General features: G+C 43.4%; 1 protein-coding gene across 1 annotated transcript; it reads right to left on the reverse strand.

Annotated features, from left to right (window-relative positions):
• Nucleotides 1-41044: 41044 nt before the first annotated feature.
• On the reverse strand, nucleotides 41045-215983 carry NR5A2 (nuclear receptor subfamily 5 group A member 2). The gene is made up of 8 exons (XM_038745435.1): nucleotides 215900-215983; nucleotides 202049-202186; nucleotides 196860-196978; nucleotides 195225-195366; nucleotides 190850-191496; nucleotides 131916-132035; nucleotides 119666-119813; nucleotides 41045-41547 (listed from the first exon to the last, which is right to left on the reverse strand). Exons 1-8 carry the CDS (start codon nucleotides 215961-215963, stop codon nucleotides 41300-41302), a joined length of 1626 nt encoding a protein of 541 aa, XP_038601363.1. The 5' UTR covers nucleotides 215964-215983; the 3' UTR covers nucleotides 41045-41299.
• Between the last annotated feature and the right edge of the window lie 72375 nt (nucleotides 215984-288358).

Genomic DNA, 288358 nt, shown 5'->3' on the forward strand with positions numbered 1-288358 from the left:
GCTCAATGGAAAGAGCCTGGGCTTGGGAGTCAGAGGTCATGGATTCTAATCCCGGCTCCGCCACCTGTCAGCTGTGTGACTTTGGGCAAGTCATTTAACTTTTCTGTGCCTCAGTTACCTCATCTATAAAATGAGCATTAAGACTGTGAGCCCCCCGTGGGACAAACTGATCACCTTGTGTCCTCCCCAGCACTTAGAACAGTGCCTTGCACATAGTAAGTGCTTAATAAATGCCATTATTATTATTATTATATACTACCTGAATTCCAATGCAGAACAGCAGATATCAGACAAAACCAAGAAAGGTGCTGGAAGCAGCGTGGCTCAGTGGAAAGAGCACAGGCTTTGGACTGTGAGCCCCCCGTGGGACAACCTGATCACCTTGTAACCTCCCCAGCGCATAGAACAATGCTTTGCACATAGTAAGTGCTTAATAAATGCCATCATCATCATCATCAAGCAACAGCCAGATCTCTATATTGTTTTCACTACCCTTAACAAAAGCCTCTGGCATTATCAAAACATCAAGACTCTGGGAAATGCTCTGTAAATTTGTGTGCCCTGAGAAGTTCATCAACATCCTTAAGCTACGGCATGGTGGTGTGGAAGCATCATGGCTTATGGAAGGAGCACAGGCCAGAGAGTCAGAGAACCTGAGTTCTAATCCTGTCTCTGCTGTTTCCTTGCTCTGTAACCTTGGGCAAATCACTTAACTTCTCTGTACCTAAGTTTCCTCATCTGTAAAATGGAGTTTCAATAACTGTTTTCACTCCCACTTAGACTCTGAGCCCCATGTGGGACAGGGATGCTGTCCAACCTGATGAGCTTATATCTACCCCAGCACTTGGTGTTTGACACAGAGCACTTAACAAATACCATAATTATAATTATTATTTATGGAGAATTGAAATAGAGTTTAAGCTGTCCTGTCTCTTTCTCCATCACAATCAGACAGAGGTCCTTTTCATCCTAGTCAAGGTTGCCTACTTGAGGCTACATAACGGTATCATCATCATCATCATCAATGATATTTATTGAGCACTGACTGTGGGCAGAGCACTTGGGAGAATACAGTACAACAGAGTAGGTGGACATGTTCTCTGCCCTTAGGGAGCTTTTAGTCAAGTGGGATCTGAAAGTGATAGTGACAATCCATTTCCAAACCACCAAAAAACTCTTTCAACTCAACAGGCCATGAATGTCATCAGAGGCCTTTAGGGCAGTCATTCAGGAGCTGATGTTTATTGATAATAGTAATAATTATGGTACCTGTTAAGCATTTACTATGTGCCAAGAACTGTTCTAAGCACTGGCATAATTACAAGTTGATCAGTTTGGATACAGTCCCTGTTCCACATGGGGTCACAGTCTAAGTAGGAAGGAGTAGATTGAACTCCCATTTTACAGATGAGGTAATTGAGGCACAGAGAAGTTAAACGAACTTGTCTAAGGTCACACAGAAGACACATGGCAGAGCTGGGATTGGAACGCAGGCCCTGCTGCCTCTCTTTGATGACAGTATTTTGGAGGCACATGCACCAAAGGAAAGTCAACTGCTTATAAATCATTTCACATATTCCACAATGTGCAATGACATGACAATAAACCTGGAAAAATATGTGCTTGTTTGCCAGCCTAAAAAAAATGTGGGCATTTTAGAATGGATTGTTCAAGGGTTAGTAATGTCTGTCTCCCCCTCTAGACTGTAAGGTTGTTGTGGGTGGGGAATCTGTCTGTTTACTGTTATATTGTACACTTCCAAGCATTCAGTTCAGTGTTTTGCACACAGTAAAATCTCAATAAATGCAATCAAGTGAATGAAAAATTCCAACATATTGCTTTTAGCTTTTATACATGCAACCTAGCAAAGAATAAAGATGTCAAAGAAACTAGTTCATATCAGTATGATCTTCAAAAACAAGCACCACATCTTCCCCATGTTATATACCTACTCCTAGCTCATGGATTTTTTTCTTCTGTTACTGATTGAGGCTAAAGAGATCATCAGGTCCATGAAACTGCAGGCACAGGGAACTGCAGAGTGCTGACTCATTATTTCTTTGCTAATCTTTTTTCTCCCAGCTGGCCCCTACACAATCTTCCAGTGTCAATGAAGAGAGAAAGGATGAGAGAGAATTCAGTTCTGAAACCACCGCATCAGGAGGGAGTAGGGGTTCTATTCCCCTCTCTGTTGGGGTGGGGAAGTGGCTTTGAGGAGGAGCAGATCAATTCCTCAAAAGCCACAGTAGGAATTAGGCAGAGTTGCTGGTTGTGGAAATATGTTTCACAAGTAACTGCCTAAAGGGTGGGGGATACGTGGAATGGTGACACACAAAGTGAATATTTGGAGTTTAAAATTAGGACGATCTTAAAGGAAAGTTCTGGGACTCTTTCTTTTCGAGCAAGTTTATCTCAGTTTGACAACAAGGACTCATTTTAAGAGGACTATGCATTTTCACCCAGAATTGAATTTGGTTCAGTTACTTCAAAGTGAATATAGTTTTAAAAAAAGTGATTTCAATGTGATTTTGCTTTTACCTGAAAAAGGGTTCATATGTATGTGTGTGCCTGCACATGTGTTTATGAGCGCCTTCTGCATCTAAATGAGTGGAATGGCAAAATCAAGGACTGCCGTGATGGTCTGTGAAGCAGCAGATTTGTTTATTTTCTTAACTACAATCAGGGTACCTATTGAGGAATTCCATTTTCCAGGTCAAAACTCCCTCTATTTAATTATGCTATTTGAGATAATAAAGGCTTATCTCTGCTAATTGGAAGATTTGTGATCAAGGATTGGCTCACTTCTAAATCCCAGTACACAGTCATGCATTATGAAGTCCTAGAATCTGAATTTTGTGAGGAAAGGGGAGACGGAGATATATTGGAGTAACTGTTCCAATATAAATGAACTGATCACATATTAGAGCCATCTCCAATCCATCACCAAATCCTGTTAGTCTCACCTTCACAACATTGCTAAAAACCCTCTCCATCCAAACTACTTTCTTTCTTCCTTTCCTCTCCATCCAAATTACTACCACGTTGGTACGTCACTCATCCTATCCCACCTTGATTACGGCATCAGCCTCCTTTCTGACCCCTCCAACCTCCTGCTTCTTCCCACTCCAGTCCATACTTCACTCCACTGCCTGGACTATCTTTCTACAGAAATGTTCAGGGCATGTCACCCCCCTCCTCAAAAATCTCCAGTGGTTGCCTATCCACCTCCGTATCAAACAAAAACTCCTCAGCATTGGCTTTAAAACACTCCATCACCTTGCCCCCTCCTACCTCACCTTGCTTCTCTCCTATAACCCAGCCTGTGCACTTTGCTCCTTTGGTGCTAACCTTCTCACTGTGTCTCAATCTCACCTGACCCAAGTCCTACCTCTGGCCTGGAATTCCCTCTCTCTTTAAATCTGCGAGACAATTACTCCCCCACCCCTTCAAACTTACTGAAGGCCCATCTCCTCCAAGAGGCCTTCCCAGACTAAGCCCTACTTTTCCTCATCTTGCAATCCCTTCTGCATCACCCTGACTTGCTCCCTTCGCTCTCTTCCCCTCTCCCTGCCCCAGAGCACTTATGAATACATCTGTAATTTTATTTATTTATTTTGATATCTGTTTAGTTGTATTGATGTCTGGTTCCCCCAGACTATGAGCTTGTTATGGGCAGGGATTGTCTCTCTTTATTGCTGTATTGTATTCTCCCAAGTGCTTAATACAGTGCTCTACACACAGTAAGCACTCATTAAATACGATTGAATGACTTCACCGGAAGAACCTGTTGTCAGAGTTAAAGAACCTGACTTTCATTCAAACTTTCAGTCAATCAATCAATATTGCTTATTAAGAACTTACCGTGAACAAAGCTCTCTACTAAATGCTCAGGGAGTACAACAGAGGTGGGAGGCATGAGGCCTACCCTCAAGGTTTAACAATCTAAGCGGCACGAAATTATTTACAGATAAAAGGAAGAAGAGAATGGATAAATGAATACGTACTTAAATAGAACATGTAAATTGGTACGTACAAAAGTGCTGTGGATGGTTGTGAATGCACAAATGTTGAGGGAGGGTAAAAGTGCTGATGTAGTAATTGGGAGGACATGATCTGAGGAGAAGAAAAATGCATCAGAGGAAAGCTTACTGGAGAAGGCAAGATTTCAAGAAGGCTTTGACGATGTGAAGAGCTGTGGTCCAGTGAATTTTAAGAGGAGAAGGAGTTCCAGAGATGTGAGCAAGGGGTTGGAGGTGGAAGACTTGAGAATGAGGCACAGTGAGAAGGTCAGTTTGGGAGGAATGAAGAGTGTGGTAGTTGATGTTCTTCTTAGAAGATTTTGGCAGACTGTTTCAATAAGTATTTCAGCTAGGAGGGAGCAAGGAAGGCATTCAGGACATATCAGGGCATCCTGATACTTCCTCTTCTTAATGGACTTATATTTTAATTTGGAAAATTAAAAGAAATCCATATTTATCGTGAATAAGTTTAAAGAATACAAAACTTATCTTGGTCTTTCCAGTTGTTGCTATGGTTTTGAGCAATACATCATTTAGCCAGGCACTCCAATGATGAATTAAAATAATATATCATAACAATGCCATGGTTTTGATGATATATTATTGTGATACATCGTTAAGTCGCCATTGGCTTATGATATATTACTCAAAGCATTAACAATTGGTAGGGTCAACACACAGGGACTGCTGCCTCAGGGGTAGGAGTATGGCACATGATTAGGAACCAAAATATAATTCTGTTCCTCAAAGATGTGTCACCAATGAAAGGAGTTTGGTAAGATTGTCTGGAATTCAGAGGCTTACTTGCATGGTTGAGATGAGTTGGGAACGGAGGACGAAAAAAAATAAGAGATGATCTACCTTCACCAGAAACTTGAATCTGCATGAGATTCATTATAAAGTCCCGAGAATCTCTAAGATGAAAAAAGATGATTAGATTAAACAGAAATCATAAGCAGTTGATATGCAAATCTACATCTCCCCCCTTGACCTCTTTCCAGGTTCGCATCTCCTTCTGACTTCAAGACACCTGTCACCTCAAACTTAACATGTCCAAAACAGAGCGCCTTATTTTCCCACACAAACCCTGTCCTCTCCCTGACGTTTCCATCATTGTAGACAGCACCACCATCCTTCCCATAACCTTGGCATTATCCTTGACTCCTCCCTCTCATTCATTCATTCAATCGTATTTATTTAGTGCTTGCTGAGTGCAGAGCACTGTACTAAGTGCTTGGAAAGTACAATTCAGCAACAGAGACAATCCCTGCCCACAGTGGGCTCACAGTCTAGAAGGGGGGAAACAGACATCAAAACAAGTAAACAGGCATCAATAGCATCAATATAAATACATAGAATTGTAGATATACACACATAATTAATAAAATAAATAGAATTATAAGTATGTACATATGTACACACAAGTGCTGTGGGGCAGCGAGGGGGTAGAGCAGAGGGAGAAAGTGGGGGTGATGGGGAGGGGAAGGGGAGCAGAGGAAAAGGGGGGCTGAGTCCGGGAAGGCCTCCTGTAAGAGGTGAGCTTTCAGTAGGGCTTTAAAGGAGGGAAGTGTGCCAGTTTGATGGACTTGAGGAGGGAGGACATTCCAGGTCAGAGATAGGATGTGGGCCTGGGATCGATAGCGGGACAGGTGAGAACGAAGCACAGCGAGGAGGTTAGCGGCACCTGAGGAGTGGAGTGTGCAGCCTGGGCTATAGAAGAAGAGAAGGGAGTGAGGTAGAAGGGGGCAAGGTGATGGAAAGCTCTGAATCCAATAGTGAGGAGATTTTGCTTGATACGTAGGTTGATAGGCAACCACTGGAGAATTTTGAGGAGGGGGTTGCCAAGCCCAGAACATTTCCGAAGAAGGATAATCTGAGCAGCAACATATTAAGTCTGTCACCAAATCCTGTTGGTCCCACCTTCACAACATTGTTAAGATTCACCGTTTCCTCTCTGTGGCTCAGTGGAAAGAGCATGGGCTTTGGGGTCGGAGGCCATGGGTTCAAATCCTGGCTCCACCAATTATCAGCTGTGTGACTTTGGGCACGTCACTTAACTTCTCTGTCCCTCAGTTACCTCATCTGTAAAATGGGGATTAAGTCTGTGAGCCCTCCGTGGGACAACCTGATCATCCTGTAACCTCCCCAGTGCTTAGAACAGTGCTTTGCACATAGTAAGTGCTTAATAAATGCCATCATCATTATTATTATTAAAATGCTCCCATATTAATACAATCCCTCATCCTATCCTGCCTAGGTTACTGCATCAGCCTTCTTGCTGACCTCCCAACCTCCTGTCTCTTCCCACTTTCTCCACTCCCCTCCTGTCTCATCCTCCTCCTCAAAAATCTCCAGTGGTTCCCTATCCACCTCTGAATCAAACAAAAACTCCTCACCATTGGCTTTAAAGCACTTCATCACCCTTCGTCACCTTGTCCCTTCCTAACTCAGCCGGTTTCTTTCCTTCTACAACCCAGCCCTCTTATTTTGCTTTTCTAGTACTGACTTTCTCACTGTGCACTGTTCTCACCTGTCTGGCCACTAACTCCTGGCCTATGTCCTGCCTCTGGCCTAGAATGCCCTCCCTTCTCAAATCTTCTAGGCAATTACTCTCCCCCACACTCCAAAACCTTACTGAAGGCACATCTCCTCCAAGAGGGATTCCCAGAGTAAGCCCCACTTTTCCTCAACCCCCACATGCTTCTGCATCACCCTGACTTGCTCCCTTTGCTCTTCCCCCAGCTCCCAGCCCCATAGCACTTGTATATATATCTGTAATTTTATTTATTTATATTGATATCTGTCTCCCCCTCTCTAGACTGTAAGCTCATTGGGCTCAGGGAATGTCACTGTTTGCTGTTGTACTGTACTTTCCCTAGCATTTAGTATAGTACTCTGTACTAAGCAGTGTGGCTCAGTGGAAAGAGCACGGGCTTTTGAGTCAGAGGTCATGGGTTCAAATCCCGGCTCCGCTACTTGTCAGCTGTGTGACTTTGGGCAAGTCACTTAACTTCTCTGGGCCTCAGTTCCCTCATCTGTAAAATGGGGATTAAGACTGTGAGCCCCACGTGGGACAACCTGATCACCTTGTATCCCCCAGCGCTTAGGACAGTGCTTTGCACATAGTAAGCGCTTAACAAATACCATCATTATTATTACTTTGTGCACAATAAGTGCTTAATAAATATGATTGATTGAATGAATGAATGAAAACCATTGAGTTTTGCATTTGCTCCAATGTGCTCGTTTTGCTGCTAATGCCTTCCTGCAGTTCGTGTCCTCTTCTTGGATCCCTTTGGCAAACGCCTGCGCTACAGAATTTTCACAATGTTGGTGAATTGGTGTACCTGTGTTGGGGTTAATCGGGTGTGCTCTTTGAGACTTTTTGGCCCTTCCAGAATCTTACGCACCCCAACTCTGAGCACAAACACCACAGAGGGTAGAATTTGCTGATTGTAATAATAGTAACTGTATTAATTGAGCACCTACTTTGTGCAGTGCACCATGCTATGTGCTATGGAAAATACAAAAAAGTGAGACATTTATCTCCAGCACCTTGCCCCCTCCTACCTCACTTCACTTCTCTCCTTCTACAACCCAGCCTGCACATTTTGCTCCTTTAGTGCTCACCTTCTCACTGTGCCTCAATCTCACCTGTCTCCCCCCGACCCCTGGCCCATGTCCTACTTCTGGCATGGAATGCCTCCTTCCTCAAATCCTCCAGACAATTACTCTCCCATCTTTCAAAGCCTTACTGAAGGCACATCTCCAAGAAGCCTTCCCAGACTAAGTCCCACTTTTTCTCATTTCTCATTCTCTTCTGCCTCACCCTGACTTGCTCCCTTTGCTCTTCTGCCCTCTCCCTGGCCCAGAGCACTTATGTGTATATCTGTAATTTTATTTATTTATATTGATGTCTGTGTATTTGTATTAATGTCTGTCTCCCCCCTCTAGCCTGTGAGCTCGTTGTGGACAGGGATTGTCACTTTATTGCTACATTGTACTTTCCCAATCGCTTAGTACAGTGTTCTGAATACAGTAAGTGCTTAATAAATGTAGTGTGTATCTACAGTCACTCCCTTGGTGAACTCATTCACTCCCACAGCTTCAACTATCACCTCTATGCTGATGACACCCAAATCTACATCTCTGCTCCTGCTCTCTCTCCCTCCCTCCAGGCTCGTATCTCCTCCTGCCTTCAGGACATCTCCATCTGGATGTCTTCCTGCCATCTAAAACTCAGTATGTCCAAGACTGAACTCCTTATCTTCCCTCCCAATCCCTGCCCTCTCCCTGAATTTTCCATCACTGTAGATGGCACTACCATCCTTCCCATCTCACAAGCCCACAACCTTGGTGTCATCCTCGACTCCAGTCTCTTGTTCACCCCACACATCCAATCTGTCACCAAAACCTGCCGGTTTCACCTCCTCAATATTGCCAAGATCCGCCCTTTCCTCTCCATCCAAACTGCTACCTTGCTGGTTCAATCTCTCATCCTATTCCAACTGGATTATGGCATCAGCCTCCTCTCTGATCTCCCATCCTCCTGTCTCTCCCCACGTCAGTCTATACTTCACTCTGCTGCCCAGATCATCTTTGTGCAGAAACGCTCTGGGCATGTCACTCCCCTTCTCAAAAATCTCCAGTGGCTGCCTGTCAACCTACAAATCAAGCAAAAACTCCTCACTCTTGGCTTCAAGGCTGTCCATCACCTCACCCCCTCCTACCTCACCTCCCTTCTCTCCTTCTAGAGCCCAGCGCACACCCTCTGCTCTTCTGCTGCTAACCTGCTCACTGTGCCTCGTTCTCACCTGTCCCACCATCGATCCCCGGCCCACATCCTTCCCCTGGCCTGGAATGCCCTCCTTCCACACATCTGACAAGCTAGCTCTCTTCCTCCCTCCAAAGCCATACTGAGAGCTCACCTCCTCCAGGTGGCCTTCCCAGACTGAACCACCTCTTTCCTCTCCCCCTCCCCAGCCCCCCGCCCTACCTTCTTCTCCTCCCCACAGCACCTGTATATATGTTTGTACAGATTTATTTCTCTATTTATTTTACTTGTACATATTTACTGTTCCATTTATTTTGTTAATGATGTGCATCTAGCTTTACTTCTATTTATTCTGATGACTTGACATCTGTCCACATGTTTTGTTTTGTTGTCTGTCTCCCCCTTCTAGACAGCCCATTGTTGGGTAGGGACCGTCTCTATATGTTGCCAACTTGTACTTCCCAGGCGCTTAGTCCAGTGCTCTGAACACAGTAAGCGCTCAATAAATATGATTGAATGAATGAATGATTGATTAAATGAATGAATGAATGAATGCTTCAAATGATCTTAAACTCTAGTATGGGTAACAAATGAAAACATTTATATAAATAGACTAAATAATTGATTACATGATCAATTATGCACATATACCCAATGGTGGAAGAAAGGCAAAAAAGTACATACATAAATTTTAGAGGTGACTCTCTGGCAGATCTTACTTGGGAGACAGGAATTAATAGGGGGAAGACTTATTGGAGGGCATGGGATATTAGGACAGCTTTAAATGTGAAAGAGATAAAGTGGAAGAGAGAGAATGAAGGTCAGAGCATAGTTTGGTTTGTCTTCCATACTGTCTCCGGGTGGTAGGGTTGATTGATTAATTAATTAATTAATTCAATCATATTTTTTGAGTGCTTATTGTGTGCAGAGCAGACACATTTCCTGCCCTTGACGAGCCCACAGTCTAACAGGGAGACAGATATTAATATAAATAAATAAATGTTAGGTATGAACATAAGTGCTGTGTGCCTGAGAGGGCAGATGAATAAAGGGAGCAAGTCAGGGCAACACAGAAGGGAGTGGGAGAAGAGGAAAGGAAGGCTTAGTCTGGGAAGGACTCTTGGAGGAGATGTGCCTTCAAAAAGGCTTTGAAGAGGCGCCGGGTAATTGTCTGTGGGATTTGAAGAGGTAGAGGTTCAGGCCAAATGCTAGGACTTGGGCGAACAAATCACATTTGACCCAACATACTTTCATTCATTCATTCAATTGTATTTATTGAGCGCTTACTGTATGCAGAACACTGTACTAAGTGGTTGGGAAGTGCAAGTCAGTAACAAATAGAGATGGTCCCTATCCAACAATGGGCTCACAATCTAGAAGGGGGAGACAGTGCATAATGTGTGCAGGGCACTGTACTAAGCTCTAGGGAAGTATAAATTGGCAACATATAGAGACGGTACCTACCCAACAATGGGAGAACATATGCGTAAATCAGATAAAAGAAACATTAGAATTAGTTTAAATGGAGGTAGAAAATTTTGTTAGTTCAAATGTATCAAGGATTTATTCATTTGATCATATTTATTGAGCGCTTACTGTGTGCAGAGCACTGTACTAAGCATTTGGGAAGTACAAATCGTCAACATATAGAGACAGTCCCTACTCAACAATGGGCTCACAGTCTAGAAGGGGGAGGCAGACAACAAAACAACTATACAGGTGTCAATACCATCAGAAGAAATAGAATTATAGCTATGTACACATCATTAATAAAATAAATAGAGTAATATAAACAAATATACACAAGTGTTGTGGGGAGGGGAGGAGGAGGAGAAGAGGAAAAAGCACAGCTGGTTGGCATTTAAAATGACTGGTTTTATGAAAAAGTCATTCAGCGCATCCTCACTTGGGAGGTGTGACAGATAAATAAATAATAATGGTGTTGGTATTTGTCAAGCTCTGACTATGTGTCAAACACTGCTCCAAGTGCTGGGGTAGTCACAAGCTGGCTTTTCCCTCTAGGTTGGCTTCAGTTGTTAGTTTCTTCCTAAGTACCTTGGATTTTAATTTTTATTAAATAGAATTAAACCATTTCTTTGTTAAAAATAACTTTAGATGACAGCATCAAACACAGAAGAGAAAACTAATTGAAAAAGGGAAAAAAGCAGGGAAGGATGGCCATTTCTATCTATATTAAGCTGCTTGAACAATTAAGGATAGATTTTTAAAAAGATTGTATTGATGGCTGCTCACCTAAGGTGAGAAGAAACACTGCTCTTAAAGGGAACCATTTTCTCACCTGCATTTCCAGGAGCAAGCAGACCCTGGGAGCCAATATCTGGTCTAAGAATTTCGGTTGGAACAAGGGAGGGTAGGAGGATGAGAGAGAGAAAGAAAGACACAGAAAGACCAAGGGATGCTTCAGAGCCTTTTTCTTATTTACTTCAATGTGACACTGTTAGAAAAGGACAAAGTGAGGTTCAGGTAAGGTTTCCAAGTTTGTTTATTGCAAAAGTTTCTGGGAAAAAGAGAAGTGGTAAGGAAATCCTAGATAGGCGAAGGTGCTCTCTCTGAATGCTCAATATTCATTAATGCTGTTATCCCCGTGTGGGAAATGGGCTGTGACCAACCTGATTAGCTTGTATCTCCCCTGGTACTTAGAACCGTGCTTGACATATAGTAAATGCTTAACAAATTCCCTCATTATTATTACCTGGAAAGAAGAGCATGGCCAATGGGAAGATGGGAAGAGAGCAAGGGAGAACAGAGGATCATGGCTTCTCTCACCTTCTGTCTGGGTCCCTAGAGGTCAGGAGGTCAGAGAAGGGAAGCCAAGTGTGGAAAAAGGTAAAGGAATTGGGAACAGCAAACTAAAAAGACTTGGGCTTGAGCTTTAATGGGAAGAGAGAAAATGGCTCATTGGTTGGTGGATGTGGGAGAAGAAGTCAGGTTGGAGAGGATGGATGTGGTTTACCGAAGATGAGTGTTTGACAGTATTTGAATTTGAGCCTTGGCCTTAACACTGGCTCAGTATGGGGATCCAGGATACCTGGAGGTCCCAGGCTTCCAAGTGTAGCGTGAGTACAATAAGCCTGCTTTTCCTCCTCTAGGGAGCTGTGAGAGGAAATCAAACCACAGACCTATGATTTCTAGGAGGCAAGGTTGAAGTTTCCTTCTGCCTCTGTCACCCAGTATGATGTCTGAAAGCAGAGAACCAGTTCCATCTCCGGGAAACAAGTTTGGGCTGTTTTCCTCTTGGGTTCTCTGTCTCCAGGATGTTTTCCACATGTTGGTACTACAGTGCTTTGAAGGAGAAAGCCAACACTCTCTTCCCGGGAGCCTGACTGGCTTTGACAGGCAAACATGTCAGGGACACGATTACAAGTGGGAGCTGCAAGGGGTCACAGGCAGCTTGTTATTTTGGTACATTCGGTGACAAGAAGCAGTTGTCAGGTTCACAGCTGCTGCTCTGCGATTCTCTTTGATGGCTCCATGCCGGCTTCTGGGGCTGCCAATCTGCCTCCATCACTGCAGCCTCTGAGCTTATCTTCTCTTGGAGTCAAGTGGCAGCCACGGGGCCGAGTATGGGGGCCGCAGAGCAGCGGGTTCGCTGTCTCCCCAGGGTGGGGCACAGGCACATTAAAACCATCCATCCCACAGTCAGTTCAATTGGAAACTTTTTGTTTGTGTTTCAAAAGATTGAAACAAGCCATTCAGATGTGGTATGATTTTCAGGTAACATCAGTAGCTAGATATAGCTGTATACATGTATACAGAGCTACTAGCCTTCCTGGTTTCCAAACTCATAACCTTGGCATCTCTCTCATTCAACCCACATACACAGTCTGCCACCAAATCCTGTTGGCTTTACCTTCATTAATAATAATAATAATAATAATGACGACAATGTTGATGATGATAATAACGAGGAGTGTGGCCTAATAATAATAATAATAATAATGGTGGCATTTGTTAAGTACTTACTATATGTAAAGCACTGTTCCCGGGCCTGGGAATCAAAAGGACCAGGTTTATAATCCCGGCTCTGCCACTTACCTGGTGTGTGACCTTGGGTGAGTCAGTTAACTTCTCTGCCTCAGTTACCTCATCTGTAAAATGGAAATTAAAACTGCGAGCCCCATGTGGAACATGGACTGTGTCTAACCTGATTAGCTTGTATCTACCCAAGTGCTTAGTTTAGAACCTGGCATAAAGCAAGTGCTTAATACCATTAAAAATAACTGTGGTATTTATTTATTATAAGCTAAGCACTGTACTAATTGCTGGGTAGATACTACATAATCAGGTCCCACAGGGGGCTCAGAGTCTAAGCAGGAGGGAGAACAGGTATTGAATCCCCATTTTGCAGATGAAGAACTTGAAGTACAGAGAAGTTGAGTGAATTACTCAAGGTCACACAACAGGTAAATGGGATTAATTCCATTAATTACAGAGCTGGAATTAAAACCCAGGTGCTCTGACTCCTGGGCCCATGCTCTTTCCTCTGGGCCACACTGCTTCATATCTTTAAAATCCACTGTTTCAAACTGTTATCAAGCTGATCCAAGCAATTATCATATCCCACTTTCACTACTGCATTAGCCTCCTTGTTGACCTCCCTGCCTCCTGTCTCTCCCCACTCCATTCCTGATTTCACTCTGGTGCATGGATCATTTTTCTAAATAAATGCTTACTCCTCAAGAACCTCCAGTGGTTGCCCGTCTACCTCTGCATCACTCAGAAACTTCTTACCACTGACTTTAAAACTCTTAATCAACTCTCCCAGTCTTACCTTGCCTTGCTGATTTTCTACTACAACTCAGCCCACACAGTTTGTTCTTCTAATGTCAATCCTCTCATTGTACCTCAATATCATCCATTTTACTGCCGACCCCTTGCTCATAGCCTCCCTCTGGCCTGGAATTCCCTCTCCCTTCCTATATGACAGGCCACCTCACTCCCCATCTTCGAAGCCTTATTAAAATCACATCTCTTCCAAGAGGCCTTCCCCAGTAAGCTCTCCCTTCCCCTTCTCCCTATCCCTTCTAAGTCACCAATGCAATTTGGATCTTTACACTTGAAGCACTTGATATTCACCCCACATTTAGTTCCATAGCACTGATGTACATATTCAGAATTTTTAAAAAATGGCATTTGTTAAGTGTTTATTATGTGCGAGGCACCGTTCTAAACACTGGGGTAGATACCAAATAATTAGGTTGGACACTGTCTTTGTCTCTCATGGGGCTCACAGTTTTAATCCCCATTTTAAAGATAATGTGACTGAGGCGCATTCATTCATTCAATCGTATTTATTGAGCGCTTACTGTGTACAGAGCGCTTTACTAAGCACTTGGAAAGTACAGTTCAGCAACAGAGACAATCCCTACCCAACAATGGGCTCACAGTCTAGAAGGGGAGAGACAGACAACAAAACAAAACAGAGCAAGTAAACAGGCATCAATAGCATCAGTATAAATAAGTAGAATTATAGATATATACACATCATTAATAAATGAAGTTAAATGACTTGCCTAAGGTCACATAGCAGACTAGTGGCAGAGTTTGGATTAAACCCAAGTCCCCTGACTCGTAGGCCCCGGCTCTTTCCATTAGACCATGCTGCTTCTCATTTTAATCAAACAATCAATCAATCCATTGCATTTATTGAGTGCTTACTGTGTGCAGAGCACTATACTAAGTGTTTGGTAAGGTACAATATAAGAGTTGAGATACTAGTTCCCTGTGAGTTTTCGGTCTAGAGGGGGAGGTAGGAATGGACATAAGTAAATTACGGATATGTGCAAAGGTGTTGTGGGGCTGGGGGTGGGGTGAATGAAGGGTGAAAATCTAAGTGTAAGGATGACACAGAAGACACTGGGAGAAGATAAAATGAAGGCTTAGTTGGAGAAGGCCTCATGAAGGAGATGTGCCTCCAATAAGAGTTTTGAAGGTAGGGTGAGTGATTGCCTGCTGGATATGACGAGAGAGGGAGTTCCTGGCCAGAGGCAGGATGTGGGCGAGACGCCTGTGGTGAGATTGACAAAATCAAGGTACAGTGAGTAGATTGTCATTAGAGGAGTGAAGTGTGTGGGCTGGGTTATAGTAGGAGAGCAGCGAGGTAAGTAATGTAGGAGGGGGTAAGTGATCAAGTGCTTTAAAGCCCATGGTAAGGAGTTTCTGTTTGATGTAGAGGTGGATGGGCAACCGCTGGATGTTCTTGAGGAGTGGGAAAACATGGACTGAATGTTTTTTGTAGAAAAATGAACTGGGCAATAGAATGAAGTATGGACTGAAGTGGGGAGAGACAGGAGGCAGGGAGGTCAGCAAGGAGGCTGTCGCAGTAATCCCGGCAGGATAGTGTAAGTGCTTGGAGTAACGTGGTAGGAGTCTGGATGGAGAGGAAATGGTGGATTTTAGCAATGTTGTGAAGGTTGAACCAACAGGATCTGGTGACAGATTGAATATGTGAGCTGAATGAGAGAGAGTCGAGATAATGCCAATTTATCGGGCTTCTGAGACAAGGAGGATGGTAGTGCAGTCTACAGTGATGGGAAAGTCAAGTGGAAGATAGAGTTTGGGTGGGAATATGAGGAGTTTTGTTTTAGACAAGTTATATCCGAGGATTTGTGGGGTATCCATTTTATTATTTTAATATCTGTCTCCCCTTCTAGTCTGTAAGCTCTTTGTGGGCAGGGAATGTGTCTACCAATTCTGTCGTTCTGCTCAATAAATACTACTGATGGCAGTCTAGACATGATCGAACTAGGATTCTAGTATATGGCAGTTTAGGAGTGATAGAACCAGGATCGAGGTACATGGCAGTGTGGTGTGATTGAGCTCCAGGCTCCAGGCACAAAACCTACTAGCCCATCAGTGGATTCAATTCCATAGTGCTCAGAATTTATTCATTAGTTAGAATGTTCCCAGGGATCCAGAATGGGTTTTAACCTTCACAACAATGAGCTCTTTCTGCTTCCAAGGTCCGTGCGCAAAGATAGTCATCTCCAAAATCTGATGTGATGCCCTGTTGCCCTTCGGGACCCTGGAGTTCGGGGTCCCTTAGGTGATCCCAGCATTCAGCGTCAATACCCTGCAGAGACAGGATTTCTTACTGCAGAAAGATTTGAAAGATCGGACAATGGCAGAAACTACTGATGCTTTGTGCTGGGCCTGGGTTTGCTGGCCACCCACCCTTTCCCTTTGAGGTCTATTAACAGGGTCGATATTTATTAAGTGTGTTGTTATAAACTACTCGTGCGAAGTACAGCGAGCTAAAAAGGGAGGCCGATCATGGTAAGAAAGCTCCTTTTTATCTCTTGGCTTCACAAGGAGTTTCTTATGACTTTAAACACCAACCCAATGAGGCTCGCTCCTCCATCAAACGATTCCTTTAATGGGGTATTTGCTCACACTTCAGCAATCCTGGAGACTACATTTTTTGCGTGGTGTGCTAAACTCCTCTTAAAGCTCAGCAGTAAAACTTCTTTCAAGCCAACTCCTTGCTCAGTGACTGGACACTTCTAATTCTCAGATAACATCAAATCAGAGCAAATCAAATGAGAAAAATCAAGTCATCTCACCCTTGTCATTAATTGCTGCCGTTGTGACGAATTGCTTGGTATGAATAATTGTTTGATATAAAGTAGTAAAGTTTACAGAAAAAAAAATGAAGCTTTAGTTCCAATTCCCCAATAGTTTTGTACCTCTGCACTTTCCCACAACTACTCTGCAGCTCCATAATGCAGTGACAATATTCACTATTTCATTTTTATTCCAATCTTAAAACTGGGATCAGATTATCTCTTTTTCTCCTGGTTATTTACCTCAAATTCACCCTTAGAACCCAGGGATGGGGAAATGAAAGATGGGAATTGGTGTTCCTAGATTAATGTTGTGTGTTGAGAGGAAAGTAATTATAATACTAATAATGATGATGATAATTATGGTAATAATAATAATGGTATTTGTTAAGCACTTACTATGTGTCAGGCTCTGTACTAAGCACTGGGATAGATACAAGCAAATTGGGTTGGACACAGTCCCTTGCCCCACGTGGGGCTCACAATCTCAATCCCCATTTTATAGATGAGGTAACTGAGGCACAGAGAAGTTAAGTGATTTGCCCAAGGTCACACAGCAGACAAGTGGCAGAGCCAGGATTAGAACCCATTACCTTCTGCAACCCAGGCCCATGCTCTATCCACTATGCCTGGTATTTTACAGATGAGAAAACTGAGGAAGGGAGAAGTTAAGTGACTTATTCAAGGTCAAAAAGCAGGGAAGTGGCAGAGCTGGGATTAGAACCTAAATCCCTGACCTTCAGTCCCTTGCTCTTTCCATTAGCCCATGCTGTTTCTTTCAGCCACTTTATTCTGTGAGTTGAGAGGCAGCTACATTATTATTCTTGGTCCTTTCACCCCTTTTTCTTTCAGTGCTGCTAAAAATCTGTGAAATGGAAATCTTTTCATTTTGATTGTAAACTCTCATTAGATTGTACATTTCTTGATGGCGAGGAATGTGTCATTTCTATTACATGTTCAAAAGCATCTAATACAGGCACTTCATATAGAAAGTGTACAGTACAGTGCATGGTATATGCTTAATAAATGTGGGAAATTATGATGCTGTTGATGATCATTTATGTAATCCCTGAAGAAGCTACCAACTAAGGGGACGGCATGCCCCTTTTAATCTTAATGAAAACATCTTCAAAGCCACATTGAAAATGACAGATGCATCTCAGTCTTGTGAATTCTATTGTAGTATGAGTAGTAGCAATAGTATTTATTGAACACTTGACACATGTCAATCAATCAATCAATTGTATTTATTGAGCGCTTACTGTGTGCAGAGCACTGTACTAAGCGCTTGGGAAGTACAAGTTGGCAAAATATAGAGACGGTCCCTACCCAACAGTGGGCTTACAGTCTAGAAGGGGCAGACAGAACAAAACAAATCATATTGAAGTCCTTAACAAATACCATTAAGAAAACCAACTGTGTGCTGAGCACTGAACCAAGTGCTGGGAGAGAATACACAGGTGAGAAATAAATATGATCTCTGTCTCTTTCAAGGTGCACAGTCTAAGAGTCTAAGTGGGAAAAGGGATTGGAGACAGACACATCGATCAAACAGTCATATTTATTGAGTGCTTACTGTGTGCAGAGCACTGTACTAAGCTCTTGGGAATATATAATATAACAATATAACAGACACATTCCCTGCCCATAATCAAACATTAAAGCACAGCATGGACAAATCCCACAAATTAAAAGTCAGTAGGATGTTCTGGCTAGAGTAGCAGAAATTAGGGTTCCTTATGGCTTGGATTTCAGGACACACCCATACAGCAGCTACCAGTCCTCCCAGGATTTTATGGAGGCCTCCTGCTGTTCATTCATTCATTCAGTTGTATTTATTGAGCACTTACTGTGTGCAAAATACTCTACTAAGTGCTTGGGAGAGTGCTGTGGTTCCTTTTCTCCTTCCCCGCCTGGATGGTGGAAGATGGGATGGGATGGTATCTCCTTGGTGGCCCATGGGTAGAGACTGGTGAGGTGTAGGTAGAGGCTGAGACATGAGATGTTTGGCCTACTGCTGACTGGGCATAAATTATAGAGAAGGCTTTGTAGTGTCCGTGTGTGTGCCACATGTGGTTTTATTATTATTAATCTTGTTGGCAAGGAACATGTCTTTCAACTCTGGTATATCAGACTCTTCTAAGTCCTTAGTACGGTGCTTTGCACACAGTAAGCACTCGAAGAATACAAATGATTGATACTAGAGAAGCAGCGTGGCTCAGTGGAAAGAGCCCGGGCTTTGGAGTCAGAGGGCATGGGTTCAAATTCCGGCTCCGCCAATTGTCAGCTGTGGGACTTTGGGAAAGTCACTTCACTTCTCTGGGCCTCAGTTATCTCATCTGTAAAATGGGGGTTAAGACTGTGAACCCCCCCTGGGGACAACCTGATCACCTTGTAACCTCCCCAGCGCTTAGAACAGTGCTTTGCACATAGTAAGTGCTTAATAAATGCCATCATTATTATTATTTATTACTAAGCTTTTTTTGGTTAAAATTGTATCCAGGTTTGGCTGGGCAGCTTCAGTTTATGTTCTGATCACTGTCCTTCCCCCCTATATTGTAAGCTCCTGTTTGTTTGTTTTATGGCACTTGTTAAGCACTTACTATGTGTCAAACATTGTTCTAAACTCTGGGATAGGTCAGTTAGGTCGGACAGAGTCCATGTTCCCCATGGGGCTCACAGTCTTAAGTAGGAGGGAGAACATGTCTACCAACTCTGTTGTATTGTACTCTTCCAAGTACTCAGTATAGTGTTCATTCATTCATTCATTCACTCATATTTATTGAGTGCTTACTGTGTGCAGAGCACTGTACTAAGCGCTTAGGAAGTACAAGTTGGCAACATGTAGAGACGGTCCCTACCCAACAGCGGGCTCACAGTCTAGAAGGGGGAGACAGACAATAAAACAAAACATATTAACAAAATAAAATAAATAGGATAGATATGTACAAGTAAAATAGAGTAATAACTATGTAGAAACATATATACATATATACAGGTGCTGTGGGGAGAGGAAGGAGGTAAGGTGGGGGGATGGGGAGGGGGACGAGGGGGAGAGGAAGGAGGGGGCTCAGTCTGGGAAGGCCTCCTGGAGGAGGTGAGCTCTCAGTAGGGCTTTGAAGGGACATAGTAAACATTCGATAAATCCATGATTGATTCACTGATTTATTTTATGAGTCTTTCAATTTCTGTATTATTCTCCCTCTATACTGACCCCATTTGTCACATTCATTGGTTTTGATTGATAATAATGGTGGTATTTGTTAAGCGCTTACTATGTGCCAAGCACTGTTTTAAGTGCTGGGGGGCAGGGGGGATACAAGGTGATCAAGGTTGTCCCAGGTGGGGCTCACCATTTTAGTCCCCATTTTACAGATGAGGGTACTGAGGCCCAGAGAAGTTAAGTGACTTGCCCAAGGTCATAAGGCTGACAAATGACGGAGCTGAGATTAGAACCCATGACCTCTGACTCCCAAGCTTGTGCTCTTTCCACTGAGCCACATTGGGATATCCTTGTTTATTTTCCTTCTACCTAGTTTTTTCCAGCCTCATTGTCTTTACAAAGTGGTTGATTTTTCCCATCTGGAAGCCGTTACAATGTTTCCTATTCTCTTGGTAGATCTGTCCCTTTTCTGTTTTAACATCATATGATCTCAATGACCCTTCCTGCCTAACAACACCTTACCCTTCCCACGTTTCCCATTGAGCCATCCAACTTCACCACCCTTCTTTGGTTTCCAAGGGTCCAAGATAAGCTGCCTTATTAGTGACTGCTTGTGATCCCGTGAACGACAACAAGGAAGAAACTCATGAAGGCACTGATGGGCTGAGACAGGTGATTGCTGGCCTGTGGGGGAGGAGCATGGAGGGACGCGTGGCCTTCTCTACCTGCTCTACCCAGTAACGGGCCTAAACCCATCAGTGAGTGCCATGTAGAGCCACAGCTGTGATGCCTAAGGCAGATAAAAGGTGCTCGTTTTGAATCTTAAGGAAGCATGTGGGGCAGAGGAGGCAAGTATTTAGGAAAGAGGCACGCAGAGAGTAAGCATTGAAGGAAGCAGGAGAGCAGCACTTGGAAGCAGAGAAGATGAAGCATCGGCAGAACAGGCTCTCGTGTCCAGCAGACTGGTATTGGACCCTTGGTGAAGTGGAATGAGTGAGAGTGTGTATGTGTCACTCTCTTATATGTTGGTAAAACACTTTTTACAGTTTCCTTGGGGGTGTTATTTGGCTATCTATGTTTCACTGAGGCTCCCCTGGTCCAGGAAAGTCTTGGTTGGTACAAACCAAAGGGGCCTGTGACAATTATTATTGTGTTTGTTAAGGACTTGCCATATATCAAATACTGTTTTATGCAGTTAGATGGAAATCAATCAGGATGGCCACAGTTCTTGTCCCACATGGGTTTCCCAGTCTGTGTTCACTGTGTTATAATACTACTACTATTGCTAACAGTAATCATAATGACTGTGGTATCTGTTAAGTGCTTACTTACTATGCACCAGGCACTGTGCTAACTGTTGGGGTGAAGACAAGCAGATTGGGTTAGTCACAGTCCCTGTCCCACATGGGGCTCACACTCTTAATCCCCATTTTCTAGATGAAGTAACTGAGGCACAGAGAAGTGAAGGCCCATGCTCTATCCACTATGTCATGCTGCTGCTCTGTACACTACACCCTGTTGCTAAGCTGGCTGTGGTAGAAGATGGCAGATACCACACAGTAGTAGAGAATATGCACCTTTATCCCTTTCTCTCTCATTCTCCTTCTCTGCTTCTTCCCTTTTATTTTTCTCTCTCCATGTAATCACATGTGCTACCATAGCATTCATGAGCACAACTGTTTATTTGTTTATCCTTTATTAAATAGCTCCCATTTTTATCATCTGTAGTAGGAACAATAATAATAATTATAATGGCATTTATTAAGTGCTTAGTATGTGCAAAGCACTGTTGTAAGCGCTGGGGAGGTTACAAGGTGATCAGGTTGTCCCACAGGGGGCTCTCAGTCTTAATCCTCATTTTACAGATGAGGTAACTGAGGCCCAGAGAAGTTAAGCGACTTGCCCAAAGTCACACAGCTGACAATTGGCAGAGCTGGGATTTGAACCCATGACCTCTGACTCCAAAGCCCGTACTCTTTCCTCTGAGTCATGCTGCTTCTCTGTAGTAGAAGCTTTTATTGAAGGCCCACTTCAATAAAATACCATGATATTTTGACTTGCTTTTTGAATCTGTGCCCTTATTCTTCTACCTATTTAATGCTTAGCAATTTGTGTCTGCCTATCCCTCCCATTTAGCTCTTTGAAGGCAAGGATTGTTAACATTTACTTGAGGAGCAGCATGGTATAGTGGACAGCATGTAGTGGACAGCACAGGACTGGGAGTTATTTGAATCTGTTTCTTGGGGATTTAATACTTGCTCTTCCTCTGTCTCTACACTGTGAGACAGGAACTGTTAAACTAGATTGTTCATATCTATGCCAACGTTTAGTACAGTGCTAGGCAAGTAGTAAGCATTTAGTAACTGCTACAGTTACTCTTAAATATTATGGGCTAGGTGCCTCTCTTTCCCATATGGGTCCCTAGAGGCAGCTGGAAGCTTTTAGAGGCTAAGTCAGAAGGACCTGCTTTCTACTCCCGGCTCCACCACTTGTCTGCTGTAGGACCTTGGGCAAGTCACTTAACTTCTCTGTGCCTTAGTTACCTAATCTGTAAAATGGAGATTAAGACTATGAGCCTCATGTGGGACATGAATTGTGTCTGACCTTGATTAGCTTGTATCTACCGCAGTGCTTATTATAGTTCCACTTGTCAGTTGTGTGCCTTTAAGCAAGTCACTTAACTTCTCTGGGCCTCAGTTACCTCATCTGTAAAATGGGGATGAAGACTGTGAGCCCCACATGGGACAACCTGGTTACCTTATATCCGCCCCCCCCCACCCAGAGTTTAGAAGAGTGCTTGGCACATAGTAAGTGCTTAACAAATGCTATTATTATTATTATTATTATTATTATTATTATTATTATTATTGTTATTATTATTATTATTATTGTTGCTTCTGGCACATAGTAAGCATTTAACAAATGTAATTAAAATAATAAGTGATATTTTTTAAGTTCCTGTTACATGCTAAATTATATACTATGTGGTGGGGGAGATAGAAGGTAACCAGATTTCACATGGGGCTCACAATCTGTCGGAGGGAACAGAGCTGTGATGATGATGGCATTTGTTAAGCGCTTACTATGTGCCAAACACTGTTCTAAACGCTAGGGTAGATAGAAGATCAAGTTGTCCCATGTAGGGCTCACAGTCTCAATCCCTATTTCACAGATTAGGTAACTGAGGTACATAGAAGTTAAGTGACTTGCCCACACAAGTCACATAGCTGATAAGTGGTGGGGCCAGGATGAGAACCCCTGACCTCCAACTCCCAAGCCTGTGCTCTTTCCACTAAGCCATGCTGCTTATCTGCTGAATCCTCATTTTGCAGATGAGGTGACTGAGGCCCAGTGAAGTTAAATGATTTGTTTGACACAGCGTACAACTGGTGGAGCTGGTTTTACACCCCAGGTCCTCTGACTCCCAGGCTGAGTTAATTAATTAATGATGGCATTTATTAAGTGCTTACTATGTGCAAAGCACTGCTCTAAGTGCCGGGGAGGTTACAAGGTGATCAGGTTGTCGCTCGAGGGGCTCACAGTCTTCATCCCCATTTTACAGATGAGGTAACTGAGGCACAGAGAAGTGAAGTGACTTGCCCAAAATCACACAGCTGACAATTGGCGGAGCCGGAGTTTGAACCCATGACCTCTGACTCCAAAGCCCGGGCTCTTTCCACTGAACCATGCTGCTTCTCTATCTACCCCAGCACTTAGAACAGTGATTGACTCATAGTAAGTGCTTAACCAATACCATCATTATTATTATTATTATGTGTGACTTTCAACAAGTCACTTCCCTTTTCTGTGCCAGTTTCCTCATCTGTAAAATGGGGATTCAAGACCTGATCTTCTTCCCCAGTCTCTTTCCATTATGTCATGCTGCTTCTCTGTATTATATTCATGTCGATGATGAACAATTCAGACACCAAGTCTGCATCTTTTTATCTTATGCTCCTCTGTAATAACGCATCCTCCTCTAGACTGCAAGCTCCTTGTGGGCAGAGAAATTGTCCACTAACTCTCTTACGTTGTACTCTCCCAAGCACTGTGCACACAATAAATACAATTGATTGATTAGTGGATTGATTGATTCCTAACTCTGTTGTATTGTACTCTCGCAAGCCCTTGCTACAGTGCTCTGCACACAGAGTGCTCAGTAAACACAATTGATTGATTTCATGGATTCTGAAGACCAGAAAATCATCCACCAAATGCTGAAAATGAGCCAAATGGACTAGGTTCTCCATTTGGTTTGCAGGCTGACATCTTGACCTTCCTACCTCTATTCGGGTCTGGGTAGCTTCTGCTGAACCATAGGGTATCTAGTTTGCCCCTATGGTTCTCTACGTGCCCCGATGGGGTTGGCAATGAAGGATGGAAAGCAGGTAGAATATTGCTGCTGTTCTGATTCCTGAAGGGATTTGGCAACATAAGCCCATCCATTTAGGGACCAGAACTTCTTTGGGCTACCAACACACTTCTGACCCAATTCTCAACTTGTCCTCCTTTGATCTTGTCCACTCAGTCCCTAAAATGGAAGCAGTGTGCCCTAGTGGAAAGAGCCTGGCCTGGGGCCTGGGAATCAGAGGACATAGATTAAAATAATAATAATAATAATAATTGTGGTACTTGTTAAGTGCTTACTATGTGCCTAGCACTGTTCTAAGCACTGTGATAGATACAAGTTAATCAGGTTGGAATCAGTAATACCAGCTTCACCACTTGTGTGACCTTGAGCAAGTCACTTCACTTCTCTTCATTGTGCCTTGGTTTCCTCAACCGGGGAAATTGGGGATTCGATACCTGTTCTCTCCCATTTAGACTGTGAGCCCACTGTTGGGTAGGGACTGTCTCTATGTTGCCAACTTGTACTTCCCAAGCGCTTAGTACAGTGCTCTGCACACAGTAAGCGCTCAATAAATACGATTGATTGATTGAGCACCATGTGCAACAGGAACTGTGTCCAACCTGATTTTCCTATATCTACCCCAGGGCTTATTTCAGTGCTTGGCACATGGTAAACTCTTAAAATATTCATATATTCATTCAATCATATTTATTGAGCACTTACTGTGTGCAGAGCACTGTACTAAGCACTTGGGAGAGTATGATACAACAATGAACAGACTCATTCCCTGCCCACAATTAGCTTACAGTCTAGTGGGGAGACAGACATTAATATAAATAAATAAATGAGAGATGTGTACATAAGTGCTGTGGGGCTGGGCGGGGGGAAGAACAAAGGGAACAAGTCAGGGTGATGCAGAAGGAAGGGGGAGAAGAGGAAAGGGGGACTTAATCAGGAGATGTGCCTTCAGTAAGGCGTTGAAGTGGGGAGAGTAAGTCGGAGAGCTAGACAAAGAGAATTGGCGCAATATGGAATCAATCCATGATATTTATTGAGTGCTTACTGTGTGCAGAGCACTGTACTAAGTGCTTGGTAGAGTACAAAGAAAAGCAGCGTGGCTCAGTGAAATGAGTTTGGGCCTGGAAGTCAAAGGTCGTGGGTTCTAATCCCAGCTCCGCCACTTGTCAGCTGTGTGACTTTGGGCAAGTCACTTCACCTCTCTGTGCCTCCGTTACCTCATCTGTAGAATGGGGATGAAGACTGTGAGCCCCACGTGGGACAACCTGATTACCTTGTAGCCTCCCCAGTGCTTAGAACAATGCTTGGCACATAATAAGCACTTAACAAATACCATCATTATTTTGAGAAGCAGCGTGGCTCAGTGGAAAGATCCGCGGCTTGAGAGCCAGAGGTCATGGGTTCTAATCCTGGCTCTGCCACTGGTCAGCTGTGTGACTTTGGGTAAGTCACTTAATTTCTCTGTGCCTCAGTGACCTCATCTGTAAAATGGGGATTAATAATAATAATAATAATGACATTTATTAAGCGCTTACTATGTGCAAAGCACTGTTCTAAGCGCTGGGGGATACAAGGTGATCAGGTTGCCCCACGTGGGGCTCACAGTCTTAATCCCATTTTAAGACTGTAAACCCCACGTGGGACAACCTGATTACCTTGTATCTACCCCAGCGCTTAGAACAGTGCTTGGCACATAGTGTTTAACAAATAGCAACATTATTATTATTATTATTATTACAATATAACAGACAACATTCACTGCCCACAGTGAGCTTACTGTTTACAGGGGGAGACGAACTTTAAAATAAAATAAATTATGGATATATATACTTAAACTGTGGTGATGCTGAGAGAGGAGTGAATAAAGGAAACAAATGCAAGTACAAGGGTGAGACAGAAAGGATTAGGAGAAGAGGAAATGAGGACTCATTTAAGGAAGGCCTCTTGGAGGAGATGAGCCTTCAATATGGCTTTGGAAGATGGAATTGATGCACTTTGAAGCTGGTGCTGTGTATTTCCAAATTGGGCCCATTTCTTATTGGGGATAATCTGGATTCAGAGTGCAGAAGAACACTTAGCACCCCTGAATTCCCGGAGCCGGAGCACCCCCATTTATGGTAGAGTAGAGTTCAATGGACATTGTTCTAGATACTCTCACAAGTCTGCCTCTGTTACTAAGCTTTGTCCCATTTCAGATCTATTTGGGAAGGTTTTCCGCAGTACTTGAAAAACAGGAAATTGGCATCGACACACAGCAAAAATCAAAGTAAGCGTGGAAAAATCCCTCCTCTTTGGCCTCACAATGCAGAAAAGGTAGGAAATTTATTAATATTAACTCTTCGTTCATGAGGCTCAGCGCCAACAGCCCCTAGAAAGGAAAGTAATCCCAAAGATCTCTGGGGAAATCTCAATCAGAGAAGGAAATGGCGGAGTATGTGGGACATACGTTCAGAATAACCATGGGGATATTCATTCAGTCATATATATTGAGCTTACTGTGTGCAGAGCACTGTACTAAGTGCTTGGAAAGTACAATTAGGCAACAGTTGGAGATGGTCCTTACCCAACAACCGACACGCTTGATCCCTTGTCTGCCTAGGGGACACTTATCTAGTTGACATTCATTTTTTGAAGATGACTCTGACGAGTCTGAGTTCCTATTCATTGGACAATACGGTGAAAAGATAACTCTCCATGAGAATCATGGTTCCTCCCTAACTCCTTTCACCCAGATTGATCCAAAATGCTTTTCTCAGGAAACATTATCCTTGTTTTCTGCTACACTTCCATTACTTAAACTCTGAGCCTCTCATGGGAGAGGGACTGTGTCCGTCCCAGTTACCCTGAGGAAGCAGTGCAGCCTAGTGGAAAGAGCACAGGCCTGGGTGTCAGAGGACCTGGGTTCTAATTCTGGTTTCACCACTTGTCCGCTGTTCGACCTTGGATGAGTTACTTCTCTACACCTCAGTTCCCTCAGCAAAATGGGGATTCAATACCTATCCTCCCTCCTACTTATAATCTGAGCCCCATGTAGGAATTGATTACCTTGTATCTACCCTTGTGGCATATAATAATTAATAGTAGTAATAATAATGGTATTTAAGTGCTTACTATGTGCCAGGTACTGTACTAATCGCTGGGGTGAATACAAGCAAATTGGGTTGGACAGAGTCCCTATCCTATGTGGGGCTCACCATCTCAATCCCCATTTTACAGATAGGGTAACTAAGGCCCAGAGAAGCAAAGTGATTTACCCAAGGTCTCATAGCAGACACATGGTGGAGCCAGGATTAAGCCCTTAAGTGCTTAACAAGCACTTAACAAATGCCACATTGCTTAGTTCAGTGCTTTGCACATATTAAACACTAAACAACTACCACTATTGTATTATTATTATTATTACTATCTGCCATTACATCCCTTCTTCAGTCTCTGCTTGCATCACTTCTCTCATAATAATAGTAATGGCATTTATTAAGCACCTAGTAGGCGCAAAGCACTGTTCTAAGCCCTGGGGAGGTTACAAGGTCATCAGGTTGTCCCAAGTGGGGCTCACAGTCTTAATCCCCATTTTACATATGAGGTAACTGAGGCACAGAAAAACTACGTGACTTGCCCAAAGTCACACAGCTGACAATTGGCGGTGCTGGGATTTGAGCCCATGACCTCTGACTCCAGAGCCCGTGCTCTTTCCACTGAGCCACGCTGCTTCTCCAGCCATGCTGCTTCTCATATTGCCCTAACTGCAGGTGCAGCTTTGGTCTGTCTCTTCCTTTTTTTGTTGTTTTGTTTTGTTTTCCTGCTTGTCAGCTCCCTCTTCCCAGAGCAACTCTCCTCTACTAAGACTGCTGTGTTTGCTTTAAAATCCCAACCTGCTGATCCTCTCTTCAAACACTTACAGATATCTGGGCCAAGAAGGGAAGCAGCATGACCTAGTGGAAAAGTCGCCAGCCTGGGAATCAGGGGATCTGGGTTCTAAACCCGGCTCTGTCACTTGTCTATGTGATCTTGGGCAAGTCATTTAACCTCTCTGTGCCTCAGTTCTCCTGTTCCCCTCTTACTTAAACTGTGAGCCCCATGTGGGACAGGGCTTTGTCCAACTTAACTGTTATCCACCCCAGTGTTTAGAACAGTGTTTAACACAGAGTAAATACTTAAGAAATATCATTAAAAAATGAGGATAAAACATCTGTTAATCCTACATTAGTAATATCACAACTAATATTATTATAATTGTTATTTTTATCATTAGTTGGTGCCATTCAGTGTTAGTCATGAAAAGCACCAGATTTAAGACTTAGCGAATCTCCCTTCTTGCCAGTGTTCTGGTTCTACAAGGAAAATCCTCCAGCCCGAGGAGATTTCTTTCAAGGTTTTGGTATGAGCCAAGCCCACCATTTCCCAATATGTAATACATAATTAAGGACTTTCTTTCCTTTGCTCTGGAAACCTCGGACTGATATGAAAGGCAGCATGGCCTTGTGAAAAGAGCACAGGCCTGGGACTCTTGGCTCTGCCAGTTGCTTTCTGGGTGACCTTGGTCAAGTCACTTCACTTCTCATTATCTCTTTCCTTAACTGTAAAATGGGGATTCAATACCTGTACTTAATCTGTGAACTTCATGTGGGACAGAGACTATGGCCAACATGATAAACTTGAAACTTATATCTAACCCAGCACTTAGAACAGTGTTTGACACTATAAATGCTTAACAGTTACAAAAAAAAAGAAAAAGATATGAGCTTAAGGGGGGCAGGGGGGCTGACCACCAGTTATTTGTTTCATGTTAAAACCAAGAAAATAATGGAATGAGGCAATAGAGATGGCACAAAGAAAATGAAGCTGGAAATGCTTAACAAATACCATTAAAGTGCAGTGTTGGTTTGAAACTCGGGGAAAGTTCAATGCTAAAAAAGACAAGCCATCAGTGATCTGGGGGAGACTGTAGTACACTGCATATCAGTCAGTTATGCCTTCAAAGTCTTATTATCATCAATCGTATTTATTGAGCGCTTACTGTGTGCAGAGCACTGTACTAAACGCTTGGGAAGTACAAGTTGGCAACATATAGAGACAGTCCCTACCCAACAGTGGGCTCACAGTGTAAAAGGGGGAATAACATCACATCTCCTCCGAGGCCTTCCCCAAACTAAGCCCTCATTTCCTCTTCTCTCACTCCATTCTGTGTCCCCCTTGCACTTGAATTTACAACTTTTATTCAACACCTCTTCAGCCCCACAGCATTTATGTACATATCTGTAATTTATTTTATTCATTATATTAATGTCTGTCTCCCCCTCTCAATCAATCGATCAATCGTATTTATTGAGCACTTACTGTGTGCAGAGCACTGTACTAAGCGCTTGGGAAGTACAAGTTGGCAACATATAGAGACAGTCCCTACCCAACAGTGGGCTCACAGTGTAAAAGGGGGAATAACATCACATCTCCTCCGAGGCCTTCCCCAAACTAAGCCCTCATTTCCTCTTCTCTCACTCCATTCTGTGTCCCCCTTGCACTTGAATTTACAACTTTTATTCAACACCTCTTCAGCCCCACAGCATTTATGTACATATCTGTAATTTATTTTTTTCATTATATTAATGTCTGTCTCCCCCTCTCAATCAATCGATCAATCGTATTTATTGAGCACTTACTGTGTGCAGAGCACTGTACTAAGCGCTTGGGAAGTACAAGTTGGCAACATATAGAGACGGTCCCTACCCAACAGTGGGCTCAGTACTCTCCTTGTGGGCCAGGAATGTGTCTACCAACTCTGTTATATTTTACTCTCCCAAACACTCAACACAGTGCTCTGCCCATAGTAAGCACTCAATAAATACAATTGATTGATTGAATAAATATGATTAATTGATTGATGGACTGATTGATTTGCAAGCAGTGGACATTGAGGCACAGAGGGAAAGAAGCCAGTGGGTTTTTTGAGTCCTTTTTTGTGTTACTACTTTGATGTGAATGAGTCTGTGTGAATGTGTACCTATGTCTGGGTGGCCTTGTTTGTATGTGCACCTCTGCGTATGTCTGTGAGTGAAGTAGTAGCAGTAGTAGTATTTATTGTTTACCGTGCAGTGTCCTAAGTGGTGGGTACTGTACTAAGCGTTGGGCATTGAACTAAGTGCTGGAGTGTGTGGGCCTGTGTGCAATGAACCTGGGTCTGTGTGTATGTGCACTCATCTGCAACCGAATCTGTGTCGATGTGTGTGTCACGAAGGAGGGGTTTTGGAGCGGGTTGTGTGTAAACACGTGTGCTGTATGCATACAAATAAAAGATAGATCCCAGAGGCCTGCTCTAATCCATTAAGCTAAAGGGATAGTGCCCGGGCCTTTTTCTCTCAGGTTCCAATTCTTGTGCATTCTCACCCATGTAGGTTTCAAGGTAATGACTGGTCCCCCTGAGATGGTGACTCCCATCTTTCTAGAATGCCTCAGCTGCCTTGCAGCTCAGAGCCACATTTTAATAGTATGGGTAGGTGGGGAAGGAGAGGAAGGGGAGGCCGAAGGGCGGGTGGGTAACCGAGAAGACAGTGAGACAAAAGGGGCACATTGGACAGGAGAATATCTAGGACAGGAAAGGCTGAAGCAGAGGCATAAATCCCTCCTCTACCCCTTTGCTCCAAGTAGAAGCTGCTTGTGAAAAGCAGCATGGCTCAATGGAAAAGAGCATGGGCTTTGGAGTCGGAGGTCGTGGGTTCAAATCCCAGCTCTGCCAATTGTCAGCTGTGTGACTTTGGGCAAGTCACTTAACTTCTCTGGGCCTCAGTTCCCTCATCTGTAAAATGGGGATTAAGACTGTGAGCCCTGCTGAAGGCAACCTGATGACCTTGTAACCTCCCCAGCGCTTAGAACAGTGCTTTGCACATAGTAAGCACTTAATAAATGCCATTATTATTATTATGTAGGCCATCACACTACTGGCTTACGAAGGTTCATGAGGGAGGGGCCTTCATTTTATTTAATACTCAAAGTTCCTCGAGGCTTTAGTTTGGCTTTGCCGCCTGGTCTGAAATGAAATGCGGTGAGGGGCAGGGGGAGGGTGACAGAGACTGAGGGGGAGGAGAAGCCAGGAGAGGTCGAGTCATTTCACAGCTCTTCCACTTCGCTTAATGCCTCTGCCTTTCCTTTCCCAGACAGGGAGATTGACAGGGAGAGCACTTACTATGTTCAGAGGACTGTCAGTTAGTTGTATCCAACGATCAATACCAACTTTGTTACATTGTACTCTCTTCAGGGGCCAGTACTGCACACATATGCACTCAACAGATACCACTGATGATGACTGATGATTCAGAGTACTGTTCTAAGCATGTGGGAAAGCTCAATAAAACTAGTAAACACGATTGTTACTGTCCAGGAGTTTGCAGTTAAGAGGGGGTGGGAAACCCTAAAATCTATTTATAGGAAGAAGTGAGAAAAGGGGAAAATGGGTATGAGTTGGTGCTTAAGTAATGGTGTATGGAAGATATGCACAAAAGCACTGTTTTTATTATTATATGTTTAAGTGCTTATTTTGCATCAAACGCTGCTCTAAGCATTTGTGTAGACACAAGTTAATCAGGCTGGACATAATCCCTGTACCACTTGGGGCTCACAGTCTAAGTAATGGGGCAAACAGGTATCAAATCCCCATTCTGCTGATGAGGAAACTGAGGCCCAGAAAAGTGAAGTGACCTAAGGTCGCATTGCAGGCAAGACAGGGAGCCAGGATTAGAACCCAGGTCCTCTGACTCCCAAACCCTTGCTCTTTCCACTAGGTCATGCTGCTTCCCCATGGCACGAAGTGCTATCTGCAAGTGCCATGGGACGGGGGAGGGTTAGAGTATTTCCGGGCTTTAGGAGATGCAAAAATGTTGAAATGGCATTTGGAGAGGGAGAAACTGGGGTGATTAGCAATTAACTGGCAAAGGCGTGGAGGACATATGATTTCAGAAATAGGCTTAAAGATGGGAGAGAGCTACAGGTTATGAAGGTAAAGAGGAAGTTCTGGGCAGGGGAAGTGAGTGAGCAAGAGTTTAGCAGTAGGAGAGATGAAAATGAGACACAGTGAGTAGATTATTTTGAGAGGAATGAAAAGTGGCAGCTGAGGGGCAGTTGTGAGGAGAGAGCTGATTGAGTGCCTTACAGCCACTGGTCAGGATTCCCTGCTTGATGTGGAGAGGAACACCATATTCATTTGAGGTACTTGAGAAGTAGGAAGATATATGCAGAATGACGATTGATCTGGACAGCAGAGTGAAGTATGGCCTGGATGGGGGGAAATCTGGAGGCTCAAGATGAAATAGGACAGGGCCTGGATTAGTGTGGCAGTGGTTTGGATGGAGAGGAAAGGCTGGATCCTGGAAATGTTGGGGAAAAAAAATACCACGGGATTGGATGACAAACTGAATATTGGGTCCCAAAGACAGAAGAGTCAAGGAAGTGCCGAGACTGTGGACTGCAGAGATGGGGAAGAAAGTTAGATAGAGGAGAGGATTTGGGAGTGAAGATTAGGGATTGTTGGAATAATGGTGTTTATTGAGCTCCTGTGAGTGTAGTGCATTGTACTAGTCATAAGTGGTATTTAAGTGCTTCTCCTTTGTCAAGAATAATAATTGTGGTGTACATTAAGCACTTACCATGTGTCAAGCACTATACTAAGTGCTGGGGTAGATACAAGGTAATCAAGTCCTACATGGGGCCCACTAAGTAGGGGGTATTGACTCCCCATTTTGCAGGAGAGGGAACTAAGACAGAGAAGTTAAGTGACTTGCTCAAGGTCACATAGCAGACAAGTGGTGTACTAGGATTAGAACCCAGGGCATCTTGACTCTCAGGCCTGTGCTCTTTTCATTAGGCCACACTGCTTCTCAAGGAGTTCCATCAGGCCACTAGGCTGCCAGGAAGAGTCAACACTCTAAAATCTCCTCCCCTGAAGCTGTCGGCTCCCGGCACCACGTGCTTGAACAAAGATAAATACTCTTGACTCTGATACCTTCCCACCTCCCGTCCTGGTATTGGATTAGGGAATTGTGTTTGTGTGTGGCCATGCTGCCATTGGGTGCTCATATATGCCTCTGGCTTGCCATAATAATAGTAATTATGATATTTGTTAAACACTATGTGCTAAGCACTTTTCTAAGTACTGATTACCCTGATTACAGGGTAATCAGGTTGTCCCATGTGGGGCTCACACTTTTAATCCCCATTTTACAAATGAGGTAACTGAGACACAGAGAAGTTAAGTGACTTGCCCAGGGTCTCATGGCAGACAAATGGTGGAGCTGGGATTAGAACCCATGTCCTCTGACTCCCAAGCCCGTGCTCTTTCCACTAAGCCACACTGCTTCTGTCTCATTTTATACTGGAGAGTCTGGTTTTCATCTGGTCTAACCCTTGTCTGGTATGAATGCAACAGCTGGGTGCTTTTTTGCCTGATATTTTCATTTTAAGTGTCCAGACTCCCCCTGCCTCAGCTCCTCTCGATGAATTCTGCAGCTCAGAAAGTGGCTTTTGCGAATGAAGCACTGTACTAAGTGCTTACAGAGTATAATACAACAGAGCCGGCAGACTCGTTCCCTGCCCATGAGGAGCTTACAGTCTAGTGGGGAAGACAGAGGTTAATATAAATAAATGTATTATGGATATGTACATAAGTGCTGTGGGGCTGTGTGGGGTGAATATCAAGTGCATAAAAGGTATGGATCTAAGTGCGTAGGTGAAACGGAATGCAGAGGGAGTTGGGGAAATGAGGGCTTAATAGGTGAAGGCCTCTTGGAGGAGATGTGATTTTAATAATGAATTGAAGGTGGGGAGGGTGGAGGTCTGGTATATATGGAGGAGGAGGGAGTTCTAGGCCGGAGAGAGGACGTGGGGAAGGGGTTGGTAACAAGATAGATGAGATCAAAGTATGGTGTGCAAGTTAGCATTAGAGAAGTGAGGTACATGGGCTGGGCTATAGAAATAAATCAGTGAGGTAAGGTAGGACGGGGCGGGCTGATTGAATGCTTTAAAAGTGATGGTAAGGAGTTCTTTTTTGATGTGGAGGTGGAGGGGCAGCCACTGGAGGTTCTTGAGTTCTTGACGAGTGTGGAAATATGGACTGAACCTCTCTTAGAAACATAATCTGGGCAGCAGAGTGAAGTATGGAGTGGAGAGAGGTAGGAATCAGGGAGGTCAGTGAAGAGGCTGAGACAGTAATTAAGGAGGGGTAGGATAAGTGCTTGGATCAGGGCAGGAGCAGTTTGGATGGAGAGGAAAGGGCAGATTTTAGAGAAGCAGCATTGGCCTAGAGGAAAGAGCATAAGTCCGGGAGTCAGAGGACCTGAGTTCTGATACTGGCTTTGCCATTTATCTGCTGAGTGACCTTTGGCAAGTCACTTAACTCTTCTGTGCCTCACCTCCCTCATCTGCATAATGGGGAGTCAATCCCTATGCTCCCTCCTACTTAGACTGTGAGCCCCATATGGGACCTGATGATCCCATATGTATCCCAGGTAGTAAGTACTTAACAAGAAACAGAATTATTATTAACCACAACTATTTAGAACGTTTTGAAGGTAGAACTGACCGGATTTGGTGACAGATTGAATATGTGGGTTCATTTATTCATTCAATTGTATTTGTTGAGCGCTTCGCTCACTGTGTGCAGAGAACTGTAAAAAGCTCTTGGGAAGTACAATTCAGAAACAAATAAAGACTACCCCTGCCCACAATGGGCTCACAGTTTAGAAGTGGGGAGACAGACAACAAAACAAGTTAACAGGCCTCGGTAGCATTATTATAAATAAAAAGAATTAGAGAGCTGAGTCAAGGATAATGCCAAGGTTACAATGATGGGAAAGACATGGGGAGGACAGGGTTGTTGTGGGCAGGGAACATATCTAACCAAATTTTTTATATTGTACTCATCATCATCAATCGTATTTATTGAGCACTTACTGTGTACAAAGCACTGTACTAAGCGCTTGAAGTGCAAGTACTCTCCCAAGTGTTTGTTTAGTAGAGTGCTCTGCACAGCGCTTAGAACAGTGCTTTGCTGTTGTTAAGCTGATGGTGCATAACAAATGCCATTATTATTATTATTATTATTCTTATAGTAAGTGCTCAATAAATATGATTGAAGAGTTCTACTTTCGACATGTTGACTTTGAAGTGTCAGTGGGTAGAGACATCCTGAAGGCAGGAGGAAATGCAAGACTGCAGGGAGGTCAGGTCTGGAGAGGGGTCAGGTCTGGAGAGGTTAAATTTAGGAATCATCTGCGTGAAGATGGCAGTTGTAACCATGGGAGAGAGTGAGTTCTCCAAGGGAGTGGGTGTAGAATATTGGCTGGAGCATTTACACTGAGTGACAGAACTACATGCTTCCTGTTTAGAGTTTAAGAAAATTGGACTCTAGTCTGCCAGGAAAATGTCAGGAACACTAGGAATTACAGCATGTAAACCTGTGTTACTTTGAACAAGCTCTCTGTATGTTTCTAATAAAAATATACATCACAGGTTGCTTCAAGCCCATTGTCAAACATAGTTAAGGACACAGACCTTTTCAGAGTTTCTGTGGATACTAAATGGAACAATAAAATGTATGTCAGTGTGGGAGTTTATCTTGGGCCATGTTGCCTATGGACTTAATATCTCTATGGGAGTTATTCAGTGATGTAATACATACTTTTTCTTCCCTTCTCCTGGCCTCTGGCAATCAGTTTATTAATTAATGATATTTACTGAGTGCTTGCTGTTTGCAGAGCACTGTACTGAATTTTTGGGACTGTATAATGCAACAGAGTAGGTAGACTTGTTCCCTACCCACCAGGGGTTTACAGTCTGGAGGGAGAGAGAGACATTAAAATTAATTACAGATATATTCATAAATTCTGTGGGCCTGAGGGTGGAGTGACTATTAAGTGCTCGAAAGGTACAAATCCAAGTGGAAGCATGATACAGAAGGGAGAGGGAGTAGGGGAATTGAAAATTTAGGGAAGGCCTCTTGGAGGAGATGCGATTTTTAATAAGACTTTGAAGGTGGGGAAAGTCTGAGGGAGATGAACGGGGAGGGAGTTTCCAGGCCAGAGGCAGGATGTGCGTAAGGGCGGCGAGATAGGCAAGATCGAAGTATGGTGAGTAGGTTGGTATTAGAGGAGTGAAGTGAGCTGCATGGATTGTAGTAGGAAATCAGCAAGGTAAGATAGGTGGGGGCGAGGTGATTGAATACTTCAAAGTTAATGGTGAGAAGTTTCTGTTCGAGGCAGAGGTGGATAGGCAACCACTGGAGGTTCTTGAGGAGTGGGGAGATCTGGACTGTGCATTTTTGTAGAAAAATGATCCAGGCAGCAGAGTGAAGTCTTGCTTCCTTCAAAGCCCTACTGAGAGCTCACCACCTCCAGGAGGCCTTCCCAGACTGAGCCCCCTTTTTCCTCTCCTTCTCCCCATCCCCTCTGCCCTACCTCCTTCCCCTCCCCACAGCACGTGTGTGTGTGTGTATATATTTGTACAGATTTATTATTCTATTTTACTGGTACATATTTGCTATTCTATTTATTTTGTTAATGATGTACATATAGCTTTAATTCTATTTGTTCTGACGATTTTGACACCTGTCTGCATGTTTTGCTTTGTTGTCTGTCTCCCCCTCCTAGACTGTGAGCCCGTTGTTGGGTAGGGACCGTCTCTATATGTTGCCGACTTGTATTTCCCAAGCGCTTAGTACAGTGTTCTGCACACAGTAAGTGCTCAATAAATGTGACTGAATGAATGAAAGTATGGACTGGCGGGGACAGAGATAGGAAGCCGGGAAGTCAACAAAGGAAGCTGATGCAGTAGTCAAGGTGGTTAAGTGTTTAGTACAGTGCTCTGCAAACAGTAAGTGCTCAATGAATATGGTAAGTGGTTGGATCAACAAAATAACAGTTTGGATGGAGAGGAAAGAGCAGATTTTAGTGATGTCATGAAGGTAGGCAACATCTTCTATTTGTCTAAGTTTCAGATGGCCTGGACAGAGGAGTGGTACCATTTGGTTTATCATATTATTTCAAAATAGTTTTAATCTCATTACTAAGAATAGTGTGTGACTTTGTAAGGGAGAAAAAGAACAAAGGTGGGCAAATGCAGTCGAGTTGCTATTAACCACTGAGGTTTGGGATTGGAGCAAGTCAGCAGAGCAGGGATTATGCTTTAGTTCCTACACAGCTACTGCCTTTTCCAAAGGTCTTGGTCAAGTCACTCCTCTGGGCCTCACTGCACTATCTCCAAAGGGCACAACTTCCTGAGGGAGGGACAAAAATTGATGCGCTGTTCTATTGTACTAAAGCTCTCTGTGGCTCTTCTTTGAGGGCCACTATCCAGGTATTGTGGCTTAATGGATAGAGCACAGGCCTGGAATTCAGAAAGACCTGGATTCTAATCCCAGTTCTGCCACATGTCTGCTGGGTGACCTTAAGTGAGTCACTTAACTTCTTTGTGCCTGTTACCTCATCTATAAAAGGGATTAAGAGTGTGAGCCCTACAAAGGACACAGACTGTGTCCAACTTGATCAACTTGTTTCTTGGCACATAGTGCTTGGCACATAGTAGTGCTTAACAAGTACTGTAATGATAATAATCATGATTATTATTAAGTATAGTCATGATGGAAATTGTTTTTCACTGATGAAAAGATATGGAGTTTCATCTTCTTCTGTTCCTTTGTGGCCTGAAGGAGCACATTCTTTGAGGGAGGACTTTCCATCCTTTGGGCCAAAGGTGAGGCTCCATGAGAAATTCCCTTCTTTGGACTGCTTTCTGTAACCCCATTTACTCCCACCCTTTGACATCATTCCAATCCTGGGTTTCAGGAGGACTCTACAGACCCTGGGTTAGGCGTAGGTGAATACGGTGTCCCGATATGGTACTGACATCCATACGGTACTGACATAGAGAAGCAGCGTGGCTCAGTGGAAAGAGCACGGGCTTGGGAGTCAGAGGTCATGGGTTCTAATCCCGGCTCCTCCACATGTCTGCTGTGTGACCTTGGGCAAGTCACTTAACTTCTCTGAGCCTCAGTGACCTCATCTGTAAAATGGGGATTAAGACTGTAAGCCCCACATGGGACAACCTGGTCACCTTGTATCCCCCCCAGCGCTTAGAACAGTGCGTTGCACAAAGTAAGCACTTAACAAATGCCATTATTATATTATTATTATTATATCCAAATCTATCCCAAACCAAAAGACCGTGTCCTATGAAGCTGTTGGGGAAGGTGAAATGTCTCTTCTTGAGTGGGAAGTCCTCTCCCCTGATTTTGCTTGGGGTACTCGATGATTTGCTTGTGGAATCCAATACAGTGAGGACAGCATAAAATAACCAGACTGGGGATATCAATATTTATTGAAATACTGAAAAAAAAATCCATCGGTGTTGAGAAACTCCTGGCAAGAAGTGACATGACAATATGTATTTCACTGATACAGTAAGAGAACTTCAACAAGTAACTAACTGCACACTCTAACGTCGCATGGATTCAAATCCAAGGCAGCTGCAGAACATCTGTAATACAAATATTCAGACATTACAGATTGTCTGTTTACAAACATGGAACAACTATAATAAACCAGCCAAAGCCAAAACCTTTGTATTTTACTCTGCTTTTACTAACACATCCTGTAATCGATAAGGCAATCATAAGTAAATGTCCAGTTACAAAGTGGTTAATAATTAACATTAGAGAAATTGAGTTGGCAAACCTGGGGCAAGCCAAAGGGTTTTCTCGGAACCACAGATACTAGATAATATCCATCCCGGTTTGTCAGCTTCTGAACCCATGTGAACATTGTCGTGGATGCAGATGTTCACTAGGGCTTGGCTTTCAGACCCTCTTTTCTCATTTCCTCTTAATCAAGATCATGGCTCCCCGTGTAGAGTTAACAAGACATGACTATTTGATTTTTTTTTTTTTTAGGCTGTGATATTCAGTGAGGCTCACTGGATTTTTTTCCATTAAAAAATATTCAGAATTTACGGAATGTAATGTGCTTGCTTGAAATGTCAAAAAAGAAAACACTTCTCTACCCATATCGTGCAGTCGTCTTCTGACCACTTTCCTGCCTTTTGGAAACCCCTCTGCTCCCCTGGGCCACCCAGAAGACATGGAGCTGGGCTGCAAAGCCGGTGGCATATTGACCCATTATTGATCTACTAGTTTGGACAATCTGATGGAATCCTTTTTTTTTTTTTTTTTCTTCCTTTTGAACAGGAAAATGCTAGCGTTGTGGCTTGGTGTGACACTGGGGACACACGGCAAAGAGTGGCAGGAGCTAAGCTTAGCTAGGTTTGTACCCTACACTTGGACAGGGTATTAGAACTGGTTAATACAGGTGATAAAATAATCTATTTTGTACTACTACAGAAGTACTAATTGATGTCTTTGGTATACAATGTACTATGCTTGGAAAAGAATTTAAGATATGAGTGCACCTTGTTAAGTTCACTTTAAACAGAGAAAGCTACAAGTCACATCATTTACAATATATTTTAAATAAACTACATTAAGGATCAAGGATTTACAGACATTTAATCAAGTGAATGATTTGAATTCATAAAGACCCTTGTATGTCCCTGAACTATGTTCCACTAACTTGAAAACATGCTACAGTAAACACATATATTTGGCTTCTTCATTCTGGCTATATCTTATACAAAGGTGAAACCAAGGAACAATAAATTAGCATCATAATTGTCTACAGTTGAAACTATGATATACAATATAAATAAACTATTCAAAAGCCAGCAATCTTTATGAAAAAAAAATTAAGGGACTAGGAGTTTTTACAGTTTCTACAAGTGATTGTGCAGCCAATAATCTCAAAAAAAATTAAAGTCTAAATGAGATTCCCTTTTTGATTTTAGTGTCTCACGACATACAGTAATTAAGTACTGGTAAAATAATTACCAATCAGAAAGCAACATTAAGGAAATCACTGCTTCGCAATTTGTAGTATCACAGTCTTTCCCCACAGGACCTAAAGAATGTAAACACGAGGTTTTAATTGAATTTAAAGCATCAATACTTTATTCTAAATGCATGTTGTTCCACACCTGCACAGTTACCTTTTAGGAAAGTGAAATAAGGCAAGACTTTCATAACTGTGCATTATAATGTTAATAATACTGATATCTTCGTTTGGAAAGGGATTTTTGAAATTGTTTGTTCTCCAATATTTGTTCTGCAGCAGACTTTGGTCTACTTGGAAGTGGCAGTATCACTCTTCTTTTCCCTTTGCAAAGACTTTAGTTACTGAACTTTATTTATTTTTTTTTTCCTGGATGAATGGTAAGTGCCCCTTCTTTGCCATGGGTTTTTACCATGTGTGATGACTGAAGCCACAAAGCTCTTTGATATCAGTCTGCTCAAAACTTTAGCCTGCTTTAACAAGCTGCAGTGTTGACTGGAAGGATTTAGAAATGAGATGATCTGAACTTACAGAAAAACTTCATTTTCAACTGTACCCCAGACACGATGTTAGACGACCAATTTTCTGCTGCCCTCACAGGCCTTTCAGCAAGAATATGAGAACGATCGAACTAACGGCAGCTTATGGCTGTACTAAAGACATTGGACAAGAAATCAGATCAAATAGGGGTGAAGCGTTGGAGCAGTCGCCCCAGGTGTTTGAGGTCTCACCCCTTAACGATGCTCCCAGAGACCAGAAGAGGGATACTGCCCGGTTTCAACAACGTGAACATGTGACACAGCAAACTCTAGACCACATGAAGAATGGCGAGCTAACTTGACGGACTGTTCTTTTCACCAATTGGCAGGTTTCAGACCCAGACCTCGAGAAGGTGGCCCAACCCGGGTCTTCGTATCTGATTCCTGCATAGAGACCCCAGCCGTGATCATAGGAGAGTAGGTGTTGGCTTCTTGGAAGGAGAGTTCTGACTCTATCGTAGTAGCGGCTTGCATCCTTGCAATTTGTTTTCACTCCCTCTAGCAATGAAGGAATCTAGCACACACAGATTTCCTTTTCTGCCAGCTTAATATCACAGACAAGTTTGTTCCTCAGTTTCTTCATCCTGGAGATCAGTTTAAATATACAAGAATCGTTCGGTCCTTCCTTGCTGCCCCAGCGATGGTATTTCCCTCCCGCCCCGTCCCCCGCAACGAGCACATTCCATCCCATCACAAGGTCCCTTGTGGATTCATTGGGGATTGATTCACAGTTTGCAATACAAATACCCTGATACATCACTTACTGACTATTAAGTATTGGATTATTCTACCACTTTTCAACGTCTTAAAACCAAGTTTTTCATCCGCGTTGCTTGGAGCAATCAGAGTATGACTTTCCTTCTTCCTCTCTCCCTCCCTCTCTCCCTGTCTTTCGTTCTCTTTTGAAAGCAGAAGCGCTGAGAGGATGCCGGATTTTACGCTCTCTTGGCGTGCAGCATTTCGATGAGCAGGTTATTACAGGGCACATCCCCGTTCAGGTGTTTGTAGTAGAGGTATTCTTCGGCCTGCATGCTGATGGCCCGGATCTCTGGGAGCCGAAGGAGCAACTGCCCAAACTTGTCTGTCTGCTGGGGGTAGTTGCACATTATGTAATCCAGCAAAGCAGCATTCACTTGCTCCTGCACCCCTTCCACCAGCTGGAAGTTCTCAAGGTTTTTAACATCTGGATGTAAAACAAAAATAACAAAAAATAATAAAAAGACCCCAACATTTCAGTGGCATTTTAATTCCTGTTTACTACCACCGTGTGCTCGCTTAATGGCTGAGTTTTCCCTCCCACTGGAAGCACCCTTGGCAGGTTGCTGAATATTCAGGAAATCCCCTCATCAAGTTTCCTAGGAAAATGATCACAGAAGAACTCCTAGCTGAGCGTCTGGTTGAAATTTTGCATACACTTCAAATCAATTAGACGCCGATGGATTTTGACCAAGGTCAACTCTTTTCGTATCGTACCAAAGGAAAGGTTGAGGATTCTGAAAGTAGAAGACCATAATATATTGCCAGCAAATGAGTCCCCAGAGAAGGACATATCTTAACCCAGTATATTACACAATTCATATAATTCAGTATTAATTTTTCTGACCCAAGGTGAAATCTGTGTCCAGGGTATGATGTAGTTAATTCTAATAAAAAGTGACAGGGTTCTTGTTTCTGTTTGACATTTTCTAAATGATTCTGAAAGCCTTTGACTTGTCTGGCCTATGCTAATGAACCATCTGGTACACTCCAGTGGCTGCCAAAATAATCTTCGCTACTAGCAACTCTCTAAAATATATATCTGTGACTAATGATCTTTAGAAAATGAAAGCCTTGTCCGTTAGGCAAAATACAAGACAGCGTAGTGCCCTTTAACCTGACTGTGGATCTGAATTCTGACACTTTGATTTCTTGTTCCTTGGGTTCAACTGTGTCATTTATGTTTGAATGGTGGTTCTGGATGGTTCAACTGGTGACATTCGATATTTCTGCAGTCTCTTTAAGCATCAAAATAAAAGGGATGAGAACCCAACCCTTCTCTCCCATGAAAAGTTGCTTCTGTGGTTCATAAAAATAGCAATACTTGCTTTTGTATGAGTGTAGTTCATTGAAGGCTATGCCTGAGCAGCAAAGTCATTCGTATTAGAAAAAGAAATGCAAGTTTTCTTTTGTTTCAACCACACAAAACAAGTGTGAAAGAGAAAGGCTATAGGTGAACTGAGGAAAGCCACTAATGTGATGTAGTTGAAAGTCTAAAGTCCAGAAACTCAGTTAATGGACCCTGAGGAAGTGACTTCATACAGGTTTTGGAATTATTATTAATCATATTTATTGAGTGTTTACTGTGTGCAAAGCACTGTACTGAGCACTTGGGAGAGTAAAACATAACATCAGACACATTCCCTGCCCACAACAAGCTCACAGTCTAGAGGGCATCAGTAACTGTATGCCTTTATATTTTTAAGTTTGTTCACCCACAGCATCTATCATGTGGTCGAAAAACAGTTGCGTTAGTCCTGAATGATTGGCGTGTTTACATTTTGGTCTATAACCTTATATTAACAAGTCCTCTTCCTCCCTCTCCTTCCCCTTTCCTCAACACCAAATTAAAAAATGGTGAGGAGCTGAGTATCTAAAGAAACAAACACGTGAAATGTGAAACTCAGTTTCCACATTTATTTAGAAGGATGTAGAAAATTAGAGAAGTAGCATGGCTCAGTGGAAAGAGCCTGGGCTTTGGAGTCAGAAGTCATGGGTTCAAATCCCAGCTCCACCAATTGTCAGCTGTGTGACTTTGGGCAAATCACTTAACTTCTCTGTGCCTCAGTTACCTCATCTGTAAAATGGGGATGAAGACTGTGAGCCCCCGTGGGACAATCTGATCACCTTGTAACCTCCCCAGTGCTTAGAACAGTGCTTTTCACATAGTAAGCACATAATAAATGCCATTATTGTTATCATTATTATTATTAAATACGTTTTCCCAAGTGCATTAATGGCATTCCAGCAAACATATTGTGCACCTCACTCAGTATTTGACTCTTCATCTGGGGATCTTAAAAATATGTGGTCAAGTCCTTCATTTCATGAGAAGGTCTAGACGGTGGATTATTTCTCGGCAGAGGGGTGAAAAGCATTTGTTCAAACCCCGGATGAGCCCCCAAAGGTCACCGATGATCTCCTCTTGCCAAATCCAACTTTCTCCACTTCGTTCTAATCCTTCTGGACTTCTCAGCTGCTTTCCATATCGTAGACCACCCCCTCTCCTGGAAACATTATCCAACCTTGGCTTCGCTGACACTGTCGTCTCCTGGTTCTCCTCCTATCTCTCTAGCTGCTCATTCACAGTCTCTTAGGGGGCTCCTATTCGGCCTCTTACTCCCTCAATGTTCAGTTCTGGGCCCCCTTCTCTTCTCCATCTACACCCATGCCTTTGGAGAACTCATTCACTCTCATGGCTTTCAATTATCATCCCTGTGTGGATGCTTCCCAAATCCCCATCACCCTGACTCGTTCCCTTTGCTCTACCCTCCCCGTCCCACAGCACTTGTGTACATATGTACATATCTATAATTCTATTTATTTACATTAATGCCTGTTCACTTGTTTTGATGTGTGTATATCTATAATTCTTTTTATTTATATTGATGCTAATGATGCCTGATGAGTTTAAATGTCTGTCTCCCCCTTTCTAATAACAATAATAATGGTATTTATTAAGTGCTTACTATGAGCAGAGCACTCTTCTAAGCTCTGAGATAGTTACAAGGTTATCAGGTTGTCCCACGTGGGGCTCACAGTCTTAATCCCCATTTTACAGATGAGGTAACTGAGGCCCAGAGAAGTTAAGCGACTTGCCCAAAGTCACACAGCTGACAAGTGCTGGAGCTGGGATTGGAACCCATGACCTCTGACTCCCAAGCCCAGGCTCTTTCCACTAAGCCACGCTGCTTCTTGATATGCTTGTTCTAGACTGTAAACCCGTTGTGAACAGGGATTGTCTCTCTGTATTGCTGTTTGTACTTTCCAAGTGCTTAGTATACTGCTCTGCACACAGTAGGCACTCAATAAATGCAACTGAATGAATGAATGAATCTACATCTCCAATCCTGATATCTCTCCTACTCTGCTGTCTCTCGTTTTTCCTCCTGCTTTCAAGACATCATTCCTTGGACATCCCACCAACACCTCAAATGTAACATGTCCAAAATGGAACTCCTTATCATCCCATCCAAACCTTGTCCTCCCTGTGACTTTCCTGTTACTGTAGATAGCACTACCACCCTCCCTATCTTACAAATCCATAATCTTGGTGTTATCCTCTATTCATCTCTCTCATTTAACCCATTATTCAATCTGCCACCAGATCTGGATGGTTCAACCTTCACAACATTGCTAAACTCCACCCTTTTCTCTCCATCCAGACTGCTACTACATTAATACAAGCACTTTTTCTATCCTGCCTTTACTACTACATCAGCCTCCTTGCTGACCTCCCTGCCTCATGTTTTCCCCCATTACTGTCCATGCTTCACTCTGCAGCTCGGCTCATGTTTCTACAAAAACATTCAGTCCATGTATCCACATTCCTCAAGAACCCCTAGTGGTTGCAGTGCTTGACACATAGTAAGCGTTTAACAAATACCATCATCATCATCATCATCACCACTACGTCAAACTGAAACTCCTTGCCATTGGCTTTAAAGCACTCCATCACCTTGCCCCACCGGCCTAACCTCACTGCCTTCCTAGTACAACCCAACCTGCACACTTCGATCCTTTAATGCCAACTTACTATACTTCGATTTCATCTATTGTGCTTCCAAACTCTTACCCACATCCTGTCTCTTGCCTGAAACACCCTCCCTCTTCATATTCGACAGACTATCACTCTCTCCAATTCAAAGTCTTATTGAAGTCACATTTCCCCCAAGAAGCCTTCCCCAATTAAGCCCTCATTTCCTCTTCTCCCACTCCCTTCAGCATTCCCCTTGTACTTAGATTTGCACCCTGTATTCACCCCTTCCGCTGCCACAAGACCCATTTGTACCTATCTGTAATTTATTTATTTATATCAATGACTGTGTCTCCCTCTCGACATTGTAAGCTCCTTATAGGCAGGGATCATGCCTATCAACTCTGTTACATTGTAGTCTCCCAAGTGCTTTTTCCAGTTCTCTGCACATAGTAGGTATTCAATAAATACTATTGATTGTTGGATTCTCTTAGATCCTGAAAGTCACAACCATAGTTTTTCTGTTGTTTTCAAATGCCAGTGTAAAGACTGCACACCTTCTCGCTCTTTCCCAACACGTGCCAATCCTTTATCATCCTTATGACCAGTAATGCAGGGTGAATTTGTAGGGACTTACTTTCAGTCCAAAGTGCACCTTGAGAAAGGTGGGAATGGCTAATGCAAACGTAAAATCAAAATGCTGTAACAGGCATTAAACATTACTCCTCAATTAGCCTCATTGTCCTGCAGTATACTCTGCTTTTGTTCCAAGTAAATGTTCCTTTCTTGATAATGAAAATGGTTTTAACTTATTTAATGGCAGAGCATAAACCAAATTTTCAGCCTGTCATTACCCAATAGTGCATTTTTCCAGGACAGATTTCGTTGTTCGGGGCTGATGAAGGCTCACATGTTCGAGAATGAATCGCATTGTGTTTAGCTTTTCTGGGTAGGAAAGGGATTGTGAGTGCACCTTTTCCAGGGTTTTTTCTATCAGGGGTTGCCAAAGCCATGTTCTCTTAGGTTTAGCTCTCCTGCTCTCCTGTTCCTGCCCAGACAGGGGTATTTCAAGGTCAGGTTGCTGAGTGCAGAAAAAGAGGTTTTAAATCTCTGGCATAGTTTCTGCAACCATCCTCTGGCCCTTGCCATCCTTCCTCCGGCCCCTCTCCTCTACCCTCTCACCCATCTTCCTGAACTCAGGAATGGGCTGCTGCCTTGGGATGTCTGTGGGAGTTTGTCAGATGACACAGTCTGTGTCAGGTAGCCCTACAATCCAATAAAAGATACTTTAAAATAGGATACGTTACCCTGTGTTTCTGTTCCAGTGAAACACGTTCTCACAAGAAAGACAAAAACTAATGGCAGTTGAGATGATTCTAAGGGAGGACGATGAGATTTCCCCGGGAGAAAACTCAAGGTGAATGATCAGTTGCCTCTTTTGTTGTAGCATTTGAAACAGGCTCTTTCTGATAAACATACTCGAAAGAACTTGCTTTGCATATGGGACTTAATTATGCTAATCTTGAACCAAAAATCCCACACATCTTAAATCTGGCTTTTGATTTTCCTAATGCTATAAGGCAAATATTTACTTTTCACCTCAGACTGGTGTTCTCTGCATGAACACTCCCTTCAAAATGCCAGCGAATGTACTTTCTGGCATTTGATAACACACACCTGACCAAAATTTTGGTTTTGATGTAAAACCCAGATTCCACAGAGCCTATATGGCAATTTCCACCACAGTCTCCAAGAACTGAATTCACACAGTCTGCCAATGATGTTTGCCTAATGCATTTTTCATCTCGATTTAGTGCTTAGGTTGCAGCTGTAGCTGGCCCATCGCCAGTGATGACTGTTCCATGGGTAATTGGCCTACATATCCATGACCACTATGAACCCAGGGCTCTTGGATAAACATGATAAAGGGAACTGGAGAGTTAGCAGGAGTTATCTAGATTTTTTTTTTGGTATTTGTTAAGCACTTACTTTGTGCCAGGCACTGTACTAACCACTGAGGTAGATACAAGATAATCAGGTTAGACATAGTCCATGTACCACATGGGGATCACAATCATAATTCCCATTTTAAAGATGAAGTAACTGAGGTACCGAGAAGTCATGACTTGCCCAAGGTCCCATAGCAGACAAGTGGCGGATTTGGGGTTAGAACCCAAGTCCTCTGATTCCTAGGCCTGTGTCCATTCCACTAGGCTATGCTGCTTCTGAAACTTTTCAGTTCACCAAGGGTGAGGAAGGGCTTTTTGGTTAGAGTTGTTTACACAGGGAGTTTCACTGAGTCACTCCTCTCAGCCTGTCATTTGTCAGAGGTCCATGAAAACCAGGGATGGAATTGTAGCATTCACCAATTTCTGAAGTATGGAAGGTGGAGACTTCTCTCCACTCCTCCAAAACCTCTAACGGTTGCCCATCCACTTCTGCATCATACAGAAACTCATTGTCATCAGCTTTAAAACACTTTTGTCGTTGGGATTGTCAGAATTGTCAGATCAACAAAATGAAGATCCTGACAGTTTCTGTGTGAAATTCTCTTCTGGCAGAGCAAGAATCTTTTCTATCCTTTCTCCAGTCTCTTTCTCTACTCCCTCCCCTGCACCCCCCTTCCCCAGGCCCAGTCACTTGAATGGAAAGTTCAGAAAAATATAAGATGTGAGGGAAGCTACTCTTTGTATGTGTGCATGATCATATCACAATGCATAGCCAAGTGTATGTGGGATAGTGTGTTTTATCCCATCCTATCCTAAAAAAACCCTTCCTTGACTCAAAGACTCCGGATCAATTATTGCCCTATCTCCCTCCTACCATTCCTTTCCAAACTCCTTGAGAGAGCTGTCTACTGCCATGGTCTCCACTCCTCTCGTCCAGTTCTCCCCTTGACCCCCTCCAACCTGGTTCCTGACCCCTTCACTCCTCAGAAACTACCCTCTCAAGGGGTCAAAAATGATCTCCTTCCTGCCAAATCCAATGGCCTCTAGTCCATCTAATCCTCCTCGACCTCTCAGTTGCCTTCAACACTGTACACCACCCCCTTCTCCTGGAAACATAATCCAATTTTGGCTTCACTGACACTGTCCTCTCCTGGTTCTCCTCCTGTCTCTCTGGCTGCTCATTCTCAGTCTCTTTTGTGAGCTCTCCTCTGCCTTTCACCTCCTTACTGTTGGAGTCCCTCAAAGGTTCAGTTCTGGGTCCCTTCTATTCCCCATCTATACCCACTCCCTTGCAAAACTCATTCACTCCCATGACTTCAACTAGCATCTCTATGCAGATGATTCCCAAATCTACATCTCTGATCCTGATCTCTCTCCTTCTCTGCAGTCTCACATTTCCTTCTGCCTTCAGGGCATCTCTATTTGGATGTCCCACTGACACTGCAAACTTAACATTTCCAAAACAGAACTCCTTATCTTCTCATCCAAATGCTGCTCTCCCCCTGACTTTCCCATCACAGTTGATAGCACCACCATCCTTCCTATCTCAAAAGCCCATAACCTTGGCATTATACTTGACTCATTCCTCTCATTCAACCCACATATTCAATCTGTCACTAAATCCCATTTGGTTCAACCTTCAGAATATCACTAAAACCTGCCCTTTCCTGTCCAATGAAGCTGCTATCACTTATTCGATCCTGCCTTGATTACTTTATCAGCTTCCTGCTGACCTACCTGCTTTTTGTCTCTCCCCACTTCAGTCCATACTTCATTCTGCTTCCTGGGTCATTTTTCTACAAAAACATTCAGTTCATGTTTCCCCGCTCCTTCAAAACCTTTAGTGGTTGCCCACTCACTTCTGCATCAAACAGAAACTCCTTATCATCGGCTTTAAAGCATTCAATCCTGTTTTCCCTGACTATCTTATGTCACTGCTCTCCTACTACAACCTGGCCCATGTATTTCACTCCTCTAATGTCAACCTACTCATTGTACCTTGATTTCATCTCTCTCACTGCCAACTAATTGACCATGTCCTGCTTCTGGACTGGAATGCCTTCTCTGTTCATATTCAACAGACGATCACTCTCTCCACTTTCAAAGTCTTATTGAGCACCCACCTCCTCCAAGAGCCTTTCCTGACTAAGCCCTTATTTCCCTTCTCCTACTCCCTTTTGCATTGTCCTAGCACTTCGATTTACACCCTTCGTTCACTCTCCCCTCAGCCCCATAGCACTTATATAAATATCCATAATTTATTTATATTAATATTTGTCTCCCCCTCTAGTCTGTAAGTTCATTGTGGGCAGACAACATTTCGGCCAACTCTATTACATTGTATTCTCCCAATCACTTAGATCAGTGCTCTGCACACAATAAGTGCTCAATAAATATGATTGATTGATTGATTGAAGTGTGTGCCTTTATATGTGTGGAGCAGGTGTTTGTATACTCATCGGTGTCATGATGCACGTAAATGAAGGTATATTGCTATGTCCAAGATGAATTGTTACTCTGCTCAGGCCAGTGTAAAAATTAAACTTTATGGGTTAAATTAAGTAATAGTAATGCTTTGAATTTGGGTAGCACTTTCATTTTCCAAAGTGCTTTCACATTAGTTAACACAGTTACTTTTCTCATCCAAGTTACTGGTCACTCAGTCTTCAGCAATATGCTGAGCTGGTTCTAGAAGAAGCTACATAGGCTAGTGACCCACAGGGACCCCTAACTTCATTTTTTGAGGTACAGAGGCTCACTTCAATGAGCTTGATACAGTAACAAGGACAGTACTAGATGACCAGTCCCTGGGTGGTGGTGATTTGGAGTTGGGTGGGGGGAATGGTGGGTTGGCTACTCAGAACTAAGTGGCCCAGTGACTCAGGAGTTTTCTTCAGGACCCAGCAGGGAGGAGACAGGAGTGATTCACTCAGTCATATTTATTGGGCAGTTCTTTGTGTGAGTGCTTGGGAGAGTGAGACAGCTCTTAATGGGGCAAAAATAGTCGGGGAGCCTTTGGGGTCTCAGGGCAAGGCAAGGTCAGGCTCTTTTGTACAGGTGCAGTGTGTATCAAACAAGCCATTACACCCCATCCATGCCTCCTCACTGGGGCCCAGGGGTTCCAAGACATGGGGTCTCCTAAAGAGAGTGTCCTTAGGATGCTCTCATCGAACTTGTCCCCACAACACAATTTTTCCATGCCAAGTGGGTGCCCGGGCCCTACCTTTGACCTACCTTTGACCTCTGTGTCCTGATTTTCCCCATGGGGGCAAAGGTGGTCCTTCAGAGGACCGGTCCTGTCCTTCCTGCTGGTCCTCATCTGCTTCCATGGCTTCGGCCACCCTGGCACTGCTAAGCCAGCAGTATGCACTTAGTATAGTGCTGTGCACAAAGTAAGCGCCCTATAAATGCCATTGATGGACCGATAGATTGATTAGGGCCTCGCAGTCTCTCTGATTGAGTGAGAGAACACCCTGACCTGAGAGGAGTCTGTGGTCCACTGAGGCAGAGGCCCTGTCTGTGTGTCTGTTGGACACTGAGGCCATCCTCATCTCTCAGAGGTATGGGCAGCCTGTGCATCTAACTTGTACTCCTAGGACCCTCCAAACTAGTGCTTGGAAGCCCCAGTCTGCCCCGTCATGGATCACTCTGCTTCACTAGTAAAATAATAATGATAGTGTTTGTTAAGCACTTACTATTTGTCAAGCACTGCCCTAAGTGCTGGGGGATGTACAAGCTAATCAGGATGGATACAGTCCCTATCCTACATGGGGCTCACAATCTTAATCTCCATTAAGGTCATACAGCAGACCAGTGCCAGAGCCTGGATTAGAACCCAGGTCCTTCTGACTCCCAGGCCAGTGTGCTATCTACTAGACCACTCTGCTTCTCTGGACCATGCTTCCTTTGCCTGCTTTGCCAGTATGGATCCCCTTCTAGTTCAGCTTTCAGGAGCTCTTTAGGGGATCCCCCTGCTTGCTATTCCTTCTCCTCACCTTCCCTTCCCAACAGGGATTCCAGCCCAGTCCTTTCAGCCTTCCCTCTAACCTCTCGACTGCCAGAGGGTTTCCCAGAAAATAAGATTTTTTGCTCTCTCTCGGTCTCTTTCCTTGCTCCCTGCAGAGTCTCCCATCACTCCTCACTCCCTCCCTCCCAGCCTCATTTCTACTGCAGCCCCATAAGAGAGGCTGAAGTATTTGGAAGCCATGACCAACCTAGAGAACTTCCCCACAACCCCAGAAAGCCTCAAATAGGTCAGCAAACAAATGCAGAAAACCTGGAGAGATTACTGAATGGTGCTGGATTTCTCAGCAACGAAAGTCACAGTGTAAACAAGAGAGCAACATTTTGATACCCATCGGGTTCAGTGCTCCACCTGATTACAGGGGAGAGATAAACCATTATGGCAACCAGTGATATATGTAGACTGAGATTCTAGCAAGCCTGTGTAGAGTGGTTTAGTAAAAGCTTAGAACCCCCCTGCATATCATGGCCTCTGCCTGCTTGGCCCAAATCACTGCATGACACAATTGCAGATTCTGAAGTTAAGGACCAGACACTGCAAATAGCAGTAGGCCTTCCTCCCCTCACGGTTTAATTTCTGATGACTGGAAAGAGCATTTGGTGTTGCTCATGAAGTATCAATCTCTTATCATCTGTTCTACTTTATTCACTCAGGGACTAATTACCAACTTTTTACATGAAACAGCCTTACTGTGAGCCCACAGTAGGGCACACACATTTTTCCATCCCGTTGGAGAGTAAACCCTTAGGTCTTCTTGAATATGTTATGCATTTTACAAGACGTTGTACTAGCCTTTCTCTCATAAACAGAATTTATGTTTCTATAAAAATGAAGATACTTCTCTTTTGCTACAGTGGTCCTAGTTGCTGCCCTCTCATATTGAAATAGCCGTTCTATAAACTCCCCTTTTCAGGAGATTGGGTGGCAGCTGGGAAACTGATCTGCAGCCTAAAATACTATACACAATCTCAGCTGCAAATTTGCAGATTTCCCAAACTGAAAAACTGGATCTAATCACCTGAAAGCAGGAAAAAATATGTGCTCTATATGGATGATGCATTTTCAGAGAAGGGTAATATTAAAGGTAATATTTATTAAGCTTCTATTAGGTGCTAAGTTCTGGGTGGATGCAGGATTTCCAGACCAGACACTCCCTGTTCCACTTGGGTCTAACAATCTTAGACATGTGGAGAGCACATATCTTGTCTCCATTGTGCAGATGAGGACACTGGGGCAATTAGTCTCCCCAGTTTCAAAGCCTTATTGAAGGCATATCTCCTCCAGTAAGCCTTTTCTGACTAAACTCTCTTTTCCTTTTCTTCCATTCCCTTCTATCTTGCCCTGATTTTTTCCCTTTATTCTTTTGCCCTCCCAGTCCCACAGCACTCATGTACCTATCTGTAATTTATTTACTTATATTAATGTCTGCCTCCCACTCTAGAATGTAAACTCACTGTGGGAAGGGAATGTGTCTGTACAGTGCTCTGCACACAGTAAGTGATCATAAATATGATTGACTGACTGAGGTGGTGATCAGAAGTGAGTAGTGCATTGGTCGAAACACATAAAGCAGAGCCCGGCCCTACATTCATAATTTCAGATAATCTACAGAAGTTTTCTCAGGGGGAACTTGGACCATCAGTTGCTCACCTAGGGGTCAGTGACCAAGTTTTCATATACGGTGGGTTTGAATACAGATAACATGGACAAACCATGGCCTAAGCTGGAAGGCCATGAGAGTGAGTTCTTTCTGGACAGGGAACATGTTGACCAACTCTGTTAGATTGTACTCTCTACACAGTAAGTGCTCAATTTTATTTTAATTAATAGCACTTATTAAGCACTTACTATGTGCCAGGCACTGTGTTGAGCACTGGTGTAGATACAAGACAGTCAGGTAGGACAAGGTCCCTGTCACAGCCCAAGTAGAAGCTCAGTAAATACGATTGATTGATTGTGGACAGGAGGGGATCTGTTACCTGAAGTGAAAGTCGATTATTTAAGTTGTCTGCTTAGCTGATCTGAGTCCTGAACTGACTGAATTTCTACTGAGGCTAGCTGAGATGATGATGGTGATGATGATGATGAGGAAGATGATACGTCTTGTGCAGACTAACAAAATTGGATGAATGTTTGAGCAACAAAGCCTAGCCCCAGTTATCTGAAAACTTGATTATCAACCTAAGCCTTAGATTTAATAAGTCCTGTATTTCCACGGTTCTAATCGATCAGTAACAGAATGGCCTAGTGAAAAGCGCACAGGCCTGGGAATCAAGGGATCAGGACTCTAATCCTGGTTCCTTCACTCGCTTGATGTGTGATTCAGGCAAGTCACTGACTTTTCTCTGCCGAGGTTTCTTCATCTGTAAAATGGTTATTAAATATCTATTCTCCATCCCTCTCAGACTGTGAGCTCCATTTGGAAAGGGATAGTGTCCTATCTGATTAGCTGTCATTAACCCCAGAACTTGATATGCCGATTGCCAGATAGTAAGTGCTTAACAAATGTCAAAATGATTATAATAATGATAATGATGATAATGATATGATAATGATATGATTACAATTGTTATTGGGCACCTTCTGTGAGAGAGCACTACACTAAGCATGTAGGACAATACCATAGAATTAGTATACGTGATTCCGTTGGGGATGATGCCTTTAAGGACCTTATAATCTAGTGAGGAAGGGAGATTATTAAATGATTACAGATAGGAAGAAGTAATAAGAAGAAGTAAGATAGATACATAAAGTGGTATGGAAACTGTGATATAATGCTATGTGGCACAGAAGTCCTGAAGTGGCTGCTGAGGGGTACGAGGTGGGGAAGATTAGAGTTTAATCAAGGTAGGCCTCTTGGAGGAGGTGTGATTTCAAAATTGCCTTAAAGATGGGGAGAGCCAGGGTCTGTCACATGAGAAGTGAAAGGGAGTTCAAGACTGGTGGGACTAGAGTGTAAGCAAGAGGTTTGTGCTGGAAAAGGCAAGAGCAAAGGCATGGTGAGAAAGTTAGTTTAGAAGGATCAAAGAGGGCAAGTTGGTGTGAATTGTAGGAGAGAGTGGATAAGTAAGAGGGAGAAAACTGATAGAGTGCCTTAAAATCACTGGTCAGGAGTTTTTGTTTAATGTGCAGAGGGCATTAAAGGCTTTTCAGGAGAGGAGACAGTCACGTGCAGAAGGATGCTGTACAGGGCAGCATGGCCTGGAGACGACTGAGCCTAGAGAAGGAGAGCTCAAGCCAGGATATGACAAGTGTCTGGATCAATTCGGTGGCTATTACAATGGAGAGGAAGGAGTAGATTCTGGAAATGTTGTCGAAGAAAAAACAATAGGGTTGGATGACAGGATGAACAGGGGGGCTGAAAGTTTCTGGGATATTCTCTCTTCTCCTCAACAGATCTGTGACCTTCCTATTATTCTCACCCTCGGCTTCAAGGCTCTCCATCACCTCGCCCCCTCCTACCTCACCTCCCTTCTCATTCTACAGCCCAGCCAGCACCCTCTGCTCCTCTGCTGCTAACCTCCTCACTGTGCCTCGTTCTCACCTGTCCCGCTGTCGACCCCCGGCCCACGTCCTCCCCCTGGCCTGGAATGCCCTCCCTCCACACATCCGCCAAGCTAGCTCTCTTCCTCCCTTCAAAGCCCTACTGAGAGCTCACCTCCTCTAGGAGGACTTCCCAGACTGAGCCCCCTTCTTCCTCTCCCCCTCCTCCCCCTCTCCATCCCACCCGCCTTACCTCCTTCCCCTCCCCACAGCACCTGCATATATGTATATATGTTTGTACATATTTATTACTCTATTTATTTTATTTGTACATATTTATTCTATTTATTTTATTTTGTTAATATGTTTTGTTTTGTTCTCTGTCTCCCCCTTCTAGGCTGTGAGCCCACTGTTGGGTAGGGACTGTCTCTATATGTTGCCAACTTGTACTTCCCAAGCGCTTAGTACAGTGCTCTGCACACAGTAAGTGCTCAATAAATACGATTGAATGAATTAAACTGTAAGCCCCTCATGGGCAGGGAGGAGCTCTGGTACTTTCTAGGCTCTTAATACAATATGTTTCACTCAGTAGGTGCTCGGTAAATATCATTAATTCATCAATCAATCAAGCAGTTGTATTTATTGAACACTCACTGTGTAAACAGCATTGTACTAACATCTTGGGAGAGTGCAATATAACAGAGTTGGTAGGCACATTTCCTGTTCACAATGAGCTTACAGTCCAGAAGGGGAGAAAGATATTATTCATTCATTCAATCATATTTACTGAGTGCTTACTGTGTGCAAAGCACTGTACCAAGCTCCTGGGGGAGTACACTATAACAACAGTCACATACCCTGCCCATAAACAAATTACAGATAGGTATATAAATTCTGTAGGGCTGAGGGAGAGAATAAAGGGAGCAAATCAGGGCAATGCAGAAGGGAATGGGAGAAGAGGAATTGAAGGCTTTGTCAGGGAAGGTCTCTTGGAGAGATGTGCCTTCAATCATTACTACTAAGTACTCCTTATTGTGCAGTTGTGTTTGTGGCTTGCAGGGTCTGTTGCTGTTTTCCTGGACACTATATTCCCCTTAACTTCTGCTTAAGAGGAGCAACTGTTCTCTCCTGACCATTGTTTGCCATCAGCCACCATTGTCTCCCACTGGTCCTCTTGTACTGTTTGAGACAATGCTTCACTATGCCTAAAATGCTGATTCCACCCCTCTGGCATGAGTGAGCCCTCCTATAGTTCATTGCACTGTAGCCTCCTGGGTGTCCCGCTGTCACCCATTCTCCTCATATGCCCTGTCCAGCAGAGCTGTGTTGCCATGAGAATAACCTCAAAGCCAGTGAGCTGACTGCATTCCAGGATCTTGTTTTTGTAATTTTTTATCACCAATTCATGGCGGGTATGGCTTGTAGGTGACACACTGGAGGGATATTCGGGGTACGTCCTGATCATACAGCCATATATTGCATTAGACATTAAGCTCGTTGAGGGCAAGGAACACGTCTACCAACTCTGTTGTAGTACTCTCCCAAGCGCTTAGTACAGCTCTTTGCACACATTAAGCACTCAGTAAATGCCATTAATGATGGCGATAGACATCCACTGAAGGTTTACAGATCTATAGAGCTCTGACCTGGAATGTCCTCCCTCTCATATCTGGCAGACAATTACTCTCCCCACTTTGGAGCCTTATTGAAGGCACATCACCTCCAAGAGGTCTTCCCTGACTAAGTCTTCTTTTCTTTTTCTCCTACTCCCTTCTGCACCACACTGGCTTGCTCCCTTTATTCATTCCATCTTCCAGCCCCACGGTACTTATGTACATAGCTGTAATTTATTTATATTAATGTCTGTCCTCCCTCTAAGCTGTAAACTCAATGAGGTCAGGGAATTTGTCTCATATTGCTGTATTGTACTCTCCCAAATGGCTGGCCTGCGAAGCCATCTCTGGGCACTTCAGGGGGCCCCAGAAAGCTGGCCCTTCTGCTCTGATGTGGGTACTTGGTGGACGTACTTGTCAGCTGTGTGACTTTGGGCAAGTCACTTCACTTCTCTGGACCTCAGTTACCTCCTCTGTAAAATGGGGATGAAGGCTGTGAGCCCCATGGAGGGCAACCTGATCACCTTGTAACCCCCCAGCTCTTAGAACAGTGCTTCATTCATTCATTCATTGTCGCATTTATCAAGCTCTTACTGTGTGCAGAGCACTGTACTAAGCGCTTGGGAAGTAGGGAAGCAGCATGGCTCAGCGGAAAGAGCCCGGGCTCTGTAGTCAGAGGTCATCCGTTCAAATCCCGGCTCTGCCACTTGTCAGCTGTATGACTTTGGGCAAGTCACTTCACTTCTCTGGGCCTCAGTTACCTCCTCTGTAAAATGGGGATTAAGACTGTGAGCCCCACATGGGACAACCTGATCACCTTGTAAATTCCCCGGCGCTTAGAACAGTGCTTTGCACATAGTAAGCACTTAATAAATGCCATTATTATTATTATTATTAATACATTGCTCTGCACATAGTAAGTGCTCAATAAATCTAGACAGTCTTCTAGACTGTGAGTCTGTTGTTGGGTAGGGACTGTCTCTATATGTCGCCAACTTGTACTTCCCAAGTGCTTAGTACAGTGCTCTGCACACAGTAAGCGCTCAATAAATATGATTGAATAAATGAATAAATGCGACTGACTGACTGAGTTCAATTTGATATGGGGCTGATGCCCCATTGTCGCCACACTCCACTGATCCATTTGAACTGCTCCACTAATTAAAGGCCAATCAACGCTTCCTCCTATTTTAATACCATATTCCAAAGTCCTGAGTTATGCCCTCATTCGTGGAAGGTGTTTTTTGATACTACAGCATTTTGTATTTTCGGTTTCTAGAAAAGGCATAGTAAAGGGCAGGTGAAGTCTGGAAAAAGGAAAACTGGAATTCAGATTCAAGTGAACCCAGAGAATTCCAGCTCCTTGAATGGAGGTGAAGGGGAGGGAGGAGAGCTGATTGCTGTGATTTTACAAAGCCATAAAGGAGGCAGTGAAGAGTTAGTCGATCATTGCTGGGGTAGTGGAGTAGAGGAGGAGGAATGCAGTGGCTCCCCCTTCCCCAAACGCTGGGGCCTGGAGCTGTTGGGCCCAGGACTGACTTCAAGCGGCTGGCCGTTCGTGGGGGGTACGTAGTCCCTGAGAAACAGGACCAGCAACGAATGGGTGATTAGCCAAATCCAGGGACAGCTCTGATCAAACAAGCTCAGAAACGTCTGCTGAAAAGAATTCTAAGGACAGTTTTTTATTGAGTAAAGTCAAGGTCCAAAGTTTATAGCTTTATGTACATTGTATTTGAAGCCTCTGCTGCTGCCAGTGAGGTTCAGTATGAATGGAGTTTTGAAGCAGTTTTGTCTGCACCGTATATCCAGAGTAGAAGCAATGTGGCTTAATGGAAAGGGCATCTGCTTGGGAATCAGAGGACATGGGTTCTAATCCTAACTCTGCCACTTGCCTGCTGTGTGACCTTGGGTAAGCTACTTAATGTCTCTGTGCCTCAGTTACCTCATCTGTAAAGTGGGGATTAAGGCTGTGAGTTCCACAAGAGACAACCTGATTACCTCATATCTATGCCAGTGCTTTGAACAGTGCTTGGCACATAGTAACTACTTAACAAATACCATAATTATTATTATTGTTATTATTAGAGGTGGTCAACATTCAGCTTCAGGCTGCTTAGAGCCCAGGGGCTACCAAACACTGCCTGAGCCTCTTGCATGTGATTTGCTTTATTATTATTATATTAATAATAATAATAATAGTATTTGTTAAGCACTTACTCTGTGCCAGGCACTGTACTAAGCACTGGGGTGGATACAAGCAAATTAGGTTGGACACAGTCCCTGTCTCACGTGGAGTTCACTGTCTTGACCCTCATTGTACAGATGAGATAGCAGAGGCACAGAGAAGTGAAGTGATTTGCCCAAAGTCACACAACAGACAAGTGGCGGAGCCAGGATTAGAACCCATGACCTTCTGACTTTCAGTTGCTCTGGCCTCTGTGCCATGCTACTTCTGGCATCTGCTTTGGGTGTGTGGGATAGCATCCAATGTAAGGACTCCATGCAAAACACTTTCACGTGTATTACTAAGCCTAGTGGTGTTTGTGGGCACAAGGTTACAAGGTGATCAGGTTGTCCCATGGGGGGCTCACAGTCTTAAACCCCATTTTACAGATGAGGTCACTGAGGCCCAGAGAAGTGAAGTGACTTGCCCAAAGTCACACAGCTGACAGTTGGCCTCTTGGAGGTGATGTGCTTTTAATGAGGTCTGAGGGCAGTTCATATCTTGAGAAGCAGCGTGACTTAGTGGAAAGAGCATAGGCTTAGGAGTCAGAGATAGTGAGTTCTAATCCTGGCTCCGCCACTTGTCAGCTGTGTGACTTTGGGCAAGTCACTTTACTTCTCTGTGCCCCAGTTCCCTCATCTGTAAAATGGGGATGAAGTCTGTGAGCCCCACATGGGACAACCCGATTACCTTGTATCTACCCTAGTGCTTAGAACAGTGCTTGGCACAAAGTAAGCACTTAACAAATACCAACATTATCATTGTTATTATTATATCTCCTCTAGGAAGCTGTCCCTGCATAAACTCTTACTTTCTCATCCTATTCTTCCTTCTGCATCACCTTTGCACCTGGGTCCCTATCCCACTCACTCTGATAGTCACAACTATTCCACCCACATTCAAATACAGCACTTATTCCATATCTTTATACTTCTACGGCTTCCCCTCTTCGTAATTTATTTTAATGGCTGCCTCCCCCACTAGATGGCAGGGTTAGTGTCCTCTCACTCTATTGGACGCCCCCAAATCCTTTTAGTACAGTGCTTCTGCCAGAGTAAACACTCAAGAAATACCAATGATTGACTGATTGACTGACACCTTAATGCACAGTCATGAAGTTTGGAGGTGATTCAAAGGGAGCCTGCTGGAGAAGCAGCGTGGCTCAGGGAAAGAGCACGGGCTTTGGAGTCAGAGGTCATGGGTTCAAATCCTGATTCCGCCAATTGCCAGCCGTGTGACTTTGGGCAAGTCACTTAACTTCTCTGGGCCTCAGTTACCTCATCTGTAAAATGGGGACTAAGACTGTGAGCCCCCCGTGGGGCAATCTGATCACCTTGTAACCTCCCCAGCTCTTAGAACAGTGCTTAGCACATAGTAAGCTCTTAATAAATACTATTATTATTCATCATCATCATCATCATCATCATCATCAATCATATTTATTGAGCGCTTACTATGTGCAGAGCACTGTACTAAGCGCTTGGGAAGTACAAATTGGCAACATATAGAGACCGTCCCTACCCAGCAGTGGGCTCACAGTCTAAAAGGGGGAGACAAGAGAACAAAACCGAACATACTAAGAAAATAAAATAAATAGACTAGCTATGTACAAGTAAGATAAATAGAGTAATAAATATGTACAAACATATATACATATATACAGGTGCTGTGGGGAAGGGAAGGAGGTAAGAAGGGGGGATCAGCTTGTAACCTCCCCAGCGCTTAGAACAGTGCTCTGCACATAGTAAGCGCTTAATAAATGCTATTATTATTATTATTATTATTATTATTATTATTATTATTATTATTATTATTATTATTATTATGAAGACGGCGATGAGGGCAGGGGCCTCCTCAAGGGAAGGCTGATTTAACCAATGATTAAACATTGCAGAGTGACCTGCTGAATTGGTATCTACAGCACTTCAGCAAGTAAACAGGAAATAGGGTAGCAGCAAGTGTTGGAACCTAATATCCAAGCAGCACTTACTAAATATTTCAAAGAAACTTATGTTTCCTGTCCATTGATTTACTGTGAGAACCTTTCCAGCAGCAATCTAGATAAGATTCTTGATTTCTTCTCTTTTAAAAGATTCCCTTTGCAATTAAAAGCAGACCCGATGCCACTTTGGGTCCCACTGTCAACTGGCCTAAGGTGGAATAAAATTGAAAACTGTCATGTGTCTCCTGTTGGCAATCAGACTCGAATGGGAATTGTGATGTCCCTAAGCTCACAGTTCCCAAGGCCCTAGGTCAGATTCCAATCACTGGAATATGCATTTCTCAATGCTTTCTCAATGGTGAATAATTTTCCAGGTGTATCTACGTCTCAGGGAGAAGGCCATGCCACAGCACGGCTTTCTTGACACCAGGAAACAATTCAGATGTTTGATTTGAACACAGGATCCAGTAATAGGAAGCCCATTTTAGGATTCACTTTCTCTTAAATATATTTCAACTCCAAAGAAGAATTTTCTTCTGTGAAGCATTAGTCAATTTCAATGTAAGTTATACTGTCCTCAACCCCCCTCACTATCTCTCCAAACATACTCTTATTGCAAATCAGTGGAAGTATTGCTGTTTGAAAGTGGACAGGTGTAAAAAAAGTCCATATGTCCATAATGAAAAAATGCCTTCCTATGTTTGAATGTGCTTAATTCTCTCCAGTCCAGGGTAGAAACAGATTAAGCTTAACTTGAAGAAACAAGATTTGTTTTTGGGTTCCCCTGGTGTTTAGTGTGTTTTTAGTTTAGCTCTGTTTTATCTCAGAGACGTGTCTCACCAAATATGAATCAGCTCATTTCGACTGAACCTTAAAGTAGGAACGGAAGCAGTTATTTTACCTACGGCCAATTTACTAACCTTGCGAACATGATGTTTCTTGTTCAAACACTCAGAAAGGAAACTTTCTTGGTTTTCTCCTCTCCCTGAAAACACGCACAGGCCCTTACTGTTTTATCAGGATGTCTCATTTTTCATTCTAGTGTCCCCTTGAACTTCCATGCCCTCTCAGCCTCCCTCCTTCAAAAGAACAAAGCTGAGAGTTGCCCACCTGCTCAGTGTTGCAAAGACAGCGAGTCAGTTAATCACATTTATTGAGTGCTTACTGTGTGCAGAGCACTGTACTAAGCACTTGGGTGAGTACAAAAGCCGTGTAAAAGTTACATTCCTTGCCCACAACGAGTCGACAGGGAGGGAGAGGATATGGAAGGAGGAGAGGAGGGAGGGAGAGGAAGACCAAGAAGATGGGGAGGCTGTCTCAGCCCATTCCCCAGGCTCAGTTTGAGCATTACTGATGCTGCTGCCCTACACGCTTAATTCCCGGTCTTTGTCAATGTTCCCTTCCCTTCCCAGTTCCACTAGAGAATTATCTCCCCCAGGTAGAGAAATGCCTTGCTAAATGCTGGTTTGGCTTCAAGCTGCCTTGGCCAAGACTACGCAGAGCAGCCCAACAGCAGTTTGAAAAAAACTGTCATGTACTCAGCTTAGGTCTTAGTGGATCTTAAAATTTTGCAAATAATAATAAAATAACGATAGTAATAATGATGATGATAGCATTAAGTGCAAGCTGTGAGTCTGTTAGACTGTCATCTCATTCATTCATTCATTCAATCATATTTATTGAGTGCTTACTGTGTGCAGAGCACTGTACTAAGCGCTTGGGAAGTCCAAGTTGGCAACATTTAGAGCCAGTCCCTACCCAACAACGGGCTCACAGTCTAGAAGGGGAGTAGGACAACAAAGCAAAACACGTAGACAGGTGTCAAAATCATCAGAACAAATAGAATTATAGCTATATGCACATCATTAACAAAATAAATAGAATAATAAATATGTACAAGTAAAATAAAGAGTAATAAATCTGTACAAATATATACAAGTGCTGTGGGAAGGGGAAGGAGGTAATAATAATAATAATAATGACATGTATTAAGTGCTTACTATGTGCAAAGCACTGTTCTAAGCGCAGAGGAGGTTACAAGGTGATCAGGTTGTCCCACGGGGGGCTCACAGTCTTAATCCCCATTTTACAGATGAGGTAACTGAGGCACAGAGAAGTTAAGTGACTTGCCCAAAGTCACACAGCTGACAATTGGCAGAGCTGGGATTTGAACCCATGACCTCTGACTTCAAAGCCCATGCTCATTCCACTGAGCCATGCTGCTTCTAGGTAGGGCGGGGGGGATGGGGAGGAGGAGAGGAAAAAGGGGCTCAGTTTGGGAAGACCTCCTGGAGGAGGTGAGCTCTCAGTAGGGTTCTGAAGGGAGGAAGAGAGCTAGCTTGGCGGATGTGCGGAAGGAGGGCATTCCAGGCCAGGGGAAGGATGTGGGCCGGGGGTCGACGGTGGGACAGGCGAGAACGAGGTCCAGTGAGGAGGTTAGCGGCAGAGGAGCGGAGGGTGAGGGCTGGGCTGCAGAAGGAGAGGTCTCCTTGTGGACAGGTAACATGCCTACTAACTTTATTAGGTTGTACGCTCCCAAGTGTGGCAGTGGATACACTTAGGAGAAGCAGCATGGCTTCATGGATAGAGCTTGTGCCTGGGAGTCAGAAGGATCTGGGTTCTAATCCCAGCTCACCCACTTGTCTGCTGCATGATCTTGGGCAAGTCACTTCACTTCTCTGTGCCTCAGTCCCCTCATTTGTAAAATGGGACTAAGACTGTGAGCCCTGTGTGGAACAGGGACTGTGTCTAATCAAATTTGCTTGTATCAACCCCAGTGCCTGTGGCACATAGTAAGTGCTTAACAAATGTCATAATTATTACCACACAGTCAGCGCTCATTAAATGCAATTGATCAATAAATTAAGTGACTACTATGTGACAAACACTGCGTTAATCCCTGGGGTAGAGCCAAGATAATAATAATAATAATGGTATTTGTTAAGTGCTTACTATGTGCAAAGCACTGGGGAGGTTACAAGGTGATCAGGTTGTCCCACGGGGGGCTCACAGTTTTAATCCCCATTTTACAGATGAGGTCACTGAGGCACAGAGAAGTTAAGTGACTCACCCAAAGTCACACAGCTGACAGTTGGCAGAGCTGGGATTTGAACCCATGACCTCTGACTCCAAAGCCCGGGCTGTTTCCACTGAGCCACGCTGGCTGCATATAGTCCCTGTCCCACAACGGTCTCACAGTCTAAGGGGACTCTTCTTTAGCTTCCAGGAATGGGGGTGGGAGTAATGAGGGGAGGGCAGTGTCCCTAACAAGTACGAGGTCACTCCTTCTAGGACCTTGCCCAAGGTTCTGACCAGTTTCTTCCCACAGCAGTGGTGTTTGTGACACCCTGGGTGTCTGAGAGGCCTTTTCTGAGAAAAGCACTGTTCACCCCAATGGAGGACAGGGCTAGAAAAGGTACCCTCACCAAGCATGAGACCCGCTCACTTAAGACCACTGCAATTGCACACTGAAGGCCAGTGAAGGCCACTGAAGGCCATGTGGTCTTGTCAGCAACCCTCACACCCATGGACAGGATCGCGCCGGCCAGAGGGCCATCTTCGAATGGGAAGGATTTTTAGACATGTTTCAAAAGGGATGTGAGAGTGGTCTGACTCGTTAGCCACACCTATAGGGGAATTTGCAGCTTATTGTCATTGGCATTATTCAGCTAAAAGATGATTCATTAGGTTGTGCGGTCTGGGTTTTTTGGTGGTTTTTTTTGGTGTATCCTGGCATCTTGTGTGGGCCAGAAATCCATCCCATCACCAGCTGGTGCCTTGGGCTGCTGGTCATCTGTGCCTCAGCTAACCAAACCTGCAAGCACTACCACTGGTTCGGTGGGCAGAGCACCGCTGTAGGACTCAGGACTCATCCTTCATCCTAATCCTACTCGACCTCTTGGCTGTCTTTGACACCCTGGACCACCCCCTCCTCCTGGAAACATTATCCAACTTTGGCCTCACTGACTCTGTCCTCTCCTACTTCTCCAGCTTCTCCTCCTCAGTTTCCTTGGCTGGCTCCTCCTCTGCCTCCCACCACCTACTTCAAGGAAGGGGGAGCCCTCGGAGGCTCAATTCTGCGTTCTCCCCTTCTTTTCTCTTCTACACCCACTCCCTTGGGGAGCTCATTCACTTCCACGGTTTCAACTACCATCTCTATGTGGAAGATTCCCAAGTCTACATCTCCAACCCCGATTTCTCTCCTTTGCAGTCTCACATTTTCCTTCTGTCTTTGGGGCATCACTACTTGGATGTCCTGTTGATACCTTAAACTTCTCCAAACTTCCTTGTCTAAACTCTCTCCTCCCCATAATTTACCCATCACTGTTGACACCACCACAGTTTCCGAGATGGCTGGCCAGCCCACACCCTTAAAGTAAGCCTGTAACTGACAGTGTAGCATTTCCACCAGTGTTTCTGTTGGGGAAGCAGTATGTGGTCTCTTGGAAAGAGCATGGGATTGAGAATCAGGAGACCTGAGTTCTAATCCCAACTCCATCATTTGCCTGTTGTCTGACCTTAGGCAAGTCACTTCTCTGTGCCTCAATATTCTCATCTGTAAAATGGGGGTTCAATACGAGTTCTCCCTCCCCTTGACTGCACCCTCTGTGTGGGACAGGGACTGTACGTGATATGACTGCATCTACTCTAGGGTTTAATACAGTGATTAACCCATTGTTAGGCACACAGTGACTGGCACTCAAGAAATACCACTATTATTATTATGGAATTTGTTGAGCACTAGACTCTGGCCTAGTGGATAGAGCTTAGCCCTGGGAGTCAAAAGGATCTAGGTTCAAATTCCAGCCCCACCACTTATCTGCTGCGTGACCTTGGTCAAGTTACTTCACTTCTCTGGGCCTCCTTTACCTCATCTGTAAATGGATGGTGTCCAACCTGATTAGCTTTCATCTACTCCAGTGCTCTTTGTATAGTGCCTGGCACATAGTAAGCACTTAACAAATACCATAAAAATCCCTCTGCAGAGAAGCAGCATGGCATAGTGCATACACCATGGGCTGGGAATCAGAAGGATCTGAGTTCTAATCCCTGCTCCAGCACTTGTCTGCTGTGTTACCTGGACAAATCACTTCACTTCTCTGTGCCTCAGTTCCCTCCTCTATAAAATCGGAATTAAGAGTGTGAGCCCTCTATGGGATAGGGACTGTGTCCAACCCTATTAACATTGCTAAAAAACGCCCTTTCCTCTCCATCCAAACCACCGCCACGTTAATACAGTCACTCATTCTGTCCCGCCTAGATTACTGCATCAGCCTCGTTCCTGACCTCCCAACCTCCTGCCTCTCCCCAGGTATGTCCATGCTTCATTCCGCTGCCTGGAATATCTTTCTACAGAAATGTTCAGGGCATGTCATCTCCCCTCCTCAAAAATCTCCAGTGGTTGCCCATCCACCTCAGTATCAAACAAAAGCTCTTCACCATTGGTTTTAAAGCTCTCCATCACCTTGCCACCCCCACCCCCCGACCACCTCACCTCCCTTCTCTCCTTTTACATCCCAGCCCGCACACTTGGCTCCTCTGGTGCTAACCTTCTCACTGTGCCTCAGTCTCACCTGTCTAGCCTCCGACTCCTGGCCCACATCCTACCTCTGGCCTGGAATGCCCTCCCTCCTCAAATCCTCCAGACAATTACTCTCCCCACCTTCAAAGCCTTATTGAAGGCACATTTCCAAGAGACCTTCCCAGAATAAGCCCCACTTTTCCTCATCTCCCACTCCCTTCCATGTCACCCTGACTCTCTCCCTTTGCTCTTCCCCCCACCCCATCCCACAGCATTTATGTATATATCTTTAATTTTATTTATTTATATTGATGTCTGTTGACTTGTATTGATGTCTGTCTCCCCCACCCTAGATTGTGAGCTCGTTGTGGCCAGGGACTGTCTGTCTTTATTGCTGTATTGTACTTTCCCAAACACTGAGTATAGTGCTCTGCACACTGTAAGCGTTCAATAAATTTGATTGAATGAATGAATATTTTCTTGTATTCTTTCATTCATTCAACCGTATTTATTGAGCGTTTACTGTATACAGAGCACTGTACTAAGCGCTTGGAAAATACAAGCTGGCAACATATAGAGACGGTCCCTACCCAACAACCCGCTTGTATCTACCCCAGTGCTTAGAACAGTGCCTGACAAATAGTAAGTGCTTAACAAATACCATAATTATTGTCATTACTTATTATTTTTATTACAGTGCTCCACACACAGTAAGTGCTCAATAAATATTATTGATTGATATTATTATTATTATTTTATTATTAAGAAGGGTCACTGAGGAAGTTGGTGCTTCGGGGACAAGTTTCCAACCAAAGGGGTCTAGGGTGACAGGCACAATGATGGTTATCTAATCTGGGGCACTGCTCATTCCATGGGTTGACATGGTATTGGTAGGTAAAGGACCAGAGATAATAATAATAATAATGATGGCATTTATTAAGTGTTTACTATGTGCAAAACACTGTTCTAAGCACTGGGGAGGTTACAAGGTGATCAGGTTGTCCCACCGGGGGCTCACAGTCTTCATACCCATTTTACAGCTGAGGTAACTGAGGCACAGAGAAGTTAAGTGACTTGCCCAAAGTCACACAGCTGAGAATTGGCGGACCTGGGAGATATCAGAGATAGAAGATTTTTTTATCATCAGCTTTGACAGATTATTAAACATTAAGGGCCAGAATGCCACAAATACTATGCTATACTCCAGTGGAAAATGAAGATTTAACAAACAATTATGAGCCCAATGTGGGCCAGGGATTGTGTCTGACCTGATAATAATAATAATAATAATGGCATTTATTAAGTGCTTACTATGTGCAAAGCACTGTTCTAAGCGCAGGAGAGGTTACAAGGTGATCAGGTTGTTGATGAGGTTGTCCCACATGGGGCTCACAGTCTTCATCCCCATTTTACAGATGAGGTAACTGAGGCACAGATAAGTTAAGTGACTTGCCCAAAGTCACACAGTTGACAAATGGTGGAGCTGGGATTAGAATCCATGACCTCTGACTCCCAAGTCCAGGCCCTTTCCACTGAGCCACGCTGCTTCTCTTGTCTCTCCCCCAGTGCTTAGTACAGTGCTTGGCACATAGCACTTACCAAATATAATAATAATAATGAAAATAATGGCAAACGAGCTGATAATAACTAGTGGCAGCCTGAGAACTGGGACCCTATAGAATAATTTCAACATCTTCTTCCTCTACATTCAGATCGGATGCAGTAGTTCCCAGTGGAAGCAACACACCAACTGATTGGCAACACTGGCCATTCTCGGTGTGAGATTCTAAAATCAATGATTTATTTTCCAGAATTCCTAGGGAATTGGGAGGGAACGTCAGACCAGCATTTCATAGCTAAAGTAGATCATCTGTTGCACCAAAAACTATATATCAGACGATGGTACAAACCAGAGAATAATGCAGGGAGGGGAGAAAGAATGGGGAAAATACACTCCCAGGCTGGAGAGTGACTGAATATTTGGAGTCAGGAAATGTTCAAAGTGGTGTGGGAGGAACCATTTCCTGGTTCCCCCAACAATCTTCCAATAAATCACTGTTTATAAAAGAAATCACAGCAAGAACATACGCCAATAGGGTCTGACGAAAATCGGTGGAATGTAGCATTTCAAGTGTGTCCGAATCAAGGAAGTGCAGCTTCCTTGAAAATCCTTTAGCGTAATAGTACTGAACGCTTTTATAAAGACCATCTGCCTTGGCTGAATACGAGAAATCCACTTTCATGAGCAGTAGCTTCCCTTCATTGGGATAAATGGCCCCTCTCCCCCTCCCCTCATTCTCTTAGCGTCACAAAACATTTTTGTGGAGCTTAAGTTTGCATTTGATTTCCATTCAGGACTTTTGTGGGTTTTGCAAAGTTTTCTTATTTTCTTAGAATAAGATATGAGCTTCAGTTTGTTCAGGTGGCCGATCCAGACTATGAATAAACCAACGTTAACATATGAAAGAGAATTAAACAGGCAGATCCAAGTGGGGATATATTAAGCCAAATTTAAGCTCCGGTTGTTGAATTTAGCCTGGACTAGATGTCTGCTTTGCCTGAGGATAAATTCAGATTTCCAGTTAATCGAATGAGGAAAACCGCCTCAGGTATGATCAAATTTACAAGAGAGCTCTGCCCAACAGTTCTTGTTAAAAATATTAGCTTAAAGGCATTCTTACTGTCTTTGGGATGAAGGCTGTATTTGCATTTCAAACTTTTATGGACTTGGATAAAATATTAGCCTGGCCAATTAAAATAGTATTTTGCTTGGTAGCTAGGAATGTTCTCCAGCACAAATTACTTGACTTGGGTATTTCCACATTTGTTTCTTGCTAAAATTCAGTTACTCTAGGCAAGAGAAAAAGTTGACAAGATGTGAGGCTCTGAACATATGGTTTATAAAGAAAAGGTAATTCTCAGGCAAGCGATAGTAGTTACAATAAGACCAATTTGAAATTGTTTTACAAATTTTATACATCCACAGTTGGGGTGTTCAGATTTTCAGCCCATGTTATCAATATTCCTTCAAAGTGGATCATTTTAAATAATCTTTTCTGCTAAATTATCTCATTTTAGATTCTCTCATTTTAGATCCTCTCATTTCTGCCTGCTGAAGGGATAATAGTAATAATAATGGAGATAATGATAATAAGAAGAGTATTTGTTAAGCACTTACAAAGAATAATAATTATTATGGTATTTGTTAAGCACTTACTCTGTGCCAAGCACTGTTCTAAGTGCTGGGGCAGATACAAGGTAATCAGGTTGTCCCTCATGGGGCTCACAGTCTTCATCCCCATTTTACAGATGAGGTAACTGAGGCACAGAGAATTTAAGTGGCTTGTCCAAGGTCACACAGCAGACAAGCGGCAGAGCCGGAATTAGAACCCATGTCCTCTGACTTCCAACCCCGTGTTCTTTCAAATAAGCCACACTGCTCAGCACTGTACTAGGCACATCATCAGGTCCCACATGGGGCTGACAGTCTAAGTAGGAGGAAGAACAGGTATTAAATCCCCGTTTTGCAAATGAGGGAATTGAGGCACAGAAAAGTTAAGTGACTTGTCCATGGTCACACAGCAAAATGTCAGATCCAGGATTAGAAGCCAGGTCCTCTGACCCTTAGGCCTAGAAGACTGATCTCTTCCCACTAGGCCATGATGCTTCTCAGAAGTGATCTCCCAATATATTCTACTAGATCACATTGTCTGAGGCTGTGCTTCATTGTATCTCTAAATAATTATTCTTCCCTAATGCTTTATGATTTCCCCCTTTCAACTCATCATACAGCATTGACACAGTTTTCCAGCTGTTGTCTACTTTCTTTATCCACTCTACTGGGCAACGATCGTGTCGTTCTGTTCATTGCCCAGTGCTGGAGAGTTGGATATGTTCCAGGATGCCATTACTGGAAATGCTGTCCTGCCTTTGGATATTTAGAAGGGTTTGTAGATTGTGATGGTGAAACTACTTAAAGGTCTGGATTTGACTTTTGCTTCGGTCCAGAACTCACTGTCATAGAGAAGCAGCATGGTTCGGTGGACAGAGTATGGGCTTTGGCATCAGAGGTCATGGGTTCAAATCCCGGCTCTGCCAATTGTCAGCTGTGTGACTTTGGGCAAGTCACTTAACTTCACTGTGCTTCAGTTCCCTCATCTGTAAAATGGGGATTTAGACTGTGAGCCCCACGTGGGACAACCTGATCACCCTGTATCCCCCCAGTGCTTAGAACAGTGCTTTGCACATAGTAAGCACTTAACAAATACCATTATCATTATTATTATAGACACAATTAGGCATCACGACAACTTTATGGACCTTCATTTTGATACACAGCATCCTTGCTTATTGTCACTGAACGTTATTGGTCAGTTTGCCAAAAGCCAGGCTGGCTATTTTGTTGCTGCTTTTTACTTTCCCTGTGCATCAGTGGAAAATGTACTGCCTTGGTAGCAGACTGCATGCTGTAATTGATTTATTCATATTAATGTCTGTTTCCCCCTCTAGACCTTAAGCTCCATGTGGGCAGGGAATGTGTCTACCAACTGTGTTGTATGCACTCTCCCAACCATTTAATATAGTCCGCTGCACACGATAAGCACTCAGTAAATACCATTGATTGACTGTTGTTGATGAAAATCTTTGGTTTTGCATGTAGACAAGAAAATAAGTTGGGTTTTCTTCAGTCAGACCAATTACAAGTGTCTAGTACTGAATCCAGTGTGGAAAGTGATTCAAAATCAATTGTTTATCATTTTGGGACTGGGACTCAAGATCACAAGCATCGGCATTTATCTGTTCAGTCAATCACAATATTTATTGAATACCTCCTGTGTGCAGAGCTTGGGCGTGGACAATGTATTGGAAGACATGATTCCTGCCCTCAAGGAGTTTGCAGTCTAGTGGAGGAGTTCACAGTCTAGCAGATCAGATAACTACCTCAGAGATTTGATGATGCTCATATCCTCTTGAATTCAAAGAGTTTCCCAGGAAATCAGAACAGCAATCTGCCTCTTAAAGCAGAACATCACTGGGGGTTAGGAGAGTACTTGTCTGTTGGATATGAGGAGGGAGGGCGTTCCTGGCCAGAAGCGGGATATGATCGAGGGGTTGGTAGAGAGACAGACGAGATCAAGGTACAGGGAAAGGTTAGTGTTAATGGAGAGAAGTGTGTGGGCTGGGTTGTAGTAAGAAAGTAACGAGGTGAGGTAGGGGAGGGCAAGCTGATTGATTGCTTAAAAGCCAGTGGTGAGGAATTTCTGTTTGATGTGGATGTGGATGGGTTAGCACTGGAGTTTCTTGAGAAGTGGGGAAACATGGCCTAAATGTTTTTGTAGAATAATGATCTGGGCAGCGGAGTGAAGTATGGACTGGAGTTGGGAGAGACAGGAGCCTGAAAGGTTTGCAAGGAGGCTGATGCAGTAATCCAGGAGGTTTAAGAGGAGTGATTGGATTAATGTGGTAGCAGTTTGGATGGAGAGGAAAGGGTGGATTTTAGTGATGTCATGAAGGTCCAACCAACAGGATTTAGTAACAGCTTTAATATTTGGGTTAAATGAGAGTGGGGAGTAAAGAATAATGCCAAGGTTATAGGCTCATGAGACAGGAAGGTGGTGCAGTCTACAATGATGGGAAAGTCACAGGTTTGGGTGGGAAAATAAGAATTTGTGTTTTAGACATATTTTAAGTTCAATGCCTTATTGAAGGCACAACTCTTCCATGAGGCCTTCCCTAACTAAGCCCTCCTTTCCTCTTCTCCCACTACCATCTGGGTCACCCTGACTTGCTCCCATTCATTCATTCATTCAATCGTATTTATTGAGTGCTTACTATGTGCAGAACACTGTACTAAGTGCTTGGGAAGTACAAGTTGGCAACATATAGAGACAATCCCTACCCAACAGCGGGTCATCCACCCTCCCAGCCCCGCAGCACTTTTGGAAGCAGCGTGGCTCAGTGGAAAGAGCGTGGGCTTGGGAGTCAGAGGTTGTGGGTTCTAATTCCGGCTCCACCACTTGTCAGCTGTGTGACTTTGGGCAAGTCACTTAACTTCTCTGTGCCTCAGTTACCTCATCTGGAAAATGGGGATTAAGACAGTGAGCCCCATGTGGGACAACCTGATTATCTTGTATCTCCCTCAGCACTTAGAACAGTGCTTGGCACATAGTAAGCGTTTAACAAATATCAAGATTATTATTATTATATCTGTAATTTATTTATATTAATGTCTGCCTCCCCCTCTAGATGGTAAGTTCACTGTGGGCAGGGAATGTGTCAGTTTACTGTTATATTGTACTCTCTGAAGCGCTTAGTGCAGTGCTCTGCACACAGTAAGTGCTCAATACATATGTTTGAATGACAGACTGACTGAGGTGGAACAGCACCAGACCTACCCCTGAGCCCTGATGGTGATGGGGAAAAGGGTGAAAAGGACAACTTCAACTCTGACTCAACTGACCTGATGAATTTCCAAATTTGCTCCGTGGATGAGGTCCAGTGCTTTATAAAGGACACAGGAGCCCAGACTCGAGGTCATAATGTTGTTCTCTGCACTTTTGATGTTCCTGTCATGCTACCAAGATTATATCTGCTGTGCTTATTTTGGTCCGACATCACACTGGGATTCAGGAAGTTGATGGTTCATTATGTTCCTCAGGGCTAGATGCTTCCATGATGGCATAGTTGACTTTATTTCTATATGGAGTAAACTTATTCATCTCCTGCCCTGGCATCCCTAAGAGATGACCAGTTAAGCCTATCCTCAACCCGTTTCTCTCCACCCCCACCATCTTCTCCTGCCCTTTTCCACTCTTCCTTTCCCACCATTCTTTAAAACTTTCCCCCGCTCATTCCTCCCCACCACAGCTTTTAAAAGGTTTTTTCTTTGCTTCCCTGGGCCTTCCTTGCATGTCTCCTCTCCTCTGTGCTCCCAAATCTGTCTTCCCCATCCTTGCCATGTCCTCTTTACCACCCCACCAGCACGTTTACATTTATTTTTTTTTACCTAATTTCACTTGCAGCTACCATCTCTGGAACCACCAAGGTTGCTGGGAATGGATTAGGCTGTGAAAGGGAGGAGGATGGGAGGGAAACACCTCTGCCCTTCTCCATCCTACCCCATGGCTCTCATGGCTCTAAAGGTGGTGGCCACGGAACAGGGAAGGGGTAGGCTGCAGCAGTGAAACAAGATGAACAATAAATGGGGACAGGATGAAGACTGAATAGTTGGAGGTGGGAAGAACTATCATAGGAGGTGAAGGGTGACTAATTGAGGGCAGGAAGTGGGGAGGTGTATAGGAACTGTGGGAAACTGGGGAAAAAAATAACATTATGTTAGGGGCGTTAAGAGGATAAGGGAGAAGAGGGAGAAGGTTTGAAAGTACAGTGTGAAATGTTGGGTGGGTAGGGTGCAAGAAGATGGGGGTAGGAGTAGGACAGGGTGAAACAGGGTTTACTTAGTCACCAGCTGGTAACATCAGTGAGGGACGACGTGACAAATTGTCATCCTCCCTGCTAGAATCTTGGGGCAATGGAAAAGAGCAGGATGGTCTGGCAGTTTCTACAATCAGCTCTCTCCCCTATCTCTTGGAAGCTGGTGATTAGAGTAGCAACTTGGAAGCCTGTGGCATTTCCTCTATGCTCTGTACTTTGAGAAAAAGCTCATGCAGTCAGGTGAAAATCGAGTCCCCTCCTAGCATGTAGATTTCCACAGGAACATCATCAGATCTGGGGGCTTTACCATAGACCAAATAATACTTTTTGGGTCCAAATGGGAAGAAGGAGGTGGAGAAAGAGGAGCGGTGGATTAATATAAGACTATGAAATGTTGGCATAAATGTAGTCTGTAGTTTTCTGTCCACAAGGCAGGTTCAGACAGCGAAGTCAGTTCTACACAGCATCCCCAGGGACAGGTTGGGAATTCCATCTCAAGATGAGCAGCACTGTGGCTGAACTAGCTGTTTCGACTGAGCAGCCTTGTAGTCCAAGAGCATAGTTTCCTGTCCAATCATCTAACTCCAGCAGTAAATCCTTCATTCAGGGTGACAGAGTTCCAGCTTCCTTGCCAGGAAGGATGAAGGCCTGGAGAGAGCTAAGGGTCCTCCCAGCAGGAGAGGAATGGTATGATGAGAGTGAGATTCCTTAGCCATGGGGAGACTCTCTTTTGTAGCGCTGACTCTATCAGTGGGCCAGAAACTCTGTGAACACGGAAACCAGTTCTCATCTCAGGCGGGTGGTTTGGACTAGGAGTACTACTCTCTTGTGGGAAAATGGGACTGCCAAGCCCATCGAAAATATACTGCTGATTGGAGTGAGTTCACAGGCACTTGGAGTTTAGGATCAGCGAGTACTCTATGAGCCTACCAAGGATGGTCTGCAAAGTGGACAGGCCCATCTGGATTCCTGAAAGCTACAGCAAAGATCTCAGCAGCTCCTAAAGCAGCTGCCTGCTGGGTTTTCATGCTCTGACACAGCATTGACATGATGCGGTACTTTAAATGTAAATATGAGCTTGACATGGACCATGGACTGTGTCCAACCTGATTAGCTTGTAGAGTGCCTGGCTCATAGTAAGCACTTAACAAATGCCATTAAAAAAATGGATCATGAAAAAATGGATCATGCATGTAAAAATACCTTTGTATGCACTTTGCTAGATAATGCACTTTTGCCCTCTTACTTACTTGTTACAATCGGTAACCTAGCAGGAGTTTGACAGAGTGCAAATGATGCTGTTTTGCAAGGCCAAATGACTCGACTTAGATTAGCATACTTTGGATGCATAATCAGGAGGACTAATTCTCTGTAGAAGACACTAATGCTAGAAAAAGTCAGGGAAAACGTGGAAGAGGCAGACCAGCAGCTAGATTATTAGAAAACATAACAATGATAAAGGAAGAACCATTAGAAAGTTTGTGGATTATGGCAGAGGACAGGACATTCTGGGGAAAGTATATCGTGGAGTCGCTATGAATCAGAAACGGGACTCGACAGCACACAATAATAATAATAAAATGATGCTGTACGAACCACTGTTATATAACCAAACCCTCCACAAGGCTCAACTCTTGCTCTCAATGGGAGGCTCCATTATCATCATCATTCACCATCTTCCTCTTTTTCCTCCTCCTCCTCCTCCTCCTCCTCCTCCTCATCATCATCACCATCATTATCATAAATCATCTTAGTAGAAAGAGCAGAAGCCTGGGAATTAGAGCCTCTTGCCTGCTGTGTGACCTTGAGCAAGTCATTTAATGTCTCTGGGCCTTAGTTTCCTCATTTGTAAAATGGGGATTCAATATCTTTTCTCCTTTCCCCCTGTACTGTGACCCCCTGTTGATGCCTGTCTACTGCTATTGATGCCTGTCTACTTGTTTTGTTGTCTGTCTCCCCCTTCTAGACTGTGAGCCCGTGTTGCCGAATTGTACTTTCCAAGCGCTTAGTACAGTGCTCTGCACACATTAAGTGCTCAATAAATATAATTAAATGAAAGAATGAATGACAGAGACTATGCCCAACCTGATTATCTTGCATCTACCCCAGTGCCTGGCACATAGTAAGTACTTACAAAATATAAGTACTATTATTATATTAGTTTAAGATGGAGTTGGTCGAGTTTTCAAATACTCAGCAGTCAATCAATTAATCATATTTATTGAGTGGTGACTGTGTGCAGAATACTATACCAAGCAATTGGAATAATGCAATGGAGTTAGCAGACACAATCTCTGACCTTGAGATCTTTGAAATTTAGCATAAGACACAGCAAAAAAGACAATGAACCTGAATTCTTCATATACTGGATTAGCCACCTGAATTTGTACATGTTCCATATACAGCTACACTTAAACTATATATATATACATATAGTTTATATATATATACACACATATATATATGTATACATATATATGTATATATATATATATATACAGAGACACACAAACACACACACACACAAGATCTTATCTATACATAGGCATTTCCCCTGGTGCTTTAAAACCTCTACTTGTTAAGATCAGGGATTGGTGTGAGGAAAATCATTCCTTTCAACAAATAGTTTTCCTGAAAGACATGGAGCTAAAGAGTAGAAGGAAAAAGTAAAAGAGAAATCCATTGTTGAAAATGGATTATCCAACTAGGTCATTAGAGCCAAATTCTTATCACTTTCTGACATAATTTAAATTAATAATTCATCTAGTTGTCTGGGGATATGTATCTGTTTGAGAAAGACAGGAAATCTATAGGCCAATATGTCTTTGGTATGTCTGAATATGTAAGTGATCAAGCAGCTGGAATCATGACTCAGGAATCAAAAGTCAGACACCCCCAGAAGCTCTTCTCAATTTTCACCAACTACATTCATGTGTGTGTCATCTGCAACCACAGAAAATGTTTTTCTTTTCTTTTCTTTCACACCCAGAGTAAGATAGATCAAGGAATTCAAGGCTCTGTGGACCATTAGTTCGTTAACTATGATACACTCACTGCTTCAGATCCAGTGCTACGTGATGGATTTGTGAGTTACAGTTCTGTCTATTCTCAGGGCACAGGTTTTCCAGGAATGGCTTGGGGGTGCTGCTGTCTGTCTTTCAGATGCCTGAAAATGCTCAAGCCTTTGCTCATGCTCAGATCCCTGGAGTCCAGAGAAAGGTTTCTAAAGCGTAGAAATGCTACCTTGGGCTCCAAGCACTCTGTGAATAATGGGAATCTGAAGTAGTGGACCATCGCCCCAGATGCTCTCAGAAGCTGCAACCGTCCCCTTCTTTCTTCCTTCCTCCCTCTCCCCCAAATTCTTAGTGCCATCATTGCACACCTCTGAGTCAGTCAGTCAGTCAACCATAGTTATTGTGAGCTTACTGTGTGCAGAGCGCTGTATTAAGTTCTTGGGAGATTACAATATAACAATAAATAGACACATTCCCTGCCTACGACACGCTTACAGTCTAGAGAGGGGAGGATTGTGGTGAGTTTGGCAGAAGAAGTAGAAACTATATTTCCCACCCCCAACTCTTTCATACTTTCATTCATGTTCTCTGTCTCCCCCTTCAAGACTGTGAGCCCACTGTTGGGTAGGGACCGTCTCTAGATGTTGCCAACTTGTACTTCCCAAGCGCTTAGTACAGTGCTCTGCACACAGTAAGCGCTCAATAAATGCGATTGATTGATTGATTTCATACAGTGGCTCAGTGAAGCAGCGTGAAGCTTCTCGTTGAAGAGAGAAGCAGCATGGCTCAGTGGAGAGAAGCAGCATTGGTCAGTGGAAAGAGTCCGGGCTTTGGAGGCAGTTGTCATGGGTTCAAATTCCGGCTCTGCCAATTGCCAGCTGTGGGGCTTTGGGCAAGTCACTTCACTTCTCTGGGCCTCAGTTACCTCATCTGTAAAATGAGGGTTAAGACTGTGAGCCCCACATGGGACAACCTGATCACCTTGTAACCTCCTCAGCGCTTAGAACAGTACTTTGCACATAGTAAGTGCTTAATAAATGCTATCATTATTATTATAATTATAATTATATATATGTTGAGGGTAGGATTCAGGCCCAGAAAACTTTCTGTTGAATGAAGCACTGACAGGTTGTTCACAGATGAGTGGAAGCTATGCCCCTTGGTCAGCTCTGTTTCACAGCCAACAGAACCCTGGTGCGCCAGCTGACCTCTGTCAGGAACATTTCCCAATTCTCCAGTTTAGGCGAGTTACCTGGAAACTTAAACTGTAAGCTCCTCGTGAGCACGGACCACGTCTACCAAAGTTGCTGAGAGGCAGCATGGCCTAATGGGCAGAACACACGCCTGGGAGTCAGAAGGGCATGGGTTCTAATCCCTCCCTTCTCACCTCCCAACCTTCTTTTTCTCCCCACTTCAGTCCATACTGCTGCCCGGATTATCTTTCTACAGAAACGCTCTGGGCATGTCACCCCCGTCCTCGAAAATCTCCAGTGAATCAACTTCGTATGAAACAAAAACTCCTTACTATTGGCTTCAAAGCTCTTCATCACCTTGCCCTCTCCTAACTCACCTCCCTTCTCTCCTTCTACATCCCAGCCTGTGCACTCTGCTCCTCTGGTGCTAAGCTTGTCACTGTGCCTTGTTCTCGCCTGTCCCGCTGTCAACCCCTGGCCCACGTCCTACCCCTGGCCTGGAATTCCCCTCCTCCTCAAATCCACCAAGAATCACTCTCCCCTGCCTTCAAAGCCCTACTGAAAGCTCACCTCCTCCAAGAGGCCTTCCCAGACTAAATCCCCCTTTTCCTCAGCTCCCTCTCTTCTCCCCATCGCCCTGACTTATTCTCTTTGCTCTAACCCCCATCCCTGCCCCATAGCACTTGTGTATATGTGTACATATCTATAGTTCTATTTATTTATATTGATGCCTGTTTACTTGTTTTGATGTCTGTCTCCCCCCTTCTAGACTGTAAGCCCAGTGTGGGCAAGGATTGTCTCTCTTTATTGATGAACTGTACTTTCCAAGCACTTAGTACTGTGCTCTGCATGCATTAAGCACTCAATAAATATGATTAAATGAATGAACGATCTGTTTAAATTGTATTAGCTCCTACGTTTAGTACAATGCAAGGCACTGTAGACTGTGAACTCAATGTGGGTAGGGAATGGGTCTGTTTATTCTTGTATTGTACTCTCCTCAGTGCTTACTGCAGTGCTTTGCACACAGAAAGCATTCAATAAATGTGATTGAATGAATCATTATTATTATTATTATTATTTATTCTGGGCAGTTGCCAGCGATCTTGCAAATCTGCTCTCCTCCTGGGTTTCCCCGTGACGCCCATCCCTGAAACATCAAACCACCCTGCTGGAAAGTCCCAGTTTGTGCGTAACATCCTGCCCTGGACCTTCCTGTGAGAAAGCTGGTCTGCAGGGAACCTGGGAATTCTGAGACAGCACAAAAGATACAGGAGGTGGTGACGCCTTCAGAGGTAGTCTGGGAGAGGAGACCATCCTGAGGCATACTAGCAATGCAGGGATATGATGCACGGGGAAATATTAGCTAAAAGGGGCTCTCTTCCCTTCAACCAGAATGTGAAAGGAAACCAGAGGTAAGAGGAAATCATGAAGAAATGCCTTAGATGGGCCTAATGACACTGCACTTGGCTTGGCCCTTTGTAGAGGAACAGGAAGAAACCTGAAAGAAATAGCTATTTGTAAAGCAGGGAAAAGAAATGTGGTTCAAAAATGCACGAACATGCCCTGTGAGTCTCCTTACTGAAAGGGATAGCTCAGGCAAAGAGGAGCAAGTTTAGGAAGAGAGGTGCTGGCTCTCCACCCAAGAACAACACTGAATTTGTGTTTATTCAATCATTCATTCATTCAATCATATTTATTGAGCGCTTACTATGTGCAGAGCACTCTACTAAGTGCTTGGGAAGTACAAATCGGCAACATATAGAGATGGTCCCTGCCCAACAACAGGCTCACAGTCTAGAAGGGGAAGACAGATAAAAAAACAAAACAAGTAGACAGGTGTCAATACCATCAGAATAAATAGTACAGTGCTCTGCATACAGTAAGCCCTCAATAAATATGATTAAAGGAAATAGAAATATAGCTATATACACATCATTAATAAAATAGAGTAATAAATATGTACAAATATACACAAGTGCTGTGGGGAGGGGAAGGGGTAGGGCAGAGGGAGGGAGGAGGGGTGATGGGGAGGGGAAGAAGGAAGAGAGGAAAAGGGGTATCAGTCTGGGAAGGTCGCCTGGAAAAGGTGAACTCTCAGTAGGGCTTTAAAGGGAGGAAGAGAGCAAGTTTGGCAGATGTGAGGAGGGAGGGCATTCCAGGCCAGAGGTAGGACTTGGGCCAGGGGTCGATGGTGGGACAGGCGAGATCAAGGCCCAGTGAGGAGGTTATTCATTCATTCATTCAATCACATTTATTGAGCACTTACTGTGCAACAAGGTTGTCCCACGTGGGGCTTACAGTCTTAATGCCCATTTTATAGGGGGCTTGGGAAATACAAGTCGGCAACATATAGAGACAGTCCCTACCCAACAACGGGCTCACAGTCTAGAAGGCGGAGAAGGTCACAGTCTGGAAGGTTAGCGGCAGAGGAGCGGAGTGTGCGGGCTGGGCTGTATAAGGAGAGAAGGGAGGAGAGGTAGGAGGGGGTGAGGTGATGGAGAGCTTTGAAGCCAAGAGTGAAGAGTTTTTGCTTGATTTGAAGGTTGATACGTGACCACTGGAGATTTTTGAGGAGGGGAGTGACATGCCCAGAGCATTTCTGTTCAAACATTATCTGGGCAGACAAAGATAATCTGGACAGACTGTGTTTCACTAACTTCTGGATACTCTGGACATCACAGGGGTGAATCAAGCCTTAAGTCATAATCCGATGAATTACAGTCAGGATGGAATCCCCTGGTAAGTGCAGTATTATAGAGTGAGTCTAACCTTTCAGGGTTTCAAGTCTTATCCTAGAGGACAGTTGTCCCTAGTCTACTGGGGGCACTTTGATAATCTAACGGACCATATCTTTTTAAGCACGGAACACACGATGTGATCCCTTATAGGCTGAACAGGACAAGGGTTCTAATCCTGGCTCTGCCACCTGTCTGCTGTGTGACCTTGGGCAAATTCATTCATTCAATCATATTTATTGAGCGCTTACTGTGTGCAGAGCACTGTACTAAGCACTTGGGAAGTACAAGTTGGCAACATATAGAGACGGTCCCTACCCAAAATCATTTAACTTCTCTGTGCCTCAATTGCCTCATCTGTAAAACTGGGATTAAGAATTTGAGCCCTATGTGGGCCAGGGACTGTGATCAACCTGAATATCTTGTATCTATCCCATTGCTTAGTAAAGTGCCTGCACATAATAAGAGCTTAAAAAATACAATTAAAAACAAAAGAGGGTCAGAACAGAACCAGGAAGATCCCAGTCCTCCACAGTTTATTTGGGAAAAGACATGGGGATGAATTAAAGGTTGCAGATTAGAAGCAGTGTGGTCGTGGCTCAGTGGAAAGAGCCCTGGCTTTGGAGTCAGAGGTCATGGATTCAAATCCTAGCTCCACCAATTGTCAGCTGTGTGACTTTGGGCAAGTCACTTCACTTCTCTGTGCCTGAGTTCCCTCATCTGTAAAATGGGGATTAAGACTGTGAGACCCCTGTGGGACAACCTGATCACCTTGTATCCTCCCCATCGTTTAGAACAGTGCTTTGCACATAGTAAGTAATTAATAAATGCCATTATTATTATTATTATTATTATTATTATTATGAAAAGCTCCCAGGTCTGGAAGTTAGAGTACCCAGGTTCTAATTCTGACTCCACCACCTGCCTGCTGGGTGACCTTGGGTGAGTCACTTGACTTCTCTGTGCCTTACTTTGCTCATTGGTAAAATGGGGAGTCAAGACTTGATCTTCCTCCGATTTAGACTGTGAGCACTATGTGCCCCAGGGACTGTGTCTGTGCTGATGATCTTGCAGCCACCCCAGTGCTTAGCACAGTCCTTGGCACATTGGAAGTGCTTAACAGAGACCACAATTATCATTAGTTGGAATTAAAATGGAAAGGAACTTTTTGTTCATTTTTTTTAAAGAAATAATGCTGTCCAATTGTGCTTTCTCCATGAAATTGCCCTTATTGGGGTTGTTGGTTGCTGTTGCAGTATTTAAATTCCCAACATTTAAATCTTCTTAAACAGTAAAAAGAAGTCATGGGCAAGAGGGTTTTTTTTAATAGTATTTGTTAAGCACTTACTATGTGCCAGGCACTGTTCTAAGTGCTGGGGTAGATACAGGATAATCAGGTTGGACAGACTCTCTGTCCTACATAATAATAATGTTGGTATTTGTTAAGCACTTACTATGTGCCAAGCACTGTTTTAAGCACTCGGGGGTGGGGGGGGGGGGGGATACAAGGTAATCAAGGTTGTCCCATGTGGGGCTCACAGTCTTAATCCCCATTTTATAGATGAGGGGACTGAGGCACAGAGAAGTTAAGTGACTTGTCACACAGCTGACAAGTGGCAGAGCCAGGATTAGAACCCATGCCCTCTGAGTCCCAAGCCTGTGCTCTTTCCACTGAGTCACGCTACTTCTCTGCTTCCACATGGTGCTCACAATCTTAATCCCTATTTTAGAGATGAGGTAATTGAGGCAGAGAGAAGTGAAGTGACTTGCCCGAGGTCACACAGCGGACAAGTGATGGAGTCGGAATTAGAACCCAGGTCCTCCTGACTCCGAGGTCCATGCTCTATCCACTAGGCCATGCTGCTTCTCTAAGAGTTCTTAAACTCTTGCTGAAAAGGCCTTTAAAAGATTACCGTTGTTTCCTATGGGCAATTTGCATCGATCTTCAAATTGTAGCTTTTGAGTTACCACATAACAGGAAAAAAATACAGAAATAACCAGTAATGGACAGAGAGCAATTAAATTTTGCATAGCTACCATACACACACATAACCACACCCTTCCCCACACCAGCACACTCTAGATCATCTAGACCACCTGGGATGAGTGGAGTCAGGGCTTACTTGTCCTCAGGGAAAAAGAAATGCCAACAAGGTTTTTCAGATTTTCTGAAAACTTCACCTTTTCCCACTGTTCAACTTGAGAGTGAAATGCTAGAGAATTTCAGAGGCCTCCAGTCCGGCCCAGATTGCCATTTGTGTGTTTTGGTTGCCGGCGTTCTTAATTTACCTACACTGATAGCCAAATTTCTCCCAAAGTAAATAGCTACTGTAGAGCTATTGCTTAAAAAGCAGACCTCTTTCTCCCAACATGTGCTTTGGAGGAGAATTAAATTCGTGCAGAATCCTCAAATCCCTTCCTACAGGGGCTAGGTCTGTGGTCATTTTACTTCATAGGGAACAAGTTCTTTTCTGCTGTCATCCCTTATCTGGGTTTGTAACCTACAGGTTATTACACCATTCACCTTAATCTGTGGGAGCTTTCCGCTTCTGGACTAGTCCAGTGAACATTAACATGGTCCTCACTCCCGGAGTCCAGATGATCCAAACTAAATGATTGCACAAGGGGGAGCACACAAAGATGGTCTATTGATGTTTGCCTGGAAAATGCTAGTTTGGCTTTGACAAACAGACACAGAAATTGGACTGAGCTCTTTCTGATTTGGCACCTTCCATTTTTGAAGCCCACATCCTTTTTGTGCGGAATACTGAAGGTCTAATATAGCCTTTGGTAGCTGAGTTTTCAAATTTCAGTACCTTAATGTTTTTCACTTAGACTGAAACAACACAGACTTACCATGCCCCTTGCCGCTGGTGACTATTTAACTGCAAGTGGCTCTCTCTCACTGCATGGGACTCTACTTTATGTACACAGTAATGAAAGCTCACTATTGATTTTCCTGTAGCTGCTTGTAACTATTATAGTTGATACATCAATAGAAAAGGAAAGCACAATGTTTCATAGGAGGCAGAAAATCAGAGAGTACCTGAAACTCTGACAGTAAATCATGGCATAATCTCAGGAATTGATAGATGGTTACGGCTAACCTGAAACCCATGGCTTTTTCTGAAAAGCCTGCCCTATAATCGTCCAATACGTTTTATCAGACTGACTGCCCATAATAGGGCTAGAAAACCCAGCATTATGTTTCATCTTTCTAAGTAATGTTTCTGGCATTTCAGCATGGTGGTTTTCAGTTGAGGGAATCTTGCTCACATCTTCTGCAGAGCCCAAAATGACAAAAAACAAAAAAACAAGAGAAGCCACATGGTTTAGTGGATAGAGCACGGGCCTGGGAACCAGAAGGTTCTGGGTTCTAATCCCAGCTCCACCACTTGTCTGCTGTGTGACCTTGGGCAAGTCACTTAACTTCTCTGTGCCTGAGTTTCCTCATCTGTAAAAGGGGGATTAAGAGTGTGGACCCCATATGTCCAACCTGATTACTTTGTATCTACCCCAGTGCTTAGAACAGTGCCTGGCAGATAGTAAGAGCTTAACAAATACCATAAGAAAAAAAAATTAATTTATGAAAAAATGAACTGCAGTCAGTTGGTTATTTGCAAGAACCTCCTATAGAGCACAGACTTTGAGCTCTTTGTGGCCAGGGAATGTCTCTGTTTATTGTTTTATTGTACTTTCCCAAGTGCTTAGTACAGTGCTGTGCAAATGGTAAGCGCTTAATACATATGACTGAATTGGAAGACTGAATGAAGGATATGTGTGGAGACCCCAGTTATTATTGGCAGGAGAAATATTAAAATATTTCTAGAGTTCTGTCAAAAGGGGAATGGGCAGAAAGCAGTCACCCCAACCATTTCCAGTTGCACCAGATCCTGGAGAGATGCCAAGAGCTGAACAAACAGACAGGGACAGGGTTAGACCCTGTATCTTCAGAGAATCAATCCAGCAAGCAATGGTATGAATCGACTGCTTACTCTGTGCAGAGCACTGTCCTAAACACTGTACATTGTTATATTGTCCCATACAATTGTTAGACACCATTGTTGTCCACAAAGTGCTTACAATATAGTGGGGAAGGTGAGCATAAGAAAGAAGAGCTTTGCACTGCTCGACAGTGGTCCCAGGGTCACTGTGGTCTCACTATCAATCAATCATATTTATTGAGTGCTTACTATGTGCAGAACCATACTAAGTGCTTGGAAGAGTACAGTACAACAGAATTAGCAGATGCATTCCCTGCCTTTAATGAGCTTACAGTCGAAAAGCTCCTTCGTGAGCTTCTGCAGTCAGAGCAGAGGGACTTGGTCATCTACTATCCCTCCTCTGTTCCCTTGCTTCTGCTGTTCTCCTGGGCTTGGAACTCCTTCCGTTCCCCACATCAGACAGACCACAGCTCTTCCCACATTCAAATCCTTCCTAAAATCCCACTTCCTCCAATATGTTTCCCCAATTAATTTCCTGGCACCCTGAGCATCCCTTCAGCCAAGTCTAGTACTTATGGACATATTTATACCCACTCCCAACCTCAGCCCATATATATATATATATGCATATATATTATATATAAGACTAAGCTCCCTTCATCAGCTCCCCCTCTCTTCCACATCACCTCAACTAGCTCCCTTTGATTTTCCCCCACATCTCCCCGCCCCACAGCACTTATGTATATTTGCATATATCTATAATTCTGTTAATTTTGATGCCTCTTTACTTGTTTTGAGGTCTGTTTCTCCCCCTCTAGACTGTAAGACACTTGTGGGCAAAGATTGTCTCTAATGCTATATTTTACTTTCCAAGAACTTAGCCCACAGTAAGAGCTCAATAAATATAATTGATTGAATAAATGAATGAATGCATGATTTATCTCAGCTGCTCTATTTTTAAATGTTTTTTTTTTACATTTATCTCCCTCATTAAAGTGTAAGCTCCCTGTGGACAAGAAATTTGTCACTTCTTTATTCCCTACTTCCCAATTGCATCATATCAAGTGGCCACTCAACAATAATTATAAAAATCACTGTGGGCAGGAAATGTATCTACCAACTTTTTAATATTGTACTATCACAATATCCCCCTTTTAGACTGTGAGCCACTGTTGGGTAGGGACTGTCTCTATATGTTGCCAATTTGTACTTCCCAAGCACTTAGTACAGTGCTCTGCACATAGTAAGCGCTCAATATATACGATTGATGATGATGATGATCACAAGCACTTAGTAAAGTGCTCTGCACATAGTAAGTACTTAGTGAATACCAGTGATTGATTGATAATATAATAATAATGATGATGATGATACTTGTTAAGCACTTAATATGTACCAAGCCCTTTTCTAAGCACTGGTAAGTACAAGTTTATCAGGTTGGACACGGACCCTGGGCCACGTGGGGCTCACTCACACTCTTAATCCCCATTTTACAGATAAGGTAACACAAGCCCAGAGAAGCCCAGAACAGGCAAAAACTCCTCACTCTCAGCTTCAAGGCTGTCCATCACCTCTCCCCCTCCTACCTCTCCTCCCTTCTTTCCTTCTCCAGCCCAGCCCGCACCCTCCGCTCCTCTGTCACTAACCTCCTCACTGGGCATGATTCTCGCCTGTCCCGCCGTCAACCCCTGGCCCACATCATCCCCCTGGCCTGGAATGTCCTCCCTCCGCATATCTGCCAAGTTAGCTCTCTTCCTCCCTTCAAAACCCTACTGAGAGCTCACCTCCTCCAGGAGGCCTTCCCAGACTGAGCCCCCTCCTTCCTTTTCCCCTCCTCCCCCTCCCCATCCCCCCCGCATTACCTCCTTCCCCTCCCCACAGCACCTGTATATATGTATATATGTTTGTACGTATTTATTACTCCATTTATTTTACTTGTACATATTTAGTCTATTTTATTTTGTTAATATGTTTTGTTTTTTTGTCTGTCTCCCCCTTCTAGACTGTGAGCCTGCTGTTGGGCAGGGCCCATCTCTATATGTTGCCAACTTGTACTTCCCAAGTGCTTAGTACAGTGCTCTGCACACAGTAAGTGCTCAGTAAATACGATTGAATGAATGAATGAATGAATGAATGAATGAATTTGCCCAAGGTCACCCAGCAGACATGTGGTAGAGTCAAGATTTAAACCCAGGTCCCTCTGACACCCAGTCCTGTGCTTTATCCACTAAGCCATGAAGCCACACTACTTCTTATTTTACATATAATGGTCCAATGGCTTATATATTATATGTAATTGTTCATCATATATTATTCGTAATATACGATGTAGAAAATTGATATGTTACATATTGATATAATTATTATTGTATTTGTTAAACACTTCCTCTGTGCCAAGGTCTGGATTAAACACTGGGTAGGTACAAGATAAGCAGGTTGGAAAGAATCCCTGTCCCATGTGGGATTCACAGTCTAAGGATGAGGGATTTAAACAAGTATTTAATCTCCAATTTACAGATGAGGAAAATTAGGCACGGAGAAGTTGGTTCATTCATTCATTCAGTCATATTTATTGAGTGCTTACTGTGTGCAGAGCACTGTACTAAGTGGTTGGAAAGTACAATTCAGAAATAGAGATAATCCTTGCCCACAATGGGTTTATAATCTAGAATGGGGGAGACAGACATCAAAACAAGTAAACAGACATCAATAGCATTGATATAAATGAATAGAATTATAGATATATGCACATCAAAACAAGTAAACAGTCACTAGTACAAAGAGAATTATGAGAAACAGCATGGCTTAGAGAAGCAGCGTGGCTTAGTGGAAAGAGCCCGGGCTTGGGAGTCAGAGGTTGTGGGTTCTAATCCCGGCTCTACCACTTGTCAGCTGTGTGACTTTGGGCAAGTCACTTAACTTCTCTGTACCTCAGTTACCTCATCTGTAAAATGGGGATTAAGACTGTGAGCCCCACATGGGACAACCTGATTACCTTGTATCTATCCCACCACTTCGAACAGTGCTTGCCACATAGTAAGCGCTTAACAAATACTATTATTATTATTATTATTATAGATATGTAGATATATACACAATTGCTGTGGGGCGGGGAGTGGGGTAGAGCAAGGGAGCATGTCGGGGAGATGGGGCAGGGAGGGGGAGCTGAGGAAAAGGGGGGCTTAGCCTGGGAAGGCCTCTGGGAGGAGGTAAGCCTTCAGTAGGGCTTTGAAGGGGGGAAGTATGATTGTTTGATGGATTTGAGGGAGGGCATTCCAGGACAGAAAGCCAGGACATGGGCCAGGGGTCAATGGTGGGATAGGCTAGAACGAGGCACAATGAGAAGGTTAGCACCAGAGGAGCAAAGTGTGCAGGCTGGGCTTTTGAAGGAGAGAAGGGAAGTGAGGTAGGAGGGGGCAAGGTGATGGAGAGCTTTGAAGCCAGTAGTAAGGAGTTTTTATTTGAAACAGAGGTTGATAGGCCACCACTGGAGATTTTTGAGGAGGGAGTGGTGACATGCCCAGAACATTTTGCCCAATGTCATACAGCAGGGAAGTTGGCAGAGTCAGAATTAGAACTCAGATCCTGTGACTCCTGGGTCTGTGTTCTTTCCATTAGGCCACTTACACTGCCACTACTAATACTCATAGTAATCCTATTTATAACCACTTACTACTACTAGTATCTCTATCACTACTACCACTCTTATTATAGCTTGTGGGCCAGCTCTTACTCGCCAAGGGCCTCAATCAGGCCTATGGGAGAGTTTCCTTCAGTCACAGATGCAGTCAGAAACCCCACACTCTGTAAGGATGCCAAAATTGAGACAGCAAAGCAATCGTGATCTCTCCCAGGCAACACTTTTGAGCGCAACACATTATGTCAGCATTTTGCGATTATTCACTGAGAGTTTAAAACCTCATCTCATAATTGCCTTTCTGAGTGTATTTAATGCAGCAAAGCACTATGTCTTATATTATGCCGTCGAGTCGTTTCCCACCCATAGCGACACCATGGACACATCTCTCCCAGGACGTCCCGCCCTTCATCTGCAAATGCTCTGGTTAGTGTATCCACAGAGTTTTCTTGGTCAAAATATGGAAGTGGTTTACCATTGCAGCCCTCCGTACAGTCAACTTGAGTCTCTGCCCTCGACTCTCTCCCATGCTGCTGCTGCCCAGCATGGGTGAGTTTTGACTTGTAGCAGATTGCCTTCCACTCGCTATCCACTGCCCAAGATAGGAAAGGAATGGGTAGGCCTTTGCTTGACTCTTCCTCCTGCGGTCGAGATTGGTAGAGTACTGGAAACTCTCCAGTTGTGACCCTGAGAAGGGATAGCACTATGTATATATAGGTAATTCATTTGTTTATATTATTGTCTGTCTCCCCCTCTAGACTGTAAGCTTGTGTGGGCTATTCCTTCACTAGTACTATTGCTATTACTTCGTGTGCTCTTGGTGCCTGTCTACTTGTTTTCTTTTGCTTTTGCCCTCCCCCCTTCTAGATTGTGAGCCCTTTGCTGGGTAGGGATTGTCTCTATTTGTTCCCGAATTGTACTTTCCAAGCACTTAGAACAGTGCTCTGCACACAGTAAGCAGTAAGCGCTCAATAAATACGAATGAATGAATGCATGAATGAATGGGCAGTGAATGTGCCTGTTATATTGTTCTATTCTACTCTTCCAAGCACTTAGTAGAGTGCTCTGCACACAATAAGAGTTCAAAATTGATAATTTACCAAGTTGCCAGGTATTCAGGAGGCCCCGGTATCTGAGAATGATAAATTTAAACGTGAATTTTTCTGTATTAGTTTCCCAATTTGGTTCTCTTTATTTTACATTCCGGGTTCATTCTAGGTGAAAAATCAGTTAAGGTAAAAGAACATGGCTACTTATGCCACAGATAGGGTTTCCGGATTCATAATGGATTAACGTGACCTGGTTGGAAAGCCACACTGAAGGCACCAATGGATGATCAAATGAGAGTGAATCATCAAACAAGCAAACAGAAAAGAACACAATAGTTCCTTTGGGTGAAATCTACAGTGTTCACATTCTATTCAGCTGCTGCAGTAGAAGGGACACATTGCAAATCCTTGCATTTTCTTCCTAGGAAGCGGGGTGTAGTAGATAGAGCCCAGGCATTGGAGTCAGAAGGTCATGGGTTCTAATCCCGACTCCAGCACATGTCTGTTGTTTGGCCTTGGGCAAATTACTTCACTTCCCTGGGCTTCAGCTACCTTATCTGTAAAATGGGGATTGAGACTGAGCCCCACTTGGGACAGGAACTGTGTCCAGCTCGATTTGCTTTTATCCTCCTCAGTGCTTAGTACAGTGTCTGGTATATAGTAAGAGCTTAACAAACACCACAATTATTATCATTATTATTATTATTAAATGGGGCAACTGCAAGCCAGGTAGAAGTACAGATCTCTTTAAGGCAACAATATTGCTATGACATTCTAGGAAATTAAAAAACAAAACAGCCATCAGACTATCCTGGTGAGTAGCAGAGTCAGAGGGGCATTTTGTAATCAAAGACATGAGGAAAAACTGTTAGTCTAAGAAGCAGAATCACAGAGCCTTTACATGGATACCATGTTTGAAAGAGCTGGTGGTTCCCTCAATATGATGCTTACTGTGCTTATTATGTTCCAAGAACTGTATTAAGTCCTAGCATGGGGCCTGGGACTCAGAAGGATCCTGACTCTGCTACTTGTCCGCTATGTGACCTTGGGCAAGTGACTTTTCTGTGTCTCACTTACCTCATCTATAAAATGGAGATCGCAACTGTGAGCCCCATCCAACCTTATTAGCTTGCATCTACCCCAGTACTTAGAACAGTGATTGACTCACTAGTAAGTGCTTAACAAATACCATCATTATTATTACTATGTGCGACTTTCAACAAGTCACTTCCCTTTTCTGTGCCAGTTTCCTCATCTGTAAAATGGGGATTCAAGACCTGATCTCCCTCCTACTAAAACATTGAATCTCATGAGAGACAGGGACTACGTCTGACCTGATTATCTGGTATCTACCTTTGAGTTCAGGACAGTGTTTGGCACATAGTAAGCGATTAATAAACACCATAATTGTTATTATTTGGGGGTGTAATCTCAGTCATTAGTCATAAAATGCAAATAGGCTCTAGATGAAGAAATCCACTTCACTGGCTGAATTGTTAAAGAAATTACCCCAGAGTTAAGTCAAAAGAAGCTGACTATTCCCCACATAACCTTAGTGACTCTGGGGTTTCTGTCAATGGGGAGGCCAAGTTCCATTTAACAGACAGTATTTTCAGATTGCAGGTTACCGTACGGAAGCAAAAGGAAGAGTCACTCTCTTCGATGCTGGCCATTAGGACGAGAATGTGAGCTTTTATTGATCACAGCGGTCCTTTTGGCTTACTCACCCACATTCATTTTTCCTAAGTCCTGCACTTTCCATTCAAACAATCCTTTCATATCTTTTGTCTACCTTGCCTGAAAACATGCCGGTGTGGTGGGCATACACTAGCCGCTTCTCCTTTAAGGCCAGAGATAGCCACGGAAATAGAAACGGAGCCTTAATGAATGAGGAAGCGACTGGGAAATCACCAGCAGAGCGTTCAGGACCCAGCAGATGGTCTCAGCGGTCACACTGAGTGCTATTTGCTCATCCTGGTAAGACTGCGGCCCCATTATGTTAATAAAAACAAACTCTGCTGGCATCTGCAAATGATGAAGAATTTCTTTTATTCTCTAAAAAAAAAAAAAAAAAAAGAAAGACTTCATCCATTCACGGCTGGGACCACATACAGAATTCCCCGTAGCACTGCTTTAGCAGCCGAGGCTGAAGAAATGCCGACAATCTGAGGGGCCAGAGGGAGAAATAACAACCTTATTTGGGTTTCTATTTGTCATACAGTTATTGGGCTGGATTCGGGCCAGTGTAGATTTCTTACACATTGATTCACATTCTCTAAGTGATCGAGGCACTCCTTGGCACTGAGGTATGTTGGAAAGCACAATTAATGCTACTGGGTCCAGTTTGGGTCCTGAAATGGTGACTAGCAATCTTTGTGTTACTTTTGAGCTCTTATATGTACCAAGCACTATACTAAGCCCTGAGGTCAACTCAAGATAATTAGACCACACTCAATCCTAGCTCCAAAAAGAGCTCACAATGTAAGAGGAAAGAAGAACCCTACTTCAAGGTTTTATTGAAGGCACATCTCCCCCAAGAAGCCTTCCTTGACTACTTTCCTCTTCTCCTACTCCCTACTGGATTACCCTGAATTGCTCCCTTCATTCATCCTCCTTCCCATCCCCACAGCACATATGTATATATCTGTAATTGATTTATTACATTACGTATATTAATGTCCGTCTCCTCTTCTAGACCTTATTGTGGGCAGGGAATGTGTCTGTTTGTTGCTGTACTGTACTCTCCCGAGTGCTTAATACAGTGCTTGGCACACAGTAAATGCCCAATAAATACAATTGAATGAACGACTGAATGAAAATTTTATCCTTATTTCACAGATGTGAAAACTGAAGCAAGAGAAGTGAAGCGACTTGCCCAAGGTCATACGATTGTAGCAAGTGTCAGAGTGGGCATTTGAATCCAGGTCCCCTGATTCTTAGGCCCATGCTCTTTCCACCAGGTCACACTGCTTTTCTACAGGGCACTCCGGAGACTTCTTTTCCAATGAAGCCAACCTAGCTGGATGAGGCAGGTCACCTCAGAGGATTCTGACACACTGTGCTGTATGGAGCACTTCTCCAGACCACCGACCAACAAAGCCAAATAGATTAGCAAGTCACATGGCGTCATTTAGATGAAGGTGTCTTCATAATTAATAATAACTGTGGTATTGGTTAAGTGCTTATTATGTGCCAGGCACTGTACTAAGCACTGTACAAGCAAGTTGGGTTGGACACACTCTCTGTCCCACGTGGGGCTCGTGGTGTTACAGGTGAGGTAACTATGGCACAGAGAAGTTAAGTAACTTGCCCAAGGTCACACAGCACAAGTGGTGGATCTGGTATTAGAACCCATGTCCTCTGACTCCTAGCCCCATGCTCTTCCCACTAGGCTATGCTGCTTCCCCAACCCTCTCATATTTTCCCTTTTATGTGACAGGCATTAGTGCCTGCAATTTCTTTCTTTGGGGAGGAGGCCCTTTTTGGATATAAGTAGAAATGATACTGTTACAGTATTAATGGATTCAAATCCTACCAGTCAACCAATCAATAGTGGAACATGTCTATCAACTCTGTTCTATTTTACTTTCCCAAGTGTTTACTACAGTGCTCAATAAGTGCTCAATAAAAATGACTGATTGATTGAGTGTTTACTATATGCAGAGCACTGTACTAAACACTTTGTGCTGTACTGACACAGAAAGCCATGGAAAAATGCCAGCACATTTGGTTATCCAGTTATCCAGTCTACTGCCTACTCACATATTTCCAAAAGCCACAGTAATATTTTATACATAAATAGACTTAGACACACCACTATCACCACACCCTAATCTGAGCCACAGTATTCTGGGTTTTATCTCTATGCTTATTAAATTATTGGAAAATATACAGGTTCACTAAATTGATTCAATATTTTTCCACAGAATTTTTTCTCTGAATGCAAGTTATTCTCCTTCTCCCTCTCACCAGTATTCCAATACACTAGATTTTAAAATCCACTACTAGATTGTAAACTCCTTGAGGACAAGGACTGTGTCTCCCAACTCTATTGGACCGTATTCTTCCTTGCCCTTAGTACAGTGTTCTGCACACAGTAAGCAGTCAGTACTGTTAATTGGTTGACTCAACCTGGCAACTTTAGACAGAGAGAAGCTTGCAGGCAAATGAGAGCCAGTGCAATGATAAATCCCCCGTGCAATGCAGGAATCTGGGGTCCATGGACAGCAGAATCTCAGTTGGTATTCCTAAGAAATCTCCCTGGACAGCAAGCCAGATATTAGCCTGAACATGGAGGTACATGAACTGGATCCTACCCCTCCTAAGGACCTTTGAACCTGCTGATGGATAACTAGTACCCCAAACATCCCGTGGGGTGATATTGGTGCTCTGAATTCCCCATCACTGTAGACAACACCTCCCCCCATCTCTCAAACCTTGCCACTGTCCTCAACTCATCTCTCTCATTCAAGTCACATATTCAATCTGTCACCTAGTCCTTTTGGTTCTACCTTCACATCTCCAGAAACCACCCCTTCCTCTGTCTCCCACTTCTAGACTGTGAGTCCACTGTTGGGTAGGGACCATTTCTTTATGTTGCCAACTTGTACTTCCCAAGCGCTTAGTACAGTGCTCTGCACACAGTAAGCGCTCAATAAATGTGATTGATTGATTGATCCACACTGCTGCCATGCCTGATTCGAGCATTTATCACCTCTCGCCTCGACTGTTGCATCAACTTCTTCTCTGACCTCCCTGTCTCCTGTCTCTCCCCACTCCAATCCATACTTCTCTCTGCTGCTCAGATCATTTTCCTAAAAAAATGTTCAGTTTATGCCTCCCACTCTTCAAAAACTTCAAGTGGTTTCCTATCCATCTCTGGATCAAATAGAACTCCTGACCATCGGCTTTAAGGCACTCAGTCAGCTCTCTTCTTCCTACGTTTGCTGCACTGATCTCCTAATACAGTCCTGCTTGCACACTCTGCTCCTCTAGTGCCAATTTATGTCTACCTAATCCTCCACCCCTTGCCCACATCCTCCCTATGGCCCAGAACTCTTTCCTCCTTCATATATGACACTGGTCTTCCCACCTTTACTTGTCTTGTCTTAGGCCGTCAAGTCATCTCTGACCTATAGACTCCACGGACACATCTCTCTCAGAACACCCCACTCTCCATCTGCAATCATTTTGGTAGTATAGCCATAGAGTTTTCTTGGGAAAAATATGAAAGTGGTTTTCCATTGCCTTCTTTCGAGCAGTAAACTTGAGTCTCCAACCTCGACTCTCAGCTGTGCCACTGCTGTCCAGCACAGGTGAGTTTTGACTTATAGAAGATGGCCTTCCACTTGCTGGACACTGCCCAAGCAATGAATGGAATGGGAATGCCTCTGTTTAACTCTCCCTCCCATAGCATAGATTGGTAGAGTCCTGGAAGGTCTCCAGGCCTTCCCTGAATAAGCCCTCATTTCCCCTATTCATTCATTCAGTCATTCATTCAATCATATTTATTAAGCGCTTACTGTGTGAAGAGCACTGTACTAAGCACTTGGAAAGTACAATTTGGCGACTGATAGAGAAAATCCCTACCCAACAACAGACTCACGGTCTTGAAAGGGGAGACAGACAACAAAACAAGTAGACAGGCATCAGTAGCATCAAAATAGATAAATAGAATTATAGATATATACACATCATTAATAAAATAAATAGAATAATAAATATGTACAAATATACACAAGTGCTGTGGGGCGGGGAAGGGGGTAGAGCAGAGGGAAGGTGTAGGGGCGATGGTGAGGGGAGAAGGAGTAGAGGAAAAGAGGGGCTCAGTCTGGGAAGGCCTCTTGGAGGAGGTGAGCTCTCAGTAGGGCTTTGAAGGGGGGAAGAGAGCTGGTTTGTGGATGTGAGGAGGGAGGGCATTCCAGGCCAGTGGTAGGACGTGGGCCAGGCACGTGGGACAGGTGAGAATGAGGCACAGTGAGGAGTTAGTGGCAGAGGAGCAGAGTGTGAAGGCTGGGATGTAGAAGGAGAGAAGGCATGTGAGGTAGAAGGGGGTGAGGTGATGGAGAGTTTTAAAGCCAATAGTGAGGAGTTTTTGCTTCATGCGAAGGTTGACAGGCAACCCCTGGAGATTTTTGAGGAGGGGAGTGACATTCCCAGAGTGTTTCTGTAGAAAGATAATCTGGGCAGCAGAGTGAAGTATAGACTGAAGCGGGGAGAGACAGGAGGATGGGTGATCAGAAAGGAGGCTGATGCAGTAATCCAGTCGGGATAGGATGAGAGATTGAACCAGCAAGGTAGCAGTTTGGATGGAGAGGAAAGGGCGGATCTTGGAGATGTTGTGATGATGTTCTCCTACTCACTCTCTCTTCTGCATCACACTTGCACTTTGATCTTCACCCTTTAAGCACCTGATATTCAATCCATAGCACTTATGTACATACCCTTATACCCTGCCATTTCCCCTGTCTGTATTTGTTCCAGTATCTGTCTCCCCTTCTAGACTATAAGCTCCTTGTGGGCAGGGGTTGTGTCTAACTATTGTACTGCACTCTTAGAAGTGCTTTAGTACAGTATCCTGCACACAGGAAGCACTCAATATATATCAGTGATTGATTGATTGATTGGGAAGTCTTTCAGTAGGAATTGCACCAGTCAGCAGGGTAATGTTGCAGCAGAAGTTGCTGAGACCGCCAGCCTCAATTCCACAGAATGTCCAGAGGATAGAGCCTTCTGAGATTTTTCTTCTGGACTTTCAAACACCAGCATTTCTAATGAATGCTCATCAGCTTGCTTTTGAGGCATTTGGGATCTTTTTTTTAATGGATTTTATCTGAAAGCAAAAAAGAAAGCATCAAATTTCTCTCAAAGGGCCTTCCCTTGGGAATGAAATGATGTATCAGGAGTTGCCATCCAAAAGTAATAGAGGAAATTCTACCAATTGAACAACCATTGTATGGCTTAAAACTAATTTATATTACAATGTTGGTTATGAGGAGGGATGCACTGAAAGTGGAATTGCAGTCTCCTTCTCCTCTTCGCTGTTAGGTGAACTGCGTAGCAGTTGGGATTTCAGAAAAGCAGGAAAACCAATCTGAGAGGCTCCAGAACAAACTCTTTCCAGACAGCAGGGACTGCTGACCGGTCAGTCTGTCAAAGCGCTCTCTCTGCACATCATTGTTTGGGCCCAGGACACCATTAAGGATAAGAATGCATTTTCCATTGCTTCCCCTTAGGTTGGGGCCTGCGACTGAGAAAGTGTAAAATGACCAAGTGTCCCACATTAGGTTGGCTGATCCCCACTTCAATTTCCCATCCTGCCACCTGATAAATGGCCAGAAGGACCCTGGCAGAGTGGGGTGGTGGGGAGAGTGAAGAGAGCAGGGAGCCCCCAGGAGAGCCAGCAATGGCCAGGGCAAGACTGTGTCAAGGTCAGGAAAGCAGAGATTGATGCAGTGAATCTGGGGTGAAAATGCCAGCAGACATAGTGAAGCCAGAAGCAGGTGATGCCAAAATAGCAGACATGGCAAGAGCTGCATGGTCTTAGCCACTGGAGAAGAAACACCAAATCAGCTGTTATCTGACAGAAAATTACTCTCCCCCACCTTTAAAGACTTACTGAAAGCACATCACCTCCAAGAGGCCTTCCCTGACGTAAGCCTCCTTTCCTCTTTTCCCATTCTATTCTGCATCACCCTGACTTGCTCCCTTTAATTCATCTCCCCTCCCAGGCCCACAGCACTTATGTATATATCTGTAATTTATTTATATTAATGTCTGCCTCCCCTTCTGGACTGTAAGCTCGTTGTGGGAAGGGATTGTGTCTGCTCATTGTTATGTTGTTCTCTCCCAAGTGCTTAGTACAGTGCTCTGAACACAGTAAGTGCTCAATAAATACGACTGACTGACTGACTTACCTCTCCAGCTCACCAGCCACTGCTGGTGCTGAGGACTTGATCTCAGTGAGAACAAACTGGGAGAGAGTATGCGTAATGGGTTATCAATCAATCAACTGTATTTACTGAACACTTACTGTACGGAGAGCACTGTACTAAGCCCTTGTACATATAACAAAGTTATTAGCCTGGCCTCGTCTCCCTGACCTGTAATAATAATAATAATTATGGTGACGTCTCAATCTTCCCAAATTGTTGTTGGAAAGAAAAGGGTGCCACATCAGCAAAAACGTGCATTCTATGGCAGCTCCGAGCCTTATTTTTCTCAACCTTGAAGTGAAAGGAAATTAGTCAGTGGGTGTTCGTGCTTTTAGAAAGTGAGAAGGGATGAGGTCAGAGGCAAGGGAAAAGGGTAAATTTGGGGAAATCTCTTCTTGAAAAGCAGCTTGGCTCAGTGGAAATAGCACGGGCTTGGGAGTCAGAGGTCATGGGTTCTAATCCGGCTTCACCACATGTCTGCTGTGTGATCTTGGGCAAGTCACTTAACTTCTCTGAGCTTCAGTTACCTCATCTGTAAAATGGGGATTAAGACTGCGAGCCTCACGTGGGAAAACCTGATCACCTTGTAACCCACTCAGCGCTTAGAACAGTGCTTGGTACATAGTAAGCGCTTAACAAATGCCATTGTTATTATTATTATTGTAATTGAAAAATGACCAAGAAGGATGAGGGAGTGGATGTGGGGATAGTGAGAGGGAGCAGGGGACACAAAGGGGAGATTTTGGACAACCCACTCAGGAAAAATGCTCCTAAATAAATTTCAAACCTCTGTCAATGTGAAGCAGCACGGCTTAGTGTAAAGAGCACAGGTTTGGGAGTCAGAGGTTGCGGGTTCTAATCCTGCCTCTGCCACTTGTCAGCTGTATGGCCTTGGGCAAGTCACTTAACTTCTCTGTGCCTCAGTTACCTCATCTGTAAAATGGGAATGAAGACTGTGAGTCCCACGTGGGACAACCTGATTACCTTGTATCTACCCCAGTGCTTAGAACAGTGCTTGGCACATAGTAAGCACTTAACAAATACCAACATTATTATTATTTTTATTATTATCATTGTTTACAACATTCGGGCTCTTCAGTCTCAACCATTGTCTTCTTTATTCAATGAAGACACCAGTGGGAATGAAATTCACCTATGAGACCGAGTGTGTCTGAAAGGGGCATTGTGGGATCAACAGTTCCAGCCTCATTTTGTACACAAAAAAGCTGCGGCCTTGTTGTGTCATGTTTAGTGAGTGGAGCACGGGTGCTGTTTTCTCTTGTGCTCCCTTGCTTCTTGTTCCATATGAAGCTTTCGTCCAAAAAAATTCACTTCTTTCTTAATAGTAGTGCACTGTGGTCTCTCTTCAGCAGTTAGGATACAGGTTTTTCTAAGGTTTTGTTTTACTTTGTCCTTAAAATTCTTCCCGTGTCCAACTTGCCTTTCGTTTCCAAATTTCAAATCTCCATACAACTGTTCCGGTATCTTGCTGACACTTTCACTCTATGTGTCCCACCCAGCTTGGCTGCATTAAGATGAACACAACTTCAATGGTAAGAGAATGACTATGTTCCAGAACTTCACTGTATCTTTTTTTATAGTACTTGTTAAGCACTTAGTAGTTTGGACACTGTACTAAGTGCTGGATCTTGATCTTGTCTTATTTGATATTAAGTGTGGCCTGTAAATGATACTTGTGGACCTGCTCAAGATGCCAGTTGTGAAAGCTTTGTGCCTGATCCAGGTCTCACAGCATTATTTATTCATTCAATTGTATTTATTGAGCGCTTACTGTGTGCAGAGCACGGTACTGTGTTCTTGGGAGAGTACAATACAACAATAAATAGACACATTCCCTGCCCACAACGAGCTTACAGTCGAGAGGTAGGGAGGTAGATATCAATATAAATAAATAAATTGCAGATATGTACATAGTGTTGTGGGGCTGGGAGCGGGGAAGAGTAAAGGGAGCAAGTCAGGACGATGAAGAAGGGAGTGGGAAATGAAGAAAGAGGAAGCTTAGTCTTGGAAGGGCTCTTGGAGGAGATGTGCCTTCAATAAGGCTTTGAAGTGGGGGGATAGTAATTGTTGGATTTGAGGAGGGAGGGTGTTCCAGGTCAGAGACAGGACATGGGCGAGGGGTCGGTGGTGAGAGTCTAGCGAGATTGAGGCACTCTGTAAATCTTTACTTTGGTCTGGACCCTGAATCCATCCCTATCACCATACTGACAATCTCTCAAAGGATGTGCTGACCTTCTTGAGTCTCTTTTCTACTTCCTTGTCTATCGCTGCATCATGGATCAGTGTGCTGCCTTGGTAACCAAATTCTGTGACCGTCTTTAGCTTGGGGTAACCATTATAAAAGGCTTATATGGCTTCCCTGCTGTAGGCTGACTCATGACCTTGGTTTTCTTTAGACTTATTGTCAGCATGTAACACCTGGCTGACTTGGTGTAGTAGTTATCAAGTTCGCCTAACACGCGAGAGGTCCCCGGTTAGAAACTGGGCAGAAACAGTTTCAGCACTTAGAAAAGTAAGCACTTAACAAATACCATCATTAATAATAATAATGATGGCATTTTATAAAGTGCTTACTATGTGCAAAGCATATCATTATTATTATTATTTAGTGAATTGATTCATTCATTTATTCATTCAATCGTATTTGTTGAGCGCTTACTGCATGCAGAGCACTGTACTTGGGAGAATGCAATATAATAATAAACAAAAAAAATCCTTTCCCACAATGAGCTTACAGCCATAATAAATTCCACATCTTCTTGGGTGTGAGTCTCTGAGGAGCAGTCAACTGCATACAGGAATTACAGTAATTGTATCATCCTCTCCCAAGTGTTTTCATTCATTTCATTCATTCATTCGTATTTATTGAGGGCTTACTGTGTGCAGAGGCGTTACTAAGCGCTTGGGAAAGTACAGTGCTCTGCACATAATAAGCACTCAATAAATTTGATTGATTGATTAATTCTTGAATGAATGACAGTTTCTAGGATTTTTGATGAAGTCTGTTGAGTTGGAAAAGTTTCCCAGAGGGGCAGAAATATATCCTAACATCTGAATTCAAGTCTCTCATTGCATCCTCCAGCATGGCTGCCTAGAACAAGTTGAACAGGACCAGGCCCACTACATATCCCTGCTTTCCTCCACTGGCAAAGGGAAATGGATCAATCAGGGCAGCCTCCGCTCTTACCCAGAGAGCCAGTGTCATCATGAAGTAGGCCCAGAATCTTGACCAATTTAAGGAATCCTCTAGACTGTAAGCTCCTTGTGGGCAGGGAATATGTCTGTTACATTGGTGCAATGTACTCTCCCAAGCACTTAGTACAGTTCTCTGCACACTAAGTGCTCAATAAATATGATGAACTGACCGACTGTTTAGTAATTTCCGGAGCTCAATCTGCTGATTGTAGTGAGTGATTCGGTAAGGCCTCTGAAGACTATTTAGAGGATTTGGTGCTGTTGCATGCCTGTTTCCTGTACCTGCCCAGATAATGCCTAATAAAAACAACCTAATTTTCTGGATATTACTAGTTTTCCCCATATTAAAAAAAAACAATTTGAATATAAACATCCAGATCAATTATTGAGGATTTCCCAATCGCATTATGATTCATTTGTGCTTTGCAATGTACAGTACTCTAAAATAATTAGGCTGAACAGAAGTACTTTCAGTTTTAAAAATTATATTCCACAAACAGTGTGATTTTGTGGAAAGATCATGGGATTAATAGTAGAAGTAATATACTGATTGGGAACCTACTAAATGCAATGCATTGTACTAAATACTCGAAAGAGTACAACACACAGAAAAGTCCCCAGCCCACAAGCAGCTGACACTTTCATGGAGGACACAAAAACTTAAAAATATCTACAAAGAGAATAACCACAATAAATGCCTGAATGTACAGATGAATAGATATGCATACACGAGTGCTACTAACGGATACAGCATGGGTCTCGGAGTCAGGAGGACCTGGGTTCTAATCCCAGCTCAGCCACTTGTCTGTTGTCCCCTCTTGACTGTAAGCCCATTGTGGGCAGGGATTGTCTCTATTGCTGAATTGCACTTCCCAAGTGCTTAGTACAGTGCTCTGTATTCATTTATTCAATAGTATTTATTGAGCGCTTACTGTGTTCAATACTACTACTACTACTACTACTACTACTACTACTACTACTACTACTACTACTACTACTACTACTACCACTACTGTACTAAGCGCTTGGGAAGTACAAGTCGGCAACATATAGAGACGGTCCCTACTTAACAATGGACTCACAGTCTAGAAGGGGGAGCCAGACAACAAAGCATGTAGACAGGTGTCAAAATCATCAGAACAAATAGAAATAAAGCTATATGCACACCATTAACAAAATAAATAAATGGAGTAATAAATCTGCACAAATATATATTCAAGTGCTGTGGGGAGGGGAAGGAGGTAGGGTAGGGGGGATGGGGAGGAGGAGAGGAAAAAAGGGGGCCCAGTCTGGGAAGGCCTCCTGGAGGAGGTGAGCTCTCAGCAGGGCTTTGAAGTAAGTGCTCAATAAATATTATTGAATGAATAAATGAATGTTGTGTAACCTTGAGCAAGTCATTTAACTTCTCTGGGCCTCAGTTACCTCATCTGTAGTACTGTAAGCCCCATGTGGGACACAGACTGTGTCCACCCTGATTAGCTTGTATCTACCTCAGTGATGATGATGATGATGGTATTTGTTAAGCCCTTACTATGTGCAAAGCACTGTTCTAAGTGCTGGGGGTTACAAGGTGATCAGGTTGTCCCACGTGGGGCTCACAGTCTTGTCACTTGCCTGCTGTGTGACTTTGGGCTAATAATAATAATGATAATAAGAATAATAAAAAAAATTGTTAAGCACTTATTATGTGCCAAGCATTGTATGAAGTGCTGGGGAAGATATAAACTCCTGTCTTAACTTTTCTGTGCCTCAGTTTCCTCATATGCAAAATGGGGATTCAAAACCTCTTCTCCCTCCTACTTAGACTGTGAGGCCCTGGTTGGAGTCCATTGTCAGACAGGAACTGCGTCTGACCATATCGTCTTGTATCTCCCCCTCTGGACTTTAAGCTCATTGTGGGTAGGGAATGAGCCTGTTTAATGTTATACTGAATGCTCCCAAGAACTGAGTACAGCGCTCTGCACACAGTAAGTGTTCAATAAACACAATTGAACGAATGAATGATTACCGCAGCGCTTAGTACCATGTAAGCACATAGTAAGCGCTTAACAAACACCACAATGATTATTAGACAGGAGTAGCCAATTAAGGACCAGCAAATGAGTGACCAGGAGACCCAAGACCACCGCCCTGTTGAGTGCAGTCTGCCAGCAGAAGCCTGAGGTTCGCATTCTGCATGCCCCGTTCATTCTTCCCGGATTTCACAGCTAATCTATCCCTGAAAATCACCTCCTCTCAGCCCCAGAGGTTAAGAAAACAGACACTATTAGTGTAACATCAGTAAAACGAGGTAAATATTTGGGGCCTAACCCATTATTTTTGAAAAGATGCTTAAATAAATGCCATTAAAGCAATTAATGTCTGTGCCACCAGAAAATAAATGGTGTTCACTTCTATCCTGGCTGTAAATACATATTGATTAGGTTTAAACTCAGAACTTCAAAATGAATTATATCTGGTCATTGTTAAACTGCTTTGCTCACTAGAAGAAAACACACAACAACACCTATTATACCACATTTAATTAAGACAAGCATCAACTTTATGTGCCATTATTTGCTTCTGCCAAATCTCTATGGTGTAAATATTGAACGACGCCATCTCCTGAATGCTAATCAATCCTTTCTGAATTTCAAATGATTACATCCATTTGAGGAAATGCTTCTGTGCCAGCCACATCCGAAACTGCATACATTAGACAGGCATTAGTACTAAGAGATGTGCATCCATTTGACAAGTGTGCAGTAAGTATTTTTCTAAATTAGAATATCATATATGGAAAGTTAAAAGCCGAGGTTGGATGCTAATAGTATTAAGAACCCCAGGATATCTCATTTGCTTCTCTGACTTGTAGGTACAATTTATCTAATGCATTTGGGGGTAAGGCAGTGAGATGAAGTAATCTATATTATTTCCATTTGAGAGTCTCAAATGGTTGGGAATAAAATATTTTCAATTGGAGACTGGCCACTGATTTTAAGAGACTATATTTATAGGAAGTCAGGGGTAAGGCAAAGGCTAGAATGTTAATATGTTCGGACCAAGCTCGGAATAGATCATTAACATTATTGTGGCATTGGATTTACTTGTTCAGTTCTCCTGCTAAGACTGAGTGTGCATGTCAGTAAAACTGATTTTGATAACACAAGAGGACCAAGATAGACCTAAAACATTTTATTTTGAAATACCATTAGTATTCAGATTGTGATCCCCTCGAGGGGCAGTTTCCATGCCTAATTCTCACCTACATACTCTTATCAGAGCTTAGTAGAGTGTTCTGCATACAGTAAGTGCTTAATAAGTACTGTTACTACTACTATCAGAGTCCTACAGTTGCTCCATCAGAAGATATTTTGTCACACAAGTAAATATCACCAATTTGGTTCTTAACTTTTCAGATTAAACTCGGAATGTTTAAGATAGAAAAAATGTGTGTCAAGCAGTATGGTAGAAGAAAATTGTTATTCCTGCTTTCTGCTTTCCCTCATTAATGTCAACCTATCATGAGCTCTCTCTGCCTTAAGTTTTTCTTCTGTGGAATGGACAGATTGCTCAATGCACTGCCAGCACAAAGTTCAGTCATAGCTTGGGATCATGATTCTGATGCCAGGAGTCCCTTGCCCTTCAATTCACCACTTCCTTTAATGGGCATGGACTCCCCTGATAAGTCAAAAAGGAGGATGAGTAATGCAGTGGAAAAATGAAAGTTTTAGAAAAAAAATTATGCTCCAATGCCAAAAGTGTTTCTCCTTGTCATGTAAAGGCTGCAACGGTGCCCAACTAAAAAGTAAATGGAAAGGAAGAGTGGGTGGTTGTTGTCAACTCTTCTCTTCATGCTTAGTGATTCTCCTTCAAGGGTACAAAGGACACAGTGGTGCATATTGTGGGGCCCCAGTCTATAACCCAGAAAATCTCCCACATCATAGAGGATACACAAACTTGATGAGTGTTTTGATACTACTTCCACCTCGTGAAAAATGGCACGGCTTTTTTTGACCAATAAAATGCCAAAGCAGGGGGAAAACCACATGTCTCACGGGCTACACCTCGCTCTGTTTGAAAAATCCTAGTTTTCTTGGGTTTGTTTAAGTCAGAGTCCAGTGTTTGCCATATATAATGATTAAATGTTTACGATTTCTACAAGTCCCAGTTGTCTCATGTTAAGTGAGATGTGGGATCAATAGTTGCTCTGCAATTATTTGCCCATTGATAAACCCTTCATGTTTTAAATGAAGTACATTTGTCTGTGTCCTGACGGTGATAAGAGGGCAGCGCCCAGCAGCTGCTGTCTGTTCTAGCATTAAACTCCACAGACAGACAAGTGGCCAGACTTGCCTGGGTCAAACGATATCTAACATTCCTCCTATTGGCATTTCACTCTACAAACGACCCTGATGGAGGCTTCAACAAGGCATTGTTGCTGAGCTCTAATAATGAAAACCAGAGGGACAAATGGAAGATGTGGGTAAAAGGAAAATAATGGCTGGGTTTCAGTTTAAATATCCAGTCGGGAAAGCTAAAGGGCAATATTCGGTATTGGGGGTGGGAAAGGACAGCTGTCAGGACCAGAAACTAAACCCTGCTAAAGAACAATTGCAGGTGAAATTCATTATAAGACAAAAATCAACCTGCTTTAGCCAGTAAACTTAATTGTGTAGTTATTGTTCATGTCTTTTATCCTTGAGCTTCTCCACTGCTTTCAAATTCTTCGGAAACTTTACCTTTTAATTTGAAGATGGAACTCACTAGTTTGTTTCAAATCTGCTTATTTAGTTCTATTTCTACCCTCTACAATTTTAACTTCTTTCCATATTCTTTTAGAGCTATATGATTTTCAATTTTGCTGATTGTTTTTGTTTTTTTTATGGTGTTTAGTAAGTGTTTACTAGGCAGTGTAATAAATGATGGGGTAGATACATGCTAATCAGGTTGGATGCAATCCATGTCCCACATGGGGCTCACACTCAATCCCCATTTTACAGATGAGGTAAATGAGGCACAGAGAAGTTAAGTGATTTCCCCAAAGTCACACAGCAGACAAGCAGAAGAACCGAGTTTAGAAGCCAGGTCCTCCTAACTCCCAGGCCCGTGCTCTTTCCACTAGGTCATGTTGCTTCCCTTGTTTTGACCAATTAGCTAACAACAACAACAACAACAACAACTACAACAAAACACTTATAGAGATTTGGGGGATAAATTTAGCCTGATTTATACATTATCTTAGTTACTAGTTTTCAAGTTAACCTACTTCAATCAATCAATCAGTGATATTTCTTGGGCAGTTACTGCATGCAAAGCACTAAACTAAGTGCTTGGGAAAGTATAATACAACAATGACAGTGGATACAATCCTTTCCCACAATGATCTTTCAGTCCGCAGGGGAGAAAGACATTAAAATACATTACATATAGGAGAAATAGTAAGGTATCGGGATATTTACACAAGTTCCGTGGGGCTGAAGTGAGTATCAAAGTGCTTAGCTTCTTGGAGGAGATGTGATTTTGGGAGGGTTTTGAATGTGGTGAGAGTGATGGACTGTTACATATGAAGGGAGAGGGAGTTTTCAGTCTTCTAGACCATAAGCTCCTTGTGGGCAGGGAACATGTCTACCAACTCAGCTGCACTCTCCCAAGCACATAGTAAGCGCTGAACAAATACCCTAAAAATACAAATATAAGTTCCAGGCCCAAGCAAGGCTGTGGGCAGGGGGTTGGTAGGGGGAGAGATAAGAACAAGGTACAGAGGGAAAGTTGATGTTAGAAGAGCAGAATCTGTGAATGGGGTTGTAGGACGAGATCAGCTAGGTAAGGTAGGAAAGGGAGAGCTGACTGAGTGCTTTGTAGCCACCCATGTCTGTTTGATGCGGAGGTTGTTGAGCAACCATTGGAGGTTTTTGAGGAGTAGGGAAATATGGGCTGAATAATTTTTCAGAAAAGGTATTTGGGCAGCAGAGTGAAGTATGGGCTGGAGAGGGGAAAGACAGGAGGCAGGTCAGCAAGGAGGCTGATGCTTTAGTCAAAGTGGATAATGATAAGTGCTTGGATCAGAGTGGTAGCAGTTTGGATGGAGAGGAAAAGCTGGATTCTAGAGATGTTATGAAGGTAGAACCCGCAGGATTTTGTGACAGATTGAATGCATGGAATGAATGAGAGAGACGAGTAGAGGATAATGCCACTGTTATGGGTTTGTGAGACAAGGAGGAAGGTGATGCCACCTACATTAATGAGAAAGTTAGGGGACAGTTTCATTTTTGTAGTTTTTAGGTCGGTGGGGTCATAAATTTATGGCAATTAAGGGTAACTTCATTACTTGCCTTAGTTATCAATTACAAGGGGCACAGGATGGTAAGTCAATGCCAGCACCAATAATTAATGTCTTTTCTTTTCAAGATCCCGAGCCTTGCTATTAGAACCCCATGCTCTGGGATTCTAAGATATTGCAGGGGGAAATCCCTAATGAGGGAAATCTCTTAAGGTAACTGTGGCTGTATTGTTTGAATGTTTTGTATCATTTGTTATAGTTTTTTTTGTTTTTTGTTATTGTTATTGTATTGTTTTTTACTGACAACTTGAAACTCAAATAAATTGAAGGTCAGGTACAGAAAATAAACCTCTATCATTCCTATCCAGACCAAGTGGAATGTAGAAGCTCACATTTAACTAGGGAAAGTTAATTTATACAGTTACATAAATGCATATAAGCATGGCTCAGTGGAAAGAGCACGGGCTTGGGAGTCAGAGGTCATGGGTTCAAATCCCGGCTCCGCCGCTTGTCAGCTGTGCGACTCTGGGCAAGTCACTTAACTTCTCTGTGCCTCACTGACTTCATCTGTAAAATGGGGAATAAGACAGTGAGCCCCTTGTGGGACAACCTGATCAACTTGTATCCTCCCCAACGCTTAGAACAGTGCTTTGCACATAATAAGCACTTAATAAATGCCATTAATAATAATAATAGTAATAATAATAATTAATAACTGTACATAAATACAGTTATGCAGTGTGGTTATAGTTCAAGTCAAACCTTCCCTTCTCCTCACTCTAAGAACATGTCCAACACTACTTCCTCTTTTTTGGTTTTCTCCATTGAATTATTCAGGTAATTGCCTCAACTCCCCACTTGGTTTAACTGTAGAGATGGACCTGTAATCTTTTCAAGCATTAATTAACGAATCCCAACAGTAGCCCTGGGAAGGAGATAGGACCTAATGATGATACCCATTTGGCAGGTGATTAAAGCTATAACATTTAAAAGCTGTAGAACATAACACTGAGGGAGACCTCCAGGGGCTCTCTTGCTGTCAACCTGCTTCCTAACCTGACAGTGTTTCGGTGACAAGTTATTCCCTCCCTCTTGTGAGCTGTAGGAGGCTGCTAGGGACTGCGGGGATCTGGGAAGTTGTTTCTGAGTCTAGAACAGGGAGAGGATTTTCACTCCCCACTTCTCCATGCCTGCTCCTTTGGCCATCCTAAAAACCAAGAGCTGGTGTAGATTATATAATTATTATAACTATTATTGTATTTGTTAGCACATACTATGGGTCAAACACTGTTCTAAGCTAGATGAAAACACAGTCCCTGTCCCACTTGTGGCTCACAGTCAAGGAGGGAGGACAGGCACTGAATTCCCATTTTGCAGATGAGGGAACTGATGGCACTTGCCAAAAGTCATCCAGTAGACAAGAGGCAGAGCCTGGATTAGAACCCAGATCCTCTGACTCTTAGGCCACTTTCAATCAGTCCATTTGGCTGTTCAAAGATTGAGAATAATCCAGTGCTCTTCTGGCTTTCCCCAGCTGCTGTGCTCAGGGTTTGACCGGTCACTCACGAAGAGGATGAGGAGAGAGACAAATTGTCGCAGAACTGAAATGGAAATGCAATCACCCCAGATAACTGTTTCTCTGACCTGCAGCTCTGCCTACAGATGAAGATTTCAGATCCTCTCTCTGGGCCCCATTTGGGTGTTCAGCAAAACTTACAGTAAGGAAGATCATTGATAAATTGATTAATTAATTAATTCTTTCAATAATATTGAGCTCCTTCTGCAACCGCATCACTGTGCTAGGCATTTACTCTGCATTCATTCAATCGTATTTATTGAGTGCTTACTGTGTACAAAGCACTGCACTAAGCACTTGGGAGAGTACAGAAACTGTACTGAGTCTCTCCTGGGTGCAAAACACTGTATTTCTAGCTAGTCTCCCTAAATTCCTCAAGGAGAGAGACAGTGTCTTTTCCCTTCTTTCGTATGTATCCCAAGTGTCAGTATATTGTGTGGCAATCGATCAATCAATTGTATTGATTGAGCACTTACCACGTGCAGAGCATTGTACTAAGTGCTTTGTGAGATTACAATATAACAGAGTTGGTAGACACACTCCGTACCTACAAGGAGCTTTCAGATGAGAAGCGGAGACAGTTGTTGTTGTCTTATGTTGCCTAGTCTAGTCCGACCCACAGCGATGCCATGGACACATCTCTCCCAGAGCACCCCACCTCCATATGCAATCGTTCTGGTAGTGTATCCATAGAGTTTTCTTGGTAAAAATATGGAAGCAGTTTACCATTGCCTCCTACCATGCAGAAAGCCTGAGTCTCTGCCCTCTACTCTCCCATGCCACTGCTGCCCAGAACAGGTGAGTTTTGACATATCAGATTGCCTTCCACTCGCTAGCCACTGCCTAAGCTAGGAATGGAATGGGTAGGCCTCTGCTTGACTCTCCCTCCCATAGTTGAGATCGATAGAGTACTGAAAACTCTCCAGGTGAGACCCTGAGAGGTGAGGAGGAGACAGACATTACTATAAATAGGTAAATTCTGGATATATACATAAGCGGCACAGAGTAGGTGCTCTGTATGTTGCTCTGCACACATTTTTTTCTTAGTGGCTCCAAGAGAAAGAAAAGCTTATACTTTGTTTGCCTTAGACTTCCCAGCAGGAAAGTCCAAACTCCACGCATAGTTTCCTCATCTATAAAATGGGGATTAAGAATGTGTGGGACAGGGACTGTGTCCAATCTGATTATCTTGTATCTACTCCAATGCATAGAACAGTGCCTGGCACATAGTGAGTGCTTAACAAATATAACAATTATTATTATTATTATTGTTATTATTTTTACATTTTCCTAGCCCCTCTGGTGGACCCGAGAGCATTCTGAAAGTGAAGAGAAATCCTGCGCACCACATAGAATGCAAGTATTCTGCAGTGACTCTTAACCTGAGCCACCTCATTTTCACCTCATCTCTGCAAATACAAACTCAACACTATCTTTTCTTAAGAATTTGGCCCATGAAATTTGCAGTCTTGGTTTGAAAATAATCCTGGAACAGAGGAAATACGGGGAAGGAAAGTAATGGAAAGGGTTTGGGGCAAAAGGCTTTTGATGTTTGGCACATTGCAGTACACTTAATAACAAATTGGGATACTGGTGAGGTTGATGATGTGCTGATGGTGCATTTGCTAGTCATCTGGGACACAGCACAAGTCCAAGATCCCCAGTCATTATGTCTCTAGGTTGGGGAATGCTATTGGCCAAAGGCATTATGTCTCAGGCTGATAAGTGTCATCGGCCAAGAATAATTTGCTGGCTGGCCTAACTTGCATTCTGGATACTGGGCACTTTGGGCTCCTATGTGCATATTCCTGGCAATCGGTTAAGTGATCCTGGATATTTTGTTCAAACAGCACCATGATGGCAGTGTTGTATTCATGCTTTAGACATCCCAGTTCATGACACTTCAACCAGTCTTCTTCTTCTTATGGCATTCGTTAAGTGCTTACCATGTGCCAGGCACTATACTAAGCACTGGTGTAGATCCAAGCTAATCAGATTGGACTCAGTCCTTGTCCCACATGGGGCTCAAAGTCTTAACCTCCGTTTTACAGATGAGGTAACTGAGGTCCAGAGAAGTTAAGTGACTTGCCCAAGGTTCCACAGCAGCCAAGTGGCAGAATCCTTCTGATTCCCAGGCCCGTGCTTTATCCTCTAGACCATTCATTCATTCAGTTGTATTTATTGAGCACTTACTGTGCACAGAACACTGTCCTAAGTGCTTGGAAAGTACAATTCAGCAATAAAGAGAGACAATCCCTGCCCACAACGGCTCACTGCTACCAGTCGTTGTAATGGAAATTGCGGGGTGTGGGGGGTGGGTGGCAGAGGGGGATGACTTTCATTTGTTTCTCTGCAAGTTATGTCTATCTTTGCCTGGGTGGCGATGGGCTATGGATTCTCGATCAGCACCAGGTCTTTGGATTTGGCTGGACCATTATACATGTGGGCCTGTCTGGAGGGGATTGTGATTTTTTTTTCATTGTACATTTCAAATGTCAGTCCCCTTCTCCCTATGGCATCACAGTACTTAGCATCCTTAGGGACTAGAACATTAGGAAAGCAGCTGGCCTAGTTGATAGAGCTCAGGCGTGGGAGTCAAAAGGACCTGGGATTTAATCCTGGCTTCACCATTTTCTACTGTGTGACCTTGAGCGAGTCACTTCACCTCTCTGTGCCTCAGCTCCCTCATCTGTAAAATGTGGTTTATGACTGTGAGCCCTATGTGGGACATGGACTGTGTCCAAGCCAGATAGCTTGTGTCTAGCTGACAAGTATGAGAAGCAGCGTAGTATAGAATGAGAAGCAGCGTGGTGTAATGGATAGAGCATGGGTAACTGGAAGTCTGAAGTCCCAGGTTCTAATTCTGGCTTCGCCACTTGTCTGCTGTGTGACCTTGGGCAAGTCACTTCGCATCTCTGTGCCTTCAGTTACTTTATCTGTAAAACAGGGATTAAGACTGTGAACCCCATTAGGGACAGGGACTGTATGCAACCTGATTTGCTTGTATCCACCCTAGTGCTCAGTATAGTGCCTAGCACATAGTAAGTGCTTAACAAATATTAAAATTATTATAATTGTTATTATTTTTGACAGGGGAACCCCCCCAAAAACCAGCTTGCAAATTAGCATGCTCTTTTTGTGCCTATAGAGCCCAAACAAGCCTGATGATAGAGATAGCAAAACTGTCCAAAACTGAACTGATCTTCCCATCCAAACTCCCTCCTCCCTGTGACTTTCCCACAACTACTGACATCACCATCTTCCCTTTCTCACAAGTCACAGCCGTGGCATTCTCTTTAACTCATCTCTTTCCTTCAGCCCGCATATTCAGCCAGTCGATCACCTGTCAGTTCTACCTTCCCAACATCTTCACAATCTGCTCCTTCCTCTCTCACCAAACTGTAACCATAATAGTCCAAGGAATTGCCATATCCATTTCATCTACTGCATCAGCCTCTTCCCTTATCTTCCTACCTCCAGCCTATCCCCTCTCTAGTCCATACTTCTGCCTAGATCATTTTTCTAAAAAACAATTCTGTGCACATCTTCCCACTCCTCAAAAATCTACAGTGATTGCCCATCTATCTCTACATTGAACAGAAACTCCTCATCTCTGACCTTAAGATACTCAATTGTTTCTCTCCCCCTACTTATCCTTGCCCCCATTCATTCATTGAGTTGTATTTATTGAGAGCTTACTGTGTGCAAAGCACTGTACAACCCAGTCCTCACATTATAATCCTTTAGCACCAACCAATTCACCATGTCTTGATTTCATTTGTCACATCCTCCCTCCTGCTCTTTTATATCCAACAGACCACCACTTTCCCCCCTTCGAAGTCCTTCTAAAATCATGTGTCCTCTAGGAAGAATTTCCTGACTAACCTCTCATCTCCCCACCCTATTCTCCCTCCCTTCTGCATTGCCTATGTACTTGCATCTCTTACCCCTTAAGTGCTTTGATAAATGCCCCATCCCAACCCCATAGCACTTACGGACACATCATTATAAACCATTGCTTCCCCAACCCGTAATTGATTTTAATGCCTGTCTACCTCACTAGATTGTAAACTCCTTGACGGCAGTGAGCCTGTCTACTACCTGTACTGTAATCTCCTAAACACTGAGTGCAGTACTCTTTAAGCTCCTTGTGAGCAGGGAATGTATATATTATAATGTTCATTCATTCTATCGTATTTACTGAGTGCACAGTAAGCACTTGGTAGAGTACAAGAGAAGCAGCGTGGTTCAGTGGAAAGAGCCCAGGCTTGGGAGTCAGAGATCATGGGTTCTAATCCCGCCTCTGCCACTTGTCAGCTGTGTGACTTTGGGCAAGTCACTTAACCTCTCTGTGCCACAACTACCTCATCTGCTAAATTAGGAGTAAGACTGTGAGCCCCACATGGGACAACCTGATCACCTTGTATCCTCCCCAGAGCTTAGAACAGTGCTTCACACATAGTAAGCACTTAGCAAATGCCATCACCATCATCATTACAATTCAACAATAAACAGGTACATTCCCTGAGTAGTGTTGTATGCTTCCAAGCGCTTAGTACAGTGTCCTGCATGCCATAAGTGCTCAATAAATGATTGATTGCACACACTAAGTACTCAATAGATGCCAATATTTGCTTGCTTGCTTGATCAAGTGATATCTGGCAACAAGCCTAGAAGAAATGTAATGAATTGCCTCTTCTGGCTTCTTCATCAGATTTTCAGGAGAGTTTGTTTTGCAGGGGACTCGGGACTACATCGAATGTAGTCAAGACTCAAGATTGTAAACTAGTAGTGGGCAGGGAATGTGTCTGTTTATTGTTGTATTGTACTTTCCCAAGCACTTAGTACAGTGCTCTGGACACAGTAAGTGCTCAATAAATACCATTGCATGAGTTTCCAGTACTCCACCAGTCTCAGCTACGGGAGGGAAAGTCAAGCAGAGGCCTACCCATTCCATTCCTAGCTTGGCCAGTGGCTAGCAAGTGGAAGGCAATCTGCTACAAGTCAAAACTCATCCGTGCTGGGCAGCAGCAGCACGGGAGAGAGTCAAGGGTGGAGACTCTAGTTTGCCACACGGAAGGTGGCAATGGTAAACCACTTCCATATTTTTACCAAGAAAACTCTACGGATCCACTACCAGAATGATTGCAGATGGAGAGTGGGGCATTGTTGGAGAGATGTGTACATGGTGTCGCTATGGGTCAGAAGTGACTTGACGGTATAAGACAAGACAAAATGAATGAATTGAATGTAGTCAGGTGTTGTGCATTCCAAGCCAAGTGAACACGGGCATTGGACTGCAGGGAGGAAGAGTGATGTGTTTTCATGACTTGGAAGAGAATGACATTAGGTCATATGAGTTGGTCATGCCAGTGCCAATGAGAAGCTTTGCAGGCCTAAAGGTTTACTAATCATTCAATGAACTTGCTTGACTCCTCTAATTTGGATGAGTTTTTTTTTTTATAAAGCCACTTGTCTACTGTCTGACCCTGGGCAAGTCACTTGACTTCTCTGTGCCTCAGTTGCCTTGCCTTTAAACTGGGGATTGGGACTGTGAGCACCAGGATGGACATGGACTGTGTCCAACCTGACTAGGTTGAATCTACCCCAGCACTTAGAACAGTGCCTGGCATATGATGATGATGATGATGACGATGATGGTATTTGTTCATTCATTCATTCATTCATTCGTGTTTATTGAGTGCTTATTGAGTGCTTACTGTGTGCAGAGCACTGGACAAAGAGCTTGGGAAGTACAAATCGGCAACATAAAGAGACGGTCCCTACCCAACATTGGGCTCACAATGTTTACTATGTGCCAAGCACTGTTCTAAGCACTGGAGTAGATAAAAGGTAATCAGGTTGTCCCACATGGGGCTCAGTCTTAATCTTCATTTTACAGATGAGGTAACTGAGGCCTTTCCAAGCCAAGTGAACATGGGCACTGGACTGCAGGGAGGAAGAGTCATGTGTTTTCGTGACTTGGAGGAGAATAGCAAGATGGCAAATGGGTCAGCTTATAGGAGACTAGTAAAGCAGCCTGTATTGCTTAAGGGTCTTCAGTACACGTGTTAGTATGTTCTCGGGGCAAGAAACCACAGGCTGTCATGGAGAACCCCAAGGGAGAGGAGGGAGGGGGAAGAGGCTCTTTCTTCTTCTCCCCACCCCTAGCCCCCGCTGCCACACACTCTCTGCTGGAGAATGGGAAAATAGAAGCATTTGAGGTGGGGAAGAGGCACCCAGACCTCTGCCCTCCCAATCAGTCAATCAATTGATCGATCATATTTATTGAGCACTTACTGTGTGCAGAGCACTGTACTAAGCGCTTGGGAGAATTCACTCTAACAGAGATGGTAGACCTGCTCCCTGCCCACAGGGACCTTATAGCGAGGGAGACATTCATTAATATAAATAAATAAAATAAAGATAAGTGCTGTGGATATAGAGAGAGATATAGATCATATGTAGAGAGACATATAACTCAGGTTGAGATACATACAACACAGGGATGCATCACTATTGTTGACACCTCACTCCAGGTTACAGCCACCCAGTACATACAACCCAGAGATCCATAAATATTGCTGATACTTTGCCCCAGGTTGAACCACTCCTCAGTAAAAGCACCCCAAGAACACACCCTTATTGTTTAATACCTGACCCTATGAAAAAGTTCGGCCACCCTGTTATGTGGCTCTCTGCCTACATTTGTGCTGGATTTTCAGTCTGCAGAATAGAGCCTGGAGCTGATTACCCACTTTAACTGTGAACCCCCAGTGGGACAGGGACTCTGTCTGAAGTGATTGTTTCATAACCACCCCAGTGCTTAGTACAGTGCCTGGAACAAAGGAAGCACTTAACAAATATCACAATTGTAAGGGAATGTCACTGTTTACTGTTGTATGTTTCCAAGCACTTAACACAGTGCTCTGTACACAGTAAGTGCTCAATATATACTACATACTATTTAATGAATGAATGAATTATTATCTTTACTGGGGAGCAACTTCACTTGGAAAAGATGGTGCATTTTTTCCTTAATTAATTGCACCACATTTGGAGGAATCAACCAATGAAGATCTCCTCAAACTTTGACTAGTCAATGCATCAATACTGCTACTCTTGAAATATGTTAAGTAGATGAAGAAAACATTAGGTTCTCTCCACCATCTAAATTTTAGGGATTAATCAATTATTGTTACTATTTGTATTACTAATACTACTACTAATAATAATTGAGAAGCAGCATGGCATAGTGGATAGAGCATGGGCGTGGGAGTCAGAATGTCATAGGTTCTAATCCCAGCTTGGCCACTTGTCTGCTGTGTGACCTTGGACAAGTCACTTCACTTCTCTGGGCCTCAGTAACCTCAGCTGTAAAATGAGGATTGAGACTGTGAGCCCCACATGGGACAGGGACTGTGTCCAGCCCGATTTGCTTGCATCAACCCCAACGTTTAGTACAGTGCCTGGCACATAGTTAAGTGCTTAACAAATATCATCATTATTGTTATTATTATTAATAATAATAATTATGGGTTACTGCCTGTGAGATCCTAGCTATGCATCTAAGAATGGTTGAGAAGACAAATGTGTGACTGGCATTCTCTTCAGCTCTTATATATGTGAAAGTAAGAATACTCTCTTGCTTTGTTGATGAGTTTCTCCCACACAGAGCCGGTACCAGTTAAGCACTTACTATGTGCCTGGCACTATTATAAGCGCTAGGATAAATACAAGATAATCAGGTCATACACAGTCCCTGTCCCATGATCTAAGTCAGAAGGAGGAGGTTCTAATCCCCATTTTACAGATGAGGTAACTGAGGCACTGAGAAGTGAAGTAATTTGCCCAAGGTCACACAGCGGGCAAGTGGGGGAGTCGGGATTAGAACCCAGATCCTCTGACTCCCAGGACCATGCTCTATCCACTAGGCCACGCTACTTCCCAGATCCATGTTCTTTCTACTAGGCCACGCTGCTTCTAGAAAAAATAATAAGAAATTCCTTTTACTGTAAACTCTCTCATTGAACATCGCTAAACTTAAGCTTTGTTAGGGTAATTTAAAGCATAACATCATCACGTTAAATGAGGAGCTGAAATGAAGATTATGAGTTCTTTCAGGAGACTGCAGAAATAGAAATGTGTTCTGCAAACTGTGGTAGTGGTTTTTCAACTTTATTGAAGAATTTGTTCAATTTAGATTAACAGCTTTCTTCTCATCTTCTTAAAGTATGACCAAAAGTAGCAGACCAACTCTTTCTGAACATGTGTGCACACCTTAGAACTCCTCTATCCATCAGGGTCTTCTTCACCAATCATTTTTATAAATTAATCTACTTTGAAAATTGATGCAGGAGTTCTTAATCCCTAAAATTTAGCTGACGGCAGAGAGACCTAATGTCTTCATCTGCTTAACATATTTCAAGAGTAACAGTATGGATGCATTGACTAGTCAAAGTTTGATGAGATCTTCACTGGTTGAGTCCTCTGAATGAGTTGCAATTAATTAATGAAAAAATGCACCATCCTTTCCAAGTGAAGTTGCTCCCCAGTAAAGATAATAATTCATTCATTCATTCAATAGTATATTGAGCGCTTACTGTTTACAGAGCACTGTGTTAAGTGCTTGGAAACGTACAATACAACAATAAACAGTGACATTCCCTTATAATTGTGATATTTGTTAAGTGCTTCCTTTGTGCCAGGCACTGTACTAAGAACTGGGGTGGTTATGAATTAGTCACTTCAGACAGAGTCCCTGTCCCACTGGAGGCTCACAGTTAAAGTGGGTAATCAGCTCCAGGCTCTATTCTGCAGACTGAAAATCCAGCACAAACTGTAGGCAGAGAGCCACATGACAGGTGGTTGAACTTTTCCACAGGGTCAGGTATTAAACAATAAGGGTGTGGTCTTGGGGAGATTTTGTTATTGAGGAGTAATTCAACCTGGGACAAAGTATCAAAAATACTGATGGATCTCTGGGTTGTGTGTACTGGGTGGCTGTAACCTGGCGTGAGGTGTCAACAATAGTGATGCACCCCTGCATTGCATGTATCTCAGAATGGCTGTAACCTGCAGTATATGTCTCTCTACATATGATCTATATCTCTCTATATATCCACAGCACTTGTCTTTATTTTATTTATTTACATTAATGACTGCCCCCCTCTCTAGAGTATAAGGTCACTGTGGGCAGGGAGCATGTCTACCAACTCTGTAAGAGTGAACTCTCCCAAGTGCTTAGTAAAGGGCTCTGTACACAGTAAGTGCTCAATAAATATGATCGATTGATCGATCGATTGATTGATTGGTAGGGCAGAGGTCTGGATGCCTCTTTCCCACCTCAAATGCTTCTATTTTCCCATTCTCCAGCAGAGAGTGTGTGGCAGCGGGGGCTGGGGGTGGGGAGAAGAAAGAGCCTCTTCACCTTTCCTACTCCCTTGGGGTTGTCCATGACAGCCTGTGGTTTCTTGCCCCGAGAACTTGTTAACACATGTACTGAAGACCCTTAAGCAATGCAGGCTGCTTTACTAGTCTCCAATAAGATGACCCATTTGCCATCTTGCTATTCTGAGCAGTTTCATCTTGAGATTCCTGTTTCCTGACCAGCCTCCATTTCTCCCTCAATTGCTCCTATTTCTGTAGGATAGCTGGTGAGCAAGGGGCAGTGCGGAATAATGATTCTTGCCCAATCCCTCCCCCTCCCCTCGGCCTGTGAGCCATAGTGACACAGATGTACTAACTGGCCCTGTAGGGGAAGTAGAGTAAATGCCCCTACAATCCAATAGAGGTTTGTGTTTGGAAGATTGGAGAATGACTTGCCCCGGTGATCCCTTGAGGGCCTAGCAGAGCTCAGAACCTAAAATGCTGGACTAGAGAGCAGGAAAGCTCACGGGAGTGAAGCCGTTGCCAATATTTCCCAGTGCAATTTGGTTATGTGGCTAATCTGCAATGCCTGGAAGGAGGCCAGCCGCTTGAAATATTTTCTGTCTATGTGGTGGTAAGGTTCCTCAGTCAGACATTCCTCCATCACCACCTAATGACTCATGAACTCGACCGGAGTCAAAGAAGCCTGACGCAATATGGGTTCATTTATAAGGTAACAGCCAATTGTCCAATTAAATTGGCTCCTTGCTTTTTCAAGGCTTCATGTCTGGGAAGAAAATATAAATTCAAAAACTGACTTTTAGAAATCTTGTGGTAGGCAGACAAATGGTGCACAATCAGTTCTAACATTCGGGATTTTTGAGCATTTCATCTGTCCGACCTCCCTCTCTTTCGGAAATGCATCTATCGAGCACATTTTATCTTACTTTCAAAATAATGCAAGTCTCCACTTCTTTCTGTTGATTAAGAGAAACACTGCATTCAGATTGTGTTATTTCTGATGTCAGTTGGCTGATCCAGTCAAGAAGAATGCAAGGAATTGAAAGCCCAATGTTTGTCAGGTCACTGATCTGTTTTACTCTACAGTCAAAACATTCCACTAGAATTTAGTCCTTTTCACAAGAATTTGCCGCTTTCATAAACCTAAAAACTAAAGAAAACTCATTCGTTGGGAAATGTGTCTACAGACTGTTTCTTCCAGGATAAGTCTCCTCCCTCTCAGCGCCTGCCAACGCTGTCAACTTGTGGCAAAGCATTCTTTCTGTTGACTTAACCAAGTCAACAAAATGCAAATCATTCAATTGATCAATCGATCAATTTATTGAGCACTTACTGTATGCAGAGCACTGTACTAAATGCTTGGCAGAGTTCAAGACAGTAGATTTAGTAGACATGCAGAAAAATCTGTTCCCCTTAAAATAATAAAAATCACCCCCTCATCCCCTTCCTTATTTCTGACCCTTGCTGTTTTCTTAAGCAGGTTCACCAAGTCTTAATTGCACCAGTTTCTCCTGCCCACGTTTATGGCCTACCAGCTGTCCCTTAAGTAAAAATGTAGAATTTAAAGCAATTCTTTTCCCTCCCTGGGCCCTTAGCAACAATGCCTTTCACTTTTACATTTGTCAGTCGCCTGAGTCCACATAATCCGGACACAGTCTTGGGAATCAGGCTATTAATTATTTTTCACATCCTACTAGGTAGCTGAATACCACAGACGATCAGCATTAGGATAAGAACTAGAATTCCAGACCTCTGACTGGTGCTGGAATGAACTCTAAATCTCCCCCTGACCTTTCACAGCGAGTATTTTGGACTCACAAACTGCAGAGACAAACCTACTTATTAATAATCCACATCCGAACAATACAATAATAATAATGATAATAATAATGGCATTTATTAAGCACTTACTATGTGCCAAGCACTGTTCTAAGCACTGGGGAGGTTACAAGGAGATCAGGTTGTCCCACGGGGGGGCTCACAGTCTTCATCCCCATTTTACAGAGAGGGAACTGAGGCCCAGAGAAGTGAAGTGACTTGCCCAGAGTCACACAGCTGACAAGTGGTGGAGCGGGGATTTGAACCCACGACCTCTGACTCCAAAGCCCAGGCTCTTTCCACTGAGCAACGATACCTATCTGGAAATAAATCCAAGAACAATTAATCGCACCACTCTATGCCCAAGTGTGCTTTGGTGAAGGTAGCAAGCCTATCTTGGAGGATGAGCCTATTCTGGGAGAGTGCCCATTGGAGGTAAAAAGATCATGACATTAATATTTATCCCACAGTTGAGGCATCAAATCAGCAAAGGCTATTTTGGATCACAGATTAACAGCACATTTTAACGGCAAGATTTTCCAAATGATTTTCCAAACTGACCGAGGCAGGCCCAGCCGGCCCACTGGATTCGAAACAGGATTTCTTACCTAAGCTAAAGAGCACCAGGAATTTCAGACACACGAACTCTCGCAGGTCGAATTGCAGAGAACGGAGTTTTGCCACTAGCTCCTGGGCATGGCTCATGAGGCTATTTAAGGTGGCCCCAGCCTGGGCGGCGATCACTGCATAATCCACCTGCAAGAGAGCATCGTGTGGAGAAGCAATGATCAGATCAAGCACAGTGACCAGTAGACAATGTTCAGGAGACCTGAGAGAGCAGAATGGGCAAATTCGAACAAAAATGGCAGCATCAGTTTCTAATGGCGGCATGAGTTTCTCTTGGAAAATACAACTACTTTTGGCCTTAGTTAGATTTTAATAGTCCAATGCCCTGTCTCCCACTGGAGTATTTACTTTTCTTCACTGAATCTCAGAATTCTTATGTAACTTGGGTCATCCCCAGATGGTGAAATGTTACATAACTGGATGAGAAACGGAGATTAAAAAATTGGGACCCAATGTCATTTGCTATATCAGTTCTTGTTTAAAAACTGGGGTGGAAACCCAGCAAAGTGGTATTTGTGGACAAAACTGTGTCTTTCTCCCAAGACCACAATAGTCCTGCTATTAAGACCTTCTTTATTCTACACAAGTTGTCACTCTTGATTGGAAGACAGCATAAAATCTTCCATGGGATGCCAGTTTATTTCTTGATCTGCAGAATCTCAATTGGCAAACAGAAGTAAAGATGCTAGTAATCATCCCAGCCCCTCTGCTGCATTGTACCATAATGGATAAGACACAGCAGAGACTTGGATCTCCCATCTTTCTCCTCCTTCTCCTCTTCCTCCTCTCCCTCCTCCTCCAACTCTTCCTCCTCCTCAAAAGCTCTCAGGCAACCAGCTACTCTTTCAGGTGCATTTAATATTTGCAGCAGCAGCAAATTTGTCTGGGAGGCAGGTCCTCATCTGCCACTCACCAGGAGTAGACTGTATTAAATTTTTATATTTATTGACATTTCATTACCATAATTGACTGCACTTGGTTCTCTAGAAGAAGGCACGGGGCTGCCTTCTAAGCAGGAGAACTGGTCCCTGGAGTAGAATTTGCAATTAAAAACAAGACAGAATGGATTTTTTTTTTATTGTGTAAATATGATGAGTTGAATTTTCAGGTTTAACTAGAGAATACTGGGTGTACAGGAGCCTTTTACAAGAGTGAGAAAAATTATGAGTCAGTGGAAAGACGACCCCCAAAGGTGTCAATCAGTTTATATAAAGTCAACTGTGCATGAAAAAGCACCAGTTAATGCCAGTTCGGGGAAGGCGTTTCCATTAAGAACCCTGTTGTCTGTTATGCTTTGTCTGTACACTGATATCTGTCTGCAGAATTTAAGCTTGGAAAATTTGAATGGCTGTTTTAGTTTCTGATTCGGAAAAGCCTAACAATTAGGCAGTGATAATATGTTATTATGATCATTGTTATTTACAGAGCGCTCTAAGTGTAAAAGGCTCGGTATGAAACAAGAGGACAGGTTTCTGTCCTGAAATGAATACGTCGAGAGCTCCGACCCCCAATTCTCACTCAGGGAGAGCTCTGTTTATAGAAACAGGGTGATTGTCCTCTCACTTCTATTGGAAGGTTACATGAGACCACTGCCTCGGTGAAGATATCAGAGATGAAAAGAATACTGGAGAAATGCTTTATGAACAGATGAGATTAAAAGGGTTATCAGAAAAGGAAGCTGAATGGAGGGGGTGGAATATTTGAACGGATAGACATTGGTATAATGTTTCTTACCATTAGTGTCATTTATTTGCAAAAGGTTAATATAGCTACATATTACACCTTATAAGCCTTGTCAGAGTAAGAACTTGCCAGCTGTTAAGGAGATGGACTAAGTATTTTTAGATAATAATCACTACCTAATTATTTAATTGTAATGATTAAAGTGTATATATATATATATATATATATATATATATATGCACAAGAAGTATCTTGCTGTAAATACACTGTTCACTGATTATCCTATATGATAAAACCAGTGATTTATTTCATTAAATGATTCATATTAACCCATTATTCCTGGAAGGTCTGCTTAAAACTCGTATCTGTTAGGATTACGTAGTAAGATGGATATCAGACCATTGTTGATAATTAATTAAGTACATTTATTCATTTACTAGTTTATTAGGAATATCTTATATGCTCTTTAAATGGTCATTACCGCAGATTATTATTTTTAATTGCACCAATATGAAGAAGGAGGTATACTAATTTAGCCCTGAAATCATAAGCATTTCAAGCATATCTGAAATTTACGTTAATTATGAGCATAATTATATTTGCTTTGTTATTTCAGGGACAGACTGACCTCGATTTTATATACTCAGTAAAATTCACTTATTGCCCTGGGTTAGATGCAATAATTGTGCCGTTAAATCTAAGGACAGTGAGGAAACACGTTTGTGCAAATCACATTCATGAAAGGAGAAAGAAGTTTTAACTAAATCACCTTTCACGCTAAGAAGGGAACTTTTGATGACTTGGACATAGTAAAAGGGCTGTCGTTTCAAAGTAATTCAGAGTAACAGAACATAATGAATATGTTGCCAGTAGACCTTTCCCTTAGGATGATGTTCAAGTCATTGTTAATTAACTCTAATATGCAAATACCCAAATTGATAGCATTTTAAAGTACTATATTTCCTTTGAATCCCTCATTTTGACAGCACACTGTCATTTTTGAGTAGTATCTTATGACTGGTTTGTCTTTGAGGCTTGATGTACATAAGCTTGTAATGGGCAAGGAACACGTCTGCTAATTCTGTTGAACTGTGCTCTCTCAAGCGCTTACTACAGCGCCCTGGACATAATGAGGACTCGAGTAATAACTTTGGTTTATGAGTTGCTTTCATTGTTTTTGATGCTTCTGATTAAGATTTTATTATTATTATTATTATTACTAAGTACCTGAGTAGATAAAAGATAGTCAGATCCGGCACAATTCCTGTCCCACATGGGGCTCATACTCTTAAGTAGATGGGATAACAAGCATTCCTATTTTACGGAAGAGGTAACTGAGGCACATCAAACTTAAGAGACTTGCCCAAAACCAGGCAAGTGGATGAGCCAGGTTCAGAAGCCAGGCCTGTACTCTTTCCATGGGCTATGCTGCTTCCTGCCACTGTTGGAGGCTCTCCTTTGGCATTCCATAGGCACAAGAGATGCACTGATCCCATAGTGAAGAGACAAGTGTTTTGTTGATCTAGGAATGGCCTTGAAGCTCTGGTATGAGGCAACACAGACTGAACTCTTATTAGCATTTGCACACTGCAGAACAAACCCAGTGCTGGCTTTTCATTCAGTCGGGTTTCTCATTAACCTCTCGGTTTTCGTTTAATTTCATTTACTTTTCATCTCCTCGATTCTGCCTGAGCTAAATTTGGGCTGAAAGTGTGGGTCACCCCAAACTCCGAGCATGTGTCTTGCCCAGGGGGCTGAGGAGGAAGCTAGTCCAGGAAAGCCCGTGGGAGGAGAGGCAGGAGCCTGTCAAGAATACCCAGCCACAGGACCTGGCCCTTCTCCCAGTGGTTTGGTGTCTTGTTCATTCATTTAATCATATTCATTGAGTGCTTACTGTGTGCAGAGCACTGTACTAAGTGCTTGGTTAAGCTATGGAGCTGAGAGAAGAGATCTGTAGAACTGGGCACGCTATCATTGGCCCTCCTACCCATTCATCCTTAAGGTCTCTGAACCCGCTAATGCTGCCCTTTTTATGGATGTTGCCTCTCTATTTTTGCTACTGTGATTCTCCCTGTGGCTGCTATTCATTCAATTCATTCAATCGTATTTATTGAGCGCTTACTGAGTGCAGAACACTGTACTAAGCTCTTGGGAAGTACAAGTTGGCAACATATAGAGATGGTCCCTACCCAATAACGGGCTCACAGTCTAGAAGAGGGAGACAGACAACAAGACAAAATATGTGGACAGGTGTCAAGTCATCAGAACAAATAGAAATAAAGCTAGATGCCCATCATTAACAAAATAAATAGAACAGTAAATATGTACAAGTAAAATAAATAGAGTAATAAATCTGTACAAACATTTATGCAGATGCTGTGGGGAGGGGAAGGAGGTAGGGTGGGGGGATGGGGAGGAGGAGAGGAAAAAGGGGGCTTAGTCTGGGAAGGCCTCCTGGAAGAGGTGAGCTCTCAGTAGGGCTTTACTATGATCTACAAGGCCTGTTTTCACAGCCTTGAAAATCCTGTTGCGATGCCAAAAGGAGCTATGCTTCTCTGCTGTGCTAAAGGAAGCCTTCTTGGAGGAGGATCATGAGGCAGGGTCTTGGATGCAAAGATTTTAGATTTCCTGTTATTCTTAAGAAGACTCCATATGCATCTAGTGATATTGAAATGTAAATCAGAAAATACTCCAAAACCCTGAAAAAAGTTAGCCCTTATCCTATAAGGCATCATGGCAGGAGAGACGATTTAATGAAACAAACTCACACTTCGAAATGTCTGATTTAAGCTTCCACTTCTAATGATTTTCTTTCAGGGATATTGCTGGATTTAGTGAATGTTCCAACCTGAAGATTGTGTGGCATACTGAATGACACAGCAATATCGATTCCAATGCACTGGGAAATTTTCACTGGGGAAGCAGCGTGGCCTAGTGGAAAGAGCACAAGCCTGGGAATTAGAGGACCTGGGTTCTAATCCAAACTCCACCACTTGTCTGCAGTGTGACCTTGGGCAAGCCACTTAACTTCTCTGTGCCTCCATTACCTCATCTGTAAAATGGGGATTAAGACTGTGACTTATCAGCAACACTGAAACTAGAGGTCTGTGTAAAAATGGAATCGCAAAAGCCGTCAGAAAGCTGTGGTACAGTGGGATAGTTAGATATTTCCCATGTGAGTGAGTGGGGAGCTGAGATTGCAGTAGCACTTTATCAAAACCAGAAATAGATTCTGGCTCTCTCCTTTTCCCAGTTTGCCATCTGAAAATCTAAATTTCAAGACTCCCAGATTTGTTTTGTGGCAATAGAGGTACAGACATGACATTTCCCTGGCATCTCTGTCTCGGGGCACAATACCGCTGAATCCCAGCAAAGAGAAAGAAAAATTATATCATGATTTAGACAGGCACCTGCAGTACTTCCCAAATCTGCCCATGAGAGTTTATAAAACATGGTAGATAATGCTGAAACATGGAAAATGTTATCAGACCATCCGGAATCGGAAAGCTAAAGACAACAACCTAGTTCTGCTCCATGAGTGAGCGAAACAACAGCTCATACTTTCAAACAACCTATTCCACCGTCTCCCCCCGCCTCCCAATTATACTATCATCCAGCAAAAGGCCTGAGAGCTATCTATTGATTGCTGCAGCCATAGAGCCAAATGCCAAGCTGACTATCGTCTGACATACTCCAAATTCAAGCAATATAATTCAAACCAGCAAGAAGGCTCAAGATCATTATCTGGGAGAATAGAGCCTCCTCCTAAGAACTTTGGGAGGACATAATTGATCAATCATATCTACTGAGCACTTCCTGTGTGCAGAGCACTGTACTAAGCACTTGGGAGAGTGCAGTAGAGCAATAAAACAGACACATTCCCTGCCCACAGTGAATAATAATTGTGGTATTTATTAAGCACTTACTATGTGCCAAGCATTAAGGTCTATACAGCCAGTCATTCTGAAGCTGTTGAGTGCTGATGACTTACTCTAAAGATATGGACACAAGAAGAAATGCATGCAATTCTGAACCACTTCTCAGTGTCGGCATGGTGTTATTGTCTAATTAAATCCTAAAGAAAACTGAGATTATGTACCTTTCTTCACCTGAAAACTTTATGCACAACAGAATATTTTAACTGGCAATATGAACCTTAATGCTGTCTCCTATATCAGCACCATGTACCAAGCAGTACCATGTCCAGTGATGCTCACAGAGGCAAACAGAAAACGAAATCACAAAAATCAATCTTCCAGAGATTGATGGACAAAATATGGGGGCAACAGTTCATCAACTTCAATCAACTGTATTTATTGAGCACTTATGGTGTTCAGAGCACTGTGCCAAATGCTTGGGAGAGTACAATATAATAGAGTTGGTAGGTATGCATCCTGCCCACAATGAGCTTACAGTCTAGAAGGGTAGACAGGCATTAATATAAATAAATAAATTATGGTTATGCACAAAGTACTGTGGGGCTGAGGTTGGGTTGGTTAAGTGGAGTAAATCCAAGTGCAAGGGTGATGAAGAAGGGAGTGGGAGAAGAGGAAATGAGGGTTTAGTCAGGGAAGGCCTCTTGGAGAAGATGTATCTTGTTTCCAAGCTCTTAAAGTCTAGGTTCTGGTTATGCAGGTTCTTAGTTAAAATGACTTACTGCATTTGTTGAGAGCTTACTGTGTAGGGGGGAATTGTACTGGGCTCTGAAGAAAAACCCAAGGATGATAACTCAGACACCATCCCTGGTCCCTGGGGATTTACAGTCTAAACAACTTCACCTAGTTTTCCTACAGTGTGGGGTGTGCGTTCTTGAAAGACCTTGAAGGAAATCTGTTTTTGTATTACTCTCTCTTTTCATGGGCACAAATGATTTCTTCTGACATCATGGCTTGCTTTATAATAATAAATATGGTATTTGATAAGTGCCTTCTATGTACCAGGCACTGCTAAGTGCTGGGCTGAACACAAGCAGATCAAGACTCCCTAATGACATTATAGCCAAGACACCTAATAATAATTGCAGAATTTGTTAAGTGCTTACTATATGTGCCAAGCACTTTACTAAGCACTGGGGTAGATGCAAGATGATCAGGTCAGACACAGTCCTGGTCCTGCAAGGGGCTCGCTGTCTAAGGGAAAGGGAAAACAGTTTACAGAGTGGGAAATGTGGCACGGAGAAGTTAAGTGATTTTCCCAAGATCACACAGCAGGCAAAGTGGTGGAGCTGAGATTACAACTCAGATCCCCTGATTCCCAGCGAAAATTACATGCTATGGTAAAACTGAGTATGCTTGCTTATATCCAAATTGCTTCCTGCAAGAGAGCTGGCAAAGAAGGCAGAAAAATGCCTGATAATCATTAAATATAATTGCTATCTTTCCCTAAGGCATGATAACAGGTCAGTGATGGATCTTAGAAGAAATTGAGCTTCCCATCAGTTCAGGCTCCCAGACCAGAGCACCTCTCCACCTGCCTCCTAAAGGAATAACCTGGCAAAGATTAACCCGGTGCCATCCTAAAGCCACCCCAGAAAGGTGCTCAGAGTGGACTTTACCCCACAAGATACTTTTTAATGGTATTTGGTACGCATTTACTTCGTGCCAGGCACTATACTAAGCTTTGGGGTAGATACGAGCTAATCAGATTGGACATAGTCCATGTCCCACTGTGATCTTAAGTATTTGAGGCACATAGAAGTTAGGTGACTTGCCCAAGGTCACAATGCAGACATGTGAAAGAGTTAGGATCAGAACCCAGGTCCTCTGATTCCCAGGCCCACGCTCTTTCCACTGGACCCTGCTGCATAGAGAATTTGGTAACGGAGAATGTTGTCAGAGTTGTGCACAACTGGCTGAAATTCTAAGTTTTGCTCTGGGTCTGAGATCCTGGGGTAAATACTACCCATGGTGTAGCTCAGCCAAGGGTGGGAAATTGGGTTTCCAACCACAGTCAATTAAATAATGAGCGAACTTTATCCCTGTGCTCCCCTTGCATTTGAAATCTAGGTAGATGGGCAATGCGCTTGAAATGATAATTACCTTTGTTGAGGGGCAACCCCCAGTGCTGAAAATGAAATGTGCAATGGTTTATAAAGACCTGGGATGGGAGTGTTTTGAGAGAGAGGCAGTCATAAACCTGTTTTATTGCTGAAACTCAGACCAGAATGAAATCATATTAATTTATGTGCTGGGTCTTTTTCTTTCGTGTTACTTCCCACGGAAGGCTGCTATGGCCAGGGATCAGACTTTAAGATGTGGGCCTGTTTACTAGAAATAGGTTGCTGGAGATGGAAGTCTGCCCAAAGGCTTTAAAAAGAGGGAAAGTGGCTTGTAGCTGGGTGGAAAAGCAGGATTGATTGGATCAGCCTCTTATTCTCTTTGTTGGGCCATCTGGTCTAAGGCTTAATGGGGAGAATGGGATGATTCACTTGGCTCAGACCTTAATTAGTTTGTGATCTTATTCTGATCAGAAAAATTTCACTTCTAAATCACTTAAAGGAAGCATTGGAAACTCAGTCCTGCTATGTCAAATGGCATCCTAGCGGGAATGAAATGCCTGGCATTGGATTGTCAATGTGGACAGAAAGGAGCAGTGTCTCCTAGTGGGAAAAGCTGGGCTTGGGAATCAGAGGTCCTGATTTCTAATTCCATCTCTGCCCGTTGTTTGCTTTGTGACCTTGGGTGAGTCACTAAAATTCTCTGTGCTTCAGTTTTCCATTCTGTAAAACGGGGATGCAAATTCCTATTATCCCTTCTACTTAGACTGTGAGCCCAATGTAGGACAGGTTCTATGCCCTACCTGTATTTACTCCAGTGCTCAGAACAGTGCTTAACACATTGTAAGCCCTTAACAAATATAATAACACATATACATATATATATACAAGTAGACATAGTGAAACTAATAATAGAACATGGTCAAGACAATGCTCATAATAGGTTTCAACCCAGAAAAACACACCACCCTTATCTTCAGTTCAACATCCTGACTGAGGCTGAATATGCTCCAGATAGCCAAGGCTCTAAGCAGTTTCCATAGGGAGGCAAGTCCCAGATCTGTCACAAAATCTTTTAGACTGTAAGCTCATTATGGGTAGGGAAAGTGTCTGTTAATCCCATTGTATCATCCTCTCCCATGTGCTTAGTACAGTACCACTGATCGATCAGTTGGTTGATTGAAAATTGGCTTCCTTAAATTTCAGTCCACCACAGAAGCGGTATTAGACTCGAGAGATGCAGGGGTCGACCTGCCTTTTTACTCTAGTTCATTCATTTATTCATTCAATCTTATTTATTGAGGGCTTACTGTGCACAGTACTGTACTGGGCACTTCTTCATAAAAGAACTGCAAGGAAATGGTTTGACTTGATGAAAGGAGAACTGATCAAAGATTTCACCTTGCTTGGATGCTAAAATCACAAGTGTTAAAAATAATAATTAGTAATAATTATGGTATTTGTTAAGTGCTTTCTATGTGCCAGGCACTGTACTAAGTGTTTGGGTGGAGACAAGCAAATCTGTTAGACACAGTCCCTATAATAATAATAATAATGGCATTTACTAAGCGCTTACTATGTGCAAAGCACTGTTCTAAGTGCTGGGGAGGTTACAAGGTGATCAGGTTGTTCCACTTGGGGCTCACAGTCTTAATCCCCATTTTCCAGATGAGGTAACTGAGGCCCAGAGAAGTTAAGTGACTTGCCCAAAGTCACACAGCTGACAATTGTCAGAGATGGAATTTGAACCCATGACCTCTGACTCCAAAGCCCGTGCTCGTTCCACTGAGCCACGCATGGGGGCTCACAGTCTCAGTCCTCATTTTACGTATGAGGTAACTAAGGCACAAAGAAGTGAAGTGACTTGACCAAGATCACACAGCAGACAAGTGGCAGAGCCGGGAAGCCTCTGCAGGAGACTTTTTGCCTCGATTGCCTCTTGTAACATCTTCCTTCGTCAGGACTGCAGTGACAGAACTCTTGCTCCCTTCCCAGGCAGGGGGCCGTTGGTCTCTCTCTGTCTCTCTAGGACTGCCCCTGTCCTCATAAATATAGATCCTGAAAGTGTGCTTGGATCTACATCTTTGGAGGGCCCTGGTGCCCAGAGATGGTGGCAGGCCAGGGTGAATGGGGCCCTTGACTGTAGCCTGGCACCAATGGTTGCTGAAATTAAGTGAAGCCACAGATTTCCTGTCTTCCCACAAGGTCCTCCTGTCCATCAGATGCCCATCAGAAATAATAATAATAATAATGATGGTATTTGTTAAGTGCTTACTATGTGTAAAGCACCGTTCTAAGCGCTGAGGAGGTTACAAGGTGATCAGGATGTCCCACCGGGGGCTCACAGTTTTAATCCCCAGTTTCCAGATGAGGTAACTGAGGCCCAGAGAAGTGTAGTGACTTGTCCAAAGTCACACAGCTGACTGTTGGCAGAGCCGGGATGTGAACCCACGACCTCTGACTCCAAAGCCCGGGCTCTTTCCACTGAGCCACGCTGCTTCTTGGAAACTCCTCATGGCTAGTCCAAAGCCTAGGAGGAGTCCTGACCCCCTTACCAGCTCGCCACTGAGAAGCAGTGTGGCTGAATGTTTCTGCTAATTCTTTTGTACTGAGTACACTCTTCCAAGCACTTAATGCAGTTCTCCGCTCATAGTAAGCACTCAATAAATACCATTGATTGATTGATGGATAGTGGGAAATGCATGGTACTGGGAGTCTGAGAATTTGGGTTCTAGTCCTGGCTCTACAACTTGCCTGTTATATGACTCGGGGTAAGTCACTTTTCATTCATTCATTCAGTAGTATTTATTGAGCCCTTACTGTGTGCAGAGCGCTGTACTAAGCGCTTGGGAAGTACAAGTTGGCAACATATAGAGATGGTCCCTACCCAACAATGGGCTCACAGTCTAGAAGGGGGAGACAGACAACAAAACAAAACATGTGGACAGGTGTCAAGTCACCTAACTTCTGTGTGCCTCAGTTTCCTCATCTATAAAATAGGAAGCCTGCAGAAATGGCCCAGGGCCCAAGTTGAAAGTCAGGACTGTGACTGTGATTGTGATTGTGATTATCACCACTGCCATCACCTTTGAGATTTGTGGCTCTTAGAGGTAGCAGAACGCACTGTGGTCTAGTGGAAAGGGCACAGGGGAAGGAGTCACAGGATCTGGGTTCTAATCCCAGCTCTTCCATGTGCCTGCTATGTGACTTTGGGCAAGTCACTTAACTTCTCTGTGCCTCTGTTTCCTCTTCTATAAAATGGGTATTGAATACCTGTCCTCCTTTTTACTTCAACTGTAAGCCCCATCTGGGACAGAGATAGTGTTTGCCCTGATTATTTTGTATCTTCCTCAGTGCTTAGTATGATGCTTGTCAATAATAAGCAGTGGTATTTGTAATTATTATTATTATTATTATTATTATTATTATTATTATTATTATTATTATTATTATTATTATTATTATATTTTTAACCACTTACTATGGACCAGGCACTATATTAAGTCCTGGGGAAGATATAGGATAATCAGGTTGGTCACGGCCCATGGTCCCACATGGGGTTCACAGCTTTAATTCCCATTTTACAGAGACATAGAGACACAGAGAAGTCGTTTAATACTACTACTAATAATAATAATGATGGTATTTGTTAAGCACTTACTATGTGCCAAGCACTGTTCTAAGCGCTGGGGTAGATCCAAGATAATCAGGTTGTCCCATGTGGGGCTCAGTCTTCATCCCTGTTTTACAGATGAGGGAACTGAGGCACAGAGAAGTGAAGTGACTTGCCCAAAGTCACACAGCTGAAAAGTGGCGGTTGGGATTAGAACCCACGACCTCTGACTCCCAAGCCTGGGCTCTTGCCACTGAGTCACATTGCTTGGCAGAGCTGGGATTAGAACTCAGGTCCTCTGATTCCCAGGCCCAAGCTTTTTCCCATAGACCATGTTACTTCCCAACACTTAATGAATATCACAGTTATAATTATTATTATTATTGTTAATAAAATGCTAAGGCATCAGGTACTCCCTGAGACGTCCCTCAGGATCCTGGACCTTAAAAGCAATGATCCAGGAAGATGGAATGGGGAGAACAGTGCAGGCGCTTTGTACAGTGCTCTGCACACAGTAAGCGCTCAATAAATACGATTGAAGGAATGTGGGAAGGTAGTCAAGGGAAGCCACCCCACCCTGTTTCTGCTGGACATTGTCAGTTGGTTTCTACTCTCAGGGATGATTTAATTTGGGGAGGGTAATACCCCTGAGAAGAGTGCGGCAGGATGTACAATGCTCTATTCTTCCTCTATCAGTTACAGCAGCTTAAAGGCCTATCTGGAAAGCCAAAGTGCCCCGATTGTTTGCTTTCATAAGTGAAGCAATAATCATCCAACTAGAAACAGAGCGCAAAAGCCATTCCCGTTGCATTATTGTCTGTCGTCAATCTCTATTTCACAGTCCAAGAGTGCTGTTGCTGAATAACTTGAAAGGCTGCCATGCCGAAGATGCTTAATAAAGAAAACCAAAAAACACTTTTTTTTTTAAGTTACTACTCACTTGTTGCCCAGTAACTAGAAAGATTGAACCTTCTTTCCCATGTACCACCTGTCGGTAAATGTGATCGAGAATTAAGAGTTCACTCCAGCAGTTCTGAAGTAGCTTCATTTGGTCATCAACCTGTAAACAAAGCAGAAAAAAATGAGGCAATTGTTTCAAAAGCTATTTTTCATAATCCTGTATGTTGTTGATTTGGGTGGAGGAAAATATTCAAACATACTATAATTGATCCCCTATTATTCTGTAAACCATTATTCTCTGTTGAATAAATTGCATATTTAGGTGCATTAGGTCCTATATAAATCCTTCAGAAGGCATTTATAATCAATGATCTGCCAGAAAAAGGGCAATCCATTAGAGGGTTAGAGAGGCATACATTAGATTGATAAAATATATGCATCTGTATAAAACATTAATAGAGCTATTAGAATAGTCCAGTGAGAGATTAAGATGTCCCTAAATGTGAAATGTCTGGTGCACCACAATCACCACTATAATGATCCTAAATAGTAAGGTATAAGTAAATATATTAAACTAAAATGGAAAGAGGCTAATATCTCTCAATTTAGTAGGAACTGTCTTTGCCAAATAGAATGTAATGAAACAAAATTAATACAATAATTCCAATGGCTACTAGTGATATAATATTATGTTAATATTTATTGTTTGCTTGGAATATGAGATACACTATTATGCAAATGATCCCTGTCTGAAAATTCTTTCTTTCAAGAAAGAGACATACATACTGACATATTCATTTTGACAATGGGGAATTTAAAAAAATGAAAATGTAAAAATAAAAATAAAAAATGTAAAAAATCCATTTTAGCCCACTGACCTGTGGCATAGTTCATATTTAACGCACTAATTATTTTAGGGACTTATGGCTGATTATCACATCTGCCTCAATTCAGAACCTGGACACTAATATTGCAAGTATAAATTGAGATGTAGATAGACATCTTAGTGAAAAATTAATGTTCTTATGGGAAAAAAGTAATGGAGGGTTTAGATGGGTGGTAAGTCACTAGATTTTAACAAAACAAGGTAAAAAATGAAACAGCTGGCTCCATCTTACGTCTTCCTCTTATACTCAGCTTATGCCCTTCTCTTCTCCCTCTGACACCTCATAACTATTTCTTGTTCTCCCGCTTTTTCCCTTAGCCTGGAATACCCTTCCAATCTGGCATCAGAAAACTATATCTCTGCCCTCCCTGAAAGGCTTCTAAAAAGTCACTTCCTCTATTAGGCCTTCTGTGATCAATCTCTGCACATTCCCGGTCCTGTCAACCCTCCAACTACCTCAGCTGTCCTCGGCTTTTTTTGTTTTGTAATTTTGACATTTACATCTATTCTCTCACTCTTAATTACTATTATTGCTTATCAATTTTAGGTCAACTATCTTCCCCATTAGCTCTTAAACGTTTGGAAAGCAGGGACCATCTCTAACTTCTTTTCCACGCTCCCCAAGTAATGTGGTACTAATTATCTGCATGCATTCAGTATTCGGTATATATCTCTCCCACAGTTGGCTCTGAGGACTGTGCTCCACCCATTCATTCAATCATATTTATTGAGCACTTACTGTGTGCAGAGCACTGTACTAAGTGCTTAGCACTGTACTAAGCACTTAGCACTGTACTAAGCGCTTAGGTAATCGATAGAGTTGTTATTGATGTCACTGTGGAAGGCAGACTTCGGAAGCATGTGGTCATAGAGATCCACTTCAGGACATCTCTCAATTAAACGAATTGTCACCTGGGGATTGTAAACTACTACCCCTGTCTCTTCCCCAACAATGAACTGTCAGCACTTCTACTTTGTGGTTGACTATCCTATCTCGTCTGGATTACTGTATCAGCCTCCTCTCCGATCTCCCATCCTGCTGTCTCTCCCCACTTCAATCCATACTTCACGCCGCTGCCTGGATTGTCTTTGTCCAGGAACGCTCTGGGCATGTTACTCCCCTCTTCAAAAATCTCCAGTGGCTAGCAATCAACCTATGCATCAGGCAAAAACTCCTCACCCTCAGCTTCAAGGCTGTCCATCACCTCGCCCCCTCCTACCTCACTTCCCTTCTCTCCTTCTCCAGCCCAGCCCGCACCCTCCACTCCTCTGCCGCTAATCTCCTCACCGTGCCTCGTTCTCACCTATCCTGCCATCGACCCCCAGCCCACATCATCCCCATGGCCTGGAATGCCCTCCCTCTGCCCATCCGCCAAGCTAGCTCGCTTCCTCCTTTCAAAGCCCTACTGAGAGCTCACCTCCTCCAGGAGGCCTTCCCAGACTGAGCCCCCTCTTCCTCTCCCCCTCCTCAGCATCCCATCCCCCCACCTTGCCTCCTTCCCCTCCCCACAGCACCTGTATATATGTATGTATGTTTGTATGCATTTATTACTCTATTTATTTTATTTGTACATATTTATTCCATTTATTTTATTTTGTTAATATGTTTTGTTTTGTTGTCTGTCTCCCCCTTCTAGACTGTGAGCCTACTGTTGGGCAGGGACCGTCTCTATATGTTGCCAACTTGTACTTCCCAAGTGCTTAGTACAGAGCTCTGCACACAGTAAGCACTCAATAAATACAATTGAATGAATGAATGAATGAATGAATGAATGACTATGCCATGGGGGAATTGGGCAGCTTTAGACACAAAAGATGTCTGAAGGCATTTCACTTAAGCATATTTTCAAAGGAATTCTTTAAACTACTGACTGATATGGCCAAATATTTTACTACCTAAGTGTCACAGCTCATGAAGCATAATGCCAGAGAGCTTCTAGATCAGGGGCTGAAATTGACTTTTAAAACTAGTTCATCCGACATTTCTAGGTCTTATTATGACTATAACAGCAAACGCATTATCACAACCTTATCCAAAATTGATCATTATATTGTCTATTAGTGGTGCATAAGCAGCACGGGATGGCAAATTCAGACTATTTCACATTTTTTTCCCACGACTTGAAGCAGAATAAAATCTGACATTATTAACTAGCCTTCTCTGGGGTGCTCAAGCATGAAACAAATTCTACCTCATTAAACCTGCAACATCCAGGCAATTCAGGGGAATTTTTTTTATCACCGTTGTGTGAATGGGAAGCTGAAATGTTAAGTAGTTTGGTTACAACCAAAGCAGGGGCACCTCTGAGATGAGACTTCAGGTCTTGGACATCCAAAAGTATCTTCCTCATAAGATGCCCACAAGAGATAAAGAACCCCAACAGCAGTTTATGCTGAGTTTGTATTAGGCATGGCAAGAGAGACAATGGGACAAATCTCCTTCTCTATTGCACATTTTCTGGCGACCAAAGGCACTGTTAGGGCTAGGGGTGTTTGTACCCAGCCAGGACTATTCATTCTTTTCAATCGTATTTATTGAGCACTTACTGTGGGCAGAGCACTGTACTAAGCACTTGGGAAGTACAAGTCGGCCACATATAGAGACTATCCCTACCCAACAATGGGCTCACTCTCTAGAAGAGAGAAACAGACAACAAAACAAAACATGTAGAAAGGTGTCAAAACTGTCAAAATAAATAGAATTGTAGCTATATACACATCTTTAAAAAATAGAATAGTAAATATGTACAAGTAAAATAAATAGAGTAATAAATCTGTACAAATATATGCAAGTGCTGCGGGAAGGGGAAGGAGGTAGGATGTGGAGATGGGGAGGAGGAGAGGAGAAAGGGGGCTCACTCTGGGAAGGCCTCCTGGAGGAGGTAAATACTCTTTGAAAGCCTCCTTATACACATACTGCTGTTGTCTACACACCTAGCACATGCACTAAGAGTTCTATGTCTTCAGAAGCAGATGCAGAAGGCTAAGTATAAGATCTATAATATGTCGATGTGTTTTGTTTATTTTTTAATGGTGTTTCTTAAGCACTTACTATGTCATGCACTGTACTAAGTGCTGGGGTAAGATAATGAGACAGGACACAGTCCCTGTCCCAGTTGGGGGTCACAGTCTTAATTCCCATTTTACAGTTGAGGTAACTGAACCACAGAGAAGTCAAGTGTCTTGCCCAAGATCACAGAGCAGATAGGTGGAGGAGTCGGGATTAGTAGCTAGGTCCTCTGACTCCCAGTTCCGTGCTCTTTCCATTCAGGCCATAGTGCGTCTCATTTTTTGATGAATGAAAACTCCTTAAGTGAAACCTGGGACTATTGGGTTCAATTCTGGTCTCTGCTATCTTAAGAAGGAAGTGATGGTGTGGAAAGATACAAGGAAAGAAAAACAAAAGAAAAACAAAATAATTGGCGGGGCGGGGCAGGTGTTGAAGCAGCTTCTTTAAGATGATGGACTAAAATGGAAAGATGCAGACTGAGAGAGGACAGAACTGAAATTTACAAAGTCATGGAGGAGGTGAGCAGGGCAAGCATAGAATTCCACGTAAAATTCCAAATGAGAGGGAACTCACTGAAGGTTGAAAGTTTGAAATGAAAAAAAAAAGGAAACTTTTTTTCTCACAGCAGGTGGTAAAAAAACACTATTTCACATAGCAGATAGTAAGTTTGTGGAATTCATTATACCAGTAAGTTATGCAGGCAGAAAAAAATCAATTGATTCAAAGGTATTTGGATACATTTGTGGGTGAGAGCTCCATAACAGTGATTATAAGGATAGGCTACGTCCTTTTCCACACGGTTGGCTGTTCTTGCAAAAATCCATACTTGGGTCATGAGCTCTGTGTGGGAAAGGGGCTGGGTCTGATCTTAGTATCTTGTTTTTAATCCCTTAGCATATTGAGTAGGCATTGTAGTAGTAATTTGTTTATTTGTATTAATGTCTGTCTTCCCCTCTAGACTGTAAGCTCACTGTGGGCAGGGAATATGTCTGTTTATTCTTATATTGTATTCTCCCAAGCGCTTAGTACAGTGCTTTGCACACAGTAAATACTCAATAAATAGAAATACAATTGAATGAATGAATGAATGAATAATAGTAATAACAATATTTAGTGAGTGTGGTGCAATATACTAAGGGTCTGGGAAAATACGCCAGAAGCCCAGACAATTTCTCTGTTCCCCAAAATCCTCAATAAATACTAATAATAATATTAATAATGACGGTATTTGTTCAGTGCTTACTATGTGCCAGGTACTGTACTAAGCAGTAGGGTGGACACAAGCAAATTGAGTTGGACAGTCTCTTTCCCATAGTGGGGCTCACAGTCTCAATTCCCATTTTACAGATGAGGTAACTGAGGCACAGAGAAGTAAAGTGACTTACCCAAGGTCACACAGCAGTCAAATACTACTACTACTACTACTACTACTACTACTACTACTACTACTACTACTATTAGTCAGTCAGTCAATCATATTAATTGAGTGCTTACTGTGTGCAGAGCACTGTACCAAGCTCTTGGGAGAGTACAATACAACAACGAGCTTACATTATGGCTGCTGTTGCTACTACCACTACTAGTACTACATGAAAGAAGCTCAATGGACTTTTGAGCTGGCCAGCAGCACACTGTTTCTGTCCTTCTCTTCTATTATTCTAATCTACTTCTTTTCATAAATGACCATTGCTGAGGATGGGACTGGGCAATTTTTCATTTTGAGGAGGGATTCAATTTGGGTTGGGACATTCAGAGGCAAAGAATTGAGGGGATAGGGTATCAAGGGCGAGGGAGGAAAAGAGGGATAAAAGAGAAAAGAAAGATGGAGAAGAGGGAGGGGGAGAAGGGATAAAGGAAGAGGAGGCAGAGGAGGAGCAGAAAGGAAAGGAGGCAAGAAAGTCACAGTTCTCATTTTCCCTGCTGCTTAATTTTTTTTGATGGCATTTATTAAGCACTTACTATGTGCAAAGCACTGTTCTAAGTGCTGGAGAGGTTACAAGGTGATCAGGTTGTCCCTTGTGGGGCTCACACGCTGCCATTGCCACCATGATTTATCTAATATTTACTGGCTCTGGGGTGCTTACAGAGAATCACCTCTTGTTTCTGGCCTTCTAGACTGTAAGCATGTTAATAATAATAATAATGATGGCATTTATTAAATGCTTACTATGTGCAAAGCACTATTCTAAGCACTGGGGAGGATACAAGGTGATCAGGTTGTCCCACGTGGGGCTCACAGTCTTAACCCCCATTTTACAGATGAGGCAACTGAGGCACAGAGAAGTGAAGTGACTTGCCCAAAGTCACACAGCTGACAATTGGTGGAGCCGGGATTTGAACCCATGACCTCTGACTCCCAAGCGCATGCTCTTTCCATTGAGCCACGCTGCTTCTCTAAGGGGAAGCAGCATGGCTGCTTAAGTTGAGGGAACGTCTGCTAATTCTGTTGTATTGAACTCTCCCAAGTGCTTAGCACAGTGCTCCGCACACAGTAAACTCTCAATAAATATGACCAGTTGATTGGCCCTAGAGCCCCCACGAGAATGTGGTGGAAGACTGTGGTTCATTCATTCATTCAATTGTATTTATTGAGCGCTTGCTGTGTGCAGAGCACTGTACTAAGCACTGTACTGCTGCGGCCACTTGGAACTCCTCGGGGCTGGAGACTGATCAAACCATCCTCCAGTTCAGAGGCACTGCCTGCTATTACCCCAACACTTGTGGGGAGCCAGAGCTGCAAACCCCTATCTCGCCCTCCTACAGAGCTGCAAACCCCTATCTCGCCCTCCTAGGGTTTCCCAGATGAGGTGAGAGGAGAGGCCATGGCTTGGCCCTGGAGCTTGGTGGACGGAGAAAAAATTAACTGGCATTGGTGGCAGTGAACTGGGGACAGGGGATAATAAAAAATAATGATAGCTCGTCTCCCACCCTGCTCTTTTTCTGACTCCAAGGGATGAAGTGGGCTTGTGATCGCTGCCCACCTTTCTCCAAACTAATAGGTCTGGCCCCTTGGGGTCAACACCATGGGGTCCTCTTCCCGCTATGGAGTAGGTTGATGCAGAGAGTCCTGGACACTGCTGAATGGGAACGTGTCTGCTAATTCTGTTTTACTCCCCCAAGCGCATAGAATCAAGGCCCTACTGAGAGCTCACCTACTCCAGGAGGCCTTCCCAGACTGAGCCCCTTCCTTCCTCTCCCCCTCGTGCCCCTCTCCATCCCCCCATCTTACCTCCTTCCCTTCCCCACAGCACCTGTATATATGTATGTATGTTTGTACATATTTGTTACTCTATTTATTTATTTATTTATTTATTTTACTTGTACATATCTATTCTATTTATTTTATTTTGTTAGTATGTTTGGTTTTGTTCTCTGTCTCCCCCTTTTAGACTGTGAGCCCACCGTTGGGTAGGAACTGTCTCTATATGTTGCCAACTTGTACTTCCCAAGCGCTTAGTACAGTGCTCTGCACACAGTAAGTGCTCAATAAATACAATTGATGATGATGATGATGATGTGCTCTGCTAGTGCTCAATATATACGATTGATTGATTGATGTACAGATATACAGATTCTGCTCTTGTTGTGAGAACACACTCTTTAGTCATGCTTTTAACATCCATACGTAAGAGGCTAGATTTATCTTAGTGATGGTGGTGACTGATTTCTTTGTTATCTCTTGATAAGAAGCTCAGCAGTTCTCCAGCTATTCTAATTTGGTAACCAAATGGTAGAAAATAATGGAAGCTAAATTACCGATGTCGAATAAGTTCTCTGACTCAGTTTGAATATTGAGCGGGAAACAATGAGGGATGGGATTTTTTTTAAGTTGTGGGTAAATCATTTCATTATGTAGTTGAGACTCTCTCACAATTGGAAACCCTATCCCATGTAATCTTGCACTATCAGTTACGATAAAGGAAGGATTTATCTCAGAAATGCTAGTTACTCATCTAAGGAACTATTCCTATTGATGTTATAGATGAGAGAGCCTGAAGCAATACAAGAGTCATATTGTTGTAGAACACATACTTCCCACAACGCAGAGTGTTAATCATTAGAAACTTTTGCTTTCTCAGAAGAGCAGTGAAACTGGGAAACTCTAAAATGAAGAAAAATGAGTGTGTTTTTTTGAAGCACATTTCCACCTTATCAATACCTCATTGTTTTGCCTTCACTTCCAACAACTGCAAATTTATTGCAATTTCCCTCTTGCTGAGAAATCTCGAGTTTTGAGTCTCTGTGAATCACTTGCTGCTGCAAGGCTTCGGGGGGCTAAATTGCTTTAAGTAAACGTTTCACCGGGTATCATTGACATTATGAAATTCTACGGTTCCATAATCTCAACCCTCATTTTTGCAGATTTGAACATTCTTTTCATTCGGAAGTAATGGAACCGAGCTCCTAAATTCTGCAAAAAATGATCAAAATATCCGTGTGTGTGTGTGTGTGTGTAAGTACAGTTGAAGAAGGAATCTAATGACTAAAACAGAAGTGGCAGAAATGCCCTTTGGTGTGGGAATTGCTTTCTGTGATTTGTAATAATCAGAATTAATTTCTGGAGTTCACCTCATCACTGTAAAAAAAATCTCCCATCATTTAATAGCTTCTTCCTGGTGAGTGTGATGTTACTAAACATCTGTCGGAAATCCTGGTCTGAAATTTGAAATGGAAAAGTTTAAATGACAATTTTTTCTCAAGAACTTTTGAGATGCAGTGAGGTCTGGTGGAAAGAACATGGTTCTGGGTATCGGAGCATCTGGTTTCTAATCCTGCTGTGCCATGTGCCTGCTAGGTGACCTTGGGCAAGTCGTTTAACTTCTCTGTGCCTCAGTTTTCTCAACTGTAAAATGGGGGCAGGGGCTGGGTCTTACTGATTAACTTGCATCTACCCAGATCCTAGAAAAGTACTCAACACAGTTAGTGCTTAACAAATATCATTTAACAAAACAAAACAAAACAAAGCATAACAACTCTTTGGAAATGTCAGAAGGCATAGAAGGCCACCAGAGAACTGTTTTTACCTTTTCTCTTTTCCTTTTTCAAGAAGGAGCATGGCTTAGGCGAAGGAGCATGGGGTTTGGAGTCAGAGGACTTGGATTCTAATCGCCATTCTGCCACATGCTTGCTGTGTGACTTTTGGCAAGTCACTTTCCTTAGCTAGGCCTCAGTTTTCTTATTCGCAAATTGGAGATTTAATACCCATTCTCCCTCCTAGACAGTGAGCCCCATTTAGGATAGGGAATGTGTCTAATCTAATTATCATGTAACTTGGCTCAGTGGAAAGAGCACGGGCTTTGGAGTCAGAGGTCATGGGTTCAAATGCCGACACCACCAATTATCAGCTGTGCGACTCTGGGCAAGTCACTTCACTTCTCTGTGCCTTAGTTATCTCATCTGTAAAATGGGGGTGAAGACTGTGAGCCCTCTGTGGGACAACCTGATCACCTTGTAACCGTCCCAGTGCTTAGAACAACGCTTTGCACATAGTAAGTGCTTAATAAATGCCATTATTATTATTATAGTAAACATTTAACAAATACTATTATTATTATTATTATTATTGTTATTTCTTTTTTTTTCAGGCAGAATGAGTCCATCCCTGTCTTGTGTTTCACCAGAAAAGCACACTCAAAGTGCTGACATTTGTATCCCTGGGTAAGCTATTACGGTTATGAAAATGTTTCAGGGTTCCTTTCAGTGGCAGGGAGGAGCATCAAAATGAAATGCATTCAAATGCCCAAATCCAAGCCCACAATTGTAAATACTCTCAATGATTATCTGCAGATACAATAAACTGTTACAAAGTCCAGGAAAAATGATTTAACATTAACTACGATTAAAACAGCACTAAAAAACGAATCTCAGCAGAGACTTAACAGCACTCCCTTCTGAAATGATGCATGGATGTAATCCAGAATAGGTTTATAACTCTAATGTCTTATTCCGCCTTGAGAAAAGTGGTAAAGACGCTAGTGAATTTTAGAATTGGGTTATTGTTATTTTACTACTGCTGAGCTTTCCCTTTAATGTTTCCCATGTGTTAATCTGTTTCTTTACTTACCAACGGAACAGTGGTGGCCATCCTGGGAGGAGAACTACCTCGCTTTGGGTACTTAAGGGAAACAGCATGGCATACTGTATAGAGCATGGGCTTGGGAATCAGAAAGTCATAGGTTCTCTTTTAGACTGTGAGCCCACTGTTGGGTAGGGACTGTCTCTATATGTCGCCAACATGGACTTCCCAAGTGCTTAGTACAGTGCTCTGCACACAGTAAGCGCTCAATAAATACTATTGATGATGATGAGGTTCTAATCTGGGCTCCTCCACTTGTCCGCTATGTGACTTTGAGCAAGTCACTTCACTTCTCTGGGCCTCAGTCACCTCAACTGTAAAATGGGGATTGAGACCTTGAGCCCCACATGGGACAGGGACTGTGTCCAACTTGATTCACTTGTATCCACTCCAGTGCTCAGTACAGTGCCTGGCACATAGTAAGCACTTAACAAACACCATCATTATTTGCTCACCACCCTGGGGAAGTCCCTGAAATTCAGCAGAGCTGATTCTGGCACGGAGGCGTATCAAGCTGTTAAGCCCTCTTGGTCCATGGAAGATTCCAATAGAAATTGTTTCTGAGTCGGGCAGGCCAGGTTATGGAAGCCACTTCTCGTTTATTTCCACTGACCTTTTCTGCGGCAGGGGTGGAGATGCCAACAGTGCCTGTGACTGGGTTAGTCACACCATCCTCCCCGAGAAAGGCGCCACCCATTCAACTCTTCCCAGGATTAAGCCATTTCACACTGGCATGAGATTTTTTCATCATAACTTGCCACCTACTAATGGTGGCATTGGTTAAGGCCTCACTGTGTGTCAACCACTGTGCTAGGCATATGGGTAGATATACAACAATCATATCAGGCCCAGGCCCTGTCCTACAGTGGGCTTATGGTCTGAGGGGATGGGAGAATGGGTATCTTACCCTCATTTTCAGAGATGAGGAAATTGCGGCACAGAGAAGTTCAGTGATTTGCCCAAGGTCACACAGCAGATAAGTGGCCACTCCAGCTCCCAGGGTCTTATGTGTGGAACAGGGGTCCATGCAGTCAGTGTAGCCCATGCCTCAGAATGTGATATAGTGGAAAGAGCACTGGCCTGGGAGTTGGAGGACCTGGGTTCTAATCTTGGCTCTGGTACCTGTCCACTAAATGATCTCGGGCAAGTCACTTTCCCTCTCTGTGCCCCAGCTCCCTCAACTGTAAAAAGGGGGTTCATTACTTGTTCTCCCTCCTGTGTAAACTGTGAGCCCCTTGTACAGGGACAGAAACTTTGTCTGACCTGATTATCTTGTATCTACCCCAGTGTCAGTGCAGTGCTTGGCACACGTAAGTGCTTTACAAATGCCATAGTTATAATTATGATTATAGTAATAACCATTATAATAAAACTGAAAACTAACATTCAGGTTGAGGGATGTGTCTCTGCCTCAGAGCTGACTTCAGACACTAGGCCTACCCTCAGGTGGGGGAAAGGTTCAATGTCCCCTTTCCATTATGTCTTATGATGTCATGATATTTGCTAAGCACTTACTGTGTGCCGGGCACTGTACTAAGTGCTGGGGTGGACACAAGCAAATAAGGCTGGACACAGTTCCTGTCCCCTGTGGGGCTCACAGTCTCAATCCCTATTTTACAGATGAGGGAAGTACCCACTTTGCAGCACTGCTAATAACGATAATAATAATAATTATAAAATTTGTTAAGCCTTTTCCGTGTGCCAATCACTCATTGTACTTAGTGCTGGGGTAGATACAATCCAATTGGAGAGGCAGCTTGGCCTAGTGCATAGAGCAGCATCCTGGGAGTCAGTGGGAACTGGGTTCTAATCCTGCCTCCGCCACTTGTCTGCTCTGTGATCTTGGCAAGTCACTTCACTTCTCTGTGCCTCAGCTACCTCATCTGTAAAATAGGGATTAAGACTGTGAGCCCTATATGGGACAAAGACTGTGTCCAATCCGATTATCTTGTCTCTACCCCAGCGCTTAGTACAGTGCTTGAAACATAGTAAGCACTTAATACCATAATTATTAATAATAATATTATTAATTATTAATCATTCCTCTCCCACCTGGAGTTAATAATAATAATGATGGCATTTGTTAAGTGCCTACTATGTGCAAGGCACTGTTCTAAGCACTGGGGGGATACAAGCTGATCAGGTTGCCCCACGTGGGGCTCATAGTATTAATCCCCATTTTACAGTGAGATAACTGAGGCTCAGAGAAGTTTAGTGATTTGCCCAAGGTCACACAGCAGACATGTAGTGGAGCAGGGATTCGAGCCCATGACCTCTGACTCCAAAGCCTGTGCTCTTTCCACTGAGCCACGCTGCTTGGGGGAGGAAGTGTAGGTATTTAATCCCCACTTATAGATGAAGTTATTGAAAGACAGGGAAGTTGAGTGACTTACTCAAGATCACACAACAGGCAAGTCAAAGGTTTGGGATTAGGACCCAGGCTTTCTGACTCCCAGGGTTGGGCTCTTCCAGTGTGATGTCCTAAGGAAGGCCACTTGAACCTCGGGCCCTACAGCATTTCTACCTGATCCCCTCCTTGCTCCAGAGCTATGGTGTTTTCTGCTCACTCAGGTGCCGTCACTGACTCATGCTGGGTACTTTTAAATATTTTGCCCCTTTAGTGCCATACCAAAACCCACACTGCATTACTGCTCTCTAAAACACCATCTCCTGAGGCAGCTGCTTCACCCAGGAACAACCCCACACTGGCCCTGGGTTAGGGATCCTCTCATGATGATGGCCAACGAAGGAGACAGAACGGTTCTATTTGGACTCTCCCAAGCGCTTAGAGCTCTGCACACATTAAGCGCTCAATAAATAATATTGACTGACTGACCAAATGTTGTGGGCAGGGAATGTGCCTATCATATGGTTGTGTTGTACTCTCCCAAGTGCTTAGTACAGTGCCGTGCACACAGTAAGTGCTCAATAAATACCATTCGGGAGAGGGGATAGGGCCAAGAAGAATGTCTTCAGACCTAATGCTTTTTTGAAAACTATATGCAAAGCTCATTTAAACTTTAAATACTGGATTTACAGAGAATCAAGGTGCTGAAATGAAATCATAGAATTATAAATAAATAATTGTAAATTATTGTATGTTTGTAAATTGTAAATAGTATAGTGCAAGGCACTATACTAAGTGCTTGGGTCGATCCAAGCAAATCAGGTCGAGCACAGTCCCTGTCCCCTGTGGGGCTCACAAGTCTCAATCCCCATTAAACAGTTGAGGTAACTGAAGCACAGAGAAGTGGAGTGACTTTACCCAAGGCCACACAGCCCACAAGGGGCAGAGCCGGGATAATGAGTAAGCGTGCAAAGGTTTGATCAATGAGAAAAGACTACTTTAAAATGGGTTGACTATGTTTGGACACATTTTCCAGTGATCCTATTGCTGACATTGTTTCGCTTATGACTACTTCCTGTTTCCTGCATTTTAATTAGAAATCTCCTGTGCAGGATTAAAACAATATTGGCACATCTCTGACCAGAGAGATGTTAAACAAGCAACTAAGACAAAACCCTCTCAAGCGTGTTCCCTTTTCTTTCAGTGCCTTTGGAATGGCATAAAGATGTCTGCAAATGTAATTAGTATTTGAGGGCAGCAGGACAGTGGGGTTAAATTTTCAGGGCAGATTTTCCAGTCACAACCCAGAAAACTGAGCTTTAATGACAACAACACCCCTCTTTCCTCAGAAGCAACCTCTGGGAGAAGAAGTTCCTGCCCTATTGCTCAGTGATTAAGGCCTCAGTTAAGGACAGCTGGCATTCTCTACTTCAGGCAACGGGCGTAATAATAATGATGGCATTTGTTAAGCACTTACTATGTGCAAAACACTGTTCTAAGCGCTGGGGAGGATACAAGGTGATCAGGTTGTCCCACATGGGGCTCACAGTCTTCATCCCCATTTTACAGATGAGGTACCTGAGGCACAGAGAAGTTAAGTGACTTGCCCAAAATCACACAGCTGACAATTGACAGAGCCGGGATTTGAACCCATGACCTCTGACTCCCAAGCCCATGCTCTTTCCATGGAGCCATGCTGCTTCTCTAGTGTCTTGCAGAAGCACAATGGCATAGTGGATAAAGCACGGGCCTGGGAATCAGAAGGTCATGGGTTCTAATCCTGACTCCACCACTGGTCTGCAGTGTGACCTTGGACAAGTCACTTAACTTGTTGGTGCCTCAGTTACCTCATCTGTAAAAAATGGAGATCAAGAGTGTAATGTAAGCCCAGGACAGGGACAGTGTCCAACCTGATTAGCTTGCATCTATCTCAGCGCTTAGAACAGTGCTTGGCACGTAGAAAGTGCTTAACAGGTACCATAATTATTATTATAAGGCAAGGGGCAGAGATGAGCCCTGGTTATGCTCACTTGTTTCTTTTTCCCTTGGAAGCCTGGCTGCAAGTCTTTGGAGAAGCAGCATTGCATACTGGCTAGAGCATGGGCATGGGAGTCGAAAGGTCATGGGTTCTAATCCCAGCTCTGCCACTGGTCTGTTATGTGACCTTGGGCAAGTTACTTCACTTCTCTGGGTCTCAGTTATCTCATCTGTAAAATGGAGATTGACAGTATGAGCCCCATGTGGGACAGGGACTGTGTCCAACCCGATTTGCTTGTATCTACCCCAGTGCTTAGTACGGTGCCTGGTAGATAAGTGCTTAACAAATACCATAAGTATTAATTATTATTATTATTATTATTCTGTTGGGTATGGAAGCTCTGGGCTAAAAAAGTAGTTCTCGGGGTCTGGGTCCTTGCGTCCTCCCTGGCACTTGGCTCCTATCAGGCCTTCGAGAGGAGGAAAGGCCTGAATATTCCCAATGCCCTGCAGCCCAGGGCTTGGCCATCCTGAGGGGAATTCCTCAGAGAGGTGGACAGGAACCTTTCTTACTTGAGGGCTTAGTGGCTTGACCCTTTACCCTCATCCTATAGGCCAGGAGCCATGAATAACTGGCAATATTAGGAGGACAGTTACCTCCAGGAGTCAATGACACAAGCTTCCCCTCTTGGACATCCCAAAGCATTTGTCCTGGGGTGCAAATTTTGTATTGCCTGGAGCCTTGTTGTCAAATTAAGTCTTCATTCATTTTGGGATATGATTTTCCCCAGGTTGGTAACTCGTAAAATTCTAGGCACAACTTAGTTGCTAGCATTTAATTTTGCCCATTAGCAGCTAATGCCCATCTTCACTTGGTTCCTACACTCTACTCCTGTCCTGTCTTGCTCACTTCCCCATAAGGATGGGGAGACCACATTATGCCCCAGGAATGCTTAAACACTTCCTGACTGGGGCACAATAGTGAGGGCTTCTTCCCCTGGAAAACTTGGCTGGAGGGTATTGGGAGTGGAGTGGCCAGCTCAACCCTGACAAGCAATCAACCAAAACCCAAAAAATACTATTTATTGAGTGCTTACTGTGTGCAGATCACTGTACTAAGTGCTTGGGAAAGTGCAATACGATAAAATTGGTAGAAACCTTCCCTGCCCGCCAAAGCTTACAATCTAGAGCAGCCTAATGTAATGAGAAGCAGCATGGTCGATAGAGCACGGGCCTCACAGTCATAACGTCATGGGTTCTAATCCCAGCTCCACCACTTGTCTGCTCTGTGACCCTGGGCAAGTCACTTCACTTCTCCATGCCTCAGTTACCTCATCTGTTAAATCAATCAATCAATCGTATTTATTGAGCGCTTACTGTGTGCAGAGCACTGTACTAAGCGCTTGGGAAGTACAAGTTGGCAACAAACAGAGACAGTCCCTACCCAACAGTGGGCTCACAAGATTGAGACTGTGAACCCAATGTGGGAAAGGGACTATGTCCACCCCGATCTAATTGTACCCACCCCAGAGCTTAGAACTGTGCCTGGCACATAGTAAGTACTTAATAAATATGATTATCATTGTTATTATTACTTTGCCCGTTCTCTCCAAACACCGGGTTGGTTCATTGTAGCCCCAGAACTACTTGTTTTCTCAAAATGCTTTCTGCACTGAAGTGTCTTTCCTAGCAAGATTCTTTAAAAGGGAGTTTTCTGCCCTAAAGCTTTGCAGACATATCAGTAGAATGCCTACCTGTGAAAAATTGTAATCTGGCATCAGCAGCATGGACATAGTAGACATAAATCCTTTAACATGTTACTTTGAAAAGACAACTGATTATTTTCTCAAATAGAATGAATTCTTCTTTCAAGAGGTTTCCTTAGTTAGCTAGGCTAATGCAATCCTCGGGCAAATTTCTGAGAGTGGACTGCACCATTTTCGGGGCTAAATGAATCCTGCTCAATTCCCATACCCAAGTCATAACTGCGACAACTGTTGTTTCAGTGACAACTCAGCTCCATCTTCACTCATGTGAATACAGGGGCAATATTCTTGAGAAAAGACAAATTGAACCACTTGAAAAAACAGTGTTTCAGACTAGTTTCACTAGGCCATGATATTTCCAAGCTACTCATTCCTCTAGATTTGTCCACTGGAAAAACAACAGAGCCTTTAAATGAGTTTCAGGGGCCTGTTTGGGAATGCAGGGTATTAAAGAGAATAGTTTTACACTGCGCACTAGAAAGAGGAATAAAAAATGCTCCATGCTATCATTGAGCTATCTTGGGTTGTGTAGAGGTTAGGCCTTAAAAACTCAATCTTCAAGGAGGTTGTGTGGTCTCACTGCTTTTTTTTTCTTTTAATGGTATTTGTTAAGCACTTACTTTGTGTCAAACACTGTTCTACGTTCTGGAGGAGATACAAGTTAATTAGATTGAACATGGTCCCTCTCTCATATGGAGCACACTGTCTAAATAGGAGGACTTCCTCCTCCCTTGCCTGGCAGGTAGGGTTAGTGGATGCAAACTGGGTTGACGCAAGCAGGATGCTGCCTTTCTCATGCACAGGAAGCATCCAGCCCCACAGCACTTATGCATAGGGAAGTAGCATGGCTCAATGGAAAGAACAAGGGCTTGGGAGTCAGAGGTCATGGATTCAAATCCTGGCTCTGCCAATTCATTCATTCATTCAATCATATTTATTGAGCGCTTACTGTGTGCAGAGCTGTCCTAAGTGCTTGGGAAGTACCAGTTGGCAACATATAATTGTCAGCTGTGTGACTTTGGGCAAGTACTTCACTTCTCTGTGCCTCAGTTACCTCATTTGTAAAATGGGGATGAAGTCTGTGAGCCCCATGGGGGACAATCTGATCATCTTGTATCCTCCCCAGTGCTTAGAACAATGCTTTGCATATAGTAAGTGCTTAACAAATGCCATCATTATTATTATTATTTATTTGAAGTTTGGAAAATAGATCCCAGAAGGAAAAGTTAGAGAAACTGGGGTTGAGTTGCGAAAGAAAAGGCTGAGGGTGAGTTAATAATAATAATTGTGGTATTTGTTAAGCTCTTACTGTGTGCCAGGCAGTGTACTAAGTCCTGGGATGGATACCAACAAATTGGGTTGGACACAGTCCCTGTCCCACATGGGGTTCACAGTCTCAATCTCCATTATACAGATAAAGTAACTAAGGCACAGAGAAGTGAAGTGACTTTCCCAAGGTCACACAGCAAACAAATGGCAAAGCAGGGATTAGAACACTTGACCTTTTGACTCCCAGGCCTGTGGTGTATCCACTCTGCCATGCTGCTTCTCTAAAGGCGATCTTTAATGGGGTTTATATAGGTGAAGACTGACCCGCTATTCAGGAAATGGGGATGAATTTGCAGCAGGAGATACAGGGTTTAGCCATAAAGGAGAATTTACTGACTCTCATGGTAAAAACACACTTACCTACTACTGACTCTCGTGGTAAAAACACACTTAACTACTCCCACCCTCAGCATCTGTGTATTTACTGACCTATAGATTGGTGTCATAAATTAATCACTGTATTTTGCCTTTTTTATCCATTTCTTACCATACTCTACTGTCAGGTAAATCCTTGTTTGTCCTGAGACTGCTACTCTTTAAAAATACTTTATGTCTTCCTGCTTCTCTGTTAGACTGAAAGCAACTTGAGGTCAGAGACTATTTTTTGCTTCTGTAGCATTCTCTCTAGTAGGTAGTACAAGTGCTTTTCACTCAGTAGATGCTTAATAAGTTTCATTTCTACTACAATCAGACTCAGAACAGTGGAAAAACTCAATCTGACAGAGTTCATATCTCAATTTGTAATCTGTTTTGTGAGGATTAAAGAGAGATGCGTTTTATTCTGATGGGTCTAATTCCAAGGATCAGTCCTCTGCCCTAATTCTCAGTTAGTTTTGATAACACTTTTATGTTCAATAAAGTTACTGAAGTTTTGTACATTGCCATTTCATAATGAAACTCCTTTATAGATTGCTGTGTGGTAACAATACTTCTCTGTGGTATTCCGTAGACAGTATCAAAGAGCAGGTGAGCAGCTAGATTTCTGAGAATTAACCAGAGATAAAATGGGCAGTAACACTGCTGTATCTCCTCACAGTGCCAAGAATATGCATGTTAACTGTATGTAAGATCTAGCAGCTATATTTCTGAGAATTAACCAGAGTATAGATAAAATGGGCAGGAATAACACTGCTGTTTTTCTTTAAGAATACCCCCTCACAGTGCCAAGAATATGCATGCTATCTATATGTAAGATCTCTATCTGCAGATTCTTATGTGATCAAACTGTTTACCATTGACTTTAAAGCACTCAATCATCTTGCCTTATCCAATCTTGCCTCAGTGATTTCCTAACATGCTCAGTTCAAACACCAACCTACTCATTGTATCTCAATCTCATGTATCTCATCGTGACCCGTGACTCAGGTCTGGATCTCTGCCCTCCTTCAGATTCTACAGGCCACCACCTCTCCCTGCCTTCAGAGTCTTATTAAATTTACATCTCCTCCAAGAGGCCTTCACCGACTAAGCCCTAATTTCCCTTACTCCCTCTCCATTCTGCGCCACTCTTGCACTTAGATTTGTACCCTTTATTCACCCCACCCTCAGCTTCACAGGATTTATGTATATATCTGTAATTTATTTTAATGTCTGTCTTCCCCCTCTGGACTGCAAGCTTGTTGTGAGCAGGGAATATGTCTACCTTGTTGTACTGTAGTCTCCCAAGTGCTTAGTGAAGTGTTCTAAACAAGATAAGCACTTAATAGCTACCATTGATTGATGGATGGATTAAGAGAGCAAAAGTTTCCAAAGGAAAGAGAAACAAGAACCAAAAGGAAAACCAACACCAGGTATTGCACAACACAACAAGGGACGACCTTTTTGAGTACACAACATGGCCAGGACTGCGGTTCCTGCATTGGCTTTTAGAGCCACACATGCAGTCTAGGGCAAATTTCATGGTCAGTGGTATTTTCTTCAAATATAAAGGACAACTCTCTCTGTATGTGTACAGTCAGAATTTACTCAAGAGGGTAATAGTCTAAAGAAAAAGAATTGGTCATTGGAGCCGAGTTTCACTTCACTCACTGAATATGTGAACATATTTATTATTCTATTTATACTATTTATTTTATTAATGATGTGTATATATCTATAATTATATTTAATTATATTGATGCCTGTTTACTTGTTTTGATGTCTTTCATGTCCCCCCTTCTAGACTGTGAGCCCATTGTTGGGCAGGGGTTGTCTCTATTTGTTGCTGAATTGTACTTTCCAAGTGCTTAGTACAGTGCTCTGCACACAGTAAGTGCTCACTAAATACAATTGAATGAACTGAATGAATGCATGAGTGAATGAATCAGGTTCCCGATGAAGGAAAAAAGCATCTTGTGGGCAAGGAATGTGTCTGCCAACTCTGTTTTATTGAACTCTCCCAGGCGCTTAGTACAGTGCTCTGTGCACAGTATGTGTTCAATAAATAGCATTGATTAGTTTGTCAGCTTGTAGTGGGCAGGGAATGTGTCTACTTACTCTGTTATATGGCTATCGTGTAGTCTCCCAAGTGCTTAGTACCATGCTCTGCTCACAGTAAGTGCTCAGTAAATACAACTGATTGATTGGTTGTTGTAAACAGGTGGAAGTTCCTCTGTGGGCTTGCACCAAGGAGAGGGAGCACCTCTATTTCTTTTCCCGACAACTCGTTCCATCCTCTAGAATCATGTAACCAGGATGGCCTCGCATCATATGGATCGTGGCCAAGAGCAGGATGGCAAAAATGCTGCCAGAGGATCATTTCTCTGCTGGAAGCAAATAGTAAAAGTCTGCTTCCAGCAAGGTGACTGGATGAAGCAGGGGGAGATGGAAAGCTCTTGGAAAGGCAAGATAGCAGACTGAAGTTGACTCTAAAGGGGATCCTCATAACCCTGAGGTTCTGTGATGCTTTCCATAGAAAATGCCACCATGGATATAGACAGACCAGGAGATATTTTATCCCTGTATATTATTTCCCATGATGGTCCATGTTTGAGGTCCCCTTGAGGTTTATCCATTTTTAATGAGCTCTTGCACTCACTTGTCAACCTGACTTCTACCCTATCCCCTTGGGGATGTGGGATAATGGGTTGACATTCTAATGCCTGAATCTTTACAGATCCTCTAAAATTACCCAAGTGTATGAAGAATTTGACCAAATTTTCCTTGGCAAATTGGGTGTCAATCAAGTTGAACTCATATAATATACAATCTAAAAACAATGGGAATGACGTGCTTTTTAGGGAAAATTTGGTTGAAAAATTAAAATAGTTGAGAAAACTGCAGAGCTCAAGTGGGACTTAAAAATGTCATTTTGGTGGTGTGATCTATTCCTAAATATTCATTATTTTTACTAGGATCTCTACTTTTGAAGCACAAAATTAGTACTTTATAGGTGTGTGTGTGATTGTGTGTATGTGTGTGTGTCAGCTATAAATTTAGGCTCTTGTAAATTAGAAAAAGTGAAAAAGACATTTTTAACTCACTTTAAGTATTTGTGTTTTGGGTTTTTTTTTTAGTTAAAGCACATAAAGGTCAAATAAACTTTCCGTAAATTGTGCTCTCAGAGCTATAGTACTCATGCAATTAAATTAACATTTAACCATAGGAATCACACTTAGCTATAACTCAGGGGGAGGAACTAAGTCACTGCCTGATGCCCTTCTGATGAGTGCTGAGTGGATAGTTTTTAATTAGGGAATATTCTGGGTTTTAGCCATTTAATTAGGGCCCTGCTACTCAGGGACCTGTATAGGTCCAGGAGAATTTTATCCTCACTGTTGGCTTGAGGTTTGAACAAATGAAGAAGAAAAATACACTCCACCCTGAGTGGTAACAGTGACTCAATAACCTGTGCTGAACAGTTGGTAAATAACGATATGATCCTAATCCCCTCCTGCCAGATTCTCTACACCATCCAATGCGGGGCTGAAATGAAGAAGTAAAAACATCCATTTCTTCTGCTCTGGGTGGCGGTCCTGTTAAGAATGCTCAGGGTCAGAAACACATCCATCTCCTTTCACACAAGAGCTAATCAATTCAAGGAGGGAAGTGTCAATGAGCTAGCAGATCAATGCAGTGAAGTATGGAGATTGATCTTATCCCAGAGTGACTGCATTAACAGACTCGTCAGTGTGACCTTTGCCCTGTGGTACAAATTATGCTCTACCACAAACCACATTTCTGAATGAAGACCTCGGGTCTTTGCCTGCTTTCAATAAAGTGGCTGAACTCCAGGCATACCCCAAAGGATGACTAATGAAAACAGAGTATGTTGGCTATGCAGCCGTGGAACTCCCAGAGAAATGGAAATCTGGGGTTGAATTTTAGGGGCAAGGGAAACAGAAGTGCACGCAAAACCAGAGCCCCTTTACCCCCAGCAGTGTGCAAGAGGTATTGAACTAGGTTCCCACCAAAAAGCAGGCCTGCCATTGAACTTACAACTTTGACCCTTGTTAACAAAATGCTGATTGACTCTCATTTTGATCTAGGGCAGGCTGACAGCAACAACTTTAATGAATAATTATTTATGCTACTATGTCTTTTGAAAAGCAGTGATTTGGCTTCAAGCCTAATTCACAGCTATTCCACACCCCAAAAGAAAGCACAGTTGCCTTAGCCACCAAAATCCTAGAAGACTTTGGCTTTGGCAGGAGATGCTGTAACCTAAGTGGAGGAATAGAAGGTGGTAGCCATGATAAGCAGGAGGAGTCTAAATGGTTTCACCCTTCTTTCCAAGAGACTACCCCCAGAATGGCTTCAAAGGTTCCATCTCTATTCTTGCTCACATCCAGCTGAGATTACTCAGGGAACCTAGATTGTATGCTCCCTAGGATCAGAGATCTAGTCTGCTAACAGTTCAGTGCTGGCCACAGAATAATCACTCAATAATAGCAATGATCAGAACACTTCTGATGGTTTTTGGCTAGGTAGTGTCAGTTTGGAAACATCCTCTTCTGTAATTCCTGTCTCTCTAGCAGATTGCTAGCTCCTTCCCACCTTATTGATGTTGTCCTTAGATTGCAAACTCCTTGAAGACAGGACTCCTACCTACTAATTCTACTGCGCTTTCCCCAGTGCTTAGTACAGTGTCACATAGTAGACACTAAATACATACTAGTAATTTGAAGCACTTACTGTGTGCAGAGCACCATATTAAGACCTGGGAAAGATACAGGTGGGATTCAAGTATGGTCCCTATCCCTTAAGGGACTTGCAGTCTAAGGAAAAAAGTGTGAGAGGAGATTGGTGACAGATACATATGGAGAGTTATATTTCTGTCCAATCAGATTATCCTGTATTGACCCAAGTGTTTGGGATAGTTCCGGGCACATGGTAGCCACTTAACCAATAGTATTAATAATAATTATGGTACTTGTTAAGTGCTAACTATGTGCCAAGCACTGTTTTAAGCACTAGGGTAGATGCAAGTTAATTAATTCATTCAATCATATTTATTGAGCACTTACTGTGTGCAGAGCACTGTACTAAGTGCCTGGGAAGTACAAGTTGGCAACATATAAAGATGGTCCCTACCCAAAAATGGGCTCATAGCCTAGAAGGGGGAGACAGACAACAAAACAAAACATGCAGACAGGTGTCAAGTTAGGTTGGATACGGTCCCTGTCCCACATGGGGCTCGCACTCTTAATTCCCATTTTACAGATGACGGAACTGAGGTTCAGAGAAGTGAAGTGACTTGTCCAATGTGAAATATGTGACAGGTATGGGGCAGAGCTGGGATTAGAACCCAGGTCCTTCTAACTTCCACACCTGTGCTCTATCCACTAAGCCACGTCGCTTCTCTACAACCAATGACAATGATTAAAGACTCTAAAACATAAAGGATAAGGGCATATACATAAAATTAAAACAAAATAGGAGTTGGGTGCTGTGGCTGATGGCTCGGAGTCCAGAGGTCACAGCCAAAGGAGCCACAGTGACCCCTGGAGCAACTGCCACAACCTATCCAACGTTTTACATTTTGCCGAGGCCAGGTACTGCACCAGCTTGTATAGACTGTAAACTCACTGTGGGCAGGGACTATGCTTGTTGATTATTATATTTTACACTCCCAAGCACTTAGTACAATAATAATAATAATAATGGCATTTATTAAGTGCTTACTATGTGCAAAGCACTGTTCTAAGTTCTGAGGAGGTGCCAAGGTGATCAGGTTGTCCCATGGAGGGCTCACAGTCTTCATCCCCATTTTACAAATGAGGTAACTGAGACATAGAGAAGTGAAGTGACTTGCCCAGAGTCACACAGCTGACAATTGGTGAAGCCAGGATTTGAACCCATGACCTCTGACTCCAAAGCCCGAAAGACCAGCCTTAGGTCCCGATTCTACCCTGCTGCTGCTCTCTCACCAGATGTGAGGTCCCTCAAAACTCTTGGGGATCTTGGAGCAACTGATCCTGCGTTTCCACATTTCTCCTCATGTTTGGGCATCCTGGGACTGAGAGGGCCACCTGAAACTCTATAGTATAGTGTATTGTATGGTATAGTACTCTGCACACAGCAAATGCTCAATAAATACATTTGAATGAATGAATGAATACTTTCCACCTCAGTGGTGTAAGAGAGGAGGGTGATGCGCGGATGAGGTGGGGTCAGTGAGGGAAGAGGTGTGCCGGTCTGGATCACCAGTGAGATATTATGGCTTTTGAGAGGATGAAGTGCCAAGGACATGGGCTGCTGTTGTTCGTGATTGACTGATTTCAGTCCTGTTGGACCCAAGCTTTTGACTTGCACGGCGACAAGGCCTAAATCTGCGGTGAGAAGCTTTTGGGAGGGAAGAAACATGAAAACAGAGAATGCCGCCTCCTTACTTTACAACATCCCACAGTTCCAATTATTTGAATCAGAACCAAGGGGCTGTCTCCTGCCTGTCTCGATTGACACCCTTTAGCTTCTCAGTTAAACTGGGCCGTTTGATTCAGTCTCAAGCTTCTAAGAATCTGGGCCTTTAACTGAGTTATAATTTACGGTTTACAAAATTTCTAATCAAAAGTTACTTTCTTGGAAATTCTGAGAATTTAGGTGGTGCGTACATTTTGAAATCATTTCATCCTCTTTTTAAAATTCTGTTGGTTTTGTATTCAGAAAACATGTTTATTGTTCAGTGTATAATTGAATCAGCGAATTAGAGGGAGGTTACTACAAAAGGATTAATGCATTTGTAATGAAACTGGAAGATATAACTTCTGTTATTCAGGAAGAATAATGGCAGATCTATGGGTTTACACAGATAAGAGCTTTGTGAGTTTATCTGAAAGACCATATAATGGCTCTCATTCAACTGTAACCTAGGAAAGAATTCTTAGAGATCTCACTAGCTTTTAAATGTTTTGTAAATTTAGCTTATTTGGTGATCAGTTCATCTGCCCAGCCCCTGAACATAAATTTGTTTTAGAAATATATATTGTTTCCCATAATAATTATTGTTCCCTTTTTCTTTTCAAAAGGTTGTGGCAGCACTGAGAGAACCATCAACCATAACTGAAGAATGCACTTAGACCCTTAGAAAAGTGAGAACCGGTGAGCTGAGGAATGGGGGTAATGGGAACCTTTCAGTGCTGCTGGAGCCCTTAATTACTGCAATAGAGGAAAATACAATGTGTTTCAGATAGCTCAGGCAATCCTTTACAAACACTCCATACCTCGCTTAGGCTAATACCCACTAGATTGGAAATAACTACATGAGCCTCAGGAATTCAAAGCTGAGGGGGCACAACAGGATTGACTCCTTTTAAAAGCAACATAATAATTATGGTACTTGTTTAAGCACTTATTATGTGCCAAGCACTGTTCTAAGCACTGTAGATACAAGTTAACCAGGGGGGACACAGTGCCTGTCATTCATTCATTCATTCAATTGTGTTTATTGAGTGCTTACTGTGTGCAGAGCACTGTAGTAAGTGCTTGGAAAGTACAATTCGGCAACAGATACAGACAATCCCTACCTAACAACGGTCTCACAGTCTAGAAGGGGGAGAGCCACATGGGGCTCACATTCTTCATTCCCATTTTACAGATGAGGTAACTGAGGCCCAGAGAAGTGAAGTGACTTGCCCGAAGTCATGCAGCAGACAAATTTCAGAGCCTGGAGTAGAACCCAGGTCTTACTGACACCTAGACCCATGCTTTATCCAATAGGCCATGATGCTTCTACCCTCTCTGTCTACCAACATGTCCACTGACTGTTATATTGTATTCTCCCAGTTGCTTAGTACACTGTAAGCACTCAATAAACACCATTGATTGATTATCTTCTTTCCCTGTGTCTACCCTGCCCCCTCTCATTTTCAGCCCCCCAGAGTTAATTTCCTTTTACCTTTTCCCAGTATGCATTCGGTGCATCAAATAAATGCTTATCAAATGTCATAAATAAAAATAGATCACAATCAAATAGATCTAGCAATGGAACACATCACAGACCTCTCAAAAAATCCACACACACAATAAACATAATCGCATCACCTCAATCACCTTTAGTGGTTATGAAACTTGAATTGTCTCCAATTCATAGCGACTCCATGGACATATCTCTCTCAGAATGCCCCACCTCTATCTGCAATCGTTCTGGTAGTGTATCCACAGAGTTTTATTGGTTAAAAATACTGAAGTGGTTTAACATTGCCTCCTTCCATGCAGTCAACTTGAGTCTCCACTCTCTGCTCTCTCCCATGCTGCTGCTGCCCAGCACAGGTGAGTTTTGATTTGTAGCAGATTGTCTTCCATTCGTTAGCCACTGCCCAACCTAGGAATGGAATGGGTATGCCTCTGCTAGACTCTCCCTCCCATAGTTGAAACTGGTAGACTACTTAGGTCCATATATTTGACATTTTGGTTTAACACACCTGCTATCACTTAAAAGCAATGAAGAGGAAGTTTGAGAAGAAAAAGAACCCAGTGAAAATTCAGAATGAAGCTTTTAGGAGAGAGATTGGTGGGGGTGGGGGAGCGGTAATGGGTAAAGTTTTGCTAAATACGGACATGAGTGTGTCAGAGGCTACTGTACACATTTCCAAAACAGATATGTAATAAGAGAAAATAATACCAGTCATTTTTATTTTGTTCTTCGTATACTTGGATTGAAGTATGTATATTGAATTCTGTTTTATAAAGCTTAATACAATGTTCTACGAACGAGGGGCCCTTTATTTTATTCGTTGGTGATATATTTCTGGCTTGCTAATTCCCATTTTCCCTAAGTTTTTTTTTTCTGGAACTCAGAAGAAGCATTTGAAAAATGTCATAAGGGGAAAATAAAAGGGAGAAAAGTCACCAAAACAAAACCACCTCAAATTTATTCAAAGACATTTACAACAGCAAAAGAGTTATTACTTGGTTAAGGAACCAAGAGAAACAACAGCCTCACAGATAAAATAATTGAGAAAATTGCAGGAGTCAAAGTAGGGATCATGCTAGAAGATTTATCTCAAGATAAATTATTAAGGCTCTTCAGGTAACTACTGCATCCCTTTTGATAAAACACATTAATAAATTTGAAAATCTTTGTAGACTGACAGCAAGTGTTTTGAGAGCTCATACTGAAAAGCCAAAAACTAATTATGAAGCCCTGACTTGACTAATCAATTATTCAGACGAACATTAGGTGCCTATTATATACATAAACAGGGGAATTTTATCTCCCTTAAGTAACTCACGAAAATCACAAATCCAAAACATACTAATTTGAACTGGAAAGACACAGCAGCCTTAATCTTGTACTAATCTGGCTTCTTTGATTCTAAACAATGAAGCAATTGCTGAATATTTTTGATTTTCAGGGCAAACACCGCTTCGGGTTGGTGCTACGTGCTTCATTTTCTTTTTCTCTTTTTTTAAACGGCACATACAAACTGAATAACAAACAAATGATATTTGCAAATTACCTTGCATAGGAAACATTTTTTTTCCATACAGGCCAATATATGATGATAAGCAGAAAGATCTGCATTGCTGAGGATTCTGTATATGTTTCGATATCCATGAAACTAAAAACCTGCATAAACGAATATGATTGCCATTTTCCCTCTCTAGTTCTTGAATGGACACCTCATGGATCTAATAGTCTCTGCTGGAGGACTTGGGGTTCTTTGGAGGGGGTGGGAGAAGATGACCTGCCTGTGAACTAAGCCCGATCCCCAAACGATAACTTTCCCGTGCATTTAGACAAGATCGAGCTCTTAAATGGATTGGAGCCATAGGAAAACACGAAATAGATGTGGCCAGGACACCTGCTGACAAACAGTGACAAATCCCACTGACACTGTAGTGACCCCCAGTTCTTCAAGATTTAATTAAGGGGCATAATTAAGTCAGTGGAACAGAACACTAATGAGTGTTTTTTTTAATACGGGTAATTACACATAAGAATACAAAGTAAGAAGAGGGTCTAAATATATCATTAAAACGAACAGTATAGAGTGACAAACAGCACGCTTGGATGCCTCTTTCTCTTGCCGAGAGAATGCAAGCTGAAACCGGGCTTTGATAATTCACTAGCAGGTTTGTATCCCACTGGGAACATTTGTTATTCTAATTTTATAACAATAAGCAATGATGTATATTGAAATCCTATTTTCAATGGTCCATTCCACCAACTTTGTAATCCTTCTGGAATAACCCTACCGGTCTATTAGAAATGGGCCACTTGGCAGTTGGTTACAGGTAAACTTTGCTCTGTGAACCGTGTCTGCGGAGGTGCAGATCTGAAGACAGATATTTTCTGTATTCTTCAAACATCAGAATTAGCCACTAATTCTTGCTAATCCTGGACTTGAAGCAATAATGTGGAATTATTAGTTCTTTTTACCGAGGGCAGGGACATAACCAACAAGACTGGGGTCTATTGAAGAGAGCAGAAAGAGATGAAAAGAATTCAAATGCAATAGGTGGTGTTCTGAATATGGAAATCATGCTCCTCGGGAGCACAGGGAGACTAAAACAACTGCTCTCCATTCTGCAGGACCGCAAAGGAGGCCCAGGAGTTTGGGATCGGCCTTTCTGGTGGTTTGTTCTCTCCTCTCTCGGCTGGTAGCTCTCAGGCCACGACAACCTTTTATCTATTATCAAAGCAACAAGTGGAAAAGCAGATGCTCCTGTCAGTGAGCACTACCCAGACGGCTCTCTCCGGAGAATTTCTGATTTGAAATCTTTCCTTTTAACATGTCCTTCCTCCCACTCCAGTCGGTATTAAATACGCCTCTTAAGTCTTCAGATTTCTCATCTAACCTGAACCCTATGGAGTTTGGAAGGGACAGGGAAATAAGGCCCTTGCTGCTGTGCATTGTTTAAAGGAACCACTGTCCTCATGAAAGAAAGTGTCTGGAGCAGTTACTTAATAGTTACCACTGAAGGACTTTATGGAGGTCCAGGTAGAGGGTGGAAGGTCTCTCCTGGGTATTCATTCATTCATTCATTCACCAATCGTCATATTTATTGAGTGCTTACTGTTTGCCAAGCACTGTACTAAGAGCTTGGGAGAGTACAATACAACAATAAACAGACACATTGCCTGCCCACAACAAGCTTCCAATCTACAGATTGGGGGTGCAAATTCAAGACCGAGCGCAATGCAGAAGGGATTGGGAGAAGAAGAAATGAGGGCTTAGTCAGGGAAGGAGCGAATATTTCCTTTTGGTTCAAATAAAGTGATATGTAATATACTAGAGGCCCCTAATTGCATAATATACAGAGTCCTGGGTCTGTGGTTTCTGAGAAATGTTTTGAAAATATTAACTTGCTTACAAGATAGCCTGTTTTTATGGCAAAGACTAAGGGGAAAGAAACTCAATAAATCAACAAGAGTTGTTCTTAAAATCTCTTTATAGTCTATGGAGTGAGCTTTTGGGGGCATTTTTACTAATGGAAAAAAATATTTAAAGTTCTATTTATTGACTTTTTAAATGACATTTATTAAGTGTTTAGTATGTGCAAAACACTCACTGTTCAAAGCGCTGGGGAGGTTACAAGTTGATCAGGTTGTTCCATGGGGGGCTTAGGGTGTTAATCCCCATTTTTCAGATGAGATAACTGAGGCACAGAAAAGTGAAGTGACTTGCCCAAAGTCACATAGCTGACAATTGGTGGAGCCTGGATTTGAACCCATGACCTCACACTCCAAAGCCTGGGTTCTTTCCAATGAGCCATGCTGCTTCTCCAGCATGTAGTATTCTTTGCTGTGGAGTTGTTACCAAAGCTTTTTAATGCATAGTATGTGTATGGGAATGTTTTCCATGACTAATGGACAAAAAATGGATTACCGAGTATGAATTGCAGATTCCCCTTCTAGACTGTAAAATTGTTGCAGGCAGGGAATATGTCTACCAAATCTGTTGTATTGTACTTTCCCAAGTGCTCAGTACAGTGCTGTGCACACAGTAGGTGTTTCATAAACACCACTGATGGATTGACCAATTGATTAGATTTACAAAATGCTAGAATGTCTGAAAACCAAAGTTGACAGAGTTCAAAACCGGGAATACATGGGCCCATTGTCAAATTAATTTTTGAGGTGAGGTATTGCTATCCACTTGTTGTGAGCAAGGAATGTGTCTGTTTATTGTTATATAGTACTCTTCCGAGCACTTAGTACCCTGCTTTGCTCCCTGGGTCCCACAGCACTTACATACATAACCATAATTTATTTATTTATTTATATTCATGTCTGTGTCACCTTCTAGGCTGTAGGCTCATTATTTTTTTCATGGTATTTGTTAAGCACTTACTATGTGCCAGGCACTGTACTAAACACTGCAGTAGATACAAGCAAATAGGGTTGGACACAGTCCCTGTCCCTCATAGGGCTCACAATCTCAATCTCCGTTTTAGAGATGAGGTGACTAGGGCCCAGAGAAGTGAAGTGGTTTGCTCAAGGTCACACAGCAGACAAATAGCGGAGTCAGGATTAGAACCCAGGTCCTTCTGACTCTCAGGCCTGTGCTCTATCCATTAGGCAGCACTACTCCTCACTGTAGACAGGGAATTATCTAACTAACTCTGTTATATTGTACTCTCCCAAGCCTTAGTATAATGTTCTACACACAATAACAGCTGAATAAATACAAATGATTTACAGATGAATAGCAAAGAATGAAGAAATAATTTTATATATACAGTGGCTGTGATTTTGTGCAAGCAGGGTTTAGGGACCTCTGCCAGTTACACTGAGAATAGTACTTTTTGGGTGACTATTGAATGTGAAGGTGGGTTAATTGTACTGTGCTAAAATGTTATGGGTGATTCTCACAGGTCAGAAGACTGCCTGGAACAGATCGGTTCACTGGAAATATTGATTTGGAATCAAGTCTACTCTAAGAAAATGTGTCGATACCAAACAAGAATTTATGTAGGTTTCAGAGCCCAGAATTATGCCCTTGCACCTGTACCATGAGAAGGAGCATAGTGCAGTGGCTAGAGCACAGGCCTCAGAGTCAGAGAGTCATGGGTTCTAGTCCTGGTTCCGCCCCTTGTCTGTTGTGGGGCCTTGGGCAACTCACTAAACTTATCTGTGCCTCAGTTACCTCATCCATAAAATGGGGATTAAGACTGTGAGCCCCACATGGGACAGAGACTGTGTCTGACCTGATTTGCTTGTATCCACACCAATGCTTAGTACAGTGCCTGGCACATAGGAAACACTTAACAAATACCATAATTATTACCACACCTAGTTTGTCTCTAACCCAAAGCCTGAAACGTAGACCCCTCCACCCTGCTACCTAAACCTCAGAGCCTGTTCATCAGAGCCTTAAACCTAAGATCCTGCACTCTACAGCCTGTAGCCCACAGCCTAAACTCCCTCATGACCAAGTGGCAAGGGCACGGTCTTGGGATTCAGAGGACATGGGTTCTAATCCCGGCTACACCACTTGTCTGCTGTGTGACCTTGGTCAAGTCCCTTAAATTCTCTATGTCTCAGCTACCTCATCTATAAAATGGGGATTAAGACTGTGAGCCTCGTGTAGGACAACCTGATTACCTTGAATCTACCCCAGTGCTTATAACAGTGCTTGGTACATAGTAAACGATTAACAAATAGCATTATTAATAATAATAATAATAATAATAAACCTAGAGCCTGCAACCCCACTTCATTTCCCAGTACACTATGCAATATAGATCTGCTGTCCAACTCTAGCACATACGAACTTATTTAACAAGCAATTAATGGTACTTTCTGACTCCTTACTAAGTGCTTGGGAAAGTACACAATAAATTGGAGATGTGATAGTAGACATGATCGCTGCCCACAAGGAGTTTATGGTCTGAAGGGGGAAACAGGCATTGAAATAAATTATGGATAAGGAAAACAGTAGAGTATGAAGATATGTACATAAGTATTGTAGGGCTGGTATGTAGGTTTATTCTATTATTTATTGTTCATTTTAATGCCTCCTGTAAGTATTTTTATACTTGTATATAGCTTGAATCTACCCCAGCACTTAGAACAGTGCCTGGCATACAGCAAGTTCTCACCAAATACCATAATCAATTATTATTTATCTCCCTTTAGAGTGTGCTCTCTGTGATGATGATGATGATGATAATGGCATTCGTTAAGCACTTACTATGTGCAAAGCACTGTTCTAAGTGCTGGGGAGGATACAAGGTGATCAGATTGTCTCACGTAGGGCTCACAGTCTTCATCCCCATTTTACAGATGAGGTAACTGAGGCACAGAGAAGTTAAGTGACTTGCCCAAAGTCACACAGCTGACAATTAGCAGACCCAGGATTTGAACCCATGACCTCTGACTCTCAAGCCCGTGCTCTTCCCATTGAGCCACGCTGCTTCTCTGTGGGCAAGGAACACGTTGTTTCTGTTTTCTGTCCTTCCCAAACACCTAATACTGTGCATTGCATCACATGGGCATTCATTATTCATTCAGTCATATTTACTGTGTGCAGAGCACTGTACTAAGCGCTTGGAAAGTACAATTCAGCAATAACGAGAGACAATCCCTGCCCAAACTGGGCTTATAGTCTAGAAGGGGGAGAGACAGACGTCAAAAAAAGTAAACAGACATCATTAAATACCGTTAATGCTGTACTTCAGAACAAGATAACCCAAAAACTATACTTCAGAACCTGTACCTCACGCCCTGTACTAGCAAAACAGAATGGCCTAGTGGAAAGAGCACAGACCTGGAGATCAGAGGACCTGGCTTCTAATCCCAGCTCTGCCACTTGTCTACTGTGTGTGAACTGTGTGCAGAACACTGTACTAAGATTGGGGAACCAGTGTTTTAATCAGGGTGTAGTGATGTGAGGGAAGCAGCAAAATCCAGTCAACCACTGCATCAGTCAGGAGAGAGACCCCTGAGGAGATAGCCTCTTGGCCAGGATTTTCCCAGCTTCATATACTAATAATAACAATAATAAAAACTGGTATTTGTTAAGGGCTTACTATGTGCCAGGCACTGTACATACAAGTTAATCGGTTTGGACACGGACCCTGTCCCACATGGGGCTCACAATCTCAATCCCCATTTTACAGATGAGGAAACTGAGGCACAGGGAAGTGAAGCGATTTGCCCAAGGTCACACAGCAGAGAAGTGATGGAGCCGGGATTAGAACCAAGGTCCTGTTGACTCCCAAGCCCGTGCTCTGTCCACTAGGCCACGTTGCTTCTCACATACAAGAGGTCAAACACACTGGAACTCTCCCTCCTGTTTTCTTCCATTGTTAAGAGATAAGTGTACCAGGAATGCTCTTCCTCCAAGCAGTGCATCCTGGCCAGGAAAAAAGCTTGAGGTTAAGGGTTGCAGTTGTGAAAGGGACACTCTGGAGCCTCTCTAAGGCCACTTTTCCCCAAATGTCCTCTCCAACTTTCTAAAAACAGGCACTCAGCTAGAACTGAGGTTTGTTACAATGCTATAGGGGGTAATGAGAAAAGCCGGCCACAGGGGTGAAACCGAAGGTAAAAGGAGGAGTGTTTCCCTTTTACGTCAGCAACCCCCGATATCCGAGAAGCTGACTTCAGCCTTTTGGAACTCATCTCAGCACCCAGACATACGTATGGATAACTGCCTTCTCCCAGCCTCCTCCTCCTCCCGCTTTGCTCTCCCCCAGCTCGGCCCTCCTCTTCCCCCGCCCCTCGCGCCCAGAGCACCCTTATCAAGTTGTGTATGAATGAACAGTAGCGTCTTTCATCCCCCACTTGCCTCCTGGTTCAAAAGCAACGACGGAAATAGCAGCAACAAAACTCCAGCCGCCTGGCAACAGGCTTGCCCGGCCCCCCGATTCCTGAAGGCATGTGAAAGGTTGGAGAGCTCAGCAACATTTTTATGTGCGGGAGCAGGCCCAAGGAAAACTCACCCGCCATAACCAATTGTGGACAGAGGATCATCTATCAGCAGACAAATGCAGGAACTCCAGAATGTCTCTCCTCAAATGAAATAATATATCTTTGAAAGCCAATGCCCGTTTTAGGCCCGAGCCCCATATATCAAGCCTGAGAGGCTTGTGGATACGCTCCAGGGCCATTAACCTTCCACCTGTTTCCCCTTGTCCTTCAGGATGAGACCCTGCCCTTGATTTTACTCCCTTTCCCTGTTCATCTTCCGCCAGAGTGTAAATGTAAAGCAGAGGGCCTGTGAAATAATTCAAAGGCAATGGACCAGGAACGTGGTTACAAATCTCTGCCAGTGGCACGGTGACTTATGCAGGCAGTTTGTCACACATGAGCCAGGTGACCTCTGTGACATAACAGAGAAAAATATCGTCTGGGATCTGAAGATGAGATTCTGAGCACTCTCGCCAACTCTGCTTTCCATAGTCAGATCGTGCGGGGCCCCCAAATTCCTCTTTTGAACAATAATATTTGTCTTAGCTAATAAAAGAGAACTTAAGAACTGGCTAGTGGAAATCATTGCTTCCTATCTCCAGAATTGGACTCTTTCCCCTAACATCAGCACTGGAATTTCGGTTTTCCACTACAGCGTCTTACACTCGCTGAGAATGTCAGGAACGGACAACATAAATCTATCTGACCGGAGCTTAATACACAGAAATCAACATTTGAAAAATGTAAGCGTGAGCAGATGGAACATTTTGCAGTGTCAGGATTTTTAAAATTCCAGAGTTATTAAACTGGGAAGTTCCCCTGAAAGACAGAACAAATTACCGGTCTTAGTTACAGGGCAGTTCTGCAGTGGTTTGAAAAGCCCTAACCCGTTTATTGGAATTAAACGCATGCACCGGCTGCACTAGATTGAAATGAATATCGAAAGGAACTTTACAGGCTAGGGGCAACACCGAATTACCTGTGGAAGTTGTTTAACAAGGAGGAGACTTTCGGGGCTTGGAATTAAATTGTATGGATTGAAGGTAGATCCCAGTCCCAATTAGAATGACTTTCTCTTTGCCTTCATCATTTAAGTCATTCTTTTGCTCAAGAAGTTTCCCAGCTGTTTGGTCCATTGAAGGCCGCCTCTCCGCTGGGTGTGGATGAAAGAACAAGGCCGAAGGCAGCCTCTCTTGGACCTGCTGGTATGTCTGCTATGGCCATTGGACTCTGCCTTTTTCATCAGTTAAAAAAGCCTGTGTCTGCTCTCAGCGGCCTGTTGACACAGTGAGAGATGTGTCTGTGCCTTGGGTACTCCAGCCCTGTTCTAAGATGGACCGAACACTAATCCAGCGCGACTCAGCTCTCTTGTCACCACCTTGGCTCCGGAAACCCTGGCTGAACAGATGCACACACACGCAATCACTTCCGAGTCCCATACTGTCCCGGCTCTGTTCAGCTAGTGTGCTTGCTTCAGCCTTCCAGCTTGAAGAGATGTATTTTGTAGCCCTTCCAACTCGAGTATTACACACCCACATATTGCCCAGCTAGTCCAAATCCTTTCTTCTGAATAGGGAAGAATTAACCATATCAGCCTCCTGGAGCACAGTGAAGGAGTCAATCAGTCAGCCAGTCAATCATATTTATGTGTAATCATATTTACTGTGTGCAGAGCACTGTACTAAGTGCTTGGGAGAGTGCAGTATAACAAGTTCAGATGACAAAGCTGAATTTGTGTTCTGTGACCATTTCAGGAATACCAAAAAGTCTGCAGGGCCATACCTCAACAGGGAAAGCAAAGTAACTACCATAAAACTAGTAACAGTAATAATAATTGTGGTATTTGTTAAGCAATTATGGTGTGCCAAACACTGTGCTAAGCACTGGTGTAAATGCAATTACATCAGGTATCCCAGTCCCATATTACAAGGTATTTGCTTTTGTCTTTGTAAAGAAATGATCTGTTTGGCTTTAGATATTCAAAATTATTTTTCCTTCGTTAAGAAACCAAACCCAAATCCTATTTTGTTTAATGACTGAAAATGTAACTCTACTGAAACAAATGGGTATGTACTCCTATTCAAACCTTTTATGATTGTAAGTTAACTGTTTTATCACAGAAAACAAGAGTAATTATGTATCTGAGATGAAAAAAAATCATGTTTTTCAACCCCATTTTTTAAAAATAGTTTTTCTGTATCTATAGACATTGTTTAGAATATTTTAAATGTCTCCAAAAATTTACATATCATTTACTTAGCTCCACTGTCTCTGACAGTAAAAATGGCTCATACATGGGCCTTTGTACACTTAATAAAATTTTCATTTCAAACCTTACTAACACAGACTATTTCCAATCAATAATTTGGAATAGTCCAAACTTCCTCCCAAATTAGTAAAAGAATTGCTAAAAAAGGAATGTCATCACTCTTTTCCATGGAAATTCCATTCACGTTGCATGACAATGACAATTAATAATCCTGACAAATGAAGACTGGTCTGAGATTTCTCAGACAATAAATAAGATGTTTAGTATTTTCAACAAACTGCCAATAACAGCCTTTGTGCGGGGGAGGGTAGGGGGAAAAATGGCAACAGCGTAATCGGGAGAAGTGCTGAGTAGATGCTAACCCTTCAACTGGTTTATTTAATCCTGCAACTTCTATCATCTAATACAAATGAAAGACGGTTAGCCATTTAGCAGTGAAAAAACCTTTCTGGGCATGAATCACTACTTACATTCTTTTCCATCCGCAAACAATTTCAGTTGGGAAAAGTGCCACATAGTATCGACAGTGACAACAAATTGCATTGTCCTGTGAACATCTGTTTCCGACTCCCACACTGATATTGCAGGTTGGGTACTTAGGAGTTAGTTAGTCTTCACAGACTGCTGAGCCACAAAGGAACTGGAAATTACTGGTACTTTGAGGTTTTATTATTGGAACACAGGAAACCCTTATCCTCATGCTGGGAAGTTCTGTATCTTTTGAAATGTTGGAATTGGCATTGTGTTAACACGTTCAACCACGTGGAGCCCTATTATTGAAGAGAAAGGGAAACAATCTGCCTTCTGTCCCTGTAAGTCTTTTGGTAGACCTAATGATTGTGGAATTTTTAAAATGCTTACTATGTGCCAAGCACTGTGCTGAGCTCTGGGACAGGGACCACTGTTGGGTAGGGACTGTCTCTATATGTTGCCAACTTGTACTTCCCAAGCGCTTAGTACAGTGCTCTGCACACAGTAAGCGCTCAATAAATACGATTGATGATGATGATGATGACAATATGATCCAATCAGGTACAATTGCTGTCCCTCATGTAGTTCACAATTTTAGAGGAGCTCCAAGACTAATGCTCCAAAGCAACCGTGCCACAAGGGCTCCAGACTAATTACAGGGAATAAATGCAACTGTCAGTTAGGGAAAAAAACAAATCAAGTAAATTTCCCCATGATTTTTACACCCAGGTTTTTCTGGCAACCTCAAAGCTGCATTTCCTAAACTACCAGCAAGTTGACTGGTGTCGAGGATTCACTTCTGACCAGGCTAAGACTGAGATATGAAAGGAAAACGAGGCATGACTGAGAGAGAGGGAGGCAGGAAGAGAACAGAGGAAGCTATGGTTGAGGTCGACATAGATCTGAACTATCAGGGTAACAGTTCAAGCTGTCAACAACCAGTCTTCCTTCGGGCCTGGATAAAAGACCTTTAATGCATAGAAGGTCTTTTTCCTGTGTGGGATGAACTGTACGGTAATCGTTTCAAAGAACTTCAGTGGAAGTAGGAATTATTATTCAGAGAATCTTGACTGTTGATTTTGCCCAAATAGCCTCATAATAATAAGTTATGGCTGTTCTAATGGGGCCCAGAAAAGCCAGAACTGCATTCTTTCAATTTTGGCCACTGAAATGGAAGTGTTTTGGACCACTGAAACTTTGGCTGTGATCAAGTGGAGATTAGGAATTAAAGACAGGACTTGCATATCACAAAAAGGCGTATCACTGGAAAGCTAAATAGAAATCAAATTAAAATGCTGAAACAGAGTGAGGCATGATTAAGTTTGATAAAAGACAAATAAGGGTTTATCATTTGGTTTCTTTATTAAAAGTACCTTATTTGGATTTCAAAATTTTACCAATTTTCACATAAAGAGGAGGCGAATTCAGTGTGAAGTTTCACTGATTGAACAGAACTCTAATCTATTAATACTGAATTCAGCATCATCACAATCTAATATATTGACAAGTACAAGAAAGTTATAGTTTTCTCTTAGTTGTCCTGATGATCGTGAGCACATCCAGTAAAAAAAATCAATATTTGGGGCAATAATTCAATATATCCATTTTTACTTAGGTACCTTAGCAGTTGGAATCTGGTTGATATTGAAAAATGAATATTTTCTAATTCTCCATGTGTGTATCTGATTATGATTACATAATCAAGTCTCCTTAATTGTATCAATTATGATTAATTGATAATTGTATTTGATAATTGTAGCAATTATCATAAGAAGCAGCATAGCTATGAGAAGCAGTAAGACCTAGTGAGTAGAGCACAGGCCTGGGAGCAGAGAACCTGGGTTCTAACCCTGGATCCACCACTTGTCTGCTGTATGATCTTGGGAAAGTCACTTCACTTTTCTGTGCCACAGTTACCTCATCTGTAAAATAGGGATTGAGTTTGTGAGCATCAGGTGGGACAGGGACCGAATTTAATCTGATTATCTTATATCTATCCCATCACCCCGTACACAGTAAACTCTTAACAAATACCATTAAAAAAAAAGATTACAGTAATCGAGAAAGAAATAGAAAACAGATGAACATGGAAACAAATGTATAGTATTTATGAAATTCTTTGTAGAGGTACCTCTTGAAGAAACAGAAAAACAGGAAATATGCTATGTGGTTTCATGTTTGTTTTTCAGTATTGCTAATTGGCAGTGTTGTTATGCACACATTTTAAGGCATTGTCAATGAAGGTGCATAGCAATTTTTGAATTAGAATTAATAAAAATACCTAAAAAAGACACAAATAAGTTCACGCAGAAGATAAGCAGGCAAACTCCAGATAGAACTCTTCATCACATCCCGTGTCACTCAGGAAACACCAGCCTGTCTACTTAGCAACTCTGTCAGTGAGAGAATTTCCTTCACAAACAGATGGTATAGAAGTATCCTTTTAAACCCATTAAACCCCAAAATGAATGAGCTTGCTAGAAATATTCCCTAAGCCCTGGAATATAAATGTAACCAACATGCTTTCCCCCCACTGAGTCTATTTCTGGACATCTTCTTTTGTTCATAGTTTGCTAATAATAGTGGCATAGCCTAGGTAATATTTATAGCACGAAAAGAAGCCTGACTCTCCAAACATTATATTCGTTTATATTTCCTGTGTTTATTGTTACCCTAACTTCTTTAATTAAAAGTATTTGGTCCAAGATTTTATTTAGTAACGGATAGCATTTAAAATAGCCAGTTACAAGTAAAACACTATATTTAGACGAAATGGACGTTTCGCTCTTGTTTCCCGATTGCCCAAAACAGATTTTACAGGAGACCAATTTTGTTTCTTTTCCAAACTCTAAACAAAAATCAGTTTCCAAGCCATATTATTGACCTTTAGCTTAACATAGGTGGTCAAAGGCAGGGGTTTCAATTATTCTCACCTTGGAGCTAAATCGCTTCCAAGTCAGGAGCACAAATTTTGCCATTACCAATTTGTGTGTCGCCACCGCTTAAGTTAAAGAGGATATTGCCCACTGGCTCAGTGGCAGAATAAGGGTCAAATTATGTTTGACCGTCCTCTGTGATCTTCGCCTACAAGCTACATCTATAAATGCAGTTGAAGAAATTCATGCGAAGAATACTGTTCAAAGACACAAAGGAAATACACTTGTTGCTGTCAAACAGATGGCCTTAAGGAGTCCCACAGCCCCGGGAGCTGCCTTTGAAGTCAATGGAGATTCCCACATGGAGGGGGACTAGAGCCTCCGGGAGAGCCTGTTTTGATCAGATTGGCCACCTCTATGCTGCATGTTGCTTTTGATGAGCGTGGAAGGATCCGCACATTTTCATGCATTCTCTTCTCAGGACAAAGCCATTTCAATGATGAATCAATTTCTGCATCACATTAAAGACAACAAAAACGAATGTCCTCCTGCCAACTTGAACTTATATCCTACATTCTACACAGTCTTTTATTACATAGCTCAGAGACTCTTTATTATGATGCCAAAGTAGTGGTAGTTTGAGAGCATCTTTTAAAAATGGATCATCTTTTTTTTTTCAGGGTGGTAAATAAAAGTGAATCTCCCACCTCAAAAGGGAAAATGTGCTGTAATTTAGGCAGGTCGACTCCTCTCTGCCTGCTGGATATTAGCTGTACCTTCTTTTTTTTCTCCAGCAACCGTACCTACTGTGCAGCCTCAAAACCCACTAGACGAAAGGTAATTTGTTGTTTTTTTTTTCACTAGAAATAGAGTATTCTTAAAAAAAACAATCGGCCAACAAGCAGCCAATTAATTAGAACATTCGATCTCAAAAGCTCTCTTTTAATAAAAATATTTGTTACTACTCTGCTTCCAAAACTGATTGAGCCAGGCAATTCAGCTAAAGTGGGAATAATTATATACCATTTATTCACTGTTTCTCACCCAGGGTAATTTAACCACTGGGTCTGCCCTCTACTCATATTTAATACATAATACATTTTGGATCTGGCCATTGTTATAAGTGTCACTACATTGGGTTGTGCCAAACGTTTTGTTTTAATAAAGTTAAAGATAAATCTATATTTCCTCCTGAAACCTTTGGGAAATGTTGCATCTGTGTAGTTTCAGAGCAAAACTATTGTGTTTCCTCACTCTGGTGAAATAAAGTGGGGCAGAACTCAAATTCACCATGAACTTTGGCCCCAAAACATGGGCATAAGGTTCTGTGGACATTCTCTTCCACTTCTGAAGCTGTTTTAGGGAGATGGTTGTAGTTTTGAATTTGAAGTCTATCATTTCTAAGCCAGAGGGGCCAAGGGGGCAAAGGGGTGAATGCTCTGCTGCTTTGTTAGATCCCCCAAAAGGCATTAAAGACCAAGTAGACTAACTTCTCATTTCCCTCTTCCCCTCCCCTGCCACCTTCCACACCCCCACGGTGTGGCAAAGTCCCTGGGAAATGACCTTTAGGTAGCCTGGTTAGAAAACAAAATCTGGTATCACTTTTGCCCCATTGCAGCCTTGGGAGAAACAGAGAAAAAAAACGGTAACATTAGGGAAGCCACCCCTGAAAGATCTTCTGTACTCACTCGAAGCTTAATATTCAAATTTTGTTCTCATTTTAGTGAAGTTGAAAATACGAACTGTAGTTACAAAGTATTCTGATGCTGAACCTGATTTTCCCTCAGCATGTTTCTAGGTTAAATTGCCCAGTTTTATCCGTAAAAAAATATATATAGAGATTTGAAATTTGCGGGCTGGATCAAAGAAGGCATGCAAAATAATAAAGCCTCTTACTGGTATCTAAACAGACTATTGTCAGCTTCACAAGTTTTATTCCTTGATCTTAGACATCATTTTTTGGTAATTTTCAGCATGTTTTCCACTAAATTTAATGGCCATGGGGTCTGATTGAACAAGATAAATATAATCCTAACCACAACATCCTGATGATCCAGCATCAGAGTACAAAATAATATAGTGTGGTCCTAAGGTTCTAAAAAATTAGATAAAATTTTAATTTCCTCAAAATGTGTATTGGCCCTAGCCCCACCTCTACTGAGTAAGGCTTTCCCTAGCTCCTCCAAACCCAACTATCTCCAAATATACTCTGATTTTCTCAACATAGCCTAGAGTACAGTCATAATCTATAACCTTTTACTATCCCAGTAGACCAAGAAAATACAAGCAATTCATGGAGAGATGCAGAATCCAGAAAGCCAAAATCAGACGAAACAGAATGGAGCAGCAGGTATTTTCATGGTCATTAAACTGACTTTCCAAGCCTCATCAGGACTCCGGTTTCCTCCAGCCCATGATTCTGTGGGCCAGCGCCTGTTTCTGTGTCATTTCACCCTTAGCAGTCTTTTAGACTGTGAGCCCACTGTTGGGTAGGGACTGTCTCTATATGTTGCCTACTTGTACTTCCCAAGCGCTTAGTACAGTGCTCTGCACACAGTAAGCGCTCAATAAATACGATTGATGATGATGATGATGGATTGGCCCTTACTAAATCATCTTTCTAGTCTAACCCAAAAGCAGTCATGATCCAGGATAGAGGGTCCCCAAACCATTCGACCTATTCCCTGGCCTGGCAAACTCTGAGAAATAATATTTTGAAATATGATTTCTAAGTGGTCATCTAGCAGTTCTGATGTATTATTCTGATTCTGCTCAGTCCTACTGACAAAAAAAAAAAAGAAAACCGACGCTCCTAAAACAGTGACCTATGGCTTTAGAGAAAGAGACAGAGCCAGCAGATCCCTAGACAGGGACTGCCTCTGGTCTGACTGTGGGTGATTTGTTGTTTTACAGTAATAATAATAATAATAATGACATTTATTAAGTGCTTACTATGCGAAAAGCACTGTTCTAAGCACTGGGGAGGATACAAGTTGATCAGGTTGTCCCACGAGGGGCTCACAGTTTTAATCCCCATTTTACAGATGAGGTAACTGAGACACAGAGAAGTTAAGTGACTTGCCCAAAGTCACACAGCTGACAAGCAGCAGAGCCGGGATTTGAACCCATGACCTCTGACTCCAAAGCCTATGCTCTTTCCACTGAGCCACAACTGCTTCTCTATCAAGGGTATCAGGGGTATAGACATTCCCCAGCCTGAACAGATTTCTTCCTATTTTTATGGTATTTGATAAGTGCTTACTGTGTGCCAGGCAGTGTACTAAGTTCTGGGATAGAATCAGGTTGGACACAGCCCATGAACCAGAATGAGCCTGCAATCTTAATCCCTACTGATCAATCAGTCATGCAAAAAAGGAATCATATTTATTGAATGCTTGCTGTGTGCAGAGCACTAAGCATTAAGCGCTTGGGAGTACGTTATATAACAGAGTTGGAAGGCACATTCTCTGCCCACAGAGAGCCCCAGTTTATAGTTGAGGTAACTGAGGCAAAGAGAAGTTAAGTGACTTGCCCAATGAATGCCACATAGCAGAAAAGTGATGAAGCTGGAATTAAAAACCAGGTCCATCTGACACCCAGTAGCGTGCACTTTAGGCCACGCTGCTTCTCACTCTCTTTCCTGAAGCAGGCTGGGCTGGGCCATCTCTACCCTAAACTCTTGGTCCAGAGGTCATATCACAGGACAAGGGGTTGGATGGCCGGGGAGGGTAGCCCTAGTGTGGTATTAGCAGCAGCCATACTGGGATACTGGGAGAGGCTGATGGAGCTTGTTGGTCCTGAGGAGTTTTGGGGAGTGTGGCTGGTCTGAGTCTTGGCTGTCGGAAGCCACACTTGGCAATCTCTCCCTGCCCCCAAAGATTTGGGAAGAGACCTGACACGGGAGCTTCTTCTCCCTATCCCCCTTGGGGGCATGACAGGAAGGACATTATTGAGCAGGAAAGAGACACATCCTGACTGGGTTAACCTTGCTCTATAATTGCTCTATGATTCTATGAGACAATCATGTTATTGAACTGTACAGATTCACCTTCTTCATGCAGTGAAGAATCTGTTGATGCTCTTACTTCGTATCAATCAGTTAATTGTATTTATTAAGTGCTTACTGTGTTCAGAACGCTGTACTAAATGTTTGGGAGAATATAACAGAGTTGGTAGATACATTCCCTGTCCGCGAGGAGCTTACAGTCTAGAGTGGGAGATAGACATTGATATAAATACATCATTTATGGATATGTTCATGAATGCTGTAGGGCTGAGGGTAGGTGAATTCTAAGTGCCCAAAAGGTATGCATCCAAGTACATTAAAATTGTAGAAGGGAGAGTGGGTAGGTGAAAAGAAGGCTTAACTTGGGAAGGCCACTTGAAGGAACTGTGGCCTTAAGGCTTTGAAGATGGGGAGAGTTGTGGCCTGGCTTATACGGAGGGGGAGAACATTCATAATAACTGAGAAACATACTAAAGACTTTGGGCTAGAGTAAGAACGTGGAGAGGAGCACAAATTCTTAGTCCATTCCAGAAGGAAGAAAAGGCTAGGTGAAGAAGCAAAGTGATCTCCTGGAAAGAGCACGGGCCAGGAGTCAAGGACCTGGGGTCTAAATATGATTAATAATAAATATGATTATTATTAATGATAATAATAATAATTCTGGCTCTGCCACTTGCCTGCTGTGTGACCTTGGGCAAGTCACTTAACTTGGAAAGTCACTTATCTTCCCTGTGCCTCAGTTTCCTCCTCTACCACAGAGGGATTAAATACCAACTTTCCCTCGGGGACAGGGACTAAGTGTAATCTGATGATCCTGTATCTACCCTAATGTTAAATCCAGTTTTTGGAACAGAGTGAGCATTTAACAAATACCGTTATAATAGTAATAGGAAGTACTTTAGGAAAGCACTCTGGGGTGAGCTACTGCTGCTCCTGCTGCTACTGCTGGGGCACATTTATTCTGTCTTTTTTTATGAGATTTGCTAAGTACTTACTATGTGCCAGGTGCTGTACTAATACAAACTAATCAGGATGGATACAGCCCATGTCCCACACGGGGCTCTCACAGTCTTAATCCCCATTTTATAGATGAGGGAACTGAGGCACAGAGAAGTTAATTAAGGTCACACAGCAGACAAGTGGTAGCGAGAGGATCTTTCTCTGAACACTATCTTCATTAAAAAAACAGATTTCAGAGAGGAAACCCTAACTGAGAATCTCCGGGGGTTGGTGCCCCGGTTCATTTCTGGGGAATGATGAAACCCTGAACTGGAAAACTAGGAATGTGTTGGGTTTGATCTAGAGTCTTCCAAGTCAGTAAGGAAAGATTCTGTAAGGACAAGCTCCCAGACTTGCCTCAAAAAGGGTTGGGAAACATTTATCGCTTTACATTAACAGACCTGGGTAGGAAAGCATATAAAAAAAGCTTACAGGTCTGGAAAGATATTGGGAATATATTCTGGCAACATATATTTGCAAATGTTAAGAAGAAAATAGTTCTAGGTAGTGGTCAGCATGCTGAGTAAGCTTCTTTTAGCTCCTATGGCAAAGTGATGTGATAATAAACTGAGGGGAAGCAATACTCAGATGAACCTTGTCAAGAGGGACTGCTGTGGAGTGGCTCTATACTCATAAAAGATCCAGGAGTCAAAATATGTAACATATTACATACCAGCCAAAGATATTGCTACACAAAATAAATACTGTCATCTTTGATCTTGGCATGTAGAATCTGGGAGAAATCCTCCATTTTTGCTCATCTTTGGGCAAATATTATTATTATTGTTGTATAGCATATGCAGATGGGAATATGCATCTGCAGACAGTCCCTGTCCTATATGAGGCTCAGTGTCTAAGGGGAAGGAAGAAGAGGTATTTACATATGAGGAAACTGAAGTACAGCAAGTTAAGTGAATTTTCCAAGGTCACACAGCAACAAGCAGAGCTGGGTTTTGTGAACCTCAGGCCGGTGCTCTTTCCACTAGGCCGTGCTTGGAATCACCTCATCTTGGATAATGTAGAAAAGGTTCAAAAGGGCAATGAAGAGAATTATTATTATTATTAAAGGAGTGAGGGAGAAGATGGCAAATGCCTGATTGTAAGGAGGGCCTGGAGCATTTGGTTTCATGCTCCTTCCCAGCTCTCCAACTTTAATCCAGCACTGGAATCCCCTCACCTGGTCTGATGCCCCAAACCTTGAATCCCATAGGGCTGCTCAACCAATAACAATAAAAATAATAAGAATGATTGTACTTGTTAAACATTTACTATGTGCCAAGCACTGTTCTAAGTGCTGGGGTAGATACAAGTTGATCAGGTTGGACACAGTCCTTGCCCCACATGGGGCCCACACTCTTAATCCCCATTTTACAGATGAGATAACTGAAGCTCAGAGAAGTGAAGTGAAGTGAAGTGAAGCCCAAGGTCACCCAGCAAACATGTGGCAGAGCCAGGATAATCAAACAATCAATCAATCACATTTATTGAGCACTTACTGCATACACAGCACTGTATTAAGCTCTTGGGAGAGTACAACATAACGGAGTTGGTAGACCTGTTCCCGGCCCACAACGAGCTTACAGGCTAGAGAACTGTAAATTGTGGCAGGAATTTGTTCCTCTCACAAAGGCAGGGACCTTTTCTTATCCTTCCGACAGAATCCCACTCAGTGGCAGAACAGCTCCTGCTCCCAGAAGGTACTAGACCAATGCCACTAAGAACCACAAGGTACTCAACATCAAAGGAGGGTGTGGGCTCACACGTGTGGCATTGGTTCTAGATCATCTCTACTTATTTCCACTATTGAGGACGGACACTGCAGCATATGCCTCGATTTATACCGTAAGAATAGCACAAGATACATGCTCCAGGCAGTCTGGGAGTAGAATGGGTAACATTAAAATGCAGGCATTTTAAAAACATTAAGGCATTGGGATTTAATGTGAAGAGGAACAAAGTCCTAAAATAACTGCCCATCACCACTCATGGAGAGCTTGATGGGAGGGACGTATGAAAGGAAATCAAAATCCGTAGATTCAAAAATCAACATTGTTTCAGCTTGCTATGAAACAGAAAAAAGGCCACTGGTTCTCACATGCCTGGACCCGAGGAACACGAAGTTGACTAGAATGCATTTGCCTTTGAAGGTTGGGAGTTTGGGGCCAAGGCCTATGGAAAAATGACATCATTAACGAAGCTATCGAAGAATTTGGCAGGAGAAGTCAAAATGTGAATGTGCTGCAAATGATAGGGTATAGAACCAGCGCAAGGTGTCATTCCCAGGACTGAACTCCCTGTGACAGCAAAAAGATCCTAGGAGCAGAGTGAGAGCAAAGTTAAACCTCTACGGGAGCAATAACATTTCCTTGTAAAATACAGAGCAATTATTTTCTGATTCTTTTGGAACACTGAAAACTTAACTGATTCTTTCACAATCACCTTTAGAACAAACTGTGCCTCTAGTTATAAAGAAATAATAACATAACATTGGTTCTTAACACAAATGTAAAAGGAATCCACCTGGGTCAAATAGAATTAATTTTAAGATCACTCGAGGACTAGCGCTATTTAGCATGCACAAAGTACTAATGGCACTTGAACTAACAGGGCTTTTTTGAAATGGAAGAGAACTGCCTGCTGTTTTTTCACTGCAAAGCCCCAATACAATTGTAGTTTCAGGGAAGCAATGCTATATAAACATAAAGCTTGCTCCTAGTACTGTACAGATTTTCTTGGTTAGACACGGTATTCAAGAAACAGATTGGAAACATTTTTTCTCAAACGGAAGCATAAATCAATTAAAATATATAGTATGTTAACCAGCTAATATGACCCAACAGTAAGGGAAATCTTAAGCCTCGATGTTTTTAACAGAAATGCTACTCTGTTATTCACTCCGTAAGATCTCTAATTGAAAGAACACTGAGAAAGATTCCTTTCATCAGCTCTGTTAGTTACATTTCCTGCTTTGATAACAGCACAAGAAAAATCTAGGGCCCTTCAAGCTACCCAATTACATTTGATTAGCTAGTCAAAATAATGTAACAGCTTTTCATCACCCAAAGGAAAACTTTCTGAAGAGTTCTGTTGGTAATATTTTCCCACAAACACTAATCTACCTCATTATTTTACAAAAAGGAATTTAATATTTAGTAAGTTTTTGAATTAAGCAGTAAGTAACCTCTCTTTCTAGCCTGGTCTTTGGATCAGAGATCATCCACTCTGGTGAGAAGTGTGCTGGGAAAGGGGTGAAAACAACCATGATTTTGGAGGAGGCGGGATACAATAGTCAAAATAGAGCAAGACAGAGGACCAAATTGGACCAAATTTTCAAAGAATGTGCACCTCCCAGCAGTACACAAACTCACCAAATGCAGATAAAAGTGCATGCTGACACCAACAATATCTGCTTGAGCGAATAATTTGGAACAAAAATCCCCTTTGTCCAAGCAAGAGCTATGATTTTTCTGGCAAATAATTGGGTGTGCAGATTAATTCATGAGTCATCACAACTGTGCAAAACAAACCTAATTCAGGGAATACTCAAAAATCTTAGAATATTTAACTTTCCTCCCCAAGGGAGCAAGTCGATAGTTTGTGTTATTTAAAAATAGGGGAAAAAACGGAAACTCTGAAATATGCATGACCCAGCAACTTTAGATCGATGATTCGTTGACTTTATGGATGTGCTGCCTTAAATGAAGAGTTGTCTCCCTTATGCCTGATGCACTTTTATTCCAAATTCCTATGTAGTATACATAAAAATGGACCAAATATTTCAATTATAAATCCCAGGCTTTCTTAGGTAGAATGGATTGTAATCAGAGGGTCTTAGGAATGTGTACAAGTGGACAAAGGATTAGAAAACACTGCTAGGACTAAAGAGAACTGTTTACAACTCTTCTCTTAAATCCAGGGAAAAGAAAAGCCTGTTAATATTGCTGAATGGAAAAGGTCCAATTTTGCTTTCGGCCACTTAAGAACTGTTTCAGCATAAATCAGCCTTGAGAAGAACAATTCTCGAGATTTAAGAAAGAGCTATTTGTTCATAACTAGATCCTCACTGATACCTCATTGCAAATACTCAAGAAACCCAAATGATTTTCTTAGGAATACTCTATGAAAATAATTTACTTAAGAGAGCTAAAAGGCACAATCTAAGAGCAATATGCAGCAGATTCTCACTTTCTCCTGGAAATCTGACAAGAAGCAGCTTGGCTCAGTGGAAAGAGCATGGGCTTAGGAGTCAGAGTTCATAGGTTCTAATCCTGGCTCCTCCACTTGTCAGCTGTGTGACTTTGGGCAAGTCACTTCACTTCTCTGTGCCTCAGTTACCTCATCTGTAAAATGGGGATTATGACTGTGAGCCCCACATGGGACAACCTGATCACCTTGTATCCCCCCCCCCAGTGCTTTGAACGGCACTTTGCACATAGTAAGTGCTTAATAAATGCCAACATTATTATTATTTTGGAATACACGCACTGAAATGGTCTTGGTAATGTAGGTGAACAAAATGGCATTTTAAATTAATTCAAGAAGAAAAAATTTAATTTAGGAAAAGCAGGGGCTTACCGTGCCTGAAAAATAGGCGATTTGGGTCTGAATTTGTTAATATTGCAGTTAAATCCAGGAGTGTCTATTGTGCGATTTTGCTCCCCAATCCCCCACTAATTTCTCCCCCATGCTGTCTCAGCAGCTTGTTACGTTCCCCTACCAACAATGGATGTAGCAGCAACCCCATTTTCTTGAGAAGGTTCATTGTAGACATGGTCTAGCCCACTAAGGCTGACAAAGTGAAGAGTAGAGGACTGGGCTTTAAGTACCCAGTGGGAAACTGAGATGTGTATAAACAAAACTGCTGTGGTAGGTGATATAGTAAAGTCATTGTTCTTCAGTGGAGGTGCTGTTGGCCCTTCAAGGATTAATACCTATTATTTGAAAGATTTGCTTGAATGTCCAGTCTTTAGGCGGCCACTCTGTAAATGAATTTAAGCCCTCAAAGACCTGCATGATCTACATTCCCAGTTACTAAAGAATAAGTCATTCTTTATGTGGCCTAAAGAACAGCCTATTTTGACTTTGAGGAGCACAGGGCAAGGTCCTGCTTGTGAGTGTAGGAGGACGTTACTTGGATGAGTCAGAGATTTTACTTTGCCTTTTGTGGCTTTGAATGTTGCATTAAGCCCCTCAGAGCATATCCATCAGGAAGCAGATACTGAAAGTTTCTGTCCCTGCATGCCTGCTGCATTCTCATTTAACATTGTATGGCTCGGTGTCCCTTTTGCATGTAGAAGGGCAGTAGCTGAGCACTCCCAAACACGCAGATGACTTAAGCTCCTTCTTTCCAACCACAGGCAACTGTGTCCCCGAGGCACATCTAATCCTGCTCAGGGCAAAACTGCTGGTCACTAACTGGCAGTGTCCTCACTTACAGCAGGGGAATGGCGTAGGGTGGGAAGTGGGAAATGGTTTGGCCTTTGGTCAACTGTAATAATAATAATAATAATAATAATAATTGTGGTATTTGTTAAATTCTTACTATGTTCCAGGCACTGTTCTAAGTGCTGGGGTAGGTACAGGATAATTGGGTTGAATGCAGTCTCTATGCCACCTGAGGCTCACAGTCTTAATCCCCATTTTACAGATGAGGTAACAGAGGACAAGAGGAGTTATAATAATAATAATAATAATAATAATAATAATAATAATGGCATTTATTAAGTGCTTGCTATGTGCAAAGCACTGTTCTAAGCGCCGGGGAGGTTACAAGGTGATCAGGTTGTCCCACGGGGGGCTCACAGTCTTAATCCCTGTTTTACAGATGAGGTAACTGAGGCCCAGAGAAGTGAAATGACTTGCCCAAAGTCACACAGCTGACAAGTGGCAGAGCTGGGGTTTGAACCCATGACCTCTGACTCCAAAGCCTGGGCTCTTTCTACTGAGCCACCCTGCTTCTTAGTGCTTGGTGCTTCTTGGCTGTTTCTTGCTGCTTGGGTAAGTTAAGTGACTTACCCAAAGTCATACAGCAGACAAGTGGCAAAGCCAGGCTTAGCAGCTTTCTCCTTGGTGCCCCTGAACTGACCGTAACTTGTCCGCCTACCCTGTGCATCCAGCCTAATTCCTCTCCCGCCTCAGAGAAGTAGCATGGTCTTGAGGGAAAAGCCTGGAGGCTGGGAATCAGAGGAACTGAGGTCTAATCCTGGCTCTGCTGTATGACCTTGGGCAGGTCACTTACCTTCTCTGTGCTTCATTTTCCTCAACTGTAAAATGGGGATTCGATTCCGTTCTTCCTACTTAGATGGTGATCCCCGTGTGGGACAGGGACTCTGTCCGATCTGTTTATCTTACTTGCAGTACTTAATACCACAATTCTTTTTCTTATTTGCACCTGTGGAGGTGTACACTAGCTAAGCCCTGGAAGAGTGGAATTGCATCCCCTAAGTGCCTGCTGGATTCCTGTTTTCTGTTATATTGTTCTTTCCCAAGCACTTAGTACAGTGCTCTGCACACAGTAAGGGCTCAGTAAACATGATTGAATAAATGAATGAATGAGTGAATGGCACGGGTTCAGAGGTAGAACTAGGCACAGCACTGCCTGCTCCTTTCCTTACTTTCCCTCTTAGCTGGACGAACCAATCATTCCTGGAAAGTTGACAGATTAAGTATTCCATCCAATAGGACCATTGAGTGACCCCTGCAGTCAAGAGATCCTATCTCCTCAGAGATTTGAACAAGGCCCTCTAAACATCCTCTGAACAGCCTAGTGAAGTCACGGAGGAGTTTGCCACCATCTTCAGATGGAGGGATTTCAGCACTTTTTTTTTTTAATTTGCCTTTTAGTTGGGAACAGTGGCAGGCTAAGCTTTCCTCTGAATGGATAATTTGATCATTTAACCAGCATCTCACTGCATGCCCTCCTCCTTACACACCCCACCCAAATAACTTGAGTTTGTGAAATCTAAAGAAAACACAGAGATTATGTTTTATATGGTTTACTAATAATACTTTTAAAGTCATTCTACGCTAGCCAAAAAAAATCAAAAGCTTCTAGTGTCTCTGTCCACACCACTAGTGCACACTCTCTCTGTGATTCTATATGATAATGAGGAGACTAATAGAAACAGGAAGCAAACACAGCATGATGTTAGGAACAAAATTGCTACCATTCTTACCAAATACCCTGGATTTGCACGGAGGATATGCTCGTACTGAGGAATCAGAAATATTTGCCCTTAGCAACAAAAGCAACTGACCTTCAGGGTGTAGGGAAATTATAATCTTGGTCTAAAACTGTGCCATCTTGAAAATTGATAACTGTCTATTTTGGAAAAGCAATTGTTGGATGCCGTATTTTCAGTGCGGCTAGCTAACCATGATAGCTATCGTAGACACTATTCAGAAAGTGGGAATGACCACTTTTCTAAACTCTGATGCTTGTAATATAGGGATGAAACAAAGAACAATTCAAATACCTTTGAAGTCCAATCAATCAATGGTATTTAAAGACCTTTAAAGTGAGATCAGTAGCCAAGCACAGTACAAAAGATAAGAAAAGGCTTCAGACCCATAAGTTAGCTATGGGTTTTCAATTGCCAAATAAGGACTGCAGTCTAAAGTATACAGTATAAATATATTGTTTGGTTAGGAAGATCAGATTTGTTCCTGAAATTCTTAACAAAAGAATCACTACCAAGTATCTATTCAAGAATACATGTTAATACTTGAGAAGGGCCTCTATGATAATAATTTTAGAATATTATGTGATTTTCCCCCTCTAGACTGTGAGCTTGTTACGGGCAGGGAATATGTCCATTTATTGTAATGCTATATTCTCCCAAGTGCTTAGTACAATGCTCTTCATGCACAGTAAGTGCTCAATAAATATAATTGAATGCATAGAATCATGTGTTTGAGTCCTGACCAAAGCTGTGTCACTAGCAGGCAACAAGAGGAAGGTTTGTGGCCAGGACTTTTTTTCAAATCAGATCAATCCATCAATCAATCAATTATATTTATTGAGTGCCTAAGCACTAAGCGCTTGGGTGAAGACAATACAGCAGAGTTGGTAGACAAATTCCCTGCCCACAATGAGCTTATAGTCTAGAGGGCCACATGTCCACATTGGGGCCACATATCTAGGGTTGGTTTATTTTTAATGAAGGGGCACATCCGTAGACATGCTTTCTGATTGGCCCAGGAGACCACCCAACTGAGAGCTGCCAAGCGCTTAGTGCTTAGGCACTCAATAAATATAATTGATTGATTGATGGATTGATCTGATTTTAAAAAAAGTCCTGGCAACAAACCTTCCTCTTGTTGCCTGCTAGTGACACAGCTTGGGGGGCTGGAAACCCTGTGGTTCTTCCTTCACCTCAAAGCTCGCTGGAATGGTTGCTTGGGTTTGGGCTAAGGACTACTATGGAGACAATGGAATTGGGGGAAAAGATGAGGAACTGGAAAGGACCAAGATGCTGCCTTTCAATCAAGTGCTAACGTCAGGACTTCTGGACTGGACTCAGGTAGCTGGACTGAGGTGAATGTTCTTGAACATGTTTTGAGGCAGAACTGCAGGTACAACTCCTAAAGCATTGATAAACAGAACCTGCTAATGTGAGCAAATAGCAATCAACCGATGGCATTTATGGGGAGCTTACTGTGTGCAGAGCACAGTGCTGAGCACTTGGGAGAGGACAATAGAGATGGTAGACACCATCAGGCTTGAACCATATATGGTTGTCAAAAAGTAAATTGTCTACTTGACAATTGCTTAACAAAAATCGCTCTTATTCTCCGTCACACGTTATTTCTTTATTTTTAGTGGTATTATTTAGGTGCTATCCCACACTATGTGAAGCACCAGGGTAAGTGTGAGATAAGTAGATTGGCCAGAGTCTCTCTCACATATGGGGCTCACAATCTAAGTGGGAGTGAATTCCAGTAATGGACTCAGATCTATGACAAGGACAAAGGTGACAAAAAAACATTCACAAGATTTTTTTTCAAAGGAAAGGGATGGTAGAAGATGGAGACAAAAAGCTTTAAGCAGGGGAATCCATTAGGATACATGCCTGTCTATTCTTGGCAGGAATAAATGACTGAGAAATCCATCCACCACCAGCTAAATGAGAGGGAGGTGGGCTTTTAGGGAGGCATTGTGGTCTGGTGGAAAGAGTATAGGCCTGGAAATCAAGAAACCTGGGGTTTAATCTCAGCAGTGACCAGCTGTGTGTCCTGGGGCAAGTCACTTCACCATTCTGTGACTCAGTTTCTGCATCTGTAAAATGGGGAAAAGACACCTCCTCTCCCTATGCCTTAGACTCAAAGCCTCCTGTGGGACAGGGATGGGGTCTGATCTGATTATTTTGTATCCACCTAGTAAGCATTCATTAAATGGCATAATTTAACAAGCAAATACAGCTCTTGACCTTTGGGCAAAGGAATGAAACCCTGATGCCCCAAGCTACAGAGAGAACTGCAGGCTTAACTCACTGCAAAAGAATTTGTTTCACTACTATGTTTCCCAAAGATCAGCTAGTTTTTAATTTTATTTCAGATCCATTTCTCCCTCGAGAAACCTCTCTGGGAAGTGAGTTTCTTTTGAAGATCTACCCAGCTTAGATTAGTTGCCCAGAAAAGTGAGGTTGATTTTTTTTTTTTCCAAATTTGAAGACACATTAGAGAGTGAGAAATAGTTGACAAATGTCGTGGCCAACAAAGGTAAGTTTACAAGGAAGAACTTGATATTCACCACCCATTGTGGGCAGGGATTTTCTCTCTTTATTGCTGTATTATGCTTTCCAAGCACTTAGTACAGTGCTCTGCACACAGTAAATGCTCAATAAATGTGATTGAATGAATGAATGATTACCAAGGGAGCAGTGTCTCCATCATCGCTCATAATTCTCTAAGGCTCTGGGTGCATCACACTCCTAAGAGATGGGTGTTTTGGGTGGGAGGGATGCTAGCTGGAGGGGAACCATGCTTCCCCTGTCACCCCACTCCTTGTGCCAAAGCAGACCTGGGACAATCCTGTAATCCAGTGTTCCCCCAGTGGCAGCAAATCCCGAAGAGAAGGTCAGTCCTGGACTTTCTGTCGGGTTTTGTGACTGTAAAGTTGCTTCTCAGCAATGGTGGGTCCACAGAGAAAATCCCCAAGAAGAACTTTAAAATGTAAAGCCCAAAGACAGTTGTGCTCCCTCCCTGAGCTCACCTCCCCTGGGGAAGCCACTACAAAGGCAGTCAAGTTAGTCCAGCCATTATTAAGGCAGGCAAGATGGGCCAGGCCCCCACAAACCCACAACCTCACAACCTCAGTAGAGCAGCGATGGAGCCATTGCTGCTGTTTGTTTACCAGTCCAAATCTCTCCTCAAAGCTAATGGAGCCTGAATGACAATGCCAAATGGAGCCTATGCCTGCAAGGCAGGCTTCAGACACTATCTGGCCTGAGGTGAAGGGAAGCATGCCATGGAGGCATATTCATTCATTCATTCAATCATATTTATTGAGCCCTTACTGTGTCCAGAGCACTGTATTAAGCACTTGGGAGCGTACAGTATAACAATAAACAGACACATTCCCTTCCCACAACGAGCTTGTATGAAATTAGGTGCATTATGCTGGCCACACAGTGTCATGCAGTGACTGCATGTGGAAATCTGCCCAAGTCCACCCAAACTCCGGAACCTAAATGTTTCTCCCCAGAAGCCCCTGACCCCACTCTTTATGTCAGAGCCATTGCTTTCTTCTCCCATGTCCCCGTCAACTCCAGCGGCTCTTCAGACTCCGTCGGGGATAACCTGGCTGCTTTCGCATTTTCAACTGCCACGACTCCCTGTCTAGGTATTTTATTTCATGTATCTGTCCTTGTCTTTTGTTTTAGCTGTTTATTATTTCATCATTCCTTATGTATCTCCAGTCTCCTCTTGCCCCTTTGTAGTTGAACAGTAAGCCCACTGAGAGACAGGAATTGGATCTAATTCTCAACTGTGGATTCTTTCCCAGTGCTTAGTACAGTGCTCTGAACTCTGTAAGTGTTTAATAATTACTATTACTACTACTAGAGGAGGCTTCCTCTCTCTCTTGCTATTCGGAGCTGACCTCACCAGTCTGTATTTGTTGGTGTGCCCCGGTAATAACAATAATAATAACGTTGGTATTTGTTAAGTGCTTACTATGTGCAAAGCACTGTTCTAAGTGCTGGGGTAGATACAAGGAAATCAGGTTGTCCCATGAGGGGCTCACAGTCTTCATCGCCATTTTATAGATGAGGGAACTGAGGCCCAGCGAAGTGAAGTGACTTGCCCAAAATCACAAAGCTGACAAGTGGCGGAGCTGGGATTTGAACCCATGGCCTCAGACTCCAAAGACCATGCTCTTTCCACTGAGCCATGCTGCTTCTCCAGTCGGAACCCAACCAACAGAGATGAGAGAGTGAGTGACTGCACAAATCACCAGCACCATAATCAATTCCTCCCGGCAGGTTCTCTGTCTGGCAGTCTTGAGACCCAGGCCCATCTGTCATTTTGACAGTGGACTTGGTCATCATCATATGAGAAGGAGCATGGCTCAGTGGTAAGAGCACAGGCTTTGGAGTCAGAGGTCAGGGGTTCAAATCCTGCTTCCACCAATTGTCAGCTTTGTGACTTTTGGCAAGTCACTTCACTTCTCTGTGCCTCAGTTACCTCATCTGTAAAATGGGGATTAAGACTGTGAGCCCCCGTGGGACAACCTGATCACCTTGTAACCAGCGCTTAGAACAGTGCTTTGCACATAGTAAGCACTTTATACATGCCATCATCATCATCGTGGATGTTATTTCTGTGTTATTTTGCACAAGGAAGAACAGGGCTTTTATGCTAGCTTTGTGACTATTAATGCCAATGCTATTTGGTAATAATGAATAAAATGCTGTTGCTGCTGCTTCTGCCATTAAATTATAAACTCAATGAGAGCAGGCTTCAGGTCTACACTCAACTTATATTAGAGCACTCCATCATGTTCTCCCAACCACTTAGCACAGTGCTCTGCACACAGTAAGCATTAGAGCAATCAACAAATCAACTGTTTTTATTGAGCTTTTACTATGTGCTAACTAGCACTTAGGAGAGTATAACACAACAATATAACAGAAACATTCCGTGCCCACAACAAGCTTACAGTCTAGGGGAATAAAGGTGGATTTATGCAGCAACTGCCCTCGCTGTTGAGACTGGATAATTTCTTTAGTTTAGGTGGCTGGGCCTGTGAAAATTCCTTTAGTCTATTGCCGGAGGTTGCCAATGGAGAGCATCTAACAAACTCTGTGCAGCCTTCTTGGAAAGTGGATGGATTTGAGGAGAGGAACCAGGTTAAAACTGTAATATGAGATTTCCGACTCCAGAGCACTGATCTCATGTTCATCCATTTTCAGTGCCTCTCCCCTTGCCAGAGTCCCAGGTAATGATTTTGTATCTAGCTGTTGCAAAACAATAAAAAAAGTCCTTTGCCTGTTGAAATGACTATTTCGGTCTTATAAATAAGCACAAAAGTTTCACCCATTTGACCATTTTCACCAGCCCACCCTTGCTGCAGGGACCCAGTGAATAAACTGTTAACCTCTTCATTGTTGAGGTGAGGAGTGGGAGGACTGTTTATTTAACACTATGTTGTTATCCTACAATTCTCCAATCTTGGGCTTGTTACCACCCTTGTCCAGAAGGAGAGTTCTCCTAGCAACATCCTGTGAGATAAGAAAACTTAATATATGTTTAAGATGAAATCATTCAATATCTTTCTGGATTAGTTTGTTTACAAATCCAGCCAGTCATTGGTTCACGGTACACTTACTGTCAGGGCCGAGGGAAGCGGGGCCTTGGTCAGCTGGATAAGAGTATAGCCCATGGTGCCTAAAGGAACCCGTGAATGTCTTTAGTATAGCTGTTGGTGGGAGAAAAGGTCCTTAACGCTCTAGACTGTAAGCTTCCTGTGGTCAGAGAACATGTCTACCAACTCTGTTATGTTTTACTTTCCCAAGCACTTAATACAGTGCTCTGTACTTGGTAAGTGCTCAGTAAATACAATTGACTGATTAACCGATTGATACCCTAATGTATCACATTCCTCCACTGACTGAAGGGTAATAGGGAGTTTTAATCAAAACCCAAAAGAGGATTGCATTTAAACAAATACCTTTCCAAGCTGCTTTCCAATGACTACATTGTGGGCAGGGAACATATCTAGCAACTCTGTTATAGTGTAGTCTCCCAAGTTCTTATTACAATGCTCTGCACACAGTAAATGCTCAATAGTTGATTATAATCCATTCATTCAGTGGTATTTATTGAGTGCTCACTGAATGCAAAGCACTGTACTAAGTGATAAAATAATTAGCAGAGGATGGTTCTTTGATTGACTTGTCCCTTAAAAAAAACCTGAAAAATAATTTCTCCAAATTCGAATTGGAATTTCCATTTGCAAATTCAAATCCGCATTCAAAGCATTACAATTCATGGTTCCTTCAGAAATGTCCTCCCTCCTCACCTTCAAGCGTCATGAGAAGAGAACAAGAGGTTAAGAGCTGACCTCCAGTGACCTGATGACATTGTCAGGACATTGTGGTCTGGCTTGTTGGGGCTATCTCTGTCACCATAAAGAGCTCACAATATTCATTTAATAACAGTAGTGATGTGACAAGCATCATTTCCATGAATAGGCTTTAACCAATACCTCTCCCTTGATCTCGGGATCTTAGGTCCTAGAGATAATGCTAATGCTTAGTAACCATTTGAATTTGAAATGTGCTTGAAGCGTTGAGTTCCATTACTTGGTTTCTGAAGAGACTTCAAGGGTCCCCGACTGCCGCGAGATAGAGATGATGGAAACAGCCCTTGCAGAGGGACTTTTGGGAGATGATTATGTTTGTGTCTTTAGCTTTTAACAGCCTATGGAAAGTAACAGGAAAGTAGAAATAGGCCAAAGCAAAGCACCCCCTCCCCCAGACCTTTTACAGTTCTATTCTTCCCACACACATCCGGCTTGTGTTTCAGGCCTCTGTACAATTAAAAGATGCAGGGAGAGAAAGGTTAGACTTTACCAATCTGTGGATTAATACCCTTAGTCATCATTTTTAATGCTCCTAAATATCTGCCAATAAGATACTAAAACCAAAATCATATAGATTTATGCTCACCACCTCCCATCATCCCATCCAGTGAAAACAAAATCCTGTCACATTCCTTCAGAAGAAATTCCAACCAATCTTCAAGGCAAAACGGGGCCAAATGTGTCCTGGAATACCAGTGAACAGCGGTGGACTTTGCATTCTTTAGACTCCAAAGCCCAATTCCCTTCAGACTTTCATCGAGAGACTAAAAAGAGGCTTCTGAGTCTCCAAAGAGACCAAGAGAGCACTCTACTAAGCTAAAAGACAAACTGGATCCCTCAGAGACTAAAAAGAGGCTTCTGAGCCTCTAAAGAGACCAAGAGAGCACTCTCCAAGGCTAAAAGACAAACAGGATCCCTCAGGGTTCCAACAATCCCCACATCTGGTTAAATGGAGTAAATAAATCAAAAGTTGGTTTTAAGCTCATTAAGATTTAGTAGAAATAAAAGAACTTTTTCTGTTGACGAATCAAACTCTCTAATGCCATGCCAGATAATGTGGTTTCTTTGGTGAGAACGTTATAAAAATCACTTGTGTCCTACCTTCAGTTCTCTGAAAAAGATGCTACTCCTGGCCCACTCAACAATGGAGAAGAGGGTTTGGTCGGCCATTTTACACATAAGCCCGAAGGTGTTGAGCTTTTCATGTTTGCTTCTGTTGGCTTGTTCTTGCTGCAAATAGGCCATGATTTTTGCCTGGACCTGAGGCTCATCAGGCTCACACTTCAAGAGTTCCAGTATCAGATGAGGGATACTTGCGGGAGAACTGGTCTGGTAACTATCCATGTAGGAGTAGCCCATTATTGACTCTGGAGAGCTAGTGTAAGGGTCAGGGTACTCAGACTTGATGGCTCGGCTTGGAAAGTGTCCATAGGCTTGGTAACCTTGCAGGCTGCCATGAGGTGGCATTGTCATACTAATAGGAGAGGTGACAAAGGGACTTCTGTCATAGTCCGTAGGAGGCAAGGCAGTATGGTTCAGAGGTAGGCCTTTGGAGGCAGAGTGGATATTCTGAATTGCAGAAGATATTGTCAGGTCGGTGGGCATCGCTTGGATCACTTGCGTCATGGCTTCCAGTTTGAGTCCATTTGCTCGGATCAGAGCTTTCTTCTGTTGTTTCAGAGCCCTGTCTCTCTTGTACATCGGTCCAAACTTATTTCTTCCCCCACGCATTCGGTCAGCCCTTACAGCTATTGGGGAGAAAACAAGGATGTTGGAGTGTAAACAGAGTCTAAACCAAGGTCATTCTCTACTTCAAAATGCAGTTGGGAAATATGAGAATCAATCAATCAATCAATCAATCATATTTATTGAGCCCTTGTAGTGAGCAGAACACTGTAACTTGGGAGAGTACAATATAACAGAGTTGGTAGACATGTTCTCTGCCCACAAGCAGCTTACAGTCTAGAGAGGGAGACAGACATTAATACATTGAATGAACCAGAAGACCCTTGCCCACATCCTGCCTCTGGTCTGGAATGCTATCCCTCTTCATATCTGACAGACAATCACTCTCCCTACCTTCAAAACATTATTAAAAGCACATCTCATGGGAATCAGAGGATCTGAATCTAATAGCGGCTCCATCACTTGTGTGCTGTGTGATCTTGGGCAAGTCATTTAACTTTTCTGTGCCTCAGTTACCTCATCTGCAAAATGGGGATTAAGACTGTGAGCCCTATGTGGGACCGGAACTGTGTTCAACCCGATTATCTTGTATCTACGGTGTATCTACACTGTACTTAGTACATTGCCTGGCACATAATAAGTGTTTAAAAATACCACAATCATTATTATTATTATCATTATTATTATTATCTCCAATATGCCTTCCTCAACTAAGCCGTCATTTGCTTTTCTTCTGCTCCCTTCTGCCTTGCCCTCATACTATAATTTGCACCCTTTATTCACCCCTCGCTCAGCCCCACAGCACTTATGTACATATCCTTAATTTATTTATTTATATTAATGTCTGTTTCTACCTCTAGACTGTAAGCTCCTTGTGGGCAGGGAATATGACTACACCTCTGTAATATGTTACTCCTCCAAGCTCCTCCAAGAGTTCAATAAATATCATTGATTGGACTTCTTTGTAACAGCCCCAAGATTGCAAAAGACCTCTTTCTTATTTCATTCATTAATTCCTTTCTATAAGCATGCTGTGGAATTGGAAAAATATTCCAGACCTGTGAGAATCTAGTAATAATAATAATCATCATCATCATCATCATCATTATATAATGAGAATCTAGTAGCCCTTTGGCGGGCTGGAATGCATCCACACCCAATGTGGATAATCCCTGTTGCATTTCCGTATTCTTGTACATAAGAAACAGTAGTTCTGTGCCCGTGGTGCCACATAGGCCCCTTGAGAGTTATTCTGTAGGAACCCCAAGTGAAGCGAATAAAAAATTATTGCAAGACAGATTCCTGAGCAGAATTCGGAAACTTCTCTCGAGAAGGAATGTCTCCTATATGTAGTTCAGGGTTATTTTGCTAAAAAAAAAAAAATTAGGGATACACCAGTTGTTGAAAAAAAAATCTGTATTTGAAAGACTGCCTATGGATGATTATCTGCTCACCATTTCCTAGAAAAAACGGTTATCTGGATCAAAACCTACTGATACTGTGACTGCTCCTACTGCCTCATGCTTGGGAGATAATGGAAAAAAATCCAGGTCAAAAGCTGCCTTGGGAGTCATTTCAATGGTCTCCGCTACAGTGGACTTTGTCCCTTTGGCATTTTCCTAATAGGCTAGTCAGTCATTCTCACCAAGCCCATGGCATTGGCTCATGACAATTAGCCAAAAAAAAAAGGAATCTCAGGGAGCCCAGGGACACCCTGACACTGCCATTCTTGCTGGAGGTGAAGTTCCCGAGCTTTTATCTCAGGGATTAGTGTATCATTAAATATGTATCGAGACTCTCAAGTACATAGAATACTGTACAGTATCATTAAAGGCCTTAACAATTTATGTTGTTTTCATCTCCACGGTAATTTATGAACTAATGTCCAAGTCTATATACTATTATTAGAGGAATGCTCATATAAAGTTCATGTTAGGCATTTTCAATTACGAAAGCATTTGTTCTTTCAATTTTTTTAGACAAAGAAAGGCAATTTGCATTGGTGACAACCGGACATTACTGTAAATTCCTTTTATGCTTTCCAAAAGTGCAATATGCGTTCACTCATTCATTCATTCAATCATATTTATTGAGCGCTTACTGTGTGCAGAGCACTGTACTAAGCACTTGGGAAGTACAAGTTGACAACATATAGAGACGGTCCCTACCCAACAGCAGGCTCACAGTCTAGAAGGGGGAGACAGACAACAAAACAAAACATATTAACAAAATAAAATAATTAGAATAGTAAATATGTACAAGTAAAATAAATAGAGTAATAAATATGTACAAACATATACACAGGTGCTGTGGGGAGGGGAAGGAGATAGGGTTGGGGGGAACTAATGCTCATTTTAACGATGTGCTCATTATATCTTTTTTGGACCAAAATCTTATTGAATCACTTATTTCTGTTTCACATAAAGTTGGGGGTAGGGGTGGGAGCTAGGGGTTGAGCAAACTATTGAATAAAGCCCTGAGTTGGCCGCCATGCTTGATAGAAAGGCTTTAGTGTGTTTTTCCAACAGAACATAGTGAAAGGATCCATGTTCAAGAAATCAGAATCAGTAGCAATCGGGTGCCTTTTTTGATCTCATTTTAACATCAACCCTGTCTGGACATTCCCTATGCCAAATGAATTTGCTCTTTGCATCTGGAAGGCACAGTATAGCACTCACAGTGGATTTGTTTGACCATTTAACTCAGACCTGAGCATTTATATTCACACAAAGCAATAAGCAAAATAGCCTGTGTTGCATTTGTCAAAACAAAAAAAAGACATTAATTCCATTGGTATTGAGCTTGAATGCCCCTTAATACTATTCTTCATGCCCTGGCACTAGATCTTTTCATTGGTTAGGCACAAATGAACCAATAATTAATAGCTTATTTAAAATATATTTAAGTCATGGAAAGCTAGTAGGTCAGAGGTTAAAAAACAACAACCCAGGATAATTGCCCATGGGCTTCTAATTATTTACAGCCGGCCCATAATATATTAACTTTGGAGCCTGCTGGTTTGCACATTTAATCACAGGTATTACTCTTCTTGTAAAGTTTAGGATGGATTATGTTAAAGGATTCTGCTTTTCTTGCCAAATTAACTTTACTAATTGAATAGCATATTATTTCAAAACAGCAATTTTCCCGCAGCTGCTCTCCTATAATTCCAAAAGGATTTAAAAAGCAAATAAACAATCCACTGGAGGTAGTCACACGAACTCTGTTTCATTTTCCGACATTTGGAAAATATGTCTTTTCGCCTTAGTAAAAATATATAAAATTTTTATTTTCCCCATTTGAAGACTCTTTAGTCCAGTGCTTTAAGGCAATAAATATAACCAAATGAATGAAAATGTCACATTTGCAAGTGAGTTCCTCAAATAACACTGACCCAGTTTATCCTCTTGATCAGTGAGCTAACAGAATATTTGATTTTATTTCACATTTACTTTCTATTTTCAGTTTGTCCTCAATTAATCTGCTCTTAAGGCAATGTCTTGTATTCTGTCCCCTGTTCTTTGGGGTTTTTTAAAATCAATCTGCTCTCTCCTTCTCCCACCCAAACTGTTCCTGACAAATTTTAAGGTGTTGTTTCCCCACCACCACCACCACCACCATTGGTTTATAGTCGAACCTATGACAAGCTCCGGGAACATGACTGAACCAGAAAAAAATTGTGACTGCCATTAAGACCACCAGGTTAAAATGAAAATCTTTCCATGAACTTTGGTTAAAACTGAAATCTTTTCAGGGTTTTAAATAGTTATAGTATGCAGAAGACGCTTACCTTCTAACTTCATTCCGACACTTAGACATTTTTGAAATCGGCAGTAAGGGCAACGCTTTCTCTGGGTTTTGTCAATCTGACAGTTCTGATTCTCTATGCATGTATATCTTTTGTTATTCTGGACTGTTCGTTTAAAAAAGCCCTGTGAGACAGAGAAAACAGTAAGATGGATAATAACTCTAACATTATGCTTCAACTCTTTGTTTTCTTTTAAAGAAAGAATTGTCAAATCTTTTCATTACTCCAGCCGAGCAGTTCTGTGGCTCTGTGATTTCAGCAGACTGGACTTCTAAAAAAATGCCAGGCCATAACTGAGGTTTTCTGGCATAGGGATTGTACTTCTGGAGATTTGTGTCAAATTTTGGAGAGGGTTGGCCAGGCCCCACTGCATCCCGTAATTGTTGAGAATGAAATTTTCTACATTCGGTGGTGTTTCTTCAAAGTCTGTTCTTTTGTTCGTCTCTTTAATGAGTGCTACATATTAGGCACTCATTGGGGTTTGCACTATTAGTTAAGTAATTCGATATGGAATAAGTGAAATACTGCTGCAAAATGGGATGGAAAATGGAATGGCATGACATCTCAGATCTTTAACACATGCCAACAATGGAAAGTTGTGAGTTGGGAGATTCAGGGAACAACTTGGCAGGGGCCGGGGGTGGGGGTGGGGGTGGGAGTGTTGGGGGGGGGGGGTGTCTGCTAACAATTTTACTGAAATATAATTACATGGAGGAACTTTTTAGGGAAAGAGGAAAAATGGCAAACGTTTTCCAAAGAAAATGGAGTTTAGAAAAGTAAAGTCTTTGTTTATCTTTAGTTTCTCTTCAGAGGAAAAGAAACAAAATCACAACATGATATTTGAAATTTCAAGGCCTATTCATAGGTTTATCAAAGTATTATTTGATAGTCTAGTCTGATAGTTCTCTAGAGAAACTGAACTTTGCTTTTGTATAGAGAACAAAGTGTTTTAATTGTTACTGATTTAAGTAGTTGTGTAGACTTTTCTCTACTTTCAGGATTAATGTAAAATGGCTATCACTTCGTTCATTATGGTTTAAAAGTCTATTTTCCATATATTATTTTACAGTTTCCTTGCAGCTAGAGTAAATTTCATCTGTCATAAAATGCATCTTATATCACTGTATATGATATCATTTGTCGTGTATTTATTTTCAGTTGTAAAATTGAAATAAATATCTAAATATTGTTTAATAGCTAAATGAGAATCAAGTAATAAGCAACAAGTCATATTTCATCCCGATGAGTAGTAACACTAATTGCTTTAAAATCGAAATTTATGGAACCAAATAGTTTGCCACGTCTTCTAAAAAGTTCATAAATCGACTGAAATAAAAATTTAGAGCTGTTTGAAATGGCAGTTCTGCAACCGCGTCACTTTATAATACAATATCATTTATTAGAAGCAACGGAAAGTAGTTAAGAAACACTAGGAAACGTCATTCATCTTTGGATCTTTTAGGAAAATGAGGCACTTTTCAAAGAACCCTCTCTAAACGATTAGTCATTCCTTTAAGCGTATCTGAAAGCGGCAACAAATTCGATCAGAAGGAAGCCCTGGGGAAATTGTTTCTTTTAAAAAACAGTTTTCATTCTAGTTAGCAGCGTGCACCAAACCTTGCAACTCTCACAGGTGAGAAGCCCATAATGGTACCCGGACACTTTATCTCCACAGACTGGACAGAGCTCTTCGAGATCTTCATCGTAAGAATAATTCACCATTTTAAATTGAGACACTAAAAAAGACCAAAAACAAACTCATTAACCAATCAGGAATCATTTCAGTCGACTCCTCTAAGAGAAGTCCAAAAGCCAATCTACTTTCACATAGTTGCTGCAGAGAAGAAATGTTTTTACGCGTGGAAAGCAGAGCCGCGACTCGGGGAACCAGGGAACGCGCTTTCCGGCTCATTTATTGTTGATAATAATTATCATTATGGTATTTGCTAAGCGGTTGCGATCTGCCAAGCACTGTTCTAAGCGCTGGGGTGGATCCCAAGTAACGTGCGTTTTGCCCTCTCTTTTGCTACTTTAAAGAGCCTCAGCCGCACGCACGCCCGGCAACCGAAATTGGGCGCAGAAACAGGAGTCGATGAAAGTAGTTTCTCCCTTATTGCAAAAGCGTTTGAAAAGCCAGAGTCTTTGAGATGGCCGTCCTAATAATAATGATGGTATTTTGTTAAGCGCTTACTATGTGCCAAGCACCGCAAGGCGCATCGCTACCCATTCACCTAAAGCTGCTTTCGTCCACCCTTCTTCCCGGGAAGCGGTCCTCGGCGGGGTTTGAAACCTCGGGCCGGGGCTGGAAATAGCAGATTTTTTTGTTCGTTGTGGACCCTGGCCCCTAAACCCAACGAGTCCCCTCTGTGCCACCTGGATACCTGGAAATCTTTAAGTTGCGCCTCTATAGAGCCCCTTCTGCTTCACCCAACCCCTCCTGCCACCCCCACTCCCCACCCCACAACCATTTTGCCCAGGAAAGGGATTAATAATAATAATAATGGCATTTGTTAAGCGCTTACTATGTGCAGGGCACTGTTCTAAGCGCTGAGGGGGGATACAAGGTGGATACAAGGGTTATTCTCTGTCTCCCCCTTTTAGACTGTGAGCCCACTGTTGGACTGTTAGACTGCCTCTATATGTTGCCAATTTGTACTTCCCAAGCGCTCAGTACAGTGCTCTGCACATAGTAAGCGCTCAATAAATATGATTGATGATGATGATGATGATGGGGGGCGAAGGCCAAAGTGGGAGGCAGAGGTTGGGTGGGGACGGGGGTCGTAAACCCCTTCGGGTTTACGCCTTAACCAAACCCGGTCATAATAAACAGTAATAATGATAATGGTATTTGTTAAGCTTTTACTATGTGCCAAGCACTGCTCTAAATGCTGGGGGAGATACAAGGTAATCAGGTTGTCCCACAGGGCCTCCCAGTCTTAATCCCCATTTTCCAGATGAGCTAACCGAGGCACAGAGAAGTTAAGTGATTTGCCCAAAGTCACACAGCTGATAAGTGGAGGAGCCGGGATTAGAACCCGTGACCTCTGACTCCCAAGCCCGCGCTCTTTCCACTGAGCCGCGCTGAACCTCTGGGGTGGATACAAAGTAGTGAGGTTGTCCCACGTGGGGCTCACAGTCTTCGTCCCCGTTTTACAGATGAGGGAACTGAGGCGCAGAGAAGTTAAGTGACTTGTCCAAAGTCACACACAGCGGATTGGGTGGTGGAGCCGGGATTAGGGCGCGAGCGGTGGGCAGGAAAGGGAACTTCCTGCAGACGGGCTGATCCCGAAAGATGGTAAACGGCCAAGGCGGCAGCGTTGGGAGACCCGACAAATATCCCTCCAACAGCTCCCTGCCCCCTGATCCATGACAGCTCCCAGGAAAAATTCCCCAGGCCGGGCAAGGCAGGGCCCTCGGAGCGGGGGCCGAGTGGATGAGCGCCCTACCTTTGCTTGGTTATTTGCGTAGCACCAGGTAGGGAGCTGGTCCTCTCATTCATTTTATTCATTCAATCGTATTTATTGAGCGCTCACTGGGTGCAGAGCACTGTAGCTATATGATTTAGGGCAAATCACTTCTCTGTGCCTCAATTACCTCATCTGTAAAATGGGGATTAAGACTGCGAGCCCCAGGAATAACCTCATTACCTTATATGTACCTCAGCGCTTAGATCAGTGCTTGGCACATAGTAAGCGCTTAACAAATACCATCATTGTTGTTACAAATCGGCAACGTATTGGTCCCTGCCCAACAAAGGGGTCTCCTTCTCCTTTTCCCTTGCGCCGTGCCAAACTGCCCCTCGCCCAGCTTTCCGCCCCTCCACCTTGACAGACCCCGTTCCTGGGTTGAGGAGTGTAGATGGGTGGATGGAGCAGGAGGAAGGGGATGGATGGGCTGGGGGAAAACGGGGCTGCAGCGAGATTTGCCTCGAAAACCAAAACGCCAACTCTGAAGCCTTCGGAGCGATCCCGACAGACCCGGGAAGCGCCACAGAGTAGAAATCAATCAATCCAGCGGCCGTATTTATTGAGCGCTTGTGGTGCACAGAGCACTGTGCTAAGCGCTTGGGTGAGAAAGGCGGTCGGACCCGGCCGGGAGCCAGGACCAGGGGCGGAGAGAGCCAGGAGCCAGAACTTCCAGGGAATTTAATTCTGGAGAAGGGATTTCTCTGGGATTAGAGACGTCTGCACCCCTTTCTCCCTTCTCTAGGCGTCGGGAGTCCAAAGCTGCTTCGGGATGCACACTATTTTGAGGAGGGGGCTCAAACTTGCCAAAGCCCCGCGCTTTATTTCCGCGGCAAGGATCGAGGCCGAAAAAGGGCAGAGAAGGATACCCCTCCCTGTACCCCCTGGGCCAGGAAGATAGGGAACCCTGGGCAGCCTCTAGGACAGAGAGAGGCGAAGAAGAGAGCTCCCGGTTCCAGCTCCCGGTTCCGGATTCCTCATGGGTTCCCGGAAAGGAATGGGACAAGGAGGGCCGGCTGGCGCTCAGGGCCGGATCTCGGATCCCCCCTCTCGGGACAGCAAACTGCGAAGAAGTTGGAAGAGGAGTTTCCTCGGGGAGCACGGAAAGGGACCTTGGAGAGCCGAGCCCCTCTCCTGTCTCCCGACCCTCTTGGCTCTCCGAGGTGCAGGTTCGCTGGGCTGGACCAAGCGCTTAATACAGTGCTCTGCACACAGGAAGCGCTCGATAAATACGATGGCGTGAATTGAGTGAATGGACTCCTGCGGCAGGGGGCGGGAAAGTCTTGGGGCAGGCGGAAGGTCAGCCAGCTCTTCAGGGCCTCTCCCTTTATTTTGCGAAGCGCCTCGCAGTCTTCCCTCCCCGACCCCGGGATGAGATGATTAAGGTTTGGGACGGGAAGATTCCGCTTCCCCCTGGAATCTTCATTACCCGGAATGATTATTCTCTCCCTCTTCCTTCCCGGCCGCATTCCCAGGACGGTTCTCCCTGCGGGATCCCCAGGAAGCACGTGCACCAGAACGCCGGGCGGAGAGTTTGCTGTGCGTCCTGTACACCCGGATCCGGCCGGTTTCCTAAACTCTGGCCCTGCCAGCTCCCTGCGAATAGGCTCCTTCTGGTCAGAGCTCCCTCTCCTCTCCTCTCCGCTCCCTCTCCCTCTCCCTCCTCCTCTCCCTCTCTCCCTCTCCTATCCCTTTCCGTTTCCCTCTCCCTCTCCTATCCCTCTCTCTCTCTCTCTCTCTCTCTCTCTCTCTCTCTCTCTCTCTCTCTCTCTCTCTCTCTCTCGTAGCACTTGATTTCGGGGATTTTCCCGAATCCCCTTTCCTCCGCCGAAGCCTGGAGGGAATCCGGGAAATCCTCCCAAAAGCAGGCCCCATGGCTGGAGTAGCCCCCACCCCAACCCGCTCAGACCCCTAAGCAGATGTGCCTTCTGGACGTGCGGCCCAGGCAGGTAACATCGCTAGAGTGTAAACTCGTTTTGGGGCAGGGAACTTGTCTACCAACTCTGTTAGGCTGTTCTCTCCCAAGCGCTTAGTGCAGTGCTCTGAACACAGTAGGCGCTCCATAAATACGATTGCTTGACTGATTGATCCCAAGGCCACCAAAGGGCACCTTCTGTGCCTGGAAGCGGCGAGGTGACCCTCCTGGGGGGGCTTTCTTAACCCTGTCCTCCCCCTGCCCGACTCGCCCTCCCGCCCGCCCTGCCAACCGACCACCGGTCCTTGCCCACTCAACTGTGATAAACTTCCTAGGGGTTATAATACAAGCCAGATCCGGACTGCTATTTCTGAGCGCGGGGCCGCGCCGCCGGCGGAATTTATTTGTTTTCTCGTTAGCAATCAAGAGCGGGGGAAACAGATGGGACTTGCCTATTCCCAATACTCTGATTGAAGTATCTGCATCAAGCTAGTGTTTCTCCTCCCTCCCCTCTCCCCCTCACCCCCTTTTCCCCTCCGGCTTGCCCATCCACCCTTTTACGCCCCGCGGAGTTGAGGGCGGCATTTTTCGTGCCCGGTTCGGCCCTCTGCTTTCCACCTGGGTCCGGGGGGCGTCGTGGCCCCGGGCACTTTAATCCCTTGGGGTCCTTCCTGCTTCTCCCCCTCCGTGGTCGTTTCCTCGGCGGGTCCGCGCCCCCCTTTCCCAGGCCGGACCCCGTCCCCCCACAGAGGCCAGCAGCGCGGGCATAATAATAATAATAATGGTATTTGTTACGCGCTTACTGTGTGCCAAGCACTACTCCAAGCCAGCAAATAATGGCATTTATTACGCGCTTACTATTTACAAAGCCCTGTTCTAAGCGCTAGGGGAGATACAAGGCGATCAGGTTGTCCCACGGGGGGGCTCACAGTCTTCATCCCCATTTTACAGATGAGGCAACTGAGGAGCAGAGCAGTTAAGTGACTTGCCCAAAGTCCCACAGCTGACAAGTGGAGGAACGGGGATTTGAACCCATGATCTCTGACTCCAAAGCCCGGGCTCTTTCCACTGAGCCAGGCTGCTTCTCTAAGTCGCTGGGAACTTAGTTTCTCCGGGAGCCGTGGATGCCCGCTGGTGGGATCGGCCGTGGGTGGCTCGCCCAGCCACAAAGCCCGGTGCCCCTCCTGTGCCCAGCCCTCTCTGCCTATGTGGTGACCGAGTCCGGTTGCCAACTTGTACTTCCCAAGCGCTCAGTCCAGTGCTCTGCACAGAGTTAGCGCTCACTCAATACGATTGATTGATTGATTGATTGAGTCCGGCCTACGCGTTGGTGTCCGGCCTCTGCCCTGCCTGTGCCCACCTATCCACGCCCTGCCAGGGCCCAGCCGCAGGTTGGGGCGCGGGGCAGCGCAGGGGGGGCACCTTACCTTGCATGTTTTCCGGCAGTGGCCCCTGTTCCCCATGCGATCGGGCGAGACCCAGCGCTTCGCTCTCCACTTTAGGCAGCATGACCAGACGGCTGCGGGCCGGGGGCGGGGGGCCGTGTCCGTCCGGGAGCCCGGCACCTGGACACGACAGCACAGATTCAACTCCCGCGGAAGGAAGAGAGGGCGACGGAGCGCCCTCCCATCTCCGCCCACCTCCACCTCCACCTCCTCCTCCTCCTCCTCTCCCGCTCCCCCCGCCTCCGGGGGCTGCCCGCGGCCGGGAATTTGGGGGGGGAGAAGGACCGTCCGGGATGCCCGGCTCACCGCAGTCGGGCGTCCCGGGCCATGGGCATCCCTCTGCCCGCCTTCGCAGCGCTGCGCAGCCGCTGCCTCGCTTCCTCCAGCCCTTCTGGTTGAGGGTGGACTAGGAGCGGACGGCTCCCTCCATGCCGCCCGCCCCTCTCCCTCTTTTCCCGGCGGGAATGGGCAATGGCAGGGTGACACGTCCCGGGAAGAGGGGAGGGATTGGGGATACTTGAAGTTATGGGCTCGAGGGGCCGAATGCTTTTGCAGCCAATGAGAAAGGGGCGCGCTCTCGCGTACACACACGTACACATATGCACACACTTACACACACCCACACACTCACACACGCCTGTCCCCTTGGCACTTCAATCACCCCGAGCCCTCCAGAACCAGAAAGGAAGCCCACTCCCTACCCCAGGTCCAATCAAGGTTTTCTTCTATTCTGGGGCGAAGGCCATTGTTGAGAAAGAGGAAAAAAGAAGGGAATTGCTCCCAGTGGCGCCTCTAAAGGTCTCGGCACTTGGCATGAGACCCCCACGAGTGTCCCCTCATCCTCTCCTCGTCCACTCTCAAGGGCAAACCCTCTGTGCCCTAGGCCACCCTGGAGGCGGATGCCAACCTCTCCCCACCCCCCGGGCAGCCCCTTGGCCATCCTGAGAAGGGTAGGGAGGGGATGTGGGGGCAGAGCCAGGGCTGAGAGATGTGGAGAGGGAGGGGTGTGCATGATCTGAGATTAGAACAGTGCTTTGCACAGAGTAAGCGCTCAACAAATACCATTTTTATTTTATTGCTTCCCCCTGCACCACTGCTTTCGCCAGGCCTAGGCTGGTGCTGCTCTCGTGGACGGCGCTTTTACCAAGGGCTCCGAAACCTCTTACCCAGCCTTCAGAGCCTGCATGAGGTCCCGCATTTTTTAAAAGTTTAGCCATCTGTTCCTCCTCTGCAGCCTCCGCTCAGCGAGGACAACATCTTCAGAGTGCCCAGCGCGGGACAGAACCGTCCCGTGAAAGCTCGCAGAGCGCCAAGAAACGGCCCACCTTAAACCCCCCATTCATTAATTCAGTCGTATTTATTGAGCGCTTACTGTGCGCAGAGCACTGGACTAAGCGCTTCCTGCGCGTCCAAAGAGGGAGCGCTAATCCGGGCGTTAACGGCACGAATTGGGGGAGAGACTAAACTTTCCCGCGCTTCCTCTAGCCCCCTCAATCCAACTCGCTCTTTCCAAGACTCAAAGACCTCATAGTCTCCGGACCAGTTTCTTCTGGGACTCTGGGCCCGTCGGTAAAAATACTACTACTAAATGATGATGGTATTTGTTAAGCGCTTACTATGTGCCAAGCACCGTTCTAAGCGCTGGGGTAGATACAAGGGAATCAGGTTGTCCCACGTGGGGCTCACAGTCTTCATCCCCATTTTACAGATGAGGTCACTGAGGCGCAGGGAAGTGAAGTGACTTGCCCAGAGTCACACAGCTGACAAGTGGTGGAGCCGGGATTAGAACCCACGACCTTTCCACTAAACCACGTTGCTTCCCAGAACTCAGGGTGGGCGTCGCTCCCGTCTGTGGATTCGTTTGGTTCAACGTGGATGCAGTTGACTGCCCAGACGCCTAACGGTCAGGGGACCCACCCTCTTCTCGGCTGATCCTTGTCCGTGGGATTCCCACCTGATCCCGGCGGCGCGGGCAGGGGGAAAGCTGATTCCCTCCGGCCAAACAGGGGAGGCTGAAGGAGGCTCCGGATCCCACAGGGAGGCTAGTTTCCAGCTGGTCCTGAAACCCTCCTCCAGCCCAGCCAGCGGGTCTTCTTTCCTCATCCCACTCCAGGAGTTGGAGGGACCAGGGGGCAGAGCTGGGGCTTGCCCAACAGGCTGGACGCTGCCCTTAGACACGCACGGGTGTCAGCCGCGAGACTGGAGGACATCTGGAATTTCCCGAACGAGGAGGCCCCGGTCAGAGTCTTAGTGTAAGGCAAGGAAATCCAGAATCCCTCCTAGTTGGTAAAATCCCTGAGGTCATACTACTACTACTACTACTAATGGCATTTGTTAAGCGTTTACTCTGCGCATAGCACTGTTCTAAGAGCTGGGGGGGATACAAGGTGATCAGGTTGTCCCACGAGGGGCTCACAGTCTTAATTCCCATTTTACAGACGAGGTAACTGAAGCCCAGAGAAGTTAAGTGACTTGCCCAAAGTCACACAGCTCACAAGTGGCAGAGCCGTGATTAGAACTCATGACCTCTAGCTCCCAAGCCCATTGAACCACGAGGGCACGGATTGTGTTTACTAATTCATTCATTCAATCGTATTTATTGAACACTTACTGTGTGCAGAGCACTGTACTAAGCGCTTGGGAAGTACAAATCGGCAACTAATTCTATTGTACTCTTCCAAGTGTCCAGGAGAGTGCCCTGTAATAATAATAATAATGATGATGATGACATTTGTTAAGCGATTACTATGTGCCAAGCACTGTTCTAACCGCTGGAGCACTGTTCTAACCGTTGGAGCACTGTACAAAATAAATACTCAATAAATACTAATGACTGAGCCGTTGATTGAAGGAGATTCTCAGACTCAGACGCCCTATAGCCTCCTCCTCTGCTCTTCCCACTCCCCGTTCGACATCCGCAGCCCAGCCGATTGGGTTGGTATTTATGAAATCCTTTTTATGCATCAAAGCCCTGTTCTTAGCACAGGGATGGAAAGAAGCAAGATGATGATGGGGAGATCACAATTCCTGTGCCACACGGAGCTCGCAAGAGAGCAGAGAAACAGGTTGGCCTACCGAATAGCGCACCAGCCTAGGAGTCAGATGACTTGGGTTCTAATCCCGGTTCCATCATGCGTTTACTGTATGACCCTGGGCAAGTCATTTAACTTCTCTGTGCCCCAGTTACCTCATCTGTATAATGGGAGTTAAGACTATGAGCCTTTTGTGGGACATAGACTGTGTCCAACCTGATTGTCATACATCTACCCCAGTTCCCCCGAACCCCCTCTCCCCCAGACCTCCCCTCCCCATCGTGGGCAGCGAGGCCCCAGGCCACTGCCCGGCCCGAAGGGATCCATCTTCACCTTGGGACTTGGTGATGACGCAGGCTGGAGAGTAGGGCGAATGTTAGGGTCCCGGGGCCGGCAGGAGGAGGGACCTTCAGGGGGGAGGAGATGTGGGTTTTGGTCTGAGATAAAATGAAGCCCCGCGGCTTCCAAAGGGGCCAGGGAGTGGGCGGGGAGTGACTCTTTCTGTTGGTATAGTGTACTCTCCCAAGCGCTTAATACAGTGCTTTGCACGCAGTAAGCGCTCAATAAATACGATTGAATGAACGAGTCCACACTGAGCAGGCGGGTGGGCGGGCGGACAGGACGCTGGCCAAGGGGCATCCAGCTGGGTCCGCAAACATGCAGGGACAGAGACAGCCAGGTGGCTCCTCCCTTTTCCCATGGCTCTGGGGGGTGCGTACACAGTTACATGCAGACACACACACACACATACACACACACACACACACGGAAGGGTGCAGAGGAAGGGGTTCATTCATTCATTCAACCGCATTTACTATGTGCAGAGCACTGTACTAAGCTCTTTGGAAAGTACAGTACAGCAATAAAGAGAGACAATCCCTGCCCACAGCGAGCTCACAGTCTAAAGTTTATAACTACTGGTAATTGAACACCAGTTCCCACCTCCCATCTCCTGTGCGCACCCAACCCCCCAAACTTTCGTCCTCCCCGAGGTCCTAGAGCAAAGGGAGACAGGCGCCACCGCTCTCTCTCCCCATCCTTTTCTCTCAGGCTTTTTTACTAACTTCTCACGAACTCTCTCTCTCTCTCTCTCTTCCCCCCCCCCCCTCTCTCTTCCTCCCCCTCGCCCCTCCACCACCCCCTCTAAATGTCTCCTGAGTTCTCCCGACTTGGTTCCTATATTTTTTTGGAAGATCTTGATTGACATTTGCAATTAAGCAGGATGAAGTCTCGAGGAAGCTTCCACAGCCTTCATTAGCGCCAAAAGCACAGTCCTAGAATATTTGATTCCGGCAGCGCTTTCAGGGATAAAGTACAAACTTCCATTCACACCTCTGCCATGTCTGTGTTGTGGTATGCTTGTATGCGTGTGTGTGTGTGTGTGTGTGTGTGTGTGTGTGTGTGTGTGTGTGTGTGTGTAGGCGTCTCTCTGTGTCCCGGTTTCTGTCTCTCTGTGTTTTCGCCTTTTCCCTTGTGTCTCTATCTCTGTGTATGTATGTATCTCCTTTCTTCTGCTCCCTGTGCCTTAGATTCCAAGGATTGATAGCTCTGGATAGGGCGTGGCGGGTATCCTGGGGCCTGAGTAGCTGGAGATTAATTTTTCATAATGGTATTTGTTAAGCGCTCATTATATGCTTCGTACTATGTACTAAGTGCCAGGGTAGATACAAGCTAATTAGGTTGGACACCGTCCTTGTCCCACAGTCTTAATCCACATTTTGCAGATGAGGTAACCGAAGCACAGATAATAATAATAATAATAATAATAATAATAATAATAATAATAATAATAATAACAATAGTATTTGTTAAGGGCTTACTATGTGCCAAGCACTGTTCTAAGCGCTGGGGTAGATGCAAGGTAATCAGGTTGTCCCACGCGGGGCTCACAAATTTTAATACCCATTTTCCAGGTGAGGTAACTGAGGCCCAGAGAAGTTAAGCGGCTTCCCCAAGGCCACACAGCAGACAAGTGGCGGAGCGGGGATTAGAACCCACGTCCTCTGACTCCCAAGCCCGCGGTCTTTCCACTGAGCACGCTGCTTCAGTGAAGTAACTCTCCCCAGGTCACACAGCAGACTAGTGGCGGAGCGGGATTAGAACCCCGGACCCATTCTTCAACCCTTAGACCACGCTGGTTTGTGTGTGGGATGGGGGGAGGTCAGAAGGAGGTGCGATTCCAAGCCTTCCCAGAGAGCTTTCTCTGGTGGGTGTCGGGGACTTTACCACACTATGCCCTGCGCGGTTCCTGGAGCCTGAGCTCAGGCCGCGAGAGACCCAAGAGTCCGGCAGAGGGGAGGCCTCGGGCTCCCAGCAAAGGGGACAGCGCAGAGCCCAAACCCCAGAGAGCTTCTCCTCCCCTCTTCTGCCTCTCCTCTTCCTACCGTACCCCTCCTTATAATAATGACATTTATTAAGCGCTTACTATGTGCAAAGCACTGTTCTAAGCGCTGAGTAGGTTACAAGGTGATCAGGTTGTCCCCCGTGGGGCTCACAGTCTTCACTCACATTTTACAGATGAGGTAACTGAGGCACAGAGAAGTTAAGTGACTTGCCCAAAGTCACACAGCTGACAATTGGCAGAGTCGGGATTTGAACCCATGACCTCTGACTTCAAAGCCTTTTCCACTGAGCCACTCCTTCTCCTCCCTGCCCCACCCCCTGCGCGACCTTCCCTACGAACTGGGGAAACTTGGTCTAAACGGAGTCAGTTTAGGAAGAGCTACTATGAAACCCCGGATTCCGTTTCCTAAACTAACGTTCATCGGCAGCCTTGTTCCGAAACGCTCCGCTTCGTCTGGTGAAGGAGGAAGGGCTGGGAAATTTGCGCCGCCCGGATCGACGCCCTAAACATCTTCTCAAAAGTAACTCCAGGACCGGGAGAATCGCACTTCGCAGAAGGGCAGGGATGGAACCAACGAAAGAACGAACGAATAAACGAACGAATGAAAGAACGAACGAACGAGCGAGTGAAGAAGTGAGGAAAAGAATGAGCGAGTGAATGTGAGTAAACACGCGTGAGTGAGTCAACGACTGATTGAGTAAATGAGTGTGTGAAGCAGTGAATGTCTACCAAGTCTATTATATTGCACTCTCCCAAGCGCCTAGAACAACGTTCTGCACAGAGTAAGCGCTCAATAAATACTGTGAGCCCACTGTTGGGTAGGGACTGTCTCTATATGTTGCCAATTTGTACTTCCCAAGCGCTTAGTACAGTGCTCTGCACATAGTAAGCGCTCAATAAATACGATTGATGATGATGATGATGATGATGATTGATTGACCGAATGAGTGAGTTGACGCCTTTTGTGATTGCCAGAGACCCGCCAAGACCTGGGGCCTCTAGTCCACACAAAGCGGAGGATTAATTCAATAAAATTAAAAAGTGGGGTGGGGGCAAAGCCCGATCTTTCCACTGGGGAATAACTAGGGTAATTTGATCCCGAATGAGCCCATTTGACTAGACAGTCTATATTGATGAACTTTTCGCTCTGACTGTCTAGAGTTTCCGGGGCGATGGGCCCACTGCCCCCAATTCTTCTTTGCATGCCCACCGCCCCAAATGATGTCCTTGCAGAATACACCGCGGTTCAAAGGTTTACGAGGGCAGGCTGGCACATGACCTTTTAGACTGTGAGCCCACTGTTGGGTAGGGACTGTCTCTATATGTTGCCAATTTGTACTTCCCAAGCGCTTAGTACAGTGCTCTGCACATAGTAAGCGCTCAATAAATACGATTGATGATGATGATGACCGGTGAAGCCAAATTCCGTCTCCGACAGCCAAAGTGGGTGAAACTCGACCCTCCGTGCTGGCCCACATCTGCCCAATCGTTGGAGAATGTTGCCCCGGGAGTAGATATCGGGCAAAACCAGGTACCCGGGAATCATGCGTTAGAAACAGTCACTTTTCCTTCCTTAAGCGCCGCACCAAATGGGGCAATGCAATAGGGGACCGTGAGCAGCAGGAGATGTGTGTCCACGCACGTGTGTGAAGTGGGTGTTCGTAGGTGCAGATGAAGGTGTGTACCTCTGTAAGTATGTATGTGCGTGTGTGAGCGTGGATCTGTGCGCGTGTCCAGATTGCGATTTATTTTAACCCATCTTTGTTCAGCAAAGCACTGAATCGGAGCTGTCTAAGTCTGGTTTAGCCTGGGCAGGGGGTTGGAGATTCGACACACCCGCAGCTCACCCCCCGCGACTGAACTTGGGCAGTTTCCGGAGTTGTTACTCGAGTTAGGACTTTGGATCTTTCAGCAAGCTCGAGTGGGCTATGAGGTCAGAAACATTTGGCTTTGGCCTTTGATGGGGGAAGGCTCCCAGTTGCGCTCCACCAACTTCTAGCAGGCTGGGGGCAGCCCACCAGGTCCCTGGCCAGCCTTGATGTCCCTCCTGGCCTGCGCTGCCTTTTCCATGGGGAACCGTGGCAGTTTCTCCTGCGGTACAGACCCGTAGGCTGCGAGAGAAGCGGGAACGTGCTTGGAACTGATCGTTCGGGGCTGCAGACATTGGCTGCTTAAAAAAAAAAAATGCTCTTGAGCTTTTTTGGTTTTGACTAGAACGTCTGGCCCCCTTCTTCCTCTGCCTCCATCTCCTCCAGCAACCACACTCTGTTTATTCTTCAAAACTTTTTGTTTTCTTTATTTAAACTACAACTCTTCTTTAATGACTCCTTTGCTGTCATACACAAGTCATCACTTTCCTAGTCTCTCCCCTCTCTCGTTTTGCCTTTTCCTCTTTCACCTAAATTCTTTTCTGTCGTCGTCCTCTTCCACCTCCTTCTTTTCTTCCTTTTTTTAAATGGTAATTTGTTGAGCACTTATTATAAGACAGGCACTGTACTAACCACTGGGGTAGATGAAAGCTAATCAGGTCCTATGTCCCAAAGTCTTAATCCCCATTTTACAGATGAGGCAACTGAGGCACAGAGTAGTGAAGTGTCTTGTCCGAGGTCACAGAGCAGATAAGCTGAGAAGCTGAGAAGCAGTGTGGCTCAGTGGAAAGAGCACGGGCTTTGGAGTCAGAGGTCATGGATTTAAATCCCAGCTCCGCCAATTGTCAGCTGTGTGACTTTGGGCAAGTCACTTAACTTCTCTGTGCTTCAGTTTCTTCATCTGTAAAATGGGGATTAAGACTGTAAGCCCCCTGTGGGACAACCTGATCACCTTGTAACCTCCTCAGCGCTTAGAACAGTGCTTTGCACATAGTAAGCACTTAATAAATGCCATTATTATTATTATAAGCTGCAGAGCCGGGATCACCACCCAGATCCTTTTGACTCTCAGACGTGTTCTCTATCCACGAGACCATGCTGCTTCTCTTCTACTTCTTACTTTTTTCTGTTGTCCTCCTCCTCTTCCTCCACTTCTTCTTTCTTGACTTCTTTCTTCTCCCAGCAACTCTTCTCCCCCTCCTCCTCCCGGCCACCGAAGCCTCACGCTCTACAGCTTTGGAGCTCACCTGGGGAGATTCCCAGAGGCGCCTCTGCTCTCCCACGGCTCCCAGCCACGGAAGGGACCCCAACTCTCCCCTTTGGAGAGCCCAGGAAGCGCTCAAAACGCCAATGGGAGAGAAAGAACCGGCATTGTAGATGCAATTCAGGGAGAGGAATCGCACTCCTCGGTCCGGTCTCCTGGGTCCTCTCTACCCTCTCAGCCCTCAGGCCATTCTCACTGTCAGGCGGCATTGGATCCCCGCTCCCGGAGCTGCTCCCTGTGATGCGTGGTTAAAGCAAGCCATATCTGATTGAAGGTATCAGAGGGAAGTAAAAGCGGGGCTGTAATAATAATAATACTAATAATGATAATAATGGTATTTGTTAAGCGCTTACTATGCACCAAGCATTTTTCTAAGCTCTAGGGCAGATACTAAGCAATCAGGTTGTCCCACGTGAGGCTCACAGTCTTAATCTCCATTTTACAGATGAGGGAATTGAGGCACAGAGAAGTGAAGTGGCTTGCCCAAGGTCACACAGCAGACAATTGGCGGAGTCGGGATTAGAACCCATGACCTTCTGACTCCCAGGCACTTGCTCTATCCACTAGGCCATGCTGTTTCTGGATTAGAGGTAGGGATGGAGGGAAAAGGGGGGCAGAGGATGGAGGAGGAGGAGGAGGAAGAAGTTGAGAAGAAGGAGGAGGAGGAGGGAGGCCTCCTTCTGGCCCTCTCCCTTAGCAGCTCTGCCTGTGGTCAAGGCTGGATCCAAGCTGGAATCAAACCATATGACACGGAGGCTAAGGACAGGAGGAAGCCGTTCACGCTGCGATGCATTTCTTTCTCTGGAGTTCCTTGTACCAAGTCTCGCTCCAACCTCTCCTCTACCTTTGAGAAGCAGCGTGGCTCAGTGGAACGAGCCCGGTCTTGAGAGTCAGAGGTCATGGGTTCTAATCACAGCTCCGCCACTTGTCAGCTGTGTGACTTTGGGCAAGTCACTTCACTTCTCTGGGCCTCAGTTACCTCATCTGTAAAATGGGGTTTAAGACTGTGACCCCCCCCCCCCACGTGGGACAACCTGATTACCTTGTATTTCCCCCCAGCGCTTAGAACAGTGCTTGGCATTCATTCAATCGCATTTATTGAGCGCTCACTGTGTGCAGAGCACTGTACTAAGCGGTCAGGAAGCACAAGTTGGCAACATGCAGAGACGGTCCCTACCCAATGACGGGCTTACATAGTAAGTGCTTAACAACTACCATCATTACTATTATTATTATCCCATCTCCGCTCCCTTCTCCTTGCAGAGTGATTCCCTGTTGCCCGCAGGAGGCTGCTATTCCCTCCCGGCTCGTATATGGGACCTGCCGACGGGAACGGGGAAAGGGGATGAGGGCAGGTTTGTGCAGCTTTGCGCACAGCTGGTTGGGGAGGAGGACAGGTTTGCGCAGCTTTGCGCACAGCTGGTTGGCACATTAGGGGGTCCGTTCAGGAGCTGGGCCTTTCGGGGAGCGCAGACGTCTCAGGGATCCTCGGGTTTCGGTGGCATGAGCCGAGGAGCCGGGGATGCCCGGGTTCCTGAAACGTTGCACGGAAGCAGACCCGTGCATCCTGGAGCGCGGTTCTAGCTCAGCGCTTTGCACACAGGCCCAGCTCTCTGGATACGTTCCTGCTGCACTTTGTACACGTGCCCGCTCACACGGGGTTCATTCCCTGAACACTCCTCTCCCTGCACACGTACACGCGCACACAGGCCCCTCTCTCTGTTCTTGTATCACCCGGGCGCACAAAGAGTGTTTCCTTTTGCTCGCGACTGGGGTGGGAAGTTTTAGCCCCGGGCCAGGCCGGCTGCGTCGGGATCTGGGGATTTTGAAGCAGAAACTTTCTCCCAGGAACTAGCCAGAGCCATAGGGTTTAGGGGCATGGTGATGTTTCCTCCCTTCAAGGCCCTGCTGAGAGCTCACCTCCTCCAGGAGGCCTTCCCAGACTGAGCCCCTTCCTTCCTCTCCTCCTCGTCCCCCTCTCCATCCCCCCATCTTACCTCCTTCCCTTCCCCACAGCACCTGTATATATGTATATATGTTTGTACACATTTATTACTCTATTTATTTATTTATTTATTTATTTATTTTACTTGTACATATCTATTCTATTTATTTTATTTTGTTAGTATGTTTGGTTTTGTTCTCTGTCTCCCCCTTTTAGATTGTGAGCCCACTGTTGGGTAGGGACTGTCTCTATATGTTGCCAATTTGTACTTCCCAAGCGCTTAGTACAGTGCTCTGCACATAGTAAGCGCTCAATAAATATGATTGATGATGATGATGATGATGTTTCATCTTTCTCTCCGGTCTCGGTTTATTCTCGCGGGCCCAGGCTGGTTCGCTTTGGAATAGCTTGGTGCCCGCTTCCCAGGAAGGGCAGGATAGCCTCGGCTCAATCCGAGTCCTCCAAACTGTAAACTCACTCTGGGCAGGGAACGTGCCTACCAGCTCTGCTGCATTTTTATAATAATAATGGCATTTATTAAGCGCTTACTGTGTGCAAAGCATAATAATAATAATAATGGTTTTTGTTAAAAGCTTACTATGTGCAAAGCACTGTTCTAAGCGCTGGGCTATATCCAAGTTAATCATGTTGTCCCACATGGGGGTCCCAGTCTTAATCCCCATTTTACAGATGAGGTAACTGGGGCACAGAGAAGTTAAGTGATTAGCCCAAAGTCACACAGCTGACAAGTAGCGGAGGCGGGATTAGAACCCACTACATCTGACTCTCAAGCTCGGGCTCTTGCCACTGAGCCACGCTGCTCCCAAGCGCCTAGTACAGTGCTCTGCTCAGTGAGCGCTCAATAAATATGATTGATTGAGTCGGCGTTGGCTGGAGCCTCTCGGGTTCATCCCATAGTTGAGGCTGGGGTCAGTGGCTTGGAAAGGGAGGGGATTGGGAGTGACGAAGGGAGGAGAGGTGGGAAGTTCTAGGGGGAGGATAATTGGCGGTGGGAGACCCCCGCGCCTCCTCCACCCCGCCGTCTGGGATGTCCCTCCACTCGCCTCATTATTATTATTATTGTTGTTATTGCTATGGTATTTGTTAAGCGCTTACTATGTGCCAAGCGCTGTTCTAAGCCCTGGGGTAGATACAAGGTAATCAAGTTGGACACAGTCCCTGTCCCCCATGGGGCTCACAGTCCTAATCCCCATTTTCCACATGAGGTAACTGAGGTCCAGAGAAGCGAAGCGACTTGCACAAGGCCACACAGCAGACAAGTGGCGGAGTCGGGATTAGAACCCATGACCTTCTGACTCCAGGTCCTACACCCTGATGCTTCTCTGGAGAGGCAGGGGACAGCGCTGGTCGAGGTCCAGCCTGGGGACAAAGACTGCTCCGGAGCAAGTCTGCACGGGACTTGGACCAGGCTCAAGACAGGCCTGCAAGAGCGCAATTGTTTCCGGGGCTGTGTCCAGACCAAAAAAGAAGCGCTTCGTTCCCCCTTCTCCCCTTCCAGTCCCGAAGCCAGCCCCCCACCCATCCAGCTTCCCCCCAGAACATAACCGTCCGGATCCCCAAGTGGTCCCAGCATGATCCCCCAGGGAGGTCCCCGAGCCCCCACCCCCAGTTATGTCCCCCAACCCAGCCCCGATCCGGACTTTCCGGTGGCCCTGGGCCTCTCCACCCCACCAAGCCCCCGGCCCAGGGTTGGAGAGGACGGCTCTCTGGAATTCACTGGAAGGGAACTTTGCCGTGGGTTGAGCGATGTTTTCTCCAACGTTTCAAACACTGCTGGGCAAATCGATCTTTAAATTGGCCCTCCCTTTCTCCTCCATCTCCTCCCCCTCTCTCCCTCTTCTCTCCCTTCTCTATTCCCCCTTTCTCCCCGACCCTCCTAAAGGGGATTACTGATCCCATTCCTGGCCCCCTTTCACATGAGGATCCATGCCCACGCGTGCCTTTTCACACTCCCTTACACACACACACACAAAACACACACACACACGAGTCACGCACACAAGCACATATTTTTGTCATTCTACTGAGTTGCGTGAAGGCGAGCCGCGGTCAGCCGGTCCCTGGCTTCGGATGTGATGAACGAATGTGAGACAATTGCATGCCCCCACACCCAACTAAAAAAATCACAAAGCGTGCCAAGCCTGCTTTGCACCACGCTGGCATCTTTCTAGAGTTCTATCTCCAGGGCAATCTCGGCCCCAAAGGGCATCAAATGACCGTCGTGGTGCCCAGAGGGAGAGATTCCACCCCGGGGGCATGGGTTTGCCCTTCTTAAGGGAGAATTCTGCTTATGCTGTAATTTATCTCCGTGCTTATTTTACTTTCAGAATCTCCACTTTATCTTTATGGGTTCTTAGTGGCCTATGCATGCTCTCTCTGTTTCTTTTCCTTGACTGCAGCATATTTTTCTATTGATACGCTTTAGGAGTTTGGCTCGCCAAAATTTGAAGTCAGTGTATCCAGCCTATTACCATCTTCAGAAAGAATGGAAAGAGCACTTTTTGTTACAAATGAAAATCACAACTTATGACAACCCTAACAGGTGACTCCAAATTGAGGGAGATCTCAAGTATGAAGTTCACAAAACACAAAAGGTGGATCTACAATCATGATAGAGCAAATATTCAAATGCCAGAAGAAGGAAAGACAATTGCCTTCCAGTTTTATGGTAGTGTTGACCAAATTCGTTTTTGCTTGAAAATGTCAAAATTGAGACAGTTTCTAACTATGTTCCAAACTGTATATACCAGCATATTTGCAATTTATAACAGTCAATCAATCTATCAACAGTATTTTATTGAGTGCTTACTGCATTCAGAGCACTGTATTGAATGCCTGGGAAAATAAAATACAGTAGAGTTGATAGGTTCCCTGCCCACAGCTAATTGAATCCATAACAAACAGGAGAGCTGAAAAACAGTTTAGGACAGAACTTGGAAAATTCACAAACATGGCATCATTCAAAATAAATTTATGGATATTTTTAATTGGCTGAAGCTATAGGCCCAAATTATTGATCTGGGTCAAACCCATTTTTATTTACTGAGATGTCATAATCTCATGAATAAAATCATTACAAAAGCCAAAATAATGTATCATACCTTATGTCTTCTAACAGTTCAATGGTAGAAGAAAAGCCACATCTGCTCTGGGTATTAGTGTCATAATTCTAAAATATGGAAATATTCAACTCTTTGCCTCTTTAAACTATGAATAATGCATACAGACTAATATGCAAACTAAGAATTCTGCTCATTAAAAACAAAATGAAAAGCTATGATTTTCAATTTGAACAAGCCAAGGACAATCAAAATCATACACTACAGTAGCAATCTCAGAACAAGTAAAGTCTTACTTACCGATAGTTGTAAATCCATGTTTTATAGATTCCTGTACGTCGTTAGAATCAGAACTAGAAGACATTCTTAAGTACAATTATAGATTACCCTTGGGATTAAGGCATATAGCACTGAGTATAACAAAAGGTGCAGCTTGTCAAGTTTTCTGGCCTTGGAGCACAGACTACAGTAACCTTCAGTGAAAGTTAGCAAAAAGCAAAAAAAAAAAAATTATCCAAGAATTCAGAAAGTAACAAGCAAGTCTTTCACTGGACTCTGTACTTTTTCCAGCATTAGTGACCTGTTGTAAACCATGTATCCAGTTTCATGATGGTCTCTAATCAGAAGAATTGCAACTTGTGATAGGCTTGGGGTGATCACATGGCACCGTGCAGGTTGATAAGAGGACCCTGTTATAAAGTGACAGCAAAAGAGATAAGAACTCTTTGCAGATAATGGCAGAGAAATGATTAACTCAGAAGTGGAGAGGTGCTATGCAGCACAGAGAGCGGAAAGTTGTAAAACTATGGGGTCAGAAGATTGTACCTAGTGGAGAAACATCCAACCCAAGTAGAGCTTATAAATTTAGGCTTGTGACATGCCCTCTTAATGTCATCACCACTGCACATTAAGGGGAACGTGCATGGCTGCTAAAGCACCTGCAGATGATAAACATAGCTGACATTCACTTCTCAAGTGATGAGTGATTCACACAACATCACAATGAGCAGCATGGGCTAGTTGAGGGCTATGACTTTTTTCAGTCAGACCAAACCTCTTTATTGCACCTATTCATTAGACGAGACTAATCTTAACTTGTTTGGATGATGCTCAATTGGTTAAGGGCCATCTATTTTTTCCCCCCAGTAAAGTAAGATCTTTAAAGAAAGGTTAAGTATTGATAACCTGAGAAAGAATACATGTGTATAACCTTTCACAGTCAAAGATGTTTTTCTAGGTTGCTTCCTTTGGAGAAAATCTTTGGCAATCCCTGTTGACCAGGTCCTACTGAGCAGGATTCTCTAAAGGGACAGGGCCAGCTGGCAAGGGTGTGGGGGGGAGAAGAGGTTTTAGTCACTTGTTTAATATCATTTGTTCAATGTAGATTTTAAAATCATAAAATCTCAACCTTAAAATAATAACTATCATCTTGTTATTTGTTAAGTGCCAGGCACTGTCTTAAGTGCTGGGGTAGATACAAGTGAATCAGATTGGAGATACAGTTCTTGTCACACATAGGGTTCCCAGTTTAAGTAAGAGGGTGAACAGGTATTTCATCCCCATTTTATAGATGAGACTGAGGCATAGGGAAATTAATTGAATAGTCCAAGGTCACACAAAAGACCCAAGGAAAAGCTGTGATTAGAACCCAGGTCCTTTTAGCTTCCAAGCCTGTGCTTTTCCCTCTAAGGCTGTAGCGGCTTCTCACCAAATACGACTATCATTATTAGAGAAAGCAGCAGACACATCATTTCTCAGTTTATGGTATGGTTAATACACTAGGTTTTTTTTTTTCCCAAGAAAAGATACAAATAAATAGTAAATTGTTCAGTGCAGAACTAGTCTTTTGGACTGGTGATCTGATAGGCCATTTATTCTTTGGAATCCGGGAGATCAGCCATCTTCAACATTTGAATATTTCCAAAAATCTTTCTAATGTTTTCCAAGCCTTTAGCATGAAACATTTCTTCAAGGGAGTTGTACCTGTTGAATTATCTAAGCTCTCTAGCTTAAGACTGTAGTTAAGTTTGACCAATACTTTTAGAATTTCTTTTAAAAAATGGTACGGAGAAACCTGTCTAGGAGACCACCAGCTTTAACCCAGATTTCAAATTGTAAACTGTCACTCAATCAATAATATTGACTGAGAGCCTACTGGGGGCAGAACACTGGGCTAAGCATGTGGGAGAGTACAACAGATGTCAAAAGCACAATTGCTACCCTTAAGGAAGTTACAATCTAATGGGAGAAACAGAAACATTTACAAATAGGAGGGAGGAGAAAACATGGATAGGTAGGTAAATAAGTGCTAAATAGAAGAGAATGTAAGTCTGTTATGTTTAGAAGTGCTCTGGGAGGTTGACAGTGTACAAATACTGAGGTGGTAGTGGGGAGAATATAACTTTGGGAGAAGGAAATTAATTAGGAAACACCTCCTAGAGGGGTTGTATTTTAGGAGGGTTTTGGAGAGAGCTCTGGTCTAGAGATCTTGGTGGGGAGGGAGTTCCAGACAAGGAAATGCTTCCTTCCTCCCACCCTCCTCCCTTCTCTTATCAGTCCTTCCCTCATCCTAGAATCTGTATGTGAAGGCTACCCGAATGAGAACCAAGGCAGGTACGTGCTGATCTCCATTATTCAGATACAGTAGTTAAACGGTGATGGGCAGAAATGGTGGGTGACCTGTAACAAATCAGAGACAAGCTGGGACTAGACATCTCACCTCCTGATTCTAGCATTTCCAAGACAGAGGTGTCTGGGAATTTTCTACCCAGCTCCCACCATCTGACCATCACAAAATTTCTTACTCTCTTTCCAGGAAATCAATGCAGACACTTATTCATATAACTCTAATTTCACCTGTCTTGCCGCCTACCCCTTTTCTCAAATCTTCTCTCTGGCCAGGACCTTCCTTGCTCATCATATCTGACAGATTACCACTGTCCCCATCTTCAAAGACCTACTAAAATCATAACTCCTCCAAGGAGCCTACCCTGACTAACCTTTCATTACCCAACTCTATTCGTCTCCTTTCTACATCACCCACGTAGGAACATATCCTTATACTCTACCATTTCTCCATCTGTAATTTGCTTTAATGTCCATCTCCTCCATTAGACCATAAGCTTCTAGAGGCAGGGATCACGTCTACCAGCTCTATTAAGCAGTAGCGTGGTTTAGTGGGTAGAGCACAGGCATGGTAGTCAGAAGGACCTGGGTTCTAATCCCGGCTCTGCTCCATGTCTGTTGTGTGACCTTGGGCAAATCACTTAACTTCTCTGTGCATCAGTTACCTCATCTATAAAATGGGTATTAAGACTGTGAGCCCCACGTGTGACAGGGACTGCATCCAACCTGATAACCCCATATCTGCCCGGAACAGTGCTTGGCACACAGTAAGCACGTAAGAAATACCATCATTTTTATTATCATTGTATGGTACTCTTTCAAGTAGATAGTACAGTGCTCTGCACACAGTGAACACTCAATCAATACCATCGATTGATTGATTAAGGGATCACCTAATCATTTCCCTCTTTAACTTTCCATCTCCTCTTTTCCTGGTTCTATTGCTGCAGGTTAACACCACCTGGCCTTTGTTTGAATTTTGTTTAAGTAGAATTTTTAAACACTTGAGTGATTGTACAAGAGTAAGGCATTAGATATTTCCTGACCAATTTAAAATCTACAAGAACAAAAACGAAATGTTGAACCAGACTGATACTGATAAAAATGAAAACAAGACAGGAAGAGCAAAATTGATCAAAATAAAGAGAGGAAAGTTGGAGGAAAAGGGCAATTTTGTTAGTTACATTTGAATATTAGTAAGAACTCTAAAATTCTCTTTGTAATTTACACGTTCTTCCTCTCTGAAGCAGTATACATTTCTGTTCCAGACCTTTGTAATTTACACGTTCTTCCTCTCTGAAGCAGTATACATTTCTGTTCCAGACCTATGTGACTCCAGGAACAAGACAAATATTGGAGTTTATTTGCCTTTTTATTCTGTTGGCAGGAACCTTTCCTCATGTCACCATATTCAGGACCCTGACTCTGTGGAAAGATTTCTTGTTCTAGGGAAATGGGTTAGTTGAAAAATTCCAAAATTTTCTGTTTCAAATGAGGCTGCTCATTTTATTTATACAGTGAATGATTCAAATCACTCCATCCTCTATTTCCAATGCATTTATTTGTACCCATCCTCGGCACTGATGTGAAACGTTTATTTGGTCTTCTCCATTCAATGATTTATTTTGACCACTTTAATTGCAAACATTTTTATACCTGTCTCCCATGTCAGAGTGTAAGCTCCTTTTGGAAATGGAATGTTTCACTTTATTCTGTACTACCCAAGTGCCTGAAAAAGAGGTCATATAATTTAATAACGTTATAAAAATAATTGCTTATATTCGCTTCCTTTTAATAAATAGTTAAGAAATCACACAATAAAGATTGTATTTTATGCTATATCATCTGCCCCTGATTATATTTAAAATTTAAAAGTTGGAGAAAAGCAACATCGCTATTCTGGGTAATGCTTATTAGTAACTTCCTTGACAACTTACTGTTGGGAGGAAAAAAAAATATTAATGAGTTACTCCACTTTTTTGAACCTTATCTGTCAGACTAGTTTAGTAGAAATAGGCACTTAACATTTGACTTTGTGAGAAAACAGCAGATTTTTGTGAAGGGAAGAGAATAACTTTCACATGTGATACAAGTAACAGGTGCTCTGAAAACCTCCGCAATGCTGTTGAGCAATTATTGTCTCTACGGGAGCAAAATGAAATAACACATTAAAAGCTCTAGGTTTAATATTTGTTTTCTTGAGCAAAACTCCAATACCTTGACCATTTTCTCTGGATCGATTTCATGAATTTCCACTATAGCAGTATGTGTTCTAGAATCCAACCCAACAGATATTCCCTTGTAAAATATGTCATTTTAAATCAGTCAATCCATGGTATTTACTGAGCATTTACTGTGTGCAGAACTCTGTACAAGGAGCTTGGGAGAGTACAAATCAATAGAGGCAGTAGACACATTCCCTACCCACAAGGAGCTTATAGGTTAGAGCGGGAGACAGACATTAATATAAATAACTTATGGATCGGTACATAAATGTTGGGGGACAGAGAAGACAACCCAGGAAGGAGAGGGAGTAGGGGAAAAGAGGGCTTAAACAGGGAGAGTTTTTGGGAGGAGATGTGATTTTAATAAGGCTTTGAAGGTGGGGAGAGTCATGGTCTGTTGGATTTGGAAGTAGAGGGAGTTCCAGATCAGAGAGGGAGCGTGAGGAAGGGGTTGTTGGTGACATATATGAGATCAAGCTACAGTGAATATGTTGGTGATGGAGGACCAAAGCATGAGGGCTGCATTGTTGTAGGAAATCAGTCAAGTAAGATAAGGAGGAAGTAAGGATGAAGCTAGCTCTCTTCCTCCCTTCAAAGCCCTACTGAGAGTTCACCTCCTCCAGGAGGCCTTCCCAGACTGAGCCCCCTTTTTCCTCTCCTCCTCCCCATCCCCCCGCCCTACCTCCTTCCCCTCCCCACAGCACCTGTATATATGTTTGTACAGATTTATTACTCTATTTTACTTGTACATATTTACTATTCTATTTATTTTGTTAATGATATGCATGTAGATTTATTTCTATTTATTCTGATGATGTGACACCTGTCCACATGTTTTGTTTTATTGTCTGTCTCCCCCTTCTAGACTGTGAGCCCGTTGTTATGTAGGGACTGTCTCTATATGTTGCCAACTTCTACTTCCCAAGCGCTTAGTACAGTGTTCTGCACACAGTAAGCACTCAATAAATATGACTGAATGAATGAATAAGGTAGGAGGCACTTTGTGTTAAGGAGTATCTACTTGATGTGGAGATGGATGGACAACAACTCAAGGTTCTTCATGAGTGGGGAGATGCGGACTGAACATTTTTTTAGAAAACTGATTTGGGCACAGAGTAAAAGGAGGTGATTTTTATGGTATTTGTTAAGCGCTTACTTTGTGTTAAACACTGTTCTAAGCGCTGGGGTAGGCACAAGTTAATTAGGTTGGACATAATACCTGTGGTTGGACACAATACCTGTGGTTGGACACAATACCTGTCCTGCATGGGGCTCACAGTATAAATAGGAGGGAGAACAGCTCTCCCCAGTTTACAGCGGAGGAAACTGAGACACAGAGAAATTGTGACTTGCCCAAGGTCACAGAGCAGGCAATTAGAACCCAGATCAGGCCTGTGCTCTCTCCACTAGGCCACAATGCTTCTCATGCAGTAGTTAAGGTGGGACCATGACAAGTGCTTGGATCAGTTCTGTAGCAGTTTGGATGGAGAGCAAAGGGTATATTTTAGCAACTTTAGTGATGTCATGACAGGATTTGGTAGCAAACTTGAATATGTGGGTTGAATGAGGGAGACGAGTCGAGGACAGTGCCAAGGTTCCAGGCTGGTAAAATAGGAATATATGTTTGTACATATTTTTTACTCTCTCTATATATTTATTTATTTTATTTGTACATATCTATTCTATTTATTTTATTTTGTTAGTATGTTTGGTTTTGTTCTCTGTCTCCCCCTTTTAGACTGTGAGCCCACTGTTGGGTAGGGACTGTCTCTATATGTTGTCAATTTGTACTTCCCAAGCACTTAGTACAGTGCTCTGCACATACTAAGCGCTCAATAAATACGATTGATGATGATGATGATAGGAAGGATAGTGGTGTTTACATTTATGGGAAAGACAGGAGGAGGACAGGGCTTGTGGGCAAAGATAAGGCATTCTGTTTAGTTTGAAATGTTGATGAGACATCCAGGTAGAAATTTCCTGAAGGAAGGAGGAAATCCAGACAGCATGGCTCAGTGGAAAGAGCATGGGCTTTGGAGTCAGAGGTCATGGGTTCAAATCCTGGCTCTGCCAATTGTCAGCTATGCGACTTTGGGCAAGTCACTTAACTTCTCTGTGCCTCAGTTACCTCACCTGTAAAATGGGGATTAAGACTGTGAGCCCCTTGTGGGACAAGCTGATCACCTTGTAACATTCCCAGAGCTTAGAACAGTGCTTTGCACATAGTAAGCACTTAGTAAATGCTATCATTATTATTAACTTCTCTGTGCCTCAGTTACCTCTACTGTAAAATGGGGATTAAGACTGTGAGCCTCCTGTGGGACAATCTGATCACCTTGTAACCTCCCCAGCGTTTCGAACAGTGTGTTGCATATAGTTAGTGCTTACTAAATCCATTATTATTATTATTTTCCAAGACTCTAGAGAAGGAGAGAGGTCAGCGTTGGAGTGGTAAATTTGGGAATAATCTCTGTAGTGATGGTAATTGAAGCCAAAAGAGTAAATGAATTCTCCAAGGGAATCGAGTAGATCTCCATGTAGATGGAGAATAGAAGGAGACCCTGAACTGATCCCTGAGGGACTCCAACAGTCAGAAGGTAGGAGGAAAAGGAGATGTGAGCTCATCCTCTAGACTGTAAGCTCATTGCGGGCAGGGAATGTGTGTGTTTATAGTTACGTTGTACTCTCCCAAGCACTTAGTACAATGCTCTGCACCCAGTAAATACTCAATTAATATGATTGAATGAATGAAAGTCAGCAAAGAAACACTGAGAAGGCGTGACAAGAGAGAAAGGGGAGAGGACAGACTCAGTGAAGCCGAGGTTGGATAATGTTTCAAACGGTAGGGCATGGACCACAGTGTCAGAGGTGGCTGAGAGGTTGAGGAGACTTTGGGTGGAGGAGAGGCTGTTGGATTTGGTAAGAAGGAGGTCATTGGTGGTCAGAGACAGCAGTTTCCATGGTGTAAAGGAGGTGGAAACCAGATTGGAGGGGGTCAAGGAGAGAACTGGAGGAAGTGGAGGCAAAAGAATATAGTTTTGTAAAGATAAAACATGATTTTCTTACTTATTCCTAAGAAATACATAATTGCTTGGCAGCAGACTAATGTCTGGTAACATCTCAAACACCTACAACAGGTGTGTATGTATCCTATTAAAGTTAGGTAAATGAGCTACGGTTGCTGAAAAACTTCCTGAATTCAGCTGTTCCATGAAATTTTGTCATCCAACATTAGTTAGCAATATTCTATGGGTTTGATTTTTTGGTTGGTCTTCACTAGCTATTTCCTGGCAGATTCAGAAAACATATTTCAGCCCCAAACAAACAAGAAAAACCAGAATGAATATTGTAAAATTTATCACGAGGAAAGTATAGATCAAGACCTGTACCAAGCCATTCATCTGGAGGGCAGGGGACACATTTACTCCCACTTTTACAAACGATTAGACTTTATTACATTGGAAAACTTAAGGAAGGCTTCTGTGTTTTGTCAGATCATTCTGGGGAAACATTTTGTACTGGCTAGGCAGAGTTCTTATTTTTCAGGTGACTTTTCTTCTGTGTTAAAATAACAATGACGTGACAGAGGTTTCTAAGAGGAGTTTTGGAGTTGAGAATCATTCTTTTTTAATAGCTGTGAGAAATAAAGCACCTGGCTGGAAAGATAAATGACTTTTCAAAACACTATCATAGCCTGGTAAATATTAATGTTTTTATGACACCAATATTAAAACAGTTCCTCCATCTATGTTTTGCCACTCATAACTTTAGAGTTACACTTTCATTTGGATTGTGTTGAATTCCTTTAAATTTGTCATGATAGGTAATCACGTTTACACAAGTAGTGTATTTCATCTCTTTACTTACTGTAAATGAACTTGAATATACTACACATTCCTTTGCTCCTTCTGAAAGCCTATAAATCAATAAGGCAACTTCCACCTGCAAACACAAGGTCAGTTGAGCAAACAAGCCAACCAAACATTTGAGAATTATTTTAAGAAATTATCAGTACAGCTGCAGAAGTGCTTTTCAGAGACAGAAATCCATCTTTGCCTGAAGAATTGAAAACTAGAACAGTTACCTGATTCAGAATACATGGCTCTCACAGATCAGAAGGCTACAACTGAACAGTCTTCCTGCTCCCACTTCTCCGCCATCTTATAGAACTCCACTGGGATTACAGGTATTCTTTCAAATTGAGGCTCAGGGTTTTGTTTTTTTAATTGACTTGCCATTGAGCTGAAGAGACAGTAGTTCAGTAGATTTAGAAGTTGGACTAGAGCTTTTTCAATCTCCAGCCAGAGGCAAAGAGAACAGATAAAGGGCAGTGAGACACAACACCCCACAGACCTATTTTAAAATCAATCAGTTGTATTTATTGAGTGCTTACTGTCTGTAGAGCGCTGTACTAAGCACCAACTTTGCTAATAGAGTTGGTAAGACATGTTCCCTGTCCACAAAGAGCTTATAGTCTAGAGGAGGAATCATGGACCAATTACAGGTCCATGTACAGGACCTATTTTAAAATCAATCAGTTGTATTTATTGAGTGCTTACTGTCTGTAGAGCGCTGTACTAAGCACCAACTTTACTAATAGAGTTGGTAAGACATGTTCAATGTCCACAAAGAGCTTATAGTCTAGAGGAGGAATCATGGACCAGTTACAGGTATTGAGAATAGGACCTAGAAGATATGGATTTTAAAGCATTGGTAACAATAAAAAACTCCCAAACCAAGGCAGAAACTAGAGAAGGGAGGCAGGCATTTAGGAGAGGCAGAGTTGAGAAATCCAAAGGAACATAAAATGAATTTGGAGTTCGAGGCCACCCTAACTTTCTGATTTCAGCTCAAGGCAAATGTCATGGGGAAAATCCATCCTGACAGTAAATTATTTCAGGAGGTTTTGATAACTATGTGCTTTCGCTGGCCCTGATTTTGCAGTTCTTCTTTCTGAATTCTGAATGAGATACACTATTTTTAAAGACTTATCAGAACCTTGCAGTATTTGGTAGTTTTTGGAAAGTCTCCCGTTCTGGTAATAATGAGTGTTCGGTCTCTTGGAAGGACAGCCCCTGAATCTGGGAAAGAGACTGAAGACTTTAATTCTTTCATTAGTGAGTTCATTTCCAAATCTTTTCTGAGGGTGTTTTACATTCTGTAGCTCTTAAAATGAACATCAGATGAAGACAACTAGTCATGATTAGTGTTGTCCCCAACTCATTACTGTGTCAAAGATACGGTGTGTTAGTCAATGGAGGCTAATGACTGAACAATTAATATTGATCTTCTCTTCATATGAATGTCACAGAAAAATCCTGAGTGTATTAATGAAGGAACAATGTCAGATTGGCCACATGATTTCCCATTTAGACTGTTTGATAGTTGGGGTCATCTAATGAAAATATAAAATATGGTTTCCCCCACAAATGTAAGGCAAGTGACACATGTCAGTCAGCAGAATTTCCTCTCTGGGAGAAGATAAAATCAGTAAGCCTTACCATTCTCAAAGTTCTAGATGGATATTTGAGTTCTTGAAATAATCATTTGCTTTTTTAAGATAAGTTTTTCATATAGAAAATCTGAATGATATTGAAATGATTCTTAATCTATAATTCTTAAATCATATTTAAGTAGTTTGTGTCTTCTCTTTTGGTTGCTAAATTTATATTTTGAATTATTTTCTTCTTATCCAGGAAATCAGGTATTTTCTAGATTTCATGCTCCTAAGACCTTCTAGATCCCCACTCACTATCACCAGTAAATCTTTAAGTATCTCCAGAGTTTAGCTGGGTTTGGATGGGTTTTCAGAGTTTAGCTAGGCACAGCCTAAGTCTACAAAGACCCAACAGCTATGGGGAAAATAAGATGGTTAAAACCCAGATGGAATGTCAGTGGTATGGAAACCTGTAATTATAGTCAAATGGATTGAAATATCTCTTCCCCCAGAACATCAATCTATAATGCTTTGAGAGTCCATCTAGCACTATGGACTATGATTAACTTGGGGAAGATCAAAGTTATGTATCAGACTGCTGCAGCCTGATATGAGCTAATAGGCAAAATGTAGAAAAATCAAAGCTACACCAACAGAAGCAAAAGTCAATACAATGGATTCTGTGTTTACAGTTTGCATAACACTGTACTGAGCTCAGGGGAGAGGTTTATGGATAGTAATTCTGGCCTGGTACCTGACTCATGGGGAATTTACAGTCTAAAAGAAGAGTGTGAGGGTAGAAAGGGCACCCAGGGAAACAACATGAATCAGAGGAAGAAAAAACAGGTAAATTCAAAACTGAAGTTTATTAACAAGCAATAAAGATAACTCATCACAACAATTTTTGGATACCTCACTGCTCCCAGAAAATTGTCTTAGTGAGAATTGTCCCCCAACTTCCCTGTGGTTTGAACTCCTGCCAAGAGCATGGTGGGTGGGGGCACAACTTCTCCAGCACTAGGGTCTTCAGGTGGCTTCCTGTGGTATTTGTTAAGAATATACTATATGCCAGGCACTGTACTAAGCACTAGGGTGGATACAAGCAAATCGGGTTGGACACAGTCCCTGTCCCACATGGCGATCACAGTCTCAATCCCCATTTTACAGATGAGGTAACTGAGGCCCAGAGAAGTGAAGTGACATGCCCCAGGTCGCACAGCAGACAAGTGGCAGAGCCAGGATTAGAACCTTCTGACTCCCAGGCCCAAGATAATAATAATAATAATAATAACAATGATGGCATTTGTTAAGCGCTTACTATGTGCCAAGCACTGTTCTAAGTGCTGGTGGGGTTACAAGGTAATTAGGTTGTCCCAGATAAGGCTCACAGAGAAGCAGCATGGCTCAGTGGAAAAAGCATGAGCTTTAGAGTCAGAGGTCATGGGTTCAAACCCGGCTCCACCAACTGTCAGCTGTGTGATTTTGGGCAAGTCACTTAATTTCTCTGTGCCTCAGTTACCTCATCTGCAAAATGGGAATTAAAAATGTGAGGCCCCCGTGGGACAACCTGATCACTTTGTAAGCTCTCCAGCACTTAAAACACTGCTTTGCACACGGTAAGCGCTTAACAAATATTATTATTCCCCATTTTACAGAGGAAGTAACTGAGGCACAGAGAAGTGAAGTGACTTGCCCAAAGTCACGTAGCTGACAAGTGACAGAGTCGGGATTAGAACCCATGACCTCTGACTCCCAAGCTTATGCTCTTTGCACTGAGCCACGCTGCTTCTCAGTGGTTAACGGTCTATCCACCGCACCATACAGTTTATCTATACCGTGCTGCTTGAGCCCTGAGACATGTTGGAATTTTTTTGGAAACTGAAGGATAAGAGATGAAGAGAGGCAGTCTTCTCTGTGACTGGGAAATCCGGATCTGCCCCAGTTGTGACATCGCTTTTTCTGCCCAATTTTCTCAGTCCCTCCCTCAAATTTTACTCAGTGTCAAATGATAAGACAATATTAACACTAATAGAGTCCTGAAACACAGCCGGTCTATTGGCACAGAAGTGACTTTTACCGCAGGACAGGATAAGAACTGGGAAACATCACGATTATCAGGGAAATGTCACAATTATCTGCTGCGTGGTGCTTTTGTACCTTGAACTGACTTGATGTGACTTCCAGTTGGACTAGCAGAAGACAAACAATGAAGACACAATGGAACACACCTGAGACAAATCATTGTACCTGTGGACTGTTGGGAAGCAACTTGTATGTGACAATTAAGATGGCGAGTCTCATTTTGAGTAAAGATACTGGAATGATCCCTGCCTTTGAGGAGCTTGAGAAACAGCATGGTTTAGTGGAAAGAGCAAGGGCCTGGGAGCCAGAGGACCTGGGTTCTCATCCTGGTCTCTCTACTGGTTTGCTGTGTGGCCTTGGACAAGTCACTTAACTTCTCTGTACCTACGTTACCTCATCTGTAATATGAGGAGTAAGACTGAGTCCTATGTGGGACAGGGACTGTGTCCAACCTGATTACCTTGTATCTACCCCAATCCTTAGTACAGTGCCTGGCACATAATAAGTGCCTAGCAAATACCATAAAAAATGGTGAATTTTCTTTTTTTGATGAAATCTGTCATGCCTCATTCTCTTCTTTGCTCATGCTTTTCCTCCTTCCCTCCCTCTTCACTTCTGGCAGATCCCAGTTCTCCCCATTTTCAAAGACCTCTTGAAATCGCATCTCTTCCAAGAGTTTCCCTAATTACTCTCTCATCTCTCACCCTATTTCCTCCTATATTGTCACTCCAGAAATTCCCATGTCACTTAAGCACTTATGTACTCACCACTTATGTACTTATCATTAAACTCTGTTACTTCCCCCTATCTGAAATTTAGCGTCTGTCTGTCTGTCTAATCACTAGATTATAAGGGCAAGGATCATATCTATTAAGTCAATAGTAATCTCCCAAGTGCTTAGTGTAGTATTCTGCACAGAGTAAGCACTCATTACATACTACTGACTGATATAAATGACAGGCACAAATGAGCAGATAAATGAAAAATGGATATAATGCTGAAATGGCTGGTGGGATGGCATGATGGGGAAAATGAGAAGGTTCACTCATTCAGTCATATCGTTTCAATCAGGAGAGGCCTCCTGGAGGAGGCGCCTTTTTTAGGAGGCCTTTGAAGAGGAGAGAGATGCAGCTTGTGATATGGTGGAGGGCATTTCAGGAAGGAAAAATGCATGAAAATTGGGGTAGAGGCAAAAAAATTGAGAATGAGGATCAATGAGGAGGCTTGCTTATGAAGACCACTACCTGGCAAAGAGAGGGATGAGAAGTCACCCTATTCTTGTTGAAAAGTGCATTCATTCAATCGATCTATCTATAAATCAGTGGTATTTATGAAAGTGCTTACTGTGTCCAGAGGCAGCACAGTACTAAGTACTTGGGAAATTACAATAAAGTTCCCTGCTCCAATACCAAGGACTAATTAGCTGGAAAGATGATTATTTGGTTTACAGCAATCAGCAGTGCAGATGAAATACAGGCTGGAGATTGGACACTGCAAACTTTACCTATTTAGTTGGAGCCATTTGATGTAAATGAGTGGAGAGGGGACTATGATGGGGGTGCAGTTTGCATACGGGATATCTGTTTGGATTACAAATGCGGCTGGGCATTCTAACAAATATATCAATCCCTAGAAAAATGTGAAGGAGAAGGAGCAGGAGCAGGTCACAAGAAGCTGCATGGCCTAATGGAGAGAGCATGGGCCTGGGAATCAGAAAGACCTGGGTTCTAATCCTGGCTCCGCCATTTGTCAGCTGTGTGACCTAGGCAAGTCACTTCATTTCTCAGACTGTGAGCCCCGTGAGGGACAGGGACTGTGTCCAACCTGACTTTAGTACAGTGCCTGGCATACAGTAAGTGCTTAACAATAACAACAACAAAAAAAGGGTTGAATTAGGTCCCAGCATGGTGCTGCCTCCTGTAGGACTGAAAACTCCCAGTCATTTGACATCATTAACTTGTATCTCCTCCAGCGCTAAGAATAGTGTTTGGCACACAGTAAGTGCTTAACAAGTACCATAATTATTATTATTGCAATATAATGGTGGCCTGGTCTCCCCCCACCCACCCCATATGAGTCTGTGTAGGCACAGCGGAGGCCTAGGTGTGGATCTGGGGTGGACATCAGGTTGGATGATGGTGCCAACAGGCCCCAAGGTGCAGGCTGGACTTCAGTGGGACCAGCTCTGGCTAGACGGGGAGTCAGCTGAGGCCAGTGGAAAAGAACAATCACTCAATCAATCAATCAATCAATCAATCGTATTTATTGAGCGCTTACTATGTGCAGAGCACTGTACTAAGCGCTTGGGAAGTACAAATTGGCAACACATAGAGACAGTCCCTACCCAACAGTGGGCTCACAGTCTAAAAGGGGGAGACAGAGAACAGAACCAAACATACCAACAAAATAAAATGAATAGGATAGAAATGTACAAGTAAAATAAATAAATAAATAAATAGAGTAATAAATATGTACAACCATATATACATATATACAGGTGCTGTGGGGAAGGGAAGGAGGTAAGATGTGGGGATGGAGAGGGGGAGGAGGGGGAGAGGAAGGAAGGGGCTCAGTCTGGGAAGGCCTCCTGGAGGAGGTGAGCTCTCAGCAGGGCCTTGAAGGGAGGAAGAGAGCTAGCTTGGCGGAGGGGCAGAGGGAGGGCATTCCAGGCCCGGGGGATGACGTGGGCCGGGGGTCGACGGCGGGACAGGCGAGAACGAGGTACGGTGAGGAGATTAGCGGCAGAGGAGTGGAGGGTGCAGGCTGGGCAGTAGAAGGAGAGAAGGGAGGTGAGGTAGGAGGGGGCGAGGTGAACAGGTCGTCTCCCCCAACACTGGGCCAGACCATGGGTACAAACACTCCCTGGCCTAGGGGTTGCCCTTACCCTGGACCACCGTTGGCCCCAGGGGCCACCCGGCTGAGGAGGGCAAGAGCCTTTCCCTGACTGGAGTATCTCCCAGGGAGCCTGTTTGGGAAAGAGAAAAGAAATGTAAAAATAATAATAATTACTGTATTTGTTGAGCACTTACTATACGACGGGCACCGTACTAAACACTGGGGGGCAATACAAGTAAATTGACTGTGTACAAGTCCCATGTGGGGCTCACAGTCTCAATCCCCATTTTACAGATGAGCAACATGGCTCAGTGGGAAGAACACGGGCTTTGGAGTCAGAGGTCATGGGCTCAAATCCCAGCTCCACCAATTGTCAGCTGTGTGACTTTGGGCAAGTCACGTCACTTCTCTGTGCTTCAGTTACCTCATCTGTAAAATGGGGATGAAGACTGTGAGCCCCACGTGGGACAACCTGATCACCTTGTATCCCCCCTGTGCTTAGAACAGTGCCTTGCACATACTAAGCACTAAACAAATACCATTATTATTATTATCTACCCCAGCACTTAGCAGAGTGCCTTGAACATAGTAAGTGCTTAACAAATAACTTTAAAAAAGCAAACAAAAAACCCCTTCTAGGCCTGGGAGGTGTAGGCCTATCAAATCTTATAATTGTACTTTGCTCCCAATTTTCCCAATTTTCTGTTCCTCAGGCCTAGAAGTCCCTCTCACACAAATCCAACAGACCACAGCTCTCCCCTCCTTCAATCTTCATAACATTCCTCCAACAAACTTTCCCTGGTTAATTCCCAATCCCTTAAGCTGTACAATCTTACCAGACATGTCTACTACTTATTGACTTAGGTAGTCTCATCCTCAGCCTTTGCACACATACGATTATTCATCTATACATTCAATTATTTATTCCGATTATTTGTAAAGCTTTTTATGTCATCAACCTGCATTGAGTTTAAGTTTCCTGCTTGCAGGGAACTAGTTTCTTTTCATTTTACCTCTTCAAGCATTCCCCCTCTCAGGGTTACACCTGGAGAGTTTCCAGTACTCTACTAGTCTCGACTTTGGGAGGGAGAGTCAAGTAGAGGCATACCAATTCCATTTCTAGCTTGGCCAGTGGATAACGAGGGGAAGGCAATCTGCTACAAATCAAGGCATCCCTGTGTTGGGCAGCAGAGGTATGGAAGTGAGTCGAGGGAGGAGACTCAAGTTTACTGTGCAGAAGGAGGCAATGATAGACCACTTCCATATTTTTACCAAGAAAACTCGATGGATACACTACCAGAACAATTGCAGGTGGAGGTGGGCATTCTGGGAGAGATGTGTCATGCGTCGCTATGGGTCAGAGACGACTCATTGGCATAAGACAAATCCAAACATTCACTGCAATAAATTGCACCCAGTGTACTCTCAGTCAGTGCCATTAACCCAATGCTGAGAGGCCCTTGAGGGGAGCCAGGTGACTGGCAAAAGCCACAGGTAGTTGGCACAGTCAGCCTGTTTCCCTGTCAGTTTTGAATACAATCGACATCTGCGATCCTGAATTTGGCCAACTCAAAGACTAATAATAATAATAACAATAATAATAATGGTATTTGTTAAACACTTACTATGTGGCAGGCACTGTACTAAGTGCTGGGATGGATACAAGCAAATCAGGTTGGACACAGTCCCTGTCCCAAGTGGGGCTCACAGTTTCATTCATTCGATCGTATTTATTGAGCACTTACTGTGTGCAGAGCACTGTACTAAGCATTTCATTTCCCATTTTACAGCTGAGGTAGCTGAGGCACAGAGAAGTAAAGTGACTTACCCTAGGTCACACAGAAGACGTGTGGTGGAGTAGGGATTAGAACCCACGACCTTCTGACTCTCAGGTATGTGTTTTATCCACTACACCATGCTGCTAGGCAGTAAGTGCTTTGAGGTCTTGGAGTGAGGACAATTACTTCTGTTTATTGAGATATTGATATAATAAATTCAATTCACCAAGAAACCTAGATTATCAGTGACCTTCCTAATATAACCAGAAAGAGGAGTGGGCAAAGTGGGTTTTAATACTTTAAGGCACTCCTCCCTAATTCTCCATAGATTGTTTGTAGTCTCATGACTTAGAGATTTACTCTGAGATGTTATAAAATTGGTATTAGCTGCTCCATGTACACCTCCAACCTATATGTTCAGAAGAAAGAATAAGTCATTAATTTCCTCCTTAGAGCCCTGTCCAACCCAATTTGCTTGTATCCACCCAAGCATTTCACCTGCTCAGGGTTGCACCTGGAGAGTTTCCAGTACTCTACCAGCCTCGACTTCGAGAGAGAGAGTCAAGCAGAGGAGAAGCAGTGTGGCTCAGTGGAAAGAACATGGGCTTTGGAGTCAGAGGTCATGGGTTCAAATCCCAGCTCCTCCACTTGTCAGCTGTGTGACTTTGGGCAAGTCACTTAACTTCTCTGTGCCTCAGTTACCTCATCTGTAAAATGGGGATTCATTCATTCATTCATTCATTCAATCATATTTATTGAGCATTTACTGTGTGCAGAGCACTGCACTAAGCGCTTGGGAAGTACAAGTTGGCAACACATAGAGACAGTCCCTACCCAACAGTGGGCTCACAGTCTAGGAGGGGGAGACAGAGAACATAACAAAACATATTAACAAAATAAAGTAAATAGAATAAATATGTACAAATAAAATAAATAGAGTAATAAATACATGCAAACACATATACATATATACAGGTGCTGTGGGGAGGGGAAGGAGGTAAGGCGGGAGGATGGAGAGGAGAAGCAGCGTGGCTCAGTGGAAAAGAGCCTGGGCTTTGGAGTCAGAGGTCATGGGTTCAAATCCCGGCTCCCCCACTTGTCAGCTGTGTGACTTTGGGCAAATCACTTCACTTCTCTGGACCTCAGTTCCCTCATCTGTAAAATGGGGATGAAGACTGTGAGCCCCATGTGGGACAACCTCATGACCTTGTATCCCCCCAGCACTTAGAACAGTGCTTTGCACATAGTAGGTGCTTAATAAATGCCATCATTATTATGGAGAGGGGGAGGAGGGGCAGAGGAAGGAGTGGGCTCAGTCTGGGAAGGCCTCCTGGACGAGGTGAGCTCTCAGTAGGGCCTTGAAGGGATTAAGACTATAAACCCCCTGTGGGATAACCTGATCACCTTGTAACCTCCCCAGCGCTTAGAATAGTGTTTTGCACATAGTAAGTGCTTAATAAATGCCATTATTATTATTATTATTATTATTATTATTATTATTATTATTATACCCATTCCATTCCTAGCTTGGCCAGTGGCTAGCGAGGGGAAGGCAATCTGCTGCAAGGCAAGATGTCCCTGTGCTGGGCCGCAGTGGCATGAGAGAGAGTCATTCATTCATTCAATCATATTTATTGAGCGCTTACTGTGTGCAGAGCACTGTACTAAGCGCTTGGGAAGTTGGCAACATATAGAGACGGTCCCTACCCAACAGCGGGCTCACAATCTAGAAGGAGAAGAACCAAGGGTGGAAACTCAAGTTTACTGTGTGGAAGGAGGCAATGGCAAACCACTTCCGGATTTTGACCAAGAAACTCTCTGGATACACTACCGGAATGATTGCAGATTGTGGTGGGGCATTCTGGGAGAGATGTGTCCAAGGTGACACTATAGGTCAGAGATGATTCGACAGCTAAACAAGACAAGACCCCAGCACTTTGTACAGTGCCTTGAACATAGTAAACACTTAACAAATACCCTAATTATTATTATCACTAGTTCATCTTAAGTGGCACCACCCAACTCCTCTTGGGCAGTACCTCTTTGATGCCAGCACATGTGGAAAGTAGAAAGATCATTCATCCATTCACTCAATTCATTCAGTAGTATTTATTGAGCACCTGCTTTGTGCAAAACATTGTACTAAATGCTTGAGAGAGTACAATATAACAACAGACACATCCCTGCCCACAGCAAGCGCACAGTCTTGAGCGGGAGAGAGACATTAAAATAAATAAATAGATAAATCAAAAAATAAAATACAGATATATGCACATGTGCTGTGTGGTTGGGAGGCAGGATGGATGTGGTTGTGGTTGGGAGGGAGCAAATAAGAGCAGTGCAGAAGGGAGTGGGAGAAGAGGAGAGGAGGGCTTAATCAGGGAAGGCTTCTTGGAGGAGATGTGTCTTCAATAAGGTTTTGACTTGGAGGAGATGTGTCTTCAATAAGGTTTTGAATTGGAGGAGAGCAAATATGAGGAGGGAGGGCATTTCAGGCCAGGCCTGAAATTGTTTGGCATACTTGGGCATCTGGGCTGGTCGCCAAGACATCCAGATCGCATTTGATTCAATTGGTCAGTGACTCGAATCGTTTGGCTAAGGATGTCTAGTTGGGGCCTGGGTTGGCTGTAATTAGCTTCACTCTGAAGGTGATGGATTCACGAGAAGAAGAGAATCCTCACGAGTCTTGAAAGCCCCAAGCCAACTAATACTGACTTGTGAGCACTCTTGTGAGTGTTCGAGTGAGTTTCAGGAGGGGAGGGCATAAAGCAGAGGCCTGCAGGAGAAATTGGCCAGCCTGGGAGTATTTTAACCCCCAAAGTTGAAGAATGGGGTCCTGAGCAACTGGGTAATAAATCGGATGCCCCTGGTTTTATCTTATTTGACTTCACTCACAACAAGGTTGAGCATTGGCTGGTCTTGGGGGCCCAGGGTACTTTGAACTGCGCCTTAAGCCACATGCTCTAATGTCATTGTTTTGAGATCTGTTTGAAGCATTGGAAATCACAGTAATGATCTAACTCAGTCTTAAAGTCATTAAAAAGTCCTAAAGTACAAATACCTATTGTGCTAACAGCTTCTGCTTGCCATGAGGGAAACTGATCAGCAATAACATCTTTCCAAGTGTGTCATCAGCTGCTTCTATAGAAAATCCATCATAGAGTTCACATCTGGAGGTACTTCTCCATCATACTTAGATGATATTAGATGATAAGGCTTTTCATCAACTTTGCAGCATCCATAGTTATGCTGAAATCTCTCTTTCAGAGGTTGCAGCCATGAAGGGAGAGAACAGCCAAGAACAGATAGGCACTTGGAGATGGTGCATTCCGGTTCAGAGCCTGCTACGCGATGTGTAACCTAAACAGATACAGCCATTCTGATCCCTGATTTTTACATCTGTAAAATGGGGATTGGTCTACCAATCTACTTCACAGGCTCTCTGAGCACAGTGGGATAGATTAAGTAATAATAATGATAATTATGGTACCCGTTAGATGTTTACAATGTGCAAACATGGGGGTAGATAGAAGTTAATCAGGTTGGACACGGTTCCTGTCCCACATGGTGCTCACAGTTCAAGTAGAAAGGAGAAAGGGAAACTGAGGCACATTGAAGTGAAGTGACTTGCCCAGGGTCACACAGCAAGCACTCGGCAGAGCCGGAATTAGAACTAGGAGTCTCATGCTCTTTCCATTAGGCCATGCTGCTTCTCATTTTAGTATTTTTAAAGTATTTTTTAAAGTACATTTTTAAGTATATTACAAATTTTATGTATGTTTAGTGTTAAGGTAGATGCGAGATTATCAGACTGCACACAGTCCCTGATAATAACAGTAACAATAACAATATTCATTCATTCCATTCAATCATATTTATTGAGTGCTTATTGTGTGCAGAGCACTGAATAGTAATGATAATAACAATGATGATTGTAGTATTTGTTCTATGTGTCAAGCACTTTTCTAAGCCTTGGGGTAGATCCAAGATAATCCCTCTAGATCAATCAATTGTATTTATTGAGCGCTTACTGTTTGCAGAGCACTGTACTAAGCGCTAGCCCGTGAGCTAGTAACATTGTATTCTTTCAAGCGCTTTATTCATTCATTCATTCACTCCTTCATTCATTCAATCGTATTTATTGAGCACTTACTGTGTGCAGAGCACTGTACTAAGCGCTTGGGAAGTACAAGTCAGCAACATCGTGACTTAGTGGAAAGAGCCCAGGCTTGGGAGTCAGAGGTCGTGGGTTTGAATCCCGGCTCTGCCACTTATCTGCTGTGTGACCTTGGGCAAGTCACTTAACTTCTCTGTGCCGCAGTTCCCTCATCTGTAAAATGGAGATTAAGACTGTGAGCCCCCATGTGGGACAACCCGATTGCCTTGTATTCATTCTTTCATTCATTCAATAGTATTTATTGAGCACTTAATGTGTGCAGAGCACTGTACTAAGTGCTTAGGAAGTACAAGTTGGCAATATCTACCCCAGCACTTAGAACAGTGCTTGGCACATAGTAAGCACTTAACAAATACCACCATTATGATTATTATTATTATTACCTAGAGACAGTCCCTACCCAACAACAGGCTCGTAGTCTAGAAGAGGGAGACAGTCTAGAAGGGGCTTTATATAGTGCTGTGCACACACAAAGTGCTTGATAAATGCAGTTAATTGGTTGACTCATTCATTCATTCATTCAGTTGTATTTATTGAGTGCTCATTGTATGCAGAGCACTGTATTAAGTGCTTGGGAAGTAAGTACAAGTTGGCAATATATAGAGATGGTCCCTACCCAACAACGGGCTCACAGTCTAGCGGACACAGTCTCTGCCCCCCATGGGACTCACAGTCTAAGTATGAGGATAAATAAGCATTGCATTTTACAGTTGAGGGAGCTAAGGAATAGAGAATAGACTTGCTCAAGGTCACACAACAGGTAGTTGACAGAACCGGGGTTAGAATCCTAGTTCTGTTCTCTGCCTCCCAGTGGGGTTAAAATCCTAGTTCTCTGCTTCCCAGGGGGTTAGAATCCTAGTTCTCTGCCTCTTAGGTCCACACTCTTTCAACTAGACCCTGCTGACGGGGTCTTAACTCCATTTGAGAGAAGAAGAAACTGAGGCCCAGAGTGGTAAAGTGACTTGCCCAAGGTCATACAGCTGATGAATGGCTGAATTAGGACTAGAAGTTTGGTCTTCTGACTCCCAGTCTGAGCTCTTTCCAGTAAGCTATGCTGGCCCAAAGACAATGATAAATTATAATTTCAAAATCATCAACAGTAATATAATTTTTACAATTTTGCAATGCCCTTCTTTCCAGTTCTTATTATCTATACCCAGGAATTACCCTTAATATAATTGCCTGGCCATGCACACCAATAACTTTTACTGCTCTTTCACCCATAGTAGACACCTAGGATTCAGGCCAGTTTTGACCCTGAAAGGTTTTCCAGTGAATCAGTATCAGACATGGACTATAACTCAAACATCGTATTTCTATGTCTGTATTTTTTTTTTAACCTTCTAGATTGGGATCTCTCTCTCCCTTAACAGTCTAATGTCTGTCAGAATTTCTCAGAACTTTCCTGTACTCGAATGAAAAAAACGAAACTTAAAAATTGTACATTGGTTTGAAGAAGAGTTGGGGAATGACAGCTTATCGGCTTGGTTGTCTCGGGAGCTCTGAGCAAGAGTCAGGAAACCCAGCTTCTGGTTAGGACTGGCTACTAATCACTGTGTGACCGAGTGGGCAAAGCTCTTAAACTCTCTGTACTCCAAATCTTATTCATTCAAACGGGGATAAGCTACCTGCCCCTCCCTGCCTCATAGCTTACGATGTGAAAGCACGTTGAGTTTGGGGGAAGAAAGGCATTCTAAATCCAAGCCGTAATCATAATCTTAGAGTGTTTGACTTTAACCACAGGGAGAAGATAGCCACATCTTTAATTTTCACCCTATCTTGTCTTTTCTATTTTAGATCCAGAAAGGGAGATGAAGGAAAATCTCTTGAGCATTTAATTTTCAGTACGAAAGAATGGATCTCCTCCTTCAGCTCCAAGTGACCTGTTGCTGTCCGGTGGGTTTGGGGCATGCTGCTTACCCTTTCCTCCTTCTCCTTGAGTTACCCTCTGGGTGGCATTGAGGGAGCTGGGAAAGAGAGTGCAGAGAGGTGAATGAGCTGTGCTGATAGCAGAATCCATACCAGGATGATTTCTTGATTCTACAGTCCACCTCCAGATGCATATCCAGACACTAAACACTTAGCTCAGTGCTCTGCACACAGTAAGTATTCAATAAATACCATTGATCGATTGAGAACAGCTATTGAATCCACATTTTGTGGATGAGGGAACTGAGGCACAGTAAAGTGACTTGTCCAAGGTCACACAGCAGGTATGTGGCAGAACTGGGATTAAAACCCAGGTCCTCTGATTACCAGACTCTTGTTCTTTACATTAGGCTCCACTGCTTCATTTTCCATCTCCCATATTTGACTCCCTCAGCATCACTTAGATCTGTACCTCTTAAGCACTTGATATTCACCCCACTCCCAATCCCACAGTATTTATGTACGTATCCCTCTACTCTTTCATGTCCCCTATCTGTAATTTATTTTGATGTCTCTCTCTCCCTCTTGACTGTAAGCTTCTTTTGGACAGGGCTCATGTCTACCAACTCTACTGTGTTGTCCTCCCCCAAGTATTTAGTAAGTATAGTCCTCTGCACACGATAAGTCCTCAATAAATACCATTGATTGGTTGATAGGAGTAAGAAATCACTACATTTCCTAGCTCCTTTCAATCTAAGACATGAAAGCATCTTTCACCATTTTCCTGGGATGTTTTTCCTTTAGAGAAGAGAGAGTCCTAATATTCACCTCATCCTCAGCCCTACAGCACAAAGGTACACATCTGTAATTTATTTTAATATCTGTCTCCTCCTCTTGACTGTAAGCACCTTGTGGACAGGGAATACATCTATCAACTCTGTAATACTGTACTCTCTTAAGAACTTAGTACAGTCCTCTGCACACAGTAAGTGCTCAATGATTGATAATATAATAATTAACATGGTATTTTTAAGTTCCTATCATTTTCTAAAACACTGTGCTAGGTGTTGGACATAGGTACAGGATACTCAGAGTAAGGACAATACCTTGTTCCATACAGGGATCATCTAATAATACTAATAATGATAATAATAATAATAATGGTATTTATTAAGCACTTATGGGAAACGAGGTATTTTAGCCCCATTTGTCTTACCTTGTGCAGTCCAGTTGTCTCCAACACTTAGCAATGCCACGGACACATCTCTCATAGCTCAGTGGAAAAAGCATGGGCTTGGGAGTCAGAGGACGTGGGTTCTAATCCTGGCTCTGCCACTTGTCAGCTGTGTGACTTCGGGCAAGTCACTTAACTTCTCTGCACTTCTGTTAATTCATCTGAAAAATGGGGATTAAGACTGTGAGCCCCACTTGGGGCAACCTGATTACCTTGTATCTTCCCCCAGCGCTTAGAACATTCATTCATTCACTCATTCAATCGTATTTATTAAGCACTTACTGTGTGCAGAGCACTGTACTAAGCACTTGGGAAGTACAAGTTGGCAACATATAGAGGCGTTCCCTACTCAATAAAGGGCTCACAGTCTAGAACAGTGCTTGGCACATAGTAAGCACTTAACAAACGCCATCATTATTATTATTGCACCTCCATCTGCAATCGTTCTGGTAGTGCAGCTATAGTTTTCTTGGTAAAAATATGGAAGTGGTTTACCATTGCCTCCTTCTGTGCAGTAAACCTGAGTCTCCACCCTCGACTCTCTCCCATATCGCTGCTGCTCAGCACAAATGAGTTTTGACTTGTGGCAGATTGCCTTCCACTTGCTAGCCACTGCCCAAGCTAGGAATGGAATGGGTAGGCCTCTATTCGGCTCTCCCTCCCATAGTCGAGACTGATAGGGTACTAGAAACTCTCCATGTTTGACCCTGAGAGGGAGCCCATTTACAGATAAGGAAACTGAGTCCAGAGAGATTACGTGACTTGCTCAGGGTTACAGAGCAGGCCAGTGGCAGAGCTGGTATTAAAATCCAGTCCTAAGCCCTCTTTTTAAAAATGGTATTTGTTAAGTGTTTACTATATTCCAGGCACTAAGCACTGGGATAGGTACAAGTTAATCAGGTAGGATACAGTCCAAGTCCCACATGGGGCTCAATCTACACTTTACAGATGAGATAAGTGAGGCACAGAGAAGTTAAGTGATTTTCCCAAGGTCACACAGCAGACAAGTGGCAGAGCTGGGATTAGAACGATCCTTCTGACTCCCAGACTCATTCTCTTTCCATTAAGGTACACCACTTCTACTTGACTTGCCACTAGACCATGCTGCCTTTACATGATTTAAGTTATTTTCTGAGAAGTTGGTGTATTCTAGAGAAAAAAAAAGCTGCAGAATCCCATTCTCTGGAGGGCCTCAAAAATGGGAAACATTCTCACTTCTTTGGGTTGGTCTACCTAGGAAATGCCCATGAAGTTTTTTTTCCCCAGATGAAAGATTCTAGTAATACATTTTGTTCCACAATCTTCCCAGACTCTTCAGTCAAGCACTTTGCTAGGGTGCCATACAGGAATGAGGAATCTTCCAGTCACATTTAAATAAATATGTGCTGCAGTTTGCTATTTCCAAGCTTTACTAATTCCAATCGATCTCACCTCTTTGAGATAAAGTAGTACTGTAATACTATAGCATTGGCATTTTCACTTTAGGGTGGGAAAACAGAGGTGCAGAATAGTTGTATGGCTAAAAATCACAGGAAAAATCAATGGCAGGTCTGAATTTTGACAAGACATAGTCAGAACATGATATTTTAGGGTTCTGCATGATTTAATCCAAATTCTTCCCCAAAATACATATATTTTTAAAATTAAGGTTAAATTCTCAAGACCCCAAAATGAAAATTAAATGAAATTGTGCTTTGGTTAATTCAAAGTATTTATTGAATATTCAATATAGATGTATCATTATTATTAATACACATCTACTGTTTGCAAAGCATTATGCTAGGCACAAGGGAAAAATACCTGAGTTGAAAATAAGACATAGTCCCTGGCCTACAAGCAGCTCATAACCTGTTTGGAAGTGGAAGGGGCTGGTGACAGATGCATCAGGAAAATGAAACGTTAAAAATGCAAACCATTGTCAGTTGAATCAACATGGATTTAGAATGGGATATCTGAGTGGGTCAGGGGTTTTTATGTGACTCCCCAATATTGGAGGGGGATTTCCCTCTCAATGAAGAGTTTGGGGTTTCCTTGGGGAACTGGCACTTGGGGTCAATCTCTAGGATGACTTTAATCATTCTTTTCACTCCATCTGAGAGCCTTCACCTGCAGCACGGATGTTTGACTACTGGTGGGTTTTGATTGATGCTGGACTCAAACACTTGGCCTACACGAGGCTCCCTGTATGTGTCAGCGGACAGCCGGGATGTCCAGTGCCTGTTTAACCCATTGAGTTATTTGCAAATAGGGGACAGGAACGACATTGCTAAAGGAACACTTATTTTGGAGATGTAATCTTGGCTCCAGCACTTTGCTGTGGCCATGTAATGTTGGGCAAGTCATTTAACTTCTTTGTGCCTCAGTAGCCTCATCTGTAAAATGAGGATTATGACTGTGAGCCCCACGTGGGACAGGGACTGTGCCCATCCTGATTAGTATCTATCTACCCCAGCACTTAGTACAGTCCCTGGCACATAATCACCATCATCATAATAATGGCATTTGTTAAGTGCTTACTAAGTGCAAAGCACTGTTCTAAGCACTGGAGAGGTTACAAAGTGATCAGGTTGTCCCACGTGGGGCTCACAATCTTCATCCCCATTTTACAGATGAGGGAACTGAGGCACAGAGAAGTGAAGTGACTTGCCCAAAGTCATACAGATGACAATAAATGCCATTATTATTATTATTATTACCACCCTCATCCCCATAGCTTTTAGGTAAATATCTGACTTCCAAGCCTGTGCTCTTTCCACTGAGCCATGCTGCTTCTCTGTGAGTGCTTAACAAATATCATAGTGAGTGCTTAACAAATATCATAAAAAAACGTAATCGTGGGAGTCATAAACAGAAAGGCTAATCTGAAACCAACAATTCTTCAAAGTTTTACATTTCAGTTTTCATCAGAGTTAAAAACAAATACCCGATAATTGCCCAAAGTCCATACACCATCATCATAAGCCAAAAAGGGAAATTTTACCCTTTCACTGCCTATAGGCTACCCTGAGGCTCCCTCTCTCCCTCTGCAGAAGTGTGGAAGCCTTCGCTGACTGCATGGATAGCTTGCCTCAGGGAGTAAAAATTCCCCAGCACAGCCAAGATGTTGAAAGCACTGCAGCTTGAAATGGACTTGATTCCATTTTTCTGGGGACTTAAACGGAAGGACTTTGTTGTATTCTTCCCTTTCAAAACAAGAGCCGACTTTTAACAGGAGAAAGGCAGCAGACACAGACCTCCTCCTTGAATTTGACAGGATCCTTTTGCTCTTTGAAAAACATGTTATGTGGGAAGTGCCATGTTAATATTAAAAAGCATCATTAAGGGGTTTAAGCAACTCAACTACATCACTGAGTAAAGACAATTTATTTTTTTGGGGGGAGTACATCTTGTAGCCTTTGCAGAGTGATTGTTAGCTCATGCCATATATCAAACTTTCAGGTGGAATTTAAGGTTTAGTGATGACCTGCATAACCTTCTATCCTGGTTTAATTTCAACAGATTATCAAGGCGAAGAGTTCTGTGAGTGTGTTCTTTTGGGTTCTTTTCTTTTATTTTTTTAAGTTCTGAAAAAAAAAATAAAACAGATGAGATGTTATTGTAGTAAAGGTCCAGTTCCTCTTCCTGACCTCTCTTTGGTTTCAATCAATCAGTCAATCAATCAATGGCTTTTATTGAATGCTACCTCTTGGCAGAGCACTGCACTAAGTTGTTGGGAGAGAACTATCCCTGTTCTCAAGGACCTAACAGTTTGGTGGGGCAGTGGGTGAGATTAGCCCTTCTTCTCTAGTGGGGCCCAGCTAAACCCACTAGATCTGTAGGAAGCTTTCTCTGGCCTCTGCTTCTCGCCTCTGGAATGTCTTCTCTGAGGTGATTTTAAATCTAAATACCAAAATTACCTCTTCAAAACAGTGCACAAAAACAAAACTATGGTACATTTAAGCCTCAAAATGTGAAGAGTGTTCCCTTTATTACAGAATAATCCTTTGCCATTCTCTGCTGCGCCCACATAGTCCTTCCCAAAGCTCCAACCGTCCTCTGACCTGGCCCTAAATGATTCTGTTTCCAAGTTTCCCCGTTACACGTTCATATATATACCTATATATATGTATATATGTTTGTACATATTTATTACTCTATTTTATTTGTACATATTTATTCTATTTATTTTATTTTGTTAATACGTTTTGTTTTGTTCTCTGTCTCCCCCTTCTAGACTGTGAGCCCACTGTTGGGAAGGGACCGTCTCTATATGTTGCCAACTTGTACTTCCCAAGCGCTTAGTACAGTGCTCTGTACACAGTAAGTGCTCAATAAATACAATTGAATGAATGAATGAATTTCCTCTACTCTCTCTCCCTTCTGTGTCACCTATGCATTTGGAATCGTACCCTTCAAGCACTTGCTATTCACAGAGAAGCAGCGTGGCTCAGTGGAAAGAGCCCGGGTTTTGGAGTCAGTGGTCATGGGTTCAAATCCTGCTCTGCCACTTGTCAGCTGTGAACTTTGGGCAAGTCACTTAACTTCTCTTAGCCTCAGTTCCCTCATCTGTAAAATGGGCATGAAGACTGTGAGCCCCACATGGGACAACCTGATCACCTTGTAACCTCCCCAGTGCTTAGAACAGTGCTTTGCACATAGTGAGCGCTTAAGAAATGCCATTATTATTATTCTAATTACCACCCTCATCCCCACAGCTTTTAGGTAAATATCTGTAATTTTATTTTGTCTGTCTCCCCCTGTACACTGTAAACTCCTTGTGGGCAGGGAACATATCCTCCTTGTGGGCAGCGAACATGTCTATGAACTCTGATGTAGTCTCCCTAATGCTTAGCACAGTACTCTGGCTTAGTGGATAGAGCCCAGGCCTAAGAGTAAGAAAGACCTGGTGGAGAGAGCCCAGGCCTGGGAGTAAGAAAGACCTGGGTTCTAATTCTGGATCTACCACTTGTCTACTGTGTGATCTGGGGCAAGTCACTTAACTTCTCTGGGCCTCAGTTACCTCATCTGTAAAATGGGGATGAAGACTGTGAGCCCCATGTGGGACAGGGACTATGTCCAACATGATTAACTTGCATCTATCTCAGCGCTTAGAACAGTTCTTGGCACATAGTAAGCTGTTAACAAGAACCATTCTTCTTATTATTATTCTTACTCTGCACACAGCAACTGCTCAATAAACACCACTGATTGATGGATTGATTGATCGACTCCAGTTGAAAACTGGGAGTCAGTTGCTGAGGACAGACCTGCATGGCTCAGAGTCATAAAGAAGGGAGTATTCAGCTTCCCTTGACCAAAAGCTTCTTGCAGAAAGAGAAACAAGGAAGCAAAGGAGAAAACAGTACCAGCCTAACAACGCCAGCTTTCAGTGTGCACACTGAGGCTGGGTCTATGGGTACCACATTGACCTTTTTAGCTGCCAATGCAGGCATTAGTGAACTTCATCGACAGTGGTGTCTTTGAATTTTTACATATAGTGCATACATATACATACAATGGTAGTAGTATATGGCATAGTATAGTACATAGTAGTAGTGGTATATAAATACTCTCCTTCATAGCCTTCCCGTCTTCAAAGCCTTATTAAAATCACATCTCCTCCAAGAGTTCTTCCCCAACTAAGCTCTCATTTCCTCCTCTACCATTCCTTCCGGGTTTGCTCTTGCACTTGGATTTGACTCTGTACTCACCCCACCCTCAGCCCTAAAACACTTATGCACATAGCCAAAATTTATCTAGAAACAGCACCTGGGAGTCAGAAGGACCTGGGTTCTAATCCCGGCTCCAGCACTGGTCTGCTGTGTGGCCTTGGGCAAATCACTTCACTTCTCTGTGCCTCAGCTACCTCAACTGTAAAATGGGGATTAAGACTATGGGCCAGGGACAATGTCCAAATCAATTACCTTGTGTCTACCCCATTGTTTAGTACAGTACATGGCACATAGTACGTGCTCAACAAATACCACAATTATTTTATTATCATTATTTATTTATGTTAATATCTGCCTCCTCCTCTAGACTAAACTCACTGTGGTCAGAGAACATGTTCACCAACTCTCTTAATGCTATACTCTCCCAAGCACTTAGTTGCAGTACCCTGCACACAGTAAGTGCTCAAAAAATATGACTGATTGATTGATTGATTGATTGATTTGGTCACACTTTCAAATGTCTAGTGGTAATCTTTTATCCCACAGGTCAGCTAATATTTTGCATAAAAGAGCCATAAAAAATGAAATATTTGAGCACTTGGTATTCTCTCTAGAGTGTAAGATCATTCTGGCCAGGGAATGGGTCTGTTTATTGTTACTTTATAATAATGATGGCATTTGTTAAGTGCTTACTATGTGCAGAGCACTGTTTACACTCTCCCAAGTGCTTAGTACCAAGCTCTGCACACAGTAAGCACTCAATATATGCGATTGACTGACTGACTGACTGTCTGTGAAGAGCCTGTCATAAAATTTTAACTCATATTAATTATTGTTATTATTATTATTATTAATTGTACTTGCTAAGTGCATATTATGTGCCAGGCACTGTATTAAGCACTGGAGTGGATACAAGGTTAGCACTTAGTTGGGTTGGACACAGTCCTTGTCCCATGTGGGGCTCACAGTCTCAAAGCCCTTTTTACAGATGAGGGAACTGAGGCCCAGAGAAATGAAGTGACTTGCCCAAGGTCACACAGCAGATAAGTGGCACTACTGGAATTAGAACCCATGACCCCCCAAGGCCTTTGCTCCATCCACTAGGCTATGCTGATTCTCAATTCTTAACTGTGAGTCAAACACCAGCTCTTCAGTGGCTGGGCCAGATTAACTGTCAATTCCCCAAATCCAGGGATTCTCAGTTTTATGGGGCCCCCACGAGACATCATTATGTCATGCTCTGCAGTGCAATGTGATGAAGTCACTGAGCCACACAGATGCTTCGTAGCAACAGCTACTACTTGCTGTCAGTTAAGGAGGGGAGAGAAGGGAAAGGGCAGGAAGAAAGGGGAGCAGAGGGAAGAGAATAGAATGGGAGAAGAGGGAAATGGAGTGGAAGGAAGGAAAGGGAGGGGAACAGAGGGGCAGTGTGATAAGAATGGCCCTGGAAGAAGTTAGTGTCTTCCCTCCAGTCTCTTTTCTTCCCGCTGTTCCCCACCCCTTATTGCCCTTCTGCTTGCCCCAGAGATGCAAGAGAGCAGCATCTTTCTGATCTCCCAACCTCCTGTCTCTCCCCACTTCAGTCTATACTTCACACTGCTGCCTGGATTATCTTTGTACAGAAACGTTCTGGGCGTATCACTCCCCTATCAACCTTGTTATCAAGCAAAAACTCCTCACTATAGGCTTCAAAGCTCTCCATCACCTTGCCCCTTCTTACCTCACCTCCCTTCTCTCCTTCTACAGCCCAGCCCTCACACTCTGCTCCTCTGGTGCTAACCTTCTCACTGTGCCTCGTTCTCACCTGTCCCATGGTCGACTCCTGGCCCACCTCTGGCTTGGAATGCCCTACCTCCTCATATCCGCCTAACTTGCACACTTCCCCCCTTCAAAGCCCTACTGAAAGCTTACCTCCTCCCGGAGGCCTTCTCAGATTAAGCTCCCCTTTTCCTCTGTTCCCCCTATCCTCCCCACTGCCCCGACTCACTCCCTTTGCTCTATCCCCCCTCCCCGCCTCACAGCACTTGTGAATATATGCACATATTTATAATTATAATTCTATTTATTTTTATTAATGATGTTATATATCTATAATTCTTTTTATTTATAATGATGCTACTGATGCCTGTTTACTTGTTTTGATGTCTGTCTCCCCCCTTCTGGACTGTGAGCCCATTGAGGGCAGGGATTGTCTCTCTTTGTTTCTGAATTGTACTTCCCAAGCGCTCAGTACAGTGCCCTGCACACAGTGCGTGCTCAATAAACATGATTGAATGAATGAATGGAGTTTTTAGAATAATAATTGTGGCATTTGTTAAGCACTTACTATGTGCCAGGCACTGTACTAAGCGCTGGGAGTGGATTCAAGCAAATTGGGTTGGACACAATCCCTGTCCCACTTGGGGCTCACAGTCTCAATCCCCATTTCACAGATGAGGTAACTGGGGCACAGAGAAGTGAAGTGACTGGCCCAAGGCCACACAGCAGGCGGGTGGCAGAGCCGGGATTAGAACCTGTGATCTTCAGACACCCAGGTCTGTGCTTTATCCACTATGCCATGCTGCTCCTGGTTAGCAGTGGCATGGTTACATCCTGGCCTGCTGGAGGACTGTGGACAGGGGAAGCTGGGTGCTCAATTTCCCAGTGCTCCACTGATTCATGCATTCAATCGTATTTATTGAGTGCTTACTATGTGCATAGCACTATACTAAGCGCTTGGGAAAGTACAATACAGCATCTTAGCTGTTGGGGTCCCATTAAGAGGAACAGGAGGGCAGCAGGGTCAACTCAGAAGGTGAGGGGAGATATAAGGTGGGACATGGAACATGTCTACCAACGCTGTTGTATTGTCCTCTCTCAAGCGCTTAGCATGATGCTTTACTCACAGTAAGTTCTCAATAAATACGATCGATTGTTTGATTGAGGGGCTGTAGTGCGATCTCAGGGGCTGGTATTCTCATTCTCCCCAGCTTGGGGCAGGACTGCATCCCTTCCTGCCCCATGGCCAGTGGCCAGTTCTGACAATGCTGCTCAGTGGTGGCGATGGGGTGGGTGGTTTCTGGGCTTCATAGTGGGTGTCAAAGACATGGTCCAGTTCCTATCCACAGCCCCCTGTCTTCCTCTTCCCTCCCCATTCTGAAGCACTGTGAAGCCCTCCGGAGTTGGGAGGTCTCCTCCTCCTCGAGAAGGGTCAGAGCTCTCCCCCCAGGCAGCTTGGCATGAGGAAACTCTGGTGTAAATGGCACAGGATGGGCGGTCTGAGAGGTGGGTCCAATTCTGTCCCAGGATCACTGGTAGACCTCCATGTACCCTAAAGTGGGCGATTAAGGCTGTGGCCTTCTGGGGGCCTTCCCTGCTCAACAGAAGGCCACGTCTGCCTGAGCCTCTCTTCTCCTGCCCTTCCTCTCCCTTCTGCCTCTGGCAGAGATGGACTGGATGGAGGCCAGTGACTCCACATCACCTGCCATGGCTAGTGGGTAGGTTGTAGTGGCAGTCTATGCAGCATGGCCTAGAGGGTAAACACAGGCCTAGGAAGTTAGAGAACAATAATGATAATAAATAATGATAATAAGGATGGCATTTGTTAAGCACTTACTATTTACCAAGCACCGTTCTAAGCGCTGGGGGGATACAAAGTAATCAGATTGTCCCACATGGTGCTCACGGTCTTAATTCCCAGTTTACAGATGAGGGAACTGAGGCACAGAGAATTTAAGTGACTTGCCCAAAGTCACACAGCTGACAAGTGGAGGAGCCGAGATTAGAGCCCATGAACTCTGACTCCCAAGCCCATGCTCTTTCCACTGAGCAACACTGCTTCTCAATGCCTCGGTTTCCTAATCTGTAAAATGGGGAATCTGTAAAAATCTGTAAAAGTTTCCCCAACTTTGATGACGACCTTAACAGGTACTGTTATTTTTAGCATTGTGTGTTGCGAGGTGTTCCCCGTGGGACCCACCCCTGCTCGATGCACTGGGCATTGATGTCGAATGGCTTTCTTCCCTCCCCTCTGGTTCCCCCTGCCAAATTGAGAGCCACATATGATTCCATGAAGACCAGCTATGGCTCCTGAACCATGGTTTCCTGTGCCTGCCCTTCCCTCCATCCCCTCCTTCCTGCATAATTAAAACCTAAAAAAAGACAGAAGGCCTGCTCAAGTTCACCGGTGATTAAAAGGAGCCTAGTTAATACCGGTGAGAAAAAATGGATAGAGCATGGGCCTGGGAATTAGAAGGATCTGGGTTCTAATCCTGGCTCCACCACTTGTCTGCTGTAGAAAAGTCATTTCACTTTTCTGTGCCTCAGTTACCTCATCTATAAAATGAGGAGGAAGACTGTGAGCTCCATGTGGGACAGGGACCGTGTCCAACCTTATTACTTTGTCTCCACCCCAGTGCATAGACCAGTACCTGGCACATAGTAAGCGCTTAACAAATACCATCATCACTGTCATCATTATTATAATTATATTATTATCATTATAATTATTCTCATTATTAATAAAGCATTTAATTAATAAATTCATTCAGTCTTGTTACTTTGTTATCCTCATCATCCCACCTTCCTCATCCTGTTTGCTGTTTCACACAGAACAATTTTCAGATCCTGCCTCACCTCCTCTTCCTGCTTCAGACTTGCCTTTTAGCTCCCCAGGCAAATACGAATCAAACAGGACCAGGACGCGGTGATCTCACCCCAAAAACTGACTTTTGTTCCAGCAGCTGCATTGGCACTGGTGCAGAGGACATTTCCAATTTCCCACTGTCTTGGAGGTAGGACTGTATTTTGCAGGAAGCTGAATGGGCACATTTCAGCTTGCAGGAAAGAGAGGCTTAGGAGATGAACACCAGAGGGGCATCTTTGCCACAGATTGACACTCTGGGAAATTACATTATTCCGGTTCCCTTTCCTGATGGTTGCTGGACTTTCACTTATTCAAGGGGTTTCTGTGATGCGGCGCTGATCTGCCTCCTTTGTGAGGAGTCTCCCCCCTTTTAGATTGTGAGCCCACTGTTGGGTAGGGACTGTCTCTATGTGATGCCAATTTGTACTTCCCAAGCGCTTAGTACAGTGCTCCGCACATAGTAAGCGCTCAATAAATACGATTGATTGATTGATTGATTGATTGAATAATAATAATAATAATAATAATAATAATAATAATTGTGGTATCTATTGTTAAGTGCTCACTATGTGCCAAACACTGTTCTTAGTGCTGGGGTAGATACAAGGTTATCAGATTGGACACAGTCCCTGTCCCACATGGGCCTCACGGTTTTAATCCCCATTTTACAGAAGAGGTAACTGAGGTACAGAAAAGTTAAGTGGCTTCCCCAAGGTCACACAGCAGACATGTGGCAGAGCTGGGATCAGAACCCACTTGCTCTTACTCCTAAGCCCATGCTCTCCACTAGGCCACACTGCTCCTCATGAGAACTAGCATGGAGTAGATGGACCCCAGATGTAATGTTTTTGCAACTACTCTGGGTTCTGTTTAGCTGATGGCCCAAATGTGCCCTTCACTCAAGCGTGGGAACCAGTTTTCCCTTTTGAATGTGAACTTGGGGTGGGAATTGGGGGATGGAAGTGGGGCTATGTGGTGATCTTCCTAGGGAGGGAAAGACAGACACAGATGGGCGAGCGAGAGACTCAGAAGGGAGAGAGAAGAAAAAGATACCTAGAACAGAGTGAAAAGGCAGAGAGATGATGATTAAGCATTGAAAAGTGAGAAAAAGACAAATCAATCAATCAATCAGTGGCATTTATTGAGTGCTTACTGTGTGCAGAGCACTGAACAAAGTGCTTGGGAGAGTACAGTACAACAGAGTTGGTATATATGTTCCTTGCCTACAAAGAGCTTACCCTCTGGAGAAGGAGACAGATGTTAGCATAAATAAATAATTTACAGATATGTACAGAAGTGCTGGGTGGATGTGGTAGGGTGACTATAAAATGCCGAAAGGGTACAAGTCCAAGTGCATAGATGATGCAGAAGGGAGAGGGAGGTGGGGAAATGAGGGGTTAATCGGGGAAGGCCTCTTGGAGGAGATGTGATAATAATAATAATAATAATAATTGTGGTATTTGTTTAGCATTTACTATGTGCCAAGCACTATACTGAGCACTGGAATTGATACAAGACAATCAGATGAGACACAGTCTCTGCCCAATATTGGGCTCAAAGTAGTGTAATAATAATAATAATAATAATAATAATAATAATAATAATAATAATGATAATAATAATGGCATTTGTTAAACACCATGTGCAAAGCACTGTTCTAAGCACTGGGGAGGATACAAGGTGATCAGATTGTCTCATGAGGGGCTCAGTCTTCATCCCCATATACAGATGAGGTAACTGAGATATAGAGAAGTTAAGTGACTTGCCCAAAGTCACACAGCTGGCAATTGGCAGAGCTGGGATTTGAACACGTGACCTCTGACTCCCAAGCCCGTGCTCTTTCCATTGGGCCACACTGCTTCTCTAAACATATATATATATATATATATAAATCTAAAAAATAAAATAGGTACTGAATCCCCATTTTAGAGATGAGAAAACCGAGTCCCAGGTAAGTTAAATGGCTTGCTCAAAGTTACACAACAGGCAAGTAGCAGAGTCAGGATTAGAATCCGGTTCTTTCCTCTAGACTGTAAACTTACTGTAGGCAGGGAACATGTCTTCCGATTTTATTATATTGTACTCTTCCAAGTGCTTAGTACAATGCTCTGCACACAATAGATGCTCAATAAATACAACCAATTGATTGATTTCCACTAAGCCATACGGCTCTCTATTTCTAATTACATACCTTCCTTAACCCCTCTCAGGACTGGACTGGAGAGTTTCCAGTCCTCTAGCAGTCTCAGCTTTGGGAGGGAGAGTCAAACGGAGGCATATCCAATCCATTCCTAGCTTGGGCAGTGGCTAGCAAGTGGAAGGCAATCTGCTACAAGTCAAAACTCATCTGTGCTGGGCAGCAGCGATATGGGAGAGAGTTGAGGGTGGAGACTCAGGTTTACTGCATGGAAGAAGGCAATGGTAAACCACTTCCATATTTTTTCCAAGAAAACTCAATGGAAACACTACCAGAACGATTGCAGATGGAGGTGGGGCATTCTGGAAGAGATGTGTCCATGGCATCGCTATGGGTTGGAGACAACTCGATAGCATAAAACAAGACAAGACATCCCTTAAAGAAGAGGTGCATTTCAGAAAAGCTTCGAATACACGGAGGACCGTGGCTTGGTAGACTTTGCTGGGGAAGGCGTTGCAGGCTAGGAGAACAGCATGAGGAAGACGTCAGAGATGGGAGAATCAGGAGCGAGGTACAGTTAGAAGGTGACCTTAGAATAATAATAATAATAATGATGGCATTTATTAAGCACTTACTATGTGCAATGCACTGTTCTAAGCGCTGGGGAGGTTACAAGGTGATCAGGTTGTTCCACTGGGGGCTGACAGTCTTAAACTCCATTTTACAGATGAGGTAACTGAGGGCCAGAGAAGCTAAGTGACTTGCCCAAAGTCACACAGCTGACAATTGGTGGAGCTGGGATTTGAACCCATGACCTCTGACTCCAAAGCCCGTGCTCTTTCCACTGAGCCATGCTGCTTCTCTAAGGAGCAGCAGTTGAATCAATCAATCAATCAATCAATCAATCGTATTTATTGAGCGCTTACTGTGTGCAGAGCAGTTGAAGAGAGCCAGTATGTCAGAGCCGGGGAAGAGGTATCTTTCCCTCCAAAGCTGGTGCTCACAGGAACACCTGGATCATTGTTTGTCTTTGCTGCTGCTTCTGTAGGTGCAGATAAGGTTGAAAAGCACCTCTAACACTGATAGATATCTAGAAGGGAGCCACATAGAGGAGATTTCACTTGCCTGCCTTTCTGTTGGATCAAAGGGAAGGGCTGAACTTGGGGCCAGTGTGGTAAGGATAGTCCGTGATGCCTTGTTGAAGGACCAGTGTTGCAGTCACAGCGCTATGGTAGGAGCAGAGAAAGTTTCTTCTCTACCATCCTGATCCTGGATCTGGGGCTGAGATCAGGCCTCTGAGTCGTCAGGGTAATACTGATGATGAGGATAATAATAATAATAATAACAATAATAATAATAATAATAACAATAATAATAATAATAGTGATAATAATAACAATGGCAACAACAATAGCAATAATACTAATTGGTATTTGTTAAATGCTTATTATGTGCTAAGCACCACACTAAGCAGTAGGGTAGATATAAGGTAATGAGGTCCCACTCAAGGCTTACTATGTAAGCAGCAGGGAGAACAGGTATTGAATCCCCATTTTATTCATTCATTCAGTCACATTTATTGAGTGCTTACTGTGTGCAGAATACTGCACTAAACGCTTGGGAAGTACAAGTCGGCAACATATAGAGACAGTCCCTACCCAACAAGGGGCTCACAGTCTACAGATGAGAAAACTGAGGCACAAAGCAGTGAGGTGATTTGTGCAAGATCACCCAGCAAGTGAGCTGTGATGTCACAGCTCACCTGATCACCTTGTAACCTCCCCAGCGCTTAGAACAGTGCTCTGCACATAGTAAGCGCTTAATACATTCCCTCATTATTATTATTATTATTATTATTATTATTATTATTACAGGATTAGAACTGAGGTCTTTTGACTCTTAGGCCCATGCTCTTTCCAGTAGGTGGGGGGGAATCCGAGGCCCTCATGACTAATCCCAGTAGATCCATCATTGGATCTATACAAACACTTTTCTTCTGAGGAGGAGAATTCTACTTTTAAATTAATATTTGAAAACTGATCTGAGATTATTGGAGCACAGTAATGGTCTGGAAATCCAGAATTGTTCATGGTTAATGGAAAGAAATATTTTTTAGAGTTCTAATAACTAGTTTCTGTGTTGCAAGATTATTGTGGACAGTTTAGAAGGGATTAATTTTTCATGAGAGCTGTAAACCTAACCTCAATAAATAAAATAAAACTGGCTAATGATTATAATTTTTTTCTTCTAAGGGTTCACCTCGAAAACAGCAGAGTGTTATTTACTTCCAAAAGCTCCAAAGTAACTTTTGGGCAGAAAACAGTATCAGAACTAGACTGAAGCAATATATCTGATGATACCTTTCTTAGGCTCAGTTCTATAAGGCCAATTTTAGTATGTTGGCATCTATGTCCCTCCCTAAAGAAATGCGTTGATTGCAAATTCATTTCTGATAGAGTCTTCTGTCACAAATGATGAAAAAGCCTTGGTCCAGTTACAAAGGATTTGGGATGGAAAACCTGGGGCAAAGGAAATGATGATGGGGTTGTGGTTTGTGCAATGTTATTTGGACACTCTCATCCTTGTTTCTGCTGGGACAAACTGGAGCAAGAGAGTAGGTGTGTAGAAATATAGCACTTGACAACAATTTTACATATAAAAACCCATCTGTGGCCTGAAGCACTGTCATACCCAAACTGTGGCATAATGCCATAGAGCAGCAGGGGTTGCCAGGGTAACTACCTCAGTTGCTGCTGTGGCCTTTGGTTTCTATGTAGACAGCTATTCAATCAATTAGTTAATGTTTTCTATTGAGAGCTTACTGTGCGGAGAGAACCACACTTAGTGCTTGGAAGAGTTCGCTACAATAGAGTTGGTCGACAGATCCTCTGCCCACAAGGAGCTTACAGTCTACAGGGGGAGACAGACATTAAAATAAATTATGGATTTGTAAATAAGTGCTGGGGAGAGAGAGTGTGGGATGAATATCATGTGCTTAAAGGGCACAGATCCAAGTGCATAGGTGACATAGAAGGGAGAAGGAGTAAGGGAGATGAGGGCTTAGGTGGAGAAGGCTTTTTGGAGGTTTAATAAGTCTTCGAAGGTGGGGAAAGTGGTGGGCTGTCGTATATGAAGGGGGAGAGAGTTCTAGGGCAGAGGCAGTATGTGGACAAGAGGTTGGTGGTGAAATAGATGATAGAAGAAGCAGCATGGCTCAGCAGAAAGAGCCTGGGCTTTAGAGTCAGAGGTCATGGATTCAAATCCCAGCTCTGCTGCTTGTCAGCTGTGTGACTTTGGGCAAGTCACTTAACTTCTCTGGGTCTCAGTTACCTCATCTGTAAAATGGGGATTAAGACTGTTGCTGCTTGTCAGCTGTGTGACTTTGAGCAAGTCACTTAGCTTCTCTGGGTCTCAGTCCCCTCATCTGTAAAATGGGGATTAAGACTGTGAACCCTCCATGGGACAACCTGATCACCTTGTAACCTCCCCAGAGCCTAGAACAGTGCTTTGCACATAGTATGCACTTAATAAATGCCATTATTATTTATTATTATTAGAAGGTTGACATTAGAGCCTTCATGTTTCCTCTTCCCAATTCCTGTTACACGGGCTTCACTTCTGATTTGGGACCTTTCACTTTCAGGTCTGTCCTTTCATTCATTCATTCATTCATTCATTCATTGGCTGAGAAGCAGTGTGGCTTAGTGGAAAGAGCTTGGGCTTGGAAGTCAGAGGTCGTAGATTTTAGTCCTGGCTCTGCCACTTATCAGCTGTGTGACTTTGGGCAAGTCACTTAACTTCTCTGTGCCTCAGTTACCTCATCTGTAAAATGGGGATTAAGACTATGAGCCCCACTTGGGACAACCTGGTTACCTTGTATCTATCCCAGTGCTTAGTACAGTGCTTGGCACATAGTAAGCACTTAACAAGAGCCATCATCATCATTCATTAATTCATTCAATTCATTCATATTTATTAAGTGCTTACTGTGTGCAGAGCACTCTACTAAGCACTCGTGAAAGTATAGTACAACAATAAAGAGTGACAATCCCTGCCCACAGTGAGCTCACAGTCTAGTGGGGGGAGAAAGACAGATAACAGATAACAATAATGATGGTATTTATTAAACGCTTACTATGTGCCAAGCACAGACATCAATACAAATAAATAAAATTACAGAAATATACGTAAGTGCTGTGGGGCTGGGAGAGGGGGAGCAAGTCAGGGTGATGCAGAAGGGAGTGGGATATGAGGAAAAGTGGAGCTTAGTTTGGGAAGACCCATTGGAGAAGATATGCCTTCAGTAAGGGTTTGAAGTGGGGGGAGAGTAATTGTCTGCCAGATTTGAGGAGGGAGGGCATTCCATTCATTCATTCATACAATCATATTTATTGAGCACTTACTGCATGAAGAACACTGTACTAAGTGCTTGAGTGTTATTTGGACACTCTCATCACTGTCTCTGCTGGGACAGAATGAAGCAAGAGCGTAGGTGCGCAAAAGGATAACGCTTGACAACAATTTTACATTTCAAAACCATCTGTAGCCTAAAGCAGTGTCATACCTTAACTGTGGCATAGTGCCATAGAGCTGCAGGGGTTGCCAGGGTAACTACCTTTAGTTTCTGCTGTGGCCTTCGATATCAATTTAGCCAGCTCCAGGCCAGAAGTAGGACATAGGCCAATAGTTGGTGGCGAGACAGGAGAGATCGAGGCACAGTGAGAAGGTTAGTACCAGAGGAGCGAAGTATGCAGGCTGGGTTGTAGGAAAGAAGTGAGGTGAGATAGGAGGGGGATATGTGATGGATTTTACTTTCCAAGTGCTTAGTACAGTGCTCTGCACACTCTAAGCACTCATTAAATATGATTTAAATGTGACTAAATGAATGGAGCGCTTTAAAGCCAATGGTGAGAAGTTTTCATTTGATATGGAGGTGGATGGAAAACCACTGGAGATTTTTGAGGAGGAGGGGGTGACATGTCCTGAACGTTTCTGTAGAAAGTTGACCCATGCAGCAGAGTGAAGTATGGGCTGGAGTGGGGAGAGTCAGGAAGTTGGGAGGTCAGCAAGGATGCTGATGCAGCGATCTAGGCAGGATAGGGTGAGTGATTGTATTAACATGGGAGCAGTTTGGATGGAGAGAAAAAGGTGGATTTTAGCAATGTTGTGAAGGTGGGACTGACAGAATTTGGTGACAGATTGAAGATGTGATTTAAATGAGACAGGAGTGAAGGATAACACCAAGGTTACGGGCTTGTGAGACAGGAAGGATGGTGGTGCCATCTACAGTGATGAGAAAGTCCAGGAGAGGGCAGGTTTGGTTGGGAAGATAGGGAGTTCTGTTTTGGACATGTTAAGTTTGTGGTGTTGGGAGGACATCTTCAGTAGAGATGTTTTGAAGTCAGGAGGAGATGCAAGCCTGGAGAGAGGGAGAGAGATCTTCAGTAGAGATGATTTGAAGTCAGGAGGAGATGCAAGCCTGGAGAGAGGGAGAGAGATCTTCAGTAGAGATGATTTGAAGTCAGGAGGAGATGCAAGCCTGGAGAGAGGGAGAGAGATCTTCAGTAGAGATGATTTGAAGTCAGGAGGAGATGCAAGCCTGGAGAGAGGGAGAGAGATCTTCAGTAGAGATGATTTGAAGTCAGGAGGAGATGCAAGCCTGGAGAGAGGGAGAGAGATCTTCAGTAGAGATGATTTGAAGTCAGGAGGAGATGCAAGCCTGGAGAGAGGGAGAGAGATCAGGGGAGGAGGTGTAGCTTTGGGCATAATCTGCATCTTTCCCCTCCTCCATTGTCACTTTACCCTGCTCTGACTTCTTGTACCCTCCGTTGGATAGCCCAGTTGCAGCCTGCACCCCTCCACTTCTTTCCTCCATTCCCTGATGCGCACTGGCAGCTTCTCCCTTCCCCACACCTCCAAAAGATGGAATCCAGGCAATGCGGGCAGTGGAATCTAGGCTTGTCTCTCTGGACTGGAGGCTGGGGATCCTGACTTTCTTCTCTCACCTCAGTGTGGCAACCCGAGGTTTAGTACTCTTCTCTGCCCATAGTAAGCACTTAATTAGTGGTACATAAGCCAGGACTGGCAGACCCTTGCAGCATGGACTCACCAGTGTAGCATTAGTAGTAGAGCATGATATTGAAAAAGTTCAAGTAGAACATTACTGTGATGTGCATGATGAAAAACAGGCTTGTCATTTTTTTAAATTCATGAAAGGAGGACCTGGAAACTATAATCACTATTAAATCAAGAAAAAATCATAACGTTTTGAAGTAGTTGTAGCTTTCTGTTGGCTCCATTAAATAACATTCTAATTCCTTATTTTCTGCATATTAAAAATGTAAACAAGCTATTGTATGCAAGCAGTCTTTGCCATCTAAGGATGCCATCTAAGGATGGCAAAGTACATTCATTATTGTACTTTGTTTCTAAACCTGATAATAGCTATTTCTTCTCAATTAAAGTGTATCAGATGAATCTGCATAATTCACCAACTCTGCTAAAGAATGTTCTCCCAAGTGCTTAGTACAGTCCTCTGTACACAATAAGAAATCATTAAATGTCATTGACTGATTGGTAATGATGTGCATCTAGCTTTACTCCTATTTGTAAAATGTAAAATGTAAAATGTAATCTCCATCTGTAAAATGGGGATTAAGACTGTGAGCCCGCCGTGGGACAACCTGATCACCTTGTAACCTCCCCAGCGCTTAGAACAGTGCTTTGCACATAGTAAGTGCTTAATAAATGTCATTATTATTATTATTTATTCTGATGACTTGACACATGTCCACATGTTTTGTTCTGTTGTCTGTCTCCCCCTTCTAGACTGTAGGGACCGTCTCTAGATGTTGCCAACTTGTACTTCCCAAGCGCTTAGTACAGTGCTCTGCACATAGTAAGTGCTCAATAAATACAATTGCATTGGATGGATTGGTTTGAATGTATCCAGTAATTCTCCCATCTCGTATTTTTCATCAACATTTTGATCTTTTACTTGGTGTGAATCTTTTACAGTTCAAATCCTCTATAATGAAGGGTTTCAAGATAACTGTAGCCATCCGGATCATTCTAGTTACCCACTAGCATAAAAATTTTTACTATTTACTATTGGGTTTATTCTCTGGGAGACATTTCTCATATTTTAAAACTGCTGCTTGAACCCATGGGGTATGATTATCCCATCACCAGCTATCACACTCTTTTTGTTGTTTCTCAATCCTTCCCTCCCGGGGAGGGCATCCAAGCCACACAACATGCTTGTGGAAAAAGCACTGGGGTAGAATCGAACATGGGCTGTCAGCCCTATCCCAATGGGTGGCTAGTTTGAGGTAGTTACTGAGAGTAAATGGCATCTCCTGGGGCAGCGGATTCATTCATTCAATCATAGTTATTAAGTACTTACTATAATAATAATAATAATGATGGCATTTGTTAAGTGCTTACTTTGTGCAAAGCACTGTTCTAAGCACTGGGGAGGATATAAGGTGACCAGATTGTCCCACATGGGGCTCACAGTCTTAATCCCCATTTTACAGATGAGGTAACTGAGGCCCAGAGAAGTGAAGTGATTTGCCCAAAGTCACACAGCTGACAACTGGTGGAGCTGGGATTTGAACCCATGACCTCTGACTCCCGAGCCCATGCTTTTTCCACTGAACCATGGTGCAAGAGCACTGTACTAAGTGCATGGGAGAGTACAACATAACAATATGAGTGACTTCCTTGGAACGGTCTTGAAACTCCATTTTCAGCTGGAAACCTGTAAATCATCTGAGCTCTGAGTCAGTCAATCATATTTATTGAACATTTACTGTGTGCAGAACACTGTACTAAGCGACTGGGAGGGTAAATTTAATATTACAACAGACACATTCCCAGCCAGAATGAGCTTAGCGTCTAGAGAGGAAGCTTCTTGGATTTCCATTTTCTGCTAATCAATCAATCAATCAATCAATCAATCAATGGTATTTATTGAGCACTTAGTGCAGAACCCTATACTAAGAGGTTGGGAGAGTACAATACAACAACAAACTGACATTCTTTGCCCACACGGAGCTTACAGTCTAGAGGCGGAAAAAGACATTAAAATAAATTACAAGTAGGAGGAAGTAACCAAGCGCTGGAGTTTGTACAAGCGCTTAGACAGACTGTACGCTCCACTTTCAGAGCTCCCAGCAAGCAGGACATTGTGTCCGGGGACTTTTCACTTTTCAGAGCTCTGACTGCCGCTGTGACTTCTCCAATAATTGGGCCAAGTGTAATTATTGGGATAATAAGTGTAATTATTTACCTAATGGGAGGTTTCCTATGATATCTGGGGCTTCATCTTCAAATAGTAGAAGGTGGACTAAGGAGGTTGCTGAAATAGAGGAGCAGCATAACCTAGTGGGTAGAGCATGGTGCCCAGGAGTTGTAAGGACCCAGGGTCTAATCCTGGCTCCGCTCCTTGTCTGCTGTGTGTCCTTGGGAAAGTCACTGCACTTCACATAGTAAGTGCTCAGTAAATGCAATTGACAGACTAACTGATTTCCCTGGGCTTCAGTTACCTCATTTGTGAAAAGGGGATTTAGTATCGTGAGCCCCATGTGGGGCATGGACTGTGTCCAACCTTGTTGGTTTGTGTCTACCCCAGCGCTTTGTACAGTGTCTGATACCTAGAAAGTGCTCAACAAGTGCCATTTGCATTGAACCCAGCTCTACCACTTGTCTGCTCTGTGACCTTGAGCAAGTCACTTTACTTTTCTAGGCCTCAGTTATATCATCTATAAAATGGAAATCAAGACTGTAAGTCTTTGTGGAACATGGACTGTGTCCAAACTGATTGGCTTGTATCTACCCCAGCGATTAGTACAGTGTTTGGCATGTTGTAAGCACTTAAGAAATGCAATTAATTAAAAAAAAATTCACCATTTTTGGGGTCTTTCCTTGGTGCTGCGCAGATTACAATAATAATGATACTAATTGTGGTACTTAAGCGCTTACTATGTTCCAGGCACTGTGCTGTGCCTGGGGTGGATACAGGCAAATCGGGCTGGGCACATTACCTGTCCCACATGGGGCTCAGTCTTCATCCCATTTTACAGATGAGGTAACCAAGGCACAGGGAAGGGAAGTGACTTGCCCAAGGTCACCCAGCAGACAAATGGCAGAGCTGGGATTAAAACCAAGGACTCCTGGACAAGTAGCAGAGCTGGGATTGAAACTAAGGTCCCCCTGACACCCAGGCCTGGGCTCTATCCACTAGAGAAGCAGCATGGCTTAGTGGAAAGAGCCCGGGCTTGGGAGTCAGAGGTCATGGGCTCAAATTCCGGCTCTGCCACTTATCATTCATTCATTCATTCAATCATATTTATTGAGTGCTTAGTGTGTGCAGAGCACTGTACTAAGCACTTGGGAAGTACAAGTTGGCAACATATACAAGTTGGCAACAAGGGGCTCACAGTCTAGAAGGGGGAGACAGACAGCAAAACAAAACATGTGGACAGTTGTCAAGTCCGTGTGACTTTGGGCAAGTCACTTCACTTCTCTGTGCCTCAGTTGCCTCATCTGTGAAACAGGGGTTAAGACTGTGAGCCCCACCTGGGGCAATCTGATTACCGTGTATCTACCCCAGCGCTTAGAACGGTGCTTGGCACATAATAAGCACTTGACAAATACCATTATTATTATTGTTATTATTCCACACTGCTTCTAGGGCAGTCATTTGGCCCCACTGGTTTTTATTTGAACATGTTTGTGAACCTGGAAAGAGTTAAGAGGTTGCAGGTAATAATAAAAATAACAATAATAATAATTGTGGTATTAGCTAGGTGCTTGCTTTGTGCCAGGCACCGTACTAGGCACTTGGGTAGATCCAGGCAAATTGGGTCGGAGACGGTGGTCTACCGTACTTCCTATTCCAACCCCCGGCTGCTGTGATGTGCACGCCTTCGAAGTCCTACGGCCACACTACGATTTGAGTCTTGGTGTGGCTCCCCACGACACCCTCCAAACACCACCGCCGCCACCCTTGGCTTTTCATCTCACGGGAGCTCGCTCTCGATGCTGTCGAATCTGACCCCATGCTTGCTGGTCACCTCCTGCGTGTAACTTCTTCCCCACTCAGATCTGCCCAGTTATGTCCCTTCCCACTATAAAAGCCTCCGTAAAGCAAAGACCTCCTCCCAGAGGGGCTTTGGAGTCAGAGGTCATAGGTTCAAATCCCAGCTCCGCCACTTGTCAGCTGTGTGACTTTGGGCAAGTCACTCAACTTCTCTGTGCCACAGTTACCTCATCTGTAAAATGGGAATTAAGAGTGTGAGCCCCACGTGGGATAACCTGATCACCTTGTAGCCTCTCCAGCACTTAGAACAGTGCTTTGCACATAGTGAGCACTTAATAAATGCCATTATTATTATTATTATTCCACAACTTATACCTGTCTCTTGGATCATTTCCTTTCAGTTTATTTGTATTCATTTATTCAAACATATTTGTTGAGAGCTTACCATGTGCAGAGCACTGTAATAAGTGCTTGGGAAAGTACAATATAAAAATAAACAGACACATTCTCTGCCCATACTGACCTTACAGTTTAGATGGGGGGAGAAAGAAGTCAATAAAAATAAATAAAATTGCAGATATGTACAGCCCCCTCCTTCCTTGCCTGCTCCTCCCCCTCCCCATCCCCCCGCCTTACCTCCTTCCCCTCCCCACAGCACCTGTATATATGTTTGTACAGATTTATTACTCTATTTTACTTGTACATATTTACTATTCTATTTATTTTATTTTGTTAATATGTTTTGTTTTGCTGTCTGTTTTCCCCTTCTAGCCTGTGAGCCAGCTGTTGGGTAGAGACCGTCTCTATATGTTGCCAACTTGTACTTCCCAAGCGCTTAGACAGTGCTCTGCACACAGTAAGCGCTCAATAAATACAATTGAATGAAAGTGCTGTGGGAGAGGGGGAGAGAAAAGGGAACTAGTCAGGGCAACACAGAAGGGAGTAGGAGATGAGGAAAAGTGGGGCTTAGTCAGGGAAGGCCTCTTGAAGGAGATGGGCCTTCAATAAGGCTTTGAAGGGGGGGGGGGTCAGTAAGTGTCTGGTGGATTTGAGGAGGGAGGGGGTTCCAGGCCCATTTCAGGACGTGGGCCAGGGGTCGGCGGCCAGACAAGCAAGATGGAGGCAAGTGAGAAGATTAGCACTGGAGGAGCGAAGTGTGTAGGCTGGGTTGTTGGAGAGAAACGAGTTGAGGTAGGAGGGGGCTCGGTGGTGTACTGCTTTAAAACCAATGATGAGGAGTTCTTATTTAATATGGAGATGACTGGGCAACCACTGGAGTTTTTTGAGGAGGGGGGGTGACATGTCCTTATTGTTTTTGTAGGAAACTGATCCGGGCAGCAGAGTGAAGTATGGACCGGAGTGGAGTTTATTCATATATGTAAATAAAGTGCTTATCCATGAGAAACAACATGGCCTAGAGGAAAGAGAATGAACCAGGGTTCTAATCCCAGCTCTGCCACTTTTCTGCCACATGACCCTGGGCAAGTCGCTTAACTTCTCTGTGCCTCATTTTTCTTTCCTGCAGAATGGGGATTCAATACCTATTCTCCCCCCTACTTTGACCGAGAGTCCCCCTTGTTTTGTTGTCTGTCTCCCCCTTCTAGACTGTGAGCCTGTTGTTGGGTAGGGACCATCTCTATCTGTTGCCTATTTGTACTTCCCAAGTGCTTAGTACAGTGCTTTGCACACAGTAAGCGCTCAATAAATACGATTGAATGAATGAATGAACATGTTGCACCCACCCCAGCCCTTAGAACAGTGCTGGGCACAGAGTAAGTACTTAACTCTTACAGAGACCCCTTTAACAGTGTCTCTCACTGCTGTTTCTGCGTCATCCTCTCGGCCTGGTTCTTATTGCTCAGCCTTATCTTTTCGTAATTTTGAGTCTAGCCTCCTCACCTTGTGCTTCCAACACAGTTTGAAACACTGGTCCTAACCCACCTTGACTACTGTCAGCCTTCTGTCTGGCCTCCCTGCCTCCAGCCCCTCCAGTCCATTATCTGAGGCCGTCAGGTTGTCTCCAACCCATATCGACGCCACGGATGCATCTCTCCAAGAACGCCCCACTCTCCATCTGCAATCGTTCTGGTAGTGGATCCAGAGGGTTTTCTTGGTCAAAATCGGGAAGTGGTTTACCATAGCTGTCTTCCAAGCAGTCAGCTCGAGTCTCCACCCTCAACTCTCTCCCGGGCCGCTGCTGCTCTGCACAGGGGAGTTTGGAGCAGATGGCCTGCCACTTGCAAGCCACTGGCTAAACTAGGAATGGAATGGACAGGTCTCTGCTAGACTCTCCCTCCCATAGTCGAGACTGATATAAGCTTTGGTTTCAAATCTGTCCATCCCCTTGCCCCCTCCTACCTCACCTCCCTTCTCTCCTTCTCCATCCCAGCCAGCACACTCCGCTCCTCTGCCGCCACTAACCTCCTCACTGGGCCTCATTCTCGCTTGTGCCACCATCAACCCCTGGTCCGCATCCCTCCTCTGGCCTGGAATGCCCTCCCTCCACACATCCGCCAAACTAGCTCTCTTCCTCCCTTCAGAGCCCTATTGAGAGCTCACCTCCTCCAGGACGCCTTCCCAGACTGAGCCCTCCATGTATTCTGCTCCTCCTCCCCTCCCCATCACCCTGACTCCCTCCCTCTGCTCTACCCCCTTCCCCACCCCACAGCCCTTGTGTATATTTGCACTTATTTATTATTCTATTTATTAATGATGTGTATATAGCTATAATTCTATCTATCTATTTTGATGCTATTGATGCCTGTCTGCTTGTTTGGTTTTGTTGTCTGTCACCTACTTGTATTCATCACCCTTCACACCCCAAGCACCAGTGTACACATCTTAAGTAGGGGTAGGTAGCGTCCGCTTATATATGCCACTCTTTTTAGTGCCTGTTACCCCCACTAGATTATAAGCTCTTTGTTGGCAGGGTGATGTCTGTAACTCCAATGTCCTGTGCCAAGTGCTTTATACAGTTCTCTGTAAAGAGTAAGCACTCAGTAAGTAGCATTTGTTGAATGATTCACAGATTCTTCCTAAAGTTGCCCCCAGATACTTCATATTTCTTATTTACTTCCATGGGGTAGTAGATAGAGCATGGGGCTGGGAGTCAGAAGGTCGTGGGTTCTATCCTGGCTCCGCCACTTGTCTACTGTGTGACCTTGGACAAGTCACTTCACTTCTTGACCTCTTGACTTCACTTCTTGACTTCACTGGAGAATCAGCGTGGCTTAGTGGAAAACACATGGGTTTGGACATGGGTTCTAATTCCGGCTTGGTCTCTTCTTAGCTGTGTGACTTTGGGCAAGTCACTTAGCTTCTCTGTGCCTCAGTTACCTCATCTGTAAAATGGCAAGTAAGACTGTGAGCACCACTTGGGACAACCTGATTACCTTGTATGTACCCCAATGTTACATGGCACATAGTAATTGCTTAACAAATACCATCATTATTATTATTATTATTATTCTCTGGGTCTCAGTTACCTCATCTGTAAAATGGGGATTGAGATGGTGAGCCCCACGTGGGACAGGAACTGTGTCCAACCCGATATACTTGTATCCACTCCAGTGCTTAGTACAGTGCCTGGCACATAGTAAGTGCTTAACAAATGCCGTAGCTATTATTATTATTATTATTAATACTTTCCAATTTCTGTCTTGCTCCTCTCAAGCAACCAATCAATTAATCAATGGCATATATTGAGTGCTTACACTATGCAGAGCATTGTACTAAGTACTCGGGAGCATACAGTACAATAGAGTTGCCATGGTTAATATCAAATACACCTGCTCACCACATTTCAGCCGTCAAGAACACTTCTCAATCCATCACTCAATGAAATTTATCTAGAGCTTTCTGAATCCTGTTTGTGCAATTCCCCCTTCACCTCATCTTCCCAAGTTCATCTCCCCAAATCCTTTCCTTTTCATTCAAGCATATAGCTGTGCATATAGCTATAATTCTGTTTGGTCTGACAATTCTGACACCTGCCTACATGTTTTGTTTTGTTATTTGTCTCACCCTTCTAGACTGTGAGCCCATTGTTGGGTAGGGACTGTCTGTATATGTTGCTGGCTTGTACTTCCCAAGTGCTTAGTACAGTGCTCTGCACATAGTAAGTGCTCAGTAAATACGATTGAATGAATGAATGAATGAAGTGTAAAGATGTGCAGATAAGTGATACAGGGTGATGTGAAAGGAAGACAGTCCAGAGCTCAGGGTGTTCTGAGGGGAGGCCTATCACCCAAGGCAAAGCTAAAAGGTCCTCTTTCCAGCCTCCTCATTAACAATAATGCATTTCCTTAGGAGCTCTCAGAGCATACAAATAACTGGTTTGTCCAGCTCAGGTGACTCAGATAGGATCCCTAAATCAATCAATCAATCAATCAATCAGTTGTATTTATTGAGCATTTATTATGTGCAGAGCACTGTATTAAGCATTTGGGAGAGTACAATATAGTAACATAACAGCATTGGTAGAACATATTCCCTCAACAAGCTTACAGTCTTGAGGGGGAAACAGACACTAATATAAATAAATAAAATCCAGATATGTACATATTTGCTGTGGGTCTGAGTCCAGGGGTGAATAAAGGGAGCAAACCAAGGCTATGCAGAAAGGAGTGGGAGAAGAGGAAATGAGGGCTTAGTCAGGGAAGGACATTTGGAGGAGCTGTGCCTCCATAAGGCTTTGAAGTTGGGGAGAGTAATTGTCTGATGGATATGAAGAGGGAGGGTATTCCAGGCCAGAGGCAGAACATGGACTTTAGTAAATGCTTAGTACAGTGCTTTGCACACAGTAAGCATTCAATAAATTATGATTGAATGAAAGAATGAACTTCCATATGGGGATCTATTGCCACTCATGCTTGAGAAAACCTTACATTTACCTGGGTTTTTTTTGAGGCATGGGGAGAATAATAACAATAATAATAATGGCATTTGTTAAGGGCTTACTACGTGCAAAGCACTGTTCTAAGCGCTGGGGTTGATATAAGGTGATCAGGTTGCCCACAGGGGGGCTCACAGTCTTAATCCCCATTGTGCAGATGAGGTAACTGAGGCTCAGAGAAGTTAAGTGACTTGCCCGAGGTCACACAGCAGACATGTGGTGGAACCAGGATTAGAACCCAGGACCTCTGACTCCCAAGCCCGGGTTCTTTCCACTGAGCCATGCTGCTTCTCTAAGAAGCAGCTGGGCCTATGCAGCCAAAGTTTAATGAAGGGCTGAGCAATTATCTATCATATTAGGGCAATTTAGACCACCTGGGTAATTCAGGGCTAAAGGTATTCTTGATAGCTCACATTTCACAGGGGCTAGCTAACTCTACCCTTCTCAGGGTCGCACCTAGAGAGTTTCCAGTCCTCTACCAGTCTCAGCTGTGGGAGGGAGAGTCAAGCAGAGGCACCCACTCCATTTCTGCAGTGAGTGGAAGACAATCTGCTATTAGTCAAAACTCACCCGTGCTGGGCAGCAGCAGCACGGGAGACAGTCGAGGGTGGAGACTCGAGTTTACTGAGCAGAAGGCGGCAGTGGTAAACCATTTCCATATTTTTACCAAGAAAACTCTTTGTATACGCTACCAGAACGATTGCAGATGCAGAGTGGGACTTTCTGGAAGAGATGTGTCCGTGGTGTCACTGTGGGTTGGAAATGACTCGACGGCATAAGACAAGCCAAGCCAACTCTGCCTTTGCTTTACTGAATGCAGACGTGCCCTTCTCTGTAGGCTGTCTCCTACAAGTATTGTTATGCTGACCTAATTTAATTTGGATTTTTGAAGTTAAACTTTCTCTAGGTGGTGTCATAATATATTGCTTCTTCTGTGACTGCTCTCTCCCAGTTAGACTGTGAATGCTTTAGGGCAGGGATCTGTGTTTATTGATTATCTCTTATTTAGCTTAGTGGATAGCCCAACCCTTTACATCGTGTAAGGACTTATTAAATGTTAGCGATAACGAGAAGACTATTTCTTTAAAGGGAATATTTCAATTCGTGACTTTACTCACAGTCTTACTGAAAAAGGACGTTGATATCCTTGGCTTTGCTCTAGATATTTGTCTCTTTGAAATACTGCTGTTCGGCTTAGTACAGTGAGTTTTTAGTTGATGGCTTTTGGGAGTGTTTGATGGCAATTTTAATTGTCAGTGAGGACTCTGAAGCTAGCACAAATAGTAGTGGTACTGGGATGGCCAGAATGTCTCCATCTACATCAGTCAGTCAGTCAGTCAGTCATATTTACTGAGCACTTACTGTGTTCAGGGCACTGTACTGAGCGCTTGGGAAAATACAATATAACAAGAAACAGACACAGTCCCTGTCCACAATGAGTTTACAGTCTAGAGGGGGAGACAGACATTAATATAAATAAATAAATTACGGATCTGTACCTAAGTGTTGAGGAGCTGGCCTAGGAGATAATATCTAAAGTCACTTATTGATTTGATTAATTACTGAATAATAACAACCCTGCTCTCTCTCTCTGTCTCTCTCTATGTCTCTCTTCCCACTCAGGAAAGTGATTCATTGTCTTAAATTCACTTAGTTTATTTAAGTGAGGTGGTGTGTCAACTTATCAAAGGAACAAGTCTCAATCAATCAACCAGTCAGTCAGTGATACTTATTGAGCATTTAATGCGTGCAGAACACTGCACTAAGTACTTCTCCCCATCTAGACCATAAGCTTGTTGTGGGCAAGGAATGTGTCTACTAATTCTGTTATAGTGTACTCTCTCTAGAGTTTAGTACAGTGATCTGCACACAATAAGCACTCAATAAATATGACTGGTTGATTGACTGGGAAAGTACAGTACTATTGAGTTCGTAGATATGATCCCTACCCACAGGAAACTTGCAGGTTAGAGGGTAATACACATCATCATCATAACAATAAATGATAATAATTATATCTGTTAAGCACTTACTATGTGCTAAGCACTGTTCTAAGTGCTGGGGGGATACAAGGTAATCAGGTTATCCCATGTGGGGCTCACAGTCTTAATCCCCATTTTACAGATGAGGGAACTGAGGCCCAGAGAAGTTAAGTGACTTGCCCAAAGTCACACAACTGACAATTGGCAGAATTGGGATTCGAGCCCCTGACTCCAAAGCCTGTGCTCTTTCTACTGAGCCACGCTGCTTCTCTAACAGAGTTGGTAGACACATTCCCTGCTCTTGAGGAACTTGAAGAATAGTAATAATAAAAACCACCAATAATAGTAATAATAATTATAATTGTGGTATTTAAGTGCTTATTATATGCCAAGCACTGTGCTATGCACTGGGGTAGATACAAGGTAATTAGGTCCCATGTGGGGCTTATGTTCTAAATAAGAGGGAAAACAAGTATTGAATCCCTATTTGGCAGGTGAGGGAACTGAGGCACAGAGAAGTTAGTGACTTGCCCAAGGTCACACAACAGACAAGTGAGGGAGCTGCTTTCAGAAGCCAGGTCCTGTCACCTCAAGGCTTGTGCTCTTTCCACTAGGGCCACACTCCAGTGAGGAGTCCTTTGCCACTGGAGCTTGGATTGTTTGAATCAGTGTGAATGGCTAAGACAAATACATGAGTGATTGTTGTGTTATGTTCTGAGGACTGCCTGTCCCTTACTGCCTTCTTGCATTTTTACCTAGAGTGCCTGACAAGCTTGCATTTCTTCTTGGAGTGGCTTTTTTCCCAAAGTCTTTGCTCTAAGACAGCCACCCATTTAGACATGACCATTCCATCATTCAATAAAAGTATTGATTGAATGTCCACTGTACACAAAGATACTAAATGCTGTGGGAAATTGCAAGAGAAAAAAAAACAATTCAATAAAACCTTGCATCTCACTGAAGTTCTCTTAGAAAATCCTACATATGAGCCAATGAGACAGTAGAGACAAGAGGGGATTTTTGCAGCCCCACAGTCTTTTTAAATTAAAAAAGAGCAGCGTGGCTTAGTGAGAAGAGCATGGGGTTGGGAGTCAGAGCACATGGGTTTTAATCCCAGCCCTGCCACTTGTCTGCTGCGTGACCTTGGGCAAACCACTTAACTTCTCTCTGCCTCAGTTACCTCATTTGAAAAATGAGGATTAAGACAGTGAGCCCCATATGGGACAACTTGATTACCTTGTATCTACCTCAGTGCTTAGAACAGTGTTAGGCATATAGTAAGTGCTTATCAAATACCATCATCATCATTATTATTAAATATATTTTGACAGGTAGTTAAGGAAAGCACATGCTTAAAATGAATAGTATTTTTTGGTATATCAAGTCCGCATGACTGTGTTTATTTGGTTGCCTTGTTTTGTGGTAGTATTCATGCTGTGTGTGTGTGTATGCGTGCATCTTCCCTGTATCTGTTTTTCTACTTCTTTAAATCTTAGAGGAAAACAGGGAAATTCCCCGCTCCACCATTCCCTGCATCCCTTGGGGATTATTCTCTCCTGCTGTTTTACCTCTTTTGGCCCAAGAGGAAGAATTTGTAGTTCACAATCATAATGCACAATTTTATAATGGTTTTTAGCTGGAACACTATTGTGGAATTAGGGACTGCTCTTCCAACAATGTGAGCCTGTCTGGATACAACATAGTGAGGCTCTGGAAGAAACACAAAACTGTTTTGTGGCTGTGCTTGATTCAGACATGGCATGAGCACTATCACTCCCATGTTATAGGAGAACTCATTGTCTAATATATGTATGTGTGTTTCTAGCTTTTCTTCCTGTTCAACAATGATATCTATCACCTACTGAAAGTGAAATCATCATGGTTGCCTGAAAAGTCCTTTCCCCTCCCCATTCCTATCACCCCGCAGCCTATTAAAATACTTTCCTCCTCCTCCTCCCTTCACTCCCTGACTGTCATCTTCAACAGCTCACTTTCTAGTGGCTCCTTCCTCAGTGCCTTCAAGCACATTCATGTATCATTCATCCTTAAAAAATCCTCTTTTGCCCCGTAATACCTTACAGTCATTGCCACCATGTCCTTCCTACCATTTCTTTTCAGTGATTTGTATACACCTACTGTCTCCATCTCTTCTCCTCCAGGTCTGCTGTGTACACGGTAAGTGCTTAATAAATACGATTGAATTTTTCTCTAATTTCAGTCACTTGGTCAGGGGCATGCATGCCAAGAGTACAGCACTGCACTAAGCACTGCACTAAGCACTGAAGGGAGATCATCAGAAGCGGGGCGAGGTGCTGTCACTCCCCAGAGATATGTAACATCAAAGACTCAAACACTGGCTCATTCCGGTCATGTGACTTCATTCCCCCTTCATAAATACCACTGATTGACTGATTGATAGATCCCTCCTGGGAAGTCTTGGCATGGGTCTGCATAATATTTTATATTACAGATCAGTGCTCTGAATACAGTAAGCGCTTAATAAATATGATTGAATGAATTATACATTATTTATTTCTCATAATGTCCATTTCTCCCTCTAGACCATTAGTTTATTTCTGGCAGGGAATGTGCCTGCCAACTCTCTTGCATTAATAATAATGATGGTATTTGTTAAGTCCTTATTATGTGTCAAGCACTGTTCTAAACGATGGGGTAGATACAAGGTAATCAGATTGTCCCACGTGGGGCTCACTGGCTTCATCCCCATTTTACAGATGAGGTAACTGGGGCAGAGAAGTTAAGTGACTTGCCCAGTGTCACACAGCTGACAGGTGGCAGAGGCATAATTAGAACCCACAACCTCTGACTACTAAGCCCATGCTCTTTCCACTAAGCCACGTTGCTTCTCCGGAGAGTATTGTACTCTCCCAAGCACTTAGTACAGTGCTCTGCACACAGTAAGCACTCAATAAATACCATTGATGTTGATGACAATGAGTGGATCCATCTTCCCCCTTCACCAGTGAATTGGTTTTGGTATGAAGTCATGCCGTTTGATTATGGATAGACGTTCTCAGTTTGGTGACAGGCAGCAGAGCATTAGATTTCGTTAGCTTTGATTTCCCACCTCTGCTCATGGATGTTTCTTAGCTCAAACTGCTTACTACATCACAGGTCTTGCAGACCTCCAATTTATTTACAGTATTGAGGAGATACAAGGTGTAGACGGTGCATTTTTTGCTTTGTGGCAAATACCTTTGAGTAATAATAATAATAATGACATTTATTAAGCACTTACTATCTGCAAAGCAATGTTCTAAGCACTGGGGAGGTTATAAAGTGATCAGGTTGTCCCACGGGAAGCTCACAGTCTTAATCCCCATTTTACAGATGAGGTAACTGAGGCCCAGAGAAGTTATATGACTTGCCCAAAGTCACACAGCTGACAATTGGCAGAGCTGGGATTTGAACCTATGACCTCTGGCTCCAAAGCCCATGCTTTTTCCACTGAGGTACAGATTTGAGAGACATCTCCACAGGTGTAACCACTGGCCTTAGGGCAATCAGTCAGCTCACTCCCCCCAAGTTAGCCTTGCTTCTCTCCTGCTACACCCCAATTTGCACACTTCACTCTTTCATTCCAACTGACTCAGGTGCCTCTCATTCTCATCTCTCACCACCAACCTCTTGCTCACCCTCTCCATCCCACCTGGAACTCACTCCCCCTTCACATCTAGCAAAGAGCTATTGGCCCTATTATAAACCACTTCTGAAATCACCTTCAGAAAGCCTTCCCTGAGAAATCTCTCATCTCCCCTAACCAATTTCCCCACTTACTGCCACTTCGTTTCTACATCACATAAGCAGCCAGAATTCCTCTTCTAGTGGGTGAGATCCTTTTGGTCAGGAAATGTATTTGCCAATGCTGTTATGTGGTACTCTGCCAAGCATAAAACAGTGCTCTACACATAAGAACTCAATGAATATGTTTAATTAATTGATTGATACACACTCTCTGCCCCCCTTATGTGCCTATCTTTAGACTCTGTTACTTCCTCTTATCTGTACTTTAAATTCACTGAGGGGATTGTGCCTACCAAACCTTCCTTGGAACAGTCTTTGGTATCTATTAGGTCCTGAATAAATGCTATTGATTGATTGATGGGGGATAATGAGTCTCTGAAAAAAAATGTAAAGGGAAAAGACCAAGGGACCATACAGTTTAAAGGGTAAAGTTAGAATAAAGACCTAAACAAAAACTGAGAAACTGCTATAGAGATAAATTGAGAATCAAGCGATAACATGATTTGAAAAGAATCTGTGCCCATTAAACTAAGGTGAGAGAGAGTTTCGCAGAGCAGAACGTGGTCAACTATATTAAATGAGGCAGAAAGGGCAAGGTATGGATTAAAATTGAGATGATACCATCAGATTTTCCAGAAGGAAGTCATTAAGAACAAAATAACAAATCATAAAAATAACAGTGGTATTTGTTGTTTGTTTACTATGTGCCGAGCATTTTACTAACCACTCGATAAGAACGATACAACCAGATCAGATGATAGTCCCTCTTCTTCATGGGGTTCACCATCTTAAGTAGGAGAATGAACAGGCATTTAATCCTCCTTTTACAGATAATAATAATAATAATAATAATAATAATAATAATAATGGAATTTATTAAGTACTTACTATGTGCAAAGCACTATTCTAAGAGCTGGACATAGAGGACCAGAGGAATCAAGTGACTTGCCCAAGGTCACCCGGAAGGAAAGTGTCAGGGCTGGGATTGTCCTCTTGGAGAATGTAGTTTCAGAAGAATGAGGAGAGTGAAATCCAAATAGTAGGGGCTCTAGATTGGAAGAAATGGAAGCCACAGATTTATACATCTTTCTGTGTTGATGGAGGAGATGAGAGACTGTTCATTTCCATAACTGATCTTCATTTAGTTGGATGTGCTTAATTTCACTTTCTTTTCTTCATCAGGGTTTAAGCCCACATTGTAAATTATTTATAATTTTCTCCTGAAAAATGATGATTAAGCCATTTTATCCATTCCATTATAAAGTGGCCAGGATACAATTAATTGTGCTCAATGATACATAAATCCATTTTGTTTTCCTTTGAGTCCCATCACTTTCTGAGTCTGAGATTAAAACCGGTCTGAGAAGTGCTTATTGAGCTAGAGTGACAATTTCAAAGAATTCCTTCTGGTAAACATGAGAAAAATACTGAAAATGGCTCAGGTAGCCTAATTTATTCCTACTTTTGTAAAGCCTTTGACTTTGCCAGAAGCAGTTTAAAAGAAGTGTTTTACCCATCACAGGAAGAGAAAATTATCTGGATGAAGTATTCATGGCAGCTCTTTCCCAGATGGAATCCCATTTGTTATTATCATCATTTGTACATCTTCACTGGTCTCTCCCTAAGTATCTTAACTCATTACCTTCCCAGCCAAAATATTATTATGGATCATTAAAGTTTAAATTGTACACAAGGTTGTTTAATATAAAACATCAAACCCTCTATTTACAGGAATTGTACTATCTGCCATATATTTCTGCATCAGATGCCCGCAAGAAAATGACGAGACATTAGCAGATAGTGGTGGAAGATCAATGCATTAAAATGGTTACAGGAGTATCTATACCGAGAAAACACCTGTGCCTAGTCACTAAGAGTTGGCTGTTTTGCTCACTGAGGCAGATACTATTTCTATCAATTCCATTATATTGGACTTTCCCAAGCACTCATTACAGTACTCTGTGCACAGTGAGTGCTCATAAATTGATTGCTTGATTGTTTTTAAAAAGAGCATACTGTACTCATGGCTTGCTGAAATTAATTTCTGAGGAGTTATTGGAGGATTTTTGACACAGTTTCCATTTCAGAAAACAAGATAGACTGAATAGCCAAAAGTTAATTCTGGATACCAGTAGCTAAAATGAACTTTCAGCTATAGACATTCAGAATTAATTTTTGACTATCCAGCTTGGTTTGTATCAGAAAGGGAGTGGAATGTAGCACAGCCTTAAAGGTATTTATAGGAACTTTATTAAGAACGATGGTGGTATTTTTTAAGTACTTACTATGTTCCCAGCACTGGAGTAGAAACAGAATAATCAGGTTGGACCCAGTCCCTGCCCCACCCTGGGCTCAAAGTTTAAATAGGAAGGGGGAAAGCTATTGAGTCTATTAAGACCCTGAGCCCTGTGTGGGACAGGAACTGTGTCCAACCCAATTATCTTATATCTACTCCAGCACTTAGTACCATGCCTGGCTTTTAGTAGGTGCTTAACAAATACCACAGTTTTTATTATTAGTCTGGTTTTCAGCTAGCCTGTCCCCTGTCCAGTACAGATAAGGCACCAAAGGACTCTCTGTTTAATATTTTAATTTCATCACCCAGCCTTCCCCTGCAGCGAATCCTGCTGTTGGGATCTGAGGCTCAGAAGTCATGCTCATTAGGTTCTTGAAGGGGAACACAAAGTCTCTGGAGTCGGGCTGGGAGTCAGAAGACCTGGATTCTAATCCTGGTTCCTCCAATTACCTGCTGTGTTACTTTGGGCAAGTCCCTTCACTTCTCTGTGCCTCAGTTTCCTCAGCTATAAAATGGGGATTTGATATTTGTTCTGCCTCCTCCATGTAGGACAGACTCTGTGTCCAGTCTGATTATCTTGGATTTACCCCAGTGTTTAGCACAGTGCTAGGCTCATAAGTGCTGAATAAATACCCAGATTATTATTGTAACTATAGGGGTCTGCAGGGAGAAATGCTCCTGGTTCTGGTGGTTCTGGGCACACTTGCCCTAAATGGCATGAATGACATCATTATTTTCACTGTGGGCCAAGGGTAACTTCAGTTAATAGCTTTTACTGAGTTCTACAGTGTGTCAAGCACTGTCCTAAGCATTTAGGAAAGCTCAATAGAGACAGTAGCCTTTAAAGAGCATATAGTCTAGCTGGAAAAGAGGCATACATGACATCATGTGCACTCGACCCAATATATTTGAAGGTCAACACTTTAATCCAGATATTTAATATAGAAATAATAATAGTACTAATTATGGTATTTGTTAAGCACTTACTATGTGCCCGTCACTGTACTAAGCACTGGGACATTGGACGGAGAAGTTAAGTGACTTGCCCATGATCACACAGCAGACACGTGGTGGGGCCAAAATTAGAACCCATGATCTTCCTACTCTCAGGCCCATACTCTATCCACTATGCCATGATAGATCTTCATAGCACAAACTAAGGAGATGGACTTGAGGAAAATGAAGAATGAGGTTGCTCCCTTTGTTTCACTTTTTTCCTGTTCCCAGGATGGATATAAGGTGGAGGATGATCTCTAAGAAAGCAGTTCTTCAGTACTGAAAGCATTGTACCTGAGAAGAGTGCTCTGATCCCCGTTGAAGGGGGAGTGATTTGCTTAGCACTCTGCACTAGTGAGTGGGGGAAGAATCTGGACATTTATTTTGGCCCCCGAAATTTCCTGATTCTGTGGGTTTCAAATACCAACTTCAATCTCAGGAGGATGTGGGGAAAAATAATATAAAGGAAAGTCTGTGGGTTTTATCATGGTGATTTAGGGTCAACTGATCAGTGATGTTTAGTGAGCACTTACTGTGTGCAGAGCACTACACCAAGTGCTTAAGAGTGCCCAATTCAATAGATTTGGTAGACACCTTCACTGCACACAAGTTTCTTTCAAAGAGAAGAGAAAATAAGCTCATTGTGGGCAGGAAATGTGTCTACCAACTGTTTGTGTTTCTCTATTATACTCTTCCAAGTGCTTAGTTCAGTACTCTGTCCAAAGGAAGTGCTCAATCAACACAATTGATTGATTGATTGATTGATGCAAGCTACTTTCCATAGTAGCAGCCCCTCTATTTTGGGCAAAAACTGTGGAGATAAATTCTGCTTTTTTTCTCCTTCCGTGAGCTTAGAAAGGGGCCTGAGGCTCTTTTCTTACTCAGCGTGTCTTTGAACCACTTGCTTCTCAGGTCTTGAACACATCACAAGGATCCTAGACTGTGAGCCCATTGTTGGGTGGGGATTGCCTCTGTTTGTTGCTGAATTGTACTCTCCAAGCTCTTAGTACAGTGCTCTGCACATAGAAAGTGCTCAATACATACAATTGAATGAATGAATGAATTCAAAGGAATCAACCACACTCACCCAGTTTCCAGACAGCATGAAAAGCAGCCTCCTTGCCATCATACTGCACAAGAAAAACTTGTGTGGTTTGTCGTTCTGGCTGGGAACTGCCTGGAATTATTGGGATAGCACTGTGCTCTGAGCAGTTGTTGCGATTCGTTTTTGAGCCCACAAAGGGTGCAATAAATCTGTCACACTGAAAAAATCAGGGCGTGACCTCAATGGAGGAGCAAATTGTGGCTTTAGGGGAAAAAGGAGTGACCTGTCTTGGAGGGTAATTCATCATTAGAACAAAATCGCCCGCAGTTTCCTTGCTGGCCAGGAAGAAAGGCTGCAGTAAGCAAAATCAAGAGATTCAAGCAGCCAAATAATTTAACTGATCAATATTGCCAGGATTTGCAAGCAGCCAAAATACTTTCAGAGTTCAGAGTAAGTACACCAGCTGATTGGTTAAAGAGAAAACCAAGTACTTTAATTATACATTTAAAAAATCTATTCAGCAACTACTGAGGAATCTTTATAGAGCAACAACAAATATTTCCAGGAGAAGTTAAAGAAAAATTGTTATTCACCAGAATAGGGTACGAGGCATGCAGGATTTAGCCTGTTGATGACGTTACCAGGAAAGTTTGGAAGTGTATGAATCTGTCATCTCTTTCCTTGATCACTTCAGTACCACTTTACATCTTTGAATCTTTACTTTGAATCTTTGAATTCAACCTCCTTCTCTACTCTTTCCTTAAGTAGCAGAGGGCTGAAAATTTTCAACCATTTCATTAATTTTATTAGTTTAACTTCAGAATGCTTGCTGGTATACTGAGAATCATTATGAAATAATCAGAAAGCAATCGATCAACTGATCCCTGTGTGCAGGAGACTGTACTGAGACTCTAGACTGTAAGCTTGTTGTGGCCAGGGAATATGTCTGTTTATGGTTATATTGTACTCTCCCCAGTGCTCAGTACAGTGCTTTGCACACAGTAAGTGCTCAATAAATATGATTAAATGAATAAATGAATGAGTGAAAGTATTCCAGAAAGAAAATACTGTTCATTGTCATGATCCCTGCCCTTAAGGAGCTTACAGTCTAAATTCCAAAAAAATGTGGTTTTAATCTGTATTGTTGGTTCCTAATTAAGGAATGAATGAGAAGGAGCATGGCCTATTTATTGTGACTAATAAAACAGGAGCAGTTGGGGCAGGAGAACACTTTCAAGATACAACAAAGCCAACTTTCAAACAATATGGCAGTAGGGAGAAGTCAATCAATCAATCAATATTTAGAAACAGAAGACAGGTCAGCCTGGTGAGCAACACTCAGTAATGGGATAATGATCTTGGAGCAGTCTTCAAGTAGATCACATGACCAGGAGGGAGAAATGAAAACAGCACCAGTTGCAGTGCTGTTTTATGGTATTAATTGCAACAGTGTAACAATGAGCAGTTCTTACATTCATGGGGATGATTATTGGTGGGATATTATTCTTGCCAGTTCTTCACTGATTTGTTATGGACCTCCTACTTTGTGTAAGGATGGAAGCAGATAAAAATTAATTATAGATAGTGTAGGTAAGAGGGCGATCTAGGAGGATGAAGAAGGAAGCAGTTTAAGTAGCTTTTGTACCATACTTAACTCTTCAAAACTTTTAGATGATTGGCAAGATTTGCATCCCACAAGATGCCAGCAGCAGTTTTTATATGACAGTGATGGTATATATTAAGCTTTTTCTTTATGCCAAGCACTGTCCTCAGTGGCTGGGTAAGATGCAAGATAATCTGATGATAATAATAATAATATTTGTTAAGTGTTTACTATGTGCCAAGCACTGTTCTAAATGCTAGGGGGGGATACAAGGTAATCAGGTTGTCCCACATGGGGTTCACAGTCTTAATCCCCATTTTACAGATGAGGGAACTGAGGCCCAGAGAAGTTAAGTGACTTGCCCAAGATCACACAACTGACAAGTGGCAGGGTTAAGATTAGAACCCATGACCTCTGACTCCGAAGCCCGTGCTCTTTCCCCTGAGCTATGCTGCTTCTCAGGTTCTTTCACAGACTGTGATCTGTCTGTGACTGTGATCTGTAAAAGACTGTGATCTTTTACAGTCCCTGCCCTACAGTGGGCTGAGTGTCAAAGAGGAAGGGACTAAAGATATTTGAATCCCATTTTACAGATGAGAAAACTGAAGCACAAAGAAGCTAAATGACTTGTTCAAAATCACTTAGCAGGCAAGAGGGAGAACGGGAACTTGAATCCAGATATCCTGGCTCCCAGCACCATGCTCTTTCCACTAAGCCACTGATAGCAAAAATGATTATGATATCTCTGAAGTGTTTACTATACACCAAGCACTGGGGTAGATACAATATAAGCAGATTGTGCATAGTACATGTCCCACATTGAGTTCCTAGTCTGTGAATTTCACAGACATGAAGGAGTTGGAAATTTAAAAGCAAGAGAATCCAGTCCCTACTGTATTAAACTGAATAGACTAAATATGGTAAAAAGAGCACAGGATGATGTGGAAAGAGAACAAGACTGGGAGACCAGAGACCTGGGTTCTAATCCTGGTTCTGGCACTTGCCTGCTGTATGATCTTGGGAAGTCATTTAACTTTTCTGGGAATCAGTTTCCTCATCTGTAAAATGGAGATTAAATACCCGTTCTCTCTCTTATTTAGACTGGGACCCCCATGTAGGACAGAGATTGTGGCCGATCTGCTTATATTGTATCTACCCCAATTGTTTAGCATAGTCTTGGTACACAATAAGGACTTAACAAATACCCCAATTATTATTATATGTAATAATATTATTATATTCCTATCCTATCATAATATCACCATCATCATAATAATGATGGTGATATGTCTTTCAATCAAAAATGTATCGATTTTATAAAGCAGAATAAGGCCTTGCTTCCATGCTATGTTTTGATTTTTACCGGGATCCCGTCCTCTTTCCCTCTCTTTAGTTGGTCAAGAAATCTGGTCTCCACCACACTTGGCTGGCTGACAATCTGTCAGTCTTTACCTGCTATGCTCACCTAAAGCTTCTGAGCCAATTTTTTGTTTGTAGATATGTTTTATATCTTTCAGGTGTGCAATCAATTCGTTTAGCTTAGATAAGATGATGTATGTATATAACTGACTAGTCAAGTGTAAATACTTGGAGTAAATGAGTTTTTTTACTTTTATTGGGGCTGCAGGGAATTTTCAAGGGAGAACTGGTTGGGTTATGCTCTCAGATCATCATCATCCTCATCATCAGTGGTATTTATCAGGCATTTACAGTGTTTGGAGTACTGTATTTAGTGCTTTGGAGAGTACAATGCAACAAGAATGTTTGCCTTGGATTCACTCATGCTAGAGGTATTTGGATCCTTTATTTCAGGAAAGGGTCAAGATCAGAGGGAAGTTACCCACTGGAGAAATCTTGAGGAGGAAGGGAGGATGGCACGGACTGCTTCAGCCAGAAGGTCCTTTGGTGAAAGTTGCCAGTACAAGTTGGTCGTGAAGAACAGGGACAGTAATGGTCTGTGATGGAAATATTTGCCCGTATTTTTGCACTAAGGCTCACCGTCAATCTAGGGCTAGTTGGAACAGCCATAACAATGATAACTGTGACATTGGTTAACTACTTACAATATGCCAAGTCTCAGATTGGACCCAGTCCCTGCCCCACATGGGGCTCACCATCTAAGAGGTGAGAAAAATGATACTTCATCCCCACTTCATAGATGAAGAAACCAAAATATGTAATAATAATAATGGCATTTATTAAGCGCTTACTATGTGCAAAGCACTGTTCTAAGCACTGAGCATGTAGAAAAGAAGGAGCTTGCCCAAGATTTCACAGTGGGCAAGTGGTGAAGTCAGCACTAGAACCCAGGTCTCCTGACTCTCAGTCGTGTGCACTTTCCACTAGCTTTGCCAACAGGACACCAGGAATTCTGCTTTCGGCATGGCTCCTGACATTTCTGGCTTCCCCGGGTTTCAGTTCTGTCCCTCTCACCCCTCCGTGGCCTTCGGGGATGGATGGCCTTAGGCCCACCAGAGCGGTCCATGCAAGCTGGCAGGGGGTGTGGGGAAAGGGTGCTTAAAGAGGCATATTTCAAAGCTCAAAGGGCCTGTTTGCGCTCTCCTGACAGCTCCAGGCCAGCCAAGAGTTACGAAAGGTCTTGGCTAACTCAACGGTGAGTCAGACACCGTGGGTGCCATCCTCTCAGAGCATGGAAAAACGTTTCCACCAACAGGGAATTTGCCCCCTCATCCTCAGCCACAGTCAATGTTCCTGAGCCACTCGAGGGATAGGCAGCATTTCTGATTTGCACCTGGGTATCAATTAGTCAATCAATGATATTTATTGAGCACTTCCTATGTGCAGAGCACTGTATCAACCACTTGAGAGAGTGCAATACATCAGAGTTGGTTGGCACGTTCCCTAGCCATATTGAGTTTACAGTCTAGTGGGGGGGCAGACACTACTATAAATAAGTAACTTAGAATATGTAATTTATAGATATGTATATAAGTGCTGTGGGGCTGAGGGTGGGGTGGAAACCAAGTGTCCAGAGGTCAAGATTCAAGTGTATTCTGTCCCAGTGTTTGTTCAATACAGTATTTATTTAATACAGTGCTCTGCACACAGTAAGCATTTAATAAATACCATTACTGCTACTACTACTAGTAATACTATTACTGTTTATATTCCTCTGGTCAGTCAAGAATCACAAGGAGAGAAGCAACGTGGCTCAATGGAAGGAGCCTGGGCTTGGGAGTCAGAGGTCATGGGTTCAAATCCCGGCTCCGCCAATTGTCAGCTGTGTGACTTTGGGCAAGTCATTTAACTTCTCTGTGCCTCAGTTACCTCATCTGTAAAATGGGGATGAAGACTGAGCCCCACGTGGGACAACCTGATCACCTTGTATCTTCCCCAACGCTTAGAACAGTGCTTTGCACATAGTAAGCACTTAACAAATGCCATTAAATAAATAAATAGGTAGGTGTCACTGATCTAACAGTCTCACTACAACCACCTCCAAAGTGTAAACAAGGAGGCTTGATGCCCACCACTGTCATTTATTTATGTTAATGCCAGTCTCCCCCTCTAGAACATAAGCTCATTGTGGGCAGGGAATATGTTTGTTTATTGTTATATTGTACTCTCTTGAGCACTAGTACAGTGCTCTGCACAGAGTAAGTGCTCAATAAATGTGATTGAATGAATGATGAATGAATGGAAACTACCTGGAGTCTTCCTGAGACTACTCCAAACTTTCTATATTTTGGGGAGGGCATGGAGGGAGATGAGGGAGAGGCACCACCTCCCCACCTCCCATCCAGAGGTGGATCAGGCTGGATGGGTACTAGAGTTCACTTTCTAACTGGTTCCGTTTCCAACTCACTTCTAGGAATAATAATGATAACTGGTATTTGTTAAGCGCTTACTATAATAATAGTATTTGTTAAGTGCTTACTATTCACAAAGGACTGTTCTAAGCACTGGGGGGATACAAGGTGATCAGGCTGTCTCGCGTGGGGCTCACAATCTTAATCCCCATTTTACAGATGAGGGTAACTGAGGCCCAGAGAAGTTAAGTGACTTGCCTAAAGTCACACAGCTGATAAGTGGTGGAGCCGGCATTAGAACCCATGACCTCTGACTCCCAAGCCCGGGCTCTTTCCATTGAGCCACACTGCTTCTTTACTATGTGCTAGGCACTGTACTAAGCACTGGGGTGGGTACAAGCAAATCAAGTTGGACAAAGTCCCTGTCCCATGTGAGGCTCACAGTCTCAATCCCCATTTTACAGGTGAGGTAACTGAGGCATAAAGAAGTGGAGTCCCCCAGGTTTCACAGCAGACAAGTGGCAGAAGCAGGATTAGAACCCACGACCTTTTGACTTCTGGGCCTGTGCTCTATTCACTATGCTGAGGCAGAGGCTTAACAAGCATCAAAAATAATGACAATAGTGACAATTATGCCCCAATGCTCTAGCTACCTAAAACAACTCTGAAAGAGCAAGTCGGAGAGTGGTTCAGCTTTAGGCTCAGCAACAAGCAGGGGACATGGGGCATAGTGTGGATCAATCATTCATGGAAAAAACCTGGCACTTTTTTTTCTTTTTTAAACTCTTTGGTCCTGTAGGGAAAGTGTAATTACTTCTGCAGTTCCCTGAGTGGCACCTGAGTTATTGTTTAATCTATCACTGGGAAGCAGCGTGGCCTAGTGGATAGAACATGGCCCTGTGAGTCAGAGGGCCTGAATTCTAATCCTGGCTCCTCCACCTGCCTGCTGGGTAATGTTGGACAAGTCACTTCACTGCTCTGTGCCTCAGTTTCCTCGTTTGTAAAATGGGGACTTGATATCTTTCCTCGTGCCTTCTTAGATTGTTAGCCTCATTTTGGACAGGGAAGGTGTCCAACCTGATTAACTTGCATCCACCCCAGTACTTAGAACAGTGGTTGATACATATAATATGCGCTTAATAAATACTATAATTATGATTATTAATTATTATTACCATCTGAATAAAGAAGTGTGGCCGACTAGAAAGAGTAAGGGCCTAGGAATCAGAAGACCTGAGTTCTAAATCCAGGCCCTGTCACTCGTCTGCTGTAGAGCACTGGGCAAGTCATTTCACTTCTCTGTGCCTCAGTTTCCTCAACTAAGATAGAGATTAAATACCTCTTCTTTCTCCCCCCTAGACTATGAGTTCCAAGTGAGACAGAGACTTTGTCTGACCTGGTTATCTTGTAACCAGCCCAGTCCTTAGCACTGTTGGGTATTTAGTAAACGCTTAACAAATACCACAGTTATTATTGTTTAAAGGATAAAATTTACTGGCAATCCTAGAGAACAGGCTCTGACTCATGGAGGAAGGGAGAGCAACTCTTAGCACCAGGCCAGGCCATTTTCCACCCAGATATGTCACTATGAGGGAGTTGGGGGTAGGATTCCAGGAAACAGGGCTTTGAACTAGGGAATAAACACACAGATGAACTATGGTGAGTAACGAATGATGGTAATCAGGGAACACTCTTCACAGATTTCCCATCCTTCCCTCCGTGGGCCATTTACCAACACATGCAACCCCCTTCCCTCCTTGCCATTACCCAGTTTTCAGTCTATTTCCCTTCCCCACCATGTCCTCCCTCACTGACCAATCTTCTCTCTCAGACCTGCTTCCTCTGCCATGTCTGCTCTGAGTTCTGTTCTCCCAGCAATTTTCTGTTGTTCTGTGTCGTACTTCTTCATTCCTCTCCCAAATTCTCCTGTATTTTCCTCTTTTTCTTTTCCCTTCTTCCCCCTCTTGCATTTCCTGTTTTCCCTCCAAACCTGTTTTATTCTTTTCCATTTCCTTCATCACTTTTTCCTTCTCCTTCCTTCTTTTTTTATAGTATTTGTTAAGCTCTTATTATTTGCCAGGCACTATACTAAGCGCTGAGGTAGATACAAGTTAATCAGGCTGAACACGGTCCATGTCCCGCATGGGACTCACAGTCTTAATCTCCTTTTAATAGATGAGGTAATTGAGGCCCGGAGAAGTGAAGTGACTTGCCCAGGGTCACACAGCAGCCAAATGGTGGAGCTGGGATTAGTACTCAGGTCTTCCTGACTCTCAGGCCAGTGTTCGATCCACAAGGCCACGCTGCTTCTCTGAAGGAGCTTTTGGCTTAACATACTTCCATGGGAAATTATCAGTGAAAAGCAGGGTCTTGCACTGGAGCAAGATTAAGAAGAACCTGAAGCCCAGAAACAACATTTTTTTTAACTGTATCCACTGCCCTCCTCCCCACAGTGACTCTTCCATTGTCTGGCTGCTGCCTTGGGCTGGGCACTCCCAGAATCAATCAATCAATCAATCAATCAGTCATATTTACTGAGCACTTACTGTGTACAGAGCACTGTACTAAGCACTTGGGAGAGTACAATAAAACCAAGTTGGTAGTCACACTCCCTGCTCACTGGGAGCTTATAGTCTAGAGGAGGAGACAGGCATTAATATGAACAAATGAACTACAGATATGTACATAGGTGCTGTGGGGCTGAGGGTGGGGTGAATAAAAGTTGGAAATCCAAGTGCAAGGATGATGCAGGAGGATGTGGGAGAAGAGAAAATGAGAGCTTAGTTGGGGAAGGCCTCTTGGGGAAAATGTGCTTTTAATAAGGCTTTGAAGGTGGGGAAAGTGTAAGCTTGTTGTGGGCAGGCAATGTATCTGTTTATTGTTATATTGTTCTCTCCTAAGCACAATGCATACTATTAATACTATTGCTTAGTACAATATAATACTATTGATTGATTGGTTCTTGTTTCTCTCTCTTTATCTCTGGCTTTTTTTTGCACGTCCCACTTCCACTTCCCTCATTTCTCCTTTCCAAAACTCAATAATAATAATAATAATAATAATAATAATGATGGCATTTATTAAGTGCTTACTATGTGCAAAGCACTGTTCTAAGCACTGGGGAGGTGACAAGGTGATCAGGTTTTCCCCAGGGGGGATCACAGTTTTAATCCCCATTTTACAGATGAGGGAACTGAGGCACAGAGAAGTGAAGTGACTTGCCCAAAGTCACACAGCTGACAGTTGGCAGAGCCGGGATTTGAACCCATGATCTCTGACTCCAAAGCCCGGGCTCTTTCCACTGAGCCACACTGCTTCTCTGCCCATTACCCTGGGTGTCGATTTGGATCAACCTCCTGCTCATGTACAGGAGTTTCCATCTAAAAAAGTCTAATACTGTATTTCATTAGTAACTGGTATTTCAACTCAGTTGGATTTCTGAGACCTAAACTGGCTTTTACCAAAAGTTAATTCGGCAAACCTCCTACTGTGTAGGGTTGTTTAGGCCTGGACTTGAACCATGGTTCTTTTCCTGCTGCTCTCTTCAAATCTCTCTGCTGGAGCCTTCAGGTGATTAACATGGGGACAAGCTAGTTCCAGTTCTAGCTCAGTTGGGAATCACTTAGGTTCCCATGTAACTTTTCCTCAGTCAACAAGAGTTCCCTGTGGTACAAATGAGTCTTGGGGAGTGGGGAGAAATGTCAATGGGTTCCTCCTCCTCCTCCGAGTGAGATAGGATGAGGTCGGGACATGGGACACCAAGAACCAAAACCCTTTTTTCTGTGTGTGGGCATTGTCGTAAACAATTCACCCCCCCATTTCCTGTTAGCCAAATGGAACAAAGGCAGAAACATGAAAAGATGGTAAGGATTGTCCGAAAAGCAGAAAAGCCCTTGTCTGCAGCACATTTGCTCTGACGAACCTCTTACTTCCAGCCTTTCTGGGGAGTGTTTCATATTTATCCCACAAGGAAATGAATTTGTTTCCTTCTTCATTTCTTCTTCTATTCTCTTTACCACACTCCCACTAATGTTTCCGAAAGTATTTCTTCAGTGAAGTCAGGCAGAACACATTAGCTTAGGTCTCAGGACACAGCTAAGTAATCTGGTCAAAGTGTTCTTGTTGTGAAGAGCAGGCATTCACAGGTCCATTTTAGTTATTGCTGTAATTAGTTCTGAATCAACTATTCCCTGGAGGAAGAGAGGGTATCTCTAGTGGAAAGTGGCCAGACGCAGGCTGGCTGTGGGGATACTGCAGATGGAAGACAGAGTCTAAAGGAGTGATGTTTTATACGTTTCAATTTGGGGCTTTCTGATTTTTAGATGGATATTAAATTTGCTCCAACTAGAGAACCCTAAAATAATGTCCACTTAGCCTTGTGGATTCAGAGAAGGGTGGCAGCCACGGTGGTGTATAGAGAGCAGAATTTATAATAATAATGTGTTTCCTTAACCACTTACTATGTGCCACTTTATTAAGTACTGGGGTAGATGCAAGATAATCAGATTCCACATGGGGCTCACAGTTTTAGCAGAAGGGAAAACAAGTGTTGAATTCCCATTTTGCAGTTGAGGGAACGGAGGCACAAAGAAGTTAAGTGATGTCTCCAAGGTCATACAGCAGGTAGATGGTAGAGCCAAGATGAGAATCCAGGTGAGAAGCAGCGTTGCCCAGCGGAAAGAACATGGGCTTGGGGGTCCGAAGGACCTGGATTCTAATCCTGGGACTGCCACTTGTCTGCTGTGTGGCCTTGGGAAAGTCACTTCTCTCTCTGTGCCTCAGTTACCTCATCTGTAAAATGGGGATTATGACTGTGAGCCCCATGTGGGAGACTGTGTTCAACCTGATTTGCTTGTATCCACCCCAGCGTTTAGCACAGTGCCCGACACATAGTAAGTGCTCAACAAACACCACAACTACTACTAGATCCTCTGTCTCCCAAGCCTGTGCTCTTTCCACTAGACCACACTGCTTCTACAGCTTTTATGAAAGAAGAGCACATGCAACTCCTCCTGACTGATCCATGTCTAATCACAGAGCAGAGGATTCTATTAAAGAATTTAGTTAATAACAATTAAATGGTGATTCCTGGGGGAACTGAGAAAATACAGTAGAAAGCATGACTATGTAGCTAGAAAAATGTGTTGCTAGAAGGTATGAATACTGACCACTATCTACAAAAGCTTATTAAAACAGTAATTTGCAATAAAAAATCTCAAGTGTAAAGAGTATCAGTGTGTCTTGCATAACCTCCTTGGCGCTATTTTGACTCTTGCATTCTATTCTATCTAATAACCGTTTTTCTCCCTGATCACAAAAATATTTTTTAAAAGGAATTAAAAATTCTAAATATGGCACTACTACATTCAGTTATTCTCTCTACTTTTAGAAGCAAATCTGCTTTCATCATGAATTGAGGATTGGCACTTAGATGAGTTTGGGATAAGCAGATAATCCATCACAGCTAGTAATAGACATCAGTGATATTGCTTTGCAAGGTATACACTCCTTGATTTATGCTAGTGGATTGTTCTTTATTGTTCCTTAAAAATACTTGTGACTAAATAATGCTTTTATGACCAAGCCCCAAAGACAAAGCCATTATTTTTTCAACCATATGTCTACAGCTTGATTAAAATTGAAAGCATTGGATTTTTTTTAATGGTATTTGTTATGTACTTACTATTGC

The sequence above is a fragment of the Tachyglossus aculeatus genome, chromosome 4 (assembly GCF_015852505.1).
Source record: "Tachyglossus aculeatus isolate mTacAcu1 chromosome 4, mTacAcu1.pri, whole genome shotgun sequence".
NCBI lineage: Eukaryota > Metazoa > Chordata > Mammalia > Monotremata > Tachyglossidae > Tachyglossus > Tachyglossus aculeatus.

What these genes read in the sequence shown, in the direction of transcription:
- NR5A2 (XM_038745435.1), bottom strand. Translation starts at nt 215,963, where the DNA reads ATGTCTTCTAGTTCTGATTCTAACGACGTACAGGAATCTATAAAACAT. An exon ending in TGTCGGAATGAAGTTAGAAG is followed by an intron (nt 191,497 to 195,224) that starts GTAAGCGTCTTC and finishes TCTCCCCAATAG; the next exon opens with CTGTAAGGGCTGACCGAATG. An exon ending in TCTTTTTCAGAGAACTGAAG is followed by an intron (nt 132,036 to 190,849) that starts GTAGGACACAAG and finishes CTTTGTTTACAG; the next exon opens with GTTGATGACCAAATGAAGCT.